Source organism: Melozone crissalis, unplaced genomic scaffold (assembly GCF_028551555.1).
Source record: "Melozone crissalis strain CALT ecotype California unplaced genomic scaffold, PUWL_Pcris_2 ptg000036l_1, whole genome shotgun sequence".
Classification (NCBI taxonomy): domain Eukaryota; kingdom Metazoa; phylum Chordata; class Aves; order Passeriformes; family Passerellidae; genus Melozone; species Melozone crissalis.
Genome location: NW_026535814.1, coordinates 14,809,767 through 15,098,124, shown reverse-complemented (window position 1 = coordinate 15,098,124; position 288,358 = coordinate 14,809,767). Strand labels below are relative to the sequence as shown.

General features: G+C 48.8%; 3 protein-coding genes across 6 annotated transcripts in view; 1 reads left to right on the top strand and 2 right to left on the bottom strand.

Annotated features, from left to right (window-relative positions):
* NOL6 (nucleolar protein 6) overlaps positions 1–25,863 on the bottom strand; it is a 26,725-nt gene extending 862 nt beyond the window's left edge. Inside the window, exons 1-25 of the mRNA XM_054283402.1 lie at positions 25,666–25,863; positions 25,087–25,299; positions 23,714–23,830; positions 23,270–23,449; positions 22,506–22,674; positions 21,613–21,747; positions 21,310–21,473; positions 20,985–21,105; positions 20,594–20,652; positions 20,390–20,491; positions 19,771–19,886; positions 19,217–19,394; positions 18,694–18,816; positions 18,390–18,538; positions 17,578–17,653; positions 15,275–15,415; positions 14,881–14,992; positions 14,507–14,661; positions 14,115–14,278; positions 13,532–13,684; positions 12,272–12,369; positions 11,275–11,399; positions 11,035–11,124; positions 8,779–8,976; positions 540–641 (exon numbers count right to left, since the gene is read on the bottom strand). Of these exons, the coding sequence (XP_054139377.1) occupies positions 540–641; positions 8,779–8,976; positions 11,035–11,124; positions 11,275–11,399; positions 12,272–12,369; positions 13,532–13,684; positions 14,115–14,278; positions 14,507–14,661; positions 14,881–14,992; positions 15,275–15,415; positions 17,578–17,653; positions 18,390–18,538; positions 18,694–18,816; positions 19,217–19,394; positions 19,771–19,886; positions 20,390–20,491; positions 20,594–20,652; positions 20,985–21,105; positions 21,310–21,473; positions 21,613–21,747; positions 22,506–22,674; positions 23,270–23,449; positions 23,714–23,830; positions 25,087–25,299; positions 25,666–25,863 (3,438 nt within the window). The remainder of the gene's footprint in view (positions 1–539; positions 642–8,778; positions 8,977–11,034; positions 11,125–11,274; positions 11,400–12,271; positions 12,370–13,531; positions 13,685–14,114; positions 14,279–14,506; positions 14,662–14,880; positions 14,993–15,274; positions 15,416–17,577; positions 17,654–18,389; positions 18,539–18,693; positions 18,817–19,216; positions 19,395–19,770; positions 19,887–20,389; positions 20,492–20,593; positions 20,653–20,984; positions 21,106–21,309; positions 21,474–21,612; positions 21,748–22,505; positions 22,675–23,269; positions 23,450–23,713; positions 23,831–25,086; positions 25,300–25,665) is intronic.
* An 18,997-nt stretch (positions 25,864–44,860) lies between these two features.
* UBE2R2 (ubiquitin conjugating enzyme E2 R2) lies at positions 44,861–95,901 on the top strand. Its single transcript, XM_054283535.1, has 5 exons — positions 44,861–45,115; positions 84,215–84,301; positions 87,634–87,731; positions 94,120–94,254; positions 95,544–95,901. Exons 1-5 carry the CDS (start codon positions 44,939–44,941, stop codon positions 95,761–95,763), a joined length of 717 nt encoding a protein of 238 aa, XP_054139510.1. The 5' UTR covers positions 44,861–44,938; the 3' UTR covers positions 95,764–95,901.
* A 6,161-nt stretch (positions 95,902–102,062) lies between these two features.
* On the bottom strand, positions 102,063–286,296 carry UBAP2 (ubiquitin associated protein 2). 4 transcript variants are annotated; one of them, XM_054283484.1, is made up of 28 exons: positions 286,209–286,296; positions 265,964–266,103; positions 261,971–262,048; positions 260,249–260,359; positions 256,298–256,451; positions 254,509–254,586; positions 244,636–244,690; positions 243,375–243,478; positions 237,251–237,303; positions 232,676–232,743; positions 231,421–231,610; positions 230,518–230,731; positions 228,811–229,082; positions 227,663–227,841; positions 226,372–226,579; positions 225,155–225,194; positions 222,458–222,641; positions 219,911–219,977; positions 219,037–219,232; positions 217,682–217,773; positions 216,739–216,789; positions 109,191–109,269; positions 107,914–108,128; positions 106,486–106,585; positions 106,300–106,407; positions 104,877–104,944; positions 103,715–103,906; positions 102,063–102,250 (listed from the first exon to the last, which is right to left on the bottom strand). In XM_054283484.1, the coding sequence occupies exons 2-28, from the start codon at positions 266,060–266,062 to the stop codon at positions 102,155–102,157; spliced, it is 3,351 nt and encodes a 1,116-aa protein (XP_054139459.1). In that variant the 5' UTR covers positions 266,063–266,103; positions 286,209–286,296; the 3' UTR covers positions 102,063–102,154. The 4 variants fall into 4 exon arrangements, with proteins under 4 accessions (XP_054139459.1, XP_054139460.1, XP_054139462.1 ...); XM_054283485.1 differs by having other exon boundaries at positions 216,739–216,786; XM_054283487.1 differs by having other exon boundaries at positions 216,739–216,786; positions 227,669–227,841.
* Positions 286,297–288,358: the final 2,062 nt, after the last annotated feature.

The window sequence follows — 288,358 nt, the reverse complement described above, 5'->3', positions numbered from 1 at the left end:
AGGCAGAATGGCCAATGCCCTCTGGCCGTGAAGAGAGGGGAGATAAATCACCAGAGACTGACAGCAGAGCCTGGGCTGCCAGCTCCGAGCCATGAGTAACCGGTTTCTTTGCGTCTTTCCTTCATAGAAAGCAGCATGAATCACTCCAGCGTGCCTCACACCTGGCTTAACCACCCTCCAGGGTTTGCCAACCCACACAGAGCAGCTGGAAAACAGCTCCATACATCAACGAGGACATGGGCACTCTGGACCTAGGCTTCTTATGGGCTGGGTATTTCTGGGAAGATCCCAAAGCCACAAGAATGGGATAGTCTATTTTCCTTCTCAGTTCTCCTGATACTGAAGGCACTGTGGCCACATCTCTGTCTTGATTTCTCCCCTTCCAAGAGGTGACAAAACCACGACCTCCATTTCTCAAAGGGCTTTGGGGTTGATGAGAGTTGGACTTTCATCAATTACCATACAGAAAAATAAAAAGAGCCCTTCAGCTTTCAGGGTACAAAGGTAACATGAAGCTTAAAACAGAGGCAAAAACTCACCTTAAAAGGCTGAGGTTGGAAGCTCAAAGGTTTCCACAGAACTGCAATCACTTCCCCTCCATGCTTGTCATAGAAGAACAAGGCAAGATCATCAAAGGCGTTCTGGAGAGAAAACAAACACAGGTTAAGGACAGTGACCCTTCAGTGACAACACACTGAGTGTCCCTCACTGTGGTCCTCCATCAGCTGACCTGGCACTACCAAGCTGTACCTTCCCAGTGTCCAGCAGCCATATCCAAGATTCCACAATGCATGAGACAGAAAAAGGCAGGCCCTGCCCAGCAGGCAGTCCTGCCACAGTACATCTCATGGCACCAAAGACAAACACGAAACCAGAGGCCAGCATCTCAAGCCCTGCAATCTGTGCAACCAAGGTATCAAAGCTCCTTCTTCCACCAAGATAAACCCCACGTGAGCTGTCAGAACTTTATCAAAAAAGGAAACATTAGAGCAGAGGTTTTAAGTAACAAAAAGTTTTGTGGGGTGGAAAGAGATGGAAAGCTCAAAGGAGGCACTGCAGCAATCTGTCCTCCTTGCCCATTGTGTTTCAGCAGTGGTGCCAGTGAGCATCTCCTTTGGTGGTGCTGGGCAGCAGAGATCAAAGAGATGTTGCACAGAGGGATGACTAAAGCCCAGCCTGGCTTCCCCAAGCCCACGCCAGCTGGATTCCCAGGGCTGCAAGGAGGCAGATGAGCACCACAGCACAAGGAAACAATGCTGTGTGCAAGCAACTTCTTGAACCCAGAAGTCTGGCCCTACAGCTCATCACCCAACATGCTGATACCAAGAGAAGTGTACCCTGAAAGAAGTTGACCAAGACAGCCAAGCAGCTGCTCCCTGATATATGTTTGTCTTGGTGGAGATCAACATCAGGCAACAAGATGTATTTAGCAGGCTGAGCAAACAGACCCCAGCATCAGTACAGGAGAAGCTTCTGCACAGGGTTTCACCAGACTTGGAACAAACTATTGCCCAGAATACAGACCCTCTGCTCCCTCTTCAGCCTTCTTCTCCCTCACCTTAGTTTCCCAGCTTTTACCAAGAGAAGTCTCTGCTGGCATCATCGTATCGTGAGGTTTTCATGAGGATGTGCATGAAAAGAAAATCATAATCAAAGACAAGCTTAGATAGGCTCTTGTATGGACATACCAGAATTGCAGTAGGAAAAAAAAGTAGAGTGGGTTGGTGCTACCAGTGATCCTAAAAGGCAAGGTGGCATTTTTAGAATACAGACCTGACAAGCAAGGAGAGGTGGAGTTGTCTGCAATCTTCAGAGACAGATTTGAGTTTGGAATGTTGCTGCCCTCACAGAGGGCAACAAAAATCAGGTCATCAAGATGGAAAGATCCCAAGAACTGCCAACTCATCCCACTCCATGGGCTTTCACAGGGGCAAGCCTGGTCAAGGCATTATTTCACCAAACTGGCTAGAAAAACCACTGTCTAAAAATACATTGAGAAAGAGGTAATCCACCCTGGCATTCCTGTACTGAGAGCAATGGGTTATGCTCAGAGCCCAGTCAACAGGGGAGACTCCTCTTTTTTTAGCCAAAGAGGGAGGGAGGGAAAGCTCAAGGAATGGCAGTAAAGCTCAGGGCACGCTGACCGCCAAGGTGCAGCTTTCTGAAGCAAAGGGGAGCAGACATGTGAGAACCTGAAAAAGCCCAGCTACTCCGCAGGGCGAGGCCTCAGTGCCACGCGATGCTCCTTGTGAGAACAGTATTTCTTATACATGCATCTTGCTGGACAGAAGCCAGCAGCATTTACAGTAAAAAAAAATCTCCCAGGATCAGCTAATTTCCCAATAAAACCACTGTTTGGCCTGATATCCAGCAGGTTTGGGTTTCTTTCCCCAAACAACAGGGAACAGGGGGCAGATGTTAAAAGGATGGCATCCAATTCAAAATCTCAGCACTTGTCCTGCTCCCAGTGTCATCCATGTGATAGTGTTTCAAACTGGCCCATGAGCTGTGGAGTTCTTGAGAAGTGGCAGCATTAAAAGGGTCAGGTGTGTTAGTCACTGCACTCCTGTTTGTTCAGAGGCTTGGGGAGTAAAAGCAAACAGTTCACCCTCCTTTCCACATCCCACGTTCTCTGCCCAGTGTCACCGGACTTGTCTGAGCCTGCGAACACCTTCTTCCAGGAAAAGTTTCAGAGAAAAGGGAGAAAAGGCAGGGACTAAGTTTGTTCACTTCCCAAGGTGCTCCATCTTTGGTTGCAAGTCAGCTTCCAAGGCCCACAGAAATCCCTGCCATGAACAAAACCTACAGCTGGTTCCCACCTCGCAGGGACATGGGGGACCTACAGGCTCAGGGCTTCACTTTGGAGAGGCCTCATTGTCCAGAGAGAAGGTGTATATGGCACCTGGAAGAAGATTAGAACAACCTCTGTAAGAAATCATCTGGGTTACAGGAATGAAAAGGGTGGAGAAATGTAGTGAGTAAAACAATGCCTGGATCTAAAATGGGATTACCAGATTAAGCACCTCCATCTGAAGCATGGATTTTGCAATGAGCTAAGTGAAATTTAGTTAAGTATCTACTAGTTGTTAGGTATCTACATTGTTAAGTATCTACTTGCTGCTAGTTAAGTAGCTACTGTTTAAGTATCTACATTGTTTTTTAGGGATAGGATTTTTTCCATCTGACCCTTTATCCCTGCATTTTTTCTTGCTTCTACCAAGAGATTAGGCTCATTGCATCCCAGATGCTGGAAGAGCCTTTAAGGGAGGTCTCTGCACACAAAAATGTGTCCTACAGTACTATTTCCTGGTTCAACAGCAGCTCAGAAGGCAAATGCATCAATAAACACTTGCTCAGTGTTCAGAGAATTTTAAGTGCTCTTAGCAAGGAGCCCACCAGTGTAAAACCTTATTAAAGCTACTTACTTCCAACAAACAACCACTTATTTGTGGTTAACATTTCAAGGTTTCTGCCACCCTATTGTGACCTGCCCTGATGCTCCCAGGTATGTGACACAGAGAGAGCCTCCCCCACGACCCCAACAGAGCAAGGAGCGCTGTCCAAGTAACCCCAGGCTGGGGCTACCTCTGTGACTTTCTTTTAAAAGACAAAGGAAATCCTTGGGTTTGAGATTCAGCTGATAAAAGGTTTCAAATTGAATTCAAACTAAGCAAACTTTTCCACCTGAGAGCTACACATCCATCCCTTGTCCTGGGGCTTGGGGGCAGCAGGAAAGAAATGTGCAAAGGAAAGAAGCCACTCGTGTCCTCCTGGCTGCACCAGCACAGATGTCAATCCACCAAATCATTGAGACAGAAGTCTTCTGTCACTTTCTACACGACAAACCCTGCAGAGGCTCTGGGAGGGCATTGCCAACACTGAAGAAATGCAGCCACAAGTCCCCTGTCAGCTCAGCCCAGGAGCACATGGGGCTGATGCCACACTGAGCAAAGGGGCACACACACGTGTACCCACCCTCAGCCCAGGGCACTATGCTAAGGGTCTGTGGCAGCTCTGCAGCCCTGAAAGCAGGTGATGGATTTCCTGACACCTCTGCCCTTCCAAAGGTGCAGATCCAGATAGGAAGCTTCCTGCCCAACATGAGAGCCCACAGAACTTTCTCAGCTTTTCCCTGTCTACCTGGTGTTACCGTAGGAGGACTCAGCCCTGTCAGTCAAAACAAGAAGGGAGCAGACTGACCTGGAAAGATTTCACCAATTACAGCTACATCACAGGATCACAGCTTACATGTTTTAGGAAATAGAGAATTTTTATTATCATTAATTCCTTTCTAAAATGCAGTAGCAAGAGACGCATTTTTACACCATGGGAAGAAGAAAGGAAAGGGCTCAAAGTCTTCCTGATAGGTCTTGCCTTAAGGTGCAAGAAATGCAAAACATTAGAGGGATGTTTATTGTAAAGCAGGAAACATCTTCCTGCTCATCCACACAGAAAAGATCTCACAAAATGGACAGCTTCTCTGCCACAAGCTCTTCCTACAGCCCAAGAAAGCTAAATCTCAGTGAATGACAGCACATCCCATCAGTGACCTGGTGAGACCAAAGACCCAGTAAGAAATGTGAGATCTGTTAAGAGCCATAACAGACAGGCAGATGGACATGGCACAGGCAGCTTCACCCAATGTACCCCACAGTCAGTGAACAGCTCAGGGAAGTGATCACAGTCTTTGGATTTTGTGACCTCCAGAATGCAGGCAGACAGGCATGGCAAGCAAATCCACAAGCCCTGTGTGCTCTGGATGGTCTCAAGGCCAGAGGACAGCCAAGTCACCCTGGATTAAAAGCTGCACAGACTGAGCCTTCTCACACCACATCCCCAGCAAACACAGGAGTGCTCTGCAGCCACACAGCCACCAGAACATAGATCAGCAGCCATGATGGAGACTCAATGGGAGCCTCATCCCAGACACTTAAATTTACTTAGCCTTGCTGCAGAATCCCCAGGAGCCAACCCATGGTTTGCTCAACCAGGCACTCTGAGCTGTAGGTGGCAGGGAGGCTGCTGATGGGCTGAATATCCACGCAAGCCCTCTCTCTGGGATGCCTGGCACCTGCTTTCCCTCAAAAAAAAAAAAGTGTCTGTCTGCAAAGCCTTCTCATGTGGACAGGACGACAGAACAGACCTTCTCTATCAGATCAGTTCTGGAATTGAAGAATTTGCTGCCTGAATCCCCCAGCCAGCCTTTCATCTCTCCCAGAGCCTCCCAGGCGCCAGAGCAACTCAGGCCAGTTCCTGCAGCACATCTCCTTGAAGCAGGAAAAAAAGTCAAGCAGTCAGGACTCAGGACCTCTTCTTTCATTTTCTACTCTGATTAAGCTCCCTGGAAAAGGCACACAGCAATCTTTCAGATCCAGAGCACTACTGCCTTGCTAAACCCTTTGACTTTAGAACGGGACAAACAGGCTGGACAGAAGAGTGGATCTCCTGGTTACCAGTCAGAACTAGGGGAAGAAGCCACTCCCTGCCCCCCTCAATTCAATCAAAACACCAAGGCATTTAAATCCTGTTTTCGTGTGGAAATCTCAGTAAAGGGCAGATGTTTCTTTTCTGCCCACAGAAGAACACAAAATCCCACAGCATCTGTGAGGCAGATGTCTCCCTTTGTTGCTACAAACCCACTATGGCTGCACTGTCAGCCATGGCCACAGCCCCATTGCTCAATTCTGTGGTTTGTGCTGTTAAGAGAGAGCAAATTACTCTGAATCAAAGCCAGTCAGTTCTGCGTCCAAACTGCCTTCTCATCCAAGTTCTCTCAGAAGGATTCACTGCTGTCACCACACTTCTTCCTGGCACCAACTTCTTGCAGGGTTTGGATCACCCCGAGAGCTTCCAGCCCACAGGACAAGGAAGAGCTGAACACTGCTTAGAGCAGCAAGAGCCAGGGAAGGAGAAATAAAAAGGTGCTGCAGAGGCCACCAAGCAAAGCCAAAGTCAACGAAAAGGTTTTGCCTTGAAGCAAGAACATCAATACACTGAGAGATGAAGTCAGATGATTTCTCATGGATGGAGTAGCTTCTATTGACAGCTCAGCATCAGCAGCTTGCAGTGGTCCTGCAGTGCAAAATCAGCTTTTGAGGCATTCCAACTTAACTGGATACAACTGAGTTCTCTGAGACCATGTGCAGCCTCACCTCTGTGACTTTTCCAGTAAAATAAACACCTGTTTGCCTAGAAAAGCAGATATTTACCAGCTCCTTCAGGACTGCCCACTACTGATTTGGATGCTATGAATGACAAGCAAACTGTTACTGGAAGATATCTCCAATATGATAGCCACAAGAGAACAAACAATATGCAAGAGCCTTAAAGACAAAGAAAAGCCTCCCAGACAGAGATGATGAGGCAGATTTCAGGCTCTCTGCCCCACAGCTCACTCTTCAGAGAAAGATGCAACCAGTTCCTGATCTGTTCCCTAAGAACCCTCATGTCAAAGAACAAAGGACACCAAGAGAATCAGCACTGCTTCCAACAATGTGACCTTTGCTCCTATCCATCCTTCTTCATTGGGACGTTAGCGTATTGGATTTAGGAGCAGCTGCAGTTTGCAACCTGAGCAAACCCAATTCCCAATCTATGGCGGTAAAAAGCAGTAAAAATTCAGGCAATTTGGATGTCACTATTGACTGGACCACATAAATCATAACTGCAGGAAGATTAATGAAAGCTGCCTTCCAGGAACATCTTTTCTCTACCTTTCACTTCCAGAGCATTTACTGACATCAGCTTGTCTAGATACATAAAAGTAAACCCTGTAAACCTCAATGAGTTTATTGACTGCCTCAATCTACAGCCAGACCTGCTGCAAGCTTCCCCAAAGAGACAGCTTTCCCAATCAGCTCATCCAGCATCCTCCAGTTTCTCTTCAAGCAAGCATCCTTCTTTCTTTCAGGCTTCCCTGAGAGCTGCTTAGCCCTGACCCCTTGAGAGATACAGAGGCTCTGTCCCCATGCATCTGCAGCACCTTGATAGCTGCTGAAAAACTCAGTTCAGCAATAGAACCCACTTCCAGCAAGAGGTAGAGAAGTATTTCACACTTTAAAAACTCCATTTCCTACCCACATCTGCACCTCTTGGCTGAGGTTTCATGGCAGCAGGTCAAACATTCAGCATTGAAAAGCAAGGGACTGGTCTTGATGTGACTCCTCAGATACCAGAAAGGAAAGTGAAAGAGCAAACAGTTCCAAATCTGCTTCCTCCTCCCTTTTAAAACCCTTGTGAAGGATGCTTCTCCCTTTCCCTCTTGCCCAAGAAATCTCCCAGTGCCCTCTAGAACATGTCTGCATGACCTCGAGGTCCACCTTCCTTCTCAAAGGGAGGAGAGCACTGGGCACCTCCTCTCCCAAGTGTCCTTCCAGGTAAGGAAGCAGTGCTTTTTGCAAGGAAATTGTATCACAATTTGGTGGTTTTCCTCAGTTTCATGAAGCCTTTCACACATCCCTGTCTCTCACCACCCAAGACTGTCCCAGGCTGCTGTGGGTGACAGGAGGACTAAGCTTACACCTTGGCAGACCTGGCAGCTCTGCTGAAGCCACAGCAGATTCCCATGGGCACAGGTTATCATGCACTGGGGCTGGCATGCAACTTGGGGGATAACAGAGCTGTGCCCAGGATGAGGAAACCTTCAAAGAAACCCTTGCAGGTTTTCTTTGCCCAACTCTTAAGGTACCTAATTAGGGAAAAGGAGAACTTTAACTGAGAGGGCCCAGAATCTTCCAGCCTACAATGGAGTTTCAATTCAGGCACCACTTTTTTAATGGTGGCAAACATTAAGGCAGGGGAAGTAGGAAAACCCCATCTCTGGAGACAGACAGACAGCATCCAGCAGGACTGGGCTCTGTGCAGCCTGCTCCAGCATGAAAGCTGGCTCTGTCCTGAGTGGGGAACAGGGCCAGAGACCCCCGCAGGCCCCTTCCTGCCACAGCCAGCCTGGATTCCCATGCTTACAGTTCTGACACTGCTCAGAGCACTCCTATCAGTAAGGGATGATGGCAAAGGCAGGCTCTGAGAAGAGGGCACCACACCCCCACCTCTCTGCACACCCAACACCAACACTTAACCCAGCTACCATATCTGAAGCTGGGGAGTGACAGGTGCTGCACAACTGCAAAGCACAGGCTGTCCACATCCAGGGACGATCACTGCTGTCATCCAGGACTTTGCACATCTCCCCAGCTTGCCAAGGCTTTGGCTTGGCCTTATGGTGGAAAAGAACATGGTCGATGACTTTGGGTACTGATGTTCTCCATATTCCCACATTACCAACTTCCTCCGTTATTATGCATGTGGCCAAACACAGAGAAACCACTCTGTAACCAATACTAATCTCCTCTGGCTCACACAACCACTGGCCTAACAGTAGAAAGCTTACTGGGACCATGTCATGGATACCTGTACTTCCCTCCAGAAATTGCATGTGGCTACTGCCCATCATGCGCACCAAATGGTGGAAGAAGTCATGAAAAGTGAGTTAACTAACTGAAGACAAATGGTTTAAAGACACTTTTGTGCTGAATACAATCTTCTTCAGCAAAAGCTCCTGGTAGTTTCTATCTGAGCTCACCCTCGCATCACAGCAGCACTCCCATTTCCATGCAGGAGGTGGTGTATTCACCAGGACTTCTGCTGGAGAAGCAATGCCCATCCCATGTAAATACCTAAAGATGTCACCAGCCATGTCCTGCACCAGCAGCAATCCAAAAGCCAGAGGGGAGCTCCCCCTTGGGCACCCCATCTGCCTCCCCAACAGGCCATGCTTACCCTCAGCTCCTGGAGGTACAACTGCACAGGGTCATAATCCACCACAGGAAAGAGGATGTTCATGGCAGAGCTGTTCTTCACCACGCCACGGGACACCGATTTCACCGGCCGGTCCACGCTCTCCAGGAGCCGGGGAATCTGGCTGGGATTCAGGTGGATCAGGACATCACAGAAGTCCAAAGGAGGGCGGAAGACCATCTGCAGGGAGAAACAAACAGTGCTAGTCAGTACAGGGACACAAGCAGGCAGGAGGGCTAAGAGAGGTTTCCCAAGTCCTTGTTTGCATTTTGTCTCCTTCTTCTTAGGAAGCAGTAAACCAAAGACAAATCTTTTGTGAGATTCATGTTACAAGTTTGCCACAGACCCCAGGAAGCCTACCTGAGTAAATGTTAGTGGGGTGGGCAACAGAGAGGGACAGAGAGGTGAGCTGAGATAGATAACTACACTGCACATGGCATAGCCTCAGGATGAAGAGGGGAATCAAGAAGCCAACAGGAGCTGAACAAGACACAGGGGACAAAGGAGCTGTTTAATAATGGGCTGGTGCCATCTGTCCACCAGGACTTGCCCCAGAGGGTAACAGCATCTTCCATCAAACAGACAGACGGTGAGAGCAAAACCCCATTAATGGAAGGGAGCAATCCCAGACACATAAATATTTGGACAGGCTATTGGATACAGCTGTATTAAAATGGAAAAAACTTAAAACTACATGTATATTTTCAAATGGAACAAATGATGCAGAGACATGAACAGAGGCATGGGACACTGCTCATTTTGGCACTGGAAGAAAACCCACTGCCTGGAACTGGTTTACAGCCAGGCCAGGGAGAACACACATGAAGAACATCAGTGACCAGCACTGAGTCAGTCCCAGCTCTGCTCCACACAGACCTCCTGTCCCACCCAGAGATCAAGTCCATGGCTTCCTGTGTGTGCCCTGGGAGCAAACCCATGTGTGCCTCTTCATGACAGCAGGCATGTCCCCATGGGACCCACATGCAAAGGCAAAAAAACCAGCTTGCAGCACTCTCTTAGATACAGGAGGCAACTGTAGAGGAGCCAACTCTAAAGTAAACTGGAAAGGCTTTTCCCTCCTCCCTTCCCCAAGCTCTGCTCTCGAAACAGCATCCCATGTTTATCCCTAAGGAACATCATAGGCTCCCATAGAGAGGACACTGGCATAATTCCATGGCAATGAGAAACATTCCGACTGCAATGGAAGGGAGGAAAGAGGAGTCCCAAGGAGGCTGAGTCAAGGTGTTGGGAGGCTGCTCTGGCCAGCTGACAGTTTGTTTTAGAAGCTAACCATCCTCAGCTCACAATAATGTGCCTCTTGAATTTCAGTCTTGGGCCAGCACTGTGACTGCAACACACTGGCCATGCCTCATTCCTTCACAGCCCTGTAACACACACTGCTACTGCCTCAAGTACATCCTCACCTCATAACACTTCCAGTGCAAAATAAAGCAGAACAGAAAGCAGTATCAGTAAGTCCTTTTCATATTGCTTAAGCAGAAAAAAAATCCCACTGTATGTGCTGTTTCTGGTTTTGGTTTTCATTTGAGGTTTTCTGTCCCTAATGTGAATCTGTCACATCTAACCACTGCTTGGCTTCTTTAGTCTTTTGAGATTCAATCTCCTGGTTCACTACCTAGTACACAACAAACTACCCTTCAAAACACATGTATCTCCCTTCAAAGGGCAAATAAATATACATCTCTCAAGTCCACTGCATTAATGGATGTTTTAGTTTACTTAAAGAATGAAATCGCTGAGAAACTGAAGAGGGTTAAACTCCATAGGAGCTTTACTCCTCCATTCAAACCAAAATAACATCCTCCTAAAGTGCCTGTCCTGCCAAAACCTCCAACACCCTGAGCTTGGTTAGAGTTGAGCACACAAGCCAGATTTCCACAACTATTCCAGAACAGTCTCCCAGAGGAACCATTGGATCATGTCATGGACACACAACTGGTTTGGCACACGAATATTGTGGGTTTGCTCATGTCCCAAGAAAACTAGAGAACACAGAATAAATTTGTCCTAGTCACCCCGAGCTGCAGTGCAGAGCTGGGTCCCCCAGAAGCAGGGTGGCGTAGAGGGACACCAGCCTCCCTCCTCCCATCCCTGCAGCTTTACATCCCAGGGCAACCCCATGGCCACAGCCTGAAACCTCCTAACACATCCCAGCAACCACCACCAAAGCCCAGTCTGCTCGGCCAGAGCCTGAAAACCCTTGTCCCCAGGGGTCACCTTCACATCCTGGTCACTGAGTGGGTCCATGAGCTGCTCCTCCAGGGCACGGAGAGACTCTGAGGCGAGCAGGACAAGGCGCTGCAGGATCTGGGGAGGGAGGGAAGTCAGAGGGTAAAACTTGGCAGTCTTGGATGTAACAGGGACATCCCTCCCTCATGGGGCTCTAAGAGCACTAGGAGCAGAGAAGTGCCCCAAGCCAGCAGCACCAGAGGCAAGGAGACAAAGGGCCCAGCTCACCTGTGCCGAGGGGCGCTCCCGGGTCCACATGGAGCTCCACTGGTCCTTGGGGGTGGCCAGGAACATGACTGGGAGGCGAGAGCGTGATGCTACAAACTTGTTCTTGATCTCCGTGCAGTCAGAATCTGGAGAGGGCAGGCAGACAGGTGAGATGCTCTGCTTGCTCTGCTGCTCTTACCCCCATCACAGCCAGGAAAACGCAGCACAACAGGATTTATCCTCTCCCATCCTCTGATCCCACATTCTATTTGAAACCAGAGCTCCTTCACCTTGGGCTTGTGCCTCACTCCCATCAGATGGACCTTTGCTCTGAACCCACGCAGGTGAGCTCAGGCATGGTAGGTACTGAGACTGACACAAGCTGGAAATTCACATTATAAGCTAGTGACAGTTTGTGTTATCCAAAGAGTGTTCTACTTTTTGTCTTTTATTTCCCCTCAAGTGGGGAAAAGCTCTTTAGTTCATTAAAATAAGTTGGAGGGCACTTTGGAAAATATTAGTTTTCAAAACCCATTCTCTCCCAAACACCTTTACTTTTTCTTATAAATCAGTTTTAAAGCTGGGTGTAACTATCTCCCCCATCCCATGACTTTGCAGAGCAAATACAATCCCATGGTCTCCTGAGGCTCCAGCCTGTACCCAGATGACAATCAACAGACAAAACACTAGAGGGCAGGAACAGACTGCTTCAAAGACAACTCCACATCCAACACCACCCACACTTGCCACAGATTTCAACAAGAAGACCAGAAGCAGCAGAGCATCATCATTGAGACCCATCTCTTCAGAAGCAGGCAGAGGAAAAAAGGAAACCACACATGGCACAACCAATTCCATCCTGCAGGCAAGTGAAACATGACAGGGCAGAAGCAAGGGAGTGGAAAATCTCCTTTTGATAGTGCAAGCTATGATGTATCCAAGAGATGTGGAGCCAGGCACTGACCAAGGAGGGCCCAAGAATCTCATGCTGCAGCACTCCTACCCACTGCCTGCTCACCTGTGAGGCCAGTGTTCAGGTTGACTATCAGAGGGTTGTTTTTCCAGTCAAAGGTTGCCAGCAAGTTGAGGAAGCGCAGGAACCCCACCTGTGGAGAGCTGCAGGCAGGACAAAACAGCTCAACATCAGCATTTGCTCCCCTGGCAGCAAGAAGGGCTGCACTTGGGGTGACTTAGTGAAGGCCCAAACCACATGCAGCCCAACAAGGGATATCTGTGATGGGAAAGGGAAGTTCAGAACGAATTTGAGACACTTCCCCTTCTCCAAATCTCCAGGCAAAGTCTTTTCACCCTTTTCCCTCATTGCTCAGGAAAAAGAAACCAGCAAAACTTGAATCACAGTGTCCCCCCAATCCCCTCCCAGCTGCCCAATCTTCTGATGCTCCTTCCACCCAGACTCCTGGGTCTGGAACAAGGAGGAGGTGGAAAGAGGGCTGCTCCCATCTCTGGTGCAGGCCTGAACACCAGCCAAGTTCCCAGGGAGCCTCTTCCCCTGTAACATGACACATGCACAAAGCCAGATAGCTGGGAAGATGGGAATTCTGTTATTTTAGGAGACAGGAAAGCATTCTAGGCATCAGACTGCTGTTCCTGCTACTTTGGGAAAGGAAACTGCACCCCAAGTTCAGGGCAGAGTAACCTTTTGACTCCATACAGAAGGAAAAACATTTCCTTTAACTTCATTTCACTTCCTCTGGGCCCCATAACATCTGTCTGCCAGCAGCCAGCATTTACCAACACACTGCTCCATTCAGATTTCAGGGCCCAACCCCTTGTCCTTCCCTTGGAAGCCTTCTCCAGGAGGGAGGCTGGAGCTGCCATCACCATCACCCTGACATCCTTCCTAGGGAGCCCAGGAGCCCCAGCATGCTGGTAGCCACAAACACAGCTCTCACTCTGCTTCTCCTGGCCACCACCCCAGAACAAGGGGCCTCATCAGCCCTCCAGAAGGCACAAGACACCCTGCAGTTGTGCCACCAGCACCTAGAGGCCACAAGGACACTCACTCCCAGCCTTACCCACTCTCCCCTTTTCTCTGCAGTGCACAGCGTAGGGAAAGCCACAGACCTCAGTGCTAAGCATCTCCACCTCCTCTGAAAATTCCCAACAGCACTTGGGACAGTATTCTGGCAGCACAGGGGCCTCATGCTCCCTGCTGTGAACCCTCCCAACACCTCCCACCTGAGCAGCATCCCACCTTTCCTCCATGGCATGTAATGAAAGGCACTAAATCCCCATGGGGCCAGCTCCTCATCCTCACCTGGGTGGTGTGAAGGGGGCTGGGTGGAGGAAGAGAAATGCCACAAGCAGGTCCACACACTCCTCAGAGATGCTGTCGCTCAGGAGCTGGGCGCTGATCCAGCGCTTGGCCAGCCGGGAAGTGCTGCCAAACACAGGGTGCTGCTGCTGGAGCCTGTGAGGAGGGACACATGCCACTGCTCAGCCCACACACCCCAGGACCCACACTGGCATTTGGTGAGAAAGAAGAGGGGGGCAAAAATCTGCAAGGAACACTTACACAGCATTACAAGCACAGAGACTTTCAGCAGATGCTGAGATGTTGGGGGAAGAAGGGAAAATGCTGCCTCATGCTCCCCTCTAAACATGCTGCATTTGTCTCCTCACACCAGTGACTACAGGGTGAGAAGTGGTGCCACTCACACCCACACCCCTCCCTTAATCCTTCCAAAGAGCCTCACACAAGGCCAGGTGAAGGGCCACTTCCCAAAGCAAGCTCCTCTACCCAGGAGGGATCCAAGCTCCTCTACCCTCCAGGATCCTCCATGCTGGTTTCCAGCCATGTCTCACATTCTGACCTCTCAGGCACTTTCTGCCTCACTTACCCATGCAGTGAGCTGGTTAGATAGGGCAGATGCAACGTTTCCAGCTCCAGCTGCCGAGATTCCTCTGTGTCCTGGTACTTCAGCATTCCTTCTGGAGTGACCACTTCCTTCAGGATCAGGGGCTCTCGGTGGTAGGCTACTTGGAGACGAAACACGTAGCCATCCTGAGATGGGACACAAGGCAAAGTCAGGCTGGGTGGTGACATAAGCATCATGATGTGTGTTATGTTGTTCCTCAGGGATACAACAGCAGCATCCTGACATCAATGCAGTCTCATCACACTCCTTCCTAGGCCTACCATCCAAATATTGGTTTTGTCCAGTGGGATCACTGCCACACCCCCCCACCTGAGTAAGGTCAGGCCTGGGGAAGGTTCTGGGGACCCCCCTACCTTGTACACGTCAGTGTGGGTGACTGCAGGTCTGCACACCAGCTGGTGCTGCTGCCGGAGGAGCTCAGCCAGCTGGAGGTGGAAAGCGGCCTTGATGCGCTTGATGGCTCCTTTGTCCTGTGGCCACTGGCCACTGCCTTCCATGTGGCAGATGACTGGGGGCAAAGGGAGAGCAGGAGGTCAGGGAATCCCACCCAGAAACAAGATGTTTGATAGGGGTATCTGGAACTACAGGTTACAGCATAAGGGCAGGAGGAGGCAGGGTTCTGCTCCTGCCTGTTGCACACCAACACAGCAATAACAGAGCCAGGACTGATGCTTGCCTCCACTTCCCTCCAACAGATCATCTCCCACTCACATGTCACCCCACTTACCCTTCAAAGGTGTTATGTAGGCCGGGCAGGGCTTCTCCTCCGAAGGAAGCAGAAAGTGCTTGCTTCTCTTATGGAAGGAATAAATTGGCTTCATAGGAATGGGAGGAAAGACCTGAAAGAGAACAGCCACCCAGCAACTGAGAACAGGGAGCAGAAATCTCTTGGCTATGTGTATCCCCTCACCCAAACCTCCCACACCAGCAAAGCCCTCCAGTACAGAGGGTTTGGTCAGCTTGTGCACAGCCAGCCCAAAGGATGGAACAGCAAAGAAGAGACACCATATTGCCTAAGGGCTCTCAGGAGCCACAAAATCAGAGAGTGGCTCATTCTCCTGGTCCTGCCTCACCCAGCTCCCTGCAGCCCCCCAGGTGCGGCCCTGGCCCAGGACACTCACGTCTGTGTAGCGGAGGGCTGGATGCACACCCTGCACCGCCGTCACCATCAGTGGCAGCTCCTTCAGGTTCCACAGCTTGCGGCTCAGGTCATCATAGGAGCAGACAACGCTCACCATGGCCTCCTCACCCGTTCCCCCTGCCTGCGGACACACAGGGAGCCTCTCCAAGCACCTCTCCTGCTCCTGCACTCACCTCGCCTCCCTCATGGGCTGCCAACCAAGTTCCAGCACTGCCACCCCAGGGAGCAGCTTCTGGCAAGAGTGCTCAGCAAAATGGGGAGGTAAGAACGAAAGCAAAGACAAGGGCAAGGCTGTCTGCAACTCTCCAGCAGCCCCAGAGGCAAATAAAATTGTTTCTTTGGCAAGACACTAAGGCAGCACCAAGAGCTGTAGTGCCAGCAGTCACTATGGTAAAGGAGAAGCCAAGAATGATCTGGGAATAAAGGGATCATACACTGGCAAGGTGAGAGCAGGGTTGCTGTCTCCCCAGCAGTTACCATGATGCCAACAGAGGCAGCAGTTAATAGAAAATTCCACTGACTACATCCTTAGCCAAGGCAGAGCGCTGGCAAATGGCAAAAGCAAAGACAGAAAACATTCAGAGCATCACAGGAACCCTGTGGAGGGCAGCAGAGAAGCACCATAAGGAGAACTGGTGCTGCCCTTACTGCTTCCACCTCTCCAAGTAACAGAGCAGCCTGATCTGTCAGGGAGGCCACATTGGTGACACCAAACCACCCAGCTCAGAGGCAGCTGAGTCACACAAGGAGCCAACCTGCCTGGAGTTTTCCAACCTGGGCTCTCTGGCAGAGCAGCAGCACCCTCTGTGGGTGTGCCATGAACCACCAACTCCATCTTGATTCTGGCTGCACCCTTCCTCTGCCTTCATCCTGCACATCTTCACACTGCTGGCTCCCCAAGCTGCCTGCACACAAACAGCTGGAGGAGCAGGTACCCCTGCACCCACCACCCACTCAACAGCAACTTTCTCCTTTGTTCCTCAAGGACTGGCAACAGGGAACCCCTAAGCACCCCTCAGGCTCCAGGAAAATGCATCCCCTATCAGACTGGGGTGTATCAGCCCTGCTAACCCCAGATCAGCCTGACGGGACACAGCACACAGACCCTCCTGCCTCACCACACAACAGCTGTGAAAACCAGCATCTCATCCCAAATCTGACACCCAGCTCTGCCCAGACTGCAATCGGTTCTGGCACAGGAGATCCTTTCCATCAAATGTGCACCACTTCTGAAAAAGTGGAAAGGAAACAATTTCTTCCTCCATCCAACAATCAGGTAAAGAGCTGGTTGTACTGATGCCTTTTTGGGACTACCTAAAAGCAGAGCCAGACAAAATCAAGGGAATAAAAAGGGCCTTCAGGCACATTTTCAGGCAGACAAAGTCCCCCTCAGGGGCTACACCCAAAAACAGTATGGGTTTTCATACTTTCTTAAGTTTGGTTCATTTGCACATTAGGGGTAATCTTCCAATTACAGCTTCAGGTAATGAAGACATTTACTCCAAGTTTTCTCCCTTTTGTTTACATTTCTCAGGGCCTGAGACAGTAAGGTATCCTTGATTTCCAGGCCTAGAGAGGAATTGTTTTGTCTAACCAAAATGTGAAGACAGTAGCTAACACTCCATATGGGGTTTAGAGCTATACACTAAAGAAGTGCAGCATTACAAATATATGAAAAGTATTAATACCAAAATCCTAAGGCATCAGTACAAAAAGACCAACAAAGTGTGCCAAAGTGCTCATGGCTCATCTCCAGACTTTAATTTCACAAGCTGAAAAGCAGAAGTTGTAAGGAGGGACATTTCCCAGCCTCTGAGATGCATCTTTTCTGTCTGAAAGTGCAGGTTTTTTGTTTTGGCTGCACATTCAAATGGAGCACAATCTAGCCCTTTGCAATATGCCAGGAAGGATCCTTTCCCTGGGTTTGCCAGCTGGACCTAAGGGATGGCAGCACAGAATTGCCTGGCCCATGTCCTAAAGGATGCAGCCAGACAAGCACTGTGGGACAGTAATATATGCTCAGGCATGTGGACAGAGGGGCAAAAGCAGTGAGAATAGGGCAGTGGGGTGCTTGCAGGGGAAAATGAGGTCTGGGAGATGCTAAAGCAAGAGGATGTCAGCAGTTATGTATTGGCTGCCATGAAAGACTTGGCAGATCCTTACCCTTACTACATTCTCTTGGGAACCACCCAGCTGCTTCAGAGCCACTCAAATGACCTCCCCAGCCCTTCCCTCACTGCTTTTCCTGGAGAGAGCCCCAGCCCCACGGGGAAGCAATCATACCTCTTTCCCAGTCTTGATCACAGGTTCCAGCAGGGCTCCTGTGTAGCAGATGGAGGACTCAGGAATATCTGCATGGCTATGTAGGAGAAGACAACAGAGCATTACAGCTATGACATGCCAGCCTATTGATCCTATTGACACTGCATGGGTCAGCCCAAGGATGAGCAATCCCTCTCTAAGGAAGATCCTGGTGAAAAGACAAATCTCTGTGCATTCCTCCCTGCACAAGTAATCCACCCAAAGTGACCAGCACTTGTGCAGCTTCACAGGATGCAAAGCCAAAGGCACCAATGTGCAGCCTTTGCTCACAAGACCCATCCTCAAGCCAGGACAAAGAGGCACAGACAAACCCTCCTTTCTGTGCAAGAGGCCCTCACTTTTGGCAGATAAACTGCTGTATAAACTGCTGCAGAGGCATTCCAATGCCATAGAGAAGACACAATCTTGTGAACCACTACAAGGTCTCAGAGGATTTCACAAAAATGTCCTGCAAGGTCCAGACAGCTTCTCTTCCAGCTCTGAGGAGTATCCCAGCATCCCATCCACAAGGTAAGGGCAAGACCATGCTGCCTCCTTGCCTTCTGCACTACATCCAGCAGAGGCTACAGTACCAGGTGCCTGCCCTTCCCACCCACTTTTGGGAAGCAGCTCACAACATTAGGACAACTAAAATGATCTCAAATGATCTCACAAACCTGAAACAACCCACAATACCCCAGAAAGCATGAAGCTGACAATGGGTCACCAGGGACAGGACACATGGCAGAAGTGACACATGGAGCGACCCACAGCTGCTGCTCAGTGCAACTTACAGCTTCAGCAGGTGCCTGATGATCTGCTCAGGAATGAGGCGCTTCTGGCAGGCAGTGCTGGCCTCCCACACCACAGCCTCACAGATACTGCCATCCTGGAACCGACGCAGCTCTGACTTCTCTCCCCAGAACGTCCGGAACTCCAAGGCCTGTGGGGGAACATTGACAAAGCCAGCACAGGAACACGGGTCATTTCCAGGCCAGACAAAACCTTCCCAAGATTACCAGCCAGCCTCCCAGCTGTGTTCAACCACAGCACAGCACCAGCTTTGCTCTTACTCAGCACAAGCAGGGCTCCCCTCACCTCAGGGTGATCAGCCTGAGGACCCTTCTCCAGCGTGCTGGCAGCAAACTCTGGGACAAAGAGGAGGCCAAACGTCAGGGGTCCCACATCCTTGTGTTTTGGGGGGTCAGCATCAATTGCCCACTGTGGGAAAATGAGGAACATGAGGCACAAGGAGAGATGAGGTTTCTGGAGCAGCAGCTGCTGGGATATTGGGGTGCTAGATGAACATCTGCTATGTTCTCCCAGGGGCCCAGACAAGCACAGACAGGGCAAGTCTCATCTAATAGGTCTCCCCAATTACAAGAAAAGCTGTCGTCATCCTTCCTCATTACTGGACCAGAGCTTGTGCCCAGACCAAGCAACACAGCTGCATCCCACAGCCCAGTGCAGGGCCTCAGGTTCCATATTCCCACCAAGGGAGACAAGCCTGTCTCCTTCCGCAGTGAGCACAGATGCCCTCCCTATGCTCTGTATTGCCACCAGAGACATGTGAAACCCCACAAGCTGCAAAAGGTGCAGTGTCATTGCGAAGCTGCCTTACCTCGGGGATCTGGGGCAGGGAGTGAGCCACAAGCTGTGCTCTCTGGGACAGACCCCGTGCCAGCAGCGAGACAACGAAGGGCAGGGCTGCAGCCACGTAGTTCCCACCCCGATCCATCAGCTCATTCAGCAGCTCCATCTTCTTGCAGGTACCCTGCAGCTTGGAGACATGCTTCAGGCTACAGGGAAGAAGAGAAGCTGGTCACCTACCTCTGCCACCAAATCCTTTCTGAGAGAGGGCTATGTTAGAGGATGGACAAAATGGAACTGAGGATCCTAGCCCAAGATGGGTGCTACAAGAATGCCCTCTGACATCTCAGGGGATGCTGGTCATTGTTTCCAAGGCTTAAACATTGCTCCCCTCCTCTGGGAAGCTATCTAGACAGTAAAAGCAGAACAGCCCAGCACAAGGAGGCACCAGTGTCTATCTCAGAGCTTAGCAGAGCCACTTCCCACCAGGTAAGTTCAAATCTAACCCGGACCAAAGCCAGCAGCAGCTCACTTGTCTTTGAGCAGGCTGCCTCAGCACCACCCCACCAGCACAGTGAGACTCACTGGAAGATGTGGTCAAAGGTCCTGAGCATGGGCTTCGGGGTCATGAGCAGAACCTGAAAGCCATCCACCATCCGGTCATCCAGAATCTCCATGGAGCGCTTGGCTTCCAACTGGACCTGAGCAAAGGGAGAAGAAAAGCAAATCCCTCCAGCAGTGGTCACTTGTGCTCCCCCATCAACGAGGGCCAGCCCAGTTCCATGGTCAGCAGCACACCCTGATCCCAGTCTCTGTCCTTAGCATGAAGCCAAGTAACAAACTGCTCTCACTGCTGGCCAGTCTGTCCCTTCTTGATATCCCTGACATCAAGGTGATCTATTTTTTTTCTCTCCTACCGAATAGCTACATCTGCTAAAGAGCTGCTTGGCTTCACCCACAGGTGCACACAAAGAGGGAAACAACTTTCCCACACCACTCAAGCAAGACTGGCAAGGCAGTACTACATATAAGTCTCCAAATTAACTTCCAAGCTTCAAAGCTGGAGATGTTAAAAGCTTAGAAAACCACAATGAATGCTGTCCCTTGGTCCTACATGCTCCTCAAAGACATCTAACCATTCTCTAGCTGTCTGAACTCACTCATAACACAGCATCTCAAGAAGCCACCACAACCTGCTCAGTACCTGGTGGTATTTGCTGGCAGTCATATCAGCACAGAGATTGACCAGTCCAGAGGGATCCACAAAGACCACTTCAAATGCTTGGTGGAAATCATCCAGGACAGGCTGGAAAAGCAAACACAAAATTGCTGCCATCTGCCATCCCTACAATAGGCACATCCCAGCCCCAGGAGACTCAGGCACAAGACCCCTCAGAGGGCTGCTTACCAGGGAGGGATCAGCATCCTTGGCTAGACTGATCCCTGTCACACTCAGGTCAGTGGTGGCTGTGGACAGACAGGAAGGAACAAGTCACACCAGCATCCACACCTCTCCCCCTGGTGACAGTGGCATGGTTACGTGCCAATGCCACCAAAGTCTAAGAACATCAACAGAATGACAATACAATGCTGACCTCCACCCTATGATGGGAATTATCCACTGCAAGCTGCACCATCCATCCCAGCTCTGTTGACTCATCCCTCCTGTCCATCCCACCCACAGGGGCTCAGCACAAAAGAAAAGCCACAATGACCTCTCTGCCTCTTCCCCCACTATGTTCAGGCTTTGTGCAGAGACAGCAACCTTTCCCTGTCCAGAGGGGCCCCTGGAAACTCACCCATGAATTGCAGAGTGCTCCTCAACACCTGATAGCCACTCATCATTTTGACAATCTTGCGCTTCATCAGCAGGTAGGCAACAAGCATGGAGACCAAGAAGCCACTGAAGCACCCCAAGCCCTGTGAAAACAGAGGTACCACAACCCCATGGCAGCACACAAATTAGGACGGGGCCTCCATGAAAACCTAACACAGCTCAAAGCAAAGCCACAAGCCACCACCCCACCCACCAGGACCAAAGCACCACCCTTGTGCCACAGGAAGGAGAGCAGGCCAAAGGCAGGTTAGCCAGGTGAGCAGAGCCCACCTCGGCACAGGACATACCTTACTGAGCTGCCGCTGGTTCAGCCAAACTTTGAGGAGGGCCACGCCATCCTTCATGCCTGGGAAGTCCGTGGCTGCATTAGACAAGAAATGCAGGTGGGAGAGCATCACTGTGTCACAGAGGATGGAGTTGTTGTAGTGTGGGGTCGGGGGCTCAGTGGTTCCTGTGTGGAGAGATGACAGCATGTTGAACCCAAACACCAACCAAAAACCTGAAGGGCTGCAGTGAACCCACCCACAGGCACTGGGGGCAGCCTCTGCCTGAAACAAACAGCCTGATGATCCCCCAGCCCCAGGCTGTACCTTCTTTGGGGGTGCTCTGCTCCATGAACCAGGCGGTCCGGACGTTGTTCTTGCTGGGGTAGAAGCGGCTGGGTTTGAAGAGATCTGAGGTGGGACAAGCATGGAGTCGGACAGTGACAACCTTCTCATCCTTGCCTGTAAGCACCCGAGGGGAGAGGTACAGGAGGAAGAGGTGTCAGAGATTAAACTGGGAAAACAAAGAGCATCCCCAGCCTGGGCAAAGGCAAAACCTCCTTCCCAGCAAAGTTCCACAGCTGTGGAAATCATGTCAGAGCAGAGAGTGGCCACATCCCAGAGCCAGTGATGACCTTGAGGTCACACATCTCATGCCCCAGCCTCAATCTCCTCCCCACTGCCCAGCCTGGCAGGCTCACCTGCCCTGGCCTTGCCATGCCACATCTGTCCCAGACCCCAACCCACTATCTCCTGAGGACTGTGGGAACAAGCAGCACTTAGCAGCCCATGCATCCCATGTCATCTCATCAGGGAAGAGACAGACTGCACACAGATTCCTGGGGAAGGCAGGAGGACAGTGGGGAACAGGGCTGGGGAGAGCAGGAAGGAAGGGCAGTGCTAGATACAGGTGTGTTTTGTAGGGTTTACTGTTTTACTCCCTGAAGTACCCACAGGATATGCCAGCCAGTGAGGCCAAGGCCAGAGAGCCCAGCCAAGCACAGGGGAGGACTGGGAAGGGGAGAGACCCTGAGGACTAGACTCTGGGTGAAGAGAGAAAACAGCTGAGAAGCACACAAAATTTAGCACCAATTGTGATGGCACCCTAAGACCTATCCCTCTCCAAAAGGGCATTAAATGGTATCATACCACCACCAGCACCCTCCACCCAACACCACTACCCAGTCACACCCCACACCAGAGCAAGGGTCAAGTGCCACCTTGAGGCCTCAGGAGCAGGATGGGCTTCAGATGGTTGCTGTTCATGTAGGCAAACTTCACACTGCCAAAGAGCTTCTCCTTGGACAAATGCTGGGCAATGTGGGACAGGTACAGGGCTCTCTTCCGGTGGTAGCGCTGATTCAGGTTATCTTTGTCCTGAAAGATTTCCTGGGAAAAGAGGGACAGGACAATGCCACCTCACCTGCCTGCCAAGTTCAGTTCAGCCCAAGGCACCCCTGCACCCATAGCTCCCCCTGGCCCCACAGGCAGCCCTATCTCAGCCCCAAGGAGCTCCAAGCTGGTCAGGAGCTTGATACTGGCTCACCGAGCTCCAGGACTGCAGGAGACATGAGCAGTCATGCAGCCAAACAGGGTGTGCTTGGTCTCAAGCTTTTCTTGCAATCAAGTCTGGGCAGCAAGGGGAGGTTACCAGGCTCCAAACATCTCCCTCCCTTTAACAGTCTTGGGAGCTGTGGTAGAAGTGCAATTGGGTACAAAAAGAGACAGCATGCATGTCCCTGGCAATGTTCCATCCAGGCAGAGAGAAGGAAGATCCTCATGAGGAACTAAGATCAAACAGCTGCTCTGATAGAGCAAGAGGCCAGCCCACACTCCCCAGCTCCCTGTGAAAGTCACCCTGCATATCCAGATGCTGCCACCTCACTGAGGAATGGAGTGGGCAGGGCAGGGGTCATGGAGGACAGGAGAGGACAGGGCTCTGGCAGGGCCCAAGCCATTTAGGAGGTGGCATGGCCAGACTCACCCGTGGCATGGTCACTGCAATGTCCACGTTGATCTCTGGCCTGACACAGGTGCCCAGCAGGTAACTGCCCACCACCTTCAGCTCGGCTGGGGGCACGAAGCGGAACCTTCCCTTGACGCTGAACGGCACCTGCAGGAACGGGACCTTCACACCCTCGGAGAGCCAGGCCTGGTCAGTAAGCTGGGAACAGACAGGACACACAAAGCACTCTGAGCACCAACAGCAGCACACGTGCAGCGACCAAGACCCCGCTCCCCACACAGCTGCACAGAATCTAAAGACAGTGTCCCTGCTTTTTCCTCGAAGAAAAATCAAATTATTATTTTTTCAGCCCCTAAAGGAGACAGTCCACGAGTAGCCCTGCTTGCAGAGCAACAGCAGAGCCTGCTTCTGCTCCATCCAGGACAGGGGTCTTGGCACCTCTTCCATAACCCTGGAACATACTTCAGTTTCTGGGGTCTCTGGGATGGCACTCAGCAGGCTGTTAATTTCATGGAGGAAGACATCGATCTTCTTCTTCTTTTTCTCCTTCAATGTCACCTCCTTCAAAAGCTCCTCAATCTGTAGGGGGAAAGGGGACCATCAAAGACATCTGTAACACTGGAAATGCTGCTTTTACCTTGTCCTCCAGCACCAACCATAAGCCTGCTGCAGAGGACAGCTGGTGAGTTGGGGGACACAATAAACTCCCCTTAAACCCTGCCTGATCAGTTCCTGCCATTTTCTGTGAGTGCTGGATTGCAATCATCTCCAGCCTAACCAAAAAAACACTGACGTAATTCACACAAGCACAGCTGTCAGGAAGGCAGTTTGTATGACAGAGAATCAGCTGCAGGAAACAACCACACAGATTTCCACCACCAACCAGGCCCTGGAGACCCTGCCACTGACAGCAGCAAATAGCTAGGAGATCAAAGATGTTCCTCATAAAAATCACCAATGTTAGAACCACCTGAAGGATGGGATGCCATACATCCCACGCAAGCTCAAGGAGTGGGCCCATGAGAATCAACTAGACACCATGTGCAAGATGTTGAATCCAGCTTGGGGGATGAGCAGCTGTGCCCAGAAGGGCTTGGGGGTGCTGTGGGTGAGAGGCTGCACATGGCCCAGCCATGGCACTCCCAGCCCAGAGAGCCAAACGTGTCCTGGGCTGCACCCAGAGCCCCGTGGGCAGCAGGGCAGGGAGGGGATTCTGCCCCTCTGCTCTGCTCTGCTGAGACCCACCTGGAGCACTGCATCCAGCCCTGGGCTCCCAGCACAGGAACCACAGGGACCTGCTGGAGCCAGCACAGAGGAGCCACCAAGGTGATCAGAGGGATGGAGCATCTCTCCTATGAAGAAAGGCTGAAAGCACTGGGATTGTTCAGCCAGGAGAAAAGAAGTCTCTGAGAAGACTTATTGTGGCCTTACAGCACTTAAAAGGGCTACAAGAAGGCTGGAGAGGGACTTTTTATGAGAGCATACAGTTATAGGAAAAGGGGCAATGGCTTTGAACTCAAAGAGAGTAGATTTAGATTTTAAAAATGGACGAAATTCATCCCTGTGTGTTTGCACAGGTTGCTTAGACAAGCTGTGGATGCTGCATTTCTCAAAGTGTTCAAGGCCAAATTGGACGGGGCTTTGAGCAACCCAGTGGTCTTTTGGAAAGTGACCCTGGGGAGGTTGAAACTAGATGATCTTTAAAGGCCCTTTCAACCCAAACTGCTCTATGACTCTATGGTCCAGCTGCCAGCTGATCTTCCCCTAACACAGCCCCAGCTCATCCCCGGCTCCGGGCTCCCCCTGTGGGGCAGTGCGCGGCCCCCCCGGCTGACCTGCAGGCGGAGCAGGCTGGAGTGGAACAGATCCTCCGTCTCCTTCAGCTGGGTCAGCTCCTCGCTGGTCGGCGGCCTGTAGAGCTCGGCGCGGCTCAGCTTGGCCGGCTGCGGGGCTGCGGCTGCCGGGGCAGCCCTCTTCCCCCGCCGCACCGCGCCCCCGGCGGGGGGCTCCGGGCCCTGCTCCGCCTCCTCCGCCGCCTCCGGAGAGCCCTGCGGGTAGAACACAGCACAGCATGGCTCAGTTCGGTTCGGCCCGGACCAGCCCAGCCCCGCGATCCCCCGGCCCGGACCCGCCGCCTCTCACCGCCATGGCCGCCGCCCACGTGCAACCCCGTCACCACGTGCGGCGCCGTGCGCCCCGCCGGCCGCCGAGCGCCGCTTCCTATTGGCCGCGCACGGCGGCGCGGGGCTTCCCATTGGCCCCGCCGCCCATGCCCGCCCGCTGGGGGCGTGGCCGCAGCGCCGCGCTGTTTCCGCAGCAATGGCGGCGCCGCTGGCTGGCTCCGGGGGCCGCGGGTTTGCCGAAATCGCCGCCTTTCACCCCAAAACTGCGGCTGTCAGGGCACTGTGACGGACTTTCGCCTTCAGGCGGGCGGGCGCGGGGCCGTCTGCGCGCCGCAGATCCCGGCTGTGGTATTTGATGCTTTTTCGGGGTGGATATCCTGGATGTGGCCTGCCGAGAGCCTGAGCCGGCCTGGCCTGGCCGGCAGGAGCGGGCACCGGGAGCCAGGAAAACCCTTCTGGCCTGGAGGAGCGGGCACCGGGAGCCATCATCCTCCCGGCCAGCTTCCGCAGGGACTGGGAAGGACAGCAGGAGCCAGTGGCATCCTACGCGCAGAACTCTGCAGTGGGAGGAATATCCCCTTTATATAAATGAGATATATAGGCCTTTACAAAAGCAGCTCTGCACACCGGGTCTGATCAGATTTGGGTTGTCAGGGCATTTAAAAGATCATGCCATGTCTGTCCCTGAACAGGAGGGCACAGATTTTGGACCAGGTAATTTTAATTCTCTTTCCAGCTCTTTGGATAGCTGCAGTCAGTTCATTCACTTCTCTGCACACTGGCATGACACAGGACTGCTGTGTCTCCAGTGGGACAGTCCTTCTTCTCCAGAGAGACTGCTCTGGGATAGCAGCCCTGGAGTCTGTCATCCCCATGCCAGGTCTAAATTCTCCCTGAACCTTGGCCACACTCAGTACCAATTTTTTCCTGCACTGTGGCAACACTATAAGCACAATCTCTTCAAGGCAGATGTGTAGGCTTGTTAAGACAGAGGGTAGGGGATCAGATATCCGTCCTGAAGGTAAACAAGGAATTCAGAGAACTCAGTGAAGTTAGCTGAGGATCCCTAAGCCAGATCAGCCCACTGCTTGTAGGCTATTGGGGGGAAAGGAGAAGCTTTAGGGTAAAAGCTAAGCTCTGTTGGAGGCAGGGGGTGGGAAACAAGTTGTGTTCAGAGGATGTTTGCAGCTGATACTCTCTGCCCTGCAGGTCTTTCCTGTGTCTGACTTGCCTCAGAGCAGGGTGGGCTCTCACCTATCCCTCTGCCAGGAAAAGCAGAGTAATGTGTTCTGCTCAGCTGCAGAGCTCGTTTCCACACACTGCAGCACCTCTGCCTGGGACATCAAAGTGCCAAGCTCCTCCTGAAGGCATTGTTTCTGTTCCCAAAGAAGGCTGGCAGCTGACCTGCTTGGCTGGGGTGGCCATCAGCACTGTTGCCAAAAGCCCCTCCAGCCTCTCATCCCTCCCTCATGTTTAATGACCTCCATGCAGGGAATTTGCTGGAAGGTCTCAGCCTTTTGTCAGCTCATCTACAAGAACTCCTGCAGGCGGGCATTTGAACTCCTGCAGACAAGGAGAGTGTCTGGAGATCAAGGCTGCTGTGTTTGGGGAGCAAATCCTTCACACGGGCAACTTGTGGCAGGGATGTAGATGGCTGTAGGTGTGACATGAGGCTCCTGGTCCCTGTTACTGCTCGTGGCAATTGCTGCCTGGCTGCTGCATTACAGCCTCTCTGGATCCCAGCCACCAGCAGCAACTTCCCCAACCCTCTCCAGAGGATCCCAGGAAAGGATTTTTGCTGACTATAACCTCCAAATCAATTTTTCCTTCATCTCAGTGGCCTTGGTCAGATTCCTCAGGCGTAGCCCTCAGCCTTGAGCTGAGTAGACAGACCCCCTTCATCCATCTGCATCCATGCACACACTCTCCTGCCAAAGATTCCAAAGTTGCCACCAGAATTGACTTCTGGTTAGTATGGATATATACCTTCTGTCCAATTTTGCTAATAATTCCTGAGTGCAGCCTCAGTGATTCCACCAAGTAAGAATCAGCTCCTATCTTTGGATAGGATCTTTGGATCCTATCTCCTATCTTTATCCTCCCTGTTACCAAAAAAAATCCAGTTTCTTGGCTGGAGGAACTCCTGTTCCTCCCCCTTCCTGACAGGGCCAGGACTGCCACACTCAGCTCTGCTCACTCCCCCAGTGATTCACTGCCAGACACCTGCAGGTGCTGTGGCCATACCTGCAATGCCAGGCTCCTCTCTTTTTTACAGGGAGGGTAATTACAGCCCTGTGCAGGATTCTTAGGAAGGCTGGGCAAACCAGTTTGGTCATCCCTGTCCCCAAGGACACATCCTCGTACTGCCTGAGAGCAGCAGGGGAGGGGGGGCTCACTCAGGGGCAGGTCCAGGGGGAGTTGCTGGGGTTCCACTGTGCAAATCCCTCAGCATCCCCTGCGCACCCCTGCTGTTCCTGGGATGGTGTGTAATGCCCAGCTGGTTTGTGTGAATGAGTTCAGCGTCTGATTTGGGGTCACGGGGGGGAGTTTAGGGGACTGGGGGGCACAGGACATGTGCTGTGGATGTGTGACCTCAGGGCAGCTCAGCCAGCTCTGCAGTGGAGAGCAGGACCACTCATGCTTGCCCCAGAACAGGTTCTTTAATAAAGCATTTCAGCACATAGTGAGTCATTAATTACACCCAATCCTACAGTGCTAATAGTAGTAATATTAATTTTAAAAAATTTACTGCATTCCATACCATGTGCCCGCCCTTGCAGGCATCATGCACCTCCTCCTATCCTGCCTAGCCCAAAGAGCTACTGCTGAGCTCCTGTTTCTTGTTATGCTTCATCCTTGCTGCTCAGAGACACCTAGTACATTGGAGGAATGTTCCCTGCACTCTATCCCTAGAAATCTGGGACTTCCTGGTTCAGGTGAAGCCATTCCCAGGTGGATTTTTAACAATGGTAAGCATCCCCAAACTCTGTGTACCAGCATCTCCTCAGCATTACCTTTCGGAGCTCCAGCTTCCCTGAGAGACAGACTGACGGCAATGTGGCACCAGTGCACCCATGGGAAAACCCCACATTGGCAGAGGGACCACTGGGAGCACGTGGAATCACATCCTGGAGCAGCACCTGAGCACCGCCAGCCCTCAGCCCGCAGTGGTGACGCCCTCCCGCGCACGAGTGCAGCCCGGCACGCACACCTGTGTGCACACACACATCCCTGCTCCCTCGGCCCCGGCCTCAGGAATGCTGCCAGGAAGGGGCTGCGGTCGGCGCGGCTGCCGAGCAAGTTTAGCTGTCACACCGATCCCGACTTGTGTTGTGTCTGCTTAACTGCCACACCAGCTCGTCCCCTCCTGGGGTCTTCCCAAAAACACCACTGCTGTGGAAATGCTCCGCTCCCCTGGCAGCTGTGGAGAGCTAAACTTGCAGCAAAAACCTTGGCACAATCCTGTAGCTTGGTATCACCTGCAGGTGTCTGCAGGCAAAGCCAGCTCCTCTTCAGAGCTCCCCCCTCCAGCACTTTGGCATCTATCCCCAACCCTCTTTGGCCACCCCATGGCTGTGGCTGATTTTTTTTTTTTTACCAAGTACCCCAAAACCTCATCCCAGTGATAACACCTGGATGTGGCACTTTTCACTGCCTGGCAGCTTCACCCAGATTTGATGGAGTTTCTCTGCTGCTTCTGTGTAGTGGGGGCTCTGTCCCACTTCTGCATTTCATTGTGGGATTAAATACTTCCTCCCTTTGGTTTCTCTAGTATTTTCAAGTGTTTTAAATTCTCAAGCATTAACACATGACAAAGCCATTTGTAACTCTCAAAAATAACCTGGCACGTAGGCTAATGACACACCCCCATAATGTTTGACTGTCCGTCCCAGGTATGGCCATCACAGAAACACATAGCCACTGAGCAATCTTCTCAATGGCCAAGAGGTGGGGGACTTCATCAGGGCAAAAGGGTAGGGTGAAGTAGATGTTTGTAGTTTTTAACTTCAAAACATCGACGTTTTAAACAAAAGCTCAAGGACTTCATCCTGGGGTTTGGGCAGACACCCAGCACATTCCTGGCAGCTGAAAAAGTAAGATCCAAGGAGAGCTGGAGCCCAGCTCTGCCTGTGGGATGGGATCAGAGGGATACCCAGGTCCCTCCTGGGGCTCAGGGACCACCCAGGCAAAACAATGTTGCACTGAGTAATGTGAGGTTCAATCATCACTCTTTTCTTCAATGGATGATTGATTGTTAAGTCTCACCTGGTTCATTAAGTCTCAGCCTTCTGCATTGGGACATAGAAAGTACTTTGCATCCTCCCTCCACCAGCAGAAGCTGCGGCTTCAGGGCTTTACAAGGGCAACACTGAGGTTCACAGGATGGTACAACAGCCACAGCCCTCCTGGGTGGGTCAAATGCTGGGATGCTGTGTTAGACACCCTGTCTGAAGGAAAAAAAAAAAAAAAAACAAAAAAGCAAAGCTTAACTAAATCATACATATATGTCAGGGGTAGAGAGGGAGAGACTGATTTTGAAGTCAGTCTCTGGCAGCTTTATCTGAAAACTGTGGTGATCTGAATCACACAAAGAGAACTAATGGGAAATTGATATGCTTTGAAATGTACCAGCAGTTTTGCCTCCTCTTAAATTACCAATTTGCATCTTGCATAGATTGTTTTGTGTACCTTGTTTTTATTCTCTGGTCTCTTTGTTTGCTTTATGCAACAGGCAAGAGAGCAAATTTACCTTATTTCCTGTCTGTTGCCGGGTTGGATTTACACATAGCAACAAGGAGAAGAAACCCTTTTCTTTTTTTTTTTTCTGGTAGTAAAAAACAACTTGCAGTCTCTAAAAATCACGTTGGAGACTCTGAAGGAAAAGAAAAGCTCTGCCTCCTTTTCTCTAGCAGTCTTGTCATGTTTTATCAGTGACAAGTTGGTATGCCTTGCCTGTCCCACCAAGGCACCCCTGGGCAATCTCCCTGCAGTAAAACAGTGTTCTGTTTCCCAGCCACAACAGAAAAAAATTCAGTCTTAAGGGCAGCTCCTGAGACAAGAGGGGGTGGAGAGAGCCGGGAACATGCAAATGTGAGTTTTATTTATTTGTGGCTTAAACCTCTGAGTGCCAAATCACCGGGCAATGTGGGTGCCCTCCCCGCCTTTCCAAACCCAACTTGCATATTGCTGAGCAAACGTCAGCAGAGGTGATGGTGGTGATGACAACAACAACAATGATGATGATGACAACGTGATTAATTAAAATCTTCAAGCACACCTGACTCAGATTTGACAGCTCTGGCCTTTTTTATTCTTTGGTTCAGTCCCCCCCATTCCAATGACTCTTCAAGACAGGTATGTTACATACTCATTCACCTGATGGGGAACAGAGGCAAGGCAGTGGAGGGTTTTGCTGGAATGCAAATTCAGGAATTCAGGAAGAGCATTCAGGGAATTCCCTCATAGTTCTCCATTTTGCCTTTGCTTCTCATAAGAGATTAAGCAACAGTGTTGACTGTGTCTCTGCCACATCCCTCCTGGTTTGTGATTTTCAGCCCACAGGGGCTGCCTCACCCCCGGATGCAGATGTTTCAGAGCTGTTTAGTGGAATTTGGCAGTTCAGCTGAGTGGAGAAGAAAGACCAAGTCTTCCACCATGGGGAAGAAGATAGTGAGGCACTCTGAATCACATTACTAGCCACTCAAGCCTCCTCCAAAGATGGTGCTATCAGAAATCAGCTTCAAAGCTCTGCCACTCCAGGAACACCTTGCAAAAGACTTACTCTGTGAATGTTGAATCCTCCTTTTGCATTGAGATGAGTCCCCATCATGTGGCCTTACCCCATGGTGTGCCTTTGAGCTGGAAGGGAGAAGCACTCTGTCTTTGGGCTGGGATGAGCCCCCCTTTCCTGGCCCCTAAAGCCCTTGCAAGACTGCTCTGTGAGCCAGAGCTGTCATTTGCTTAGGTCAGATTCATCTTCCCCAGCAGGGAAGACACCTTTGAGCTCTACAAATGGGTTCTTCCACCAAAATAAAAACTGGCCATCAGCTTTGGGGAATCTTGGGAAATCTTTGCTGTCCTTTAGCCTTGTTTGATCTCAAAGAGTAGGAGTTACCTGTCCTGGCTTAGAAAGCAGAGAGAGACACACCCCCAGATGAGTCAGGGGAACACAGGGTGAGACCAGATGCCTCCTGGAGGTGCTGACAGCTGCACAGAGAGCTGAAGGCTTTGTGCTACCTAACATTCCAGTGGATCCAAAAGTCCCAAAACCCAGGGATGTCAGGCATGCCTCCCAGCTGAATGGTACCTCATCCAGCCCTGCTGTGTATTACCATGCCATGGGCAAAAGGCTTCATTGCCCCCGTGGGAGATGGGGCCTCTGTCCTGAAACAGGCTGGTTATTGTACCCAAGTTTTATGCTGGCAATGAATGACTCTGCTGTCATTTGGGGTTTCCTTTGCCTCCCCTCTGCCTGGTGTGTGAGGAAACACAAAGAGACAGATCCCACAGGAAGCAGGTCTTGCAGTCTGTGTGAGGACAGCAGCAACATCCAGGGAAGAAAGTTTGGGCATGGGACAATTTGAAGTCACCTGGCAGATGGTAGGCATCTCATTTTGGGGAATTTTCCTTTGGTTTGTTTTTAAGCAATCTGTAGAGTTGTACCTAAGACTCACTGAGCTTTTTATGAAAGGAATGGAGGCAAAAAGGAAACCATTTTCAAATTATTATAGCACTACAAGGTCTCTGTGTCCATGGGAGGAGCAGCTGTGTAGGCTGGGAATCTTCTGGAACAAAAAGACACTAAAGGAAAGGTTATAGTACAGCCTGCAAGGTTACTTGCAAGAGTGTGGCAAGAGAGAAAAGGACCATTTGTCATTTTCTCCATTGTGAGGATGAGGGCATCAAAGAAGCTATGAGGTGGCAGGATCAAAACAAGCCCCAAGGAAATGATTCTGCACCCAAACAGATCATTAGATTGGGCAGCTGTTAGGTACAGGATGTTGCAAATGCTTAAAATTTATCTGCCTTCAAAAATAACCAAGCAAATTAACGGGAGAAAAATTTGAAGGCTATTATGTATAAGTACACTTCTGGCTCAGGGAGTCTGAGTCACAAAAAAAAAGTTGGACATTGAGGAGATATTCTGGGGAAGTATCACTTGTCCTTACACCAGGGGTGGACTTGCATGAAGAGAAGTGCTGGGGTAGATGGGTCCTTGTGGGCTATTTCTAGATTCCAGAATAGACAAGCATCCAGCACTGAACCTTCGTGCTGGCCATGACAAGTTTGCCATCTACCTGTGCGAATCTGCCCCAAGACCTCACTGCTGTGCTGGGCAAAGCACTTCCTGGAGGTTTGGGGGGGACACATGGCCCCCAGCAGGTGGGGACAGAAGATAGTGCCTATCAGGACCTGTGCAAGCAGGTCCTTGGAGATAAGACAGTGTCTGGGGAATCACTTAGTACAGTGCCTTGACAGAGCAGCAGCTGCTGGCTCTCAAGCCAAGAAACCAACCCTGAAGGACATGAGATAAAGTGAAAGCAGGGGGAAACCATGACCTGGCAGTGAGAATTTCCAAATCTCCTTTTTCGTTCCTGTGACATAGGAAAATGAGATAAAAAGGGAAAATATTCAAAGCAATACATACCTCAAGCAGGCACAGCTCATCCCAACTGACCCATACTCAGCTGCAAGATCAGGCTCTGAAAGTTTGTGCAACATTTTCATGGTTTTGACCGTCAAGATGCCCTGTGAGCTGCATGAGGAATGGACTGGCACGAGCAGAATTCAATGTCATCCCAACAGATAGGAACACTTTTCAATCTTCTGGGCTGTTTTTACAGTTGTGTCTATAAAACAGGCAAGTTCACTGCCCCCAAACAGCTTCCAGTCTTTAAGTCTTCCATTACGCCCATTGGTAATGGAGGTAATTAGTATTTTCCATCGGATGGCTATACACTGTACCCTGTACACCAAGGACTCTCCAAAGCATTGTCATCCCTCTCTTTGTGTGCAAACTATCTCAGGTGCAACTGGTCTCAGTGCTGACAGAGACCCTCAAAGTCTCAGGTCTTGTTCAGCAACCACCTCCAATGTCAATAAAATATTTCTCAAATGGGCCCATTGCCAAACTGATGAGCACAAAACACAGGCAGGGACAGGATGCCCATGCAGAGGGACTTGGACAAGCTCAAGGAGTGGGCCCATGAGAATCTCATGGGGTTCAACTAGGCCATGCACACTTGGGTTGGAGCAAGCCCTGGTACCAGCCCAGGCTGGGCATGAGCAGCCCCAGAGCAGCCGTGCCCAGAAGGGCTTGGGGGTGCTGTGGGTGAGAGGCTGCACATGGCCCAGCCATGGCACTCCCAGCCCAGAGAGCCAAACGTGTCCTGGGCTGCACCCAGAGCCCCGTGGGCAGCAGGGCAGGGAGGGGATTCTGCCCCTCTGCTCTGCTCTGCTGAGACCCACCTGGAGCACTGCATCCAGCTCTCAGGTCTGTGCTATTACAAAAGTACAGACCTGTGTGGTGGTTTAGAGTACAGTGGCTGGGGTAGAGTTAATTTTCTACACAGTTGGCTTTCTTCACAGTTATGTGGCTGTGTTTTGAGTTTGTGCTGAACACAGTGTTAATAACATAGACATGTTTTTGTTATTGCTGAGTGGTAACAAAGAGCCAAAGCCTTTTCTGCTTCCCATACCATCACACTGGTGAGAAGACTGGGGGTGCAGAGGAGGCTGGGAGTAGACACAGCCAAGACAGGTGACCAAACTCATCAAACTGATTCCAGACCATATGAAATCATGCTCAGTATGTAAAGTGTTGAGAAGAAGGTGGGGAGAGATTTGGAGTGCTGGTGTTTGTCCTCCCAAGTAACCATTATGTGTGATGGATCCCTGCTCTCCTGAAGATGTCTGAACACCTGCCTGCCCATGGGAAGCAGTGGATTAATTCCTTGTTTTGCTTTGCTTGCATGCGTGGCTTTTGCTTTTCCTAATAAACTCTCTTTATCTCAAGCCACACATTTTCTCACTTTTACTCCTCCAATTCTCTGCCCAATCCCACCAGGGACAGTGGCTGCCTGGGGCCTGGCTGCTGACTGGGGCTAAACCACTACAGCCTGTCCAAGAGGTGGTGGATGGTGGATGCCCCATCCCTGGAAACATCAAAACCAAGTTGGAAAAGGCCTTGAGCAACCTGCTCTAGTTGAAGATGTCTCTGCTCATTGCTGGGATGTGGAACCAGATGCTCTTTACAGGTCCCTCCCAATCCAAGACATTCTGATTCCATGATTCAATAAGTGAGAATCCTTTTGTTTTCCCCTGCTTTACCAACATTTTGGAAATACTTCCATGGATAGGAACAGCCAGGAGATTAATGAGCTACTTTCCAAGAGCCCCAGATAAAATACTACTCAAATGGTTTTTATTATTTATTAATCATCAGAATATGAGGAGTAACAGCAGGGTAATTTGATTGTACTCTGTTATCAGAACTTTCGATTGCTTTTGCAGGTTTCTAAACAGCAAGTAGATGTGAAAGAAGCATACATGTATATATATCTAATCTATATGTGAAAGTCAGTATATAAATGACTGTAAACAAAAATGAGATTAGGGTAGTAAGGTCAATGGGACAATATTTTCACATGTATGAAGAAACCCCACAGCAAAATGCCCTATGACATTGAAAATTGCTCTGGAAGAAGCAGCTTTATACTGTTATAGGACAAATAAGCATACTGTGTGCAAACTCTCCCTTCTAATTTTTTTCACTTGTAAGCATTCAAGTAAATGAAAGTATGTCTCACTCTAGGGAAAAACTCTGCATTTCTAAAGCTGAGCATGTGTTCTGATGCTTAGGGAAGGATCTGAGTGTCCTGGCACTGCTCACCAGTGCTGCACTTAAAGAAAAAAAAAACAGAGATAAATATATTAAAAATGGATGCTGAGAGAAAAACATGCTTGAGGTGGAGAAAGGCTTTTATCTAACTTTTGTGGCCTTCGTGGAATGTTGGCTGCTTATTTGCAGAGGGAAGAATTCACTCCTCTGAAAGTCCTTACTGATTCCTCTGTTCCCATCTTGCAACCACTGCTCTGCACATTTTTCCTGAGGAGGGAGAGGCCTCCACCTCATAGGCCTTTTCTGCTTTACCCCACTCTCATACCTAAGGGGCAGCATGAAGAGAGAAATAGCTAAAACTTGCCCTTTTTTGGTTCTTCCTGACCACTGGCAAGTATGTTCACAGTTTTTTTAACTTCCCCAGAGAAAAAGCAAAGTAAGGGCCTTTGATTATCTTGGAGATAAGGAGATGCAGACCCATAGGATCAGACTACAGCCAGCTCACCCAGCTGAAAGCCTCCCCTGCAGCACCACTGAATGTGTCAAAGACAAGAAGAAAAGCATATTAATTTAAAGCACGGTGCAAATGAGGGTCCTGATGCAAATGCTTAGATCTTAAGCTCCCTCCCTCCTACTCTTCTAGATCCTTGAAATGGAAAAAACATAGGAAAAACAAACCCATTTGAGATAAAAACCACAGCTTATTGTTTGGGACAGCATCAGAGCTTTCTCCATCTTTAAAATGGGAATTCTGCAGAATGAATTGTCCCTGATGTACATCCAGACACAAACATGGCTGTTGACTCTTTTTGCACACTTTCTGCCCTTGAATTGGCAGCTGCAGGTTAGAAGAGGGAAAGAACCCATCCTAGAGGCCAGGCAGAAGATCTGAGATGTGCTAGATAGGACAAGGAAATGGGATGTGTCAAAGCTACTGTAGATTGAGAGCTTCAGGTTGGTGCAGCCAATGGGTTCCCTGCAGGATGGAGAAGCATGAGGTTAATTAATGGAAATCTCACAGCAAGTAAACAAGTCTGGAGGAGATATACCTGGCCCTACAGGCAGCTGTAGATGGGGATTGAGATGTTGGCACAACAAAGCATTGAGGGACAGCACCTGCAGGGCACAGCCATGCTCTACCCTGTCCATGTGCCCCAGGGACCCTTTTGGAGGTCTGAGCCCTCCAGCCTCAGTCACAAAAACAAGGCAGAAATATAACTGTAGTTGCCCCAAGGTCTGCAGCAGGGTGCTGATCGAAATGGGGTAACCAGCAAGGGGTGGTTGGAGGGGACAGGAATGCAGAGCAGCTGGTGGAGCCAAGAGGAAGACAATCAACCAATCAACCCCCTGAACAGTCCCTGCAGGCTCCCATCCCTCCCTTCTCCAAGAAGGTGTGTGAGCACTGCTTTCCAACATGGACAATGCTGGAGGATTTCAGCCTTGTGAACTCAGTGGTTTTCTATTTGTTTTTTTTAAGACCCCATAGAAGTTCTTTCCAAATTTCCATGGACAGCAAGCCCCAGGGGGGAGATGACAGCATCTCTCAGCATGCTCAGGACAGGCAGGAAGGCTTCTCCAGACTTGCTCACCTGTCTGGGAAATTTGCATCAATTACCCTCCCAATGATTCAGGCTCCTGCAGGAAAGTTCAGCCTCTTCCTTTCTACATATGAGCCCCCAGAGCAGTTTTCAGGATTGGTGCAAGGGTGTTCCCCTGCCCAATTGTGCTTCACACTCACCACAAAGCACTATCCAGAGCTCACAACCTACTGGTGCACACAGCAGAGTGAGGCACTTCATGTGGCACACAAGCCCTACAAGCAGTTTTTCAGAGGAGTATCTCTTTATTAGGAAGTTGGAGATGGAGATGATCCAGAAGGATCCCCTGCCCCTAACTCTCTCTGGACCTTTTCACCCAAGAGATTCCCTCTGCTATTCAGTCACCCAAGCCTGCTGCCATGCCTTGGGCTTGGTGCTTATGCTGCAGTTTGGTTTTCTTCCTCTGGATCTGTTCATCTTTAATGTGGGAAAAGTCACAAAAAGGCCAAATTCAGCCTCAGCAAAGCAAGCTCCAATTCAATTCACTGATTCCAAATGGAGAGTCTTCTTGTGGTCAGTTTTCAAAGCCTGGGGCAAGATCTGAGCCATGCATCTTCATCTACGCCTTGCTGGGCCTGCATTTAAGTTACTGGCAGAAGATGAGTGCATTGATTCTGGAGATGAGCCCACAGAGACCACCCAAGGTATGGCAATGAGGGAGAGCATTGTAAGCTCAGCTGACAAGAGCTGAATATCATGCCATGCACCATCAGCATGGTACATGGTGTTGGTGCCCCTAAGCCAGGAATGGTGTGAGACCAGAGGGCTTCCTCTTTGCCCTCACTTACCTTCTGCAAAATGCTATCCGTCCCCACCATGTCTTCTGCAGAAACACCAGGGTAAAATACCCTTTACTTTGAGGGTAAAAGCAGGGTCTGGTGAATCCATCAGGCAGCTGCTCTGTGTACTCCAGCTCCTTCACTCTGTTGCCAATGCCTGCCTAACAGAGACGGCTCGTCCCCAGAAATGGGGACAGCTGTTAGTCCCTCCTTGATGGTCACCCACCCCACAGAGCTGATCCTGTGGGTGAGGTGAAGGTGAAACACTGGGGATGTTGACTTAGGCTGATGTCTGTCTCAGAGCACACCCCATGCTGCCTTATCCCAGCGGTGCTGGCATCCATGCCATCTCAGCCACACCAGAATGCTGCAGAGAGTGATGTCTTGTCCAGCAAGAAGAACCTAAAATTCCAGCTCCCAACACAGAAACTATTCCTGGGACTGAGCAATATGGATACCCCAGTCACAGCCCCATCAATAAAGAATTGTGTTCCACAGATTGCTGCTTTGGAGGTGGGTAACAGTCACTTCAGGTTTCAGCAGAGTCCTGATGGGTCCCTCCCTTCCAACTCAGCATTTCTATGATTCTGTGAGATCATGAATCTCTGAACACCACAGCACGTACCACCACCCCTGTGAGCAGCTGGAGGACTGTCCCTGCAGCTGGCAACTTGAAAAGGCTCAGATATTCTGCACACTGAGCCCAGAATGGAAGGTGTAAGGTGACCTGAACAGCCAGGTACACAAACTCTTGGAAATTCAAACCACTAAGGTCGCAGTCATCAAACTCCTTAGGCCCTGGAATCACAGCTGAAGTAGCATTGTAATGCACTTATCATTTATTCATCAGCTGAATGGGAGCAGCAGGCACTGTGACAGTACTCTTTTATCAAGCCCTTGTGATGGACTTCATCCATTTTAAAAGAGCAAACTGGAGTTGAAAGGCAAAAAAAAAAAAAAAAGCCAACTTTATTCAAAGTAAAACAAACAGAAAAAAGGCCAAATCAAAATAAGGAAAAAGAATAAGCTCCACTAAAGATCTAGTTTTCTCTTAATTTTTCTTCTCCTTTGCTCTGAATCTTCCAAACTTTGCATTACCCTGCTGGTGGCTACTTTGATATAGGGGGCTCCTGTTAACCCAGATGCTGCTGACTGATGCTCAAAAGCATCTTTTCATCCCTGTAATGAGTTCTGCCTGAGGATGAGCTTGCCCCATTTTTAGGTGAAAGGGATCCAGAAGGAGAATTGTGGACAGACTTTTATTCTCAAAGATTGACAATTACTTCCCTTGAGTACTCTGATGCTCTGCTTCCCAGACAGAGGAACTTATGTAGGTATCAATGCGACAGTGAGGGCACTTGTGCGACTGTTCTTTTGGGGGTTTTTGTTTGTTTGTTTGTTTGTTTGTTTTTGTTGGTTTTTTTTTGAGGTGGGACTCACCCCATGCACTAATAATGCATTGTTCACTTGGGCAGCAGACCAGATAATCACATCTTGATTTTCCTCACTAAATGCTCAGGGAGTTTTATGGGAAAATCTTTCTTTGGCATCAGGGTTTTTGTGTCAGGGCTGAGATCCATCATGATGGTGATTGTCTGTTGTCTGGTCTGGGACTGAGGTATCTAGTGTAAATAAAAGAAGTAACCCCAGATTCCTCTGTTACTGCCCCTACAGGGCAGCAAATCTAGCCTGCAAACCGCAGCTGCTATTTCCCCTTGTTCCATAGGCAATGTTTGCTGCCACTGTGGGAATGATGGGCTGCCAACATCTCTGTGGCCTCTGCTGGAGATTTGCACCCAGCCAGGGCAATGGCACTCCAGGAAGGAGACAGAAGAAATAATCTTGGCCCTTCTCTCTGTCTTCCATACCCCTACAGTGGTCTTGGTAAGAAAAAGCTGGGTAAAATTTGGGTGGTGAGGAGACTTATGAGGTCTAGAAGAGGAAGAGGAGCTGACTCCAGAGCTGAACCCCATTGACCTAGGAGCATGTGAATTTCCACTTTGAGCAGTCTGAAGGATAAATACAAAAGAACTGGTTGGACAAACATATCTTTAGCTGTTTAGGACCAACTTTGGGGCAGGACAGTGATGAAGTGGACCTGCAGGTGTCCAGCTCTCTTTCAATACAGCCCAAGGAATAGCTGTGCTTGCTCCTTGAGCTACAAAGGGCTCCTGGTGGGGTAGCTGTAGGCTAAGTAGAACTCCTACTGCCTGCCTAATCTTCTTCATCACTTCACTATCTGACTTGCTGGGGGTAAGAAGGTGTTAAAGTCCAGTCAAGAGTCCCCAGGATCCCTGCTGGTGTTTCACCAAAGCACAGGAGTAGGGAAGAGGCAGGAGGAGAGGAAAAGGGGTTGATGGTATTGGATTTTATCCCAGGGGAATCCAGTTCTCCTGCAGAAGGAACAGATATCTCATCCTTTGAGCCACTCAGGAAAGAAATTAGATAAAGCAGTGAAAAGTATCACATGAGAGGAATCTGTCCTGAGAATGGAGTCACACAGGCACTCCCACATCTTCCCACCTCTTGTCCTCTCTGACAGCTCATGGAGCAGTAACCCTCTAATGTGACACCAAGACAGGTTTGCATTTTCAAAGCTTCTGCTGTTGCTAAGCAGAGGAGTTAACTCTCAGTTTGTCATCCTTTGTGAACACAGCTCACAGGAAGAAAGAAATAAATGAGGAAGAGAGATATTAAAACCAGCTGATAATAACAAAGCAAAGGACCTAGAAGTTTTCAAGTCAGATTTAACTAATTGCACTGGTGGCACCTTGAGGTCCAGTTTACAGTGACAAGTTCTGCTGCTGGGGACTGGATAACGGTATGTGTAGCCTCTTCCTCTCCCAGTGAGACTTGTCTTTTCTGGAGACCCATGTTCCCACATTAGACCCTATTTCTTGTTCTGTGAGCCCTAGGAACAAACTGATTAATTCAGGAAAAAATAAAAGAAAATATAAGAAGGAACAACACTGTGGCAGAGCACACCCCATGTAAAGCGCTGCTTGCAAGAGAGTTGTGACCACCCATGGGAGAGCAGCTGAAGGAGGAGGAGAAGAAGAAAGCTTCATCCTTTCATTATGATATATCAGAGGTGATTGGAGGGGAGAAATGCCATATGAAAAATCAAAAAAGTTATGCTAGCCTCAGGGCAGCCAGGGTTCAGGGGAACGGGACACCAGGCAGAGCAGCTGAGCCTCCCTGAAAGCACAGGCAGAAATGCAGGCAGGAGCCTTGGAGGGGGCTGCCAGGCAGCACAGGCTTCAAAATGCTCTGTTGCTTCAACAGTTTCTATTTTCTTTGAGTGTTGAATGCTTTGCAGGAAAGAGAATAAAAAAATCAGAGGGAAAAAGACCAATATCTTTTCTGAAAGCAGACACAATGGAAAATTTGCAGTCTGCTCTCTTGAATACACCAGGGCTTGCTTTACTTTTTGCCTTGCATGATTACATCTTACATTAACATTCAAGGCAGGCATCAGGCAGAGATAAATCCTGAATAACTCCAAACTTTGCTTCTTCCATCTCTTCCAGAATGAGACAGGTTGAGACAAAGCCTGTGCTGGAGGCTGGCTGCAAAAAAAGATGCTTTGAGGGCAGTACAGTACCAAATGAGCTTGGCTCCTGTACATTTTACTCCAAGCATGAGCAAATCCATGTTTTACCAGCAAACTGGGATGCCCTATTAACAGAGCAGGTCTTTGCTGGCTGGATGAGCACAGAAATCACAGAATGAGTTATGTCCATCAACTAAGGACAACTTAAGAAGCATGTGAAGATCCATTAATATGTCCTGAGGAGTACAACAACAGTTGCAACAACGGTGGTGAAAAGGCTGGATGAATGTCTTTTGAGGAGGAGCTGAGGACTTTGGGCTTGTCTAGTCTGGAGAAAGGGGGTTTGAGGTAATGCTCTCTACAGATTCCTGAGGAGGGGAAGTGGAGAGGGAAGTACTCAGCTCTTCTCAGTATCCAGTGATAGGACATGTGGGAATGGTTCAAAGAGTGCCAGGAGAGGTTTAGACTTGGCATCAGGAAACATTTTTTTGCCGAGTGGGTGGACAGAATAGGCATCCTAGTGAGGTGGCTAATGCCCCCAGCCTTTCAGCGTTTAAGGGACATTTGGATAATGCCCTGAACAACATTCTTGAACTTTTGGTCAGCCTTGAATTGGTCAGGCAGTTGAATTGGATGGTTGCTGTAGTCCCTTCCAACAGAAACAGTCAATTATTTTCTATTCTATTCCACTGACATAAATAAAAAGAACATGGGATCAAACTTCCACCAGAAAACACATACAGCCTGCCCAGCCTGCAAGGAGTTCCTCTGAAAACCAGTGTTTCATGATCCAGCCCTCCAGCCTCCTGCTGAGGAAGTGAGAGCTGAATTAAGCAGCTTTCAGTAAATCTGAGCTCAGTCCAAGGTGGTGAAGAGTGAGCCACAGCCACTGACCTGTTCCAGTGGCTGACTTGTCCCTGTAGGGGAGCACACACTTTATTTCAGCAATCAGTCAAGCTCCTGATGAACAAGGGATGTTGCTCCATATTACCCCAGTGGCCCTGAGCAAGAACTCATCCCAGCTCCATGAGAAGATTGATGCCAGTCCCCACAGGGACACTGTCCAGGGTGAGATGGGATTTTGCAAGGGCTGGAGTATTTTATAGCTTGGAGGCAATCAGAAGCCCTGGTCCACGTACCACCGACAGTGCTGGGGTATCTCTGGAGAGGGTAACGGGGGCGACTCTGGGGAAAGCTCAAGAGGCAGGAGAAGGACAAGCAGAACAGCCTCAGGGACAAGGGGAAGGATGCTTCACTGGAAAACAGCAAATTTGTCCTGGGAGCAGCTGGAGCTTGGGGAAAACCGTCTGCTTCCTGCTCTCCTCCCTGGGCCAAGGTCTGCAGAAGGAGCCAGAGCCAAGGCTGTCAAGTGTCAGGGAGACGCTTCAAGGTCCCCCTGCAGTGCAGGCTGCCCAGCTGCACGATCTCCCACCAGCACACAGGGCCCTGGCTGTCAGTCCTGTGCCTTTGGGAAAGTCCATGAGATTGATGGAAAGTACAGGAGATTGATTCAGTGGTCACCCATGTCTACAGAGTTGTCATCGGCATGGGAAAGCCTGGGAGGTGATGGGGGCAAAGAAGGTTAAAGCCATGTAATGACGTAGGGATGATGGGACACATCATCCAATCTGTTTGTCCAAGGAGCAGATGCCCCTGTGAGGTGGCCTGAGCCCTGCCATGAGCAGAAGGATGAAAGAAATGCCAAGCAGAAATGGGTCATCCTCTTCCTGGACAATTACTGTTATTTTTCTTTCTTTATTTTTTTAATGAATATTATTTATGCTATTCATTAAATACTCACTAAGAAACAGGTGCTGGCTCATGTTTACTGGTTGATAGATCTCTACACTTCTGCAAGCATTTTTCACCCTTAGCCAAGCCAGGGAATGGCAGGAAGGCTGGAAATGGTGTGTTTTGGTGTGACTATATCACACATCTGTGGAGAATGTGAGAACAACATGTTGGGGTGAGGGATGGCAGCTGTCTATTTGTGTCCTACTGCAGCTTGGGAGCTGCTGCAGGATTTCTATGGGGCTCTGAGTCATGCGAGTTCACTCTTCAAAAACCATGCTCTGTACAAAAACATCTGTTTTGTGACCATGGGTGCGTGTCAGTGGGCGAACCATGCGCTGTTGTACCCACTCATGACCTGTGACTATCTAGACAGGCTGGATGGATAGACCAATTGTGTGAGGTTCAATAAGGCCAAGTGCCAGGTCCTGTCCCTGGGTCACAACAGCTCCTGCAGCTCCAGGTTTGGGGTAGAATGGCTGGAAAGCTGCCCAGTGGGAAAGGACCTGGGACTGTTTGGTAGGAGCCAAACATGAGACAACAGCAGTTTGCCCAGTGGATAAGAAGGCCAGTGGTATCCTGGCTTGGATCAATAATAATAAAAGCAGCAGGATTATGGAAATGCTCCTTGCCCTGTACTTGGCACTGGTGAGGCACCTCAAGTGCTGTGTCCGGTTCTGGGCCCCACAATCCAGGAAGGAGATTGACGTGCTGGAACAATTTCAGAGAAGGGCAATGGAACCGGTGAAAGGTCTGGGATCCATGTCCTGTGAGGAGCAGCTGAGGGAGCTGGTTTAGCCTGGAGAAAAGGAAACCCAGGAGGTCTTTATCACAACTCCCTGACAGGAGGGTGCAGCTGCAAGTCAGTCTCTTTTCCCAGGCAGCCAGTGACAGGAGGAGGGCATATAGAATCACAGAAACACAGTTTAAGATGAGTTGGCAGGGAACCACCAGCATCATGGAGTCCAACTCCTGGCCATACACAGGGCACCCCAAGAGTCACACTCTGTGCCTAAGAACATGGTCCAAATGCTTCTTGAACTGTGTCCTTGGGGAGCCTATTCCACTGCCCAACTACCTTCTGCTGAAAAACTTTTTCCTGATATCCAAACTAAACCTCCCCTGACACAGCTTGATGCCATCCCCTCAGGTCCTGTAACAGAGATCAGTTCCTGCCTGTCCTCTGCCTCTCCCGAGGAGCTGCAGTGAGGCCTCCCCTCAGTCTCCTCCAGGCTGAACAGGCCAAGTGCCCGAGGCTGCTCCTCACACGGAGGAGCCAGCCTCTGGAACCTTCATCATCCTTGAGGCCCTCCTGTGGACACCCACTAATGGCTTAAGGTCTCAAGCTGTGTCAGGGAAGGCACAAGGTGGACATTAGGAAGAATTTCTTTACAGAAAGGGTCATCATGCATTGGAATGGGCTGCCGAGGGAGGTGATGGGGACATTGTCTCTGGAGTTGTTTAAAGAAAGACTGGACGTGGCACTCAGTGGTGGTGTTGGGTCATAGGTTGGACTATGGTGCTGTCACAGATCTTTTCCAAAGGACTCGATGCTGTGATTTTGTAACCCCCCCCCCCCCCCCCCCCCACGACACCATAACACTGCGTCTCCCCACTTCACCCCCCGACTCCTCCTCCCGGTCGGCCGCAGCGCCGGCGAGCGTAGTCCCTTTAAGGGCACGCGGCGGGGGGCGTGGCGCGCGGCAGCGCGTGCGGCGGGGCGTGGCCCGGGGCGAGGCGGGGCGTGGTCTGTCTGTGCGCCGGGGCACGGCCGGGCGTGCGGCGGGGGCGTGGCCCGGGGGCGCGGCTAACGGAGCGGCGGGGGCGGGGCCGGCGCGGCGCGCTGAGGTCAGCGCGAGCGGCGCCGTCACAAAAGGAAGTGGCGGCGGCGGGGCCGTCAGCGCGGGGAGGGGCGGGGGCGGCACCGGCACCACCGGCACCGGGACCACCGGGAGCGGCACCGGGAGCGAGGAGGCGGCCGCGGCGGGGGCCGCGCCGCGCCATGGCCCAGCAGCAGATGAGCAGCTCGCAGAAGGCGCTGATGCTGGAGCTGAAGTCGCTGCAGGAGGAGCCGGTCGAGGGCTTCCGCATCACCCTGGTCGACGAGTCCGACCTCTACAACTGGGAGGTGGCGATCTTCGGGCCCCCCAACACGCTCTACGAGGGCGGGTACTTCAAGGTACGGGCCTTTCCCCCGCGGCGCGGGCCGCGGTGTGGGGCTGGGCCGGGGCCGGGCCTGCGGGAGGGGGCACGGGCACGGCCTGGGCAGAGGGGGAGCCGCGCCACGGCCGCCGCTCTGCTCCCTTAGCCCCAGAGAGCCTCCCGGGGAACCTCGGCCCGGCGTGAGAGTTCTCCCCTTCCGCCCCGGGTTGCCCCCTGGGCTCTGCTCTGTGTGTGTATTTCACGGAATTGTTACGGTTGGGAGGGACCTCTGGAGATCATCTAGTCCCGTATTTCCACATCCGTTTAGTACCTGATGGGAACTTAGAGGAAAGATGGGGCAAGACTATTTACAAGAGCGCTTAGGGACAGAACAAGGGGGAATGGTTTCAAACTCAAAGAGAGTATGTTTAGCTTAGATATTATGGCGAAATTGTTCATTGTGAGGGTGTTGAGGCACTGGCACAGCTTGCCCACAGAAGTTGTGGATTCCCCATCCCTGGAAGTGCTCAAGGCCAGGTTGGATGGGGCTCTGAGCAACCTGGAATAGTGGAGGCTGCCCTTGCCCATGGCAGAGGGGTTGGAACTAGATAATCTTCAAGGTCCCCTCCAACCCAAACGTTTTATGATTCTGGGATATTTATTTCAAAGCAAGAGGCTTCCAAGCCATCCGTTGATAGCTTCACTCATTGATGGCTAATTCAGGGTAAAGGCAGTGTTTTCCTCAGGACTCCGTGGGCTTCAGGGCTGTTTGGCACAATTTTTTTTCTACTCCTGTGTTCTTCCTCTCCACACTTCAAGAAGGCAGCCTTCAAAGGGCTGCAGCAACACATAATGGGTGAAGGTAGATTCAATTCCTTTCTCAGCCTTCCTGTTAATACAAAAAAACTTTTGTGGTTGCTATTTCCACTCTTGTGAATACAGCAAATAAGAAATCTGGCACAGCCGTCTCAGAAAAGAACTGAAGGGAGTGTACTTAAATTATCAAAACAACTGGAGGAGGGGGAGTTGCACTTTTTTCTTAAAACAGGCAATTGGAAAACCTTTGTTCCTGCAGAAGATGTGTGGCACAGGCACACTCCTATGTGTTTGATGTCTGCTTGATCTCTGGCAAAATATTGTTCCCATGAGCTTGCTTCTCCTAGCAGTTAACTGTTTTAGTTGTGGCTCTTGCATCTCCCATTTCATGCCCTTTGGCTTCTCTCAGACTGAAAAAAAAAAAAATTGGATGATGTCTTTGCTTGACTAACATGCACCTTCAGTGCCTCTTGGTCTGGTCAAGGTTTAAGAGCTTTGTTCCACAAAACCAAAATAACCTGTAGCTTGGGGAATAAAAGATTTGAGTCATGTTCAGTTTGGCCTCATTGTTTGGAAGTAAAGGAAGGCTTTGGCAAAAGACTTGCCTTTTGTAATGAGTTGGCTGGCTTACTCACGTAGGTGTGATAGGTGTATTCTTTGACTCACCTCCATTATTACTTATTCAGGAAGTCGCTGGAGCCTTTAGTTGGTAACAGTGTCATCTTTACATCCGAATGGTCTGGTGACCTCTTCCTGCACTTAGATTACTCATCCATTTTTTGTCAAAGAAATCATGACTGATCGAAATAGTTTTGTTTGGTTGGGGAGCTCTCTGGACTGCATATTTGCAGTTGTTCCTGGAAAGAAGCTGAAGCTGCCTGAGAAGTAATTTGGGATGTGTGTGAACAAGCATAGATTTAGGCAAGGCTCTCAGTTGCCTTACCTCAGCACTATGATTGGGTTTTTGGGTACTTGATGTCCTTGAACTGCCGTGACTTTCTTCTAAATTCTTTTGACCAGCCCTGTGATGGTAGTTTTGAGTGTGGGAAGATGAGGTCTCATGATGCTTCCACCCATCCCCAGCAGTGGGATTCCCTGCCAGTGCCATGGCTGAAATCTCTTGTGTGTTGTTTCTCTCTCATCTTTCCTCCATGAGGAGCCCTGCATGGAGGATTTTTGTAGTATCTGGTCTTTGGTTATGCATCTTGACTTCTGAGACACAGAAGAAAGAGTCCTGTGAGAAGTGATATTCTCGGCTCTCTTTGTCTTAGGTCTTCACGTGTGTTAGACTCTGCTTATGGAATAATTTGGAGATAAAATTAATACCCTAACATTATTTGATGGGTGACTCCTGCAATATATTAATTGTATGTGCTCATCTGAACTAGTGCTCACCTTGCATGTGTTTCATTTTCTGTATTTATTAACTTGGTGGAATATTTAGCTTCATCTTGTTTTGTGTTTTCAGTTTAGTAAGGTTAGGATAGTGGGATTAGGAAGATGCAGTTACAGGATGTAACTTTTTTCAACTTTGTGGCAGTGGGAATTGTGTTCCACTAGAAGTGTAGCTTAACAGCAGGAACTTGAGGCAAGGTACACAGGCTTCTAGTTAAGCTAGAGCACAAATACTTCATGGAAAACTTGTGGTTAAGGTGACTTTAATAAGGAAAGTGTTAGGGATGTTGATTGGGGAATGCTATTGCTTGATTTGTGTTTTGGGAGCTCTTAGAGGTGGTCACATCAACTTTTGGCGCCTTGTTTATTCTTGGAGAGGTACTGCCTTTCTCTCTGGGTTGTTGGAGTAGTAGAATAAACTGAAATGAGAGACATGCTCTCTCTGCACCTCCTTGACAGAAGCTGCTGTCTAAAGCTGGTTCAACAGCTTCAACCAAAACAGATTCTGGTTACAGCTGCAAGTCCTTTAGCTCTAACATCTGATAAATTGAAGCAGAGAATAAGTCCCCTTGAATGTTTGTTTAAATGGTAGGTTGTCAACATGCTGGCTATAATAAAGCCAGGGACTTCTTAAAAATTCAATTGCAGTGTCTAAGCATATTTTATCAGCTAATGTAGCATGCCCAGATCTGCTGCAGTGCTTCAGGGTTTAGGACTGCCATCTAGATTAGCCTCCAGGAGCAACAGCTATATGAACAGCAGCTTGTATCAGCAAGGGAACATGCAGCTGCCCCCACCCCATTCATGTGAGCAGCTGAAGGTGGACATCTGAAGTGAAGTAACATCAACCTTTGTCTTACGGTTGACAATATGGATATCACAGTCACAGCCCCATCAATGAAGAATTATTGTATTATTCAGTCATGCTGTATAGCTTTGAAAGGTATTGAGCAACATTAAAGTTCTTGACTACCATCCTCAAGGAAGGAGTTAAGCTATTCCATGCACTGGTTAGCTCTCTTCTTTGCTGGCAGGGGAAAAACAGTGATGTTAAGTCCTTCAAAGAGGTTGTGATAAGATCAAATATCTGTCCCTCAGCTGCTGGCGGTAAGAAATTGCCAGTTTGCCTAAAGTTCTAGCAGAATCACTTTTGTTGGGCCACAGGTATTGAACTGCACTAGGTGAAATTGGTTTTGTTCCCAGAGTCACTCACAAGCGTAAAGGTGAAGTGTGGGTAGACCTTGTTGTCTAAAGTGCTGCTTACATCTGATTCACTTGCTGAGTTTTTTGAGCGACAAAGGGAAGATTTTTCTCAGAATGAAGTGCTTTGTGTCCAGGTCACAGACAGTGACAATTGCTTCTTTCTTAGCTCAGCTTTGAAGGACATGGTGTGATAAGTTGGGTCTTTAGATCAGATTCCACTGGGCTGTGTGGTAGTTCTGAATTGCTCTGGAAGTGATGGAAATATGTCTGGTTTTGCTGGCAGTGCCTGAGCAGCAGAGAACCAGAATGTGCCACAATCTGCAGAACTAAGTGTGATCAGTTCATCAATGCCACCTTTTGCCATAGGCATCTTCGGTTCATCCGAGAGGGTCCTTTGCTACATGGCAGAACTTCTTCATCTTTAATTTTGGCAGCTGATGCAGAAATGGGGATGGCCACAAGAAAGGTTATTATGCTGTAATCTGGGGCTGAAAGGTACTAGGTGGGCTACATCTCAATGGCTGAGGGCTGTGCATGGTGAAATCTTTACCATCTCGGGTGACCATTCTTTGCTATCTTGAAATCCAGTGTCTTTCTTTAATGCTTGAGCCTTCAGGGCCTGGAGATTGATGAAACTCTGCCCAGTGCTTTGATTGAACAGTGGATACTTGCTGGACTATTAAAAAGTGTTTCCTGATGGCTTGCTTGAAGTCCTGAATGTTTGGTGCAATTGTACCTTAGCAAGAGAGGTTTTAATTGTTTTGAGAAAGACAGGTCTTCTGATTTTTTTAGTTGCATGGTATTGCAGTTGTGCTGAGAGCCAGGGTTTCAGGGAAGCTACAAGTGAAAAATTATACAAATAGAAACTTCATTAGCACTGCTCAGAAGCATGATTTGACCAAGCACACTGTGTCAAGAAGCGTGTTTAATGTAGACAAAAAGTCAATATTAAAAACTCCTTCAGAGGTGATTCAGGCTGGGTAAATTAAAATGAATATACCTAGCATGAAAGGAAACAAGAAAAATTAACTACATTGCTAAGAGTTACTGTTTCATAGTTCTTAAGGCAGTTTATTTCATAAGATACTTTTCCTACTTGAAGGAACAAGCCTTGACACATGAGTTGGAAGGGGTGAAAAACACCAAGCATTATGATTAGTTTTGTCAAGTAATTTAGGGGCTAAATACTTGTCAAGGCATTGTTATCTGTGCTTTTTGTAACTCATTAGCCTGTGCTGTATAGAGTTCTGTATTGTATCTCAGCTTCTGCCAGGTGATTTGATTTCAAAGTAACTTGCAAAATGTGTTAAGATTTCAGAGCAGGAAATAGATGGAGAACCAATCAGTTACCAATAACAGATGGCAAACATGAACACCATGTTTGAAAGTTTGGTGTTGTAGTCTACTTCTTGTGATGCTTAAAATTAGGCAAATAGAAGTTTTCTAAGCACTTAAAATTGTATAACTGATAGAACATTTAATTACTCAAAAATATCCTTAATGCCAGGATGAAAATGTGAGGTACTCTCAATACAAAAACTGTCTTCTGTGGGCTTTTGCATTGCAAGGTCCTGCAGAGTTTCTCTCTGTGTATTCTGTTGCCCTTAGGTATCATTGATGCTAATGAGCAGTGGTTTGGTGCAGCAAATGGACATGGTATTGCAGGTGAATGGGGCCCTGCTTGCTCCGGGTCTATGGAGCTCCTGTTCAGTCTCAAAAGCCAAGGACCCTCTAAGCTGTCAGCAGGCAGGGAAGCAAAAGTCTTCTTCCCGTGTTGGTTCATGGATCAAAAGCACAGATACGGTCCCAGACTCTCAGGCCTGGGGAATATCCCATTGCTCCTCACTCTGCTGTTGCAGATGGGTTTTCTGGTGGCTGTGCCTCTGGACTGCACAGACTACTCATCCATCCTGTAACCTGCTCTGGACATCAGTGTATCCTCAGGAGGAGATGGGCTAAGTCATGGTGACAGCTATCCCCCAGTCCTTTCCCTAGGGATCCTCTGATCCAGGTGGGACTGTAGTGTGTGCTGAGAAGTTCAGATAGTGGTTTCCAGTTCTGATACTGCATTAACATTGTTGTACAGCAAGAGGAGAGCTGTAGCACAGCCCAACTCTTCCATCCCATTTGAATAAAACAGAAAAGTTTCCATATCAGTAAACTGAGCAATGTTCATTTGCCTAATTTTTGTTCAGTGGTCCTTTGATAAGGTAAAATAGAACTTGAGTTTTAGGGTTTTTTTCTCAGGTAACAATGCAAGGAACTGTGCCTCTTTTTGTCTGTCTGTTCAAGAGATAGTAACTAAAAATGTGTAGACTTATATGTGGTTCATATTACAGGAATTAATGGAAAGTTTTGACTATATAGTGTTAGAAGAGTGGGTTTTTTTAAATTTTTTGTGTATAAATCCTTTAGATCCAGTATTGCAGTGATGTTGTCCAAGTGTCTGAGGCTTTTACACGTCTGTAACTTTTCAAAACTCAAACGTGTTTTTACCTTGCTGTTTCTGAAGTCACTCTTATGCTGGAGAGCCTTGCTATTTTACATGTTAATATATCCACACAGGGTACCTTCTCTTTAATAGCACTTAAGGTCTGCTATACAATGCTTGTTTTGCATCTGGAGGGTAGGGAATGTCAGGAAAAAATGCTTGCAGAACCTTAACTCTGATCTTTGATGTGCAGCATTGTTGTGTGGCTTATGGTGTGTTCATCAGGTGTTCAGGATAATTAATAGTATGGGCTAAATGATGGAGGTTTTATGCTGAACTTCAATGTAGCTGAGTTCAAGTTGGAAATGTCACAGTTACACATTGTCTGCAGTGTGGATGGACTAGAGATGACGTGATTCATAAATACAGCTGCTCTTTTGATTTGGGCTGCGTGTGATCAGATGTGTACATACACACATGCATGTACACAAAACTAGTCAGCTATTTCCAGAATGCTGATTCATTTTTAGACTTAGTGTTTTTATCCACCATTATGGGTTAGGGGAATTGAAGTTAATCTTGCTAAGCTTTTGTGGTAGTGACTTGCTGAGAATGTCCCATCTCACCAGGCTAGTTTGATAGTAATAACTTTGGCATTGTGTACCCACCTTTGAAGCACTAGTAGCCAAGAGTATCTAAATTGATTGATTGATTGCCTGTTGTCACAGTTGCTGAAATATTTAAAATGCATTTGCCCAAAGTGGCTTACAAAGAGAAGAAAAATGAGAGCTACTAAATTACTGTGTGTTTAGGATATTTTGGAATCTTGCTTGACTTGAAGAAATGCGACCTCAAGACTTCCTGGGTGTTCATTTTAAATTGAAGCTTCTACCCAGAGAACAAGAAGAACATCAAGGGGCTGAATGTTAAATGGGTGACACTTGGAGGCATCATAGTGTTTGTGGTTTAGAAAGAGAAGGCTGCCTGGCAGGCAGGCTGTACCTTACTACTTAAGGTTTCAGTACTAAAAGCAAGACATATGTTCCTTTTGGACTGCTTTGTTGTGTTAAAAATTGTGCAGCTAATTTTGATATTCAGGTTAATATGTTTTGTTTGAGAAATCCTAGTTGATAGTAGTAAGACATGTTTGCAGTAGCTTTGTGACTCTTCCCGTAGTTACATTTCCTAGTTAAGTATTTAAAATGTATGTTTTAATGTTCATTGTAGCAAATTATTTAAAGATGTTAAGATACAAAAGCCTCTGCCATGGTTTGAAATGGTGCAAGGATCAGTGTTTAATCAGTTGTATCACTTGGGTCAATTTTTGCGTGATAGACACTTGTCCATTGTGCTAAAATTCTTTGGTTTTAAATTAATCTTTATACATCTCTGCAACTAGAAATCTTTTGCTGTCAGACCTAGGTAAAAGCTGAAATAATATTCTTTTTTGCAGTACCCTCTTTGGCCTTGTCAAAACAAAAGCCATGCAATGGAGTAGCTCTGACTTACAATACATTCTCTGAATACACGTTTGTTCTTGCATGAAGTCTGCTTGTATAAGCCCCTTATTCATGGATGTAAACCACACTGGTGTGCAAGTGTTTGCTTATCTTGGCTAGAGTAACTATCTGTAAAAGCACTCACCTTTATTAAAAGAATGGGCTTCTTATAATGCATTGAAGAAAACTGAATTTCATCTCTGTGCTTCCAGCTACTTCTCTGCAAAAGAGTAACTGGACCCACATCTGGTAGTTGACTACCTTTCAGCAGTGCATTAAGCAGTATAACTTGAGAGGCTGACATCTCTTCTGTACTTTTTAAGTATCTTGTAGCTATTATCTAAATCCCTTCTAATTTGTCATTCATGTGGTAACAAAATTCCCCTACCCAGATGCTTCAGATGAAGGTGCATGGTACTTTTTGTTTAAAGTGAAAAGAAAAAGCCTAGTCTTTTCTTAATGATATTGCCACTTCAGTGGGATCTCTGGCTAACCTCACTTTTTATTGCTGTGTCCATGTTACTCAAAATGCTAAGTAAGAAAGATGTTGAGACACAGCTCTTACTGAAAACTTATTGTTTAATTTCAGTGGATGACGGTAATGTTTCTTCTCTTGTATAGTTCTCAGAGTTTCGTGAGTCAACCACAGCCATGTTTAAACAATTGACTGTAGAGGACCTGTTGCTACTTTTTTTTTTTTTTAAAGCACTTCTAAATGAACCTAGGCATTTTATAGTGTTATATTATCTCCACTGGAGCATATAAAAATGAAAATTTTGAGACCTACTTATGGAATGATTTCCATTTCTCAGTCTCTGCCAGAAACCTGAAAGCTTATGTCCTTCAAAATTTTACTAATATACTTTCTGTGAAGTTTAACTGATTTTCTTTTTTTTCATGCTGGTTGCAGTCTTTGATTTGTGTGGATGAAGCTTGGCTGGCTTTGGCCTGAAGTACAACAGTAGTGGCACTACTGGGAAAAACTAGGTAGGTAGGGTAGACTTGATTGAGACTGTGGACATTTGGGCTTTTGAATTTTGAAACTGGCTGTATTATTGAATATTTTTTGATACTGAAGATGGTTTTGACCTTCAGAGGTTTATGGACAGACTAACAAGGGGCTAAAAAGCAGATCTGGAGATCAGTTCTAAATTACAGTAATAGCTAAGTATGTGGTCTTGTACCCATATCATCCATAACTGTACTCCGTTTGGAAAGAGACTGGAGTTGTACCAGCTGCCACTAAGGAGAGATGGGGTAAGAATTCTGCTGGTCTTGGCCACTATCTTCTCAGTGTTATGAAATGAGCCTGGGTTCTGTTGCTGTTAGAGGTGATACTCCAATTTCACAGATTCAAGGCATCTGCTTAATGTTCAGCTTGGATTAATGACTGTTAATTTTCACCCAACTTGCAGGCTTATCCCACAGCTACTAAGTAGTTATTCACTTTTTTTCATGTCTCTAATGTAAGTGATGTACTTATGCTTGGCCTCTTCAACCAGGGACCATATTTTGCCTGCAGAAAACAGCTAAGTAACCTGTTGGTGGTCAACAAAAGCCCTGAGAAGCCGTGGTGGGGTGGCTGCTATAGGTGTGTGGTACCTTCCTCTGCCAGGGAGGTTCCTGCTGGCAGTTGTGGATGTATTCCTGAATAGCGAAATCATTCAGATCAGATTGGGGTAAGGATAATGAGTAACAATCCTAAAGCACAGCATTGCCCGTTCCTGTGCCTCATGGGGATGCCTTGTGAAATGTCACATGGGCATGTCTTCAGCATGTGCACCACGCCTGGGGTCTCACCTGCTGTCCAGGCAGCTAATGCCACATCCTGTGGGATCAGCTCTGTTTGTGCAATGACAGAGGCATGGAGGAAGGCTCCGGTATGCTTGGCCACAAAAGACTTGTCATTGTCATGCCACCAGGCCTCTTTATTTGTCTTGGAATCCCTTGGAATTCAAGCCCACCTCAGGCATCTCCCTCTTCCTTCCACTCTTCCTAAACTGGAATAACTGTACTTGAGTCATGATTGCAGGCTCACATGAGGTCACCACATGTGACTTGTTTGGTGCTCCTGGTGTCTCTGCCTTGTTCAGTTTCATCTTGACCTCTGCAGCTGCCAGCTTTGCTGAGCATGAGGATGACTTTCACCTCCTTAGAAACAGAATTGTTAAGGTTGGAAAAAACCTCTAAGATCAAGTCCAACCACCAGCCTAGCACCCACTACCCTGTTCACCACTAAACCATGTCCACAAGTACCACATCCGTGCTTTTTTCCAAGAGAATGGTGAAGTATTTTTGACCTGGCTGCATCTAACCTGTACTAACTAAGATGGCTGGTGTCTGCTTTTAAAACAAAAATTTTGCTAGGTAGAGCGTCTAAGTTATACTACAGCAAATCTAGGAAAGCTTTAGCTGGAGGTCAGTTCTGTTGTATCTTTAACTCTTTCATGCTCCAGTTTATTTTGGATTGTGTAGCTTTTTGTTCAGATTACATTAGTTCATAACTGGGTTTAGAATTAAGTTTTGAAGTTTCTTTTTCTTTCCTTTTCTTGCGAAGTACAGAACAGTGACTTCTGCGCTATAGAAAAAATGTTTCACAGAATCATTTAGGTTGGAAAGGACCTCTAAGATCAAGTCCAACCTGACCATGGCACTGAGTGCCACGTCCAGTTTGCTTAAACAGTTTCAGGAACAGTGTGAACCTGCTCCAGCACCTCAATGTTTTTCCTGAACTGAGGGGCCCAGATCTAGAGGCAGCACTTAAGTGTGGCCTCACCAGTGCCAAGTACAGGGGGAACAAACTGGAGCAAACTCTGTGTAACTGGTGGGTTTTATATCGTTGTCATCTAAACTCTATGCAGGATCTCTTTCTAGTAAAAAAAAATACTATGAAGGAGGTGTTTTATGGAAGAGGAACATAAGAGGGTTATGAGAAATCAGTTTCTTCCAAGAAAAGTTTGTGTCTATTACCAGATGCTTTTATGGCCAACCAAACATCTTCTGCTAGGTAGCAGCCAATAAGCCTTCTTTGGTGCATGTTTAGCTGAGCTTTATGTGGTAAAACTATTAAATATTGCTGTGCCACATTTGCTCTGAATGCAGATCACTACAATCTGATGTCAGACTGGGTGAAAGGGATGCAAAGGCCAGAATCCATTATCTGTTAGGCCCTTTGTGTGGGTGAAGCACAGCACTTGTCCAGAATAGTCTCTGGATGCTGCACAAACATGATGAGAGAGCCCTGCAATGCTTTGTTCATCACATCTAGTGACAGTAAAAGGTGCTCATGTGAAGGACCCTGGGCTTGCATTGAAGGATCCATGTAGACACATAGGAATTTTATAAAATGTTCTTTGACAAGAGTCAGAGTAATTTAGTGAATAGAGACTAAGCCTTCTATCTGGTTCATATTCATTATTCTGGATAAATTAACGCCTTTATGTAAAATATGTATATCTTATAATAGCATAATTGACTAAATCTGTAGGTAGAAAGTGTTTTGCTTTTTATAAATAACTCATGGGAGAGCTTTCTTCCAAGACAAATTGGACATATATGTTTACAAGTACAGTATTTAATTTTGGAATAGCTGAAGAAATTAAGTGAATAGATTTCAGGCTCCTCAAGCACAAAAGCAAAGAAATTTTTTTTTTCCATAAGAACTTCTGCTTATTCCTGGTTTTTAAAAATAAAAGCCTGAGCAGTTTCTTGAAGCACCCCAGCACAGAACCTGATGTACTGACAAGTCACACTCCTCTGCACAGACTTTGTCCGTGAGGCAGCTGCGGCAATTCTCTAAGAGCAAAAAATAAAGCTGGGGTTGTGTAACTTAACCTGGGGGAGGAGGGGGACATTCCTGGTGCTGAAGAGAAAGCCATCAAGTCAGGGCCTGGGTATGTAGGCTTGTGAGACGTATGCTATGCAGGCTTCACAAATAAATCTCAGTGTATTGTGGAGAATCTGGGTAAACTTCTCATTGGAGGAGGCAAAGTTATCCCTTGCCTTGCCTCATCATTTGAAATGTCAGAGGGACCTGCACAGAGTTCGAAGCCTGTAGTAACGTGTGAAAACCCTGCATTTTAATTTCCACTTCTGTGATTTCCTTCTGGTACTGTATTAATTGCTCCAGCCTCTTGTTCACTTCCATTACAGCCACTCTAGATCTGCTCCCCTGTGCTTTGAAGGGTAGGTTCAAAATAAAGCCTCTCGGCATAGAGAAACCAGCATGTGGGATTTGATGTGAAGTGTGGAAGTGTGAAAGGGCTTGCAGCTCTGCAGCACAGCTAGGGAAACAGCCTGGTGTGGCACGTCGTGGAGTTGGCACATTTCGTGGGCAAGTTTTGGTTCCAGTCAGTTAAGACAAGGTTTGAAATCTCTTACTGACATGCCTTTGAGTTCTGTTGTGCTTGTCACCCCAAGTGCAATTACCCAGGCTATGCCACAACACTGAGCTTAAAACACATGGGCAGAAAGCCAAATTCTGCACTTAGCAAGCACTTTAAATAGAAAACTACAGCACAACTGACCTGCAGGTACCTTTCCTTCTATAAGGAAAGCTGGTGTTTCTAACTGCTTTAATTATAAATGCATTGATAAATACTGTTGTAGAATATTTATTCACCAAAATAATGTTAAGTCACAGCTTAATGTGATTGCTATGTACAGTTTGAGTTTTAGGCAGAATATAAAGCCTTGACCTTCTCAAACTTTGTTAACCTTGTGGGAGTAGGTACTTAGGGCATTTACCAATGATACTGTAGCAACTGTGGCAGAGCACCAAGGTCCACACTAATAAACAATTGAGATAGTTTTGTAGTATTTAAATATGTCTGCAATGCAGCAGTGGCACATTTGACCTGTCTCAAGCACAGCAGTGGGGTCTGTTAGCAACAGCATGATATTTAACACCAGTTATGAACTGACCCAGCTCAGAGTTGGTTTTGCAGCCCATGCTTAATCCCATGTTGCCATGGTTCAGCTACCACCTGTATCCGTGATAATGGATGCAAAGCCGGTACAGTTGCAGCTGTAAATCTCTTAAGTCACAGCAGTGAGGGCCATGTAGACAGAAACTTGGGAAGCTGCTCTGATGTGGCTTCAGGTGCTGATGGTACAAAGATACTGGTAGCTTTGTTGGTGTTAAAACTTAACCAGACCTAGCTTAGTTGCTTCTGTTGGCTTATCCCACATTTTGTAAAATGTAAATTCTAATCAAAGTTCACATTGTGATTAAAGTTGCAAAATCTTGTTTGTGTTTAAGATAGATGGACTGGAGGAAGAGGAGTGCTATGCAGGACCTTACTGCCATACTTTTACTATTGAGAAATTCCAGAAAATTATATTACAGCATCCTAAGACTTGGCTGCCTACAGAGCTCAGCTAAATGTGCCACTTAGTTTCATGGCTATCATGGCTAGAAAGTTTAACAGTTTAAGCCTCACTTAATTAAAACGTCCATATTGCTATGGGGATTATCTACTTAGTAATTGCTTTACGGAGGTTCTTTGACCTTTTTTAGAAAAGATACGTGTATTGGTGTGCTTTTCAGTGCCTAGATGAGCTCAGGAAATATTTTGTCACTTTGTTTCTCTTAGTAACAAAATTGGAGACTTCAATTACTTGAGTTATTGAAAGTGACAGCATGGGGGCATAAGCCTGGTTTGGATGTTTACCTCTGTGATTGCCTCCGTGCTTTGGAATTTAAGCTATCAGACTTTTTACAGCTTTACAGGAGGTCTCACTGCTGAGGGTATAATTAAATAAAGCTCTTCCTATGTCAGGAACTTGAGATTCTTAGAGATCCCAAAGGTCACTAAAAGTTAAAAAGCCACAAAAGCCAGATTTCAAAAATCACCGTTTCTGGCAACTGATTTCCTAGAAGTTATGGTGAACGGAAGGGAAGCCCAAGATAGATGAGTTGAGGTGCTGGTGTTGATGAAGTGGTTGTCTTGGCAACTGCAGTCACTTAAATATCCTGAGGAAAATAGCAAGCAAATGTTAAGATTGAGAAATGGCAATGGATTGACAGAAGAACTAGAAGCAATGAGCAGCTTGAGGCTTACACAGGGAGTTGAATATGACTACTGCAGCAAGTTGCTGGTTTTTTGGAGTGTTGTAACCCCAATGGTTCTTCGTTTGTAATGACAGTGTGCCTGGATGCCTACTTGCTGCATGAGGCCAGATCTCTGGGGAGGCACCTTCCAGGGTATATTTATCCCCAAAAGGTGACTGATGCATGTGATGTGAATTCAGGTTCTACTGATGTGCTTCATTTTGCAGCCCCACTGTTCAGTGTAGTCATACAAGTATCGCAGCAAAATCCCAGTGCAAAATAAAGCCCTCATGCAAGCACGTACTAGTATGAGAATTGTATTCCTTGTCAGAGATAGCTGCTGGAGCTGCAGCTGTGTCAGGGATCGCTCTAGGTTCCTGTAGTGCTTTCCATAGTGAGAAATTGAGCCGTCTTGCTATGTGTGTTTTGCTAATTGTGATTGCATGCACTGATTTGTGGTTCTGTAGGAAAAAGCTGGTGAGTTTTAATCTTTTGCTTCCCTCATGAAGTACTTAATTCTGCTTCACTTCAGCACAAAAAGCACAGCCCAAAGAAAGCCCAACTGAGTAAAACAAGCGGAATTTGAGCCAGTTTTTTCCTGCTGCCACAAGCATATTTGTAACTGCCAACTATGACAGGTATTTCTACAGGCACTGAATCTTAAGCAGAACGCCAGGTGCTCAGAGAAGTTAATGAAGACTAGGTGTACTCTTTCTGCCTTTCATCTAATACTTGGTGTAGTAACTTGTGAAAAGTCACAGTTGAAAATTTCATTCAAATGGAAGTGAAAAACTTATAAGCTACTACTTGCTGCAAAGGCCAGCAAATAGTGAAAACTGCTGGTAGGATTAATTTCCTATCACATTTATTCCCTTGTTTTTTTTCTAGGAAAAATCCTACCCTGCAGATACAGGAACAGTCACTCAGTCAAAATGGTTTTTTTTTTTTTTACCTGCATGTTTAAAAGCTACCCGGTTCTCGTGATAATGATCAGGGTACTAGGTGGACTTGATGTTTCTGTGATACAAATCCAGCTTGGTGCTCTGGTTATTTCATTGAGTCATTTGACCATCTATTTCTGCTTAGCTGCATTTTTCTCCACAGGCAGAATCTCTGCTTTCTCTAATAGCAATGTAAGCCTGTGCTACAGCTAATAGTTGATTTACTTCTAAAACTTTGCCTAGTTAGAGGGAGGTTTTCCTTGGCAAGTGATACCAGTTTCTGCAACACTGAAATGTTAGAAATTGTGGTCCCTGGTGTAATGCAGATACTGATGGTAGGTGTTTTATTTGTGGGTAGCTTTTGCTGAAGGAGCAATGGTAAAAATACCTATTTAGGCTTTTCCCCCTTCCTAGTGTATAAGTTTTTAAACTGCATTACATCTCTCTCTGACCCATCTAGGGTTTTTACTCTGAAAGTGCTAATCAGATACAGGACTTAAGGCATCTGTAACTCCATCTGAAACCAATCAACAGACAAAGGTTCACAAATCATTTCTGAAAGTAGCATGATCTGTTTTAAATATTTCCTATCATTGCAAAGAATATTTAATTAAAAAGTGAGAGAGTATGAGATGAAACCCGGATCACCTTGTGTAATCACTTTGAATTGTGTGCTTATAGTGGTCTGCTCTGCTGTTAAGATCCACAATTTTTATCCTTCTATTTTCACTAGTTTAACAGCTAAAGTTCCAAATATGCCTGGTAATAATCAAACCCACCCTTTTGTCAAAATGAAGCTTGATATAGGAGGTTTCATAAACTAGGCACTACTACTATATGGAGTAGTCTGTTGCCTGAAGAGAGCATATGGTAGCTGGCACTTCAGTGGAGATGACTTGGTAATTACAGCTCCTTTGTCTGAGTCCCTCTGCCATTTCCTGGGGCTAATGGCAAATTAAGCTTTTTGTAGATGCAAGGAAAGCAGGCTGCTAAAAATATTTGGGTTTTGTACATCTTTAATTATTTTATTGGACTTGGACTAGAACGACATCTTGAAGTGCGAGGTGTGAGGTCAAAGTGGTTAAACTCTCCTGAAATGAATAGTCCCGCCACTGGAGCAAAGCTTCTTGTGAACAGACATCTTGATTCTCACAACCCTTTTACAACAGGACAAGGCAAGACTATTAAGACACTTTGGGATTTTTATTTTTTTAGCTTTAAGTGGTAGCTGTTTACTGAAATCAGCAGAGAATTGCTTACTTAGGTGATCATGGTGATAGTCTGGATGTTTTGCTGTGATGATCTGACTCTGAGGGTATCACATCAACTTCTGCGCCTTAAACGTCTCAATTCTAATTTGTGTTGTAAGCACTTGTGAATATAAATCAGCTAAGGTTTGGCTTGAGTTGCTTTTTTTCCAAGATAAATGTAATATGCAGTTGTATAAGCTAACTAGAGGATCCTGAACCTGAGCTAGTGAAATCTAGTTTGATTTTGGTTTTTGTAAGCTGATCCTTAGTGCAATTTACTTGTCAGTTGCTAGAACAGTGGGCACTGCTGCTCTGTGCTAAACAAAACAATCAGAAAGAAAAAAATGTATCTGTGATATAGTGGCTGACTTATACCACAAGATGTGGTATTCCTTTAATCCTTTTATAAACTGTTTTATCCTAGCTAATGTATTTGTGGATGTTCTTATTACCCATACAATGCCTAATTCCGTTTGAACTCTGCTAAACTGTTGGCCTTAATGTTGCTTAGCAATAATTAGCAAAACACAGGTGGATTGTGTATTAACTCTAGATCAAACCTTCAAAATTTTTTTTGTGCTGACCTGTTATGCTTTCATGTTGGTAAGATTTCCACTGCTGAATGGTGAATGGGAACTCATCCAGATAGGTGCTTGAATCAGCCTCACTGCCAGCCCTTATCTTGGATCTTTTCTTGATTTTGTCTTTAAAGCTCTTATGTTGAGTTTCCACTTGACATGGCAGGCTTTTTAAGAATGTTGGATAGCCTCCTTGCCAAACTATGGAGTATGCTATAGGAAGCTTCACCTTCACTAAGTAAAAAAAGCATCTGTGTCCCTTTTTATGGAAATTTGAGATGAATTGCTGGATGTCATTCTGCTGCTTGCAATTTAACTATGGTGCTATTACACATGTTTATACACACAGTTTATAATAAAGGGTAAAGGACTAGTAGTAGTTGGTATTCAGATGTTTTAGATGTCTGATCTGGAGGTTATTTTAGATGTCTGATCTGGATGTTTTATAACTTTGCTAGGATGCTGGAGAACCCCCATTTTGTGATTTTGATTCCATATTCTTCCTTTCTCAGATGTTTGTTGTAGACAAGTTTGGTTGTTCAAGGTCAAAGTTCCACTTAAAGTTAAGGAATAATGCAGGATTCTTAAATAATCCCTCCTATGCTTTTGTAGCAATATTTTTATCCCATACATTCTTGCCTTGCAACTGTCACCATTTTAGAGCAATCTGTGGTAAGTAGGATAAAGAACTAAAATTGTACAGTGGTGCCTGAAGTGTCAACAACTTTAGTACTGAAGGGTGGCATTAAGGGCCAGCCCACTTATTTTACATGCCCAGCTTTGGAGTGAGACTTGGAGAGGTTCAGCCATCTTTTGTCTGGGAATAGCTATGTCCTCCTCAGGACTTTGGCTCTTGCAGGAAATTTAATATGTGGCTCTCAGCCAAAAGTACTGGAGGTGTATTTAGTTCCCACTGCAACTTAAAGGGACTAAACACATATCTTCTGGTTTTTTTTTTTTTTTTTTGAGATAATGTAGTTATCAGGCTGTAAGTTTATTTTGAGGAATCCTTTCTTTCCCTTGTTGAAATTTTGTGTGCTGGGCTCTTGGCTGCGTACTAGGGTAAAGCCTAAACCCAGCCAGTGAAGGAACTTTCCTCTGTAGCTTAAGGTGCTCAGCTGGAAGGAGGGATTGCTCCTGTTTATCAGCTCACATGCCAGAGTGAAATTTTACCTATCCTGACAGTTTTTTTCCAAGCTCTGTGCTATGAGCTGTCAGTCTCCTTTTGTTTTCTGGTTTGGGCATTTGCATTCCTGTCTGGACAGTGGCCTGATGCAAGAGGAAGGCTGAAGAGAGCTATGCTTGCTGCCCTTTAGGATAGGGCATCCACCCAGAAGGTGGAGGATGCAAAAGTGCCTTTGGACTAAATGCCCCAGTGCTAGCTGATTGAATAAGATGTCCCAGTTCAGCTGATTTTTTTTTTTTTTTTTTTTTTTTTTTAAGAAAATAGGACAATCATCTGAATGAAATGTGTAGTACAAGTGGTCACATACAGGCTCTGAGTCAGCCTTGTACACAGAACTACTTGTAACCTTGAGTTCAGTATTAAATTCCCAGAGCTCGGTGTTCAGGGCATTTTGTTTCTTGTCACTTTTGTTGGGCAGGTCAGCAAGCACTGTTCAAAAGGAATGTAAGGAGAATCCTGGGTCTAGAACCTGGAGTTTTCAAGGGTGCATCCCTAGTCTGCACTGACTCCTGAGATGCACTTCACAAGCACCCAGCTTGTCATGCTCACCCATGCAATGCTTATGGTGTTACTCCTGTTCTAGCAGGGTCCAGAAAATCAAAAGATAAGCTGCTTTTTAGGTGTCCATTAATTACTCTGTTCTGGAGAGTGCAGGATCTTCTTTTCCTCTTTAAACTGCTGTTCTTCTATTTTTGGAAGACACATCTGCAATAAAGATTGAGAAGGTAACCTCAAATAGTTCCTGTCCCATGCCCAGTGCCTAGTAATGTATAGAAAATCTCTTAGTGCAACAGGAAAATTACTTAAAAGTTCACCCTTATGAACACTTTGTCACTGGCTAACTTTTTTACAATTCTTTTTCTGGTGAAATTTTCTCATTAGTTTGCTGTAGTCAGTTGTCTCATGGATGAAGCTGTGATTTTAAAGACAACATTTCACACTGGAAGCACTTTCAATGTCCTATGATAACATGTACAAGAATGTCACATCAGTAAGTGTTTAATTTGCAAATTGAAAATCTTGCTGTTGTGGCTTTTTGTGTTAAGCTTCTGGACTGTAAGGATAATGAACTAGTGATGCAGGCTTCCATGGTCATTAATCTGTTATTGTAATAGCTGTGTTTAAAGCTAACTGCTCACAGTAAAGAAACGAATGAACTATGTGTTACCTTAGATATAATTAGATATGCTGCCTGGTATGTTTATTTTGGAGATTGGAGCAGAGGCATAAACCCTGATACAATACAGGCTGCCATGCTCAGTGCAGAAGCAGTTGTACAGGGAATGTGAGCTCTGCAGCACACACAGCTTAGAGCATGGTGTGAGTTACTCTGCACTGGATTTGCTGAGAGTTCTCTTTTTTTTTCATGCTGATAGGAGAATCACAACATTTTAATCCTGGTGGCTGCATTAGTTATGTCTGTATGAGATCTGATGTCCATAGACTTAGTACCCTGAAAAGGTGGACAGTACTGCAGCAAACATGAAGGAAGTTGTGCATATGTCATTGCTAGGATAGTCCTGAGGTCACTTCCCCAGTATCCAACTCCTCAGTTTTTTCCTCTGAGAAAGATCAGGGCTCTTGAACCAGAATTAATGTCCCAACTTGTCTATAGCCCTGTTGATATGGACTATAGACAGCCACGGAGTTCAGCCTTGGTTTCTCTGTAGGCTTTCTATCTTGAAAAGATGACGTGACTTCACTGAGCAACACTAAACAAAAGTTAATTATGTGTATGTCTTCCAGGTACTTGTTTTAAAACACGTTGAAGCTATAAAATATACTGGATCTGCAAAGCTGCCATTATACCTTCATTTAGCACAAGGGCCATTTTGCCACCAGGAGAAAGTATTTTGTCCTACAAAGTCTAAATTGACTCACAGGTTTTTGGTTGGTTTTCTTTGGTGTGATGTGGGGGTTTTTGTTTTGTTTTGTTTTTTAATATCATCTTTGCAAGTAATAGTCTAGTGCTAGTTTCAGCATCAGTCTTCTTTTTCTGCCTTCGTATATTGGTACGTGCTTTGAATGATGCCTGCTTGGGAAGAGACTAACTGAAAATATTGCAGAGTAACTTGAGCAGCAGACAGTGTACTACTCAAATGAGGCTAACTTCTGTATAATGAGACTGAAGGAGAATGTTTTGGAACTCATCTCTTTTTACAGGAGGCAGTCAGTGCTGTTGGCATATTTTAATGGTACAGTGTGTTACTGCTTGTATCACATCTACTGTGATGAGGCTGTGACTTGCTGCGCGCTCTTGAACCTGCAAAGTTAATCCAGCCTACAAATACAATAAGGAGTTTGTGACTCCTAATGAGCTGCAGAAATGATGGTTACTGTATAGTTCATTGTATGCAAATAGAAGTAAATTGGAGCCCTCTTGAAAGTTCTGCATACTCTAGAGGGTGGTGACACATGATTTTTGCTGAAACTGGGCTCTGTAAGAGTGGCTTCTGGTGATTACTTGCTTATTCCACTCTTCCAAAAAAGTCAAACATGGTATGTTAATGACATGCTCCAGAGAGGTGTATGTGCTGCTGAGGCTGTAATTCTAAAATGTGCATTATAAATCACGTAATTATGAAGTCTGGCCAAAAATTATTGGCTTGGCTGTCTTTATCACTAAACAAGCAAGCAGGTCACTAATTTAACTTGTTTAAATTATTTTTCCCTTCTGCCATTCCCCTGCCCTACACCTACAAGCCAAGATATTGAGTATTAGAATGGGAAGGAAAACCCTGACTCTATTTTGTCTTCCCAAAGGAGAGAAGTACTGATAGAGTATATGTGTGCATGCATATATGGAGTATTCAGATTATCAGCAGAGTATTTAACACCTAAAGCCACAGCTGATGGTATACAGAACTGCCTCACGAGTCTTCTATAGGAAAGATAACACAGGCATTTGTGGAGGATTTCAGCAGTAGCCAAAGGCTCCTGATTGGGATTTTTTTCCTTTGCATGCAATCCCACACTTGCTGAAAAAGATTCAGCCTTGGTGGTTGGTCTTTATGTTGTGCTGACTGAACTGTTGACGCTTACCTATCCAAATAAAGGTCTAAAGGGTGTGTTCTTCCAGAATAAACCATTTAAATTATAAATTAGGGACGTTCTGGCTAGTTTGTTATCTGGCTGCACAGTAGTGCCAGGAGGGGTGGGAGGAGGAACCTCTGTTATGACTTGCACCACTTTGTTTTTTTTTCTTCTTGCTTAGAGCTAGTTTGGGTGCTAAGTTGTTTTTAAGCAGTACTACTGAGGATTTATCAGACTCAGTTGAGTATAAGAGATAGGAAACAACAGTTTATACACTTCAGATTTTGTGGTGTTCAAATGCCGGTGACAATCCTGCCCACACTGTCATAATTCAGCTGGTTCTTAATAGCCTGTTTGACGTAGTAATTCCAATTGCTGCTTTTGTCTGGATTTGACAACACACTGAGTGTGGTGCTTGTTTGGGACCCTGAGCTGTCCTGCTGGATATGTAACTGGTAACCTGTTAGACCTCACTTGTTAAAAATGCTGTAAATCTGAACAAGCTCTGGGAGTGTTTTGGCATTGAGCTCCCAGTGCATTGCTGTTCCCCTCAGCAGCTGCTGTGCTGCAGCTGCTTGTGCAAAGGCCCAACTGTGCTCATGAGCATCCTCATGACTGCTGCTCCAAATGAGTGGGGTGGTGCAGAGAGAGCATGGAGGTAGTGAGCAAGATTGATACTGAGAAGATACCTGATGTTGTTCAAACACAGGTGGGGAAGGAGGGCATCTTCACTAGTGAGAAAAAAACCAAACACAAGCTCAGGATTTTAGAGGTAATTTGAAGGTAGTTCCATAAACGTTTAAAAGGTAGTAGAGTGGATACTTTCTACCATGCTGGACAACTGTAACAATAAAGTTTACAAGGATGCTGCTTCCTCTTTGCAATACCTTCTTGGAATTGAAGTCTCCCTGCTCAACTGAGAAGTCCAAACCCCATCTTTAATGTCCCTTTACAACTAATTTTCACCTGTGCTCAGCATCTAGTACCCCTTGAGCTTTCTCAGTGCTTTAATGAGCTCACTGTAACATTTTCTGTTGTTCCAAAGTGCCTTCTCACTGTTGACAGGCTCTTCATGCTGATATCCAGGTGTTAGAAAAGTGCATTATTTGTCGGTGGAATGGCCTTAATTAAGGTTTAGGGCTTGACGTGCTTTCATTTTCTCAGACCTGGGAAGAGATTAATAAAGCTTGGGAGGCAGGATGTGCCACTGATAGTGGGCACAAAGAATACAGAGTTTACCAGCCACAAGGACATTTGGCAGAACTCCCAAGATAAGGAAGAAACCAATAAAGTCAACAACTGAGAAATCAGCTCTAACTGGATATAAAGTAATTCTGCAAGGGAAGATTAGGACCACCAACTCATGGACCACTGGCCCAAGGAACCCACTGACTCAAAAAAAGAGAGTTGCTTTTATTAGTATGTGTGCTCTGAGAAGTAAGGGAGTAATTTAACTAATAGAAGATAGTATACTAACTAATGAGGGAGCTCTGTAACTTGTAGCCAGTGAGCATTAATGCCTTCGTTTGGTAAAATATATAAATAATGAAAGATTTTGATAGTTGTTGTACTGGCTTTGTGGATTCACCACCAGCCCCCATTTCTGTGCAGAACTGTAAATAAATCAAATACCTCAACTCTGTGTGGGGATCAGCCTCTTGCACAGTGAGTTAAAGAAACTACTTTGGGACAATAGCACTACAGCACAGTGAAGCTTACTGCATGGAAAATGAGCTTGAAAGAGTCTCCAGATTGGACTTTGGCACTAATATGAGTTTACTTCCAAACAGTTGATATTTGAATCAAACTGTCATATTTTAATGTATTGTCCTTTCCAATACTGATTTATGTACAAGATCACAATTGCTTCTGTCTGCTCAGTCCACTGGTTTTGTCCTTGATACTGCCTGGTAGGTTTTAATAAAATACTTAAGACAACTGAACTTGCTATATGTGTTTTGATGGGGAGGAAAAGAACAACAAAAGAAAGGCTTTAAATATGGTTTGATCATCCACCGTAAATTAATACAGGCATTTGTGCAAAGAGTTAGTAGCAAATACAGATAAGATGCTGAATGCAAAGTGGCAGCCTGTCTGCCTGAGAAGGACACCAGAGGCTCACCTTGGGTCTCTGCAGAGTGCTTTGATTAAAAGAGTACAGCTTAGTACTCCTGATCTTTCATGTTAGCAGGAAGATAGTTCTCAGTTAACCTTATGTATGTTAATTTTCCCACGGCCTTTTTTTATTTAGCATTATGACAGTTTGAGAAGTACCAGCTGAACTGTGTAGCACATAAAGAAATAACACTGGGATAAATATGTCTCTCTGAAAGCAACCTCTGAGAGGAATCCAGGAGTCTTAAATGCTGACTTCTGGAGTGTGGGTAGTCAGTTTGGTGTCTTCTCTGAATCCTTGCTGTACAGACAGCTGAGTGCTTCAAGGCTGGGAAGTGACAGACTAAAATGGCACACACAGTACTTAAAATAAATTAGGATTTTAGATTATTCTAGGTGATTAAGACCAAGTTAGTGGTCAGATAGGTCAGTTGCTGAAGTCTAATAGCTGTCAAGACATCAAATTTAAAAGTACTACCAGGTAAAAAATAATTAAAGTACCATGTAGAAAACATTCAATCTGATGCTTTTTGTTTTACATTTGGGGGACAGGGTAAATGTGTTAATGAAATTAAAGAAGTTTTCTTTAGTTACATCAAAAGGGGTGGCAAGGTGGTTCCAAGGAAGTGAACTGAATGATCATTTACCTTGTGATATTGCTTACTCCTGTACTTTGTGTGTAAGTGAAGTGGGTTTTATACTGATGTTTCTGTAAATCCTGTGTGGTAAGCAGGGTCTGATGACTTAGTAAAAACATTACTGAGATGGGAGTGCCCTGGGTCCCCAGACATACTGTGCTTCTGCATGTGCATTTCATGCTCCATGTTCTATGGAGGGACTGCTGCTCTGCCATGCCGACATTGCTTACCAGTTGTGAAAATGCTGGTTATTAGAGTGGGATTGCAGACATTTTTGCCATAGTACACAACTTGAACCAAGCAGCTGCAGCTGGTTTCCTGGGATACCAGAGCAGAAGCCATGAACAGATTAGATGTTGTTCCCCTTTTGCTCTTGGACTCATCGACTGGCTTGTCAGTCTTGTCTAATCAACTTAGATTGCAGGTTTGTTTGAAGTGTACCACATTTGGAAGGGATTAGCAAAATCAATATGATGTAATTTATTTTGTCACACATGAAGCTGAAGGCTGGTGATGCAGTTAAAGGCAGGGGTCTTTATCTGCAAGGTTTCCCTCTGCTTTCTGTGGTAGGTACAGGGCATCTACTTGTGTAGCTCTCAAGTACCCTGTTAGGAAGGTTAAGGATTCTTGGCACTGCTGCGTATTAATGTCAATGCCTGTCTTAAAATGAGATAGGAGATAACTTGGTAAGCCTTCTGATATTTTTTTAATACCTAAATGAGTTAAATTATTTCTTGTTGCTATACTGGTGCTGAAAGTTGGCAAGCTGACCTGAGCACTTCAAATATCAAAAAGTCCCTTGGAAAGCAATCTTTTTTAGAGCTTTTCTTTTGACATAGCGAATACTGAATGGTAACCTTCAGAACAAAACTTGCGTAGTTTCTGTAACAGGAATTTTTCAGAAATCTCTTCCTATTTGTGGTGGTAATTCCTTGGGGTGGAGAGGATAATTTCTCTGAACTTCAAAGTATAACATGCTAATTTGAAGCTCTGTTGGGTGTCTAGAATTGCAGGCTGTTTGAGTTACAGATCCTTACCCTACTGATAAGCCTGGTTTGGTTTGAAAACATATATTTAATGTTGGTGGTGGTGATATTGGACTAAAGTTAATCAACTTTGAAGTCCTTCAGCAGCATTGTGGCTAAGAAGGGAGGAGACTGAGCATAAAGAAATATGTAGCTAAAGGTACCCTGCTTAGGATCCTCACTGAGAATTTTTTTTCACTTCCTCTGTTTATAAATTGGAGTTGAAGTGAAAACATGAATAATTGATGCCATAAATACTATATGTGAGTTCTGCTACTTCCTGGGATAGTAATGGCTTTGATTTCCTCTCCTAAATTCACATGACAGTGATAAATGTGCTGTCTCCTTCTCCAGGAGGTTTCAGAAAGCACCAACTTCTGCTGACCTAATTGGTGCCAAAAGTGATAATTAAGTTTCTAAAATACTCTGGAGGTAGTCCTGTTAGAGTAGGTATTCATGACTGTTCTGATAAGTGGGTGCAAAGTGGGAGTTAAAAGGGATTCTCTCATCATTGTGTGATTGCTTAGTGTTGCTGTGCAGGGGAGGAGAGCTCTGCTACTGCAAAGCATCTTTGTAGTAAGATATTCGTGTTGATATGTAAGCATTGCTTCTGGATGTTTTCAGGTGCACGGAAGTGTTTTGTAAGAAAAAAAAAACCACAGAGGGGTTGGTTTTGTTATTGTACTCCAAGACATATGTCCATTCATAAGAGCAGTGTGATTATTTTAATTAAATTTAACAAGGTCAATATGACAGTACTTGTGGGAACTTTAAAATGGACACTGGAGATGTTCCTTGTCCATGGGTTTGGAGCATAGGAAAAAATGCTGCCATGTCAGGGAACCACTTTGTACCTTAAAGTCTAACAGTTATTATGTTTTGGATGTTTGCCTTTATAAAAAGTAAGCTTGTTGGTATTATGATGTAATCCTCTTCTTCCAGTGGAAAAGTTAAAATCCAAGTAGTTTTGGACATCTGCCGGATACTCTGTGTTGCACCAACTCCATCAATATAGGCCATAGAACAGTATAATGCTGAGTGGGCAAGTGTAATGTTAAAGGTCAAATGTGCAGAGATCTTCAGAGACAGTTGTGCTGCTTGGCTGAGCTGTTTGTGTGCCTGATGCATAAAATGTGTGATGGAATGCTGAGGTCTACCTTGAGAGTGGTTTTGTGAGTGCATGTTACACAGGTCACCCAACACCCTACTTTAGTGTACTTTGAAGGAATCAGTGGGGCTGCTCCTAAGGTGGATAAACTTTTTCACAGGGCCCGTTAAGGACTGGAGGGGTGTGGAGGCAAATTGTCTGGATCTGGAAATGCATAACCCTTTCAGTACTGCAAAGAAGACCCTTGGATCTGATATTTTACTCTTCAGACTGTTGTCAGTGCCACTGAAGGTCACTGCTGTTGCAGTGTCTGATGGAGACAGTTTTACTCATCTGAAAATGCTTTTCCTTGGAGGCAATAGAAACTGGGCCAAGGTGGGATAGGAGGGACTGAGCAGCAGCTCTAGTAAATAATACTGGATGTCCAAGAATAGGAACAAAAGGATCTTTGTGGTTGATTTTTCTGGCAGGCTGCTTGGAATGGGTTCATGCAGTTTTCCCTCACTTCACGACCCTTACATTTCAGGTACTCCCCCCATGTGTTTCTCAAAACTCTTTGAGGTGCATAAGCTGGGATTTTTTTGTGAGCTGTTGTGTGCTGGTATTGCCCCTTGTATGGCTAGATACTTCTAAAACTAAAAACTCATAGCATAAAGCTTTTCTTAGGCCAAAATTTCCATTCTGTAGCTTTTCTTGTAGAGAAAAGCAGCTGAGAGCAGCATAAACCAGCTACAGGAAAACAGTTGAATCCTGTTGGTCACCTTGTGGTGCTCTCCCGTCCCAGCCAATGCTGTGATCTCCCCCCAAATATGCCAAGACATACAGAGCTCCTAAATGCACATCACTGTATGCTTGTTCCATGGTAGCATCTGCAGAACTCTGGTTTTTTCCCCAGGAAATTAGTTCCATGCAGAATTAAGACTCTAACCATGTAAAATTACAGCTTTGTAAGCAACATGAGTGTAAAGAAATTCTTTGTCTTTGAGTCATTTTGCAGTATAATTTTCATTCAGAGGTCTAACATAGCAACATAGTTTCCTATATTTATAATTTGAATAATGCTTACTATTTAATACATTATTTTCTAGGCACAGGATACCTCAAAGGCTCTACTCTTTTTATTTCATTATATCCAGGCCTTCTAAAACAAGCCCTGACAATTGACAGTTAGTATAAATATATTGATCATGTGTAGAAGGCTTTGAAGTTACTCTGCAAGCAGTTGTATAACTTCTGGTAGTATTTGAGAAAATAAAAATCAGCACCTGTTCTATTAATTATTTCATTTGGGGGAAAGTCTACTTTGCACATCAGGAGTGTAGGGAAGATAGAGACCTGTGGTTGCCAGACAAATTTTTCGGCTGCTAAAAAGCAAACCTCTGAAGTACTTTGACAGCGTCTAGCCTGCAATTGTTGTTGCAAAGTGCTGAAACAGCATTAACATTTTCATCTGAACCTTGTAACTACAAACAAAAGCTGGCTGTTTCATTCAGTGCTTGATGCCAGATGCTCCAGTTCTTTAAGGTCTCATACTGAAACCTAAATGGTATGTGAGTTGATGCGGCCAAATTGCCAAATGTGTTTTTTTTATTTTCCTTCATGCTAGGCTAAAGGAAGTGTTGCATAGGCTAAAGGAAGTGTTGCATCAGTATTAGTGCTTACCAAAAAGGATAATGTTACAGGGCCTTCTGAAGGAGTGAAAGCACCTTTCCAGTTATGTGCCACATCAATGTGGCGGCAACAGGTCACAAGTTTGGAGAAACTCCACAGTTAATGGCACCTGCTGGACTTGCCAATGGAGTTCAAACAGAACTGCTTCCAGCTGGTATTATCAAAGTTCATGCTCTGGAAAAGTCCTTTTACAACAACAAAACATTCTCCATTGCAGTTACCTGTGGAAGATACTGCTCTAATGTCACTGTAAAGTTGCTCAAAGGATGTGTTTCTGCAGTGCAAGGCTTACACATGCTTGCCTTCTATGCGCATAGACACAGTTTATTTTAAAATAGTGGTCTGCCTGTGTCAGTATAACTTACTGGAAAAAATTGGTAGCAGCACTGCTCCCCATTCTAGAAAACTCTAAGAACTCTTGAAGTCATGACTTGGGAGGGGTACAATTGGGGATTATAAAGCCATGTGTTACACTAAAAAAGTCAAGAGAGGATGACAGTTTACTGTCTTGCCTAATTTAAGAATGAATGTGCATTAAATGGAACTACCAAGCAAGTCAAAATGAAAGTGGATTTTTTACACAGTATGTAGTTAAAACTGTAGAAATAATTGCCACAGGATGTTGTGTCTGTTTCCCTGCAAAAAATATTAGTCTGAAAGAGATTAAACAAGTTGTTAGGATATCCTTCTGTTCAGTTTTTCCACTAAATGTTGCCTACAAATGGAAAAGATCAAGAAGCAAGCTGTATGGTTCCCTTATTGAATCAAGGCAAGGTAAAACTTGTAGGTAGAGCACTACTGAAAACATCCTGCTTGGTCCCAAGTGTGTGTGTGTGGCTTGCAGGTCTCATTGCTGGTGACTTGACTGGGAGTCATGTAACTGTAGGCTACATGAATGCCAGCAGGGCTCTTACCCTTGAGCATCTGCTAATTTATAATCACATCTACTTTATCACCACTAGAGGCTCCTCCAAGTCATGCTTTGGATTCATTTCTGTGGCAGGAAGCAGCTTATGCTCTAAGTAGCATGCAGATGTCTGAATCTGTCACTGTAACACCTCTTTACAAGCAGTGAATTTTAATAGTTTTTTAATATCAAAATACAGCCATTCTCTTGCTACTGTGGCTGAATTCAAATAATCTGTTTGAAATAGTTACTGAGTATTAACTGCTGATGAACCTTAAAGCATCAGCACTGAGAAGCTTGTGTTACTTGCTGGTAGGTGGATAAAACAGTCACAAAAATACTTAATGGTCAGTGAGGGTAAATAATTTTGTTTTAACATGAACATATTTTATCCTAGTGTAGATAAGACTTTAATTGCCAGCACAGGTTATTTTATGGTTTGCAGGCCTCATTGTGTAGCTGGAGTAGGTTTACCATGACAGGGCTGTATTTATAAAACACTGATGACTTTTGCTGCAAAATTCTTATTTTACTGCATTGTAATTTGATAGAGTGTATCAGGTAGACTGTGTCTTATCTAACAGCGTAACAACATGAAGACTTAAGTTTTCAAGAATTAATCTGATCAGACTGGAAAGAGTATCATCATGGGATTGTCCAGCATATAAATATGGGTGAATTGTCTGTTCTTGCCAGTCTTAGGATTTGGTAGTCTTGGCTTATTCCATACACTATCAAGTCTAGTGCTCAGTATTAGTTTTTTGAAGATGTGTGGGTATCATTTTTCTCTGGATGGAATAAGAGAACCCAGTTTCCAAACTGCCTGTATAGATGCTGCGTTTTCTGAGTGTGGAAGCGTGCTGGAGCACTGCACTTGAGCTATCAGACACAGTGTGCATTCTTATAAGTGGTCTCTGTATCACAGATAATTACACATGATGATGTTGTTATTGAGAAAGTGGAGGAGCTTTTAGATGAGTCTTTGCAGGAAGGCAACATGCCTTGTTTCCGAGGAGGCTTCAACACACGAAGTTGCTATGAGGCTACTGGCATGCACTTGCAAACGTTTTGGAAGGTCATATTTTGTCTGTTTCTCTAGCATTCAGGCAAACATTTAAGACCTTAAAAAGCAGAGCTGAAAAATAAGTTATCCAAGAATCAGAAGAAGGTAGATATCCAAAGAGTCTAAGTAGAAAATGATGTCTCACAATAGAAAATTTGTTTGGTCTGGAAGTACTCTTTTTTTTTTTTTTTTTTTTCCCCTGACATATCACCTGTTCCTACAGATATTTATAAATGCTGCACCTCTTGCAAGAGCTTTTGCTGTCAGCCTGATATTGCAGTTCATCTTGTTGCTCACCTTAGACTGGCCTGCTTTTTTCCTCATTGTTGGGTTTGGGGGCTTTTTTTCAGCAGCATTCCAGTTCTTACTAAGAGCAGACTGTAGACCTACCATAGATCTTGTCTTATCTTTGCTCTTCTGCCATTCATGCATGATCTGTCACACAAATTTCTTCAAAAGTTAAGTCAGAAATGACACTTTGAATCAAGAGCAATATCTATGACATGCTTAAATACAGGAAGAAAAATGAAATTAGTTCTAATTCCCCTTCAGATCCTTTCTTTGTACGGGCAGGAAATAGTGCATAATATGAAAGCTACTTTAAGGGTTGCTTTTAGTCCCACAGTTGAACAACTTTCCTTTGACTTCCCTACAAGTTCCATCTTTGTCCAAGTGATAAGATCCCTTTCCACTAGTCTCATCTTACACCTGTCTCATTAATTTTTTGCCTTGACCTTAATCCTCTTAACCTGTGGTAGGCGTAAGTGGTTCTTCCCGACTGCTACTTTCACCTGGTATACCTTCAAACTTAATAGCTCCAATAATTAAATAAATATTATTAATTAAATAAATTAATTAATATTAATCCAGTAGTTCCAATTAATCAAATTCAAGCTTGAATTTCAGGGCTGTGTGTTCTTGTACCAAGCTTGTTTGACTGCAGTAGTTCTGCTTTTATAAGTATAAATGATACCTTAAATTATGCTGCACTGCAGATGACTCAACCTCCTTTGCTCCCTTTTGTTGGCTCTTTCAGGAGATTTTTTTCAGCAAATTGAGGTTTCTGGCTTTATCTGGATGTTGTATTAGTAATTGACATGGCAGCTAGTTTGAACATAGGTAGAAATATTAATGCTAGCCTTCACTTCAGTGTTGCACTTTTCTCTTGTATATCCATAGTAAAGTAATACTGGTTATAGTGCTGTGACCTCCAAATCCTCTGAAGCACAAGGCAGGGGTGAAAAGAGGTGAAGAATGACAGAATGCTGAATGCCTCTTTAATTTGGCTCCTCACTAGCAAAAAAAGTCCACCCAAAACCTATTACTGTAGAAAGAATAGCCTGTGGAGCAAGGGATGTCTGTGTATCAGCTAATGCATTTATCCAAGCTAAAACTTTGTTTGGTCTGGTTGGAGCAGCCCATAATGATGAAGCTGACAGGTGCATCATGCAGTAATGTGAAAATTTGCCTTTGTGTCTCAGATATAAGCTTCGTGCTAGCAAATACCTTCTGACACAATGCTGGTTCCTGCAGTGAGCTGGAGGATGCTGGGCAGGAGCCAGCTGGTGGACACATATCAGACTTCACTTGTGCAGGATCAGAGACACTTTTCAGATGGATGGTACACTGGGTGGGGCTATGCATAATACAGTTTGTGACTGTAGGGTTATACATCTACACTAACACATTGCTGATTGGGTCTCCACACTTGGAGATGGTGCTGCTGATTTAGCTGCTTGCTTGGAAGCAGCACAGTCCAGCAGGCTTGCTTGCTGCTGCTCAGTGTGCCTAGATTTACTGCCTGTGTCCAGCTCCGAGCAGGAGAGCTTGTGATCAGTAATGCAGTGGCTGAAAAACAAGTGACAAAGCTGCTAGAGTGCCTAGCTGGCTTCTGCATGGCAGCCAGCATAGATGAGGTTTCAGCTGCAGTTCCTGAGTGCTGCCATTCACCTTCCAGATGCCTTCTTTAAAGAAAGTGTGCTGGTATGCCAGCTCAAGAAGTCTCATCAGAGAGCTGCTGCCTGCCATGCTGGAAAAGGCAAAGTTGTGTAACACTGCAGCACAGTGCTAGGGTTTACACTTAAAATGCTATAAATATGCCTTTCCCCTTGCTGCTTATGAAAGAGGTGACTGAATCAAGACCTGCCCTGTGTTTTTAGCAGAACATGTGATGGGCTGTCCCTTGAGAGGAGCTTTCCTCTTGCATCCAGCCTGGCTTGCATAGGAAGAGAATCAAGGCAATTAGTCATTCACTGACTCATGAATGGTACTTGTTTAAAGAATTGGCTAAAAATAGTGAAAACAGGCTGAAGGAAAGGGTGTACTCACACTGAGCTAGCTTGGACATCTCTTCACACAGCAGATACAAATGTTATGGCTTGCTTCACAGAGCATAAAAACAATCTGCTGTGTTTTGGTAAAGATGCAAAGTTGGAATGAATAGGTGAGTTCACAGACACTCTGTCCAGCATTATTGAAAATTGGGATGTGTTTTTACAGTGATTAATCACAGAACCTTGAGAGTTTGGGAGGGACCTTAAAGGGTAATCCAATCCCAACCCCCTTGCTGTGGGCAGGGACACCTCCCACTAGACCAGGTTGCTCAAAACCTTATCCAGCCTGGCCTTGAATACTTGCAGGGATGGGGCATCTACAGATTTCTGGGCAACCTGTGCCAGTGTCTCGTCACCCTTACAGTAAAGAATCTTCTCCTAATATCCAACCTCAATTTCCCCTCTTTCAGTTTGTGCCCATTACTCTTTGTTCCATCTATAGTTCCTGATGATGAGTCCCTCTCCAGCTTCCATATAGACCACTTCAGATACTGGAGAGTTCCTGTGGGGTTTCCATAGAACCTTCTCTTTGCCAGGCTGAACAGCCCCAACTTTCTCAGTCTGTCTGCATAGGGGAGTTGCTCCAGTTCTCTCAGCAACTTTGTGGCCTCCTCTGGGTTTGCTCAAGCACTTCCATGTCATTCTCTGTGCTGGGGTCACCAGAACAGTATGCAGTAATCCAAGTGGGATGTCACAAGAGTGGAGGGGAAAATGACGACCCTTGACCTGCTGGCCACAATTCTTTGGATTTATCCCTGGATACATTTGGCTTTCTGGGCTGCAAGTGCTCACTGCCAGCTCGCATTGAGTTACTCATCAACCATCACCCCCAGGGCTTCTCTGCCAGGCTGCTTTCAATCACCCGCTTCTCTGTGGGTGTGCCACAATCCAGGTGTGGGACCTCACACTTTGCTGTGTTGAACATTATGAGGTTTGCAGAGTCCAACCTCTCCAGCCTGTCCAGGAATCTCCAGGTGGCATCCCTTCCTTCCAGAGCATGATTGCACTACAGAGCTTGGTGTCATCAGTGGATTTACTGAGGGTGTCCTCAATCCCACTGTCAGTCAATCCCACTGATAAATTACCAGGATAAGTCTGAAGTATATCATGCTGTCTCACAGTCAACCTTTTCATAGATGTGCCTGTGTAAATCTGCTTCAAGAAAACATTAATTACTCATCCAGTAAGGTTAAATTCCAAAATGTGACATTGAGCAAAATATTAAAGATGTCATAGTCTAATTCAATTCTTGCTAAAAGAGACAGTCTTTTTGACCCTGAAGCCTGGCAAGGAGAGAGAGGTGCCCAAAATAACAACCCTCTATGTATGTAATTGGAGGACTTCCACCCATGATGCCAGAGATGCCAGTAATGTACCATGATAGTTTGTATAAACAGTCTCAAATATTCCCACCACTACTCCAGCAAAACTAATTGTTTTTACAAATGGGAAAGATGCAAAATTGCATTATCTGAGGTGGACAGAAACTGTTTCTAGAATAGATAAAGCTTGTGTGAGAGCTTTATCTGTTCAGGTACCAGCAGGCTGAGTTATATGTACAGTAGGGTATTTCAAGTCCCAGCTTCTACTCTGAAGCAAAGACCTAATGGGAGATGCATGATTTGGTTTAAACTTTAGATCTGGTGTCCCTAAGTATCTCTGGCTCCTTCAGAAAATACCAGGCTGCGCAGGGAAAATTAAGTTTCACACATTTGGAGTTATTCTTCCTATTTTGTCTAAATGGGGACGTCAGCATGTTTGTACAGATCTAAATAAGAACTGAGTCATCTGTTTCTGCCTGGAAAATAGTCACACAGAGTAGCCTCTCTGCATAGCCCACACACAGTGACCCCAGTCTCAAGCCTGTGTACACTCTGTGGGCAACCTGAAGGAATCAAATCCAAGAGCACAATCTCCACATGAAGCCTTCAGCCATGGCAGAAACCTCCTAACATATGGCCTGTCACAGTCTCTGATACATTCCATCTTCATCTTTTTGTCTCCTAAAATCAGGCCTGATCCTGGAGTAAAGGTTAAATAGAGGGTGGAATCTTGTAATATTTCAGCATGGAAATTCCTGGGAAAATACATAATCCTCAATATGATATCAGCTTTCCGTCATGGGAATCTGAAATTGCTTTGTTTGGCCCCTGTGTCAAAGCTGAGTGAAGCTGTTGAACCAACAGCTAGGCCTGTGAAAGAGGATCAAGTAATTCTGTTTGGTGGTGTTGCTAATGGCCTTCTCAGTGATGGCACAGCAGACAAGAGCAAAAGCTGAGTCAAAATGGGCAAGTTATAGAATTGATACTTTGTTGTTTCAGGATGCCACTGTTTCCAACTCAGTATCTCTTGCTAAATGCTGCATCTCCTTCACTGGTTGAAATGATAGCATTTTCTGTAGCATCATGAAAAGTCAAATTGACAATCAAAGGAGTGGAAATCAACCTGGCAGTTGTTACCTGAGTGTAGGTGGTGCTCGTGTAATCTGGCCCTTTACCTGCTTTGGTTTGGGTTGGATGACTTGCCAACAATTTCAGCTTTATGAACATTGCAGATAATATATTGCAGATAAATATTTAATAACATCTTACTGTTAAAAGACATTCTGGTAAAAGGAAATCTAGTTTGTACCAGAGGAAGTCTTCCATTGAGAGCAACAGATTTAGTAGTGCCCCAGATAACTAAATTAGGAAATGTGTATGAGATATGATTTAGTGTGAAACAAGAATGGGCTGGTGCCTGTCAAACCAGTCTCTGATTGTGTAAGCTAGCCTTACTTCTTGACTCATCAGTGCTCTGCTGAATTTTGGCTCTATCTTCTTTTTTGTTTAGATGCTTCATGTCCTTCCCATGAGATCTAGTTTATTCTTCACATTCAGATCTTTGTGATTTAAATTCCTTATTAAACAGTGCAGGTAATGTGGGGTATAAGGGCTTTTCTGCTGTTACTATTCATATGGCCACTGCAGCACCAAGGGAGTTTTCAGGACTCACAAGTCTTGAGTGGTCTGGTCACTCCTCTTGGATCAGAGATGTGCTCCTCCTATTCTCTGAAGCACAACAGATGGCAATAAGCACTGATACAGTGTTGCTGGGAAATGAAGCAATAACTGGGTTTGAAGGACCAGGCTAGCACCCAGCTCTGCCACAAGAAATTGCTTAGGCCATAAGTCACAAATGGAGCTGAAAGAGCTGTGTTGGCCCTACATTTTTACCTCACCAAATAGTTGACAGTGCAGTGGGATGGCTACAATGCTGTTTTACATGTTGTGAGCTGGATGATACTGAGGTGCTTTAAACCTCACTGCTGTGAGAAACTGGCTGCTAGTACTGACTGCTGAACATGCTTTCCAGCACGTAGTGTTTAATACTGCATGCACTAATCCAGGCCTAATGTGGAAGAGGAGATTCTGTTAAATGAATTGCATAATGTGTGATGCACCAGCAGCAGGAAAGGGCATTTTGTGGGATTAGATACAACCACTTAACCTGGTGGTGGCCTGTAGTTCCTGTTCATGTTCAGTGTGTGGAGCAGTCAGCAGGAGCACACTGGGGAGCCTGGTTGTGCCCCTTAAGAAGGAAAGTGAGGAGTCTTTGTGTGTCTGCAAGTCTGCCAGGGCAGATGAGTGATCTGTAAGAGACCTTGGTAGTACCTGCACAGAGTCAATAGGATCTTATCTGTGGGCTGGCTGTAGCAGATAATTACACATAACAGCAAAATAATTTCAAAACTCAAACCACTTCCTTTGTATCTGATCTTAAATACAATTTGCTAAAGGTCCTTGCCCTCACTAATGCAGAGTTTTAGAAGGGCTGGCATCAAGCTTGCAATGTTTTGAAATGGAAGTAATCTCTAAATGGCACTTCCAGGAACGCCAAGCAGCTGCAGTTTTTGCTGGCCATTGTAAAAGCTGCTGGTGTTCCCCATTATCCTCTAATCAGATCCGTTGTGATCCTGGTGGCTTCCAGGAAATGTGTGTGCTTCTCCCATGGCCTGTCTGCACTGGGTAGGCAGGATGTATTCAACATGCCTTCCCTTTCTGCCTAAAAATCAGGGGTCTCAGTTTTGTCAGCTTGAAACTGCTGTAAAAAATCAGCGTCAGACTCCTGAAGTGTCATTTACAGCTAGGCTGGAACAGGGACTGAGGCTGGGAGGGAGTCTTGCCTGTGTTAGTCCCATGGCCTCGCTATTGCAGATCCAGACCAGGGTGCTTGGCCACCTGGGCGCATGCTGGCTCGTGTTCAGCCGTTGTCAACCAGCTCCCCTTGGTCCTTTCCTGCCAGGCAGCTTTCCAGGCCTCTCTGCCCCAAGCCTGAAGTGCTTGGAGTGGTTGTGACACAAGTGTAAGCGTTGAGTCAAGGATGTGGCAAGATCTCAAGAAACAAAGTTGCTGTAATAGTTATTTGTAGTGACAGAATCAGTGAATAATTTTCAGTCGCGTAAGATCTAGTGAGACTGTGTTTTTCTGGCATACATAGCAGAACCTGTGCTTTTGTCTTATCCAACTTAAAGAAGAGTAACAAACCTGAAATGCAGTCTCTGTTGAAGGCTCAGGGAAGCAGTAAAATAGGGAACAAAGTGACTCTGATGGTAGCAATATTCTTAAAATATGTGCTGTGGTGTAATTTAGAAGTTGAAGTTTTTGTGGTAGCTGCAAATGTTTCTAAAGGGCTATATCTTCTGTCAGGCTGGACTTTTTAGAAGAGTTTATTATTTTTCTACAGACTATAAGCATGACTAGTTGCAAACTGGGGAAGGGAGGATTGATTGTGACTGGTCGTCGTGTTTCTATCTATTGAGTATCTTCAGTGATGTCAAGGAGCCATGGCATGCAGCTGGCTAAAATCAGCACCAAAATAGGATTATTTCTGTTCTGTTTAAGCTCAGTTTGAGGAATCAGGCGCATGGTGAATTCAGTAACTCTGGAACTCGCAGGGGGGAACTGAGCTGCATATTTAGTCCTCCTAAATTAGTTTGTGTGGCTGTAACTGAGCTAACAACAAGCTCCCTGAAAACTCTGCCAGTCTCTAGTACCTAGCAGCCTGGCTGAGTTTAACAGATTTTTTTGCCTTATATCAGTGAAATTGTAGGGAAAAACTATTCTGTGAGCTCTACTTAAAATTAGATTTATTGCTTAATTTGGTCTTTTTTTTATCATGTTTAGAATCAGGCTTTCAGTGGGGAAAAAAATGACCTCTAATTGTGGCTGTTGCTGCATTTTGCAAGCAGTCTTGCAGCTTCTCTTGGAAATTCTTGGCTTGCTTAACCCACACAGAAACTCAAATAGCATTCAGTGAGAGCAGAGTAGGCTTACGTAACTTTCCATGGTTTCTCTTGCAGAAGAGATGAGGTAATTCTCTCAGACCTGCTTGTAATGGCCTGGAAAAGTGTTTGGTTTCACTTTCAAATTCTGGGTGATCTCACCATGGGGATTTGACAGTGGTGCTCTTTTTGTTTGGGAAAAATCCCTGCCTGTAATTCAAGGTTTTCTGTTTTGGGGGCTTTTGACTCTGAAATCAGGTTTGTAGATAAGCCTTACTTGCTTTATGTTCCAATACAGAACCTCAGTGTGCTGAAGACCTACAGACTAGTTAGATATAGCTGATTACCATGTAATGTGGCTGCTTTTCTAAATGTGTGATGTACAACAGGGAAGCTAGGTTCTTGGCTGCCTGCACATGGAAGGAAAGATTTCTCTTATTTCTCCAGTTGGGTTTTCTGTTCCTAGAGTTCAAGATAACCCTTCAGGTGATACAACACTGCATTCCATAGTGATAGTTCTTGTAGGCAGGTAGTCCTTCTCTAATAAAGAACTGTGTTTGTCAAACAGGATTTAGAAATTCAGAAGAGTTTTCCAGGATCTACAGCATCTGCATGAGTCTGCATCACATACAGGGACATACTGGTGACTCAGGCTCAGCTTCTGGAGCAGTCTTGCTGAGATAAACCCCTCAGGGCTAGACAATTTGAAAGCAGAGGGGTTTTACTGGGAGGAATGAGACCTGCACTCCTTGAGCATCTATATGGGCTGTAGGCATAGCAGTGCTGGTAATCTGCTGGCACAGTGTTTTTTGTTTTGGTCACCTGGAAGCTGTGGCTGTGTAGAAGACAGATTTTGCTAAGACATCTTGTAGGTAGCTCAACCCTGAGTTTCGTTGTCTCTTGCATTTTTAGTCTGTCCTTTTGCTTTTGTCTTAAATCTCACAAAACTGTGTGTAAGCACAGGAATGGGCTTTCTTGGGAAAACCCCGGAGTCTGGAGGAGTCTGCAGCTACATGATGCAAGCACTTGAGTTGGAGTGAATGTGCCCTGCCTGGGTAGATCTCTGCTCTGCCCACAGTGCAGCATGTTCTGGACCCAGGCATGTCCTTGCTGCAGCAGTGTGGTGATAAGAGCCATTCATTCACTGCTCCTGGAGCAATGGCATTCGTGCAACTGGCCTTAAACTATGGGATTGTTTAAGTGGATTGTAAATCTCTTAGCTGTGCGTGTGCTGTGACAAATGGCTGTGGGGTGAGGACTCAGTGCTGCTGTAACATGCCCACACACAGTCATGAGTAGGCATCTACAGACCATAAGGCCATGTGAACTGGTGAATTTCTTTTATAAAGGTGAATAGAAAAACCTTCTTTTCTTGTCTATCTGACACGCTGACCCCATAAAATTTGGGTTGTAGGGCAAAGGCGTGCGCTGGTAAGTAAAACTGTAGCCAGACACTTAACAGTTCTGTAATCTGTTTGTTTTGGTTGTCTGCTTCTGTGTACTATGTAACAAAACTTTCCAAAGTTTCTCTTGTTGAGCAAGGGGCATGGTTATGTACTTAAGTGGAGGAAAGTGACCTGGAATTCTGCTCTTACCATGTTGTCCTAGGGTGACTAGATTTCCTCCTAAATTTGTCTCAAACTGGTATAAATATGAATCTTGCTTTTGGGATCCCTTCTTGCATTCTCTGTTGCAAATGATCCTGGCTGTGTTTGAAGGACCAGAAGATGCTTCTCTGGAGATCCCTTGCTGGGCTGGCAGTAGGACTTTTTGGTGAGCAGTTCCAAGGAAAGGGTTTGTGCTCCACAGCGCAGCAAGCAGCATGCAAGTCCACCTTCCAGAGAGAAATATTTTGGACACTTGATCAGTCCATATTCAGACTGCTGTGAACAGCAGGACAGCAGAGAGAAGTTAATTTCCAGTGCTAGGATCTCTGCAACCTTCCCACAACTGACTTGACTCAGAGTTGTGCCCCACAGATGGTTGTTGACCACTGCAAGATGTTTGCTGTCATTGCCCATCAATATTCCTCAAGGTGCACTGATTTATTAAACAGACACTGAGGATGTTGAGACTTCAGAAATGCCTGTGGAGGCAAAACATGTAGTATTAGAAACACAGGTGGATGGACCAGCTTAACTTTCAAAGAAAGACAAAATAACTAGGGCAAGTTATGTAACAATTTTTTTTTCATCATGGGAAGAGTAATTTTAAATATTTGTGCAGGCAAATATAAAACAGGTCTATTCAGCTTAGTAAACATTTTTTTAGTCTGCTTTTGAACTCAGAAAGAGAGCAGTGCTCTCTCGAGTTAAAACTTTTCCAGTTTGTTTTACCCTGTTTAACAACAGCTGTTGAATATGCTGCTTGAATTAGGACGTGGTAAATGCATTTTGGCTGGTCTTCTGAGCATTACTAGCCCAGATGTTTTGATTTTTCTTGTTCAGTTAGTGTTTTGCTCATAAGAAATCGCATAGTGTTACACTGTGGGGCCACTTGGGCACTGGTTTATTGAATGAGCAATTTAGTAGCCTTAATGAATTTTTCCCCCCCAATCTTTTCACTGTAGTTATTGGTTGTTGGTCTTTTTTGTTCTGTTTCATAGCTAAAAAATTCTGCTTTTTTTCAGGCTCACATTAAATTTCCTATTGACTATCCATATTCACCACCTACCTTCAGATTCCTGACCAAAATGTGGCACCCCAACATTTATGAGGTAAGGTATTTTTTTAAAACAATTGTCTTCTGGGGTGTGTGAGAGAGCTTTGTGCTTCCTTAAACTCAGTATGTGTATGGGTTACTTTCAGAGAGTACCCAAGGCTGTGGGCTGTCAGCAATTGGATCACAATAGAACAACACAGCAGGTCCAGGAGAGGAATGATTCCATATAGAGGCAATTGGTTCAATATCACCCAATTCCATAGAGCTGTATTGGAAGGCTGAAAGCCTGTTTTGGTTCAGAACTTGACCTTTAGTGGAGGTCAGCCAAATCCTAGCTGAAGAACTTTTGGGTGTCCTAGAAGAATGTCAGCCTGGTGAGAAGCACTGCCTCTGTTGTTTTGGGAGCTAAAGGATTTCACAATGTTCCTTTTGCTGCAGGTCTCTCACCTTATCACAGGTTTTCTTATGAGAGGTTTTGCAGACTTCCTTTGAACCCACCTGAAAACTGGAATGTCATTCTCTTCAATCCCATGAACAAATAAAGCCCTCAGTTGATATCTTGGGCTTGCAAAGTCCTTTTCTGTTAAGTTCTTGCTGCCAGATGCCCAGCTTGGAATGGGTGTGCTTCAAATGGTGAGAAGTGCAGTGATGGCTTAGTAATAAATGTCTAGAAACCTTGCCAAACTTCAGTGCAGAACAGAATACTAACCCATTTTAATTATTAACTGATCCAGGGAATTGCCCTAAGTCCGGGGACATCCTCACATCAGTTATCTGACAGTTTTGTGATGTAGGTTTTGTACTTGGCACAGGATCTTTCCTGTAGCCAAGAATGATGTTTTTCTTTAAGGCTCTATTTCAGTTACAGGGAATTTTGATCTATAAATAAAGACAATTTTGAAATCTTCAGATAATTGCAGACACATACTGTGGGTATTGATTCTGAATCTGGAAATCCTCATGCAGGAGGTGAGTGGCAAATGGCTACCAAAATAAAATGTACAAAAACAAGCCTTGGAAAGGACCTCTCCCTGTCCTGGTGAGAAAGATGAAAAATTGACTAGAAATGACTGAAGGCAGCAGGAGGAACTAACCCAAAACTTGATGTGTGTATTTTGGGTTTGCTCTTCAAATACACAAGCTCTCAGCTTTGTGCTTTGTGTTTATAGGAGTATTTCTTGAAGCTGAGGGAATCTGAAGCAGCTTGCAGGCTGTTTTGGAAACATTTAAGCAATGAAGATGAGGCACTGGGGTAACTTCAGATGAAACTGAGACTATCTCAGCCAAGTGTTTGATGTTTGAGGGTTTTCAGGAGGAGGAGGACAATAATCCCCTCTTAGTGCAAGGAAGATGAAAGTAGCAGTTTGCAGAATCTGCTGGTAGGACCAGATGGAGAGTCTGGGGCTGACATTCCAGTTCTGAGCAATGAGACTTGAGCAATGTGTGTTTTTTTCATCTCTGGTTACTTGGGTCATCTAATTGAACTTTGGTAAAACTGCATTCACTTGCTCTTTATTTTTATGACATAACCATTCTCAGTCCTGATAGAAATGGAGGATATACCTCAATGGCAGATAAATACCCCATTCTCCTTGTTTGTGTTTTTCAAAAATGTATGTAGGGAGAGGCTTGGGCCCTGACTGTCCTCATCTCTAGAACTTTGTACTGACCTCATCAGGCCCCATTAAACCTTTACCTCTCCACATTCTTAATGAAAGTACAGTTCCCAAACATGTAACACTGATTGTGGCAAGACAAAAACTTCTCACATTGTTGCTTCCCTCTATCTTCATTTTGCCAAGTATCTGCTTGTCCACATGCTGCTGACCTGATTGCTTCAGGAACTTTTCCCAAGTGCTGAGATACTTCCTCTGGCCACTAGCATTGCATTCTTCCAGGAAAAGGTTAAAGGAAAAACTAATGGAAATTATTAGTGATAACAGAGTAGACTGAGCATAATCTAATATTAATAAAGTTAACTTCAGCTTGGAGTGATACTATAAAAGTTCAAGATTTCACAAGCCCGTTGGGGCACTAAAAGGGAAACTGCCTCCTTAAAGCAAACTGTTCCAGCAATGTAAGTATGTGCTTTGGAATTCAGCAGCTCCGGGTGCTGCCTTGCTGTGTTCTTGACTAAAACCTGCTTCAAAGTGACAAAGGCCTGCTAGATTAGCATACCTGGCATGAACAGTGCACTGCTGAAATCTGGATACAGATCACAACCCCCCAGGTGAGCTGCTGCTATCTGTAGCTGTGATCACTGGCCTGGGCTCAAAGGCAGATGCTGTTGCTGTGAGCAGCCCTGCTCTGTGCTCAGAGCAGTGTTGGAAGGATGTGAGACCAGGTGTGTGGGCAGCTTCCAGCCTGGAGTCCTGAACAGAGCTGATCCCATCCTCCGTCTGTGCCCTGGACTGCGGGGACAAGGAACAGCATGAGTGCTGCCCCACAGCTGGCTGCAAAGCCCATGGGGCCTGGAGAGTCCAATATCTGCTGGCCAGCCCCGGCCTCATCTGCACCTTCACCCCATCCTGCAGTAGGGCACTGGTGGGTCCCTGGAGTCTGCCTCAGTGGAGGATATCAGCTGGGGTGGATACTGCTCCAGCCCTCCTACAAAGCAGTTGTGTCAGAGTGCTGTTGCTGATGGAGAATTGGGTTGACAGCTTTCCTAAATAGGAATTATAGAGCTTTAAATCTATATTCAGGCCATAAGACTGGTGAGTAGAACACATATTGAGAATTATGTGGCTGTATGGCTTCCATATGCTGCCAGAATATTCTTCCTTTTGCATGCTGGAAGGGCTTTTCAGTGAAACCTTCAGAAAGCATCTCCTGCTTTTTCATCTGGTATTTTGAACAGATGTGTCCTAGGGCAGCTGTGTAAGCCTGCCCCACACCATCTGTTCAAGGTCCTTGTGTCCTGGGAGATGTAATGTTTTCATACCTGAGCTAGTAGATGGTGATTAAACCCCTCAATTCAAAAATTTCCTGTAGCTAGCCCAAGCTACCAGTGGGAGCACAAATTTTCTTTAACCCTACTTGGGGTCTCCTGTGATTAAACCTTGTGTCACTGTGGCAGTAGTACTTGCTATCTGGAAACCAATCTAGTTTTATGTTACATTATTACTATTTTTGCTTACTTCAGTACGTTCTTTAAACCGCTTGATTTTTATATTGGGGTTTTTTGCCAGTTTGCAGGCTAGCCCTTGGGTATAAAGTAGATCCAGGAAGAATTCAGAACCATTTTCAGCCCTTGTTGGTTTTTGCTGGCACTTGGGTATTCATATCAACAAGGTTAAACTGATCAGAGGACAGTCTGAATGGTGGATTTGAGTTATCAGGCCTCAGCCTCCAGCCAAGCTATTCTCAGTGCTTTTTTCTGTCTTGCAGAATGGAGATGTATGTATTTCAATTCTTCACCCACCTGTAGATGACCCACAAAGTGGAGAGCTACCATCAGAGAGGTGGAACCCTACCCAAAATGTCAGGTAACTGTGAATATGTTGTGCAGTGGTGACCTCAAAGGCCAGCCATCTCCACAAGACCTAAGGGCTATGGTGGGAGGGGTTTGGGAGGGAATTTAAGGTTTTGTGGGGCTTAGGGCTTGAATCAAGCAGGAACCAGACATACCAGTCTGTCTGAACATACTGGGCTGACAGTGCAGAGCCTTCTGTCCTATTCACAGGGTTTCATACTCCAAAGGCAAGTTATCTCAAATGTTGAAGCCTATCTCATCACTGTTATCTTCTTCAAAGTACCACTAGTGGAAAAGTGTGTGTAATAGGTTCCTGGTGCACACCAAACTGCTCTATTACTCCCTTTCCCTGCCGGACAGGAGAAACAAAAATAACACAGAAAAGAGAACAACTTCCATGTTTGAGATAAGGCAGTTTAATAAAGCAATAACAAAAGCTTGTGCACATAAGCAAAGGGGAGAAAAACAAATCTCTACTTACCATTGGTGAGCAACATTCAGCCACTTCCCAGGAAGCAGGGCTTCAGTGCGTGTAGCAGTTGGTCCGGAAGGCAAACACTGTGATGTAACAAATATCCCCCATTCCTCCTCTCTCACTTAGCTTTCATGTCTGAGCTGATGTTATATGGTATGGAATGTCCCTTTGGTCAGTTTGGACCAGCTGGCCTGGTTATGTCCCATTTTAGGATTTTGCCACTCTCAGGCCCTTGATGGAGGAGTGGGGAATGTTGGAGACAGCACTGATGCTGTGCCAGCACTGCTCAGCAGTAGCCAAAACAATTGTGTGTTATCATACCTGTCTAACTGAATGGAAAGCACTGGGGGCTGCTAAGGGAAAATGAGATACAGCTCAGCAAACTCAATACAATCTCCACTCTTAATTCCATACCATTTGTTTGATCCTACATAATGTATTTATCTTCCAACTGTTCCACTGTATTCCTTTCTCATTACTGGAATCCCTTTTACCCACACATATACCCCAAACTACATCCTTGAACGATATCTGTACCAAATGTACATTTTCACCCGCCTGTCCTTTCACAGATGGATATTATTCTCCTGTTTCATGGCTTCCTCCACCCCTCCAGATCCATGACTTGTGCTCTACCCCATCAGGATGGGTGGTCAGGACAGGAGAAGCAGCACACTTGATCATTGGTCACCAGCCTGGCTCACATCATCATCACATTCTCCTTGCTCCTCACAAAATTCATTCTTTGTCAGGTCATATTGTTCCTGTTCCTTTACTTCCTGTGACACAAAACTTGCACAGTTTGTTTTCCCCCAAGGTTAAATTTCCTTGAGGTACACACTGGGTCTCCCCATCCTTCCATGTTACCTGCCAAGTACACCCAGGTCCTTGGGTAAAGACAATCGCGGCAATGTGTTTGCCTTTTCCCATGGGAGGAGAATCCACACTGACTTCCCCAGCCACTTTCCTGTGTGTAGTGCAGGAACCTTATCTCCTCCCACAGTGTTTGTGGGCTCAGTTTGGGCAGGATCAGTGCAGTTAGCAGATCCCCTAGCATTGACCAGCCAAGTGGCTTCTTTTGCATACCAGTGCTTCCATGTCCCATTACCTAAAATTCTTAACAGTCTTCAGCATTTCTGAGTCTTTCCAGAGGTGTGTGGGTGGTAAGGGATGTGATATATTCTCTCAATATTTCCTTGCTTTGGAGTTTATGAGATTATTTTTAAAATTAGTCCCATAGCCTGATTCAGTTCTCTCTGGGGTACCATGTCACCGCAAAATGTATCTCTCAAGAGCTGAGATTGTGTTCCAGGCGGTGGCATGGTTTACTGGGTACATTTCCAGCTAGTTGTTGCCTCTGATGTAGCAAGTGTGTAACTCTTGCCTCGGCATGTGTGTGGCCCAGTAATCTATTTGCCAGGCCTCACCACACTGGAAAACCAGCCACCGCCCTCTATTCCAGGGATATTTCACTCACTTGATGGCAGCACATTTCGCATTTGTGGATAACCTGTGTGATGGCCTCTGTGGTCAGCTCCACCCCTCAATCATGAGCCCATCTGTGTGTTGCACCCCTTCCTAGATATCCTGAAGTGGCCTGGGGCTAGAAATAGCTCACCCTTTTGCTCCCAGCCTTGGTCTCCCTGAGCTATTCCAGTCTTCACAGCCTTAACTACCTGCTTGTTGTTCTGATGTTCTTCTGCAGCAGATAAGTACCAGGAGGCATCGCTCACCAAACACCATCACAGACAAAATAGTCTAGAATTAGAGATATTAATTAAATTTGTTACCAACAAAATCAGAGCAGGATAATGAGAAGTAAAATAAGACCTTAAAAACACCTCCTCCCCACCTCTCCCTTCTTCCCAGCTCTACCCCGTACCACAGCAGGGTATGGGGGTAGTGGAATGGGGGTCACAGTCAGTTCATCACACTTTGTTTCTCCTGCTGCTGAGGATGAGGAGCGTTCCCCTGCTGCACCATGGGGTCCCTCCCACAGTGTGCCAGTTCTGCATTCACTCTGCCAGCATGAGTCCACCCCATGGGCAGCAGTCTTCCCCAAAATGCTGCAGCATGGGTCACACTTCCATTGGATGCAGTCCTTCAAGGACCAGCTGCTCCAGTGAGAGCTACTCTCTCCATGGGTCTCCCACAGGATCACAGCCTCCTTTGGGCATCCCCTGCTCCAGGCTGGGCTCCCCCGGGGCTGCAGGTGGATCTCTGCTCCCCCGTGCCCTCCCTGGGCTGCAGGGGCACAGCTGCCTCAGCCTGGGCTGCTCCAGGGGCTGCAGGGGAACCTGAGCTCCAGAGCCTGGAGCAGCTCCTGCCCCTCCTGCTGCACTACCCTGCCTGCCTGCACGGATGCTCCTCTCACATGTTCTCACTCCATTCTTCTCTGGACACAATTAAAACCTTTTTCTTATTAAGTATGTTATCATAGAGACATTACCACTCTTTCCAGTTGGCCAGCCTTGACCAGTGGAGCATCTGTCCTTGGAGCTGCCAGGCTCTGCCAGACATAGAGGAGGTTTCTGGCAGCTTCTCCCAGAAGCCACCCTTGTAGCACCTTGACTACCAAAACTTGGCCCTGCACACCCAATACAGGATGGTTTTGAGTATTCTGACCAGTAGAAGCAACTTTGCAGAGTTCTGGCTGTTGTTTGCATTCCATTGTTTGTCTCCTGTCCTCCTGAGTGGTGTTGGAAGCAGCTGGTGGTTTTCTTACTGACAAAAATACAAAGGATCACTAAGGCTAAGAGACATTCAAGGCCTAACCTGTCCATGCTTTTGAAACAGCAGCTGAATTTCATTCTCATTACAAGACACTGTCAAATAAAGAATCAACTAGGTTACAAGCCTTAACTCAAAGTTAGGAAACAGCTTTGGGCATTAATTACATAAATCACACAAACATTTTGGGTATTTCATTATATTCAACCCTAGAGACTGACATGGAACTTATCATTGTGCTTGTTCTCTAATTTCTGCTGTCCCTCACCACAGTTGCAGTTTTTGGTGCTAATGCTCTTGAATCATCTTGGGCTTAAGGATGACAGGTCAAAACATTCCTCAGCAAATGCAAATAAAACTGGCCCTTCACTTGTAGCCTGCTGCCACCATCACCAGTTGGGCAGAGTGCCAGCAGAAGCGCATCCTGCTGGGGTCCCATCTGGCTTGGGAAAGCTCCAAAGTGTGAGACAGGAGGCACAGGGGCCAAAGATATGGGAGGGAGCTGCTCCTCTGCTGCTCAATTCTGTAAATCCTGCCAAGTGTTGACTATTTCCCCACAGATGAGCAGGGTTGAAGTGTCTGAAGGGGAAATTCATTCTTCAGCTGTGAGAGTTCACCTGTGCTTCTGAGGATGTCAAGCAAGCTCATTTATTTTTTTAAACACAATCAGTATGGGCTTTCCCATCACTGGGAACAAGGTGATGCAGGCATAAGTAAACACAGCAAAACCCAGCAAGATGTGAAGGAATGCAGCTCTGATGTGTTTGGCAGAGAATCCTGCTTCCTGTGTCCTGAGTGAGTGGTAGAAGGCTGGGGGTTGAGGCTCCCTGATCGTTTTGATTGTCCTTCTCCACATCCCCCCGGCCTCCCCTGCCCTTGAGCTGCACAGGCGAGGACTCTGCACAGTATTCAAGGTACTGGCACACCTGTATCTCCTGCAGATAACTGAGGTACTGTCTGCCTGTTGCTTTGTTTCTTGAGGATTCCCATTTGTCTTTTGTTGCTGCCTGAGATCTGGGCAGATTCCACTTGATCCAGTAACATGACTGTCAGTGCAGCCTAGGCCAGAACTTTTGACTTTATACCAGAAGGCAAAAATGCACTTGGACCAATCTATACCTACGTCTTGAGGTGGCTCTGAGAGGCCTACAATGTGGATAGCAGCTGGAATTTTAAAAAAAATTCATTTTTCAACAAGGAATGTAATAGGATGTGCTGGTTGGGAGCACCAGCCAATCTACATCATGTCTCTTTGGGAAGAAATTGATCTGTCTGAACCTTCTTACATTGATACAGGATAAAAAACAAGAACAGGTCTGTTTACTTGAGCCTCTGCTGGCTGCTCTACCATGCTACAGCTGCCTTGTCTGAGGGGCTGCAGATCCCTGACAATATCCCAGAGACTCAGCCCATGCAGTTTGCATCTGCTGCTGAGGTTTTCAGTCCCATATGGCTGAACTTTTCACTGGTATTAGTCCTGTCAGATCCCCCATGCTGGGATGCCTTTCTGTTACTGTCCCCTCTTCAAGGCAAGCAGGTTTGAGTTGGAGGACACTGTCCAGCTCTTAAAGGTATCAGCAGTGATGGAGCTGGTCTGATGTGCTGGATGGGAAGGAAGAGCTCAGAAAATCAACTGTACAATGGTACAGTTGATCAAACAACTGTATTCACTTCTAATACAGGTGTCTTGGTGTATTTAAGTACCTTAGCTGTAACTTCGGTGTCTGGACACCACAGTGAAAATTGGCTTTTCCTCACTGTTGATGGAAGTGTGGTAGAGCAGATGGTAAATCCAGATATTAATTCCCATCCTTGGCCTTCCCTAGACTTCGTTTCCTTTGCAGAAAGCTGCTGCATGATGCTGGAGCTGACATGCTGGCCTGTTTGCAGAGAATCAAGGGCTCTTAAATGAATTCTTGAGATGAAGTAGAAAATGATCTCTTATGCCCATCATTCCAACCCAATGAGACATTTTCTTCCAGAGCTGCTGTTCTCTTTTTGTACAAAATTATATAATTTAGAAAATGAATTGTATAAGACTCTCTTGTTGGCTGTGCTGAACAGTCTGTTCAGATACAAGTGTTTATTTTCAAAACCTTTCAAGGTACTCAGTATCCAAATGACCAAGCATTTCCTGGAATTGTACCCAGATATATGATCTGGTAGATGTGCTCTGAACATGCCCCTGAATCAGTGCAAACATGACTGTGGCTCCCAGTCCCCTTTAATCAAGGTCTGCAAAGTGGCTGTTGGGTAATGCTGTGTTTCAAGAGCTGTTCCCTGTCCCTTGTTTGTCCCTTCCACTTGACAGGGAAGCTGTTGCTGGCAGGAGCACTGGGATGGGTGATGCTGTCATGATGGCTGGATATGGGTGTTGGTGCGGGTTGAGGCGCAGTGTGAGCAGCAAAGGCTGCAACTCCCGAGTGCAGTGTTCTAGGAACTGCAGGAGAAAGCTCTGGACAAGAGGATGGTGTTTGCAGCTGGTAAATGCCAGCAGAGCAGGGCCCCTGGCTGAAAATCCCAGAGGACTGTCTGTCTGTCTGCCTGCCTGCCCACCTGCCTGCCAGGGGTTACATGGCTGGCTCGTGTTGGCTCTGCTGAATCCCGCTGGGCCCTGGCACCTTGCCTGGGCATCGAAAAACATCCACACTGTCCTCCCCTTGCTGTGCTTGAGAGCTGTTGCTGCAGCCTGAGTGGGGGGAGAGGGAGAGTCCTGCCTCAGCCTCCCAGCCACCTGGCAGGGCAGGGGAAAAGTAGTGCAGCCTTTTCTGCTGGCCTTGGGTCATTGCAGCCCTTCTCCCTGTGCAGGGCAGGCAAACAGCCTGGCCTGGCTTCCTGGTGGAGGCTGCAAGCCACCAGGAACAGCTCACAGAGCAGATTTCCAGCCCCACCCCATCTGTGGGTAGTGCAGACCAGCTGAATTCTGGTCTGATTGTAGCTTTCTGTGCTGCCCTGTCCCAAGCACAGACACGATGGGCTGTAGTCAGATGAGATTTGTGTTGTATCACCTTCCCTACACCAATGTCCAGGGCCTGAGGTTCGTGAGTACCTGTTGTCACTTAAAAACACTGTCCTCAGCTAAAGAGGACAAGTTGACTTCAAACAAGTTTATAATGCAGCACCTAAAGAAGTTGTGGATATCCAGAACCCACGAATGCGTTAGCTCTGACTCTGCTGTTGTGGTTACCTCTTTCAGGACTATCTTACTGAGTGTAATCTCTTTGCTTAATGAGCCCAACACATTCTCCCCAGCCAATGTGGATGCGTCAGTCATGTTCAGGAAATGGAGGGACAGTAAAGGAAAAGACAAGGAGTATGCCGAAATCATAAGGTGAGCTTTGCCAGTTGTGATGCTGGGCTACCAGCATTCTGCTTTGAATCCTGTCGAACAGGCTGCTTCCAGAATTTGCTGAAACCAGCTTCTCACAGAATGTAATTTGGTAATTAATTTCAGTGTCTTATTCAAAGTCCATGCTTCAGGTCCCTCCAGAATTTTCAGCACACAGAAACAGTGCAAACTTCTGGGGCAGGAGGACTGGGCTGATTTGTCTTCAAATTGTTCTTTTTTCAGACTAATCTGTCATGATGCTCTGCAAAACCTATTGGCTACTAGTAAATCCCAGTCTAAGTCCCTGCTTATCTTTAAGCCCTGCATTGCTTGGGATGTGATGCAAACTGACTGCATCCTACTAATTTTTGTGCGTAATGCATGCACGAATCATAATCTTGTCCCTCCAATTCAAAGGAGCCTCAGCAGGATTTGTCAAGGGCTTGCAGAGCTGGGTTGGATTAGCTGGAACCAGTGCTCAGTCCTGCCCTTGGAGAAGTCCATGGTTCATCAGGAGCTGCAGGGGGATGATGTGAGCGTGGGCCAGGGCTGCTGTGGAGGGACAGCCCAGCCTGGAGCAGGACTGGTGGCGTGAGGCCACATCTGCATTGTCCCTGCCATCTGGGCAGGCAGGATGTGGCCCTGGGTGGGGCCAGCGGGGCTCTGCCTGTGCAGAGAATCCTCGGGTCCCTGGGCTCCAGCAGGGCTGGGTGCACTCCATGCAGGGAATGGCAGACTGAGGGCCCTGGGTGGGCGAGGGGACAGGCTGCCATCTGCTCCTCCTGCTGGGATGCAGCACCAGGCCTGGCTCGGGGTCATGGAAAACACTTGGCTCCTGTGAGCCCCAGGCTGTGCTCTGGGGTGTGCCATGAGCCCCAGCTGCTCTGCCCCTCCAGTGGGAGCTGGGAGCTGCCAAAGGCTTGTGGGAATTGCAGTTTTGAGCATGCTGTGGGAGAGCAGTCAGCAGCAGAGTCAATAAATCACCCTAGGAAATCCCTGACCATCCCTGCAGTAGTGAATGGAATTTGCTTTGGCCTCTGGCAGGTCTCTAGTGCAGAGCCTGTGGAATAGCTGATTTCATGAGAGGGTGTGTGCTGCAAACCCCCTTGGCATGCTCCCAGGCCTGAGGCTGCAGGAACCAAATCTGTTTCCAGTGCTGTTTGTGGTGCGTCCTGCCAACCTCAGCTCCCTTCCCAGCTGCCGGGAGGGCGGGGCAGGGCCTGGAGAGCAGGCGGGGAGCTGAGCCACGGCACCCGGCCCTGCTCACATTCCTGTGTGTCCTTTTCCCGCAGGAAACAGGTTTTGGCTACCAAAGCTGAGGCAGAGAAGGATGGCGTGAAGGTCCCCACTACACTGGCAGAGTACTGCATCAAAACTAAAGTGCCTTCCAATGACAACAGCTCAGATTTGCTTTACGACGACTTGTACGATGACGACATTGACGATGAAGACGAGGAGGAGGAGGATGCCGACTGTTACGATGATGATGATTCTGGCAACGAGGAGTCGTGACCTGCTCCCTCTATGCCCCTGTACTGCCCTGCCGACTCAGGCCAGAAGGGAGCAGCGGTAACCTAGCAGCAGTCCAGCAAAAAAGTGGGGGGGAGGGGTGTCAAAAAAAAAAAAAAAAAAAAAAAACCCAACACAAAACTTTGTCTCCTGCTGTCTCCTGTTGTATGGATCTGTTCGCTCCTTTTTTATGGACCTCTTAGAGACCCTCCACAGAATGTCTGAATTCTTGCATTCTTAACCCTTTCATCACTGTATTACAATTTCTTTTTAAAAAAGAAACTCCCCTTTTCACTTCTCTACGAAATGCTCACAGCAAAACAGGTTTGCTCGTGTTTAGATTCTTGAATTAAATACAGTCTTGCATTGAGATGTTTAATGTATTTAAAGCTGGAACAAACCCATTGGAAGCCGGGTTTTTGGGAGCTCAAAGTGCTGCATTTACTGGGAAGAAAAAAAAATCCCCACGAAGCAAATTGCCAAGGTTTAGCTGCTCCATTTACAATAATAGCGTGTGTACATTCGTTTAGCCTTGTGGTGGTGGCTTTTCCTTTATAAGGTGTGGGGCGGAGAGTGTTAAAGCTACTGTGTGTTGAGCTTGATGGGATGTTACTGAAAGGTACAGTATTCCTTTTCAGCCTGCTAAGTTAGGAAATAGCTGGCCCCTGGAGCCGCAGAGGGCACAATCAGCTTTGTCTCTGGAAAAGGCTTGTGAAATGAACCTAAAATAAACACTTAACACTTCACATCTGTACAACTGAGCCCTGGGTTGCTATTTTTTTTTTTTAATTTTTTTTTCCTTTTTTTTCCCCAGGCTAGGATAGGGTTGAAAAAGTTCAGTTTAGCCATTCTGCTGAGATCTGCTGCCAGCTGCCCCTCTCTGGAGGGAGGAGAGCAGATGTGCATCCTGCTGCCCAGAGGGCCACCATTCCTGCTGGATTTATTTTTGGCAGTGGGACAGAGCAGCAGCCTCCTGCCCGTGCTGGCTGCAGCCCCTGCTCCCTGCAGCCCCAGCCCTGGGCATCGGCAGCTGCCTCCCATCGCCTGTGTGGGTCACCTGCGGGCAGGGGCTGCTCCGTGCAGCCCAGTAAAAACACCTGACATGCACTTGCTTAGACGTAGGTTTGTCTGCACTGAAAAGGTAATCAACTATAGGGGAGGTGAAAAGGTTTATGATTTCAAAAAAGACAATCCAGGTGATACAGTGTGAGATAGATCCTAGCTCTCTGATGATGTCTGGAATTCTGCCCACTTTTCAGAGGCATTGACTTCCATTCTAATTCTCTGCCTAAACATGGGAGCTGAAGTTATTGGGGTTTCGACTACACACAGAAGAGCTCCTAAAGGAGGGGAATTCTGTTTGTCCTCCACCAGCACTTGCATTTTTATGGAGGCAAATTCTTTACTGCGGTTTTTCAGCAGAATGGTAAGAGGTAGCATTGACTAGATTTTTTTTCTTTTTTCTTTAAGAGAAGTACTTAGCATGCATTTCCCAGAGGAATTCAGAGGAGAGCCCGCGGGGCCGGCGGAGTTGGGAGCTGTCCGTGTGTCCGGTCTGTCCGTGTGTCCGTGTGTCCGTGCCGCGGGGCAGCGCTGGGCTCTCCTGCCCGGCTCCCCGGGGCACGGCGGTGTGCGCAGCCAGCCCCAGGGCAGAGCGGGCCAGCAGCGGGTTCTGACGGGCTCTCCGCTGCTGATGCTCCGTGCTCAGCCTCCCGCATGTTTTTGAGAGCCCTCGGCAGAGCTTAGGGCGCTCCATCGTGGGCAGGGGGATCCTGCATATTCCTGCCCCAGACCCCTCTTCCTCAGGCGCTCGGCTCCCCCGTGCAGCGTGCTCGAGTTCCGTCCCGCAGGATCCCCGGATCGGCAGCCGGGCCTGGCGGCCCCGGGAGCAGCTCGGAGGTGCTGGCCCTGCTTGGGCGGGACCCTGGGTCCCCACAGGTACAGAGGCATCACCCTGACCAGAGCCCGCGCCTCCCCGCCGTGTCTCAGGGCTTTCCATGGTACGTCCCCAGCTGCGGTCCCTCGGGGGTGCCTCGGTGGGAGCAGCCTTGTTCGGGATCCGCGCCCGGGGCAAGGCTGAGCAAAAACTCCGGGGGCGCTGCCCGGACGGGGAGGAGAGGAAGGCCCTGGGGGCTCCGCAGGAAGCGAGCGAGGCAGATCTGTTCCCAAAGTGTTGCTGGGCTGGGGTTTGCAGGGACAGTCCCTGCCCGGCGGTGCATCCCTCTGCCCGAGCGGCGATTGATTCCTTGTGCCCGGCGCTGCCTCGGCCGCCCGCCCTCCTGCTTGCATGTTACCTGGGAAGGCAGCTGCACCCTCCTGAGCTGTCAGCCTTCCTCCAGCAAGGACTTACCCAGCCCCAGCTGCTTTCTGGAGCCTGCAGCGGGGCTCCCCTGCGTTTAGTGACAGTGTGGGGCACCCCCAGCTTCAAAGCAGCCCTGCGAGGGCAGCGCCAGGGCTGGCAAATGGGCCCCGATGCTCCCGGGTGCGGGGCTGGATTCGGGGCCCGCCAGGGCGGGGACACCAAGCTCCAACTTGCAGGCGGCTGTGGAGGGTGAGGGAGCAGAGTGCGGCAACACTGTCTTTGCTGATGGCTTGGTTGGAAATGAGGATACTGCATCTTTCAGGATTTCCCTTGTACTTTTGACCGTCTTCACTGTATACTCTCCAGTGACTTGTATTTCCAAGCTTGGTGTTGTAAGATGCATTATTATGACTCTTCTGTTACCCCTTTTTAATGACAAAAAAAAGCAACCTCTTTTGAGAGCTCCGACATTAACCAGACTAATTTCTCTTCCCCACTGTCCTGTGCAGTGTCATTGCTTGTTGACTTGCTGGTTTCCTTTTTTTGAAATACAACTGAAGTATGAGGGGATTTTTTTGAAACTATTTAAGAGATTGCAGAAAAATGTTTACCTGCTCTGTGTATTCTGGGTTTTTCTTAACCCCTTTTCTCCTGTTTCAGTCAATATTAGCGTTTACATTTGCAGCTACATGTCCCTTCAAATGCAGTTTTCAACCATTCTGAAACCAGCAGGGTACACTAGGTTTCTTAGTAGTTTTCTTAGCTGAACTCCCAGATCTTTTCCTTTTTTTCTTCAGTATAATTTACCAGAAAGAATTAACTGATGCATTTTTGTGTTGTCTTCTCCTTCAGTAGTTATATTTTGTCTTTTCTGCACATCTGTCTACTAATAAAAATGTGAAATGAAAATATGCTGTTACTTTCATGTTTGAACTGGTTGCATTGCATGGGTTCCTCAAAGCTTTGAATAACAGCTGTTCACGACCTCATTGCTCCTCTGGCATCAATGGACATATTTATACACCAATATCTTTAAGTTTATTGCAAAATAATGCTGCAGTTTGACAGCTGCCTGCACCTAAAACTAAAGAACAAACTGATTTAGAGGACTCTGGCAAAAGGCCAGACCTTTGCTGTTATATTTAGTCTCCCTAAGCAGGAAGGGGCAGACCAGTGAGAAGGTGGTCTGTGGATTCATGTGACCAGAGCAGGGATGCAGGATTTGGGCCAGAGCTCCCGGTGCCCTGGCAGGGCAGGAGCACGGAGCTCCTGAAAGGGATGGACGGGGTGGGAGAGGAGTTTGACTGTGGGGCCAGGGAGAAGCTTTGGCAGAGAAATTGAGGTCACGGCTGTCAGCCCTGCCAGGTGCCAGCCCTGCCGGTCCCGCGCTGTTCCCTGCAGGCTCGGGAGGGGAGCAGGGTGTTTGCAGTGCCCAGCTGCTGCAGTCGAGCTAAAATTAGTGGGACAAGTGTCAGGGAGTTGCACTGGCTGCACTTGGTATCGATGGCAGCACAGCAACTGCTGAGTCAAATGTGGCTGGAGCCCAAGTGCTTCTGCTGCACAGCTGAGCTGGAGGGAGTGTGATGGCATTTTGGAGCTGCCTTCCCAAAGCAATCTCCAATCTCTGGAAAGGGGCCGGGAGGGATGGTTCTGTCTGGGACCTGGGCTGCTCGTATCTCCTGCCTGACCCTACAGCACTGGGCTGCCCAGAGCTGCCAGCAGCTGCTTCCTCCAGCAGCAGTGTGGGACCAGAGGAAGGGCAAGGGCTCCAGCCCACCCTGCCCTGGTTAAGTCTGGGGGGCAGCAAAGGGGGGTTTTCCTCTTCTCTCCTTGGTGGCCAAGTGCAACTGGGCAACCTTGCCTCTGCCATCAGCAGAACAGGGCTTAGAGTGAAATTGCTGCAGGCAAGTCCTGCCAAAGAGACAATGTGGGGGAAAGGGGAAACATTTTGTTGAGTCTCACAAGGAGGAGAGGAGCCTGCCTGTGGCTGTGTGGGCAGGACCCCAGAGCAGCTGGGAAGGTGTGAGTCCTGAGGCTCAGGGGCTGCTGGGGGTTGGCACCATCTCTCCCCTGTTGCTTTTCCCCAGCTCCAGCTGCTGCTGGACACGCACGCAAGAACCGAGCTACACCTGCGGGGCAGCGCTGGATGTCTGTAAACAAGACCTGGAGAGTGAAGGCAGCTCTGGGGCAGTCTGTGTTTTGAAGAGGGTGAATGAGGTGCTGCTGCAGTCTTGTACAAACTGATGGGCCCCAGCCTGCAGAAACATTTTTGCCCTCCTTGACATTCAGGCCCCAAAGCTGTTGACAGTGGGACAGCAGCTGAAAAGGGCTTGGAGCAGCTGCTGGAGTTCAACCAGTGACAAAACTTAAGGCACGGCAGAGGAATGCCATTGTAATTCTCCTGCTGTTCAGAGCCTGGGGGAGGCCTAGGTGATAACTGGGCCTCACAGGGCCAGCTGAGAAAGAAAAATGGTTCTCAGGGTAGAAACAGATTTATTTTTTCTTGTGGATACTAAAAGAATAAAAGCTCCTTGCCTGTTGTGTGTTTCACATTTACCCACTTCCTCTGCTGCACAGGGACAGGGTGGTCAGAGGGTAAGTCTGGGCAGGAGCCTTCTTCCCTCAGGAGCTCTCACACCCCAGCCCTTCCTCCCAGTGGAGCCCATGGACCTCGTGAGCAAAGTGCGAGGGCAGAGCTGCAGCTGTGCTTTGTCCTTACCAATGCAGCTGCTCACAGGGACTGGAGCACCATCCCAGGAGAACCAAAGGCAGAACGGGCTGCTCATGGCAGCAGGGAGGATGTGGCTCTGGATCCCATCCCTGCCGGTGGTGCCCGAGAGCTCTCAGCACGCAGGTGAACTCGCTGTTGTCAGACGCACCTGCTGCTCCTGCCCTCCCAGCCTGGCTGCTGCTGCAGGAGCAGGCAGAAAGGGACATGCTGTAAAACTGCTCCTGGAGCCTTTGAAAATGCAGACAAACACCGGTGGTATGATCAGATATTTATTAGGTGGAGGAAGGGCTATAAAGAAATGAAACTCCTAGAACATTCACCGCACTGGTGCAGGACAAGAAGGACCAGGAGTTGCCTCCAAGGTTTTTGTTTTAAAAAAAGTAGGGAAGGACAGATGAAGTTTCCATCCAGTAGCTCTGGCTGTCCTGGGAAGGTGGCTCAGGGCAAGAAGAGGTACAAGACACAGCTTATACTTTTATTTAAGAAACCGCTACATAGTTTTTCCTCTAATGATGCAAAGGAGGTTCCAGGACACGCTGAGCCATCCAAAGTCTCTTGCTAGAGAAAAACACCACCAACAAAAAACCCCCGCACAAACAAAAACCAAAACCCTGTCCTTTTTATTATTATTATAAAAAAATTGAAAAATTAAAAGTTGAGACTGCAGCTCAAGGCCACAGTGATGAAACTGCCCACAAGAGCTTGTCTTCCACAGCAAGAGGGCGGGCGGGAGGGAGGGAGGAAATGAAAGAAAGGGGAAGGCCTACAGAACTTTTTTTGCTTCTTTCTTTTATTTTCCCCCTCTAAAATAACAGCTATATTGGGGGTCGGGGGGTACAATCAAACCAACAGGACACATCTTGATTTAGGTTTTTGGAAGGGCAGGTCTTCTTATTTGTCTGAATTTAGAACTGCATTAAATAAATGGGCTCCAGCTCCAAAAAAAGGGCGCAGTTTGTCTGACAGAGTTAAAAAACCCATAGAATTTAAAATACAAAACAATGAACGATGCCCTGGTGCAGATGGAAAATGAATAATTAGTTTTCCTACAAAGAAAATAAAGGAGGCTGCAAGATGGAGAAATCCACATTTAGGCTCTATTACATTTACAAATACATACATAAATATATTACATATAACAGCAACTCAAAGAGGAAGCAGGCGAGTCACACAAGAGGATGGCTGGCTGGCTGCAGTTCTCCCCGCACAGACGTTTGGCTGAGCAGTTCCTTTTCCTAATAATTCCAAGAATGGGCTTCAGCTTTTATTTTCTTTTTTCTCTTTTCTTTTGTTTTCTCTCTTTTTTTTTTTTTTTTCTTCCTCCTCTCCTTTCATTCTCTCCCCCCTCCCCAGTTTCGGGTTTAGTTTGTCCAGTATGGAGAAGTGCCATAGGCGGTTTTGGTAGCCTGAGACTTTTGCTGCATGGTGCTGGATTGGTTGCGTTGGCCAGATCCACCCTAGAAAAGGGAAACAAAGGAGACAGGAGCATCAGCTGCCACAGTACCAGCATTCCCAGGAAGACAAGCCCACCCCAGCATCTCCAGGGACAGCCCTGACACCCAGCAGTGCTGCAATGCTCCCCCCTGCACAGATCTGCTTCTGCCCTGCACCATCTCTGCATCCAACGGTCCAGGCCAAGCATCCATGGGCACACCAAGCAGGAGCTTGAGATGCACCACCCCACTGCCTCCCAAGCACAACAGGCTCAAGCACAAGGGAAGTGAGGAGCAGGGCCAGGCACAGCAAAGGAGCTTTCCCAAGGTGAGCCAGACAAGGATGTGACACATTTGGAGCACAAAATCATGTCCCATTACTGGACTATAAAGCTGAGCACTGTTTTTTTCAGGGAATATTTAGTGCTAGGAAAGTAAACACACATGCAGGTGAAACCAAATCAGAGCTGACATGCAACCTGCAGGGGATGCTTGATTTTTCCCCAGAATCACAGCACAAGTGCTCACATCCTGCCCTCCTGCCCCCCTGACAGGGGACAGCAGCACCTGCCTTGGCTTCAAACCCCACAAACCATCCCTGCCCAGCCCACAGCAGGATGGGCTCCTCACACAGTCACAGCCTGGCTGAGGCAGGCAGGGATCTCTCGAGGTATCTCGTCCAACCCCTTTGCTCAGGCAGGATCACCTAAGAACCAGCTGCCCAGCATCATTCCCAGACAACTTCAGGGATGGAGACTCCACCAGCTTCCTGGGCAGTGCTTGGTCCCCATCCCAGCAAAAACATTTCCTCTGATATTTAGAGGGAACTTCTTGTGTTCCAGTTTGTGCCCCCTGTTCCTGTCACCGGAAAGAACCTCGCTCCATCCTCTTTACATCTTCCCTTTCTGCACATTGATGGGATTCCCTCTCAGTGCTCTCCAGGCTGAACTGTCCCAGCTCCCCCAGCCTTTCCTCACAGGAGACAGGATCCAGCCCCTCCATCAGTCCTTCCCTGGGCACTCTCCCACACACCCACGTCTGTCCCACCGTGGGGAGCAAGCACTGGACACGGTGCTGCAGCTGTGGCCTCACAGGGCTGAGCAGAGGGCAGGAGCAGCTCCCCTCACCTGCTGGCAGTGCTGAGCCTGGAGCAGCTCAGGATCCCATTGTCCTTTTCTGCTGGAAGGCACATGGCTGCATCATGGTCAGTCTGCGCTCACCAGGCCCCCAGGGCCTTTTCTGCTTTCCAGCAGGGGGTTCCTGACTTACATTGGTGCACAGGCCTGCTTTCTCCCCAGGGACAGAAGTGGCATTTCCCCTTGCTGAACTTCAGCTCCCCTCCCCAAGCTGGTCAACAGCCAGTGCTGCCAAGTCCCTTTCCCAGTGAGCAAAGCAAGCAGCAGAAGGAAACAAGCACCCCAGAGCCCTGCTGGGAAGTGGAGCAATGTGCCCTTGGGGATGCTGCAGAGGCAGAAGGGCCTGACTCACCTGCCCATCCTGCTGCAGGTGGTGATGCAGCATCTGGGAATGAGGCTGCTGATGTGCAGGGAGGATGTGGAGAAACGGGGCTGGAGCATAGCCCGGGGCAGCACCAGGGTTGAGGGGCCCAGTGGATCCGAGAGCAGAGGGCAGGCTGAAGGGAGGCGGAGTGCCAGCATGGAATCCCTGCTTGTCAAACGTCTGCACAGGGGGCAATGGGCACAGCGTCAGACACTGCTGTGAGCAGACCCAGCGAGAGCAGAACAAGAGTGGCCCAAACACACATCACCTGAACCTCTCACTACCCCACGAGGAAGCCAAGTCACACTGAACACCTGCAAGCACACCAGAGGATGAGTTTCAGCTCCTGTTCTCACCCATATTTCTGCACTAATGGCTTTTGAAATATTTATTGTCACAGACATTGTAGGGCTTTTTTCCCCTGACCTCTTTCCATTCAGAGGGACATGGGATCACAGCAGCTGCCTAATCAGTCCTTCCCCCAGTGAGTGGGTTCAGCCTAGAACTACTCAACCTATCCAGGGCAACCCAACAAAAACACAGGAAGCTGCAGTAATATGTTCCTCCTGCTGGCCAAAGCTTGACCCCAAAGCATGGAGCTGACAGCTGGCTTCCTACCTGTAAGCATGGATGGCGGCCAGACACCTATTTCCCCTGCTGAGCATGCAGGGAGGAGCAAAGAGGAGCTGGACATAAGCCCACTGCACTGCACAGCTTGTCAAAGCACCTTCTGCTTTGCCTGGGCAGCTGCACACTGAGCAAAGCCACAGGAGACAGGAACCCTTGGGCGTTAGAGGCAGGCACTACTGCCTGTCCCTCTGATGGAAAGCAAACAGCCTCTCAACTCACCTGCTTTGGGGGGCTATTTGGACTAAAAATGCTAACACCCACAAGTTCATTTGCACCCAGGACACTGCTGGCATGGTGTAGCGTGGGCAGTGTGCAGCACAGGGAGCACTGAGCCTCTGCCAGCAGCTGCTGTCAGGAGCTGACACCGCAGAAACAGTGGGACAGAGGATGAGGCTTCACTCCAGCAGCAACCAGCGCCAGGGTTAGAGATGCCGTGGCCTGCTGGCCCTGAGCCTGGCCAGCCTGGGAGTAGGAGTCATCAGCCTTGGGCCCTGAGGGAGGAGGGTCCAACACTCCTCACCTGAGTCTTGTTATAGACTGAGCCACTGATATCAGGCACACCCGTGTTACTTGAGGTCACAGAAACACCTGGAAAACAGAAACACCACCAGGGGTGAGAATGTCACCCTGCCAGCCAGCACAAGCCCAAGCTTTGCTCCCAGCACCTCTGGCAGCCTCAGGGGATGCACTGCCCTGCTGGTTCTCCAGACCCACAGCACCCCACATGGGAACAGAGGAAAGGGCTCAGCTTCTGGTTCCCACTGCAAAAGCCCACTGGGATAAATCACCCAGGTCCACACCCAGCCATTAACACTCGGATTCTGTTGTGTTGTGTTTCGCTGCAGGATTCCAATGCACCAGGCAGCAGTTAGCTGCACTGACCACTCACTGAAGCCCACTGAAAGCCAGCATTCCCCTGGATCAGAGGTGCATTTGGCTCTGTTGCAGCACTCAAGAGCTTTGCAGTAGTGCCCTGAGTGATGAGACTCAGCATCTCCTACACATCTGAACCCCTGTCCTTTCACACCCTACAGAAGAGTGAAGTCTGCAGTGCCCCTCTGCCCTGACAGAATCAGCATCGCTGCCTCAGAGACACTTATTCACAGTTTTACAGAAGGTGGCTCTGGTAATTCCATTTGGGTCAGAATAAAGCCAATGGTTGCTTTGTTTGGTGAATCAGAGATCTGGGCTCAACGGTACTGCTCCAAGCTTTTGTAACCCTCCTTGGGCACTGCTGGATTGCTTGGACACTTCCTGGGTTGCTTCTCCACTGAAAAGAGCGTGACCACCTGGTGTTTCATATGCCCAGCAAATGCTTGGTCCTTGCTTGAGAATGAGGATGAACCACATAGTGCTAAGCAGCCCAGTACAGGCTTCTCAGATCTAACCAGCATGTGCCAAATAAAGCTTTTGTATGAGCTGCATAAATTCTTCAGCTTTTATGGTCACAAAGGAAACATTTCCAAGCACGACACAATGTTACGAGTGTGCTCAGGCAGCAGCTAGACAGCCCAGAGATGTGTGAAGTGCCCTGCTCCTCTCTAACACGTGGGTGTCTCAGGTGCCTACCAAGAAACTTAAAATCTAGCTATGATTTGGCAGAGGAGCATTTCAGCAACAGCACTGAACTGCTCAAGTTTCAAAATCACAGCACTGTTGAAGATCACTATACTCTTCAGCAAAGAAAGCTCTGGCTTAGGAAGCAGCTTACCATTTCTCCCACATGTAATTGGTCCAAGCTGTGCATCAGCCACACAGATTTTTATGTGAAGCTCAGCAATGAGGTTCACAAGGAACAACTAAGCCATTAGAAAAGCATTTTGTGTATGGGAGATGGAGAAACAGCTTGGATCATGGCCCTGTTTAGCGCTGGCTGCTGTGTTGACTGGGAGTTTGCCCTACTAAATCCCACTCCAGGGGAACCTCCAGTCTCAAAGCATTACCTTTCCCAGGTCCAGTGCCGGCAGATTTGCTTTGTGCTTGAGATGAGCCACTGTAGCCTCCTTTGCTGTAATCTCCAGCTGCTGTTCCCTGCGTTAAGTCGTCGTAGCCTGCACAAGGGGTGCACAGGGAGGGCGTCAGGGTGCGGAGCGGCACTGCGCTCGCGGGGCAGGGGGGCTGAGCCTTACCTGCACCGTAGCCGTGCTGGCTGTAGCCACTCGCCTGCTGAAAGGGAGTCGAGGCCGTGCTCAGGTTGACTCCGTGCTGTTTAGCAGATGCTGGAGGTACCTGGACAAAGCACGGGACGAGAAGTGCTGTCAGCTGGAACACAAGCTGGAACACAAACTCCCTCTGCCATCTAGTGGGGAAGGCACCCTCCACCTCGTGTCAGGAATTCAGTCTGGAGTTGGGAGGACTGGGATGGCATGGGACTGCTCACAGCAGTAACTTGCTATAGTGGATTTGTGTCACAGGATTTCTCCTAGAGCTGTCCCAGTGATTGCAGCGCAGCCCTCCCTCAGAACAGGTTGTGTATTTCTTTCATATGCTGAATGTAAACTTTTACCCACAAACCTGAGAACAACCACAGAATCAAAGTAAATATCAATTCCTGCCTGAGGCTGTTCATAAAATACTAGTCTACAGGGCCCTAAATAGCCTCATCTACCCTTCTGCCTGGAGCAGCACCTCTTCCCAAATAACCTCCTCCTCCTGAGACTTCCAGCCCTGCTCTCTGACTTAATGGGGTCTCCTCCATCCAGGCTCTTAGCTCACTGACTCAGCTTTGGGTCCCCCCTTGACTCTCCAGGGACTCATAAGGGCTTTCAGGAACAGCAAGCCCACAAAATGCAGCTGTCAGTTATGTACAGAAACTCACACAGGGGTCCATGAGTTCTGGCCTGTCAAATATTTTGTTTTCTTCTGGGTGAGATTACAGCTATTTTCTCATGCTGCATGTTTTTGGAGATCTCCTGCAGACTGGGGAAGCTGACTCTATTCCACTCTAATGAGAATCCACCTAAATACTGACTCCAGCTCTGGAATGCTCAGTATGAGGAAGCTGTGGACCCGTTGGAGCAGATCCAGAGGAGGTCACAAAGGTGATCAAGGTGATGAGCTCCTCTCTCCTATGAGGACAGGCTGAGAGTTGGGGCTGTTCATCCTGGAGAAAAGAAGGCTCTGGGGGGACCTTACTGTGACCTTTCTCCACTCAAAGGAGGCTTATAGGAAAGGTGGGAAAAACATTTTACCAGGCCCTGTAGTGACAGGAGAAAGGGAAGGTGTTTTCAATTGAAAGGTGACAGATTTAGATTAGATATAAAGAAAATAATCATCACTACGAGGGTGGTGTGGCACTGGCACAGACTACTCAGAGAAGATGTGGATGGCCAATAGCCCTGGAAGTGTTCAAGGCCAGGTTGGATGGGGCTCTGAGCAACCTGGTCTGGTGGAAGGTGTCCCTGCCCAAGGCAGGGGGATTGGAACAAGACAGTCTTGGATGGTACCTTCCAACCCAAACTTTCCTATAATTCCAAGAGGAGTGGAGTGTTTGGGCTGGAGAAAGCAAAACTGGAGAGGCATGCAGGGAGCACTACAGCTGAGGCTGTCACACTTACAAACATGGTTGGCCCATACTGGAATGCACTGGGAACACCGGGCATCCCAGCATAGTAGGGGAGCCCGGTGTAGCTGTACCCTGGGGGCAGGGTCGGGTTGAGGAAGGGCTGCTGAGTCGTGTGGTGAGTCTGTGTCTGGTTCTGCTGTGGCTGGGCCAGCGTGGTTGCAGGAGCAGGAGAGGCAGTGTCTCCACGGCCAAATTTTGTTACATCACCTGTGAAAGAAAGAACTGGTCAGAAAAGCTATCAAAGATACTGCAAAAGTGGAGAATTCAATGGACTTATATCCTCTGAACAGGAGCAGACAACTACAGAGCAGGACACATCCTACACCTGAAAGCCTGCAGTTTATGGGAAGCCCTCACCCAGTCTGTTCCTGACAGCCACAGGGATATTGCCTGTTTGTGGCACAGAACTCTGTGCCATGGCTACTCACTCCACTGATAAAGAGAGATGCCAATACTCACCTATCTCACACGGTCTGAGCAGACTCATTACTATCAGATCATTGCAATAAAACATGCTAAAAGCAGAAGCATGGTAAATAGCCAGAGAGCCAATGGTTGTTGGGTTAAAGTGTGACTCTCCTGGAGGTTAACCTGTTTAGCTAAGCTTTAGCTCATGGACTGAAAGCAGGTTAGGATTTACAGGCAGTGATGGGCATATTTTTGCCAATGTCTGTTTATTTATCAAGCATGACTAGTTAGGATGTCCAGTTCCTCACACCACCAAAGTTCTGAAGACAGTAGCTGAAGGCCAGGAAAGCAAGGCTTGCATCGAGGGCCACCTTATTGAAGAAGCAGGAAGGGAAATTCAGTTATTAACCAAAAAACAGCCTCCCAAGAGAAGCAATAATGAAGCAGAAAATTCACAAACACTTGTACTTTCTGGCAGCCTAGAGAGAGCATGTTCACATGTTTACCAAGGAGGTGACATACATCAATCCCTTCTACCTCACTCCCAACCAGTATTCCTTTTTGCTGGTTACTAGTATGTATGACAGCACTTAATACCATCATTATAGGAACTGCAATGCCTATGGCTACAGTTTTAAGCTGTAATCAACTGGCAGTGGGTGAAAACCACTGGGATGAAATCTGGGATGGCATTAATATCATCTTTGCACAATGACAGCTAAAGAGCGAGAGCAGGAACAAGGAAGGGCTTCTTGGGAAAAGGGAAGGGAAAAGCAACTCCTCTCTGAGCAACAGCAGGATGACCTGCACTGAGAAACGAGCACTTCTCACTTGCCATCATCATCTGTAGCTAGCACTCACCTGAGTATGGGTTGTTAGCAAGGCTCCCATCTCTGCCTGTCAAGGTTGCAGGAGCCGGGAATGTAATTCCATAGTAATCCTTGGAAGAAACAACACCATTTATTAATAGTGGAAACTGGAACACAGCTAGACACATCTTATGAACTGCCTACTAGACACAGAAGAAAATTCTAAAAGTAAGAACTAAAGGAGGTTTGACTGGAAGCTGACCTTACATTGTGCAGCAGAGCTGAAAATTTACCTGGACCCTCAAGCTAAAAATAAACCTACTTTATACACACTTTTTGTGTTATACACAAATATTTAATCTCTTAATGGTAAGTTAAAGGCAATAACTAAGTGATTTCCCACACAGCTCCCAGCTCTGAACTGTCATCTTCCAGTGAGACTGCCTGAAAGAGAATTGAGCATTGTCACTCAAACACCTGGGGTCAGACCAGGACTGTAATCACAACATTGATGTAAGTCTAAGGGTTTTGCCCTTGTACCATGCCCTGTGTTCTAAAAGTGGATATGTCAGCTACAAAAACAGCAAAAACATCACAAGAGAGAGAGAAAAACAGTTACTATTGGATGACTGAAAAATTTATTTAAACTACTTTACAGGAGATCTCAGGTCACAGTCTCCAAAGTGGGGTGTGTATCCCAACCCACTGGGTTGCAGGAAGAAAATGGATTTCGTACCTTTGATAAATATTACCAAAGAGAATTTTTAAACAGTGTTTGTTTAATCTTTCGCTCCTTTTTTCATTTTTATCTTTGTGTATGTTTTATAATATATCTACTAGTACAGGGGTATGTAATTCAGAAATAAAAATGTATTGTAGGTGAGTGCTTACAATTTTTTTGCCGATAGGGTGCATAAAAAAAGGTGGAAACCACTGCCTCAGATCATTCTTCTAGGTCTTCTACAAGAAGGTAAGCAATACTAGAAAGCCTGCACTTTGAAATGACAGGATATGCTAGCAAAACCAAAGCAGTATTTTGACCTCAGTTTGGGAAAAAAAGACAAGAAGTTTGCCCTTCTCTCTCTGTGTGAACTCCACCTGTGGGTCTGGTAATCTTTTTTTTCCTCCTAATTTTCATGTTCTACTCCTCGCCACCTCCAATCCAGAAATAGATAATGCTTTAAGTAGTAATGTATAAATTTCCACACATTTTCAAATACTGAAAAATCCTCCTCCTTTATCATACCCCTCTCTGCAAATGCCATAGTGCCTCAAATGTTTTCTCAGCGTGAACAGCAATCTCCACTTTGCTCCACTTCTGTGCATCCCTTCCCTGTCTCCTACACCCAATCCTCCACCACTGAACAGAAAATAACGTGGCAAAGTTTTAGTATTGTAGGTGCTTTCTGTAACTTGTAATGGTGTCATTATAATCACCAACCTTTCCTTCCCCCTTTAGGAACTCCAGCACGAATCACTTGACAAAACACAACTAAATTCACATTAGAAGTCTTAGCAGGTTATTCAAAAGCAGCACTCTCATAACCTTCTGATGAAAATGCCACAAAAAGAAGATCTAGAGAAGAGATGTGAACACAGTTCAGCTGATATGAACTGGCACAGTAACATTTTCCCCCTATACAAACTGGACAAAATATAATCAAATCTGCATGAGAAGAGGGTGTAAGGGTAGCAGTTATTCTCACTGCACCTCGGGCAGGGGAAAACCACATCAGCACTGAATATCCTACTTGTGCATACGCACATTCATTAGAAAATACAAGTGCATGGCAGTTAGGTCTGCAGTTCATGCCTGCCCAAAGGAAAATATCAGGGAAGACACTCTGTTCTTCAAACGTCACAGACATCTCCTGACCTACAAAAGGAGAAGCTGCCTAAAGCCAAAAGTGAAATATCAGAAATAGCCCCAAAAAGCAAGCAGAAAAGGATGAAAAAAGGGAAAGTGATGAGACAAAACAGATTTAAGTTCCACCCAGCAGCTCACTGGGTACCACACACACCAGCTGACGCATTTGTAAGATCTTTGCAACAGATGAACAGAGAAGACAGCATATCCCAATGTAATGCACACCAACAGAACCCAAACAACAAAAAAATCCAGTGAGATTTTACAGCAAGCACATTAGTTGAGTTAAATAAAAAAAAAATCTTAGGAGAAAATCCCATTCTTGCTTTTTCAGCAACCACGGGGATCTCCTGCTGCTGGAAGTTACACAGGAAGCAGTGACGACTCACACTTGGACCTTTGCCCACTTTCACTTTTCACATTAAGTGGACTGGCACATGAAAGAGAAATATTCCCACCTCTTCCTGTCCCCAGACCATCTAACACTGCCACATTTTCACAAAGAATTCACAATACAATTTAAAAAAACCCCAAAATCCAGAAAGGACAAACATTGCATGAATAGTTGATGAAAAATCCTTTGTGACATCTGTGCATTTATTTCTAATTACCAACATACCAAGGGTAATTAACTCTTGATACAGGGGTATGAGAGATGGCTCCAAAAATATCATGCAAGTTTTTGCAGGAAGAGGAAAAACTCTTGCACTAGCAAAGCTGCAGGTACCACAGAAAAAATAAAAAAGTACTAAAACATATATACATATACACATTTAAACAGAATTTTAAAAGATTGAGAGACTAACAATATTTGTCAATGAAAAATATAAGAAAACACTAATTAACATGCAAAATAAACATTATATACAAATCATATTAGAGCATGCAATATGAAAAAAAAATAGGTGCCGGTACATAGAGAAATTTTTAAATAAACCCCCAAAAAGGGCAACACACAAAACAGATGAAAAGACAATCCTGAAACACATCCCCGGCACAGCCAGCCGGAAAACTTCTGCCACACTTTCGTCTCCTGCAATAGCTCAGTAGCCAGGCTTCCCCCTGGCAGCAGCCCAGAGAAAGTGTCAGCTCCCGTTCTCACAGCAGCGTCCCCTCCTGGCCAGTGACAAGCACCAAAGCTCTCAGAAGAAAGCAAACAGAAAAAACAAAAGTGAAAACGGAAAAGTGAAATTATCAAGAGGATGGTGATGAAAGGAAAGCCTGGACCTGGGCATATAAAACTGCACAACCAGCAGCATCCCAAGCAAAGCAACCACGACTACCGAGCCAGGACAGGCTCCTGCACAGTGCCCGAAGCTCCACCATGGCTGCACCTGGATGCGCACAGCCCCGCCGGTGGCACAGCACCCTGGCACTGCTGCTCCTCATCCTGGCTCTGGCCACCGGCCTCCCGTGCCACCACCTGCGGACACACGATCCTGGGAATGCACTCCAGCATCTGCAGGACATGGCTCCAAGAACGACACTGTCCTGCAATCTCCAGAAGCGGCCCTTCTTCCCCGACAGCCTGCTCCACAACAACCTGCAGCCGCACCAAGCCGCCGCCACCGCCCTGCGCATCCTGCAGCACCTCTTCCACACCCTCGGCTCCAACAGCACCCGCCAGCACTGGCCCAGCCACGCTCGCAACCACCTCCTCAACAAGCTGCAGCACCACATCCACCACCTGGAGCAATGCCTCCCCGACAACGCCGCGCCCTTCAAAGGACCACGCAACCCGCTGCTCGCCATCAACAAGTACTTCAGGGACATCCACCTCTTCCTGCACGCCCACAACCACAGCGCCTGCGCCTGGGACCACGTCCGCCTCGAAGCTCTCGTCTGCTTCCAGCACGTGGACAGACTCATACGGCGAACAAAGCACCAAGCTGCTCTGGACCCCACTAAGCCCACGGATAGCAAACACCCATCCCCAGACAGCACCAGTGGCCACAGATGGAGCGGTGATAGCCCAGGCTGGGATCACCTGGGACCAGTCACACCTCTTCCGACTGGGGAGCTGATGGGGAAAGGGGTGTGACTGTGGTGACACTGGGGTCAGGCTGTGGCACAGCCCACACCCAAACTACAGCCACTGGAGTGGAAGGAAAAGGAAATTTCTGTGCTACACTTTCATGGACAGCTGCGAAGCACTGGGGATATGGATGGTACTTATTACCTGTGGAATTACTGAGTTCATCTGAGACTGTAACCTCACCTGATGAACAGGAAGGGGATCATGAACACTGGGAAACTATGGTGGGACTCTTATTCCAATCACTATTTGTTACAAAACTCTGTTTACTTACTTATTTAATTAATTAACTTAGTTGTTTATTTATTTATTTATTTATTTATTATTTTGTTAGAAATAAAGACTTGTTGTAAAAGCAGAAAAGAATGAAAAAGCAAAGCTGCGGTCATTATGCTTCATGCTTGTACCTGACATGCAAAGATACCAACTCCTCAGGCTGTGAGGGGATCAATCTCCCTCCTGCAGCCCATTTTGCCAATGCCTCCTGCCTGGGTCGAAGGCTGTGGACAGCAGACCCTTCTCAGGGAATGCTGGTCCTGCAGCCCCCAGGCATTTCTTACAGCTGCCAGACCATTGGGGCACCCATTTGCCCCAAATGGCATGACGCCTGCCCTGCACACTTCCTCCTCTTCCACCACCACGCTCTCCCTTCTAGACCCTCCAATAATGCCAAGACATGAAAGCCACCTCCAAGCCATCATCCTACCTCAACCATTCTGCAATGCCACAACACTGCTTTGCAAGAAACAGGGTGGCATAGACAAGGTGCACCTCAAAGAATCAAGGAGGGGATCCATAAAGGTCTGCAGAGATTTGGACAAGGAACAGAACACCAGTGCTACCAACTCCACCCAAGAAACACCAAAAAGACACAAAACCCACAGAAGACGTCCAGAACAGCTCAGTGCTCTGCTACGGCCACCACAACTGGTCCAGGATGCTCCTGGCTGTGCTTACATCCCAGTGGCTATGGGGACCTGCTGCAGCACACAGAGCACATTATCCTTGTCCTTCTGCACCCCAACACATCATTAGCAAGCAAAGAGATCCATCACTCAAACACCCTCACTCAACATGGTCCAACCCAACAAGCACAGCGTTCCTCAAGAAGGAAAGTGCCCACGCATCACCAGCACCAGCTGCTCCTTCACCATCCAGCCATCGATCCAGAAGTATCTCCCCAGGTCAGCATGGGACAAAGGTTGTTTCCTGTCCTCAACGACCTCTACCACTGCATCACAGCTCTGTGCAAACACAAATGATCACTTCCCATTCAGCTGAGTGAGAAGAGGACCAAATACAGAATCATAGAATCGCTAAGGTTGGAAGAGACCTCCAAGATCATCAAGCCCAGCCTTTGACCAAACACCATTAAGCCATATCATGAAGTGCCACATCTACTCAATTTTTGAACACTTGCAGGGGTGGTGACTCTACCACTTCTCTAGGTAGCCTGTTCCAATGTTTGACCACTTCTTCAGTGAAGAAATTTTCCCTAATATCCAGCCCAAACCTCCACTGGCACAACTTGAAGATATTTTCCTTTCCTATTGCTAGTTGCTGGGAGAAAAAGCTGATTCCCTCATGGTTATAACCTTCTTTTAGATTGTTGTAGAGAGCGATAAGGTTTGCCTGATCATCCTTTTCCCCACACTAAACTCGCCTAGTTCCCTCAGCTGCTCCTCACACGACTCACTCTACGGACCCTTCCCCAGCTCTGTTTCCTTCTCTGGACACACTCCAGCCCCCTCAGTGTCCTTCTTGCTGTGAGCAAACAAAGCTGAGCTCAGATCCCAGCACAGGGGATGGGCCCTGCCCTGCTCCTGCTGCCCCTCCATGGCTGACGCAGGCCCGGGGCCTTTGGCCTCCTTGGCCCCCTGGGCACCCCCAGCTCGTGTCCAGCCCCTGGAAACCGGCACCTCCAGGGCCTTTCCCACTCAGCAGCTTCCCAGCCACGCTGTCCCAGCTGGAGCTGCAGGGGCTGCTGTGACCCAGGGACAGGAGCCAGCACCTGGCCTGGTTGAACCTCACACAATTGGCCCTGGCCCATGGATCCAGCCTGGGCAGATCCCTCTGCAGAGCCCCCCTGCCCTCCAGCAGATCAGCACTCACACCCAGCTGGGCCTTGTCTCAAACTGACTGAGGGGGCTCTTGATTCCCTCACTCAGATCATCAGTAAAGATAAAAAACAGTACAGCACAGAGTCCTGGGGACACCACTAGTGACCAACTGCCTGCTGCAAGTGATTCCATTCACTAGCACTCTCTGGGCCAGGCCAGCAGCCAGTTTAAACTCAGAGAACAGAGCATCTAAGCCACAAGCAGCTGGTGTATCCAGGAGAATTCTGTGGGATACAGTGTCAAAGACTTTTCTAAAGTCCAGGAAGTCAACATCCCTGGACTTTCCCTCATCCACTAAGAGGGTCACTGTGTTATAGAAGGAGATTGAGTTGGGCAGTAATGCCTCTCACAAACCCATGCTGGCTGGGCCTGATCCCCTGACCTCATGTAGGTGCCATGTGATGGGCACTCAAGAAGACCTCCATGAGTTTCCCCAGCACTGAGGTCAGGCTGACAGGCCCAAAGCTCCGCGGATTCTACTTCTGACCCTTCCTGAAGACAAGCATTACACTAGCCACACTCCAGGTGCCTGGGGCCTCCTTGGCTAGCCAGGACTGCTGTAAATTATAGGAGTGGCTCGGTTAGCTTTCCACCAGCTCTCTTATATATTCAGGTACACAGCAGGACCGGGACCCTTCAAGATGAACCTTCCACTCGTACTACTGTCCTCCTGATGCTCCTATCCAGAAGCACCCTATGATGTCAGGAATGAGGACTTCATTGGTTCTGCCTTTTCTGAGGCAGATGAGGAACTAAACCATTCTATGATGAAAACAGGAGCAGTGGTGATGACAAGCTGGAATACAGGGAATTCCAACATGAAAGAAGAAATGCATTGTATTATCTTTTGTATTCAGGTGATACAACACCAGAATAGGGATTAGAGAAGTTGAGTGATTTCTGTTCCTGAGGACATACCTAAAAGCATCACCCTGGATACAGGCTCTTCTGATACCACCTCCACTCAGCATCACACTGCACTTGGGATATCCAGGGCAAAAAAACCATTAAAATTAATTTAAAAAAATCTTTTATTGTTCAAAAGCAACAGTTCAGATGAGACATCTTCAACTCCATCACAATGAAAGTCAAACTGCAAAAGGGAAGCAAGGCACTGCAGAAGTTTCATCAACATTCAGTGCCCAGGTGCTTAGACCCAGAGCCACCACCTCAACTTAATGACTTGACAAACTCCTGAGGTCCTTAGAAATAAACTATTTTACAACTCTATCAAAGGCTAAAAAGAAATAATTTATTCATATGAATACAAAGAAAACAAACATATGGTAGACAAAAACCCAGAAAAACCTAATGGAGAACTACAAAAAGACTTGGTAAGTGTCCCAGGCAGAATGGAAGTTTTGGAAAATATTTATCAGGGAATTCTTCCCACTGAGGTTCAGAAAGTATCTCCTTGCTGGCTAAACTCCTTCTCAGAGAAGTCTGGAGGCAGTTTAATAGAATCCTAATCCCATATTATGTACATGGCTCATCTCTAAAGAATTATATAACTGTAATTGAGTCTTTATAAAAACTTGACCTGTAAGATTATGGACATATTTATTAAACATTTATAAAAGAAACATATTTATACAGGAAAAACAAATTAATAAATTTGTAAAAACAAATCTATCATGACAATAACCAAAGGATTTTAATCAGAATTATCTATGACACAGACAGTTGCAACTATTTGTAGAGTACTCTACTGCACAAATACTTCAAAACCAACTTAAAAATAGGCAAGAGAACAAGGCAATTAACCCAATGACTATTGTTCAGCCTCAAGCAATAACCTACAGATATGTGCCCACTCAAGGGAGGAATATGCATGCATGCTAGTAGAAGGTCTGTGTTGAAAAACAGCACAGTTAAGGGGTGAAATTGAAATTTTACAGAACAAAATGATTGACTCTAATGCATTAAAAGCAGTGACAGCACAAGCAGCACAGTACCTTAATAGAAATGTACCACTTGCCTCTTAGAAAATTCCCAAAACCACCACATCCTCATTTTTACACCATAATTAACTTGGCATGTCCTGAGCAGTGCAATTATGTATGAAGAAAAAATACCTTAAAAATCATGAAATTATTTGACTTTAGAGGAGATGAGGAAGATTGATTTAATCACCCCTCAAAACAAACAACTCTGTAACTTGCCCTGCCCACCATCACAAAAACAATTTAAAAAAAGTAAAGCCCAAATTACTATGCTGCAACTGATGCAGAGCGTCCTGTTCAGGGCAACAATGGAAATTCAGCGATAAACAAGAGGAAAAAGAGATGAACCAAGAGAGAAAGGAAAACCAAAAAAAACCCACAATATCAGAGCAACAAGAGGATGCGGCACAAATGCGGGACTTCATTCCCCCAAAACGAATGAAAAAAAAGGCCACATCCATGTACAAAAAGACAATTAAAACACCATCCCAAACCATGGAAATGCCACCAACACCCTGGCACAAAACCACCACAGCCACCAGCAAAAACTGGAAAACACGGAGGGAATTTCCGAACAATCAGAAAGCGATGAAGGGAAAGCTGCCTCGCATACAAAGCCCCGCACCCGGAGGCACCCCAAGCACAGCCACCAGCAGCACCAGCCAGCCTCACCAGGCTCCTCCTGCCCAGCAGCACCCAACAGCACCCACAGACTCACCATGGCTGCGCCCACAGCCACAGCGCCACGCCTGCCGCACGCCGCCCCGGCGCTCCTGCTCCTCCTCACCGCTCTGGCCGGCAGCCTGGCCTGCCAACACCTCTGGACACACGAGGACGCCTTCCCCGGCGACGCTCTCCGCCTCCTCCAGCACATGGCTGTCGGCCACACACAGCCCTGCCACCTGACAGAGCCGCCCTTCTTCCCCGACAGCCTGCTCCACAACAACCTGCAGCCGCACCAAGCCGCCGCCACCGCCCTGCGCATCCTGCAGCACCTCTTCCACACCCTCGGCTCCAACAGCACCCGCCAGCACTGGCCCAGCCACGCTCGCAACCACCTCCTCAACAAGCTGCAGCACCACATCCACCACCTGGAGCAATGCCTCCCCGACAACGCCGCGCCCTTCAAAGGACCACGCAACCCGCTGCTCGCCATCAACAAGTACTTCAGGGACATCCACCTCTTCCTGCACGCCCACAACCACAGCGCCTGCGCCTGGGACCACGTCCGCCTCGAAGCTCGTGCCTCTCTACAGCACCTCCACAACCTCACACGCACCATGCGCCGCTAGCGCCAACACCCACACACCCAGACACACCCACGCCCCAAAGCCACCTCCGACCCCACGCCTCCTCTCCCCTGGGACCACACACGGCCCTGCAGCAGCCGCACGGCACCCGCAGCCTTCAACCGCTGCATCTCCAGCCATTCAGCTGCTCCTACTCATATGGACAAAAGACCTTCTCCACTCATTTCTTGACTGATAGGTTTATTTATTTGTTTATTTATATAATTTATCTAATTATTTATCTATTTATTTTTCTACCTCTTCACTTATTTATGCCACGGCAAATAAAGACTTGTGACAAAACACTTGCCACTGCCTCTCCTCTCTCCAGCACTGCAACCACTCTTTGCCACAGGGGAAAGCCATCTCCACCCAACGCACACTCCAAGCCCTGCTCCAAACAGCCCCCGACCACCCTTCCCAATGGCCCCTGCCCAAGCAGCATCCTGCAGCAGCCTCTGAGCATAAACACTGCCAGTCTTTGCCCAACACCACGGAAGCACCCAACACAAAAACACCCACAGGCTGCTGAAGAGCACCGCTGCACCTCATCTGCTTTAACCACACCTTGCTCCATCCATCCAATCCACGCCTCTCTGACGCACAGACAAGGATGTCCTGCGCGACACTGTCAAACACTTTGCACAAGGCCAGGAACGCGAGGTCACTTTCCTTGCCCCTCTCCACCACCGCTGTGGAGCCCGAACCACAGAACAGCACCAAAACCGCCAGGAATGGGGACTCTGCACTTTGCAATGCCATGCTCCCTGCTCCCAAACACCTCTTGCTTCTCCACTGGCCTTAGCACAGCCTCCCGCAGAAGCAGCCTCATCTTCTTGCCTGACACAGAGCTCAGCCTGACTGCTCCGTAGCTCCCACACTCTTCTGCTTTTCCCTATCTAAGAAAGGGAGTTATATTTCTCATCTACCACTTCTTGGCCACTTCCACTGACAGACACCAGCTTTCACAAACCATCCACATTGCCCTACCAACTCCATCTCAAAGTTCCCTCAGGACTCATGCATTCACCTCTTCATGTGCCATCCACTTGGACACATTCAGGTTGCTAAGAGGGTCACAAAGTTGGCCTTTTCCTTCAGTGGCCTGGGGATCTCCATTCTCCAGGCAGGGCTCTCAGCATTTGCCTGGTGCGACTTCAGCAGCTTGCCTGGACATCGCTGACACACAAGGCTACAAACACTCACTCCTCTCCACAGCCTCTTTGCCCCAAAAGCACAGAACCTTCAAATCCCAAGATCCGCTCCTAGCGACCATCCAACCATAATCCACGAGGCCAGGGTGATCATCCCGTTGCAGATCTCTGCGCACCCCAAATGCCTCTTCACCGCTCCCCAGCTTTTGGGCGCTTTTGGAAAGGCATCTGAAACTTCTGGAAAACTTTCACTACTCCAGCCACAGAAGCCCAACCCCCGCAGCCTTGCCCACACCTGACGTCCCCTGGACCCCTGCGCCTCTTCAGAGCCATGCCCTCCAAGGATGCCACACCTCTCACGGACTCACGAGCCCTGAACTAGACACACCCTTGCAGGCAAGGGCTCTGGCAATGCCAAAACACACCACCATTGCTTTCAGGGCGGACAGTCCTCTTTGGCCCTGTGGCCGCCTCATCCACTCAGGCATGCATCTCCAAAGCGGACCCTTGCTCCAGGGCCACAGCCACGGCAGCAAGAACAACAGTAAGAGCAAAGCCCTTCCCTGGCACCAACTTCTCCACTGAGCCTTCCTTGCCTGCCTTGGTGCGGGCTCCTCCCAAACACAGCAGCAGGAGCACCTGCCTCCGTGCAAGGACACACTCAGGCCTCCAAGGCCCACGTGCACACACAGCCCCTTGAACACTGCCACCGCCTCAGGCCATTGACCGCAGGAGGGGAAACGCCAGCGCCCGCCCACTGACATCACCGCACACCCCTTGCAACCACAAAAGGAAAACAGTGGCTAAGATGAAAATAAAGGCAAGCCACCAAGTGAAAGGAAAAGTGACCACAGCCACCAGCAGGGCTTTGCAGGTGGAAAGCATGCTTGGGCACAAAGACAGACTCAGCAGCACAGCACGCGCCGCACAGCCGGCCCGGCAGGTGAAAGGCAACAGCCAAGAGCCCTCTCCACCACACCTGAAACCGACGCCTCTGAGCCACAGCTTTCACAAGCCCGGCACACCGCTGCCACCACAATCCCCAACCACGGACACCCCAACCAAACACTTCCCCAAAACCAATACAGCCACCAGCACAGACTGGAAACTACAGGCAGAAACTCCGGACAATCAGAAAGCGATGAAGGGAAAGCTGCCTCGCATACAAAGCCCCGCACCCGGAGGCACCCCAAGCACAGCCACCAGCAGCACCAGCCAGCCTCACCAGGCTCCTCCTGCCCAGCAGCACCCAACAGCACCCACAGACTCACCATGGCTGCGCCCACAGCCACAGCGCCACGCCTGCCGCACGCCGCCCCGGCGCTCCTGCTCCTCCTCACCGCTCTGGCCGGCAGCCTGGCCTGCCAACACCTCTGGACACACGAGGACGCCTTCCCCGGCGACGCTCTCCGCCTCCTCCAGCACATGGCTGTCGGCCACACACAGCCCTGCCACCTGACAGAGCCGCCCTTCTTCCCCGACAGCCTGCTCCACAACAACCTGCAGCCGCACCAAGCCGCCGCCACCGCCCTGCGCATCCTGCAGCACCTCTTCCACACCCTCGGCTCCAACAGCACCCGCCAGCACTGGCCCAGCCACGCTCGCAACCACCTCCTCAACAAGCTGCAGCACCACATCCACCACCTGGAGCAATGCCTCCCCGACAACGCCGCGCCCTTCAAAGGACCACGCAACCCGCTGCTCGCCATCAACAAGTACTTCAGGGACATCCACCTCTTCCTGCACGCCCACAACCACAGCGCCTGCGCCTGGGACCACGTCCGCCTCGAAGCTCGTGCCTCTCTACAGCACCTCCACAACCTCACACGCACCATGCGCCGCTAGCGCCAACACCCACACACCCAGACACACCCACGCCCCAAAGCCACCTCCGACCCCACGCCTCCTCTCCCCTGGGACCACACACGGCCCTGCAGCAGCCGCACGGCACCCGCAGCCTTCAACCGCTGCATCTCCAGCCATTCAGCTGCTCCTACTCATATGGACAAAAGACCTTCTCCACTCATTTCTTGACTGATAGGTTTATTTATTTGTTTATTTATATAATTTATCTAATTATTTATCTATTTATTTTTCTACCTCTTCACTTATTTATGCCACGGCAAATAAAGACTTGTGACAAAACACTTGCCACTGCCTCTCCTCTCTCCAGCACTGCAACCACTCTTTGCCACAGGGGAAAGCCATCTCCACCCAACGCACACTCCAAGCCCTGCTCCAAACAGCCCCCGACCACCCTTCCCAATGGCCCCTGCCCAAGCAGCATCCTGCAGCAGCCTCTGAGCATAAACACTGCCAGTCTTTGCCCAACACCACGGAAGCACCCAACACAAAAACACCCACAGGCTGCTGAAGAGCACCGCTGCACCTCATCTGCTTTAACCACACCTTGCTCCATCCATCCAATCCACGCCTCTCTGACGCACAGACAAGGATGTCCTGCGCGACACTGTCAAACACTTTGCACAAGGCCAGGAACGCGAGGTCACTTTCCTTGCCCCTCTCCACCACCGCTGTGGAGCCCGAACCACAGAACAGCACCAAAACCGCCAGGAATGGGGACTCTGCACTTTGCAATGCCATGCTCCCTGCTCCCAAACACCTCTTGCTTCTCCACTGGCCTTAGCACAGCCTCCCGCAGAAGCAGCCTCATCTTCTCGCCTGACACAGAGCTCAGCCTGACTGCTCCGTAGCTCCCACACTCTTCTGCTTTTCCCTATCTAAGAAAGGGAGTTATATTTCTCATCTACCACTTCTTGGCCACTTCCACTGACAGACACCAGCTTTCACAAACCATCCACATTGCCCTACCAACTCCATCTCAAAGTTCCCTCAGGACTCATGCATTCACCTCTTCATGTGCCATCCACTTGGACACATTCAGGTTGCTAAGAGGGTCACAAAGTTGGCCTTTTCCTTCAGTGGCCTGGGGATCTCCATTCTCCAGGCAGGGCTCTCAGCATTTGCCTGGTGCGACTTCAGCAGCTTGCCTGGACATCGCTGACACACAAGGCTACAAACACTCACTCCTCTCCACAGCCTCTTTGCCCCAAAAGCACAGAACCTTCAAATCCCAAGATCCGCTCCTAGCGACCATCCAACCATAATCCACGAGGCCAGGGTGATCATCCCGTTGCAGATCTCTGCGCACCCCAAATGCCTCTTCACCGCTCCCCAGCTTTTGGGCGCTTTTGGAAAGGCATCTGAAACTTCTGGAAAACTTTCACTACTCCAGCCACAGAAGCCCAACCCCCGCAGCCTTGCCCACACCTGACGTCCCCTGGACCCCTGCGCCTCTTCAGAGCCACGCCCTCCAAGGATGCCACACCTCTCACGGACTCACGAGCCCTGAACTAGACACACCCTTGCAGGCAAGGGCTCTGGCAATGCCAAAACACACCACCATTGCTTTCAGGGCGGACAGTCCTCTTTGGCCCTGTGGCCGCCTCATCCACTCAGGCATGCATCTCCAAAGCGGACCCTTGCTCCAGGGCCACAGCCACGGCAGCAAGAACAACAGTAAGAGCAAAGCCCTTCCCTGGCACCAACTTCTCCACTGAGCCTTTCCTTGCCTGCCTTGGTGCCGGCTCCTCCCAAACACAGCAGCAGGAGCACCTGCCTCCGTGCAAGGACACACTCAGGCCTCCAAGGCCCACGTGCACACACAGCCCCTTGAACACTGCCACCGCCTCAGGCCATTGACCGCAGGAGGGGAAACGCCAGCGCCCGCCCACTGACATCACCGCACACCCCTTGCAACCACAAAAGGAAAACAGTGGCTAAGATGAAAATAAAGGCAAGCCACCAAGTGAAAGGAAAAGTGACCACAGCCACCAGCAGGGCTTTGCAGGTGGAAAGCATGCTTGGGCACAAAGACAGACTCAGCAGCACAGCACGCGCCGCACAGCCGGCCCGGCAGGTGAAAGGCAACAGCCAAGAGCCCTCTCCACCACACCTGAAACCGACGCCTCTGAGCCACAGCTTTCACAAGCCCGGCACACCGCTGCCACCACAATCCCCAACCACGGACACCCCAACCAAACACTTCCCCAAAACCAATACAGCCACCAGCACAGACTGGAAACTACAGGCAGAAACTCCGGACAATCAGAAAGCGATGAAGGGAAAGCTGCCTCGCATACAAAGCCCCGCACCCGGAGGCACCCCAAGCACAGCCACCAGCAGCACCAGCCAGCCTCACCAGGCTCCTCCTGCCCAGCAGCACCCAACAGCACCCACAGACTCACCATGGCTGCGCCCACAGCCACAGCGCCACGCCTGCCGCACGCCGCCCCGGCGCTCCGGCTCCTCCTCACCACTCTGGCCGGCAGCCTGGCCTGCCAACACCTCTGGACACACGAGGACGCCTTCCCCGGCGACGCTCTCCGCCTCCTCCAGCACATGGCTGTCGGCCACACACAGCCCTGCCACCTGACAGAGCCGCCCTTCTTCCCCGACAGCCTGCTCCACAACAACCTGCAGCCGCACCAAGCCGCCGCCACCGCCCTGCGCATCCTGCAGCACCTCTTCCACACCCTCGGCTCCAACAGCACCCGCCAGCACTGGCCCAGCCACGCTCGCAACCACCTCCTCAACAAGCTGCAGCACCACATCCACCACCTGGAGCAATGCCTCCCCGACAACGCCGCGCCCTTCAAAGGACCACGCAACCCGCTGCTCGCCATCAACAAGTACTTCAGGGACATCCACCTCTTCCTGCACGCCCACAACCACAGCGCCTGCGCCTGGGACCACGTCCGCCTCGAAGCTCGTGCCTCTCTACAGCACCTCCACAACCTCACACGCACCATGCGCCGCTAGCGCCAACACCCACACACCCAGACACACCCACGCCCCAAAGCCACCTCCGACCCCACGCCTCCTCTCCCCTGGGACCACACACGGCCCTGCAGCAGCCGCACGGCACCCGCAGCCTTCAACCGCTGCATCTCCAGCCATTCAGCTGCTCCTACTCATATGGACAAAAGACCTTCTCCACTCATTTCTTGACTGATAGGTTTATTTATTTGTTTATTTATATAATTTATCTAATTATTTATCTATTTATTTTTCTACCTCTTCACTTATTTATGCCACGGCAAATAAAGACTTGTGACAAAACACTTGCCACTGCCTCTCCTCTCTCCAGCACTGCAACCACTCTTTGCCACAGGGGAAAGCCATCTCCACCCAACGCACACTCCAAGCCCTGCTCCAAACAGCCCCCGACCACTCTTCCCAATGGCCCCTGCCCAAGCAGCATCCTGCAGCAGCCTCTGAGCATAAACACTGCCAGTCTTTGCCCAACACCACGGAAGCACCCAACACAAAAACACCCACAGGCTGCTGAAGAGCACCGCTGCACCTCATCTGCTTTAACCACACCTTGCTCCATCCATCCAATCCACGCCTCTCTGACGCACAGACAAGGATGTCCTGCGCGACACTGTCAAACACTTTGCACAAGGCCAGGAACGCGAGGTCACTTTCCTTGCCCCTCTCCACCACCGCTGTGGAGCCCGAACCATAGAACAGCACCAAAACCGCCAGGAATGGGGACTCTGCACTTTGCAATGCCATGCTCCCTGCTCCCAAACACCTCTTGCTTCTCCACTGGCCTTAGCACAGCCTCCCGCAGAAGCAGCCTCATCTTCTTGCCTGACACAGAGCTCAGCCTGACTGCTCCGTAGCTCCCACACTCTTCTGCTTTTCCCTATCTAAGAAAGGGAGTTATATTTCTCATCTACCACTTCTTGGCCACTTCCACTGACAGACACCAGCTTTCACAAACCATCCACATTGCCCTACCAACTCCATCTCAAAGTTCCCTCAGGACTCATGCATTCACCTCTTCATGTGCCATCCACTTGGACACATTCAGGTTGCTAAGAGGGTCACAAAGTTGGCCTTTTCCTTCAGTGGCCTGGGGATCTCCATTCTCCAGGCAGGGCTCTCAGCATTTGCCTGGTGCGACTTCAGCAGCTTGCCTGGACATCGCTGACACACAAGGCTACAAACACTCACTCCTCTCCACAGCCTCTTTGCCCCAAAAGCACAGAACCTTCAAATCCCAAGATCCGCTCCTAGCGACCATCCAACCATAATCCACGAGGCCAGGGTGATCATCCCGTTGCAGATCTCTGCGCACCCCAAATGCCTCTTCACCGCTCCCCAGCTTTTGGGCGCTTTTGGAAAGGCATCTGAAACTTCTGGAAAACTTTCACTACTCCAGCCACAGAAGCCCAACCCCCGCAGCCTTGCCCACACCTGACGTCCCCTGGACCCCTGCGCCTCTTCAGAGCCATGCCCTCCAAGGATGCCACACCTCTCACGGACTCACGAGCCCTGAACTAGACACACCCTTGCAGGCAAGGGCTCTGGCAATGCCAAAACACACCACCATTGCTTTCAGGGCGGACAGTCCTCTTTGGCCCTGTGGCCGCCTCATCCACTCAGGCATGCATCTCCAAAGCGGACCCTTGCTCCAGGGCCACAGCCACGGCAGCAAGAACAACAGTAAGAGCAAAGCCCTTCCCTGGCACCAACTTCTCCACTGAGCCTTTCCTTGCCTGCCTTGGTGCCGGCTCCTCCCAAACACAGCAGCAGGAGCACCTGCCTCCGTGCAAGGACACACTCAGGCCTCCAAGGCCCACGTGCACACACAGCCCTTTGAACACTGCCACCGCCTCAGGCCATTGACCGCAGGAGGGGAAACGCCAGCGCCCGCCCACTGACATCACCGCACACCCCTTGCAACCACAAAAGGAAAACAGTGGCTAAGATGAAAATAAAGGCAAGCCACCAAGTGAAAGGAAAAGTGACCACAGCCACCAGCAGGGCTTTGCAGGTGGAAAGCATGCTTGGGCACAAAGACAGACTCAGCAGCACAGCACGCGCCGCACAGCCGGCCCGGCAGGTGAAAGGCAACAGCCAAGAGCCCTCTCCACCACACCTGAAACCGACGCCTCTGAGCCACAGCTTTCACAAGCCCGGCACACCGCTGCCACCACAATCCCCAACCACGGACACCCCAACCAAACACTTCCCCAAAACCAATACAGCCACCAGCACAGACTGGAAACTACAGGCAGAAACTCCGGACAATCAGAAAGCGATGAAGGGAAAGCTGCCTCGCATACAAAGCCCCGCACCCGGAGGCACCCCAAGCACAGCCACCAGCAGCACCAGCCAGCCTCACCAGGCTCCTCCTGCCCAGCAGCACCCAACAGCACCCACAGACTCACCATGGCTGCGCCCACAGCCACAGCGCCACGCCTGCCGCACGCCGCCCCGGCGCTCCGGCTCCTCCTCACCGCTCTGGCCGGCAGCCTGGCCTGCCAACACCTCTGGACACACGAGGACGCCTTCCCCGGCGACGCTCTCCGCCTCCTCCAGCACATGGCTGTCGGCCACACACAGCCCTGCCACCTGACAGAGCCGCCCTTCTTCCCCGACAGCCTGCTCCACAACAACCTGCAGCCGCACCAAGCCGCCGCCACCGCCCTGCGCATCCTGCAGCACCTCTTCCACACCCTCGGCTCCAACAGCACCCGCCAGCACTGGCCCAGCCACGCTCGCAACCACCTCCTCAACAAGCTGCAGCACCACATCCACCACCTGGAGCAATGCCTCCCCGACAACGCCGCGCCCTTCAAAGGACCACGCAACCCGCTGCTCGCCATCAACAAGTACTTCAGGGACATCCACCTCTTCCTGCACGCCCACAACCACAGCGCCTGCGCCTGGGACCACGTCCGCCTCGAAGCTCGTGCCTCTCTACAGCACCTCCACAACCTCACACGCACCATGCGCCGCTAGCGCCAACACCCACACACCCAGACACACCCACGCCCCAAAGCCACCTCCGACCCCACGCCTCCTCTCCCCTGGGACCACACACGGCCCTGCAGCAGCCGCACGGCACCCGCAGCCTTCAACCGCTGCATCTCCAGCCATTCAGCTGCTCCTACTCATATGGACAAAAGACCTTCTCCACTCATTTCTTGACTGATAGGTTTATTTATTTGTTTATTTATATAATTTATCTAATTATTTATCTATTTATTTTTCTACCTCTTCACTTATTTATGCCACGGCAAATAAAGACTTGTGACAAAACACTTGCCACTGCCTCTCCTCTCTCCAGCACTGCAACCACTCTTTGCCACAGGGGAAAGCCATCTCCACCCAACGCACACTCCAAGCCCTGCTCCAAACAGCCCCCGACCACTCTTCCCAATGGCCCCTGCCCAAGCAGCATCCTGCAGCAGCCTCTGAGCATAAACACTGCCAGTCTTTGCCCAACACCACGGAAGCACCCAACACAAAAACACCCACAGGCTGCTGAAGAGCACCGCTGCACCTCATCTGCTTTAACCACACCTTGCTCCATCCATCCAATCCACGCCTCTCTGACGCACAGACAAGGATGTCCTGCGCGACACTGTCAAACACTTTGCACAAGGCCAGGAACGCGAGGTCACTTTCCTTGCCCCTCTCCACCACCGCTGTGGAGCCCGAACCGTAGAACAGCACCAAAACCGCCAGGAATGGGGACTCTGCACTTTGCAATGCCATGCTCCCTGCTCCCAAACACCTCTTGCTTCTCCACTGGCCTTAGCACAGCCTCCCGCAGAAGCAGCCTCATCTTCTTGCCTGACACAGAGCTCAGCCTGACTGCTCCGTAGCTCCCACACTCTTCTGCTTTTCCCTATCTAAGAAAGGGAGTTATATTTCTCATCTACCACTTCTTGGCCACTTCCACTGACAGACACCAGCTTTCACAAACCATCCACATTGCCCTACCAACTCCATCTCAAAGTTCCCTCAGGACTCATGCATTCACCTCTTCATGTGCCATCCACTTGGACACATTCAGGTTGCTAAGAGGGTCACAAAGTTGGCCTTTTCCTTCAGTGGCCTGGGGATCTCCATTCTCCAGGCAGGGCTCTCAGCATTTGCCTGGTGCGACTTCAGCAGCTTGCCTGGACATCGCTGACACACAAGGCTACAAACACTCACTCCTCTCCACAGCCTCTTTGCCCCAAAAGCACAGAACCTTCAAATCCCAAGATCCGCTCCTAGCGACCATCCAACCATAATCCACGAGGCCAGGGTGATCATCCCGTTGCAGATCTCTGCGCACCCCAAATGCCTCTTCACCGCTCCCCAGCTTTTGGGCGCTTTTGCAAAGGCATCTGAAACTTCTGGAAAACTTTCACTACTCCAGCCACAGAAGCCCAACCCCCGCAGCCTTGCCCACACCTGACGTCCCCTGGACCCCTGCGCCTCTTCAGAGCCATGCCCTCCAAGGATGCCACACCTCTCACGGACTCACGAGCCCTGAACTAGACACACCCTTGCAGGCAAGGGCTCTGGCAATGCCAAAACACACCACCATTGCTTTCAGGGCGGACAGTCCTCTTTGGCCCTGTGGCCGCCTCATCCACTCAGGCATGCATCTCCAAAGCGGACCCTTGCTCCAGGGCCACAGCCACGGCAGCAAGAACAACAGTAAGAGCAAAGCCCTTCCCTGGCACCAACTTCTCCACTGAGCCTTTCCTTGCCTGCCTTGGTGCCGGCTCCTCCCAAACACAGCAGCAGGAGCACCTGCCTCCGTGCAAGGACACACTCAGGCCTCCAAGGCCCACGTGCACACACAGCCCCTTGAACACTGCCACCGCCTCAGGCCATTGACCGCAGGAGGGGAAACGCCAGCGCCCGCCCACTGACATCACCGCACACCCCTTGCAACCACAAAAGGAAAACAGTGGCTAAGATGAAAATAAAGGCAAGCCACCAAGTGAAAGGAAAAGTGACCACAGCCACCAGCAGGGCTTTGCAGGTGGAAAGCATGCTTGGGCACAAAGACAGACTCAGCAGCACAGCACGCGCCGCACAGCCGGCCCGGCAGGTGAAAGGCAACAGCCAAGAGCCCTCTCCACCACACCTGAAACCGACGCCTCTGAGCCACAGCTTTCACAAGCCCGGCACACCGCTGCCACCACAATCCCCAACCACGGACACCCCAACCAAACACTTCCCCAAAACCAATACAGCCACCAGCACAGACTGGAAACTACAGGCAGAAACTCCGGACAATCAGAAAGCGATGAAGGGAAAGCTGCCTCGCATACAAAGCCCCGCACCCGGAGGCACCCCAAGCACAGCCACCAGCAGCACCAGCCAGCCTCACCAGGCTCCTCCTGCCCAGCAGCACCCAACAGCACCCACAGACTCACCATGGCTGCGCCCACAGCCACAGCGCCACGCCTGCCGCACGCCGCCCCGGCGCTCCTGCTCCTCCTCACCGCTCTGGCCGGCAGCCTGGCCTGCCAACACCTCTGGACACACGAGGACGCCTTCCCCGGCGACGCTCTCCGCCTCCTCCAGCACATGGCTGTCGGCCACACACAGCCCTGCCACCTGACAGAGCCGCCCTTCTTCCCCGACAGCCTGCTCCACAACAACCTGCAGCCGCACCAAGCCGCCGCCACCGCCCTGCGCATCCTGCAGCACCTCTTCCACACCCTCGGCTCCAACAGCACCCGCCAGCACTGGCCCAGCCACGCTCGCAACCACCTCCTCAACAAGCTGCAGCACCACATCCACCACCTGGAGCAATGCCTCCCCGACAACGCCGCGCCCTTCAAAGGACCACGCAACCCGCTGCTCGCCATCAACAAGTACTTCAGGGACATCCACCTCTTCCTGCACGCCCACAACCACAGCGCCTGCGCCTGGGACCACGTCCGCCTCGAAGCTCGTGCCTCTCTACAGCACCTCCACAACCTCACACGCACCATGCGCCGCTAGCGCCAACACCCACACACCCAGACACACCCACGCCCCAAAGCCACCTCCGACCCCACGCCTCCTCTCCCCTGGGACCACACACGGCCCTGCAGCAGCCGCACGGCACCCGCAGCCTTCAACCGCTGCATCTCCAGCCATTCAGCTGCTCCTACTCATATGGACAAAAGACCTTCTCCACTCATTTCTTGACTGATAGGTTTATTTATTTGTTTATTTATATAATTTATCTAATTATTTATCTATTTATTTTTCTACCTCTTCACTTATTTATGCCACGGCAAATAAAGACTTGTGACAAAACACTTGCCACTGCCTCTCCTCTCTCCAGCACTGCAACCACTCTTTGCCACAGGGGAAAGCCATCTCCACCCAACGCACACTCCAAGCCCTGCTCCAAACAGCCCCCGACCACTCTTCCCAATGGCCCCTGACAAGCAGCATCCTGCAGCAGCCTCTGAGCATAAACACTGCCAGTCTTTGCCCAACACCACGGAAGCACCCAACACAAAAACACCCACAGGCTGCTGAAGAGCACCGCTGCACCTCATCTGCTTTAACCACACCTTGCTCCATCCATCCAATCCACGCCTCTCTGACGCACAGACAAGGATGTCCTGCGCGACACTGTCAAACACTTTGCACAAGGCCAGGAACGCGAGGTCACTTTCCTTGCCCCTCTCCACCACCGCTGTGGAGCCCGAACCATAGAACAGCACCAAAACCGCCAGGAATGGGGACTCTGCACTTTGCAATGCCATGCTCCCTGCTCCCAAACACCTCTTGCTTCTCCACTGGCCTTAGCATAGCCTCCCGCAGAAGCAGCCTCATCTTCTTGCCTGACACAGAGCTCAGCCTGACTGCTCCGTAGCTCCCACACTCTTCTGCTTTTCCCTATCTAAGAAAGGGAGTTATATTTCTCATCTACCACTTCTTGGCCACTTCCACTGACAGACACCAGCTTTCACAAACCATCCACATTGCCCTACCAACTCCATCTCAAAGTTCCCTCAGGACTCATGCATTCACCTCTTCATGTGCCATCCACTTGGACACATTCAGGTTGCTAAGAGGGTCACAAAGTTGGCCTTTTCCTTCAGTGGCCTGGGGATCTCCATTCTCCAGGCAGGGCTCTCAGCATTTGCCTGGTGCGACTTCAGCAGCTTGCCTGGACATCGCTGACACACAAGGCTACAAACACTCACTCCTCTCCACAGCCTCTTTGCCCCAAAAGCACAGAACCTTCAAATCCCAAGATCCGCTCCTAGCGACCATCCAACCATAATCCACGAGGCCAGGGTGATCATCCCGTTGCAGATCTCTGCGCACCCCAAATGCCTCTTCACCGCTCCCCAGCTTTTGGGCGCTTTTGCAAAGGCATCTGAAACTTCTGGAAAACTTTCACTACTCCAGCCACAGAAGCCCAACCCCCGCAGCCTTGCCCACACCTGACGTCCCCTGGACCCCTGCGCCTCTTCAGAGCCATGCCCTCCAAGGATGCCACACCTCTCACGGACTCACGAGCCCTGAACTAGACACACCCTTGCAGGCAAGGGCTCTGGCAATGCCAAAACACACCACCATTGCTTTCAGGGCGGACAGTCCTCTTTGGCCCTGTGGCCGCCTCATCCACTCAGGCATGCATCTCCAAAGCGGACCCTTGCTCCAGGGCCACAGCCACGGCAGCAAGAACAACAGTAAGAGCAAAGCCCTTCCCTGGCACCAACTTCTCCACTGAGCCTTTCCTTGCCTGCCTTGGTGCCGGCTCCTCCCAAACACAGCAGCAGGAGCACCTGCCTCCGTGCAAGGACACACTCAGGCCTCCAAGGCCCACGTGCACACACAGCCCCTTGAACACTGCCACCGCCTCAGGCCATTGACCGCAGGAGGGGAAACGCCAGCGCCCGCCCACTGACATCACCGCACACCCCTTGCAACCACAAAAGGAAAACAGTGGCTAAGATGAAAATAAAGGCAAGCCACCAAGTGAAAGGAAAAGTGACCACAGCCACCAGCAGGGCTTTGCAGGTGGAAAGCATGCTTGGGCACAAAGACAGACTCAGCAGCACAGCACGCGCCGCACAGCCGGCCCGGCAGGTGAAAGGCAACAGCCAAGAGCCCTCTCCACCACACCTGAAACCCACGCCTCTGAGCCACAGCTTTCACAAGCCCGGCACACCGCTGCCACCACAATCCCCAACCACGGACACCCCAACCAAACACTTCCCCAAAACCAATACAGCCACCAGCACAGACTGGAAACTACAGGCAGAAACTCCGGACAATCAGAAAGCGATGAAGGGAAAGCTGCCTCGCATACAAAGCCCCGCACCCGGAGGCACCCCAAGCACAGCCACCAGCAGCACCAGCCAGCCTCACCAGGCTCCTCCTGCCCAGCAGCACCCAACAGCACCCACAGACTCACCATGGCTGCGCCCACAGCCACAGCGCCACGCCTGCCGCACGCCGCCCCGGCGCTCCGGCTCCTCCTCACCGCTCTGGCCGGCAGCCTGGCCTGCCAACACCTCTGGACACACGAGGACGCCTTCCCCGGCGACGCTCTCCGCCTCCTCCAGCACATGGCTGTCGGCCACACACAGCCCTGCCACCTGACAGAGCCGCCCTTCTTCCCCGACAGCCTGCTCCACAACAACCTGCAGCCGCACCAAGCCGCCGCCACCGCCCTGCGCATCCTGCAGCACCTCTTCCACACCCTCGGCTCCAACAGCACCCGCCAGCACTGGCCCAGCCACGCTCGCAACCACCTCCTCAACAAGCTGCAGCACCACATCCACCACCTGGAGCAATGCCTCCCCGACAACGCCGCGCCCTTCAAAGGACCACGCAACCCGCTGCTCGCCATCAACAAGTACTTCAGGGACATCCACCTCTTCCTGCACGCCCACAACCACAGCGCCTGCGCCTGGGACCACGTCCGCCTCGAAGCTCGTGCCTCTCTACAGCACCTCCACAACCTCACACGCACCATGCGCCGCTAGCGCCAACACCCACACACCCAGACACACCCACGCCCCAAAGCCACCTCCGACCCCACGCCTCCTCTCCCCTGGGACCACACACGGCCCTGCAGCAGCCGCACGGCACCCGCAGCCTTCAACCGCTGCATCTCCAGCCATTCAGCTGCTCCTACTCATATGGACAAAAGACCTTCTCCACTCATTTCTTGACTGATAGGTTTATTTATTTGTTTATTTATATAATTTATCTAATTATTTATCTATTTATTTTTCTACCTCTTCACTTATTTATGCCACGGCAAATAAAGACTTGTGACAAAACACTTGCCACTGCCTCTCCTCTCTCCGGCACTGCAACCACTCTTTGCCACAGGGGAAAGCCATCTCCACCCAACGCACACTCCAAGCCCTGCTCCAAACAGCCCCCGACCACTCTTCCCAATGGCCCCTGACAAGCAGCATCCTGCAGCAGCCTCTGAGCATAAACACTGCCAGTCTTTGCCCAACACCACGGAAGCACCCAACACAAAAACACCCACAGGCTGCTGAAGAGCACCGCTGCACCTCATCTGCTTTAACCACACCTTGCTCCATCCATCCAATCCACGCCTCTCTGACGCACAGACAAGGATGTCCTGCGCGACACTGTCAAACACTTTGCACAAGGCCAGGAACGCGAGGTCACTTTCCTTGCCCCTCTCCACCACCGCTGTGGAGCCCGAACCATAGAACAGCACCAAAACCGCCAGGAATGGGGACTCTGCACTTTGCAATGCCATGCTCCCTGCTCCCAAACACCTCTTGCTTCTCCACTGGCCTTAGCATAGCCTCCCGCAGAAGCAGCCTCATCTTCTTGCCTGACACAGAGCTCAGCCTGACTGCTCCGTAGCTCCCACACTCTTCTGCTTTTCCCTATCTAAGAAAGGGAGTTATATTTCTCATCTACCACTTCTTGGCCACTTCCACTGACAGACACCAGCTTTCACAAACCATCCACATTGCCCTACCAACTCCATCTCAAAGTTCCCTCAGGACTCATGCATTCACCTCTTCATGTGCCATCCACTTGGACACATTCAGGTTGCTAAGAGGGTCACAAAGTTGGCCTTTTCCTTCAGTGGCCTGGGGATCTCCATTCTCCAGGCAGGGCTCTCAGCATTTGCCTGGTGCGACTTCAGCAGCTTGCCTGGACATCGCTGACACACAAGGCTACAAACACTCACTCCTCTCCACAGCCTCTTTGCCCCAAAAGCACAGAACCTTCAAATCCCAAGATCCGCTCCTAGCGACCATCCAACCATAATCCACGAGGCCAGGGTGATCATCCCGTTGCAGATCTCTGCGCACCCCAAATGCCTCTTCACCGCTCCCCAGCTTTTGGGCGCTTTTGCAAAGGCATCTGAAACTTCTGGAAAACTTTCACTACTCCAGCCACAGAAGCCCAACCCCCGCAGCCTTGCCCACACCTGACGTCCCCTGGACCCCTGCGCCTCTTCAGAGCCATGCCCTCCAAGGATGCCACACCTCTCACGGACTCACGAGCCCTGAACTAGACACACCCTTGCAGGCAAGGGCTCTGGCAATGCCAAAACACACCACCATTGCTTTCAGGGCGGACAGTCCTCTTTGGCCCTGTGGCCGCCTCATCCACTCAGGCATGCATCTCCAAAGCGGACCCTTGCTCCAGGGCCACAGCCACGGCAGCAAGAACAACAGTAAGAGCAAAGCCCTTCCCTGGCACCAACTTCTCCACTGAGCCTTTCCTTGCCTGCCTTGGTGCCGGCTCCTCCCAAACACAGCAGCAGGAGCACCTGCCTCCGTGCAAGGACACACTCAGGCCTCCAAGGCCCACGTGCACACACAGCCCCTTGAACACTGCCACCGCCTCAGGCCATTGACCGCAGGAGGGGAAACGCCAGCGCCCGCCCACTGACATCACCGCACACCCCTTGCAACCACAAAAGGAAAACAGTGGCTAAGATGAAAATAAAGGCAAGCCACCAAGTGAAAGGAAAAGTGACCACAGCCACCAGCAGGGCTTTGCAGGTGGAAAGCATGCTTGGGCACAAAGACAGACTCAGCAGCACAGCACGCGCCGCACAGCCGGCCCGGCAGGTGAAAGGCAACAGCCAAGAGCCCTCTCCACCACACCTGAAACCCACGCCTCTGAGCCACAGCTTTCACAAGCCCGGCACACCGCTGCCACCACAATCCCCAACCACGGACACCCCAACCAAACACTTCCCCAAAACCAATACAGCCACCAGCACAGACTGGAAACTACAGGCAGAAACTCCGGACAATCAGAAAGCGATGAAGGGAAAGCTGCCTCGCATACAAAGCCCCGCACCCGGAGGCACCCCAAGCACAGCCACCAGCAGCACCAGCCAGCCTCACCAGGCTCCTCCTGCCCAGCAGCACCCAACAGCACCCACAGACTCACCATGGCTGCGCCCACAGCCACAGCGCCACGCCTGCCGCACGCCGCCCCGGCGCTCCGGCTCCTCCTCACCGCTCTGGCCGGCAGCCTGGCCTGCCAACACCTCTGGACACACGAGGACGCCTTCCCCGGCGACGCTCTCCGCCTCCTCCAGCACATGGCTGTCGGCCACACACAGCCCTGCCACCTGACAGAGCCGCCCTTCTTCCCCGACAGCCTGCTCCACAACAACCTGCAGCCGCACCAAGCCGCCGCCACCGCCCTGCGCATCCTGCAGCACCTCTTCCACACCCTCGGCTCCAACAGCACCCGCCAGCACTGGCCCAGCCACGCTCGCAACCACCTCCTCAACAAGCTGCAGCACCACATCCACCACCTGGAGCAATGCCTCCCCGACAACGCCGCGCCCTTCAAAGGACCACGCAACCCGCTGCTCGCCATCAACAAGTACTTCAGGGACATCCACCTCTTCCTGCACGCCCACAACCACAGCGCCTGCGCCTGGGACCACGTCCGCCTCGAAGCTCGTGCCTCTCTACAGCACCTCCACAACCTCACACGCACCATGCGCCGCTAGCGCCAACACCCACACACCCAGACACACCCACGCCCCAAAGCCACCTCCAACCCCACGCCTCCTCTCCCCTGGGACCACACACGGCCCTGCAGCAGCCGCACGGCACCCGCAGCCTTCAACCGCTGCATCTCCAGCCATTCAGCTGCTCCTACTCATATGGACAAAAGACCTTCTCCACTCATTTCTTGACTGATAGGTTTATTTATTTGTTTATTTATATAATTTATCTAATTATTTATCTATTTATTTTTCTACCTCTTCACTTATTTATGCCACGGCAAATAAAGACTTGTGACAAAACACTTGCCACTGCCTCTCCTCTCTCCGGCACTGCAACCACTCTTTGCCACAGGGGAAAGCCATCTCCACCCAACGCACACTCCAAGCCCTGCTCCAAACAGCCCCCGACCACTCTTCCCAATGGACCCTGCCCAAGCAGCATCCTGCAGCAGCCTCTGAGCATAAACACTGCCAGTCTTTGCCCAACACCACGGAAGCACCCAACACAAAAACACCCACAGGCTGCTGAAGAGCACCGCTGCACCTCATCTGCTTTAACCACACCTTGCTCCATCCATCCAATCCACGCCTCTCTGACGCACAGACAAGGATGTCCTGCGCGACACTGTCAAACACTTTGCACAAGGCCAGGAACGCGAGGTCACTTTCCTTGCCCCTCTCCACCACCGCTGTGGAGCCCGAACCATAGAACAGCACCAAAACCGCCAGGAATGGGGACTCTGCACTTTGCAATGCCATGCTCCCTGCTCCCAAACACCTCTTGCTTCTCCACTGGCCTTAGCACAGCCTCCCGCAGAAGCAGCCTCATCTTCTTGCCTGACACAGAGCTCAGCCTGACTGCTCCGTAGCTCCCACACTCTTCTGCTTTTCCCTATCTAAGAAAGGGAGTTATATTTCTCATCTACCACTTCTTGGCCACTTCCACTGACAGACACCAGCTTTCACAAACCATCCACATTGCCCTACCAACTCCATCTCAAAGTTCCCTCAGGACTCATGCATTCACCTCTTCATGTGCCATCCACTTGGACACATTCAGGTTGCTAAGAGGGTCACAAAGTTGGCCTTTTCCTTCAGTGGCCTGGGGATCTCCATTCTCCAGGCAGGGCTCTCAGCATTTGCCTGGTGCGACTTCAGCAGCTTGCCTGGACATCGCTGACACACAAGGCTACAAACACTCACTCCTCTCCACAGCCTCTTTGCCCCAAAAGCACAGAACCTTCAAATCCCAAGATCCGCTCCTAGCGACCATCCAACCATAATCCACGAGGCCAGGGTGATCATCCCGTTGCAGATCTCTGCGCACCCCAAATGCCTCTTCACCGCTCCCCAGCTTTTGGGCGCTTTTGCAAAGGCATCTGAAACTTCTGGAAAACTTTCACTACTCCAGCCACAGAAGCCCAACCCCCGCAGCCTTGCCCACACCTGACGTCCCCTGGACCCCTGCGCCTCTTCAGAGCCATGCCCTCCAAGGATGCCACACCTCTCACGGACTCACGAGCCCTGAACTAGACACACCCTTGCAGGCAAGGGCTCTGGCAATGCCAAAACACACCACCATTGCTTTCAGGGCGGACAGTCCTCTTTGGCCCTGTGGCCGCCTCATCCACTCAGGCATGCATCTCCAAAGCGGACCCTTGCTCCAGGGCCACAGCCACGGCAGCAAGAACAACAGTAAGAGCAAAGCCCTTCCCTGGCACCAACTTCTCCACTGAGCCTTTCCTTGCCTGCCTTGGTGCCGGCTCCTCCCAAACACAGCAGCAGGAGCACCTGCCTCCGTGCAAGGACACACTCAGGCCTCCAAGGCCCACGTGCACACACAGCCCCTTGAACACTGCCACCGCCTCAGGCCATTGACCGCAGGAGGGGAAACGCCAGCGCCCGCCCACTGACATCACCGCACACCCCTTGCAACCACAAAAGGAAAACAGTGGCTAAGATGAAAATAAAGGCAAGCCACCAAGTGAAAGGAAAAGTGACCACAGCCACCAGCAGGGCTTTGCAGGTGGAAAGCATGCTTGGGCACAAAGACAGACTCAGCAGCACAGCACGCGCCGCACAGCCGGCCCGGCAGGTGAAAGGCAACAGCCAAGAGCCCTCTCCACCACACCTGAAACCGACGCCTCTGAGCCACAGCTTTCACAAGCCCGGCACACCGCTGCCACCACAATCCCCAACCACGGACACCCCAACCAAACACTTCCCCAAAACCAATACAGCCACCAGCACAGACTGGAAACTACAGGCAGAAACTCCGGACAATCAGAAAGCGATGAAGGGAAAGCTGCCTCGCATACAAAGCCCCGCACCCGGAGGCACCCCAAGCACAGCCACCAGCAGCACCAGCCAGCCTCACCAGGCTCCTCCTGCCCAGCAGCACCCAACAGCACCCACAGACTCACCATGGCTGCGCCCACAGCCACAGCGCCACGCCTGCCGCACGCCGCCCCGGCGCTCCGGCTCCTCCTCACCGCTCTGGCCGGCAGCCTGGCCTGCCAACACCTCTGGACACACGAGGACGCCTTCCCCGGCGACGCTCTCCGCCTCCTCCAGCACATGGCTGTCGGCCACACACAGCCCTGCCACCTGACAGAGCCGCCCTTCTTCCCCGACAGCCTGCTCCACAACAACCTGCAGCCGCACCAAGCCGCCGCCACCGCCCTGCGCATCCTGCAGCACCTCTTCCACACCCTCGGCTCCAACAGCACCCGCCAGCACTGGCCCAGCCACGCTCGCAACCACCTCCTCAACAAGCTGCAGCACCACATCCACCACCTGGAGCAATGCCTCCCCGACAACGCCGCGCCCTTCAAAGGACCACGCAACCCGCTGCTCGCCATCAACAAGTACTTCAGGGACATCCACCTCTTCCTGCACGCCCACAACCACAGCGCCTGCGCCTGGGACCACGTCCGCCTCGAAGCTCGTGCCTCTCTACAGCACCTCCACAACCTCACACGCACCATGCGCCGCTAGCGCCAACACCCACACACCCAGACACACCCACGCCCCAAAGCCACCTCCGACCCCACGCCTCCTCTCCCCTGGGACCACACACGGCCCTGCAGCAGCCGCACGGCACCCGCAGCCTTCAACCGCTGCATCTCCAGCCATTCAGCTGCTCCTACTCATATGGACAAAAGACCTTCTCCACTCATTTCTTGACTGATAGGTTTATTTATTTGTTTATTTATATAATTTATCTAATTATTTATCTATTTATTTTTCTACCTCTTCACTTATTTATGCCACGGCAAATAAAGACTTGTGACAAAACACTTGCCACTGCCTCTCCTCTCTCCAGCACTGCAACCACTCTTTGCCACAGGGGAAAGCCATCTCCACCCAACGCACACTCCAAGCCCTGCTCCAAACAGCCCCCGACCACTCTTCCCAATGGCCCCTGCCCAAGCAGCATCCTGCAGCAGCCTCTGAGCATAAACACTGCCAGTCTTTGCCCAACACCACGGAAGCACCCAACACAAAAACACCCACAGGCTGCTGAAGAGCACCGCTGCACCTCATCTGCTTTAACCACACCTTGCTCCATCCATCCAATCCACGCCTCTCTGACGCACAGACAAGGATGTCCTGCGCGACACTGTCAAACACTTTGCACAAGGCCAGGAACGCGAGGTCACTTTCCTTGCCCCTCTCCACCACCGCTGTGGAGCCCGAACCATAGAACAGCACCAAAACCGCCAGGAATGGGGACTCTGCACTTTGCAATGCCATGCTCCCTGCTCCCAAACACCTCTTGCTTCTCCACTGGCCTTAGCACAGCCTCCCGCAGAAGCAGCCTCATCTTCTTGCCTGACACAGAGCTCAGCCTGACTGCTCCGTAGCTCCCACACTCTTCTGCTTTTCCCTATCTAAGAAAGGGAGTTATATTTCTCATCTACCACTTCTTGGCCACTTCCACTGACAGACACCAGCTTTCACAAACCATCCACATTGCCCTACCAACTCCATCTCAAAGTTCCCTCAGGACTCATGCATTCACCTCTTCATGTGCCATCCACTTGGACACATTCAGGTTGCTAAGAGGGTCACAAAGTTGGCCTTTTCCTTCAGTGGCCTGGGGATCTCCATTCTCCAGGCAGGGCTCTCAGCATTTGCCTGGTGCGACTTCAGCAGCTTGCCTGGACATCGCTGACACACAAGGCTACAAACACTCACTCCTCTCCACAGCCTCTTTGCCCCAAAAGCACAGAACCTTCAAATCCCAAGATCCGCTCCTAGCGACCATCCAACCATAATCCACGAGGCCAGGGTGATCATCCCGTTGCAGATCTCTGCGCACCCCAAATGCCTCTTCACCGCTCCCCAGCTTTTGGGCGCTTTTGCAAAGGCATCTGAAACTTCTGGAAAACTTTCACTACTCCAGCCACAGAAGCCCAACCCCCGCAGCCTTGCCCACACCTGACGTCCCCTGGACCCCTGCGCCTCTTCAGAGCCATGCCCTCCAAGGATGCCACACCTCTCACGGACTCACGAGCCCTGAACTAGACACACCCTTGCAGGCAAGGGCTCTGGCAATGCCAAAACACACCACCATTGCTTTCAGGGCGGACAGTCCTCTTTGGCCCTGTGGCCGCCTCATCCACTCAGGCATGCATCTCCAAAGCGGACCCTTGCTCCAGGGCCACAGCCACGGCAGCAAGAACAACAGTAAGAGCAAAGCCCTTCCCTGGCACCAACTTCTCCACTGAGCCTTTCCTTGCCTGCCTTGGTGCCGGCTCCTCCCAAACACAGCAGCAGGAGCACCTGCCTCCGTGCAAGGACACACTCAGGCCTCCAAGGCCCACGTGCACACACAGCCCCTTGAACACTGCCACCGCCTCAGGCCATTGACCGCAGGAGGGGAAACGCCAGCGCCCGCCCACTGACATCACCGCACACCCCTTGCAACCACAAAAGGAAAACAGTGGCTAAGATGAAAATAAAGGCAAGCCACCAAGTGAAAGGAAAAGTGACCACAGCCACCAGCAGGGCTTTGCAGGTGGAAAGCATGCTTGGGCACAAAGACAGACTCAGCAGCACAGCACGCGCCGCACAGCCGGCCCGGCAGGTGAAAGGCAACAGCCAAGAGCCCTCTCCACCACACCTGAAACCGACGCCTCTGAGCCACAGCTTTCACAAGCCCGGCACACCGCTGCCACCACAATCCCCAACCACGGACACCCCAACCAAACACTTCCCCAAAACCAATACAGCCACCAGCACAGACTGGAAACTACAGGCAGAAACTCCGGACAATCAGAAAGCGATGAAGGGAAAGCTGCCTCGCATACAAAGCCCCGCACCCGGAGGCACCCCAAGCACAGCCACCAGCAGCACCAGCCAGCCTCACCAGGCTCCTCCTGCCCAGCAGCACCCAACAGCACCCACAGACTCACCATGGCTGCGCCCACAGCCACAGCGCCACGCCTGCCGCACGCCGCCCCGGCGCTCCGGCTCCTCCTCACCGCTCTGGCCGGCAGCCTGGCCTGCCAACACCTCTGGACACACGAGGACGCCTTCCCCGGCGACGCTCTCCGCCTCCTCCAGCACATGGCTGTCGGCCACACACAGCCCTGCCACCTGACAGAGCCGCCCTTCTTCCCCGACAGCCTGCTCCACAACAACCTGCAGCCGCACCAAGCCGCCGCCACCGCCCTGCGCATCCTGCAGCACCTCTTCCACACCCTCGGCTCCAACAGCACCCGCCAGCACTGGCCCAGCCACGCTCGCAACCACCTCCTCAACAAGCTGCAGCACCACATCCACCACCTGGAGCAATGCCTCCCCGACAACGCCGCGCCCTTCAAAGGACCACGCAACCCGCTGCTCGCCATCAACAAGTACTTCAGGGACATCCACCTCTTCCTGCACGCCCACAACCACAGCGCCTGCGCCTGGGACCACGTCCGCCTCGAAGCTCGTGCCTCTCTACAGCACCTCCACAACCTCACACGCACCATGCGCCGCTAGCGCCAACACCCACACACCCAGACACACCCACGCCCCAAAGCCACCTCCGACCCCACGCCTCCTCTCCCCTGGGACCACACACGGCCCTGCAGCAGCCGCACGGCACCCGCAGCCTTCAACCGCTGCATCTCCAGCCATTCAGCTGCTCCTACTCATATGGACAAAAGACCTTCTCCACTCATTTCTTGACTGATAGGTTTATTTATTTGTTTATTTATATAATTTATCTAATTATTTATCTATTTATTTTTCTACCTCTTCACTTATTTATGCCACGGCAAATAAAGACTTGTGACAAAACACTTGCCACTGCCTCTCCTCTCTCCAGCACTGCAACCACTCTTTGCCACAGGGGAAAGCCATCTCCACCCAACGCACACTCCAAGCCCTGCTCCAAACAGCCCCCGACCACTCTTCCCAATGGCCCCTGCCCAAGCAGCATCCTGCAGCAGCCTCTGAGCATAAACACTGCCAGTCTTTGCCCAACACCACAGAAGCACCCAACACAAAAACACCCACAGGCTGCTGAAGAGCACCGCTGCACCTCATCTGCTTTAACCACACCTTGCTCCATCCATCCAATCCACGCCTCTCTGACGCACAGACAAGGATGTCCTGCGCGACACTGTCAAACACTTTGCACAAGGCCAGGAACGCGAGGTCACTTTCCTTGCCCCTCTCCACCACCGCTGTGGAGCCCGAACCATAGAACAGCACCAAAACTGCCAGGAATGGGGACTCTGCACTTTGCAATGCCATGCTCCCTGCTCCCAAACACCTCTTGCTTCTCCACTGGCCTTAGCATAGCCTCCCGCAGAAGCAGCCTCATCTTCTTGCCTGACACAGAGCTCAGCCTGACTGCTCCGTAGCTCCCACACTCTTCTGCTTTTCCCTATCTAAGAAAGGGAGTTATATTTCTCATCTACCACTTCTTGGCCACTTCCACTGACAGACACCAGCTTTCACAAACCATCCACATTGCCCTACCAACTCCATCTCAAAGTTCCCTCAGGACTCATGCATTCACCTCTTCATGTGCCATCCACTTGGACACATTCAGGTTGCTAAGAGGGTCACAAAGTTGGCCTTTTCCTTCAGTGGCCTGGGGATCTCCATTCTCCAGGCAGGGCTCTCAGCATTTGCCTGGTGCGACTTCAGCAGCTTGCCTGGACATCGCTGACACACAAGGCTACAAACACTCACTCCTCTCCACAGCCTCTTTGCCCCAAAAGCACAGAACCTTCAAATCCCAAGATCCGCTCCTAGCGACCATCCAACCATAATCCACGAGGCCAGGGTGATCATCCCGTTGCAGATCTCTGCGCACCCCAAATGCCTCTTCACCGCACCCCAGCTTTTGGGCGCTTTTGGAAAGGCATCTGAAACTTCTGGACAACTTTCACTACTCCAGCCACAGAAGCCCAACCCCCGCAGCCTTGCCCACACCTGACGTCCCCTGGACCCCTGCGCCTCTTCAGAGCCATGCCCTCCAAGGATGCCACACCTCTCACGGACTCACGAGCCCTGAACTAGACACACCCTTGCAGGCAAGGGCTCTGGCAATGCCAAAACACACCACCATTGCTTTCAGGGCGGACAGTCCTCTTTGGCCCTGTGGCCGCCTCATCCACTCAGGCATGCATCTCCAAAGCGGACCCTTGCTCCAGGGCCACAGCCATGGCAGCAAGAACAACAGTAAGAGCAAAGCCCTTCCCTGGCACCAACTTCTCCACTGAGCCTTTCCTTGCCTGCCTTGGTGCCGGCTCCTCCCAAACGCATTAGCAGCAGGAGCACCTGCCTCCGTGCAAGGACACACTCAGGCCTCCAAGGCCCACGTGCACACACAGCCCCTTGAACACTGCCACCGCCTCAGGCCATTGACCGCAGGAGGGGAAACGCCAGCGCCCGCCCACTGACATCACCGCACACCCCTTGCAACCACAAAAGGAAAACAGTGGCTAAGATGAAAATAAAGGCAAGCCACCAAGTGAAAGGAAAAGTGACCACAGCCACCAGCAGGGCTTTGCAGGTGGAAAGCATGCTTGGGCACAAAGACAGACTCAGCAGCACAGCACGCGCCGCACAGCCGGCCCGGCAGGTGAAAGGGAACAGCCAAGAGCCCTCTCCACCACACCTGAAACCCACGCCTCTGAGCCACAGCTTTCACAAGCCCGGCACACCGCTGCCACCACAATCCCCAACCACGGACACCCCAACCAAACACTTCCCCAAAACCAATACAGCCACCAGCACAGACTGGAAACTACAGGCAGAAACTCCGGACAATCAGAAAGCGATGAAGGGAAAGCTGCCTTGCATACAAAGCCCCGCACCCGGAGGCACCCCAAGCACAGCCACCAGCAGCACCAGCCAGCCTCACCAGGCTCCTCCTGCCCAGCAGCACCCAACAGCACCCACAGACTCACCATGGCTGCGCCCACAGCCACAGCGCCACGCCTGCCGCACGCCGCCCCGGCGCTCCGGCTCCTCCTCACCGCTCTGGCCGGCAGCCTGGCCTGCCAACACCTCTGGACACACGAGGACGCCTTCCCCGGCGACGCTCTCCGCCTCCTCCAGCACATGGCTGTCGGCCACACACAGCCCTGCCACCTGACAGAGCCGCCCTTCTTCCCCGACAGCCTGCTCCACAACAACCTGCAGCCGCACCAAGCCGCCGCCACCGCCCTGCGCATCCTGCAGCACCTCTTCCACACCCTCGGCTCCAACAGCACCCGCCAGCACTGGCCCAGCCACGCTCGCAACCACCTCCTCAACAAGCTGCAGCACCACATCCACCACCTGGAGCAATGCCTCCCCGACAACGCCGCGCCCTTCAAAGGACCACGCAACCCGCTGCTCGCCATCAACAAGTACTTCAGGGACATCCACCTCTTCCTGCACGCCCACAACCACAGCGCCTGCGCCTGGGACCACGTCCGCCTCGAAGCTCGTGCCTCTCTACAGCACCTCCACAACCTCACACGCACCATGCGCCGCTAGCGCCAACACCCACACACCCAGACACACCCACGCCCCAAAGCCACCTCCGACCCCACGCCTCCTCTCCCCTGGGACCACACACGGCCCTGCAGCAGCCGCACGGCACCCGCAGCCTTCAACCGCTGCATCTCCAGCCATTCAGCTGCTCCTACTCATATGGACAAAAGACCTTCTCCACTCATTTCTTGACTGATAGGTTTATTTATTTGTTTATTTATATAATTTATCTAATTATTTAGCTATTTATTTTTCTACCTCTTCACTTATTTATGCCATGGCAAATAAAGACTTGTGACAAAACACTTGCCACTGCCTCTCCTCTCTCCAGCACTGCAACCACTCTTTGCCACAGGGGAAAGCCATCTCCACCCAACACACACTCCAAGCCCTGCTCCAAACAGCCCCCGACCACTCTTCCCAATGGCCCCTGCCCAAGCAGCATCCTGCAGCAGCCTCTGAGCATAAACACTGCCAGTCTTTTTCCCAACACCACGGAAGCACCCAACACAAAAACACCCACAGGCTGCTGAAGAGCACCGCTGCACCTCATCTGCTTTAACCACACCTTGCTCCATCCATCCAATCCACGCCTCTCTGACGCACAGACAAGGATGTCCTGCGCGACACTGTCAAACACTTTGCACAAGGCCAGGAACGCGAGGTCACTTTCCTTGCCCCTCTCCACCACCGCTGTGGAGCCCGAACCATAGAACAGCACCAAAACCGCCAGGAATGGGGACTCTGCACTTTGCAATGCCATGCTCCCTGCTCCCAAACACCTCTTGCTTCTCCACTGGCCTTAGCATAGCCTCCCGCAGAAGCAGCCTCATCTTCTTGCCTGACACAGAGCTCAGCCTGACTGCTCCGTAGCTCCCACACTCTTCTGCTTTTCCCTATCTAAGAAAGGGAGTTATATTTCTCATCTACCACTTCTTGGCCACTTCCACTGACAGACACCAGCTTTCACAAACCATCCACATTGCCCTACCAACTCCATCTCAAAGTTCCCTCAGGACTCATGCATTCACCTCTTCATGTGCCATCCACTTGGACACATTCAGGTTGCTAAGAGGGTCACAAAGTTGGCCTTTTCCTTCAGTGGCCTGGGGATCTCCATTCTCCAGGCAGGGCTCTCAGCATTTGCCTGGTGCGACTTCAGCAGCTTGCCTGGACATCGCTGACACACAAGGCTACAAACACTCACTCCTCTCCACAGCCTCTTTGCCCCAAAAGCACAGAACCTTCAAATCCCAAGATCCGCTCCTAGCGACCATCCAACCATAATCCACGAGGCCAGGGTGATCATCCCGTTGCAGATCTCTGCGCACCCCAAATGCCTCTTCACCGCTCCCCAGCTTTTGGGCGCTTTTGGAAAGGCATCTGAAACTTCTGGACAACTTTCACTACTCCAGCCACAGAAGCCCAACCCCCGCAGCCTTGCCCACACCTGACGTCCCCTGGACCCCTGCGCCTCTTCAGAGCCATGCCCTCCAAGGATGCCACACCTCTCATGGACTCACGAGCCCTGAACTAGACACACCCTTGCAGGCAAGGGCTCTGGCAATGCCAAAACACACCACCATTGCTTTCAGGGCGGACAGTCCTCTTTGGCCCTGTGGCCGCCTCATCCACTCAGGCATGCATCTCCAAAGCGGACCCTTGCTCCAGGGCCACAGCCACGGCAGCAAGAACAACAGTAAGAGCAAAGCCCTTCCCTGGCACCAACTTCTCCACTGAGCCTTTCCTTGCCTGCCTTGGTGCCGGCTCCTCCCAAACACAGCAGCAGGAGCACCTGCCTCCGTGCAAGGACACACTCAGGCCTCCAAGGCCCACGTGCACACACAGCCCCTTGAACACTGCCACCGCCTCAGGCCATTGACCGCAGGAGGGGAAACGCCAGCGCCCGCCCACTGACATCACCGCACACCCCTTGCAACCACAAAAGGAAAACAGTGGCTAAGATGAAAATAAAGGCAAGCCACCAAGTGAAAGGAAAAGTGACCACAGCCACCAGCAGGGCTTTGCAGGTGGAAAGCATGCTTGGGCACAAAGACAGACTCAGCAGCACAGCACGCGCCGCACAGCCGGCCCGGCAGGTGAAAGGCAACAGCCAAGAGCCCTCTCCACCACACCTGAAACCGACGCCTCTGAGCCACAGCTTTCACAAGCCCGGCACACCGCTGCCACCACAATCCCCAACCACGGACACCCCAACCAAACACTTCCCCAAAACCAATACAGCCACCAGCACAGACTGGAAACTACAGGCAGAAACTCCGGACAATCAGAAAGCGATGAAGGGAAAGCTGCCTCGCATACAAAGCCCCGCACCCGGAGGCACCCCAAGCACAGCCACCAGCAGCACCAGCCAGCCTCACCAGGCTCCTCCTGCCCAGCAGCACCCAACAGCACCCACAGACTCACCATGGCTGCGCCCACAGCCACAGCGCCACGCCTGCCGCAAGCCGCCCCGGCGCTCCTGCTCCTCCTCACCGCTCTGGCCGGCAGCCTGGCCTGCCAACACCTCTGGACACACGAGGACACCTTCCCCGGCGACGCTCTCCGCCTCCTCCAGCACATGGCTGTCGGCCACACACAGCCCTGCCACCTGACAGAGCCGCCCTTCTTCCCCGACAGCCTGCTCCACAACAACCTGCAGCCGCACCAAGCCGCCGCCACCGCCCTGCGCATCCTGCAGCACCTCTTCCACACCCTCGGCTCCAACAGCACCCGCCAGCACTGGCCCAGCCACGCTCGCAACCACCTCCTCAACAAGCTGCAGCACCACATCCACCACCTGGAGCAATGCCTCCCCGACAACGCCGCGCCCTTCAAAGGACCACGCAACCCGCTGCTCGCCATCAACAAGTACTTCAGGGACATCCACCTCTTCCTGCACGCCCACAACCACAGCGCCTGCGCCTGGGACCACGTCCGCCTCGAAGCTCGTGCCTCTCTACAGCACCTCCACAACCTCACACGCACCATGCGCCGCTAGCGCCAACACCCACACACCCAGACACACCCACGCCCCAAAGCCACCTCCGACCCTACGCCTCCTCTCCCCTGGGACCACACACGGCCCTGCAGCAGCCGCACGGCACCCGCAGCCTTCAACCGCTGCATCTCCAGCCATTCAGCTGCTCCTACTCATATGGACAAAAGACCTTCTCCACTCATTTCTTGACTGATAGGTTTATTTATTTGTTTATTTATATAATTTATCTAATTATTTATCTATTTATTTTTCTACCTCTTCACTTATTTATGCCACGGCAAATAAAGACTTGTGACAAAACACTTGCCACTGCCTCTCCTCTCTCCGGCACTGCAACCACTCTTTGCCACAGGGGAAAGCCATCTCCACCCAACGCACACTCCAAGCCCTGCTCCAAACAGATCCGACCACTCTTCCCAATGGACCCTGCCCAAGCAGCATCCTGCAGCAGCCTCTGAGCATAAACACTGCCAGTCTTTGCCCAACACCACGGAAGCACCCAACACAAAAACACCCACAGGCTGCTGAAGAGCACCGCTGCACCTCATCTGCTTTAACCACACCTTGCTCCATCCATCCAATCCACGCCTCTCTGACGCACAGACAAGGATGTCCTGCGCGACACTGTCAAACACTTTGCACAAGGCCAGGAACGCGAGGTCACTTTCCTTGCCCCTCTCCACCACCGCTGTGGAGCCCGAACCATAGAACAGCACCAAAACCGCCAGGAATGGGGACTCTGCACTTTGCAATGCCATGCTCCCTGCTCCCAAACACCTCTTGCTTCTCCACTGGCCTTAGCACAGCCTCCCGCAGAAGCAGCCTCATCTTCTTGCCTGACACAGAGCTCAGCCTGACTGCTCCGTAGCTCCCACACTCTTCTGCTTTTCCCTATCTAAGAAAGGGAGTTATATTTCTCATCTACCACTTCTTGGCCACTTCCACTGACAGACACCAGCTTTCACAAACCATCCACATTGCCCTACCAACTCCATCTCAAAGTTCCCTCAGGACTCATGCATTCACCTCTTCATGTGCCATCCACTTGGACACATTCAGGTTGCTAAGAGGGTCACAAAGTTGGCCTTTTCCTTCAGTGGCCTGGGGATCTCCATTCTCCAGGCAGGGCTCTCAGCATTTGCCTGGTGCGACTTCAGCAGCTTGCCTGGACATCGCTGACACACAAGGCTACAAACACTCACTCCTCTCCACAGCCTCTTTGCCCCAAAAGCACAGAACCTTCAAATCCCAAGATCCGCTCCTAGCGACCATCCAACCATAATCCACGAGGCCAGGGTGATCATCCCGTTGCAGATCTCTGCGCACCCCAAATGCCTCTTCACCGCTCCCCAGCTTTTGGGCGCTTTTGCAAAGGCATCTGAAACTTCTGGAAAACTTTCACTACTCCAGCCACAGAAGCCCAACCCCCGCAGCCTTGCCCACACCTGACGTCCCCTGGACCCCTGCGCCTCTTCAGAGCCATGCCCTCCAAGGATGCCACACCTCTCACGGACTCACGAGCCCTGAACTAGACACACCCTTGCAGGCAAGGGCTCTGGCAATGCCAAAACACACCACCATTGCTTTCAGGGCGGACAGTCCTCTTTGGCCCTGTGGCCGCCTCATCCACTCAGGCATGCATCTCCAAAGCGGACCCTTGCTCCAGGGCCACAGCCACGGCAGCAAGAACAACAGTAAGAGCAAAGCCCTTCCCTGGCACCAACTTCTCCACTGAGCCTTTCCTTGCCTGCCTTGGTGCCGGCTCCTCCCAAACACAGCAGCAGGAGCACCTGCCTCCGTGCAAGGACACACTCAGGCCTCCAAGGCCCACGTGCACACACAGCCCCTTGAACACTGCCACCGCCTCAGGCCATTGACCGCAGGAGGGGAAACGCCAGCGCCCGCCCACTGACATCACCGCACACCCCTTGCAACCACAAAAGGAAAACAGTGGCTAAGATGAAAATAAAGGCAAGCCACCAAGTGAAAGGAAAAGTGACCACAGCCACCAGCAGGGCTTTGCAGGTGGAAAGCATGCTTGGGCACAAAGACAGACTCAGCAGCACAGCACGCGCCGCACAGCCGGCCCGGCAGGTGAAAGGGAACAGCCAAGAGCCCTCTCCACCACACCTGAAACCCACGCCTCTGAGCCACAGCTTTCACAAGCCCGGCACACCGCTGCCACCACAATCCCCAACCACGGACACCCCAACCAAACACTTCCCCAAAACCAATACAGCCACCAGCACAGACTGGAAACTACAGGCAGAAACTCCGGACAATCAGAAAGCGATGAAGGGAAAGCTGCCTTGCATACAAAGCCCCGCACCCGGAGGCACCCCAAGCACAGCCACCAGCAGCACCAGCCAGCCTCACCAGGCTCCTCCTGCCCAGCAGCACCCAACAGCACCCACAGACTCACCATGGCTGCGCCCACAGCCACAGCGCCACGCCTGCCGCACGCCGCCCCGGCGCTCCGGCTCCTCCTCACCGCTCTGGCCGGCAGCCTGGCCTGCCAACACCTCTGGACACACGAGGACGCCTTCCCCGGCGACGCTCTCCGCCTCCTCCAGCACATGGCTGTCGGCCACACACAGCCCTGCCACCTGACAGAGCCGCCCTTCTTCCCCGACAGCCTGCTCCACAACAACCTGCAGCCGCACCAAGCCGCCGCCACCGCCCTGCGCATCCTGCAGCACCTCTTCCACACCCTCGGCTCCAACAGCACCCGCCAGCACTGGCCCAGCCACGCTCGCAACCACCTCCTCAACAAGCTGCAGCACCACATCCACCACCTGGAGCAATGCCTCCCCGACAACGCCGCGCCCTTCAAAGGACCACGCAACCCGCTGCTCGCCATCAACAAGTACTTCAGGGACATCCACCTCTTCCTGCACGCCCACAACCACAGCGCCTGCGCCTGGGACCACGTCCGCCTCGAAGCTCGTGCCTCTCTACAGCACCTCCACAACCTCACACGCACCATGCGCCGCTAGCGCCAACACCCACACACCCAGACACACCCACGCCCCAAAGCCACCTCCAACCCCACGCCTCCTCTCCCCTGGGACCACACACGGCCCTGCAGCAGCCGCACGGCACCCGCAGCCTTCAACCGCTGCATCTCCAGCCATTCAGCTGCTCCTACTCATATGGACAAAAGACCTTCTCCACTCATTTCTTGACTGATAGGTTTATTTATTTGTTTATTTATATAATTTATCTAATTATTTAGCTATTTATTTTTCTACCTCTTCACTTATTTATGCCATGGCAAATAAAGACTTGTGACAAAACACTTGCCACTGCCTCTCCTCTCTCCAGCACTGCAACCACTCTTTGCCACAGGGGAAAGCCATCTCCACCCAACACACACTCCAAGCCCTGCTCCAAACAGCCCCCGACCACTCTTCCCAATGGCCCCTGCCCAAGCAGCATCCTGCAGCAGCCTCTGAGCATAAACACTGCCAGTCTTTGCCCAACACCACGGAAGCACCCAACACAAAAACACCCACAGGCTGCTGAAGAGCACCGCTGCACCTCATCTGCTTTAACCACACCTTGCTCCATCCATCCAATCCACGCCTCTCTGACGCACAGACAAGGATGTCCTGCGCGACACTGTCAAACACTTTGCACAAGGCCAGGAACGCGAGGTCACTTTCCTTGCCCCTCTCCACCACCGCTGTGGAGCCCGAACCATAGAACAGCACCAAAACCGCCAGGAATGGGGACTCTGCACTTTGCAATGCCATGCTCCCTGCTCCCAAACACCTCTTGCTTCTCCACTGGCCTTAGCATAGCCTCCCGCAGAAGCAGCCTCATCTTCTTGCCTGACACAGAGCTCAGCCTGACTGCTCCGTAGCTCCCACACTCTTCTGCTTTTCCCTATCTAAGAAAGGGAGTTATATTTCTCATCTACCACTTCTTGGCCACTTCCACTGACAGACACCAGCTTTCACAAACCATCCACATTGCCCTACCAACTCCATCTCAAAGTTCCCTCAGGACTCATGCATTCACCTCTTCATGTGCCATCCACTTGGACGCATTCAGGTTGCTAAGAGGGTCACAAAGTTGGCCTTTTCCTTCAGTGGCCTGGGGATCTCCATTCTCCAGGCAGGGCTCTCAGCATTTGCCTGGTGCGACTTCAGCAGCTTGCCTGGACATCGCTGACACACAAGGCTACAAACACTCACTCCTCTCCACAGCCTCTTTGCCCCAAAAGCACAGAACCTTCAAATCCCAAGATCCGCTCCTAGCGACCATCCAACCATAATCCACGAGGCCAGGGTGATCATCCCGTTGCAGATCTCTGCGCACCCCAAATGCCTCTTCACCGCTCCCCAGCTTTTGGGCGCTTTTGGAAAGGCATCTGAAACTTCTGGACAACTTTCACTACTCCAGCCACAGAAGCCCAACCCCCGCAGCCTTGCCCACACCTGACGTCCCCTGGACCCCTGCGCCTCTTCAGAGCCATGCCCTCCAAGGATGCCACACCTCTCATGGACTCACGAGCCCTGAACTAGACACACCCTTGCAGGCAAGGGCTCTGGCAATGCCAAAACACACCACCATTGCTTTCAGGGCGGACAGTCCTCTTTGGCCCTGTGGCCGCCTCATCCACTCAGGCATGCATCTCCAAAGCGGACCCTTGCTCCAGGGCCACAGCCACGGCAGCAAGAACAACAGTAAGAGCAAAGCCCTTCCCTGGCACCAACTTCTCCACTGAGCCTTTCCTTGCCTGCCTTGGTGCCGGCTCCTCCCAAACACAGCAGCAGGAGCACCTGCCTCCGTGCAAGGACACACTCAGGCCTCCAAGGCCCACGTGCACACACAGCCCCTTGAACACTGCCACCGCCTCAGGCCATTGACCGCAGGAGGGGAAACGCCAGCGCCCGCCCACTGACATCACCGCACACCCCTTGCAACCACAAAAGGAAAACAGTGGCTAAGATGAAAATAAAGGCAAGCCACCAAGTGAAAGGAAAAGTGACCACAGCCACCAGCAGGGCTTTGCAGGTGGAAAGCATGCTTGGGCACAAAGACAGACTCAGCAGCACAGCACGCGCCGCACAGCCGGCCCGGCAGGTGAAAGGCAACAGCCAAGAGCCCTCTCCACCACACCTGAAACCCACGCCTCTGAGCCACAGCTTTCACAAGCCCGGCACACCGCTGCCACCACAATCCCCAACCACGGACACCCCAACCAAACACTTCCCCAAAACCAATACAGCCACCAGCACAGACTGGAAACTACAGGCAGAAACTCCGGACAATCAGAAAGCGATGAAGGGAAAGCTGCCTCGCATACAAAGCCCCGCACCCGGAGGCACCCCAAGCACAGCCACCAGCAGCACCAGCCAGCCTCACCAGGCTCCTCCTGCCCAGCAGCACCCAACAGCACCCACAGACTCACCATGGCTGCGCCCACAGCCACAGCGCCACGCCTGCCGCACGCCGCCCCGGCGCTCCTGCTCCTCCTCACCGCTCTGGCCGGCAGCCTGGCCTGCCAACACCTCTGGACACACGAGGACGCCTTCCCCGGCGACGCTCTCCGCCTCCTCCAGCACATGGCTGTCGGCCACACACAGCCCTGCCACCTGACAGAGCCGCCCTTCTTCCCCGACAGCCTGCTCCACAACAACCTGCAGCCGCACCAAGCCGCCGCCACCGCCCTGCGCATCCTGCAGCACCTCTTCCACACCCTCGGCTCCAACAGCACCCGCCAGCACTGGCCCAGCCACGCTCGCAACCACCTCCTCAACAAGCTGCAGCACCACATCCACCACCTGGAGCAATGCCTCCCCGACAACGCCGCGCCCTTCAAAGGACCACGCAACCCGCTGCTCGCCATCAACAAGTACTTCAGGGACATCCACCTCTTCCTGCACGCCCACAACCACAGCGCCTGCGCCTGGGACCACGTCCGCCTCGAAGCTCGTGCCTCTCTACAGCACCTCCACAACCTCACACGCACCATGCGCCGCTAGCGCCAACACCCACACACCCAGACACACCCACGCCCCAAAGCCACCTCCGACCCTACGCCTCCTCTCCCCTGGGACCACACACGGCCCTGCAGCAGCCGCACGGCACCCGCAGCCTTCAACCGCTGCATCTCCAGCCATTCAGCTGCTCCTACTCATATGGACAAAAGACCTTCTCCACTCATTTCTTGACTGATAGGTTTATTTATTTGTTTATTTATATAATTTATCTAATTATTTATCTATTTATTTTTCTACCTCTTCACTTATTTATGCCACGGCAAATAAAGACTTGTGACAAAACACTTGCCACTGCCTCTCCTCTCTCCGGCACTGCAACCACTCTTTGCCACAGGGGAAAGCCATCTCCACCCAACGCACACTCCAAGCCCTGCTCCAAACAGATCCGACCACTCTTCCCAATGGACCCTGCCCAAGCAGCATCCTGCAGCAGCCTCTGAGCATAAACACTGCCAGTCTTTGCCCAACACCACGGAAGCACCCAACACAAAAACACCCACAGGCTGCTGAAGAGCACCGCTGCACCTCATCTGCTTTAACCACACCTTGCTCCATCCATCCAATCCACGCCTCTCTGACGCACAGACAAGGATGTCCTGCGCGACACTGTCAAACACTTTGCACAAGGCCAGGAACGCGAGGTCACTTTCCTTGCCCCTCTCCACCACCGCTGTGGAGCCCGAACCATAGAACAGCACCAAAACCGCCAGGAATGGGGACTCTGCACTTTGCAATGCCATGCTCCCTGCTCCCAAACACCTCTTGCTTCTCCACTGGCCTTAGCACAGCCTCCCGCAGAAGCAGCCTCATCTTCTTGCCTGACACAGAGCTCAGCCTGACTGCTCCGTAGCTCCCACACTCTTCTGCTTTTCCCTATCTAAGAAAGGGAGTTATATTTCTCATCTACCACTTCTTGGCCACTTCCACTGACAGACACCAGCTTTCACAAACCATCCACATTGCCCTACCAACTCCATCTCAAAGTTCCCTCAGGACTCATGCATTCACCTCTTCATGTGCCATCCACTTGGACACATTCAGGTTGCTAAGAGGGTCACAAAGTTGGCCTTTTCCTTCAGTGGCCTGGGGATCTCCATTCTCCAGGCAGGGCTCTCAGCATTTGCCTGGTGCGACTTCAGCAGCTTGCCTGGACATCGCTGACACACAAGGCTACAAACACTCACTCCTCTCCACAGCCTCTTTGCCCCAAAAGCACAGAACCTTCAAATCCCAAGATCCGCTCCTAGCGACCATCCAACCATAATCCACGAGGCCAGGGTGATCATCCCGTTGCAGATCTCTGCGCACCCCAAATGCCTCTTCACCGCTCCCCAGCTTTTGGGCGCTTTTGCAAAGGCATCTGAAACTTCTGGAAAACTTTCACTACTCCAGCCACAGAAGCCCAACCCCCGCAGCCTTGCCCACACCTGACGTCCCCTGGACCCCTGCGCCTCTTCAGAGCCATGCCCTCCAAGGATGCCACACCTCTCACGGACTCACGAGCCCTGAACTAGACACACCCTTGCAGGCAAGGGCTCTGGCAATGCCAAAACACACCACCATTGCTTTCAGGGCGGACAGTCCTCTTTGGCCCTGTGGCCGCCTCATCCACTCAGGCATGCATCTCCAAAGCGGACCCTTGCTCCAGGGCCACAGCCACGGCAGCAAGAACAACAGTAAGAGCAAAGCCCTTCCCTGGCACCAACTTCTCCACTGAGCCTTTCCTTGCCTGCCTTGGTGCCGGCTCCTCCCAAACACAGCAGCAGGAGCACCTGCCTCCGTGCAAGGACACACTCAGGCCTCCAAGGCCCACGTGCACACACAGCCCCTTGAACACTGCCACCGCCTCAGGCCATTGACCGCAGGAGGGGAAACGCCAGCGCCCGCCCACTGACATCACCGCACACCCCTTGCAACCACAAAAGGAAAACAGTGGCTAAGATGAAAATAAAGGCAAGCCACCAAGTGAAAGGAAAAGTGACCACAGCCACCAGCAGGGCTTTGCAGGTGGAAAGCATGCTTGGGCACAAAGACAGACTCAGCAGCACAGCACGCGCCGCACAGCCGGCCCGGCAGGTGAAAGGGAACAGCCAAGAGCCCTCTCCACCACACCTGAAACCCACGCCTCTGAGCCACAGCTTTCACAAGCCCGGCACACCGCTGCCACCACAATCCCCAACCACGGACACCCCAACCAAACACTTCCCCAAAACCAATACAGCCACCAGCACAGACTGGAAACTACAGGCAGAAACTCCGGACAATCAGAAAGCGATGAAGGGAAAGCTGCCTCGCATACAAAGCCCCGCACCCGGAGGCACCCCAAGCACAGCCACCAGCAGCACCAGCCAGCCTCACCAGGCTCCTCCTGCCCAGCAGCACCCAACAGCACCCACAGACTCACCATGGCTGCGCCCACAGCCACAGCGCCACGCCTGCCGCACGCCGCCCCGGCGCTCCGGCTCCTCCTCACCGCTCTGGCCGGCAGCCTGGCCTGCCAACACCTCTGGACACACGAGGACGCCTTCCCCGGCGACGCTCTCCGCCTCCTCCAGCACATGGCTGTCGGCCACACACAGCCCTGCCACCTGACAGAGCCGCCCTTCTTCCCCGACAGCCTGCTCCACAACAACCTGCAGCCGCACCAAGCCGCCGCCACCGCCCTGCGCATCCTGCAGCACCTCTTCCACACCCTCGGCTCCAACAGCACCCGCCAGCACTGGCCCAGCCACGCTCGCAACCACCTCCTCAACAAGCTGCAGCACCACATCCACCACCTGGAGCAATGCCTCCCCGACAACGCCGCGCCCTTCAAAGGACCACGCAACCCGCTGCTCGCCATCAACAAGTACTTCAGGGACATCCACCTCTTCCTGCACGCCCACAACCACAGCGCCTGCGCCTGGGACCACGTCCGCCTCGAAGCTCGTGCCTCTCTACAGCACCTCCACAACCTCACACGCACCATGCGCCGCTAGCGCCAACACCCACACACCCAGACACACCCACGCCCCAAAGCCACCTCCAACCCCACGCCTCCTCTCCCCTGGGACCACACACGGCCCTGCAGCAGCCGCACGGCACCCGCAGCCTTCAACCGCTGCATCTCCAGCCATTCAGCTGCTCCTACTCATATGGACAAAAGACCTTCTCCACTCATTTCTTGACTGATAGGTTTATTTATTTGTTTATTTATATAATTTATCTAATTATTTAGCTATTTATTTTTCTACCTCTTCACTTATTTATGCCATGGCAAATAAAGACTTGTGACAAAACACTTGCCACTGCCTCTCCTCTCTCCAGCACTGCAACCACTCTTTGCCACAGGGGAAAGCCATCTCCACCCAACACACACTCCAAGCCCTGCTCCAAACAGCCCCCGACCACTCTTCCCAATGGCCCCTGCCCAAGCAGCATCCTGCAGCAGCCTCTGAGCATAAACACTGCCAGTCTTTGCCCAACACCACGGAAGCACCCAACACAAAAACACCCACAGGCTGCTGAAGAGCACCGCTGCACCTCATCTGCTTTAACCACACCTTGCTCCATCCATCCAATCCACGCCTCTCTGACGCACAGACAAGGATGTCCTGCGCGACACTGTCAAACACTTTGCACAAGGCCAGGAACGCGAGGTCACTTTCCTTGCCCCTCTCCACCACCGCTGTGGAGCCCGAACCATAGAACAGCACCAAAACCGCCAGGAATGGGGACTCTGCACTTTGCAATGCCATGCTCCCTGCTCCCAAACACCTCTTGCTTCTCCACTGGCCTTAGCATAGCCTCCCGCAGAAGCAGCCTCATCTTCTTGCCTGACACAGAGCTCAGCCTGACTGCTCCGTAGCTCCCACACTCTTCTGCTTTTCCCTATCTAAGAAAGGGAGTTATATTTCTCATCTACCACTTCTTGGCCACTTCCACTGACAGACACCAGCTTTCACAAACCATCCACATTGCCCTACCAACTCCATCTCAAAGTTCCCTCAGGACTCATGCATTCACCTCTTCATGTGCCATCCACTTGGACACATTCAGGTTGCTAAGAGGGTCACAAAGTTGGCCTTTTCCTTCAGTGGCCTGGGGATCTCCATTCTCCAGGCAGGGCTCTCAGCATTTGCCTGGTGCGACTTCAGCAGCTTGCCTGGACATCGCTGACACACAAGGCTACAAACACTCACTCCTCTCCACAGCCTCTTTGCCCCAAAAGCACAGAACCTTCAAATCCCAAGATCCGCTCCTAGCGACCATCCAACCATAATCCACGAGGCCAGGGTGATCATCCCGTTGCAGATCTCTGCGCACCCCAAATGCCTCTTCACCGCTCCCCAGCTTTTGGGCGCTTTTGGAAAGGCATCTGAAACTTCTGGAAAACTTTCACTACTCCAGCCACAGAAGCCCAACCCCCGCAGCCTTGCCCACACCTGACGTCCCCTGGACCCCTGCGCCTCTTCAGAGCCATGCCCTCCAAGGATGCCACACCTCTCACGGACTCACGAGCCCTGAACTAGACACACCCTTGCAGGCAAGGGCTCTGGCAATGCCAAAACACACCACCATTGCTTTCAGGGCGGACAGTCCTCTTTGGCCCTGTGGCCGCCTCATCCACTCAGGCATGCATCTCCAAAGCGGACCCTTGCTCCAGGGCCACAGCCACGGCAGCAAGAACAACAGTAAGAGCAAAGCCCTTCCCTGGCACCAACTTCTCCACTGAGCCTTTCCTTGCCTGCCTTGGTGCCGGCTCCTCCCAAACACAGCAGCAGGAGCACCTGCCTCCGTGCAAGGACACACTCAGGCCTCCAAGGCCCACGTGCACACACAGCCCCTTGAACACTGCCACCGCCTCAGGCCATTGACCGCAGGAGGGGAAACGCCAGCGCCCGCCCACTGACATCACCGCACACCCCTTGCAACCACAAAAGGAAAACAGTGGCTAAGATGAAAATAAAGGCAAGCCACCAAGTGAAAGGAAAAGTGACCACAGCCACCAGCAGGGCTTTGCAGGTGGAAAGCATGCTTGGGCACAAAGACAGACTCAGCAGCACAGCACGCGCCGCACAGCCGGCCCGGCAGGTGAAAGGGAACAGCCAAGAGCCCTCTCCACCACACCTGAAACCCACGCCTCTGAGCCACAGCTTTCACAAGCCCGGCACACCGCTGCCACCACAATCCCCAACCACGGACACCCCAACCAAACACTTCCCCAAAACCAATACAGCCACCAGCACAGACTGGAAACTACAGGCAGAAACTCCGGACAATCAGAAAGCGATGAAGGGAAAGCTGCCTTGCATACAAAGCCCCGCACCCGGAGGCACCCCAAGCACAGCCACCAGCAGCACCAGCCAGCCTCACCAGGCTCCTCCTGCCCAGCAGCACCCAACAGCACCCACAGACTCACCATGGCTGCGCCCACAGCCACAGCGCCACGCCTGCCGCACGCCGCCCCGGCGCTCCGGCTCCTCCTCACCGCTCTGGCCGGCAGCCTGGCCTGCCAACACCTCTGGACACACGAGGACGCCTTCCCCGGCGACGCTCTCCGCCTCCTCCAGCACATGGCTGTCGGCCACACACAGCCCTGCCACCTGACAGAGCCGCCCTTCTTCCCCGACAGCCTGCTCCACAACAACCTGCAGCCGCACCAAGCCGCCGCCACCGCCCTGCGCATCCTGCAGCACCTCTTCCACACCCTCGGCTCCAACAGCACCCGCCAGCACTGGCCCAGCCACGCTCGCAACCACCTCCTCAACAAGCTGCAGCACCACATCCACCACCTGGAGCAATGCCTCCCCGACAACGCCGCGCCCTTCAAAGGACCACGCAACCCGCTGCTCGCCATCAACAAGTACTTCAGGGACATCCACCTCTTCCTGCACGCCCACAACCACAGCGCCTGCGCCTGGGACCACGTCCGCCTCGAAGCTCGTGCCTCTCTACAGCACCTCCACAACCTCACACGCACCATGCGCCGCTAGCGCCAACACCCACACACCCAGACACACCCACGCCCCAAAGCCACCTCCAACCCCACGCCTCCTCTCCCCTGGGACCACACACGGCCCTGCAGCAGCCGCACGGCACCCGCAGCCTTCAACCGCTGCATCTCCAGCCATTCAGCTGCTCCTACTCATATGGACAAAAGACCTTCTCCACTCATTTCTTGACTGATAGGTTTATTTATTTGTTTATTTATATAATTTATCTAATTATTTAGCTATTTATTTTTCTACCTCTTCACTTATTTATGCCATGGCAAATAAAGACTTGTGACAAAACACTTGCCACTGCCTCTCCTCTCTCCAGCACTGCAACCACTCTTTGCCACAGGGGAAAGCCATCTCCACCCAACACACACTCCAAGCCCTGCTCCAAACAGCCCCCGACCACTCTTCCCAATGGCCCCTGCCCAAGCAGCATCCTGCAGCAGCCTCTGAGCATAAACACTGCCAGTCTTTGCCCAACACCACGGAAGCACCCAACACAAAAACACCCACAGGCTGCTGAAGAGCACCGCTGCACCTCATCTGCTTTAACCACACCTTGCTCCATCCATCCAATCCACGCCTCTCTGACGCACAGACAAGGATGTCCTGCGCGACACTGTCAAACACTTTGCACAAGGCCAGGAACGCGAGGTCACTTTCCTTGCCCCTCTCCACCACCGCTGTGGAGCCCGAACCATAGAACAGCACCAAAACCGCCAGGAATGGGGACTCTGCACTTTGCAATGCCATGCTCCCTGCTCCCAAACACCTCTTGCTTCTCCACTGGCCTTAGCATAGCCTCCCGCAGAAGCAGCCTCATCTTCTTGCCTGACACAGAGCTCAGCCTGACTGCTCCGTAGCTCCCACACTCTTCTGCTTTTCCCTATCTAAGAAAGGGAGTTATATTTCTCATCTACCACTTCTTGGCCACTTCCACTGACAGACACCAGCTTTCACAAACCATCCACATTGCCCTACCAACTCCATCTCAAAGTTCCCTCAGGACTCATGCATTCACCTCTTCATGTGCCATCCACTTGGACGCATTCAGGTTGCTAAGAGGGTCACAAAGTTGGCCTTTTCCTTCAGTGGCCTGGGGATCTCCATTCTCCAGGCAGGGCTCTCAGCATTTGCCTGGTGCGACTTCAGCAGCTTGCCTGGACATCGCTGACACACAAGGCTACAAACACTCACTCCTCTCCACAGCCTCTTTGCCCCAAAAGCACAGAACCTTCAAATCCCAAGATCCGCTCCTAGCGACCATCCAACCATAATCCACGAGGCCAGGGTGATCATCCCGTTGCAGATCTCTGCGCACCCCAAATGCCTCTTCACCGCTCCCCAGCTTTTGGGCGCTTTTGGAAAGGCATCTGAAACTTCTGGAAAACTTTCACTACTCCAGCCACAGAAGCCCAACCCCCGCAGCCTTGCCCACACCTGACGTCCCCTGGACCCCTGCGCCTCTTCAGAGCCATGCCCTCCAAGGATGCCACACCTCTCATGGACTCACGAGCCCTGAACTAGACACACCCTTGCAGGCAAGGGCTCTGGCAATGCCAAAACACACCACCATTGCTTTCAGGGCGGACAGTCCTCTTTGGCCCTGTGGCCGCCTCATCCACTCAGGCATGCATCTCCAAAGCGGACCCTTGCTCCAGGGCCACAGCCACGGCAGCAAGAACAACAGTAAGAGCAAAGCCCTTCCCTGGCACCAACTTCTCCACTGAGCCTTTCCTTGCCTGCCTTGGTGCCGGCTCCTCCCAAACACAGCAGCAGGAGCACCTGCCTCCGTGCAAGGACACACTCAGGCCTCCAAGGCCCACGTGCACACACAGCCCCTTGAACACTGCCACCGCCTCAGGCCATTGACCGCAGGAGGGGAAACGCCAGCGCCCGCCCACTGACATCACCGCACACCCCTTGCAACCACAAAAGGAAAACAGTGGCTAAGATGAAAATAAAGGCAAGCCACCAAGTGAAAGGAAAAGTGACCACAGCCACCAGCAGGGCTTTGCAGGTGGAAAGCATGCTTGGGCACAAAGACAGACTCAGCAGCACAGCACGCGCCGCACAGCCGGCCCGGCAGGTGAAAGGCAACAGCCAAGAGCCCTCTCCACCACACCTGAAACCGACGCCTCTGAGCCACAGCTTTCACAAGCCCGGCACACCGCTGCCACCACAATCCCCAACCACGGACACCCCAACCAAACACTTCCCCAAAACCAATACAGCCACCAGCACAGACTGGAAACTACAGGCAGAAACTCCGGACAATCAGAAAGCGATGAAGGGAAAGCTGCCTCGCATACAAAGCCCCGCACCCGGAGGCACCCCAAGCACAGCCACCAGCAGCACCAGCCAGCCTCACCAGGCTCCTCCTGCCCAGCAGCACCCAACAGCACCCACAGACTCACCATGGCTGCGCCCACAGCCACAGCGCCACGCCTGCCGCACGCCGCCCCGGCGCTCCTGCTCCTCCTCACCGCTCTGGCCGGCAGCCTGGCCTGCCAACACCTCTGGACACACGAGGACGCCTTCCCCGGCGACGCTCTCCGCCTCCTCCAGCACATGGCTGTCGGCCACACACAGCCCTGCCACCTGACAGAGCCGCCCTTCTTCCCCGACAGCCTGCTCCACAACAACCTGCAGCCGCACCAAGCCGCCGCCACCGCCCTGCGCATCCTGCAGCACCTCTTCCACACCCTCGGCTCCAACAGCACCCGCCAGCACTGGCCCAGCCACGCTCGCAACCACCTCCTCAACAAGCTGCAGCACCACATCCACCACCTGGAGCAATGCCTCCCCGACAACGCCGCGCCCTTCAAAGGACCACGCAACCCGCTGCTCGCCATCAACAAGTACTTCAGGGACATCCACCTCTTCCTGCACGCCCACAACCACAGCGCCTGCGCCTGGGACCACGTCCGCCTCGAAGCTCGTGCCTCTCTACAGCACCTCCACAACCTCACACGCACCATGCGCCGCTAGCGCCAACACCCACACACCCAGACACACCCACGCCCCAAAGCCACCTCCGACCCTACGCCTCCTCTCCCCTGGGACCACACACGGCCCTGCAGCAGCCGCACGGCACCCGCAGCCTTCAACCGCTGCATCTCCAGCCATTCAGCTGCTCCTACTCATATGGACAAAAGACCTTCTCCACTCATTTCTTGACTGATAGGTTTATTTATTTGTTTATTTATATAATTTATCTAATTATTTATCTATTTATTTTTCTACCTCTTCACTTATTTATGCCACGGCAAATAAAGACTTGTGACAAAACACTTGCCACTGCCTCTCCTCTCTCCGGCACTGCAACCACTCTTTGCCACAGGGGAAAGCCATCTCCACCCAACGCACACTCCAAGCCCTGCTCCAAACAGATCCGACCACTCTTCCCAATGGACCCTGCCCAAGCAGCATCCTGCAGCAGCCTCTGAGCATAAACACTGCCAGTCTTTGCCCAACACCACGGAAGCACCCAACACAAAAACACCCACAGGCTGCTGAAGAGCACCGCTGCACCTCATCTGCTTTAACCACACCTTGCTCCATCCATCCAATCCACGCCTCTCTGACGCACAGACAAGGATGTCCTGCGCGACACTGTCAAACACTTTGCACAAGGCCAGGAACGCGAGGTCACTTTCCTTGCCCCTCTCCACCACCGCTGTGGAGCCCGAACCATAGAACAGCACCAAAACCGCCAGGAATGGGGACTCTGCACTTTGCAATGCCATGCTCCCTGCTCCCAAACACCTCTTGCTTCTCCACTGGCCTTAGCACAGCCTCCCGCAGAAGCAGCCTCATCTTCTTGCCTGACACAGAGCTCAGCCTGACTGCTCCGTAGCTCCCACACTCTTCTGCTTTTCCCTATCTAAGAAAGGGAGTTATATTTCTCATCTACCACTTCTTGGCCACTTCCACTGACAGACACCAGCTTTCACAAACCATCCACATTGCCCTACCAACTCCATCTCAAAGTTCCCTCAGGACTCATGCATTCACCTCTTCATGTGCCATCCACTTGGACACATTCAGGTTGCTAAGAGGGTCACAAAGTTGGCCTTTTCCTTCAGTGGCCTGGGGATCTCCATTCTCCAGGCAGGGCTCTCAGCATTTGCCTGGTGCGACTTCAGCAGCTTGCCTGGACATCGCTGACACACAAGGCTACAAACACTCACTCCTCTCCACAGCCTCTTTGCCCCAAAAGCACAGAACCTTCAAATCCCAAGATCCGCTCCTAGCGACCATCCAACCATAATCCACGAGGCCAGGGTGATCATCCCGTTGCAGATCTCTGCGCACCCCAAATGCCTCTTCACCGCTCCCCAGCTTTTGGGCGCTTTTGGAAAGGCATCTGAAACTTCTGGAAAACTTTCACTACTCCAGCCACAGAAGCCCAACCCCCGCAGCCTTGCCCACACCTGACGTCCCCTGGACCCCTGCGCCTCTTCAGAGCCATGCCCTCCAAGGATGCCACACCTCTCACGGACTCACGAGCCCTGAACTAGACACACCCTTGCAGGCAAGGGCTCTGGCAATGCCAAAACACACCACCATTGCTTTCAGGGCGGACAGTCCTCTTTGGCCCTGTGGCCGCCTCATCCACTCAGGCATGCATCTCCAAAGCGGACCCTTGCTCCAGGGCCACAGCCACGGCAGCAAGAACAACAGTAAGAGCAAAGCCCTTCCCTGGCACCAACTTCTCCACTGAGCCTTTCCTTGCCTGCCTTGGTGCCGGCTCCTCCCAAACACAGCAGCAGGAGCACCTGCCTCCGTGCAAGGACACACTCAGGCCTCCAAGGCCCACGTGCACACACAGCCCCTTGAACACTGCCACCGCCTCAGGCCATTGACCGCAGGAGGGGAAACGCCAGCGCCCGCCCACTGACATCACCGCACACCCCTTGCAACCACAAAAGGAAAACAGTGGCTAAGATGAAAATAAAGGCAAGCCACCAAGTGAAAGGAAAAGTGACCACAGCCACCAGCAGGGCTTTGCAGGTGGAAAGCATGCTTGGGCACAAAGACAGACTCAGCAGCACAGCACGCGCCGCACAGCCGGCCCGGCAGGTGAAAGGGAACAGCCAAGAGCCCTCTCCACCACACCTGAAACCCACGCCTCTGAGCCACAGCTTTCACAAGCCCGGCACACCGCTGCCACCACAATCCCCAACCACGGACACCCCAACCAAACACTTCCCCAAAACCAATACAGCCACCAGCACAGACTGGAAACTACAGGCAGAAACTCCGGACAATCAGAAAGCGATGAAGGGAAAGCTGCCTCGCATACAAAGCCCCGCACCCGGAGGCACCCCAAGCACAGCCACCAGCAGCACCAGCCAGCCTCACCAGGCTCCTCCTGCCCAGCAGCACCCAACAGCACCCACAGACTCACCATGGCTGCGCCCACAGCCACAGCGCCACGCCTGCCGCACGCCGCCCCGGCGCTCCGGCTCCTCCTCACCGCTCTGGCCGGCAGCCTGGCCTGCCAACACCTCTGGACACACGAGGACGCCTTCCCCGGCGACGCTCTCCGCCTCCTCCAGCACATGGCTGTCGGCCACACACAGCCCTGCCACCTGACAGAGCCGCCCTTCTTCCCCGACAGCCTGCTCCACAACAACCTGCAGCCGCACCAAGCCGCCGCCACCGCCCTGCGCATCCTGCAGCACCTCTTCCACACCCTCGGCTCCAACAGCACCCGCCAGCACTGGCCCAGCCACGCTCGCAACCACCTCCTCAACAAGCTGCAGCACCACATCCACCACCTGGAGCAATGCCTCCCCGACAACGCCGCGCCCTTCAAAGGACCACGCAACCCGCTGCTCGCCATCAACAAGTACTTCAGGGACATCCACCTCTTCCTGCACGCCCACAACCACAGCGCCTGCGCCTGGGACCACGTCCGCCTCGAAGCTCGTGCCTCTCTACAGCACCTCCACAACCTCACACGCACCATGCGCCGCTAGCGCCAACACCCACACACCCAGACACACCCACGCCCCAAAGCCACCTCCAACCCCACGCCTCCTCTCCCCTGGGACCACACACGGCCCTGCAGCAGCCGCACGGCACCCGCAGCCTTCAACCGCTGCATCTCCAGCCATTCAGCTGCTCCTACTCATATGGACAAAAGACCTTCTCCACTCATTTCTTGACTGATAGGTTTATTTATTTGTTTATTTATATAATTTATCTAATTATTTAGCTATTTATTTTTCTACCTCTTCACTTATTTATGCCATGGCAAATAAAGACTTGTGACAAAACACTTGCCACTGCCTCTCCTCTCTCCAGCACTGCAACCACTCTTTGCCACAGGGGAAAGCCATCTCAGCCCAACACACACTCCAAGCCCTGCTCCAAACAGCCCCCGACCACTCTTCCCAATGGCCCCTGCCCAAGCAGCATCCTGCAGCAGCCTCTGAGCATAAACACTGCCAGTCTTTGCCCAACACCACGGAAGCACCCAACACAAAAACACCCACAGGCTGCTGAAGAGCACCGCTGCACCTCATCTGCTTTAACCACACCTTGCTCCATCCATCCAATCCACGCCTCTCTGACGCACAGACAAGGATGTCCTGCGCGACACTGTCAAACACTTTGCACAAGGCCAGGAACGCGAGGTCACTTTCCTTGCCCCTCTCCACCACCGCTGTGGAGCCCGAACCATAGAACAGCACCAAAACCGCCAGGAATGGGGACTCTGCACTTTGCAATGCCATGCTCCCTGCTCCCAAACACCTCTTGCTTCTCCACTGGCCTTAGCATAGCCTCCCGCAGAAGCAGCCTCATCTTCTTGCCTGACACAGAGCTCAGCCTGACTGCTCCGTAGCTCCCACACTCTTCTGCTTTTCCCTATCTAAGAAAGGGAGTTATATTTCTCATCTACCACTTCTTGGCCACTTCCACTGACAGACACCAGCTTTCACAAACCATCCACATTGCCCTACCAACTCCATCTCAAAGTTCCCTCAGGACTCATGCATTCACCTCTTCATGTGCCATCCACTTGGACACATTCAGGTTGCTAAGAGGGTCACAAAGTTGGCCTTTTCCTTCAGTGGCCTGGGGATCTCCATTCTCCAGGCAGGGCTCTCAGCATTTGCCTGGTGCGACTTCAGCAGCTTGCCTGGACATCGCTGACACACAAGGCTACAAACACTCACTCCTCTCCACAGCCTCTTTGCCCCAAAAGCACAGAACCTTCAAATCCCAAGATCCGCTCCTAGCGACCATCCAACCATAATCCACGAGGCCAGGGTGATCATCCCGTTGCAGATCTCTGCGCACCCCAAATGCCTCTTCACCGCTCCCCAGCTTTTGGGCGCTTTTGGAAAGGCATCTGAAACTTCTGGACAACTTTCACTACTCCAGCCACAGAAGCCCAACCCCCGCAGCCTTGCCCACACCTGACGTCCCCTGGACCCCTGCGCCTCTTCAGAGCCATGCCCTCCAAGGATGCCACACCTCTCATGGACTCACGAGCCCTGAACTAGACACACCCTTGCAGGCAAGGGCTCTGGCAATGCCAAAACACACCACCATTGCTTTCAGGGCGGACAGTCCTCTTTGGCCCTGTGGCCGCCTCATCCACTCAGGCATGCATCTCCAAAGCGGACCCTTGCTCCAGGGCCACAGCCACGGCAGCAAGAACAACAGTAAGAGCAAAGCCCTTCCCTGGCACCAACTTCTCCACTGAGCCTTTCCTTGCCTGCCTTGGTGCCGGCTCCTCCCAAACACAGCAGCAGGAGCACCTGCCTCCGTGCAAGGACACACTCAGGCCTCCAAGGCCCACGTGCACACACAGCCCCTTGAACACTGCCACCGCCTCAGGCCATTGACCGCAGGAGGGGAAACGCCAGCGCCCGCCCACTGACATCACCGCACACCCCTTGCAACCACAAAAGGAAAACAGTGGCTAAGATGAAAATAAAGGCAAGCCACCAAGTGAAAGGAAAAGTGACCACAGCCACCAGCAGGGCTTTGCAGGTGGAAAGCATGCTTGGGCACAAAGACAGACTCAGCAGCACAGCACGCGCCGCACAGCCGGCCCGGCAGGTGAAAGGCAACAGCCAAGAGCCCTCTCCACCACACCTGAAACCGACGCCTCTGAGCCACAGCTTTCACAAGCCCGGCACACCGCTGCCACCACAATCCCCAACCACGGACACCCCAACCAAACACTTCCCCAAAACCAATACAGCCACCAGCACAGACTGGAAACTACAGGCAGAAACTCCGGACAATCAGAAAGCGATGAAGGGAAAGCTGCCTCGCATACAAAGCCCCGCACCCGGAGGCACCCCAAGCACAGCCACCAGCAGCACCAGCCAGCCTCACCAGGCTCCTCCTGCCCAGCAGCACCCAACAGCACCCACAGACTCACCATGGCTGCGCCCACAGCCACAGCGCCACGCCTGCCGCACGCCGCCCCGGCGCTCCTGCTCCTCCTCACCGCTCTGGCCGGCAGCCTGGCCTGCCAACACCTCTGGACACACGAGGACGCCTTCCCCGGCGACGCTCTCCGCCTCCTCCAGCACATGGCTGTCGGCCACACACAGCCCTGCCACCTGACAGAGCCGCCCTTCTTCCCCGACAGCCTGCTCCACAACAACCTGCAGCCGCACCAAGCCGCCGCCACCGCCCTGCGCATCCTGCAGCACCTCTTCCACACCCTCGGCTCCAACAGCACCCGCCAGCACTGGCCCAGCCACGCTCGCAACCACCTCCTCAACAAGCTGCAGCACCACATCCACCACCTGGAGCAATGCCTCCCCGACAACGCCGCGCCCTTCAAAGGACCACGCAACCCGCTGCTCGCCATCAACAAGTACTTCAGGGACATCCACCTCTTCCTGCACGCCCACAACCACAGCGCCTGCGCCTGGGACCACGTCCGCCTCGAAGCTCGTGCCTCTCTACAGCACCTCCACAACCTCACACGCACCATGCGCCGCTAGCGCCAACACCCACACACCCAGACACACCCACGCCCCAAAGCCACCTCCGACCCTACGCCTCCTCTCCCCTGGGACCACACACGGCCCTGCAGCAGCCGCACGGCACCCGCAGCCTTCAACCGCTGCATCTCCAGCCATTCAGCTGCTCCTACTCATATGGACAAAAGACCTTCTCCACTCATTTCTTGACTGATAGGTTTATTTATTTGTTTATTTATATAATTTATCTAATTATTTATCTATTTATTTTTCTACCTCTTCACTTATTTATGCCACGGCAAATAAAGACTTGTGACAAAACACTTGCCACTGCCTCTCCTCTCTCCGGCACTGCAACCACTCTTTGCCACAGGGGAAAGCCATCTCCACCCAACGCACACTCCAAGCCCTGCTCCAAACAGATCCGACCACTCTTCCCAATGGACCCTGCCCAAGCAGCATCCTGCAGCAGCCTCTGAGCATAAACACTGCCAGTCTTTGCCCAACACCACGGAAGCACCCAACACAAAAACACCCACAGGCTGCTGAAGAGCACCGCTGCACCTCATCTGCTTTAACCACACCTTGCTCCATCCATCCAATCCACGCCTCTCTGACGCACAGACAAGGATGTCCTGCGCGACACTGTCAAACACTTTGCACAAGGCCAGGAACGCGAGGTCACTTTCCTTGCCCCTCTCCACCACCGCTGTGGAGCCCGAACCATAGAACAGCACCAAAACCGCCAGGAATGGGGACTCTGCACTTTGCAATGCCATGCTCCCTGCTCCCAAACACCTCTTGCTTCTCCACTGGCCTTAGCACAGCCTCCCGCAGAAGCAGCCTCATCTTCTTGCCTGACACAGAGCTCAGCCTGACTGCTCCGTAGCTCCCACACTCTTCTGCTTTTCCCTATCTAAGAAAGGGAGTTATATTTCTCATCTACCACTTCTTGGCCACTTCCACTGACAGACACCAGCTTTCACAAACCATCCACATTGCCCTACCAACTCCATCTCAAAGTTCCCTCAGGACTCATGCATTCACCTCTTCATGTGCCATCCACTTGGACACATTCAGGTTGCTAAGAGGGTCACAAAGTTGGCCTTTTCCTTCAGTGGCCTGGGGATCTCCATTCTCCAGGCAGGGCTCTCAGCATTTGCCTGGTGCGACTTCAGCAGCTTGCCTGGACATCGCTGACACACAAGGCTACAAACACTCACTCCTCTCCACAGCCTCTTTGCCCCAAAAGCACAGAACCTTCAAATCCCAAGATCCGCTCCTAGCGACCATCCAACCATAATCCACGAGGCCAGGGTGATCATCCCGTTGCAGATCTCTGCGCACCCCAAATGCCTCTTCACCGCTCCCCAGCTTTTGGGCGCTTTTGGAAAGGCATCTGAAACTTCTGGAAAACTTTCACTACTCCAGCCACAGAAGCCCAACCCCCGCAGCCTTGCCCACACCTGACGTCCCCTGGACCCCTGCGCCTCTTCAGAGCCATGCCCTCCAAGGATGCCACACCTCTCACGGACTCACGAGCCCTGAACTAGACACACCCTTGCAGGCAAGGGCTCTGGCAATGCCAAAACACACCACCATTGCTTTCAGGGCGGACAGTCCTCTTTGGCCCTGTGGCCGCCTCATCCACTCAGGCATGCATCTCCAAAGCGGACCCTTGCTCCAGGGCCACAGCCACGGCAGCAAGAACAACAGTAAGAGCAAAGCCCTTCCCTGGCACCAACTTCTCCACTGAGCCTTTCCTTGCCTGCCTTGGTGCCGGCTCCTCCCAAACACAGCAGCAGGAGCACCTGCCTCCGTGCAAGGACACACTCAGGCCTCCAAGGCCCACGTGCACACACAGCCCCTTGAACACTGCCACCGCCTCAGGCCATTGACCGCAGGAGGGGAAACGCCAGCGCCCGCCCACTGACATCACCGCACACCCCTTGCAACCACAAAAGGAAAACAGTGGCTAAGATGAAAATAAAGGCAAGCCACCAAGTGAAAGGAAAAGTGACCACAGCCACCAGCAGGGCTTTGCAGGTGGAAAGCATGCTTGGGCACAAAGACAGACTCAGCAGCACAGCACGCGCCGCACAGCCGGCCCGGCAGGTGAAAGGGAACAGCCAAGAGCCCTCTCCACCACACCTGAAACCCACGCCTCTGAGCCACAGCTTTCACAAGCCCGGCACACCGCTGCCACCACAATCCCCAACCACGGACACCCCAACCAAACACTTCCCCAAAACCAATACAGCCACCAGCACAGACTGGAAACTACAGGCAGAAACTCCGGACAATCAGAAAGCGATGAAGGGAAAGCTGCCTCGCATACAAAGCCCCGCACCCGGAGGCACCCCAAGCACAGCCACCAGCAGCACCAGCCAGCCTCACCAGGCTCCTCCTGCCCAGCAGCACCCAACAGCACCCACAGACTCACCATGGCTGCGCCCACAGCCACAGCGCCACGCCTGCCGCACGCCGCCCCGGCGCTCCGGCTCCTCCTCACCGCTCTGGCCGGCAGCCTGGCCTGCCAACACCTCTGGACACACGAGGACGCCTTCCCCGGCGACGCTCTCCGCCTCCTCCAGCACATGGCTGTCGGCCACACACAGCCCTGCCACCTGACAGAGCCGCCCTTCTTCCCCGACAGCCTGCTCCACAACAACCTGCAGCCGCACCAAGCCGCCGCCACCGCCCTGCGCATCCTGCAGCACCTCTTCCACACCCTCGGCTCCAACAGCACCCGCCAGCACTGGCCCAGCCACGCTCGCAACCACCTCCTCAACAAGCTGCAGCACCACATCCACCACCTGGAGCAATGCCTCCCCGACAACGCCGCGCCCTTCAAAGGACCACGCAACCCGCTGCTCGCCATCAACAAGTACTTCAGGGACATCCACCTCTTCCTGCACGCCCACAACCACAGCGCCTGCGCCTGGGACCACGTCCGCCTCGAAGCTCGTGCCTCTCTACAGCACCTCCACAACCTCACACGCACCATGCGCCGCTAGCGCCAACACCCACACACCCAGACACACCCACGCCCCAAAGCCACCTCCAACCCCACGCCTCCTCTCCCCTGGGACCACACACGGCCCTGCAGCAGCCGCACGGCACCCGCAGCCTTCAACCGCTGCATCTCCAGCCATTCAGCTGCTCCTACTCATATGGACAAAAGACCTTCTCCACTCATTTCTTGACTGATAGGTTTATTTATTTGTTTATTTATATAATTTATCTAATTATTTAGCTATTTATTTTTCTACCTCTTCACTTATTTATGCCATGGCAAATAAAGACTTGTGACAAAACACTTGCCACTGCCTCTCCTCTCTCCAGCACTGCAACCACTCTTTGCCACAGGGGAAAGCCATCTCAGCCCAACACACACTCCAAGCCCTGCTCCAAACAGCCCCCGACCACTCTTCCCAATGGCCCCTGCCCAAGCAGCATCCTGCAGCAGCCTCTGAGCATAAACACTGCCAGTCTTTGCCCAACACCACGGAAGCACCCAACACAAAAACACCCACAGGCTGCTGAAGAGCACCGCTGCACCTCATCTGCTTTAACCACACCTTGCTCCATCCATCCAATCCACGCCTCTCTGACGCACAGACAAGGATGTCCTGCGCGACACTGTCAAACACTTTGCACAAGGCCAGGAACGCGAGGTCACTTTCCTTGCCCCTCTCCACCACCGCTGTGGAGCCCGAACCATAGAACAGCACCAAAACCGCCAGGAATGGGGACTCTGCACTTTGCAATGCCATGCTCCCTGCTCCCAAACACCTCTTGCTTCTCCACTGGCCTTAGCATAGCCTCCCGCAGAAGCAGCCTCATCTTCTTGCCTGACACAGAGCTCAGCCTGACTGCTCCGTAGCTCCCACACTCTTCTGCTTTTCCCTATCTAAGAAAGGGAGTTATATTTCTCATCTACCACTTCTTGGCCACTTCCACTGACAGACACCAGCTTTCACAAACCATCCACATTGCCCTACCAACTCCATCTCAAAGTTCCCTCAGGACTCATGCATTCACCTCTTCATGTGCCATCCACTTGGACACATTCAGGTTGCTAAGAGGGTCACAAAGTTGGCCTTTTCCTTCAGTGGCCTGGGGATCTCCATTCTCCAGGCAGGGCTCTCAGCATTTGCCTGGTGCGACTTCAGCAGCTTGCCTGGACATCGCTGACACACAAGGCTACAAACACTCACTCCTCTCCACAGCCTCTTTGCCCCAAAAGCACAGAACCTTCAAATCCCAAGATCCGCTCCTAGCGACCATCCAACCATAATCCACGAGGCCAGGGTGATCATCCCGTTGCAGATCTCTGCGCACCCCAAATGCCTCTTCACCGCTCCCCAGCTTTTGGGCGCTTTTGGAAAGGCATCTGAAACTTCTGGACAACTTTCACTACTCCAGCCACAGAAGCCCAACCCCCGCAGCCTTGCCCACACCTGACGTCCCCTGGACCCCTGCGCCTCTTCAGAGCCATGCCCTCCAAGGATGCCACACCTCTCATGGACTCACGAGCCCTGAACTAGACACACCCTTGCAGGCAAGGGCTCTGGCAATGCCAAAACACACCACCATTGCTTTCAGGGCGGACAGTCCTCTTTGGCCCTGTGGCCGCCTCATCCACTCAGGCATGCATCTCCAAAGCGGACCCTTGCTCCAGGGCCACAGCCACGGCAGCAAGAACAACAGTAAGAGCAAAGCCCTTCCCTGGCACCAACTTCTCCACTGAGCCTTTCCTTGCCTGCCTTGGTGCCGGCTCCTCCCAAACACAGCAGCAGGAGCACCTGCCTCCGTGCAAGGACACACTCAGGCCTCCAAGGCCCACGTGCACACACAGCCCCTTGAACACTGCCACCGCCTCAGGCCATTGACCGCAGGAGGGGAAACGCCAGCGCCCGCCCACTGACATCACCGCACACCCCTTGCAACCACAAAAGGAAAACAGTGGCTAAGATGAAAATAAAGGCAAGCCACCAAGTGAAAGGAAAAGTGACCACAGCCACCAGCAGGGCTTTGCAGGTGGAAAGCATGCTTGGGCACAAAGACAGACTCAGCAGCACAGCACGCGCCGCACAGCCGGCCCGGCAGGTGAAAGGCAACAGCCAAGAGCCCTCTCCACCACACCTGAAACCGACGCCTCTGAGCCACAGCTTTCACAAGCCCGGCACACCGCTGCCACCACAATCCCCAACCACGGACACCCCAACCAAACACTTCCCCAAAACCAATACAGCCACCAGCACAGACTGGAAACTACAGGCAGAAACTCCGGACAATCAGAAAGCGATGAAGGGAAAGCTGCCTCGCATACAAAGCCCCGCACCCGGAGGCACCCCAAGCACAGCCACCAGCAGCACCAGCCAGCCTCACCAGGCTCCTCCTGCCCAGCAGCACCCAACAGCACCCACAGACTCACCATGGCTGCGCCCACAGCCACAGCGCCACGCCTGCCGCACGCCGCCCCGGCGCTCCTGCTCCTCCTCACCGCTCTGGCCGGCAGCCTGGCCTGCCAACACCTCTGGACACACGAGGACGCCTTCCCCGGCGACGCTCTCCGCCTCCTCCAGCACATGGCTGTCGGCCACACACAGCCCTGCCACCTGACAGAGCCGCCCTTCTTCCCCGACAGCCTGCTCCACAACAACCTGCAGCCGCACCAAGCCGCCGCCACCGCCCTGCGCATCCTGCAGCACCTCTTCCACACCCTCGGCTCCAACAGCACCCGCCAGCACTGGCCCAGCCACGCTCGCAACCACCTCCTCAACAAGCTGCAGCACCACATCCACCACCTGGAGCAATGCCTCCCCGACAACGCCGCGCCCTTCAAAGGACCACGCAACCCGCTGCTCGCCATCAACAAGTACTTCAGGGACATCCACCTCTTCCTGCACGCCCACAACCACAGCGCCTGCGCCTGGGACCACGTCCGCCTCGAAGCTCGTGCCTCTCTACAGCACCTCCACAACCTCACACGCACCATGCGCCGCTAGCGCCAACACCCACACACCCAGACACACCCACGCCCCAAAGCCACCTCCGACCCTACGCCTCCTCTCCCCTGGGACCACACACGGCCCTGCAGCAGCCGCACGGCACCCGCAGCCTTCAACCGCTGCATCTCCAGCCATTCAGCTGCTCCTACTCATATGGACAAAAGACCTTCTCCACTCATTTCTTGACTGATAGGTTTATTTATTTGTTTATTTATATAATTTATCTAATTATTTATCTATTTATTTTTCTACCTCTTCACTTATTTATGCCACGGCAAATAAAGACTTGTGACAAAACACTTGCCACTGCCTCTCCTCTCTCCGGCACTGCAACCACTCTTTGCCACAGGGGAAAGCCATCTCCACCCAACGCACACTCCAAGCCCTGCTCCAAACAGATCCGACCACTCTTCCCAATGGACCCTGCCCAAGCAGCATCCTGCAGCAGCCTCTGAGCATAAACACTGCCAGTCTTTGCCCAACACCACGGAAGCACCCAACACAAAAACACCCACAGGCTGCTGAAGAGCACCGCTGCACCTCATCTGCTTTAACCACACCTTGCTCCATCCATCCAATCCACGCCTCTCTGACGCACAGACAAGGATGTCCTGCGCGACACTGTCAAACACTTTGCACAAGGCCAGGAACGCGAGGTCACTTTCCTTGCCCCTCTCCACCACCGCTGTGGAGCCCGAACCATAGAACAGCACCAAAACCGCCAGGAATGGGGACTCTGCACTTTGCAATGCCATGCTCCCTGCTCCCAAACACCTCTTGCTTCTCCACTGGCCTTAGCACAGCCTCCCGCAGAAGCAGCCTCATCTTCTTGCCTGACACAGAGCTCAGCCTGACTGCTCCGTAGCTCCCACACTCTTCTGCTTTTCCCTATCTAAGAAAGGGAGTTATATTTCTCATCTACCACTTCTTGGCCACTTCCACTGACAGACACCAGCTTTCACAAACCATCCACATTGCCCTACCAACTCCATCTCAAAGTTCCCTCAGGACTCATGCATTCACCTCTTCATGTGCCATCCACTTGGACACATTCAGGTTGCTAAGAGGGTCACAAAGTTGGCCTTTTCCTTCAGTGGCCTGGGGATCTCCATTCTCCAGGCAGGGCTCTCAGCATTTGCCTGGTGCGACTTCAGCAGCTTGCCTGGACATCGCTGACACACAAGGCTACAAACACTCACTCCTCTCCACAGCCTCTTTGCCCCAAAAGCACAGAACCTTCAAATCCCAAGATCCGCTCCTAGCGACCATCCAACCATAATCCACGAGGCCAGGGTGATCATCCCGTTGCAGATCTCTGCGCACCCCAAATGCCTCTTCACCGCTCCCCAGCTTTTGGGCGCTTTTGGAAAGGCATCTGAAACTTCTGGAAAACTTTCACTACTCCAGCCACAGAAGCCCAACCCCCGCAGCCTTGCCCACACCTGACGTCCCCTGGACCCCTGCGCCTCTTCAGAGCCATGCCCTCCAAGGATGCCACACCTCTCACGGACTCACGAGCCCTGAACTAGACACACCCTTGCAGGCAAGGGCTCTGGCAATGCCAAAACACACCACCATTGCTTTCAGGGCGGACAGTCCTCTTTGGCCCTGTGGCCGCCTCATCCACTCAGGCATGCATCTCCAAAGCGGACCCTTGCTCCAGGGCCACAGCCACGGCAGCAAGAACAACAGTAAGAGCAAAGCCCTTCCCTGGCACCAACTTCTCCACTGAGCCTTTCCTTGCCTGCCTTGGTGCCGGCTCCTCCCAAACACAGCAGCAGGAGCACCTGCCTCCGTGCAAGGACACACTCAGGCCTCCAAGGCCCACGTGCACACACAGCCCCTTGAACACTGCCACCGCCTCAGGCCATTGACCGCAGGAGGGGAAACGCCAGCGCCCGCCCACTGACATCACCGCACACCCCTTGCAACCACAAAAGGAAAACAGTGGCTAAGATGAAAATAAAGGCAAGCCACCAAGTGAAAGGAAAAGTGACCACAGCCACCAGCAGGGCTTTGCAGGTGGAAAGCATGCTTGGGCACAAAGACAGACTCAGCAGCACAGCACGCGCCGCACAGCCGGCCCGGCAGGTGAAAGGGAACAGCCAAGAGCCCTCTCCACCACACCTGAAACCCACGCCTCTGAGCCACAGCTTTCACAAGCCCGGCACACCGCTGCCACCACAATCCCCAACCACGGACACCCCAACCAAACACTTCCCCAAAACCAATACAGCCACCAGCACAGACTGGAAACTACAGGCAGAAACTCCGGACAATCAGAAAGCGATGAAGGGAAAGCTGCCTTGCATACAAAGCCCCGCACCCGGAGGCACCCCAAGCACAGCCACCAGCAGCACCAGCCAGCCTCACCAGGCTCCTCCTGCCCAGCAGCACCCAACAGCACCCACAGACTCACCATGGCTGCGCCCACAGCCACAGCGCCACGCCTGCCGCACGCCGCCCCGGCGCTCCGGCTCCTCCTCACCGCTCTGGCCGGCAGCCTGGCCTGCCAACACCTCTGGACACACGAGGACGCCTTCCCCGGCGACGCTCTCCGCCTCCTCCAGCACATGGCTGTCGGCCACACACAGCCCTGCCACCTGACAGAGCCGCCCTTCTTCCCCGACAGCCTGCTCCACAACAACCTGCAGCCGCACCAAGCCGCCGCCACCGCCCTGCGCATCCTGCAGCACCTCTTCCACACCCTCGGCTCCAACAGCACCCGCCAGCACTGGCCCAGCCACGCTCGCAACCACCTCCTCAACAAGCTGCAGCACCACATCCACCACCTGGAGCAATGCCTCCCCGACAACGCCGCGCCCTTCAAAGGACCACGCAACCCGCTGCTCGCCATCAACAAGTACTTCAGGGACATCCACCTCTTCCTGCACGCCCACAACCACAGCGCCTGCGCCTGGGACCACGTCCGCCTCGAAGCTCGTGCCTCTCTACAGCACCTCCACAACCTCACACGCACCATGCGCCGCTAGCGCCAACACCCACACACCCAGACACACCCACGCCCCAAAGCCACCTCCAACCCCACGCCTCCTCTCCCCTGGGACCACACACGGCCCTGCAGCAGCCGCACGGCACCCGCAGCCTTCAACCGCTGCATCTCCAGCCATTCAGCTGCTCCTACTCATATGGACAAAAGACCTTCTCCACTCATTTCTTGACTGATAGGTTTATTTATTTGTTTATTTATATAATTTATCTAATTATTTAGCTATTTATTTTTCTACCTCTTCACTTATTTATGCCATGGCAAATAAAGACTTGTGACAAAACACTTGCCACTGCCTCTCCTCTCTCCAGCACTGCAACCACTCTTTGCCACAGGGGAAAGCCATCTCCACCCAACACACACTCCAAGCCCTGCTCCAAACAGCCCCCGACCACTCTTCCCAATGGCCCCTGCCCAAGCAGCATCCTGCAGCAGCCTCTGAGCATAAACACTGCCAGTCTTTGCCCAACACCACGGAAGCACCCAACACAAAAACACCCACAGGCTGCTGAAGAGCACCGCTGCACCTCATCTGCTTTAACCACACCTTGCTCCATCCATCCAATCCACGCCTCTCTGACGCACAGACAAGGATGTCCTGCGCGACACTGTCAAACACTTTGCACAAGGCCAGGAACGCGAGGTCACTTTCCTTGCCCCTCTCCACCACCGCTGTGGAGCCCGAACCATAGAACAGCACCAAAACCGCCAGGAATGGGGACTCTGCACTTTGCAATGCCATGCTCCCTGCTCCCAAACACCTCTTGCTTCTCCACTGGCCTTAGCATAGCCTCCCGCAGAAGCAGCCTCATCTTCTTGCCTGACACAGAGCTCAGCCTGACTGCTCCGTAGCTCCCACACTCTTCTGCTTTTCCCTATCTAAGAAAGGGAGTTATATTTCTCATCTACCACTTCTTGGCCACTTCCACTGACAGACACCAGCTTTCACAAACCATCCACATTGCCCTACCAACTCCATCTCAAAGTTCCCTCAGGACTCATGCATTCACCTCTTCATGTGCCATCCACTTGGACGCATTCAGGTTGCTAAGAGGGTCACAAAGTTGGCCTTTTCCTTCAGTGGCCTGGGGATCTCCATTCTCCAGGCAGGGCTCTCAGCATTTGCCTGGTGCGACTTCAGCAGCTTGCCTGGACATCGCTGACACACAAGGCTACAAACACTCACTCCTCTCCACAGCCTCTTTGCCCCAAAAGCACAGAACCTTCAAATCCCAAGATCCGCTCCTAGCGACCATCCAACCATAATCCACGAGGCCAGGGTGATCATCCCGTTGCAGATCTCTGCGCACCCCAAATGCCTCTTCACCGCTCCCCAGCTTTTGGGCGCTTTTGGAAAGGCATCTGAAACTTCTGGACAACTTTCACTACTCCAGCCACAGAAGCCCAACCCCCGCAGCCTTGCCCACACCTGACGTCCCCTGGACCCCTGCGCCTCTTCAGAGCCATGCCCTCCAAGGATACCACACCTCTCACGGACTCACGAGCCCTGAACTAGACACACCCTTGCAGGCAAGGGCTCTGGCAATGCCAAAACACACCACCATTGCTTTCAGGGCGGACAGTCCTCTTTGGCCCTGTGGCCGCCTCATCCACTCAGGCATGCATCTCCAAAGCGGACCCTTGCTCCAGGGCCACAGCCATGGCAGCAAGAACAACAGTAAGAGCAAAGCCCTTCCCTGGCACCAACTTCTCCACTGAGCCTTCCTTGCCTGCCTTGGTGCCGGCTCCTCCCAAACGCATTAGCAGCAGGAGCACCTGCCTCCGTGCAAGGACACACTCAGGCCTCCAAGGCCCACGTGCACACACAGCCCCTTGAACACTGCCACCGCCTCAGGCCATTGACCGCAGGAGGGGAAACGCCAGCGCCCGCCCACTGACATCACCGCACACCCCTTGCAACCACAAAAGGAAAACAGTGGCTAAGATGAAAATAAAGGCAAGCCACCAAGTGAAAGGAAAAGTGACCACAGCCACCAGCAGGGCTTTGCAGGTGGAAAGCATGCTTGGGCACAAAGACAGACTCAGCAGCACAGCACGCGCCGCACAGCCGGCCCGGCAGGTGAAAGGCAACAGCCAAGAGCCCTCTCCACCACACCTGAAACCCACGCCTCTGAGCCACAGCTTTCACAAGCCCGGCACACCGCTGCCACCACAATCCCCAACCACGGACACCCCAACCAAACACTTCCCCAAAACCAATACAGCCACCAGCACAGACTGGAAACTACAGGCAGAAACTCCGGACAATCAGAAAGCGATGAAGGGAAAGCTGCCTTGCATACAAAGCCCCGCACCCGGAGGCACCCCAAGCACAGCCACCAGCAGCACCAGCCAGCCTCACCAGGCTCCTCCTGCCCAGCAGCACCCAACAGCACCCACAGACTCACCATGGCTGCGCCCACAGCCACAGCGCCACGCCTGCCGCACGCCGCCCCGGCGCTCCGGCTCCTCCTCACCGCTCTGGCCGGCAGCCTGGCCTGCCAACACCTCTGGACACACGAGGACGCCTTCCCCGGCGACGCTCTCCGCCTCCTCCAGCACATGGCTGTCGGCCACACACAGCCCTGCCACCTGACAGAGCCGCCCTTCTTCCCCGACAGCCTGCTCCACAACAACCTGCAGCCGCACCAAGCCGCCGCCACCGCCCTGCGCATCCTGCAGCACCTCTTCCACACCCTCGGCTCCAACAGCACCCGCCAGCACTGGCCCAGCCACGCTCGCAACCACCTCCTCAACAAGCTGCAGCACCACATCCACCACCTGGAGCAATGCCTCCCCGACAACGCCGCGCCCTTCAAAGGACCACGCAACCCGCTGCTCGCCATCAACAAGTACTTCAGGGACATCCACCTCTTCCTGCACGCCCACAACCACAGCGCCTGCGCCTGGGACCACGTCCGCCTCGAAGCTCGTGCCTCTCTACAGCACCTCCACAACCTCACACGCACCATGCGCCGCTAGCGCCAACACCCACACACCCAGACACACCCACGCCCCAAAGCCACCTCCAACCCCACGCCTCCTCTCCCCTGGGACCACACACGGCCCTGCAGCAGCCGCACGGCACCCGCAGCCTTCAACCGCTGCATCTCCAGCCATTCAGCTGCTCCTACTCATATGGACAAAAGACCTTCTCCACTCATTTCTTGACTGATAGGTTTATTTATTTGTTTATTTATATAATTTATCTAATTATTTAGCTATTTATTTTTCTACCTCTTCACTTATTTATGCCATGGCAAATAAAGACTTGTGACAAAACACTTGCCACTGCCTCTCCTCTCTCCAGCACTGCAACCACTCTTTGCCACAGGGGAAAGCCATCTCCACCCAACACACACTCCAAGCCCTGCTCCAAACAGCCCCCGACCACTCTTCCCAATGGCCCCTGCCCAAGCAGCATCCTGCAGCAGCCTCTGAGCATAAACACTGCCAGTCTTTGCCCAACACCACGGAAGCACCCAACACAAAAACACCCACAGGCTGCTGAAGAGCACCGCTGCACCTCATCTGCTTTAACCACACCTTGCTCCATCCATCCAATCCACGCCTCTCTGACGCACAGACAAGGATGTCCTGCGCGACACTGTCAAACACTTTGCACAAGGCCAGGAACGCGAGGTCACTTTCCTTGCCCCTCTCCACCACCGCTGTGGAGCCCGAACCATAGAACAGCACCAAAACCGCCAGGAATGGGGACTCTGCACTTTGCAATGCCATGCTCCCTGCTCCCAAACACCTCTTGCTTCTCCACTGGCCTTAGCATAGCCTCCCGCAGAAGCAGCCTCATCTTCTTGCCTGACACAGAGCTCAGCCTGACTGCTCCGTAGCTCCCACACTCTTCTGCTTTTCCCTATCTAAGAAAGGGAGTTATATTTCTCATCTACCACTTCTTGGCCACTTCCACTGACAGACACCAGCTTTCACAAACCATCCACATTGCCCTACCAACTCCATCTCAAAGTTCCCTCAGGACTCATGCATTCACCTCTTCATGTGCCATCCACTTGGACACATTCAGGTTGCTAAGAGGGTCACAAAGTTGGCCTTTTCCTTCAGTGGCCTGGGGATCTCCATTCTCCAGGCAGGGCTCTCAGCATTTGCCTGGTGCGACTTCAGCAGCTTGCCTGGACATCGCTGACACACAAGGCTACAAACACTCACTCCTCTCCACAGCCTCTTTGCCCCAAAAGCACAGAACCTTCAAATCCCAAGATCCGCTCCTAGCGACCATCCAACCATAATCCACGAGGCCAGGGTGATCATCCCGTTGCAGATCTCTGCGCACCCCAAATGCCTCTTCACCGCTCCCCAGCTTTTGGGCGCTTTTGGAAAGGCATCTGAAACTTCTGGAAAACTTTCACTACTCCAGCCACAGAAGCCCAACCCCCGCAGCCTTGCCCACACCTGACGTCCCCTGGACCCCTGCGCCTCTTCAGAGCCATGCCCTCCAAGGATGCCACACCTCTCACGGACTCACGAGCCCTGAACTAGACACACCCTTGCAGGCAAGGGCTCTGGCAATGCCAAAACACACCACCATTGCTTTCAGGGCGGACAGTCCTCTTTGGCCCTGTGGCCGCCTCATCCACTCAGGCATGCATCTCCAAAGCGGACCCTTGCTCCAGGGCCACAGCCATGGCAGCAAGAACAACAGTAAGAGCAAAGCCCTTCCCTGGCACCAACTTCTCCACTGAGCCTTCCTTGCCTGCCTTGGTGCCGGCTCCTCCCAAACGCATTAGCAGCAGGAGCACCTGCCTCCGTGCAAGGACACACTCAGGCCTCCAAGGCCCACGTGCACACACAGCCCCTTGAACACTGCCACCGCCTCAGGCCATTGACCGCAGGAGGGGAAACGCCAGCGCCCGCCCACTGACATCACCGCACACCCCTTGCAACCACAAAAGGAAAACAGTGGCTAAGATGAAAATAAAGGCAAGCCACCAAGTGAAAGGAAAAGTGACCACAGCCACCAGCAGGGCTTTGCAGGTGGAAAGCATGCTTGGGCACAAAGACAGACTCAGCAGCACAGCACGCGCCGCACAGCCGGCCCGGCAGGTGAAAGGGAACAGCCAAGAGCCCTCTCCACCACACCTGAAACCCACGCCTCTGAGCCACAGCTTTCACAAGCCCGGCACACCGCTGCCACCACAATCCCCAACCACGGACACCCCAACCAAACACTTCCCCAAAACCAATACAGCCACCAGCACAGACTGGAAACTACAGGCAGAAACTCCGGACAATCAGAAAGCGATGAAGGGAAAGCTGCCTTGCATACAAAGCCCCGCACCCGGAGGCACCCCAAGCACAGCCACCAGCAGCACCAGCCAGCCTCACCAGGCTCCTCCTGCCCAGCAGCACCCAACAGCACCCACAGACTCACCATGGCTGCGCCCACAGCCACAGCGCCACGCCTGCCGCACGCCGCCCCGGCGCTCCGGCTCCTCCTCACCGCTCTGGCCGGCAGCCTGGCCTGCCAACACCTCTGGACACACGAGGACGCCTTCCCCGGCGACGCTCTCCGCCTCCTCCAGCACATGGCTGTCGGCCACACACAGCCCTGCCACCTGACAGAGCCGCCCTTCTTCCCCGACAGCCTGCTCCACAACAACCTGCAGCCGCACCAAGCCGCCGCCACCGCCCTGCGCATCCTGCAGCACCTCTTCCACACCCTCGGCTCCAACAGCACCCGCCAGCACTGGCCCAGCCACGCTCGCAACCACCTCCTCAACAAGCTGCAGCACCACATCCACCACCTGGAGCAATGCCTCCCCGACAACGCCGCGCCCTTCAAAGGACCACGCAACCCGCTGCTCGCCATCAACAAGTACTTCAGGGACATCCACCTCTTCCTGCACGCCCACAACCACAGCGCCTGCGCCTGGGACCACGTCCGCCTCGAAGCTCGTGCCTCTCTACAGCACCTCCACAACCTCACACGCACCATGCGCCGCTAGCGCCAACACCCACACACCCAGACACACCCACGCCCCAAAGCCACCTCCAACCCCACGCCTCCTCTCCCCTGGGACCACACACGGCCCTGCAGCAGCCGCACGGCACCCGCAGCCTTCAACCGCTGCATCTCCAGCCATTCAGCTGCTCCTACTCATATGGACAAAAGACCTTCTCCACTCATTTCTTGACTGATAGGTTTATTTATTTGTTTATTTATATAATTTATCTAATTATTTAGCTATTTATTTTTCTACCTCTTCACTTATTTATGCCATGGCAAATAAAGACTTGTGACAAAACACTTGCCACTGCCTCTCCTCTCTCCAGCACTGCAACCACTCTTTGCCACAGGGGAAAGCCATCTCCACCCAACACACACTCCAAGCCCTGCTCCAAACAGCCCCCGACCACTCTTCCCAATGGCCCCTGCCCAAGCAGCATCCTGCAGCAGCCTCTGAGCATAAACACTGCCAGTCTTTGCCCAACACCACGGAAGCACCCAACACAAAAACACCCACAGGCTGCTGAAGAGCACCGCTGCACCTCATCTGCTTTAACCACACCTTGCTCCATCCATCCAATCCACGCCTCTCTGACGCACAGACAAGGATGTCCTGCGCGACACTGTCAAACACTTTGCACAAGGCCAGGAACGCGAGGTCACTTTCCTTGCCCCTCTCCACCACCGCTGTGGAGCCCGAACCATAGAACAGCACCAAAACCGCCAGGAATGGGGACTCTGCACTTTGCAATGCCATGCTCCCTGCTCCCAAACACCTCTTGCTTCTCCACTGGCCTTAGCATAGCCTCCCGCAGAAGCAGCCTCATCTTCTTGCCTGACACAGAGCTCAGCCTGACTGCTCCGTAGCTCCCACACTCTTCTGCTTTTCCCTATCTAAGAAAGGGAGTTATATTTCTCATCTACCACTTCTTGGCCACTTCCACTGACAGACACCAGCTTTCACAAACCATCCACATTGCCCTACCAACTCCATCTCAAAGTTCCCTCAGGACTCATGCATTCACCTCTTCATGTGCCATCCACTTGGACACATTCAGGTTGCTAAGAGGGTCACAAAGTTGGCCTTTTCCTTCAGTGGCCTGGGGATCTCCATTCTCCAGGCAGGGCTCTCAGCATTTGCCTGGTGCGACTTCAGCAGCTTGCCTGGACATCGCTGACACACACAAGGCTACAAACACTCACTCCTCTCCACAGCCTCTTTGCCCCAAAAGCACAGAACCTTCAAATCCCAAGATCCGCTCCTAGCGACCATCCAACCATAATCCACAAGGCCAGGGTGATCATCCCGTTGCAGATCTCTGCGCACCCCAAATGCCTCTTCACCGCTCCCCAGCTTTTGGGCGCTTTTGGAAAGGCATCTGAAACTTCTGGACAACTTTCACTACTCCAGCCACAGAAGCCCAACCCCCGCAGCCTTGCCCACACCTGACGTCCCCTGGACCCCTGCGCCTCTTCAGAGCCATGCCCTCCAAGGATGCCACACCTCTCACGGACTCACGAGCCCTGAACTAGACACACCCTTGCAGGCAAGGGCTCTGGCAATGCCAAAACACACCACCATTGCTTTCAGGGCGGACAGTCCTCTTTGGCCCTGTGGCCGCCTCATCCACTCAGGCATGCATCTCCAAAGCGGACCCTTGCTCCAGGGCCACAGCCATGGCAGCAAGAACAACAGTAAGAGCAAAGCCCTTCCCTGGCACCAACTTCTCCACTGAGCCTTCCTTGCCTGCCTTGGTGCCGGCTCCTCCCAAACGCAGCAGCAGGAGCACCTGCCTCCGTGCAAGGACACACTCAGGCCTCCAAGGCCCACGTGCACACACAGCCCCTTGAACACTGCCACCGCCTCAGGCCATTGACCGCAGGAGGGGAAACGCCAGCGCCCGCCCACTGACATCACCGCACACCCCTTGCAACCACAAAAGGAAAACAGTGGCTAAGATGAAAATAAAGGCAAGCCACCAAGTGAAAGGAAAAGTGACCACAGCCACCAGCAGGGCTTTGCAGGTGGAAAGCATGCTTGGGCACAAAGACAGACTCAGCAGCACAGCACGCGCCGCACAGCCGGCCCGGCAGGTGAAAGGGAACAGCCAAGAGCCCTCTCCACCACACCTGAAACCGACGCCTCTGAGCCACAGCTTTCACAAGCCCGGCACACCGCTGCCACCACAATCCCCAACCACGGACACCCCAACCAAACACTTCCCCAAAACCAATACAGCCACCAGCACAGACTGGAAACTACAGGCAGAAACTCCGGACAATCAGAAAGCGATGAAGGGAAAGCTGCCTTGCATACAAAGCCCCGCACCCGGAGGCACCCCAAGCACAGCCACCAGCAGCACCAGCCAGCCTCACCAGGCTCCTCCTGCCCAGCAGCACCCAACAGCACCCACAGACTCACCATGGCTGCGCCCACAGCCACAGCGCCACGCCTGCCGCACGCCGCCCCGGCGCTCCGGCTCCTCCTCACCGCTCTGGCCGGCAGCCTGGCCTGCCAACACCTCTGGACACACGAGGACGCCTTCCCCGGCGACGCTCTCCGCCTCCTCCAGCACATGGCTGTCGGCCACACACAGCCCTGCCACCTGACAGAGCCGCCCTTCTTCCCCGACAGCCTGCTCCACAACAACCTGCAGCCGCACCAAGCCGCCGCCACCGCCCTGCGCATCCTGCAGCACCTCTTCCACACCCTCGGCTCCAACAGCACCCGCCAGCACTGGCCCAGCCACGCTCGCAACCACCTCCTCAACAAGCTGCAGCACCACATCCACCACCTGGAGCAATGCCTCCCCGACAACGCCGCGCCCTTCAAAGGACCACGCAACCCGCTGCTCGCCATCAACAAGTACTTCAGGGACATCCACCTCTTCCTGCACGCCCACAACCACAGCGCCTGCGCCTGGGACCACGTCCGCCTCGAAGCTCGTGCCTCTCTACAGCACCTCCACAACCTCACACGCACCATGCGCCGCTAGCGCCAACACCCACACACCCAGACACACCCACGCCCCAAAGCCACCTCCAACCCCACGCCTCCTCTCCCCTGGGACCACACACGGCCCTGCAGCAGCCGCACGGCACCCGCAGCCTTCAACCGCTGCATCTCCAGCCATTCAGCTGCTCCTACTCATATGGACAAAAGACCTTCTCCACTCATTTCTTGACTGATAGGTTTATTTATTTGTTTATTTATATAATTTATCTAATTATTTAGCTATTTATTTTTCTACCTCTTCACTTATTTATGCCATGGCAAATAAAGACTTGTGACAAAACACTTGCCACTGCCTCTCCTCTCTCCAGCACTGCAACCACTCTTTGCCACAGGGGAAAGCCATCTCCACCCAACACACACTCCAAGCCCTGCTCCAAACAGCCCCCGACCACTCTTCCCAATGGCCCCTGCCCAAGCAGCATCCTGCAGCAGCCTCTGAGCATAAACACTGCCAGTCTTTGCCCAACACCACGGAAGCACCCAACACAAAAACACCCACAGGCTGCTGAAGAGCACCGCTGCACCTCATCTGCTTTAACCACACCTTGCTCCATCCATCCAATCCACGCCTCTCTGACGCACAGACAAGGATGTCCTGCGCGACACTGTCAAACACTTTGCACAAGGCCAGGAACGCGAGGTCACTTTCCTTGCCCCTCTCCACCACCGCTGTGGAGCCCGAACCATAGAACAGCACCAAAACCGCCAGGAATGGGGACTCTGCACTTTGCAATGCCATGCTCCCTGCTCCCAAACACCTCTTGCTTCTCCACTGGCCTTAGCATAGCCTCCCGCAGAAGCAGCCTCATCTTCTTGCCTGACACAGAGCTCAGCCTGACTGCTCCGTAGCTCCCACACTCTTCTGCTTTTCCCTATCTAAGAAAGGGAGTTATATTTCTCATCTACCACTTCTTGGCCACTTCCACTGACAGACACCAGCTTTCACAAACCATCCACATTGCCCTACCAACTCCATCTCAAAGTTCCCTCAGGACTCATGCATTCACCTCTTCATGTGCCATCCACTTGGACACATTCAGGTTGCTAAGAGGGTCACAAAGTTGGCCTTTTCCTTCAGTGGCCTGGGGATCTCCATTCTCCAGGCAGGGCTCTCAGCATTTGCCTGGTGCGACTTCAGCAGCTTGCCTGGACATCGCTGACACACACAAGGCTACAAACACTCACTCCTCTCCACAGCCTCTTTGCCCCAAAAGCACAGAACCTTCAAATCCCAAGATCCGCTCCTAGCGACCATCCAACCATAATCCACAAGGCCAGGGTGATCATCCCGTTGCAGATCTCTGCGCACCCCAAATGCCTCTTCACCGCTCCCCAGCTTTTGGGCGCTTTTGGAAAGGCATCTGAAACTTCTGGACAACTTTCACTACTCCAGCCACAGAAGCCCAACCCCCGCAGCCTTGCCCACACCTGACGTCCCCTGGACCCCTGCGCCTCTTCAGAGCCATGCCCTCCAAGGATGCCACACCTCTCACGGACTCACGAGCCCTGAACTAGACACACCCTTGCAGGCAAGGGCTCTGGCAATGCCAAAACACACCACCATTGCTTTCAGGGCGGACAGTCCTCTTTGGCCCTGTGGCCGCCTCATCCACTCAGGCATGCATCTCCAAAGCGGACCCTTGCTCCAGGGCCACAGCCATGGCAGCAAGAACAACAGTAAGAGCAAAGCCCTTCCCTGGCACCAACTTCTCCACTGAGCCTTCCTTGCCTGCCTTGGTGCCGGCTCCTCCCAAACGCAGCAGCAGGAGCACCTGCCTCCGTGCAAGGACACACTCAGGCCTCCAAGGCCCACGTGCACACACAGCCCCTTGAACACTGCCACCGCCTCAGGCCATTGACCGCAGGAGGGGAAACGCCAGCGCCCGCCCACTGACATCACCGCACACCCCTTGCAACCACAAAAGGAAAACAGTGGCTAAGATGAAAATAAAGGCAAGCCACCAAGTGAAAGGAAAAGTGACCACAGCCACCAGCAGGGCTTTGCAGGTGGAAAGCATGCTTGGGCACAAAGACAGACTCAGCAGCACAGCACGCGCCGCACAGCCGGCCCGGCAGGTGAAAGGGAACAGCCAAGAGCCCTCTCCACCACACCTGAAACCGACGCCTCTGAGCCACAGCTTTCACAAGCCCGGCACACCGCTGCCACCACAATCCCCAACCACGGACACCCCAACCAAACACTTCCCCAAAACCAATACAGCCACCAGCACAGACTGGAAACTACAGGCAGAAACTCCGGACAATCAGAAAGCGATGAAGGGAAAGCTGCCTTGCATACAAAGCCCCGCACCCGGAGGCACCCCAAGCACAGCCACCAGCAGCACCAGCCAGCCTCACCAGGCTCCTCCTGCCCAGCAGCACCCAACAGCACCCACAGACTCACCATGGCTGCGCCCACAGCCACAGCGCCACGCCTGCCGCACGCCGCCCCGGCGCTCCGGCTCCTCCTCACCGCTCTGGCCGGCAGCCTGGCCTGCCAACACCTCTGGACACACGAGGACGCCTTCCCCGGCGACGCTCTCCGCCTCCTCCAGCACATGGCTGTCGGCCACACACAGCCCTGCCACCTGACAGAGCCGCCCTTCTTCCCCGACAGCCTGCTCCACAACAACCTGCAGCCGCACCAAGCCGCCGCCACCGCCCTGCGCATCCTGCAGCACCTCTTCCACACCCTCGGCTCCAACAGCACCCGCCAGCACTGGCCCAGCCACGCTCGCAACCACCTCCTCAACAAGCTGCAGCACCACATCCACCACCTGGAGCAATGCCTCCCCGACAACGCCGCGCCCTTCAAAGGACCACGCAACCCGCTGCTCGCCATCAACAAGTACTTCAGGGACATCCACCTCTTCCTGCACGCCCACAACCACAGCGCCTGCGCCTGGGACCACGTCCGCCTCGAAGCTCGTGCCTCTCTACAGCACCTCCACAACCTCACACGCACCATGCGCCGCTAGCGCCAACACCCACACACCCAGACACACCCACGCCCCAAAGCCACCTCCAACCCCACGCCTCCTCTCCCCTGGGACCACACACGGCCCTGCAGCAGCCGCACGGCACCCGCAGCCTTCAACCGCTGCATCTCCAGCCATTCAGCTGCTCCTACTCATATGGACAAAAGACCTTCTCCACTCATTTCTTGACTGATAGGTTTATTTATTTGTTTATTTATATAATTTATCTAATTATTTAGCTATTTATTTTTCTACCTCTTCACTTATTTATGCCATGGCAAATAAAGACTTGTGACAAAACACTTGCCACTGCCTCTCCTCTCTCCAGCACTGCAACCACTCTTTGCCACAGGGGAAAGCCATCTCCACCCAACACACACTCCAAGCCCTGCTCCAAACAGCCCCCGACCACTCTTCCCAATGGCCCCTGCCCAAGCAGCATCCTGCAGCAGCCTCTGAGCATAAACACTGCCAGTCTTTGCCCAACACCACGGAAGCACCCAACACAAAAACACCCACAGGCTGCTGAAGAGCACCGCTGCACCTCATCTGCTTTAACCACACCTTGCTCCATCCATCCAATCCACGCCTCTCTGACGCACAGACAAGGATGTCCTGCGCGACACTGTCAAACACTTTGCACAAGGCCAGGAACGCGAGGTCACTTTCCTTGCCCCTCTCCACCACCGCTGTGGAGCCCGAACCATAGAACAGCACCAAAACCGCCAGGAATGGGGACTCTGCACTTTGCAATGCCATGCTCCCTGCTCCCAAACACCTCTTGCTTCTCCACTGGCCTTAGCATAGCCTCCCGCAGAAGCAGCCTCATCTTCTTGCCTGACACAGAGCTCAGCCTGACTGCTCCGTAGCTCCCACACTCTTCTGCTTTTCCCTATCTAAGAAAGGGAGTTATATTTCTCATCTACCACTTCTTGGCCACTTCCACTGACAGACACCAGCTTTCACAAACCATCCACATTGCCCTACCAACTCCATCTCAAAGTTCCCTCAGGACTCATGCATTCACCTCTTCATGTGCCATCCACTTGGACACATTCAGGTTGCTAAGAGGGTCACAAAGTTGGCCTTTTCCTTCAGTGGCCTGGGGATCTCCATTCTCCAGGCAGGGCTCTCAGCATTTGCCTGGTGCGACTTCAGCAGCTTGCCTGGACATCGCTGACACACAAGGCTACAAACACTCACTCCTCTCCACAGCCTCTTTGCCCCAAAAGCACAGAACCTTCAAATCCCAAGATCCGCTCCTAGCGACCATCCAACCATAATCCACGAGGCCAGGGTGATCATCCCGTTGCAGATCTCTGCGCACCCCAAATGCCTCTTCACCGCTCCCCAGCTTTTGGGCGCTTTTGGAAAGGCATCTGAAATTTCTGGACAACTTTCACTACTCCAGCCACAGAAGCCCAACCCCCGCAGCCTTGCCCACACCTGACGTCCCCTGGACCCCTGCGCCTCTTCAGAGCCATGCCCTCCAAGGATGCCACACCTCTCACGGACTCACGAGCCCTGAACTAGACACACCCTTGCAGGCAAGGGCTCTGGCAATGCCAAAACACACCACCATTGCTTTCAGGGCGGACAGTCCTCTTTGGCCCTGTGGCCGCCTCATCCACTCAGGCATGCATCTCCAAAGCGGACCCTTGCTCCAGGGCCACAGCCATGGCAGCAAGAACAACAGTAAGAGCAAAGCCCTTCCCTGGCACCAACTTCTCCACTGAGCCTTCCTTGCCTGCCTTGGTGCCGGCTCCTCCCAAACGCATTAGCAGCAGGAGCACCTGCCTCCGTGCAAGGACACACTCAGGCCTCCAAGGCCCACGTGCACACACAGCCCCTTGAACACTGCCACCGCCTCAGGCCATTGACCGCAGGAGGGGAAACGCCAGCGCCCGCCCACTGACATCACCGCACACCCCTTGCAACCACAAAAGGAAAACAGTGGCTAAGATGAAAATAAAGGCAAGCCACCAAGTGAAAGGAAAAGTGACCACAGCCACCAGCAGGGCTTTGCAGGTGGAAAGCATGCTTGGGCACAAAGACAGACTCAGCAGCACAGCACGCGCCGCACAGCCGGCCCGGCAGGTGAAAGGGAACAGCCAAGAGCCCTCTCCACCACACCTGAAACCGACGCCTCTGAGCCACAGCTTTCACAAGCCCGGCACACCGCTGCCACCACAATCCCCAACCACGGACACCCCAACCAAACACTTCCCCAAAACCAATACAGCCACCAGCACAGACTGGAAACTACAGGCAGAAACTCCGGACAATCAGAAAGCGATGAAGGGAAAGCTGCCTTGCATACAAAGCCCCGCACCCGGAGGCACCCCAAGCACAGCCACCAGCAGCACCAGCCAGCCTCACCAGGCTCCTCCTGCCCAGCAGCACCCAACAGCACCCACAGACTCACCATGGCTGCGCCCACAGCCACAGCGCCACGCCTGCCGCACGCCGCCCCGGCGCTCCGGCTCCTCCTCACCGCTCTGGCCGGCAGCCTGGCCTGCCAACACCTCTGGACACACGAGGACGCCTTCCCCGGCGACGCTCTCCGCCTCCTCCAGCACATGGCTGTCGGCCACACACAGCCCTGCCACCTGACAGAGCCGCCCTTCTTCCCCGACAGCCTGCTCCACAACAACCTGCAGCCGCACCAAGCCGCCGCCACCGCCCTGCGCATCCTGCAGCACCTCTTCCACACCCTCGGCTCCAACAGCACCCGCCAGCACTGGCCCAGCCACGCTCGCAACCACCTCCTCAACAAGCTGCAGCACCACATCCACCACCTGGAGCAATGCCTCCCCGACAACGCCGCGCCCTTCAAAGGACCACGCAACCCGCTGCTCGCCATCAACAAGTACTTCAGGGACATCCACCTCTTCCTGCACGCCCACAACCACAGCGCCTGCGCCTGGGACCACGTCCGCCTCGAAGCTCGTGCCTCTCTACAGCACCTCCACAACCTCACACGCACCATGCGCCGCTAGCGCCAACACCCACACACCCAGACACACCCACGCCCCAAAGCCACCTCCAACCCCACGCCTCCTCTCCCCTGGGACCACACACGGCCCTGCAGCAGCCGCACGGCACCCGCAGCCTTCAACCGCTGCATCTCCAGCCATTCAGCTGCTCCTACTCATATGGACAAAAGACCTTCTCCACTCATTTCTTGACTGATAGGTTTATTTATTTGTTTATTTATATAATTTATCTAATTATTTAGCTATTTATTTTTCTACCTCTTCACTTATTTATGCCATGGCAAATAAAGACTTGTGACAAAACACTTGCCACTGCCTCTCCTCTCTCCAGCACTGCAACCACTCTTTGCCACAGGGGAAAGCCATCTCCACCCAACACACACTCCAAGCCCTGCTCCAAACAGCCCCCGACCACTCTTCCCAATGGCCCCTGCCCAAGCAGCATCCTGCAGCAGCCTCTGAGCATAAACACTGCCAGTCTTTGCCCAACACCACGGAAGCACCCAACACAAAAACACCCACAGGCTGCTGAAGAGCACCGCTGCACCTCATCTGCTTTAACCACACCTTGCTCCATCCATCCAATCCACGCCTCTCTGACGCACAGACAAGGATGTCCTGCGCGACACTGTCAAACACTTTGCACAAGGCCAGGAACGCGAGGTCACTTTCCTTGCCCCTCTCCACCACCGCTGTGGAGCCCGAACCATAGAACAGCACCAAAACCGCCAGGAATGGGGACTCTGCACTTTGCAATGCCATGCTCCCTGCTCCCAAACACCTCTTGCTTCTCCACTGGCCTTAGCATAGCCTCCCGCAGAAGCAGCCTCATCTTCTTGCCTGACACAGAGCTCAGCCTGACTGCTCCGTAGCTCCCACACTCTTCTGCTTTTCCCTATCTAAGAAAGGGAGTTATATTTCTCATCTACCACTTCTTGGCCACTTCCACTGACAGACACCAGCTTTCACAAACCATCCACATTGCCCTACCAACTCCATCTCAAAGTTCCCTCAGGACTCATGCATTCACCTCTTCATGTGCCATCCACTTGGACACATTCAGGTTGCTAAGAGGGTCACAAAGTTGGCCTTTTCCTTCAGTGGCCTGGGGATCTCCATTCTCCAGGCAGGGCTCTCAGCATTTGCCTGGTGCGACTTCAGCAGCTTGCCTGGACATCGCTGACACACACAAGGCTACAAACACTCACTCCTCTCCACAGCCTCTTTGCCCCAAAAGCACAGAACCTTCAAATCCCAAGATCCGCTCCTAGCGACCATCCAACCATAATCCACAAGGCCAGGGTGATCATCCCGTTGCAGATCTCTGCGCACCCCAAATGCCTCTTCACCGCTCCCCAGCTTTTGGGCGCTTTTGGAAAGGCATCTGAAACTTCTGGACAACTTTCACTACTCCAGCCACAGAAGCCCAACCCCCGCAGCCTTGCCCACACCTGACGTCCCCTGGACCCCTGCGCCTCTTCAGAGCCATGCCCTCCAAGGATGCCACACCTCTCACGGACTCACGAGCCCTGAACTAGACACACCCTTGCAGGCAAGGGCTCTGGCAATGCCAAAACACACCACCATTGCTTTCAGGGCGGACAGTCCTCTTTGGCCCTGTGGCCGCCTCATCCACTCAGGCATGCATCTCCAAAGCGGACCCTTGCTCCAGGGCCACAGCCATGGCAGCAAGAACAACAGTAAGAGCAAAGCCCTTCCCTGGCACCAACTTCTCCACTGAGCCTTCCTTGCCTGCCTTGGTGCCGGCTCCTCCCAAACGCAGCAGCAGGAGCACCTGCCTCCGTGCAAGGACACACTCAGGCCTCCAAGGCCCACGTGCACACACAGCCCCTTGAACACTGCCACCGCCTCAGGCCATTGACCGCAGGAGGGGAAACGCCAGCGCCCGCCCACTGACATCACCGCACACCCCTTGCAACCACAAAAGGAAAACAGTGGCTAAGATGAAAATAAAGGCAAGCCACCAAGTGAAAGGAAAAGTGACCACAGCCACCAGCAGGGCTTTGCAGGTGGAAAGCATGCTTGGGCACAAAGACAGACTCAGCAGCACAGCACGCGCCGCACAGCCGGCCCGGCAGGTGAAAGGGAACAGCCAAGAGCCCTCTCCACCACACCTGAAACCCACGCCTCTGAGCCACAGCTTTCACAAGCCCGGCACACCGCTGCCACCACAATCCCCAACCACGGACACCCCAACCAAACACTTCCCCAAAACCAATACAGCCACCAGCACAGACTGGAAACTACAGGCAGAAACTCCGGACAATCAGAAAGCGATGAAGGGAAAGCTGCCTTGCATACAAAGCCCCGCACCCGGAGGCACCCCAAGCACAGCCACCAGCAGCACCAGCCAGCCTCACCAGGCTCCTCCTGCCCAGCAGCACCCAACAGCACCCACAGACTCACCATGGCTGCGCCCACAGCCACAGCGCCACGCCTGCCGCACGCCGCCCCGGCGCTCCGGCTCCTCCTCACCGCTCTGGCCGGCAGCCTGGCCTGCCAACACCTCTGGACACACGAGGACGCCTTCCCCGGCGACGCTCTCCGCCTCCTCCAGCACATGGCTGTCGGCCACACACAGCCCTGCCACCTGACAGAGCCGCCCTTCTTCCCCGACAGCCTGCTCCACAACAACCTGCAGCCGCACCAAGCCGCCGCCACCGCCCTGCGCATCCTGCAGCACCTCTTCCACACCCTCGGCTCCAACAGCACCCGCCAGCACTGGCCCAGCCACGCTCGCAACCACCTCCTCAACAAGCTGCAGCACCACATCCACCACCTGGAGCAATGCCTCCCCGACAACGCCGCGCCCTTCAAAGGACCACGCAACCCGCTGCTCGCCATCAACAAGTACTTCAGGGACATCCACCTCTTCCTGCACGCCCACAACCACAGCGCCTGCGCCTGGGACCACGTCCGCCTCGAAGCTCGTGCCTCTCTACAGCACCTCCACAACCTCACACGCACCATGCGCCGCTAGCGCCAACACCCACACACCCAGACACACCCACGCCCCAAAGCCACCTCCGACCCCACGCCTCCTCTCCCCTGGGACCACACACGGCCCTGCAGCAGCCGCACGGCACCCGCAGCCTTCAACCGCTGCATCTCCAGCCATTCAGCTGCTCCTACTCATATGGACAAAAGACCTTCTCCACTCATTTCTTGACTGATAGGTTTATTTATTTGTTTATTTATATAATTTATCTAATTATTTAGCTATTTATTTTTCTACCTCTTCACTTATTTATGCCATGGCAAATAAAGACTTGTGACAAAACACTTGCCACTGCCTCTCCTCTCTCCAGCACTGCAACCACTCTTTGCCACAGGGGAAAGCCATCTCCACCCAACACACACTCCAAGCCCTGCTCCAAACAGCCCCCGACCACTCTTCCCAATGGCCCCTGCCCAAGCAGCATCCTGCAGCAGCCTCTGAGCATAAACACTGCCAGTCTTTGCCCAACACCACGGAAGCACCCAACACAAAAACACCCACAGGCTGCTGAAGAGCACCGCTGCACCTCATCTGCTTTAACCACACCTTGCTCCATCCATCCAATCCACGCCTCTCTGACGCACAGACAAGGATGTCCTGCGCGACACTGTCAAACACTTTGCACAAGGCCAGGAACGCGAGGTCACTTTCCTTGCCCCTCTCCACCACCGCTGTGGAGCCCGAACCATAGAACAGCACCAAAACCGCCAGGAATGGGGACTCTGCACTTTGCAATGCCATGCTCCCTGCTCCCAAACACCTCTTGCTTCTCCACTGGCCTTAGCATAGCCTCCCGCAGAAGCAGCCTCATCTTCTTGCCTGACACAGAGCTCAGCCTGACTGCTCCGTAGCTCCCACACTCTTCTGCTTTTCCCTATCTAAGAAAGGGAGTTATATTTCTCATCTACCACTTCTTGGCCACTTCCACTGACAGACACCAGCTTTCACAAACCATCCACATTGCCCTACCAACTCCATCTCAAAGTTCCCTCAGGACTCACGCATTCACCTCTTCATGTGCCATCCACTTGGACACATTCAGGTTGCTAAGAGGGTCACAAAGTTGGCCTTTTCCTTCAGTGGCCTGGGGATCTCCATTCTCCAGGCAGGGCTCTCAGCATTTGCCTGGTGCGACTTCAGCAGCTTGCCTGGACATCGCTGACACACAAGGCTACAAACACTCACTCCTCTCCACAGCCTCTTTGCCCCAAAAGCACAGAACCTTCAAATCCCAAGATCCGCTCCTAGCGACCATCCAACCATAATCCACGAGGCCAGGGTGATCATCCCGTTGCAGATCTCTGCGCACCCCAAATGCCTCTTCACCGCTCCCCAGCTTTTGGGCGCTTTTGGAAAGGCATCTGAAACTTCTGGACAACTTTCACTACTCCAGCCACAGAAGCCCAACCCCCGCAGCCTTGCCCACACCTGACGTCCCCTGGACCCCTGCGCCTCTTCAGAGCCATGCCCTCCAAGGATGCCACACCTCTCACGGACTCACGAGCCCTGAACTAGACACACCCTTGCAGGCAAGGGCTCTGGCAATGCCAAAACACACCACCATTGCTTTCAGGGCGGACAGTCCTCTTTGGCCCTGTGGCCGCCTCATCCACTCAGGCATGCATCTCCAAAGCGGACCCTTGCTCCAGGGCCACAGCCATGGCAGCAAGAACAACAGTAAGAGCAAAGCCCTTCCCTGGCACCAACTTCTCCACTGAGCCTTCCTTGCCTGCCTTGGTGCCGGCTCCTCCCAAACGCAGCAGCAGGAGCACCTGCCTCCGTGCAAGGACACACTCAGGCCTCCAAGGCCCACGTGCACACACAGCCCCTTGAACACTGCCACCGCCTCAGGCCATTGACCGCAGGAGGGGAAACGCCAGCGCCCGCCCACTGACATCACCGCACACCCCTTGCAACCACAAAAGGAAAACAGTGGCTAAGATGAAAATAAAGGCAAGCCACCAAGTGAAAGGAAAAGTGACCACAGCCACCAGCAGGGCTTTGCAGGTGGAAAGCATGCTTGGGCACAAAGACAGACTCAGCAGCACAGCACGCGCCGCACAGCCGGCCCGGCAGGTGAAAGGGAACAGCCAAGAGCCCTCTCCACCACACCTGAAACCCACGCCTCTGAGCCACAGCTTTCACAAGCCCGGCACACCGCTGCCACCACAATCCCCAACCACGGACACCCCAACCAAACACTTCCCCAAAACCAATACAGCCACCAGCACAGACTGGAAACTACAGGCAGAAACTCCGGACAATCAGAAAGCGATGAAGGGAAAGCTGCCTCGCATACAAAGCCCCGCACCCGGAGGCACCCCAAGCACAGCCACCAGCAGCACCAGCCAGCCTCACCAGGCTCCTCCTGCCCAGCAGCACCCAACAGCACCCACAGACTCACCATGGCTGCGCCCACAGCCACAGCGCCACGCCTGCCGCACGCCGCCCCGGCGCTCCGGCTCCTCCTCACCGCTCTGGCCGGCAGCCTGGCCTGCCAACACCTCTGGACACACGAGGACGCCTTCCCCGGCGACGCTCTCCGCCTCCTCCAGCACATGGCTGTCGGCCACACACAGCCCTGCCACCTGACAGAGCCGCCCTTCTTCCCCGACAGCCTGCTCCACAACAACCTGCAGCCGCACCAAGCCGCCGCCACCGCCCTGCGCATCCTGCAGCACCTCTTCCACACCCTCGGCTCCAACAGCACCCGCCAGCACTGGCCCAGCCACGCTCGCAACCACCTCCTCAACAAGCTGCAGCACCACATCCACCACCTGGAGCAATGCCTCCCCGACAACGCCGCGCCCTTCAAAGGACCACGCAACCCGCTGCTCGCCATCAACAAGTACTTCAGGGACATCCACCTCTTCCTGCACGCCCACAACCACAGCGCCTGCGCCTGGGACCACGTCCGCCTCGAAGCTCGTGCCTCTCTACAGCACCTCCACAACCTCACACGCACCATGCGCCGCTAGCGCCAACACCCACACACCCAGACACACCCACGCCCCAAAGCCACCTCCGACCCCACGCCTCCTCTCCCCTGGGACCACACACGGCCCTGCAGCAGCCGCACGGCACCCGCAGCCTTCAACCGCTGCATCTCCAGCCATTCAGCTGCTCCTACTCATATGGACAAAAGACCTTCTCCACTCATTTCTTGACTGATAGGTTTATTTATTTGTTTATTTATATAATTTATCTAATTATTTAGCTATTTATTTTTCTACCTCTTCACTTATTTATGCCATGGCAAATAAAGACTTGTGACAAAACACTTGCCACTGCCTCTCCTCTCTCCAGCACTGCAACCACTCTTTGCCACAGGGGAAAGCCATCTCCACCCAACACACACTCCAAGCCCTGCTCCAAACAGCCCCCGACCACTCTTCCCAATGGCCCCTGCCCAAGCAGCATCCTGCAGCAGCCTCTGAGCATAAACACTGCCAGTCTTTGCCCAACACCACGGAAGCACCCAACACAAAAACACCCACAGGCTGCTGAAGAGCACCGCTGCACCTCATCTGCTTTAACCACACCTTGCTCCATCCATCCAATCCACGCCTCTCTGACGCACAGACAAGGATGTCCTGCGCGACACTGTCAAACACTTTGCACAAGGCCAGGAACGCGAGGTCACTTTCCTTGCCCCTCTCCACCACCGCTGTGGAGCCCGAACCATAGAACAGCACCAAAACCGCCAGGAATGGGGACTCTGCACTTTGCAATGCCATGCTCCCTGCTCCCAAACACCTCTTGCTTCTCCACTGGCCTTAGCATAGCCTCCCGCAGAAGCAGCCTCATCTTCTTGCCTGACACAGAGCTCAGCCTGACTGCTCCGTAGCTCCCACACTCTTCTGCTTTTCCCTATCTAAGAAAGGGAGTTATATTTCTCATCTACCACTTCTTGGCCACTTCCACTGACAGACACCAGCTTTCACAAACCATCCACATTGCCCTACCAACTCCATCTCAAAGTTCCCTCAGGACTCATGCATTCACCTCTTCATGTGCCATCCACTTGGACGCATTCAGGTTGCTAAGAGGGTCACAAAGTTGGCCTTTTCCTTCAGTGGCCTGGGGATCTCCATTCTCCAGGCAGGGCTCTCAGCATTTGCCTGGTGCGACTTCAGCAGCTTGCCTGGACATCGCTGACACACAAGGCTACAAACACTCACTCCTCTCCACAGCCTCTTTGCCCCAAAAGCACAGAACCTTCAAATCCCAAGATCCGCTCCTAGCGACCATCCAACCATAATCCACGAGGCCAGGGTGATCATCCCGTTGCAGATCTCTGCGCACCCCAAATGCCTCTTCACCGCTCCCCAGCTTTTGGGCGCTTTTGGAAAGGCATCTGAAACTTCTGGAAAACTTTCACTACTCCAGCCACAGAAGCCCAACCCCCGCAGCCTTGCCCACACCTGACGTCCCCTGGACCCCTGCGCCTCTTCAGAGCCATGCCCTCCAAGGATGCCACACCTCTCACGGACTCACGAGCCCTGAACTAGACACACCCTTGCAGGCAAGGGCTCTGGCAATGCCAAAACACACCACCATTGCTTTCAGGGCGGACAGTCCTCTTTGGCCCTGTGGCCGCCTCATCCACTCAGGCATGCATCTCCAAAGCGGACCCTTGCTCCAGGGCCACAGCCATGGCAGCAAGAACAACAGTAAGAGCAAAGCCCTTCCCTGGCACCAACTTCTCCACTGAGCCTTCCTTGCCTGCCTTGGTGCCGGCTCCTCCCAAACGCATTAGCAGCAGGAGCACCTGCCTCCGTGCAAGGACACACTCAGGCCTCCAAGGCCCACGTGCACACACAGCCCCTTGAACACTGCCACCGCCTCAGGCCATTGACCGCAGGAGGGGAAACGCCAGCGCCCGCCCACTGACATCACCGCACACCCCTTGCAACCACAAAAGGAAAACAGTGGCTAAGATGAAAATAAAGGCAAGCCACCAAGTGAAAGGAAAAGTGACCACAGCCACCAGCAGGGCTTTGCAGGTGGAAAGCATGCTTGGGCACAAAGACAGACTCAGCAGCACAGCACGCGCCGCACAGCCGGCCCGGCAGGTGAAAGGGAACAGCCAAGAGCCCTCTCCACCACACCTGAAACCCACGCCTCTGAGCCACAGCTTTCACAAGCCCGGCACACCGCTGCCACCACAATCCCCAACCACGGACACCCCAACCAAACACTTCCCCAAAACCAATACAGCCACCAGCACAGACTGGAAACTACAGGCAGAAACTCCGGACAATCAGAAAGCGATGAAGGGAAAGCTGCCTCGCATACAAAGCCCCGCACCCGGAGGCACCCCAAGCACAGCCACCAGCAGCACCAGCCAGCCTCACCAGGCTCCTCCTGCCCAGCAGCACCCAACAGCACCCACAGACTCACCATGGCTGCGCCCACAGCCACAGCGCCACGCCTGCCGCACGCCGCCCCGGCGCTCCGGCTCCTCCTCACCGCTCTGGCCGGCAGCCTGGCCTGCCAACACCTCTGGACACACGAGGACGCCTTCCCCGGCGACGCTCTCCGCCTCCTCCAGCACATGGCTGTCGGCCACACACAGCCCTGCCACCTGACAGAGCCGCCCTTCTTCCCCGACAGCCTGCTCCACAACAACCTGCAGCCGCACCAAGCCGCCGCCACCGCCCTGCGCATCCTGCAGCACCTCTTCCACACCCTCGGCTCCAACAGCACCCGCCAGCACTGGCCCAGCCACGCTCGCAACCACCTCCTCAACAAGCTGCAGCACCACATCCACCACCTGGAGCAATGCCTCCCCGACAACGCCGCGCCCTTCAAAGGACCACGCAACCCGCTGCTCGCCATCAACAAGTACTTCAGGGACATCCACCTCTTCCTGCACGCCCACAACCACAGCGCCTGCGCCTGGGACCACGTCCGCCTCGAAGCTCGTGCCTCTCTACAGCACCTCCACAACCTCACACGCACCATGCGCCGCTAGCGCCAACACCCACACACCCAGACACACCCACGCCCCAAAGCCACCTCCGACCCCACGCCTCCTCTCCCCTGGGACCACACACGGCCCTGCAGCAGCCGCACGGCACCCGCAGCCTTCAACCGCTGCATCTCCAGCCATTCAGCTGCTCCTACTCATATGGACAAAAGACCTTCTCCACTCATTTCTTGACTGATAGGTTTATTTATTTGTTTATTTATATAATTTATCTAATTATTTAGCTATTTATTTTTCTACCTCTTCACTTATTTATGCCATGGCAAATAAAGACTTGTGACAAAACACTTGCCACTGCCTCTCCTCTCTCCAGCACTGCAACCACTCTTTGCCACAGGGGAAAGCCATCTCCACCCAACACACACTCCAAGCCCTGCTCCAAACAGCCCCCGACCACTCTTCCCAATGGCCCCTGCCCAAGCAGCATCCTGCAGCAGCCTCTGAGCATAAACACTGCCAGTCTTTGCCCAACACCACGGAAGCACCCAACACAAAAACACCCACAGGCTGCTGAAGAGCACCGCTGCACCTCATCTGCTTTAACCACACCTTGCTCCATCCATCCAATCCACGCCTCTCTGACGCACAGACAAGGATGTCCTGCGCGACACTGTCAAACACTTTGCACAAGGCCAGGAACGCGAGGTCACTTTCCTTGCCCCTCTCCACCACCGCTGTGGAGCCCGAACCATAGAACAGCACCAAAACCGCCAGGAATGGGGACTCTGCACTTTGCAATGCCATGCTCCCTGCTCCCAAACACCTCTTGCTTCTCCACTGGCCTTAGCATAGCCTCCCGCAGAAGCAGCCTCATCTTCTTGCCTGACACAGAGCTCAGCCTGACTGCTCCGTAGCTCCCACACTCTTCTGCTTTTCCCTATCTAAGAAAGGGAGTTATATTTCTCATCTACCACTTCTTGGCCACTTCCACTGACAGACACCAGCTTTCACAAACCATCCACATTGCCCTACCAACTCCATCTCAAAGTTCCCTCAGGACTCACGCATTCACCTCTTCATGTGCCATCCACTTGGACACATTCAGGTTGCTAAGAGGGTCACAAAGTTGGCCTTTTCCTTCAGTGGCCTGGGGATCTCCATTCTCCAGGCAGGGCTCTCAGCATTTGCCTGGTGCGACTTCAGCAGCTTGCCTGGACATCGCTGACACACAAGGCTACAAACACTCACTCCTCTCCACAGCCTCTTTGCCCCAAAAGCACAGAACCTTCAAATCCCAAGATCCGCTCCTAGCGACCATCCAACCATAATCCACGAGGCCAGGGTGATCATCCCGTTGCAGATCTCTGCGCACCCCAAATGCCTCTTCACCGCTCCCCAGCTTTTGGGCGCTTTTGGAAAGGCATCTGAAACTTCTGGACAACTTTCACTACTCCAGCCACAGAAGCCCAACCCCCGCAGCCTTGCCCACACCTGACGTCCCCTGGACCCCTGCGCCTCTTCAGAGCCATGCCCTCCAAGGATGCCACACCTCTCACGGACTCACGAGCCCTGAACTAGACACACCCTTGCAGGCAAGGGCTCTGGCAATGCCAAAACACACCACCATTGCTTTCAGGGCGGACAGTCCTCTTTGGCCCTGTGGCCGCCTCATCCACTCAGGCATGCATCTCCAAAGCGGACCCTTGCTCCAGGGCCACAGCCATGGCAGCAAGAACAACAGTAAGAGCAAAGCCCTTCCCTGGCACCAACTTCTCCACTGAGCCTTCCTTGCCTGCCTTGGTGCCGGCTCCTCCCAAACGCAGCAGCAGGAGCACCTGCCTCCGTGCAAGGACACACTCAGGCCTCCAAGGCCCACGTGCACACACAGCCCCTTGAACACTGCCACCGCCTCAGGCCATTGACCGCAGGAGGGGAAACGCCAGCGCCCGCCCACTGACATCACCGCACACCCCTTGCAACCACAAAAGGAAAACAGTGGCTAAGATGAAAATAAAGGCAAGCCACCAAGTGAAAGGAAAAGTGACCACAGCCACCAGCAGGGCTTTGCAGGTGGAAAGCATGCTTGGGCACAAAGACAGACTCAGCAGCACAGCACGCGCCGCACAGCCGGCCCGGCAGGTGAAAGGGAACAGCCAAGAGCCCTCTCCACCACACCTGAAACCCACGCCTCTGAGCCACAGCTTTCACAAGCCCGGCACACCGCTGCCACCACAATCCCCAACCACGGACACCCCAACCAAACACTTCCCCAAAACCAATACAGCCACCAGCACAGACTGGAAACTACAGGCAGAAACTCCGGACAATCAGAAAGCGATGAAGGGAAAGCTGCCTCGCATACAAAGCCCCGCACCCGGAGGCACCCCAAGCACAGCCACCAGCAGCACCAGCCAGCCTCACCAGGCTCCTCCTGCCCAGCAGCACCCAACAGCACCCACAGACTCACCATGGCTGCGCCCACAGCCACAGCGCCACGCCTGCCGCACGCCGCCCCGGCGCTCCGGCTCCTCCTCACCGCTCTGGCCGGCAGCCTGGCCTGCCAACACCTCTGGACACACGAGGACGCCTTCCCCGGCGACGCTCTCCGCCTCCTCCAGCACATGGCTGTCGGCCACACACAGCCCTGCCACCTGACAGAGCCGCCCTTCTTCCCCGACAGCCTGCTCCACAACAACCTGCAGCCGCACCAAGCCGCCGCCACCGCCCTGCGCATCCTGCAGCACCTCTTCCACACCCTCGGCTCCAACAGCACCCGCCAGCACTGGCCCAGCCACGCTCGCAACCACCTCCTCAACAAGCTGCAGCACCACATCCACCACCTGGAGCAATGCCTCCCCGACAACGCCGCGCCCTTCAAAGGACCACGCAACCCGCTGCTCGCCATCAACAAGTACTTCAGGGACATCCACCTCTTCCTGCACGCCCACAACCACAGCGCCTGCGCCTGGGACCACGTCCGCCTCGAAGCTCGTGCCTCTCTACAGCACCTCCACAACCTCACACGCACCATGCGCCGCTAGCGCCAACACCCACACACCCAGACACACCCACGCCCCAAAGCCACCTCCGACCCCACGCCTCCTCTCCCCTGGGACCACACACGGCCCTGCAGCAGCCGCACGGCACCCGCAGCCTTCAACCGCTGCATCTCCAGCCATTCAGCTGCTCCTACTCATATGGACAAAAGACCTTCTCCACTCATTTCTTGACTGATAGGTTTATTTATTTGTTTATTTATATAATTTATCTAATTATTTAGCTATTTATTTTTCTACCTCTTCACTTATTTATGCCATGGCAAATAAAGACTTGTGACAAAACACTTGCCACTGCCTCTCCTCTCTCCAGCACTGCAACCACTCTTTGCCACAGGGGAAAGCCATCTCCACCCAACACACACTCCAAGCCCTGCTCCAAACAGCCCCCGACCACTCTTCCCAATGGCCCCTGCCCAAGCAGCATCCTGCAGCAGCCTCTGAGCATAAACACTGCCAGTCTTTGCCCAACACCACGGAAGCACCCAACACAAAAACACCCACAGGCTGCTGAAGAGCACCGCTGCACCTCATCTGCTTTAACCACACCTTGCTCCATCCATCCAATCCACGCCTCTCTGACGCACAGACAAGGATGTCCTGCGCGACACTGTCAAACACTTTGCACAAGGCCAGGAACGCGAGGTCACTTTCCTTGCCCCTCTCCACCACCGCTGTGGAGCCCGAACCATAGAACAGCACCAAAACCGCCAGGAATGGGGACTCTGCACTTTGCAATGCCATGCTCCCTGCTCCCAAACACCTCTTGCTTCTCCACTGGCCTTAGCATAGCCTCCCGCAGAAGCAGCCTCATCTTCTTGCCTGACACAGAGCTCAGCCTGACTGCTCCGTAGCTCCCACACTCTTCTGCTTTTCCCTATCTAAGAAAGGGAGTTATATTTCTCATCTACCACTTCTTGGCCACTTCCACTGACAGACACCAGCTTTCACAAACCATCCACATTGCCCTACCAACTCCATCTCAAAGTTCCCTCAGGACTCATGCATTCACCTCTTCATGTGCCATCCACTTGGACGCATTCAGGTTGCTAAGAGGGTCACAAAGTTGGCCTTTTCCTTCAGTGGCCTGGGGATCTCCATTCTCCAGGCAGGGCTCTCAGCATTTGCCTGGTGCGACTTCAGCAGCTTGCCTGGACATCGCTGACACACAAGGCTACAAACACTCACTCCTCTCCACAGCCTCTTTGCCCCAAAAGCACAGAACCTTCAAATCCCAAGATCCGCTCCTAGCGACCATCCAACCATAATCCACGAGGCCAGGGTGATCATCCCGTTGCAGATCTCTGCGCACCCCAAATGCCTCTTCACCGCTCCCCAGCTTTTGGGCGCTTTTGGAAAGGCATCTGAAACTTCTGGACAACTTTCACTACTCCAGCCACAGAAGCCCAACCCCCGCAGCCTTGCCCACACCTGACGTCCCCTGGACCCCTGCGCCTCTTCAGAGCCATGCCCTCCAAGGATGCCACACCTCTCACGGACTCACGAGCCCTGAACTAGACACACCCTTGCAGGCAAGGGCTCTGGCAATGCCAAAACACACCACCATTGCTTTCAGGGCGGACAGTCCTCTTTGGCCCTGTGGCCGCCTCATCCACTCAGGCATGCATCTCCAAAGCGGACCCTTGCTCCAGGGCCACAGCCATGGCAGCAAGAACAACAGTAAGAGCAAAGCCCTTCCCTGGCACCAACTTCTCCACTGAGCCTTCCTTGCCTGCCTTGGTGCCGGCTCCTCCCAAACGCATTAGCAGCAGGAGCACCTGCCTCCGTGCAAGGACACACTCAGGCCTCCAAGGCCCACGTGCACACACAGCCCCTTGAACACTGCCACCGCCTCAGGCCATTGACCGCAGGAGGGGAAACGCCAGCGCCCGCCCACTGACATCACCGCACACCCCTTGCAACCACAAAAGGAAAACAGTGGCTAAGATGAAAATAAAGGCAAGCCACCAAGTGAAAGGAAAAGTGACCACAGCCACCAGCAGGGCTTTGCAGGTGGAAAGCATGCTTGGGCACAAAGACAGACTCAGCAGCACAGCACGCGCCGCACAGCCGGCCCGGCAGGTGAAAGGGAACAGCCAAGAGCCCTCTCCACCACACCTGAAACCCACGCCTCTGAGCCACAGCTTTCACAAGCCCGGCACACCGCTGCCACCACAATCCCCAACCACGGACACCCCAACCAAACACTTCCCCAAAACCAATACAGCCACCAGCACAGACTGGAAACTACAGGCAGAAACTCCGGACAATCAGAAAGCGATGAAGGGAAAGCTGCCTTGCATACAAAGCCCCGCACCCGGAGGCACCCCAAGCACAGCCACCAGCAGCACCAGCCAGCCTCACCAGGCTCCTCCTGCCCAGCAGCACCCAACAGCACCCACAGACTCACCATGGCTGCGCCCACAGCCACAGCGCCACGCCTGCCGCACGCCGCCCCGGCGCTCCGGCTCCTCCTCACCGCTCTGGCCGGCAGCCTGGCCTGCCAACACCTCTGGACACACGAGGACGCCTTCCCCGGCGACGCTCTCCGCCTCCTCCAGCACATGGCTGTCGGCCACACACAGCCCTGCCACCTGACAGAGCCGCCCTTCTTCCCCGACAGCCTGCTCCACAACAACCTGCAGCCGCACCAAGCTGCCGCCACCGCCCTGCGCATCCTGCAGCACCTCTTCCACACCCTCGGCTCCAACAGCACCCGCCAGCACTGACCCAGCCACGCTCGCAACCACCTCCTCAACAAGCTGCAGCACCACATCCACCACCTGGAGCAATGCCTCCCCGACAACGCCGCGCCCTTCAAAGGACCACGCAACCCGCTGCTCGCCATCAACAAGTACTTCAGGGACATCCACCTCTTCCTGCACGCCCACAACCACAGCGCCTGCGCCTGGGACCACGTCCGCCTCGAAGCTCGTGCCTCTCTACAGCACCTCCACAACCTCACACGCACCATGCGCCGCTAGCGCCAACACCCACACACCCAGACACACCCACGCCCCAAAGCCACCTCCAACCCCACGCCTCCTCTCCCCTGGGACCACACACGGCCCTGCAGCAGCCGCACGGCACCCGCAGCCTTCAACCGCTGCATCTCCAGCCATTCAGCTGCTCCTACTCATATGGACAAAAGACCTTCTCCACTCATTTCTTGACTGATAGGTTTATTTATTTGTTTATTTATATAATTTATCTAATTATTTAGCTATTTATTTTTCTACCTCTTCACTTATTTATGCCATGGCAAATAAAGACTTGTGACAAAACACTTGCCACTGCCTCTCCTCTCTCCAGCACTGCAACCACTCTTTGCCACAGGGGAAAGCCATCTCCACCCAACACACACTCCAAGCCCTGCTCCAAACAGCCCCCGACCACTCTTCCCAATGGACCCTGCCCAAGCAGCATCCTGCAGCAGCCTCTGAGCATAAACACTGCCAGTCTTTGCCCAACACCACGGAAGCACCCAACACAAAAACACCCACAGGCTGCTGAAGAGCACCGCTGCACCTCATCTGCTTTAACCACACCTTGCTCCATCCATCCAATCCACGCCTCTCTGACGCACAGACAAGGATGTCCTGCGCGACACTGTCAAACACTTTGCACAAGGCCAGGAACGCGAGGTCACTTTCCTTGCCCCTCTCCACCACCGCTGTGGAGCCCGAACCATAGAACAGCACCAAAACCGCCAGGAATGGGGACTCTGCACTTTGCAATGCCATGCTCCCTGCTCCCAAACACCTCTTGCTTCTCCACTGGCCTTAGCATAGCCTCCCGCAGAAGCAGCCTCATCTTCTTGCCTGACACAGAGCTCAGCCTGACTGCTCCGTAGCTCCCACACTCTTCTGCTTTTCCCTATCTAAGAAAGGGAGTTATATTTCTCATCTACCACTTCTTGGCCACTTCCACTGACAGACACCAGCTTTCACAAACCATCCACATTGCCCTACCAACTCCATCTCAAAGTTCCCTCAGGACTCATGCATTCACCTCTTCATGTGCCATCCACTTGGACACATTCAGGTTGCTAAGAGGGTCACAAAGTTGGCCTTTTCCTTCAGTGGCCTGGGGATCTCCATTCTCCAGGCAGGGCTCTCAGCATTTGCCTGGTGCGACTTCAGCAGCTTGCCTGGACATCGCTGACACACAAGGCTACAAACACTCACTCCTCTCCACAGCCTCTTTGCCCCAAAAGCACAGAACCTTCAAATCCCAAGATCCGCTCCTAGCGACCATCCAACCATAATCCACGAGGCCAGGGTGATCATCCCGTTGCAGATCTCTGCGCACCCCAAATGCCTCTTCACCGCTCCCCAGCTTTTGGGCGCTTTTGGAAAGGCATCTGAAACTTCTGGACAACTTTCACTACTCCAGCCACAGAAGCCCAACCCCCGCAGCCTTGCCCACACCTGACGTCCCCTGGACCCCTGCGCCTCTTCAGAGCCATGCCCTCCAAGGATGCCACACCTCTCACGGACTCACGAGCCCTGAACTAGACACACCCTTGCAGGCAAGGGCTCTGGCAATGCCAAAACACACCACCATTGCTTTCAGGGCGGACAGTCCTCTTTGGCCCTGTGGCCGCCTCATCCACTCAGGCATGCATCTCCAAAGCGGACCCTTGCTCCAGGGCCACAGCCATGGCAGCAAGAACAACAGTAAGAGCAAAGCCCTTCCCTGGCACCAACTTCTCCACTGAGCCTTCCTTGCCTGCCTTGGTGCCGGCTCCTCCCAAACGCATTAGCAGCAGGAGCACCTGCCTCCGTGCAAGGACACACTCAGGCCTCCAAGGCCCACGTGCACACACAGCCCCTTGAACACTGCCACCGCCTCAGGCCATTGACCGCAGGAGGGGAAACGCCAGCGCCCGCCCACTGACATCACCGCACACCCCTTGCAACCACAAAAGGAAAACAGTGGCTAAGATGAAAATAAAGGCAAGCCACCAAGTGAAAGGAAAAGTGACCACAGCCACCAGCAGGGCTTTGCAGGTGGAAAGCATGCTTGGGCACAAAGACAGACTCAGCAGCACAGCACGCGCCGCACAGCCGGCCCGGCAGGTGAAAGGCAACAGCCAAGAGCCCTCTCCACCACACCTGAAACCCACGCCTCTGAGCCACAGCTTTCACAAGCCCGGCACACCGCTGCCACCACAATCCCCAACCACGGACACCCCAACCAAACACTTCCCCAAAACCAATACAGCCACCAGCACAGACTGGAAACTACAGGCAGAAACTCCGGACAATCAGAAAGCGATGAAGGGAAAGCTGCCTTGCATACAAAGCCCCGCACCCGGAGGCACCCCAAGCACAGCCACCAGCAGCACCAGCCAGCCTCACCAGGCTCCTCCTGCCCAGCAGCACCCAACAGCACCCACAGACTCACCATGGCTGCGCCCACAGCCACAGCGCCACGCCTGCCGCACGCCGCCCCGGCGCTCCGGCTCCTCCTCACCGCTCTGGCCGGCAGCCTGGCCTGCCAACACCTCTGGACACACGAGGACGCCTTCCCCGGCGACGCTCTCCGCCTCCTCCAGCACATGGCTGTCGGCCACACACAGCCCTGCCACCTGACAGAGCCGCCCTTCTTCCCCGACAGCCTGCTCCACAACAACCTGCAGCCGCACCAAGCTGCCGCCACCGCCCTGCGCATCCTGCAGCACCTCTTCCACACCCTCGGCTCCAACAGCACCCGCCAGCACTGGCCCAGCCACGCTCGCAACCACCTCCTCAACAAGCTGCAGCACCACATCCACCACCTGGAGCAATGCCTCCCCGACAACGCCGCGCCCTTCAAAGGACCACGCAACCCGCTGCTCGCCATCAACAAGTACTTCAGGGACATCCACCTCTTCCTGCACGCCCACAACCACAGCGCCTGCGCCTGGGACCACGTCCGCCTCGAAGCTCGTGCCTCTCTACAGCACCTCCACAACCTCACACGCACCATGCGCCGCTAGCGCCAACACCCACACACCCAGACACACCCACGCCCCAAAGCCACCTCCAACCCCACGCCTCCTCTCCCCTGGGACCACACACGGCCCTGCAGCAGCCGCACGGCACCCGCAGCCTTCAACCGCTGCATCTCCAGCCATTCAGCTGCTCCTACTCATATGGACAAAAGACCTTCTCCACTCATTTCTTGACTGATAGGTTTATTTATTTGTTTATTTATATAATTTATCTAATTATTTAGCTATTTATTTTTCTACCTCTTCACTTATTTATGCCATGGCAAATAAAGACTTGTGACAAAACACTTGCCACTGCCTCTCCTCTCTCCAGCACTGCAACCACTCTTTGCCACAGGGGAAAGCCATCTCCACCCAACACACACTCCAAGCCCTGCTCCAAACAGCCCCCGACCACTCTTCCCAATGGACCCTGCCCAAGCAGCATCCTGCAGCAGCCTCTGAGCATAAACACTGCCAGTCTTTGCCCAACACCACGGAAGCACCCAACACAAAAACACCCACAGGCTGCTGAAGAGCACCGCTGCACCTCATCTGCTTTAACCACACCTTGCTCCATCCATCCAATCCACGCCTCTCTGACGCACAGACAAGGATGTCCTGCGCGACACTGTCAAACACTTTGCACAAGGCCAGGAACGCGAGGTCACTTTCCTTGCCCCTCTCCACCACCGCTGTGGAGCCCGAACCATAGAACAGCACCAAAACCGCCAGGAATGGGGACTCTGCACTTTGCAATGCCATGCTCCCTGCTCCCAAACACCTCTTGCTTCTCCACTGGCCTTAGCATAGCCTCCCGCAGAAGCAGCCTCATCTTCTTGCCTGACACAGAGCTCAGCCTGACTGCTCCGTAGCTCCCACACTCTTCTGCTTTTCCCTATCTAAGAAAGGGAGTTATATTTCTCATCTACCACTTCTTGGCCACTTCCACTGACAGACACCAGCTTTCACAAACCATCCACATTGCCCTACCAACTCCATCTCAAAGTTCCCTCAGGACTCACGCATTCACCTCTTCATGTGCCATCCACTTGGACACATTCAGGTTGCTAAGAGGGTCACAAAGTTGGCCTTTTCCTTCAGTGGCCTGGGGATCTCCATTCTCCAGGCAGGGCTCTCAGCATTTGCCTGGTACGACTTCAGCAGCTTGCCTGGACATCGCTGACACACAAGGCTACAAACACTCACTCCTCTCCACAGCCTCTTTGCCCCAAAAGCACAGAACCTTCAAATCCCAAGATCCGCTCCTAGCGACCATCCAACCATAATCCACGAGGCCAGGGTGATCATCCCGTTGCAGATCTCTGCGCACCCCAAATGCCTCTTCACCGCTCCCCAGCTTTTGGGCGCTTTTGGAAAGGCATCTGAAACTTCTGGAAAACTTTCACTACTCCAGCCACAGAAGCCCAACCCCCGCAGCCTTGCCCACACCTGACGTCCCCTGGACCCCTGCGCCTCTTCAGAGCCATGCCCTCCAAGGATGCCACACCTCTCACGGACTCACGAGCCCTGAACTAGACACACCCTTGCAGGCAAGGGCTCTGGCAATGCCAAAACACACCACCATTGCTTTCAGGGCGGACAGTCCTCTTTGGCCCTGTGGCCGCCTCATCCACTCAGGCATGCATCTCCAAAGCGGACCCTTGCTCCAGGGCCACAGCCATGGCAGCAAGAACAACAGTAAGAGCAAAGCCCTTCCCTGGCACCAACTTCTCCACTGAGCCTTCCTTGCCTGCCTTGGTGCCGGCTCCTCCCAAACGCAGCAGCAGGAGCACCTGCCTCCGTGCAAGGACACACTCAGGCCTCCAAGGCCCACGTGCACACACAGCCCCTTGAACACTGCCACCGCCTCAGGCCATTGACCGCAGGAGGGGAAACGCCAGCGCCCGCCCACTGACATCACCGCACACCCCTTGCAACCACAAAAGGAAAACAGTGGCTAAGATGAAAATAAAGGCAAGCCACCAAGTGAAAGGAAAAGTGACCACAGCCACCAGCAGGGCTTTGCAGGTGGAAAGCATGCTTGGGCACAAAGACAGACTCAGCAGCACAGCACGTGCCGCACAGCCGGCCCGGCAGGTGAAAGGCAACAGCCAAGAGCCCTCTCCACCACACCTGAAACCGACGCCTCTGAGCCACAGCTTTCACAAGCCCGGCACACCGCTGCCACCACAATCCCCAACCACGGACACCCCAACCAAACACTTCCCCAAAACCAATACAGCCACCAGCACAGACTGGAAACTACAGGCAGAAACTCCGGACAATCAGAAAGCGATGAAGGGAAAGCTGCCTTGCATACAAAGCCCCGCACCCGGAGGCACCCCAAGCACAGCCACCAGCAGCACCAGCCAGCCTCACCAGGCTCCTCCTGCCCAGCAGCACCCAACAGCACCCACAGACTCACCATGGCTGCGCCCACAGCCACAGCGCCACGCCTGCCGCACGCCGCCCCGGCGCTCCTGCTCCTCCTCACCGCTCTGGCCGGCAGCCTGGCCTGCCAACACCTCTGGACACACGAGGACGCCTTCCCCGGCGACGCTCTCCGCCTCCTCCAGCACATGGCTGTCGGCCACACACAGCCCTGCCACCTGACAGAGCCGCCCTTCTTCCCCGACAGCCTGCTCCACAACAACCTGCAGCCGCACCAAGCCGCCGCCACCGCCCTGCGCATCCTGCAGCACCTCTTCCACACCCTCGGCTCCAACAGCACCCGCCAGCACTGGCCCAGCCACGCTCGCAACCACCTCCTCAACAAGCTGCAGCACCACATCCACCACCTGGAGCAATGCCTCCCCGACAACGCCGCGCCCTTCAAAGGACCACGCAACCCGCTGCTCGCCATCAACAAGTACTTCAGGGACATCCACCTCTTCCTGCACGCCCACAACCACAGCGCCTGCGCCTGGGACCACGTCCGCCTCGAAGCTCGTGCCTCTCTACAGCACCTCCACAACCTCACACGCACCATGCGCCGCTAGCGCCAACACCCACACACCCAGACACACCCACGCCCCAAAGCCACCTCCAACCCCACGCCTCCTCTCCCCTGGGACCACACACGGCCCTGCAGCAGCCGCACGGCACCCGCAGCCTTCAACCGCTGCATCTCCAGCCATTCAGCTGCTCCTACTCATATTGAGAAAAGGCTTTTTCCACTTATTTATTGACCTATTTATCTATTTTTTTCTATTTATTCACACATTTATTTTTCTAGCTCTTCACTTATTTATGCCAGTGCAAATAAAGACTTATGATAAAACATTTGATATTGCGCCTTCCTTCTAGCCCTGCAACCACTCTTTGGATCAGTGCAAAACCATCTCCACCCAGCACCACTCAAAGCTGTGCTCCATGTAAGACCCTAAGTATCCGTTTCTCTCTCTTTTTGCTGGACCTGCCCCAGCAGTATCTTGCAGCAATATCTTTCGAGAAACATCACTAGGTGTTAGATATCATCTTCAGAATTATGTCTTAGTTTTTCTTTCCTCAATACTTTGCAACTCCCTTCCCAATTATTGTGTCTGAAAGCCTCATGACAGGGAAGGCACGGTCTTACTGTAGAAATTCCACTAGAGGGCCACAAACACTAGCAGATCATCAGAGCACTTCTGCTACAAAGATATATGACAGGTGTTAGTTAGACTGGAGAAGGCTACAGGAAGATCTTACTGTAGCCTTTTAACATTTCAATGGACCTTACATAAAAGGAGCAAACTAATTTTGAACAGCATTTTCATTGACAGGCAGTGGTCTATAAAGAATATCTCTAAACTAAAAGAGACTATGCTTATATCAGGCATTAGGGAGAAATCCTTTACTATGAGGATTGTGAACAAGTTCTAGAGCTAGCTAGATTACCACACCCCTGGAAGTGATCAAGGCCAGACTGAATGGGGCTTTGTGCAATGTGGTCTATGAGAAAGTTTCTCTTCCCATGTCAGAGCTGCTTGCAATTAGATTGCCTCTTTCAACATAAAACATTTAGTACTCGTGTTGAGGTTTTGGAGGACTGTGGAACCAAAATGGGAATAGGAAGAGTGTGAGGAGGAAGGTGCAGAAGTGTGATGGCACAGAAGGTAGTCCCATTCCCCATCCTCCTATGCCACCTGGGAGATGAAGGCAGACAAAATCATGAGTGAAACTAAGTCCAGGAAAATATGAGAGGTGAAGGGAAGATGTTCTGTAGATTTGGTTTTATTTCATTATCTACTTGCTAACTGCCCTGATTTGACTGCTAACATGTTAAACTAATTTCCCCAAGCCAATGCAGTAATTTTGCCCATTACTGCAACCAGCAAGTAATTTCTCCCTGTACTTATCTCACTCCACATGCCTTTCAGGATGTATTTTCTCCCTGGACGAGATGAGGTGGGGAGTGATAGAGCACCGTGGTGGTCACCAGGCATCTAGCTACTGTTAACACAATAAAATATGTGTCTCCTGGTCCTGCTACTTCAAATATTTTGCATCTTGTTGCCACAATGATAATTCCATGCATTTCAGTTGACAGTTCTTCAAGTACCACAACTTTCTCTGGTAAAAGTCTTTATTCACGTGCTCATCTTTGGAGTTTTTTAAATTCAGGGTCTGCAGTATGACAAGGCTTTGTCTGAGTCATCCCTGGTACTCACCTTTAAACTATCTAACTCTGGCTGCTCCAAATTCTACATGGAATACCTTGTACTTATTTGGGCCTTGCATTATGGCATTCATCCAGTCTTCTCAGATCACTCCTCACTGCTCCATTTCTGCCTCTACAGATACACCGCATCACTCTAGTATGTAACTGTTCTCAGCTACCTACTACCAAACTGTCTCTACAAGTTCCTTATCCTACATTTCTGATAGGAAAATTCTTTATCATTTTGCAATCTAGACTGAGGCCCTTTTTCAATTTATTTGGGAGCTCAGCCTGTCTCATATGCCATTTGTATTCTGGATCCAGATAAGGAAAAAACCTTTGTACACTCTCCCTCCTGCAGCTCACCTCCATTTGCTGCCATGATGCATATGCAAACATCTATACCTATGACCACATCCAAAATCTCAGCTACACCTACTGGCTACCAACCTGTGTACTTGATGTTCAACCTTACCTCTTAGTAAAACAAACACTTAGGACTTCAACTAGATTAGACAAGATGTCATAATGCTGCTACAAAAATTAGACATTTCTCCACTCAGGAGCACAGAGCACACTTGTGTCTATTTAAAGATTTTGCAGCTGGACAAATGCATGATGGAACAGTTGCTCTGTATCAATTTACACAATCCTTGTATAAATTTCAAAAGAAAGAATACAGAACACAAGGAAAATCTCTTAACCGCCATTCAATGAATCAATTTATGTGGCACAAATGATCAACAGTGAAGACAACTTCTTTAAAATTAAGTAAGTCATTTACTTACCATTGGAAGTCTGGATTGAAGCATCTGGAGATCATCATAACCATAAATCTGCTTAAAGACAGATAAAAATACAACATCATTATAACACTTTTTTCGGATGCTGATCAGTCTGGGGCTTTGAGCTGAGTTTGACTTAAGCCCAGTCTGTGTTAAAGGTCTACAGCTGTATGTCGCATTGTGCTATCATGGCGCACTGCAGCATTTCAAGGAGAGCAGAACTGAAGTTAAAAAGGGTTGTCACTCTGATGTTGCTTCCTAGTGACAATGTCCTCTGAGGAGAGTTTGACTGTCCCATCTTCAACACAGTTTTCACAGACACATCATTCCTGAACTTATGAAAAACCTACCGCGCATTCAGATTTGGGAATAAGAACAACAGCCCTCTTTGCTGTAATCATTACTTCAAAGAGCATTAAGATTAAGAGTTGATGACTTGACCACAACACAACCTCCTGGGTATCTCCTCACATTCAGTTTGATACAGAAAAGTTACTGATATAAAGGTTTGGATTCAAAAAACAGATAACCAAAAATACGTTGATGCTGGTCAGACATCAAAAAGCTATGTGCAGTCTTTCAAATCATGGCACATGTGTCCATGGCACATTTCAGTCACTGCTATGGCAAATCCATTCCAGTAACACAAACCTAAAGGAGCCTAAATTTATTCAAAGGGCCTAAAACCTGTTAACACTGAAAAGCACAGCCACACACATGTTTAGCTTCAACAGCAGCCAGATCAGGCCTGTAGCAAAAGCTCTGCAGTTTACAATCAACAGTAAGCCTCTACTGAACATATTTCAGATGTTCTTTAGCATTTGAAACAAGAATTCCAGGTGTAACATGTGCCACCAGAAATGACTTGGCATAGACAGTAGCAGGTCTGGAGGGCCCACTTGCGCCAAGGGCAAAGAAATCAAAGAGAAACAATGAAACTGCTTACTGGGTAGGCAGGCAGAAGTCCTCCAGGTCCCACAATATACTGGTTATGCAACAAGGGTGGTACACCTTGGGGCAGGTTTGGGGGTGCTTTGCCTGTAGAATCAAAATACAGACACTTTAACAAGCCTTTAGAAAAGAAAAGGCTTCAGCATTGAGACAAGACAGCTCACATGTTGTGGCAGTTGCACCATCCTACATTACAAAGAGAAGATTTTGTGCTGTTTGATGAATATGCTCAAAATAGACTCAAGAGTTTAACCATGCCTCAAGGGAGGGAAAGCACAGGCTACTTTAGCCTGAAAACAGTCCTATCATAGAATAGCCTGAATTTGTAATTTGCTTTGTCCAAGAGGATTACAAGAATTACAAGAATACAAGGATTACAAGATTACCGAACTTCTCTTTTGCTCAGTTCTTTCCTGAAGGCAAATTTGGAAATTGTTCTCAACCTGAGAGAGCAAATTCTCTTCTTTCATTTCCTGCCCTGTCAATGCATTCCCTTTATCACCAGCAACAGACTGGAAAGCACTAAATGTTGCCAGCATGCTTTTTGTGGGTGACTTACTACAGCTAGGAATAGCAAAGAGAAGACTGAAATGGTTTCAGCTGCCTTCATGAAGCAGTGCTAGGAAGCAGAACAGTAAAAGAACAATGCACTTTGGCCAGTCATAAGACACTTCATTTACGAGCTATAGAAATGAGAAATATTTCTGTAACTAAGCCTGATCCTTAGTAATACATCACTCACTTCTCTCTATAATATTTCCTTTTAGCAGTTCAGGATCATCAGAGAAGAAAGAGAATTTAGCATCACTTCTACTTCAGTACAAGAAGCCTCCCAACCCTCCTTCTCCATGAACCCTCCTTCTAAAGTGCTATTTGCTGTGCAATGACCCAGACATTTCTTTCCTTTCTGTGCAAGTGGCAGTAGGGATGTGACACATGATAATGAGGACACCGCAGTATATTTTGATACTGCCAAATGAATTCAAGTCACAGAACAGCCTGAAACTAAAGCTTATGTGAACTCATAGTCAGGAGCTGATCACAGCTTGGAATACAAACTGGGTGAATTTTCTAGCCCGAGACTTCCTAAGTCAGAACTGCTCTGGTGTGTATTTATAAAGCTCTTTGGGGATGCAATGTGCTATATAAGTGCCACATAACACCCTAACAAGTATTTCAAATACATAGAACCAGGCAACTTTATTTCAGAAGCCAGCAAACACAGCATGCTGGAAATGTGAGTGAACAGTGTGGACTTCTTAGCGGTGTTATGGCAGGTGAGATGCTCAACTGACAGCCCTGCTGACTGAAATCCTCAGTCTATCCACGTGATCTGTCAATATTGCCAACCTGAAGACACTAAGGGAGCTGCCCGTGTGGTAGCAGCTGGTATAGACACACTGGTAACACTCAGGCCAAGGCTGTTTGTAGTGTTCATACTGCTTGCCATGCTGACAACCGAGGAGGTGGTGCTAGTGGCTGAGGTTGAAGCAGTTGAAAAGGTTGTTGAGGGCTGGAGCGAAGTTGTGTTCTCAATACTAGTGTGCTAGAAAAGGAGACAAAAAGAATGAGGATCACAGAGCAAATAAACCACAGTGGAAGATGCTGGGAAAAAGGGAAAAAAAACCAAAACAAAACCAACAAAAACTTCTAAAGTAACAGCAGCTCATGCAAAAGATATGCATTACCTATGTACCAAGCAAGCAACTAAGTTGCATGCTTATGATGCTTTAGTGATTTAAAGAAAATTATTGTATGAGAGCTAAACTTAAATTGCCATACCATCACAAAATTATAATACAGTAACTCAAATGTAACATATATCATTCCAACACCTGCATTTTGTCCGCAATCCTCTCCAGTGCAGACTGCTAATAGTCCATCTTTTGGAGACATTTCAGATTGCCACTTTAAAGTTTGTTTTTGTTATGTTTTGTAATAAACTAGTTATAAGCAATTTTTTTTTATTTCATCCCTCTTAGGTGGCATAACAATTTCCCTCAGCTGTGTGACTGGCAAGGCTCTGTCATAGCTATTCCTGATCTAGTACAAATACAAGTGGTAATCCCTTTTCCCCCACTAGAGGGCTGACAGTTGTTCTTCCCTGAAGGCTCTACTTATGGGTCTTGGGGTTCTGAGACACACCCAACTTAAAGAGATGGTCCTAATTATGAGATAAACTGACTACTTGCCAAGCACTCGTTTCAATACTAACAGGACTTACCACATGTGATGCGCCTGAAGACAACACTGAGGCAGGAGAGAGGTTGGTCTGATGATTGGAAAGGGAGCTGGAAGGAAATTGTAAAGAATTTATAAAATTAATCAATTTTCACTTTTAACAAATACAGATATGCAGTAGGGCATTAGTTAAAGAATTAGAATTCTAGGTGTGTGTGTATACCTACAGTAACAGAGAAGTTAAAGAACAAAATTACACGTAAGAATGTGTGTATACATATACACACACACAGGCATGTATATGTGTCTGTATGAATACAGGCACCTCTACAGGCACTTTTTCCTTTAATTAGTACCCTACTTTTTTAGTGAAAAAAATCAAGTACAGATTATTATTAACAAAATACATCTAAAACACCATTAGTATTTTTCAATTTACGGTATCTTTAGAAAAAACTATAGTTGCTTCAGGAATCAAATAGCGATGACTCCATGACACATGAAGTCCAAAATCAAAACAAGGTTCACACAATCACAAGCCTGGTTCCTCATTCTTTCTCTGCTGCTGCTTACCATGGGGGACAGGTCTAAAGTGAGGCAGTGTTTGGGTTTGACTCACTGTGTTGTTTCTCACATTCTGAGTTGCATAACATTAACTCAACCAAGTAGAACTGCAGGGTACTTGCCCCAAAATTCATCCAGAGATCTTCAAACGTCTCCCTGAAAGGTGACTGAAACTGGCATTTGAACATCTAAACTGATGAGTTATACCTTATATTCGAGGTCAAAAATGTAACCTACTGTATGTGGTATGCAATAAACTGAACCAACACAGAACAAAGGTAACCAAATGAAGCTATAAAACGTGTATAGATTGGTGCTCAAAAAAAAACCTTATTACTAAATAAGAAGCAGGAGAGATCGAGCAACAAAATTAGATTAGTGCTGTCTATGGAAATAGCCACAAGAAAATACAGTTTTCATACCAAAGTTGACACCTTCATTACATGACCTAATTTAAGGGCAAATATTTCTGGTAGCTCTTCAAGGTATGGGCCCAGAATAAACTGTCACAGTTTCATAGATTAACTTTCAAAACTGTCCCCCCTTTTGCAGGAATTGGAACAAAATCACTTCAGCAAGGGAAAAGTAAGAGTTTTATACCACTCCTTCACCCACTCTTCCCAGCTCTTTTGATAAGTCTTAATTCACCATCTGACCTATGGCAGAAACACAGACGACAGCCATCAGCTCAACCAAGTCAGACACATTTTGGATTTCAGGCATCCTGAGGATGGCAGAAACTTTGTATCTGTCCAACAACATCAACCCCCAGCTGATTTCCATCCGTTTATACAGCTTGTCAACAAATCATTGTGGGGATATGTGACCAATGTAAAGGGAATTGCTCTTGTTTGACATATTTACTATTTATTCAACAAAAAAATACTAGAGTGTTAAAAAAACCCCAACTATGTCCTAGCTGTAAAACAGGGAAAAAAACTCCCTGATATCCCAAATCAGTTTCTTGTATTAACAAATATAGTACAAAGGTAAGTATCAAAAATGTAACTCAATCAATACCGCTTCAGGATTGTCATCTTGATGCCTTTTTTGGGCTTCCTTAAAACCAGAGGTCAGACAAAATTAAGAGAATAAAAAGAGCAGATGAAGCCTCCACAGGGGCTACACCCAGATATGGATGACCAGTCATGAGTTCTCACACTTCTGTAAGTTTGGTCCATTTGCATATTGGCAGTTAATCTTTCAACTACAGCTTCAGGTAATGAAGTCATTTACCCCATGTTTACTCCCCACCACCTCACTTCTCTTTATATTTTCCGGGGCCTGAGACAGCAAGGTGTCCTTGAATCCCAGATCTAGAGAGGAGTTGTTTAGACTAACCAAAATGTGAAGACAATAGTTAATACTCTATATGGAGTTTAAAATTATACACTAAAGAACTGCAGGATTACAAATAAACGAAAAATATAAAAGCTAAAATCCTAAGGCATCAACATGACTGAGGATGCAACAGGCATTCAGAAAAACAGAGAGAAAGTGTAAATAAGCTGAATTGTGCTAGATGCACTTCCAGGAACATCAAACTGATATTTTGAAATATCTTAAGGAAATAGCTTAGAAAAAGAAAACACACAGAGTTTCCCTGTGAAATAATTTCTGGGTTTTAATTTTAAGAAATACAAATGAGACTACATTATTTCAAATTGGCCATGTAGTAAACTGTTAAAGAATAGTTTCAAACATATAACACTGAACAAAAACAGCAGGCACAAAGGAGGAAAAATAAACTGGGGGAATCAATTTAGCTGATTTAGCTAGCATGATTGAAGCAAACCTCTTGAAACACAAAGTTGTATATGTATCATGAAAGCGTGAGGGCAGCAGCTGCTCTGCCACTAGAAGGCAGCCCAGAGCTGCCTTCTGTTCTCTGAATCTCTCTCCTAATTCTGGTTCGCATGAGAAAAGGGACCCCGGTGCCTGCCAGCCCCATAGGGAACCACCCTTACACCTGTCCTATCCTCAGTTTACCACAGGACCCCCTCAGTTTACCACAACTCCACTGTACCTGCTCAGCTGGGAGAGTGAGCTGCTGGCCAGATCACTGGACTGAGGCAAGCTGGGCAATGCTGCCACGTGCTGCGATGCTGAAGGCAGAAGCGAGGCCGTGGTAGACACCACACTGGGTAGAGAACCAGCTGAAGGTAGCGAGGGAGAAGGCTCTGTCTTAGGCGCTGCAACTGATGGAATAGCTGCAACAAGTTAAAAAGAGGCATTCAAATTAAAATTCTAGCATACTTGACATCCCAGCCCAGATGGCAGGAACACAGTAGCATTCATCCCTTGGTCTGCAAAAATCTGACCATTAAGAACTGGTAACCATATCAAGCAATTTGGCTATGAAGGAAAATTCAAACACAACTGAACTACAATTTTTTCCCCTTTAAGCTCTCTATTTACAATAAATTTGCATTTATCACTGCTACACATGTAGTAAACAACTGTCTTCTGCACTTCATCTGCCACTATCTGGATTACTAATACTCACAAGTCATTCTAAAATTCCTCACTTTTGGTACAGCAAACACAAGTAATTTCTGCCTTTTCAAGGCACTGTACATATCTAGTTTCACCTACAGCTCTGCTTCTTCATTCAGACCTACACAGCACTGTTGGGGATGAAGACTGAGATCGCTGGAGTACACGGGTAGATAACTTATCCCTTTGGTATATTCAGTCAAAAGTGTACTGCAGTAGAATGAAAAAAGCTACAATGAAAGGCCAGATTTGAGCACAGCGTTAAGTATTTTTTATGGCTAAGGAGCTGTTAAATATTGACTCACTTTATTTAGATAATAAAAAGTGTTAGGTTTTATCTTACACTTTTTAGGCTACACAGATAAAAACTTGATTATAGGATCACTACTCTGTAATAAGAGACTTAAAAATTCTATTGCTCAACATGATTCTCAGCTGTTTCACTTATTTCTACTCCTACAAAAAATAACAAAGAATTAGAGACAGTCACTCACCAATAAAACTCAGAAAAGAGTTGAGCCCTACCTTCTGCTGGGCCATGTTCCCACACCACACCAGGGACCACTACCCAGTGGATCATCACTAAATTGTAATGTATGTGAAGACACTTTTAGATTGGTCATCAAACAAAAATCAAATACACAGTTGGAAGTTATATATTAGAGTTTGTTCACTTTATGGATTTGATTTCTTAGCTAAATGACCAAGGTCAGGTTGTTGGGTTGCAATGGAAAGAGGAATTAAAAGGTCCTGGCCCTGGCAATAAGTATGGCCTCTAAGAGAAGAAAATCCAAGTGACAAACATGCTTATGAAGGCAGTAACTATATCATCTAATAACTCCTGGTAAAACTCATATAAAAAAGGAGTAAATAACATTTAAAACTCCCAATATATTAAGAGCAGAATTCCCTCAACACAAGGGGCAGAATCACCATCTTAAGATCCCCTACAAGATGACTGAATGCAATGTGCAAGACAAAGAAAACCATGAGACAAGTAGGATGGTCAGGAGTAAAACACATCAGTCGTACTTTGAATTAAGGATTTAGGAAGCTTGAGATCTGGATATTAAAGAAGAACAGCAAACAAGAGAGATGAACAACTAAGAATATTATAGCACATACAGAAAGAAGAAAGTACTTATAAAAGTAAAGACAACTTCAAAATCATTTGGATGCATAAAATAGACTCAATGGAAGAAGAAAACAGAAATGCTCTCAAAGGAGAACGGGCACAGGAAAAGAGACTAGTAAAGCTATTACAGAAAACAAAAGTGTTAGGAGTACTCAGATCTTTGTTTTCAGTAGAAAAAAAGGACAGGTTCTGTAGTGAATTTCATATATTGCTTATTAACTCTGTACACAACACTAGAAAAGTTCTTGTGTTGAAAAGCTGTCTTTGTGCACTTGGAGCGTATACACTCCTGCTCCTTTAAATTCAACTTGGTACTAACAAAACATTGTACTACTAATGGCCTACCTGAAGAGATGTTTAAGAGGAGGTTAGACCTAAAATTGAAGTGTTGGAATTCCAAAAGATTTTAATTCACACCACTGTCCTTGAAAACTTCCATGGAGCAGCACAAAGATGAGAAGAGTGAATACTATACCTTAATTACTTTAACTCCAAGTACAGAGCTGCAGGCCTGGTACAGGTCCACACTACATTAAAAACATGCCAAGATGAAGAAACTAACACTTATACTACAGTCAATACTGAAGTATTGTTTGCAAGATATTAAGAAACTCACAAGAGGGAATGTGTTTCTCACCTTTATTCTCACAGACTTCTAACAGGGCAGTGAGAGGTGCACTCAAAGAATGTGACTTCATTTCACTACAGCTAAATGATATTTGCAGCTTCCCAACTCAGAACTGGAAGAACTGCTAAAAAACTTCATATTATTTCTAATTTTGCATTTTTTAAATATTAAATGATTTCTGACAGGTGAATTAAAAAAACAAAAGCCAACAGCAAAGCAGCTTCTCTAATTCTTAGATTGTTTAGGTTTGTAGATTTAATAGACTTGCCTTCATATTTCAATTGTAATCAAGAAGCAAGCAGCATTTTATGCAACCACAATTAAAGTCAAATGGGTCAGCCATAAATTAGTCATGGAGAACAATATAAAGCCTTAAACCCAATGTCATTGATACGCTTGTGTGCACAGCAAGTAGCAAGGAACAAACAGAAAGTCCTGTGCTCAACCAAGCTTTGAAAACTTACTGTCAAGTGTTGCCTGTGTCCTAACACCACTGTGCCCATTCTGTAAACAAAGAAGAAATGAATTAACAAATCATCTTAGAAGTATATTAAATGCTCAGACTGAATCACACATTGAACATGCTTCATGCAAAATTCTATGGTCATACTAAATTGAACAAGGCAGAAAATTAAATTTTTACTGCCTTTAAAAAAACTACATCATAAAGTTGTCTCAAGTGCAAGGTGTCCTCAACACAGAGAAACCCATACACTGCCCATAATACACCCATCAGCAGCAAACCTTCCCATGTACTGTATATAACATAAACTTCAGGTTCACACCAATATGAAAGAAGGAATTGCATTAACATATAGGAAATGGTTGTGCTTTTGATCTAATGTAACTCACAATTTTAACTATCCAAGTTACACAGAGACGCCAATTTTTTTCCATTGAAAGATAAGACTTGAGAAGCACCAGTTGTTTTTTGGATAACGCTGGAGTACAGAAGTGGATAGTCTATGCTTGATCCTCACCAGTACATACGAGCTAGTGCAGAAGACAAGTGTGACTGAGCCAACACATAACAAAGGCCAGAAGTAAATAAACTTACAAACTCTCTCAAGTTCCTAAAACATTCAATAAACTCAGTTCTTTTAAAATAAACCTACATTCCATATACAAAGACAGCAGGTGTGTCTGAATCTCCCAAGAGATTCTTTGTCCTATATTAGACCTCTGCTTATGCTTATTAAAATAACACATGAAACTAATTCCCACTGGTTTAAATGCAACAGAAAAGTAATACTGGAGGGGCCAAGAAAAAATTTGGATCCATTTGCTAGGTGCCATGTAAATTTAGTAAATAAAATACATTTGTAGAGAAACCATCAAGTTATTAGTTATGGCAAAATACCATAACTAATATTTACATACAGAGACAGTTCTTTAGGTTCAAGGAGGAAAACTCAAGTAGAATTTTAAGCGTTACTAAAAAAAAGGTCAAAAGACAATTTAAGATGTCAACACCCGCAAAATCAGATGCTCTTATATCCCAAATACAGTAATACCAAAAATGACTACACACCAAGAAAAGCAAAAACAAATAAGAGGGTGGGCTTGAAAATCAAAAATACCACCTGGTTTGGTTACAGCATTAATGTATGAGGGCAATACAAACCTAACACAGGTAAGAGTATTCCCCCTTTTCTAGGTCCTGTTTCTGTAATGAACTCACCGTAACTGCAACAGGCGTTGGTTCAGACGGAGCCATGGAGCTTTGGTACGCTATCCTGCTATGCACAGAGGTCTGCTCATAGGAGGAAGTTGTTACTGAGCTAGTGCTCTGGGATGAGCAGGTCAGACTGGAAGAGCTGATGGCAGAGGTTGTGTAGGTGGAGTCCTGTACTGTATTGGATATTGGCAAAGAGGTATTCAAAGGATCACTGGAAAAAAAGAATTATTTATCATCTTGGTAGGTATTTCAAATACTTTCATGAAAATATCAGCTTCTATATGGCTATCTAGAACAACCTTAAACACACAAAAAAATCTATACTATTTATGTTAGAAAATCTAAGAATGTAAAAAAAAATTATAATATGCTTTGATTGTCACTAATCACTGCTTCAAAATATCAGCTGCACTAAGCACCATTCACCTTCCTCATTCCAGCCCAAACAAGACAAGAATTTACATACAAGCACTTTTCAGTCACATGTTATTTCCACCTTTTCCAAGGATAAATTAACGATCATAATCTTTCTTTTTTAAACAAGCAGAATTGATAAAGTCTGGTATATAATGAATAACAATAGGATTCTTTTTACAATAGAATTCTAATGTTACAAAATAAATTATGCAAAGAACTAAAAAATACTTGAAAACATGCAGTAATGTTTTATTGTCCACTTAGTTTAAATATCATGTAAAAAACTACAAGTTATGTGGAAGTTCATTTCTATTAATATTTCTGAATTAACTTCAGGAAGCTTTTTACTGATGCTGATTTTTCAATGAGTAAGGAATTAAAACTGGTTTACTGGTCCACTGGCACTTATCATTGGCTGTTGCAGCATTTCAGTAAGAGCTTCTGCATACAGAAAGCCCAGGTTTTTTTCTCATTTTTTCATCCTGTAGGAGAATCAGATCTGTAACCTGCTGCTAATCTACTAACTAACATAAATATATGGTAAAAAGGTCAATTCTGCTGGGTCAGTTGGAGAAAAACATGGGTAGTGAGGAAAAAACCCCCAAAACACTTGAAAATCAGGACAACTTCACATGAGAAAAAATTCTAAAGGATAGCTTATTTAAAGGTTATTTATATTCATATCGCCTTCAGGTTCACATCTACCCATCCAGGCAGATCTTGATTATCATTAGAGTAGAAAAATTATCATTTAAAATTATCACAGAAAACAAGTAATCATATTTTCTCCTTTCATTACATTGTAATCCTGTCATGACGTTTTTGGCACAAGCTTGACCCCCACAAGAACACCTGAGAATGCAGGAGGGCAACTCACACATACTTTACAGATTTTGAATATAAGCTATTGTTGGTCGTCTGGTTGGTATTCTCACTGCTTGGTGTCGATCCAAACTCTGGGAGTGTAGGCTCTGATCCAAACTCAAGAGCTCCAAACTGAACATTTAACCCTGTCATGTCTGCTGATCCAGGCATCTCCACAGCAGAGGCAGGAATCTTAAAGGAAGAAAAAAAGCCATAACTCTTTTGCATGCATCTGCAACTTGAAATTAATCCACTGATTCTGCTGTAATCTGGAGATGAATGAGTAAACCGTACCATTCCACAACAACAAAGTAGCATCTTTGTACATCCTCCCCCCCCCCAATATTCATATTGTGGCTACTAAGTGAATCTAAAAATCACTCAGCAACAGCCATTTTCCATACAGAGCAAACAGCTATCTGCTTGCAAAAGCTATCACGACAATATTTTGGACTTAATAACTATCCAGTTTAGTACATCCTGCTTCATAGATAAGAAACATACCAAGATCTTTGCTCTCCTTCTCCCTAGCAATTTATATAAAACATTTACCGAATCAAATCACAGAATCATTAAGGTTGGACAAGAACATTAAGACCAAGTCCAGGTATTAAAGCCAGCACTACCAAACCATGTCTCTAAGCACCATGTCTCTTCGTATCTTTCAAACAGTTCCAGGGATGGTAGCTCTCTCACTTACCTGGCAGCCTGCTCCAGCGATTGACAACCCCCTCAGTGATGACATTTTTCCTAATATCCAATTTAAACCTTCCCTAGTGCAACTTGAGGCTGTTTCCTCTTGTATTGCCACTTGTTACCTGGGAGAAGAGACCAATCTCCACCTGGCTACACCCTCATTTCTAGAGAGTGATCAAGTTTCCCCTGAGCCTCCTTTTCTCCGGGTTCAGCCCCTGTAGCTCCCTCAGACCTGTGCTCCAGACCCTCCCCAGCTCTGCTCCCTTCTCTGGACATGCTCCAGCCCCTCAATATCTTCCTTGTATGAGGGACCCAGAACTGGACACAGGATTTGAGGTGCAGTCTCACCAGTGCCCAGTACAGAGAGACAAGTCACTGCCCCGGTCCTGCTGGCTATGCCACTGCTGACACAAGTTTTTGTGGTTTTTAAGTATAGTAATGACAAGCTATCACTCAATTACCCACCTTGGATGCAGGAGTTATCCTCCTTTTTGGTGGTTTTATCTGTTTCTGCTGGGTTTGATGAACAGTCACTGCTTGGTTATCCATAGAGATAGTGGGGAGCTGCAATATTTTGCTAACAGCTGTAGAGGTGTCTACTGGTGATGGCTCTCGGAGTTTTACCTGGGAGGAGGATGACTCCAGCCCAGGAGGAGGAACAGGAACCACCTGCATTTGTTGGTGTCGCTGTGTCAGCTGGCTCAGAACTGGAGATGGCTCAGGCTGGGATTTAAAGTCTGGCCAGTGTTGGAAAAAAGGAAATATCAAAATTAAAGCACTGAACTTTGCTCTTCACAGTTCTACTCTTTATGCAAGAATCCAAGTGATGCTTAATAGTTATGATTCTATAGCATTTGCATGTCTTTTCAGACAGCAGAGGGGTTTCACATGGATCATTAACACTAACACTAATAAGGACAACAGTTAATACACCTACTTTAAATAAACAGCAGTGGCCAAGCAATATTTAGTTTTTTCCAAAAATGCAAAAACAAACCTATCTACACAGTCACAGTATTATCACACACAAATCCTCAAAAACTGTTACAGATTATTTTAATCAAGCACTTCAAGTTTCACTGTAATTAACTGAACTGATATAACGTGATTACTTCCAAGGGGTAAATTGTTGTTGCAATTTAGAGGTAGCATGAGTTAGGATTCCTTTCCCCTGCAAAGAAGAAGATAAAAAAAATAGGAAGTTTTCTACCATCTCATAATAGCTGAGAATCAAAGAGATGCTGGATATAAACAGGTTTTTTCCCAAGTCTTCCCTTTCATAGTTTTTGGATACTGAAAGCCATGAGGTGACCTAAAGCACTGGTCAACCACCACAGAGATCTCCAGCATTTCCAGTGTCAAGGGGTTTTTATTCAGTTGGTGAAGTCCATTAGAAAGCATTAAAATGTAGTTTTATTTTCTTTTAGAATTTCTGCATGTCAAAGACAGTAATTGCTACCAATGGCTGCTTATCTACACATAAACATATACACACATGACAGACACAAGAGCTATCTTCTTCACAGTGAGGATTCTGCTAGGAACAACACTACAGATAATAAGTTTCTGTCATTCTCACTGTTACAATTAATTCTACTCAATTACATAAAAATTCATACCATTATAAAAACACAAAACAAGTAACCCGAATCCTTCACAGCACACTATGGAAAGAACACTGAAGTGTGATGCATATTATGAAGAAATTACACAGTACTCATTAAAAATTCATGTAATGATTAGAAGAGAGAATTTGGGAAAAAAACAAAATACAAGTACACAACTTTACACTCAGCTAAAAGAAGCATAGTTACAAGGAAAATAAGTATTTTCCGTATCTGTTGAAAAACAATCAACAACAAAATTCCATGTAAATATTCAAGCACACTAAATCAAAGATGTCACTACCTGGAAGGCTCAATAACTTTAAACATGTAATGACATTTAGGGATAGGCTTAAGCTTAATATAACTTAGTTTATTATATACTTGTGATGTTTATTATCAGCAAATAAGCATAACATTTAAAATGTTGCAAGTAATTGTATTACTAGGAATATTTTTTTTTAAAAAAAGTCTTTCATTGAAGTAATTTTAAACTATCATTGGCATTAAGAAATCCTACTGGCTAATATAAAGAGAAAGAGAGAAGAACCTATGTCAAAGCACTTACCAAACTGACTGAGGACTGAGGACTGAGTACTAGGTGGTTTTAGATCCCAGGACGATGCAGCAACTGTGCTAGTGGTGGCAGAACTGCTATTGGTTTGTTGAGAGGTAAACTGACCCAATCCCGGTGATTTCAATTGGTCCAAGATTTGGGAACCAGTAGAGTTTGCCAATTTAGAAGATCTGAGCTCTCCAAAGCCAGAACAAAGAACTGCCGACTACCAAAAGACCAAGAAGAAAAGGGGAAGGAGTGGAGTTAATATTTTAACTAATAATTGAACACAATCATAGGGTCAATGCCTACAGCTGCTATCTGGAAGAAACAAAAATCTTTTCAGACCTAGATTACTAACAAATGACCAGTAAAAATTTCCACTACTGTAATCACAATAATACTAACTTATTTGAACCTACACATCTTAAAATATCATAGACTTACTAATAGTTGGACCAATTTTTAGAGAATAAACACCTCATCTCACACCCTCAAAACTGATTCAGAAATAGGCATGCTTCCACAAGAAGTAGCTGACAATGTGCTTGGAAATAACACATCCATTTTCTGGCCTAGAACTCTTAACTATAAACAAATTATTTCATCCTACATCAGCAAGCAATGAGCACATCTGCTCTCTAATCAAAAATTAATATAACTGCTTCATGCAAATGCAGAAATAACCAACCAGCAAAATGAAAAAAGTAATTTTTGGCGGGGGATGGGGGGGGGGGGGGGAGGGTGGGGGAAGGGGGCTGAAAGTAAAGAATTATATTCTTCATTTTAATTTTTCACCAAATACCAAAACACTTCACAAAATGACCAGCACTGGAAAAGTTGTTTAACCTGAAATATTTACTCATGAACAACATTTAGAAAACAAAATATTTAGAAAGCACAAGATAGTTTTACCAGACTTTGAGGAGAGTAAGAGTTTACAGCCCTGGAGCTGCCTGTTCCTGATGCCATCTGGGTGCTGTGCTGAGAATTTGTGAATACTAAGGCTTGGCCAAAGGTCTGCTGCTGAGAAGACTCAAATGAGTTGCCTTCTGTCTCTTGGGTAGATGTCACCGGCTTTTGAAGCAGTGTCACCAAATCAATGCTGTAAGACAAAGTGAAACTTGGCTGGAATGAGTGAACAGTGATGAAACTTCAGTGACACTGGGGAAAGCACTAGCAATACTAAGGCTGCCATCCCAGCAACAGAATTATTACTGATTAGCAGTCTTTTCAGATATTTTTTGTCTACCATACAAGAGAGAGAGAAGGGATCTTTTTGCCACTAAGTAACAAACAAAAAAATCCCACCCCAATCTGAGCGGATGAACTAAAATTTTTCTAACAATCTGAGGGACATCCACTGGAGAACAGAACAAAAAACACATGAATATACTACCTTTAAGAAAGAAAGAAATATAAATGATACACCATGTGACACCATGCCTCATGCAAATCACATCCATATTATATGGAAAATTTTGCTACAGTACAGCAGAATCAGGACTTTTGGAACCATGAGCCTATCTAGTTTTCAGATCTCATGCTATCCAACTACCAAAGCGTTCACTATACTTTTATGTGCTCCTCAGGAACATTAAGCTAATGGAAGCAGCTGATTCCACAACATGACCAGAAAGGCATTTGAAGACAAAGGCAGGCAAAGGAAGGCAGCAAATGACCTATTTTTGGTTCTTGATCTTAACCCTCTATCATCAGTAAAGGCTTGTAACTGTGATGCTCACCAGGGAATTCACCTTTTTGTCAATGCAAGCTTTCATTTAACAGATCTGCCAAAGCATGACATTCTGAACTCTTCCTCCTTCTACAAAGATAGGCTTTCTCACTTTCTGGACACTAAAGCCAGAGCTTCCCTTTCAACAGCAAAAAAATTTTTCTTCCCAGCTACTTTTCTTCCTGTCTGTAAGCAGTCTTGATGCAGAAGATGTGTTATGCTCACACATTTGCTAAGTTTGTCTCCACTTTCACAGTCAGAAAACTCAGGAACTCACAGAAACAACAATTTGCAAGCAGGGCTTTTTCAATTTCTAGATGAGTTTGACCAATCTCTGAGAGAGTTTTTATTCAATATTTTATGTGTGCAAGCTAATATTGCCTAATCAAGGAGAAGGTTTTTAAAGTATAGGGAAAACATGGAAGAAGAGCTTACCTTTGCCCAGGAGTCACATGATTTTCAGCTGGAACAGAAGATGCAGTGAAGACTTTTGTTTCAGAAAGCTGAAAAAGAGATGGAGTAAGAATCTCATATGCTTACATTTCCCTCCTGCAACATCTGCATAAATTCCATTTTGGTCATGCACTTTCAATATAAAAGTAAAGTCAAACTACCATTACAAACAGCTACTCTGAAGCTCTGCTTAAAAAGACAAAAACATGTAGTCAAACTTCAGTAAAATCTTCGCCACAGAATCAAGTACCTATTTAATTAGAGGGCTGGGTTAGGATATTTGACCTACTGACAACACGCACCAGCATAGAATTGTACACCAATGTAATACATCAGCTTGGGAAACAGTTTAACTGAAACACACCAGTAGAAAGTAATTAATGTGACAGCCATCCTACCATCAACGTGCAGACAATTTATGACACTACAGAGCAACTCTGACAAATCTTATTGCACAAGGTAACACATTGCACTGCTCCCACTCATTCCATGTATCCTTGCATCTGACATTTCAGCTGCCACCAGCAGCAGATGCAGGTAAGTACAGGTAAGTTCAGTGAACCAGCATTCATGGCTCCTTATGGGCAGCTCTGTTAGGAAAGGCAATAACGTCTTTAACTGAGGGCTCCAAGAGCACGAGCTGGGAAACTGTGATAAAATGAGAGCCATGCTGACACTCATGTAACAAGTCAGACCACACACAGAGGACAGCTGCACTTTTTTAACTATGCTGTTACAATACAAAGAGATACTCGCACAGGCACCTGGGGAAGTGGAGCTGGTTGGGACCTTGCAGGAAAAGAAGAGGTTGTTTTTTTGCCATGTGGTTGGATTTTTTTAATACTTTTTGTTGTTTAAAAAGTAGTTGTTGAACAGCTACAACTTCCTAGGCTAATTTGATTCTATTGACAGGAATACTTGCAAATCAGAATAGATCTTAAGCCAGTACAAGTTAGGTTTAGCAAAACAGAGCTAGGCATGTACAATGTTTGTATTTTAAATTTACTTTTCACAAAATCATCCTTAATTCCTTTAGTAGCCTTGTCTTTGACTAAAGAATAACTGACCTATTCAAAGAACACCTTTCAAATGTGCCATTTGATACAGCTCGTCTAGAAATTATACATTTTTAACTGCATACATCTCTAGCAGTTTAAAGGACACCACAGACATGAGCCAATTTCATTTGCCATCCCACAGGCAGCTCTACTGAGAGCATGTGATTCCTGAACATGCACATCTGATAGGGGTCTCCTTGATTTAAGAAGGATACAGAAGAGCTGACTGGGAGCAAATCACCACTCAGGGGCAGAGCAGAGATATCTCACATACTCTCCCAGCACTCTGTCACAAGGAGCACATGAGACCATGAACAAATCAGCCTAATACAGTTCCTCCCTCCATTTCTTACCCTTCCCTTGCTGCCAACACAAAGTACTTTAATCCCTCATTTCTGGATCACTTGTCCTGAGATGAATGCTGACAGCCCACAACTCTGTGTACTGACCAAAACAAAGAAAGAACATTCCACTTAAGTACATTTCAGTTAAAAAGGCTGTTCCTCTATTGTCCAGCATTTTCTGAATCATGTGTTTTATTTTAGAGCAATGTGTACTGTACTTTCTGGGGTACTATGATATTCCTGCATTACATGGCACAAGGAGGTCAGCTAATGGCACAAGCAGCACTCTATGGTCTGCAATCCCTTGGTTAAATATTAAATTCTTTGTAATGTCAACAGTTTCTTATACTCACATAACCAAGAAAAGACTAGTCAGGGACAAACACTGATGAACCCCAAAAATTCAGCAGATTGAGGAGACTGAGGATGTTTGTGACAATGCAAATGCATGCTTGATGTGTGAGAGAAAAAATGCTCTCTATAGATGAACCAGCATGCAAACAGCAGTCTCTAGCTACCAGCTCAGTTACACTGAGATTTAGACTACAACCTGTGGCAAACTTACTGCCAAAAGGTCCAATCAAGCACTTAATTCAGTACTCTGCAGGGATTATGGCATTCGTCAAAACACATATTTTGTGCTGTGGCAGCTGAAAAGTTTTATTACAGATGTACTTAGTATTTCTCAGACGTAGTATTTTCAGCTCCCAATCAAGCCATTATGCTTGCTGCACACTACACTCACAAATCTTTCACTGAGGCTCTGGCATTTTCCCAGAACTGAACGAATGGTTGTGAGCCATTTGTCGGTGCTGGCCTCACAGGGGTATGTTCTCCATCTGCAGTGAAATGCCCATGCTTCCCAGCTCCTGTTCCTATGATAAAATCATTCTCCAATCACCAAACAGACAATGCACTTGACAACTAGCTATCAGCTCCTAAAGGAGTATAGGAATAGTGAGGAGAAGAGGAAAATATACTCCAGCATCCTCACAGAAACTCAACATCAACAAATCAGAAATTTTAAAAAAAGCTTATTACTGTTTTGGTATGATGTAGTGAGGGTAAAAAATTAAAACAACTTCTCATGCTGCTTCCAGGTAAAGAAACCACTTCCAACAAAACACTTTTTTTTTCCCCTTTCCTTTTTTGAAAATAAATGTTGTTGTGGTTTCAAATAATAACAGAAAATGTTTGCCATTATCCACTTTCCAGCAATTTGTATTTATTCTATTTCTTTCCTTTGGAATAGTTGCTGTAGTTAAACTTTACTTTCTTGTAAGAGCAAAACCCAGAGCCACCTAAAGTACCTCAATATTTGTCTAGTCCTTCATTGTTAATACCCTGAATATCCCTTTAACAAAACACAACCTCTTATTTTCACTGCAAGCACTTTCCATTCTATTTAACAGCACCTTGACAACCTATTATACTTGCTTAATACTCACTGCAAAAGATAAGGACCAGACAGGACTATTAGGTCACAAAGACCTAATTCTTCTTGGATCAAACAATGTTAAATTTTACTGACTTGCTCATAACTTGTATCTGACTAGAGAACACCACATTTAAACAGAAATATTCTTTAGAAAAAGACCTGGTCTTTCCCTCAGACAGTAAATCGATCAGCTTCTTTGGTTCTTTTAATCAATAGTCATGCCACTAGAACTGTTTGTTACGCACTTAAATGCATGGATCCATTTTCCAGACACAGGTTCATACTACACCTCTGCTACACTAAAACCAGAGTTGATCATATGCTCCTAAAGTAACCCTTTCAGATTCCCTAAACTAAAATCTCCCTTCTCAAGGATCTTTGATCAGATATTTTCAGCTATTATACACAATTTTTCATCTGTAAAAGTAATGAGAAATTGGGTTTGGTACTTATGAATCAAGTTCAGGAGCATCCATATACATAAACATAACTCAAGAATGACTAAGAGATGGCAAAGAGTGCCAACAGGCAAAAATACTACAATAGGAGCTTTTTTAATACAGCATCAGCTCATGCTGAGCTGTTCTTTTTTCATCATCCACTACATTCCTGGAAACTTTTGAGTTGCTGCTTTCCAAACACCAGGCCCCTGTTCTGAAGGTGTGTCTTTATTCCTATAAAGCAAATGGATACTTGGCTATATTAAAGTATTTTTCACTGGAATAGCTCAAATATTGCAGAGGTCCAAATCTTGCCACATGACTGGCTCACTTTCAAAGGCTATTCCAACATATTTTGTATTTGAAACCATTTTATTAAGCAATTACTTTAGTTTTACTTCCCAATCATTGATCGAGGCACTAGATGGCATCTGGCCTCAGACTGGGAGGACTAATAGCCTTCCTACAAAAGCCCACATTCAATAAGGGTCCTTCTGTAACAGATCTGCCAAAATTTTCTAGGCAGATTTCAATACACTAAAATGTTTTGCAATAGAATGCAATTATTTTTAGAACAAAAGGTATAACATATTTTTCCCTTTTATTTTTTGGCGCATGTTTTGGGCTAATGTATCTGCATCTTGACATTTCGTTGACTCTTTCTGAATATTAGCAGACCAATAACTTTCTCCTAGGCTATAGGGATTTTTCCAGGATGCAAAATTAATAAAAACTAACAACGGGCTAGAGAATTCAAAATTCATTTGCAAATTATTCAGCTCCAGTAACTAATTAAAACAAATTCTATCTGTAGTCAGCATTGCTCAACACCCGTCCCTTACAACAAACGCTCCATTGTACCAGCATCAAACAGGGGTGAGAACAGCTCATAGAATTCCACCGTTCTTAGCCCTTAGTCCACCTCTAGCACACACTCAGGAAACTAAAGACAGGTTTAAAATATGTCAGCTTTTGATGACATTAACTGATACAGAAAACCTAGGAATTTAAGAATTTCTTTCAATTCTCTCAAAAGATACATCCCTATCATTAGGTAAGTATGGAGCTTCCATATCCGTTACATAAAGCATTCACGCATTTCCAGGACAAACACTGACATTCCACCTCGCAGGAGGAGGCAAGAGGGATGACTTATTTTCACTCTACTGAAAATAAACTTGAAATAATGGATTACTTCAAATATTTAGTTTTTGAAAACAACACAAACTCTGAAGAGAATAAATAATCAATTGGTATATCCAGCTAGTTGCACTTACATCTTCATTCCAGTCTTCTGCTGTCCATTCTTCTATTGAGTTCTTCCATGCTCCTATTATAATAGGGGAAGGAAAGAAAGGTACAAGTTAAAGGCATAACACTGTGTTTCAAACCTTCTGCTTTTCAAGCAATCCCATTTTCATTATCAGTGGAACACAAAGCAAGGAGATGGAGGTTGGAAACATATTTGGAAACATGGTTGTAAGCTCTAGGAAACTGGTCAGCAGAATTAAAATTCTGGGAGGGAAACACCACCACTCCTTCCCCCTGCCCCTGATTTTTGATCTTTGCCACTATGGTACCGGACTCAATTTGCATGAACGTACATCTGCACCCAGTGATTAATCCCAAACATTGGAAGAACTTCCTCTTATGGGTCCAACAGCAATAAGAGGTTACTCAACCCTCACATAGGATCCTCCAGATTCACACACAAATTAATACAGAACAAAACACAACCACCAACACCTGCTCCAAGACCCACAATCCTACTTTCAACACATTCAATTTCAAGACCCAAGCTATGCCTGTGAAGACTACTTTCCAACCTGCTAATTCACTCAGAGTAGCACAACTCCAATTCCTTCCCCTGAGAGAGCAACTTATTTTAGAACACAAGCAATTCTTATGATGGTAGTAGGACAATCTTTAAATTTCCACTGTAGCTAAAAAATGCTTCCTGTAACTGGAGGCAGACTGGGTTTGGCAAACTCTGGAGCACAGTGAAGCATGCAGAAATAGGAAAACCACAGAAACCAAATCTATGGATGCAAAATTTGAATCCCTTCCACAGGAAACAGCAGGTACAGACATGCAAGAGCAATAAAGGGACTGAAGGCCTTGACCACCGGCAGCAGTACAGTGAAGATTATTGCAACAACAACCAGAGCCTTTGTGTAAACTGTGCAACCACGAGCAAAGAAAACACCAGCACCAAAGGTAGCACCGCCAGCACCCTGGATCAAGTACAAAGCAAAGAGTCTGCTGCTTCAATCATCTCCTTTCATTTAACGAGGAATTGGTCTGTTTCTGATTAATTCAGAAACAAGCACCCCAAAAACACCATCAAAGCCAGCTGGTACTAATGCCAGGATTGCACTGGTGCTTCCTCTTGTACCCCACGATACCACAGTGGGTTTTGGCAGAGGAGGGTTGAGTGGCGCCAGTCCTGCCAGGCAAAAGGGCTGACCATGGAGGTAATGCACAGTGGGGGGAAGAGAGGGGAACTATACCTTGGAATCCAAAATTATTTGGCAGGTCCTGAGCAAGGTAACATCCGCTCTGTGTGGGCTCTGTGGAGCAATATAGAGTTGCCTGAAACATCTCATGCTCACATTTTAGCAAATGGCTCCTACCCAGGGTTGATGTTTTTACTAATAACCATACCCTATAGCAAAACTACTACAATGCTTCAAATTTCTAGAGTAATCCACACATTTCAACAGAAATTTTGAAAAGGAGGAAAAGCCCAATTATCTCCCATAAGCCAGTGCCAAGGTATGTCTCTAGAAGACAAGCTTTGCACTGACACCTGAACACTAAAACAGAGCTCAAAGTCTGATAAAATAAAGACTAGAAGAGCTCAGGTACATCAAGTCAGACTCTTGTGTATTTTCCACCATCTTTGGGAGACCAAACCTACTCGAAATAATACTTGTGATGTTTTCCTCACAATTAACTTAAACAACTGTCTGTTGTTCTCTTATAAAGCTAGTCCTGAGGGTTTACTCTTTTAAATACTGCGTACAGTCTCTCACCCTTTTATTAGTTTATCCAAGCTGTCAAGTTTATTAGTGTCATTTACTAACACTTTCCCTTCCCAACTCAATCATTCCACTCTCAGTTATTTCAGTACTCTTCTCTGCACAAAATTCAGTTTCTGAATGTCTTTCTCCTGTTGATCTGATCTAAGTCAGCTTTTGCCACAGGACCATCGATTTCTTTTTAGTCCAAAATCCACCCTGGCATTACTGCAACTCATTTATCCTCTTCCCAATCTTTCCCCCAAGCTTTGCAAAGCATTACAATTCAAGAGTTTTCTGTTTTCCATCAAAACTATGTTTTGCATTTTCTAAGATCCTTATCATACAAGCTTCAATCTAGGTGGCTATTTGTGACCCTTTCCTCTTTTTCTTTGTTACAAGTTCAGTTTAGAAAGTTATCAAGCCAATAAAAACAGCATACATCTTTTGATGAGTCTTCAGCTATGTTCCTCCAATTATCCTCTCTCCCTGTCACACTCTTTATTTTTTTACCATTTCTTTGAACAATCATTGATATTAACCCCAAAATAAATTTAACTTGGTCTATGCCAAACTTATGTACTAGTTCTTTCCTTCTGGATTTGCATTCTAGAAAGACTTGAAGCCTTCCTTAAAATGTTCCTTCAGACTTTAACAGCAGATATTGAAAAAACAAACCAAACACAAAACCCCCAGAAAACAAAAACCCAAACACCAACTTCCTTGTACCTTCCAAGGAACACAACTGTCCCTCTTGAGAGTTACTCTTTAATTTATTTCTTATTTCTAGTCATTCTTCAGTTTCAGAGTAGTTTAACGCTGTTTATAACTAAGGTAACAAAGGAAGTTTTTCCACGAAACTTAAACTCTATCAAAGTAGTGACATGAGTAAATTACCAGAACACAAGGCCATTTTTACAATAAACTTTGAGAAGTGAGCACCTCTAACACAATTTATGTTTAACAACTGCTGTGATTTGCACTCATTTTCTCCCACTGCCCTGTACATTACAAAAAAGGTGAGAGAAATGATGCTGCTCAAGTTTATTTCTTTTTGGAGGAAGCTAGTAATTTTGTTTCTCTTCATCTGTCCCTTCCCTTTGCCTTTCCTCTGTATATTATTTCTATATAAATTAGAATGCAGGAAAATTGATGCTGTATTATTTGGAATACAATTAGATATAATGTTATAAACTATTAAAGACTTGCCCTTCAGTCTGTATTTCAGCCAACACTAAATTTTACCTTCACAGAACCAGCTGACTTTTCTACTGGATTACACAATGGTGCACTTAGAAAGGCTATTCAAGCTATCATGATGCCTCTGGCATCTGCAATAATTCAGGACATGAGGTTCTAGAGCACTTTCAGAGCACACATGACAGAAATTGCATTTTGGAAACAAACATTATATTTATTTTTTATGAAAATACTGATTTCCCCAGCAGTGGCTAAAGAAAGAAATACTTAGTACATAACTCAGAATATCACAAAGAGTTTATATTGGTATAATGTCTCCAGAAAATATTTTGGTAAGCAAAGATATCTTATCTCTCTAAGTTACCCAGTTACTGCTTCTTTAATGTAACTGCAGGTGAAAGACACTAGGTTTTCAAGTAGATAGCAGGAATTAATATTTTTTACCTTCTTTTGAGATTAAATAAGAAATGGGACTGGATAATGAGGAATAAATAGAGCAATTTCCTTCCTGTCCTTCCTGTATAAACTCTTACCTGACATCTATAAAGTCCACTGCAAGCTTTACAGTTTTGCATACACATATAGTTCCCACATTCAAAACTTTAGCTGACCCCCCATTGGGAACTTAACTGGGTCATTGATTTGTAATTAACAAAGCATAATGTGAATTTAGGAGGAGGAACCCGAAAATTAATATTTGGGATTAACAAGTCAATTCATGCTCAACTTTATGCAAACTACTTCCAGCCCCATACCTTGTCTGATACTGTCCTCCCCAGCACAGCTTCCATGTTCCTTCCCAGCAGTCTCTTCTGCTGTAAAATTACCACCCCAGCTGCAGCTTCCTCTAAAAACCCTCAAGATGCTTTCCATCAAAAGGCTGAAAGTGCTACCCACTTGGACAACTGATGTTTCAATTTTAAAGCCTGTTCTTTCTGAAGTTATTCCTTTTGCCCAGAGACTTCTTTCAGACATTCCTAGAGCTTGCCTACAACACCATAAAAGAAAGCATTCTTTAGAGAGACATTGTTGTTTTGTCACTTATTGTACCTTTTTCATTTGAAAGTAAATTAAGATTAGCAACAAAAAGGTACTTAACACCCAACAAGAATATTCACACTTACCTAGTTTACTTTAATTTTCTGCCAACCAAGTAATTTTGCAGGAACTACCTCACAATGACACCCACTCATTCATACCTCAAAGATTCATTCATCTGACAAGGCCAGTGAAAATTCTCAAATGCCTTCTCACACATTCTTCCTATAATGCTTCCTAAATTTCCATGCATGCATTAAGCTGTGTTATTGAAGTCCAGTGCAGTTGTTGGTGACGTGCACAGCAAATATGCGCGTGACATCCAAAGAGAAATTCCACGCACCAAAACTCTGAATTTCCACCACTCTGTCAGCAGCACACCTCTCACGATGACACATTCATACTGTTAGAGGGATCTGTTTACCCACACCAAACTACTCTTATTCCTAGATTTCTTCCATTACTTAACACTGAGAATGAAGGACAAGGAGGCTCTGCCTCTGCTGTGACAGAGGCACATGGGGGCCACTCTGAGTTAGCAGGGAGGGTCTCAGAACACTTGAGTTCATTTTGGAAGTAGAGCACAAGTCATAAGTAAGCTATATCCTTACACCTGCATCAGCAGTAACAAACCAGTGATGCTCTACCTCTGCTCCAATCTCCTAGCACCTTTTCTTGCAGATGTTTCTTTATTTAGTTAACCTTATAGCTTCTGCAATGCTTGTGAGAACACCCCCTGCCCCTTGCTAACAGGTAGCAAACAATAACGTAAGAATCTCCAAAGGAGTTTTCAAAACATGAGGTATCTTCTTATTTGAAAAACTAATGTGAGTGAAAACAAAAGGTGTATTTCTGTTTGTGCTACAGCACCAAGTCATTTAAGTAATGCCTTAGAGAGATATCTATTTGGCAATAATGCTTCCATTAACAACCACTAATATACTCAAAGCCACTCTTCCACACTGGTTGAGAAGGCAATCAGAATGACAAGACAGCTGCTTAATAAGCCTCCCTAAACTTTGAGCCTGTTGTTGTCTTCTCTGGTTAAGTGGAAAATGGCTTGTAAGACATTTAGAAAGCTGCATCTCAGTGGCTCACAGCAGAGCTCAACAGAGCACACTGTGCCCTTCAGGATCAGCTTCCACACTTGGCACAGGAGTCGATAAAAAATCACCAGAGTAGGCTTTACCAATGAAGAGATCAGAAGAGTTACCCACTGCTGCAGTTAAAAGAAAAACATTCAATGGCTCCCAAGTGAGGACAAAAACATATATGACTTTCTCCATTCTAACACATGGTTTACTTTGCCTTCATCTTCTATCACAGAACACAGGAAGCAGCAAGGTATCCTATTTTTCCCATCACAGATAAGCAGGCCACCCTCATTTCTGAATCGCCATGAGACTACTGCCAAATGGTTCCTTTCCAAACTATGTCAGTCTTTTGCCTTTAGCTGGAAGTGTGTACTTCTCACTTGAAACTTCATACAGAAACACACATCTGCCTTGATCTTCAGACAGGTCAATGGCTTTTTGGCTTCAATTCAAGTGACTACTTGTGCTTTAGTTAATAATTTTCCTCTTCTGAAGTCGCAGATCTTGGAACTCTCCTCCATCCAGAGACTCGCATCCTTACATTTCTGCATTGTGCAGATAGGGCTTCCAAAGCCATCCCAGTGTCACTGAGTGAATTCATACTTGTAAACTTTTTTTCTTTTTCTTCTTAGATATTCATATTACAGGCCTAAAGCCTGTGGACCAATCAATTCTAGGAGGACTTATGGTCCTTAACTGCATTCAGTGAGATCTTAAGCAGTATTAAGATATCTAAACACTTCTTTATATACAAGGTTCTTCCAGTGACTCTTCAAATTCCTTTGTCCCCCAAGGGTTTATTGGTACTATAACAAAAGAATTTCAAAATGCCTCCCTTCATTCTCACCAGAGAGACATTCTCACAGATACTAGATGATTTTTAAGTTTAGCTCTGCACATCAGCAGAGCTAAACTTAAAAATCATCTAGTATCTGTGTCACAAAAGATGTATACAAATTTTCAGAAGTGAACACTAACAGAATGGTTATTTTAGCTGTAATATGCTACAGGTCTTCATTCCAATCCTTCCACTTCTTGAAGCATCTTACCAGTTCCATCATCTGCATCATTCTGACCAGTCTCCCAGATCTCTGACTTTGTCCCAAAGCCATCAGTGGCAGAAGACTCCGTATAGTCTGCAGGATTAAATGTCCTAGAGTTTTGAAAGTTAAGAAATGGAAGAGAACACATGGGTCATTCAGTGAGCATAAGTGTCATAATTTTTAGCTGAAGTTGTATTAGACTTAACATCTTGATTTCCACATAAGTTATCTTGACAGCTTTTACTTAAAAAAAAATCTTCTATGAGCACACAGAGATAAAAAGGGAGAAAAGAGAATAAGAGAAAAAAGTGAAGAGACTGGTAAACAAAATTCCTGTAGAGACACTGAACCAAATAAATTCCTGAAAAACCACTTAACAGCTTCCCAATTCCTTCCAGTGTTATAAAGCATTAGTTTATACACACAACAATATGACTCTCTCAACAGATAAGTTTTCCAGCAGGTAGCTGACTGATAAATGACCAGTATCATGTCCTTTCAGAGCACCAGGAAGATTATTTCAAAGTGCTCTGCTCACACTAATGCCAAAAATACACAGATGCAGCTAAAATGTGGAAAAGCATTATTGAAGAAAAAACCTCTTTCAGCTCATCATCTGCAGGTATGAACAACAAGAATTATTAGAGAAGTAGAACATTACTCCAGTTCATCATATTACTGATGTTGCATGAAGTGTCATTAAAGGCAAACACTGAGTGAAAGCAGTGGAGGCTACATTTCTATAAGCCAAGTTATTCCAACAAAATTGAGAGCAAATTTTTAAGCTGCTGAATAACTTCCTCTGAATCTGTTTTAAGGTCCATATGAGTCCAAACAGCTAAAGCATGAGACCTCAAAAACAGAACCAAGTTTAGAATTGCTACTTTCAAGTTTTAAATATGTTCACTGCACATTCTACATTACACTGAAATGAATCTGGTTTAAAATTTACCTAAGACTATATGTAGCACACAACTTTCGGACTCCAAGGCACTATGTGGCTGCTACTGATAGCATGTATGGCTCTGCAAGTTCGAGATACTAACAATGAATAGACATACATTAGGATTCTATAGGTGTGCCTAGTTAGAAACACTAGTTTAAGACAAAAATATTCTATTCATCACCTAAGAGATTTTTCAATTTTTGCATCTACATGGGCTTATCAAACATATAGGAATATCCATACATACAGCGGCAACATTGTCAAGAAATATTGCCACTGAGTTTGATCCTTGTCAAAATCTGTGCTCTGCATGTTTCTTACCCCATGCCTTGGGCTGAAAACCTCCCCGCTCCTCTCCCTCTGCCACGTCCAAACCCTAGGAGAGAAAACACCATTTAACAGCAACAGCAGAGGAGCCACCAGTAACTACTCTGTCACATTAAAGAATGCCACAGTTGAACAAAACTACCATAGTTTAAGTTAAATGTAATTTACTTCCCAAATTCCCACACCAAATTTGTTTCCCTAACACACTCAAATAAGCCTTGGTTCATCTAAGACCCGACATTTCAGTAGGATATTCAATTATCTGCCATCTTTTCTGTGTCTCATGAAGTAGCACGTAGTGTCATTAAAAGAAATTACCTAAAGACTCATCCCAAACACTGTTACTGCCAATTTATTAGACATTGTTCAAAATTTTGTCTGGATTCTTTCATTCTTGCCTAAGATGCTCTAAAATCTCAGCCTCCCTGAGTATCCTGATCTCCCAAGCAATTCTCTGTCACTCCTTATCTGGGAGGAAAAAGTTGAAATACTCCATTTTTTTCCTTCTCTGACTCTGATCACCTGTCCACGCTCCTGTGCTTTTGCCAATCTCTGATCACACATTCCTTCTGCCTCACCCTTCATCACAGTTACTGACAGGAAAATACCTAAATCATCTTCCTTGTTATCATCCACTAAAATGTTCATTTGTTTTAACAAAAACAAGTATTTGTTTTGTCGAATTTTGATTACCAGCCTCAGTTTATGAGCTTCTTGATACAATTAATAGCTTAATTTTTGCACACAGTATATTGTCAACAAGGCATGAAAATTTTTGTGCTATTCAAGAATACACAAAGCAAATGTCTACAAAAAGCGTTACTAAATATTTCTTATATGCAATATATTTCTGCATAGATTACCTTCCCCACTTTTTCAGGGTTTTATGTAAGGCTTACCCAGTTTGTTCAAGTTTTTTTGAGGAGGAGTGAGAATATTACTTTGTATTACAAGAACAGAAGAAGGTCAAGAGCTGCACTCAGAGAACAAAACCATGTTTATTTTAATAACAAATTTATGTAGCAATTGTAAGTCACCAAGCAACTGCAAGTTTATCAGAGCACACAAAAATGATAATCCTAAATCACCAAAGCACTGATGCCCATAGATCAGAACATCCCATGATGGGATGTTCAAAGTTGGATCAGAATTACTTCTTACTTTCAGGAGACCACACAAACTGAGCAACAGCAGTACCTCCAGGACATGGTAACACCAGTTTATCAGATTTCTACTTAAATGACTTTCTGTCTCTTGCTCTCACCACTCCCCTTACCCGAGTTCACTGTTTTAGTGACAAAATACATTTCTGGACCTACTTTTTCAAGATTTCTTAGAGGCATCAAAGTAGAGAAAAGATTCCCATCTAGCAACACACAGGATTTTGCTGGGATAAGAACATAGAATAGCATAAGTTTGACACTGACCAGCTCTGTTATGTCTACATTATCTTGCCTTCGTTGCTCTCTTTTCACAACTGGCTGGAGAGAAGGCAGACAGAGGTTATGAAAGAAGCAACAACTGCTGCAACCTGGCATTTGCCACCCTTCTTTATGGAGCCCATGTGTTTTTTGCCACAAACAACAGTGCCCCACACCCCACTGTACCCAACTGCCACCAACTTGTCCACTGAACCTTGTTGCTCAGCCTACCTACTCTTTTGCTATCCTCTGCCAAAATCAGAGCACTCTGGATTACCTTTCTGTCCAATAAGGTTTCTTAAGAGAAGAACCAGCTACACAAGTTTACCTGGGGATATGGTAGGGGCCATCATGTAATAAAATTACTTTCAATTGCTATCAATAGAGCATTAAACACCATTTACAGAAATTTTGCAGAAGCAAGATCAACAGTTTTCTGACAGCATGAGGTACAAATCCAACTGGGAGCTGCAAAACACAGAAACAGTCAACCAGAAACAGTTTTGAGTGAGACAGATATAAGGTACAGAGAGATAACTGAAATAGTTGTCATGAAAGAAGAAACATATTTTACAAGAGGAGGCAAGTCACCCCAGTATTTCAAGTGCAAAGGCCTGAAAAAACAACCTTAGCACACTAAAGAGAAGGTGATGTTTTAGCAAGTTCAGGCATACATAAGATAAATGCCCATAATGGGCACAATAAACTACTGGCTAAAAACATTAATAAGCAACAGTTTTACAAATTGCAAAAAAGAAAAAATGCTGCTCCTGATGTTCCACGCACAGTCTTAGACTACTAGCCAGCAAAGCATTTTTTTATACCAGATCACTTTGAAAGATAATTCTGAATTTGAATTTCAAGTGGATTCTTTTAACTTCTTAATGCTATGTCTACACTTTCAGTCAAAACTGGAATTAAGTTTTATCAACAAACACAAAAGAACCTTTCTAATAAAGGCAAAAGGGAGTACCAAATTACTAAATTCAAAGTTAGAAAACACATGAAAAATTCACTCGAAATATGGGACAGTGAATGTTCACCACTGCAATATCATCTAACTCAGACACAGGATTTCATACATCATGGTCACTAGTGCAAGATGCCAATGGAAAAGGCTAATATTCTCTTTGACACCACCAGGCCACTAGTAAAATCCTTAAATTCTCATGCCAAGAAATTCTCATGCTACTTCTCTCAGTTGTCAAAATTTAAAAATGGCCTTAAAACAGAAGGTACAGTCTTTTAAGACAAAGAACTTAGTCACAAAACAACTGTGAACGCCTACAGGATTTCTACAAACTTTTTATGCTTTTTAACAGTGACTAAAGGGTCAGTGAGCAAATAAAGCTTTCAGAATTCACAGCAGGAACCCAAATACTAAGCATGCAATCCCACAGTAATTTAAACCCATTTAAATTAGAACTGCTACAATTGTGGTCTTCCTCACCAATGATCATAAGCTCTGCTCTTTTGTGCACGGACAGTTTTGCACTTTCCAGTGAGTGAGCACTGAACAACTACCAGGAAACAGTATTTGTTCACTTTTGGATCAGTTCTCCAAAACAGCTGCCACCTCGATAAATGCCAGAAAACCTTTACACCAAGCCACCAAAAACCCCTGCTGTCTACAGTAACCATGTTGCCTGCCTCTTCTTTTTTGGGAGAGTTAGTTGGCCTGTCACCTACCACCTCACACTTTCCAAGTCCCTTAACTTCCAGGAGGATCTGCTCCAGGATCTTGCCAGGCACAGATGTGAGACTGCCTGACCTCTAGTTCCCCAGGTCTGCCTTCCTTCCCTTTTTAAAACAGAGGTTATGCTTCCCTTTTTTCATCAGTGGGAACTCAAATATGATGGATGGTAGCTTAGCCACTTCCTCTTCCACTTCCCTGGGGACCCACAGATGTATCTTGTCAGGCTCCACAGACATGTGCACTTACAGATTCCTCAAAGAGTCTCAAACCTGATCCTCTCCTAAAGTGGATGGTTATTCTCCCAGCCCCTGCCTTTACCTTCTGTAATTCATGTGGTCGGAAATCTTGTGGGAAAAGACCAAGGCAAAAAAAGTCATTAAGTGCCTCCAGCTTCTCCATATCCCAGTTAACCAGGACTCCCATTTTCTTACAGAGAGGGCCCAAATTTTCCCTTGTCTTCCTTTTATCACCAACAATACAACTTTAGGATTCCCAACCAGAACCCTAGCTGCTCAGACAATCTCACCTCTCTCTTCCTCCCATGCTACATTTATTTGCTTCCTCCTTCTCTGGGCTTTGTTTTTGTGCTTGAATTTGTCCAGGAGTTCCTTTTCATCCATGCAGTTGGGGAAGTTTTGTCCTTCTTTCGGTTGGGATGCACTGCTCCCAAACTTGGAAGAAGGAATCCTTAGATATTAACATGCTTTCCTGGGCCCCACTTCCCTCTGGGGTTCTATCCCATGGCACTCTACCAAGCAGATCCTGGAAGAGGCCAAAGCCTGCTCTCCTGAAGGCCATGGCAGTGAGCCTGTTGTGTGTCCTCATCACTGTACCAAAGATCTCAACCTCCACCATTTCACAGTCACTGCAGCCCAGGCTGCCCTTGACCTTTACATTCCTCACCAGCCCCACAAGCCCTAGGCTGCAAACACACATTGCCAGCTCCTGAGAGTTTTTAATCTGTAAGAAGTCCAAAGTCCTTCTCTGCAGGGCTGCTCTCAAGGAGTTCTTCTCCCCAGTCTGTATTTTTGCCTGGGATAGCTCTGACTCGAGTGCAGCATCTTGAACTTCATCTTGTTAAACATCATGAGATTCCCATGGGCCCACCCCTCAAGCTTGTCCAGGTTCCTTCAGATGACACCCCATCCTTCAGGTGTGTCAATTGCACTTCTCAGCTTAGTATCGTCTGCAAATTTGCTGAGGGTGCACTCAATCTCACTCTGTCAATGATAACGATATCAATTTAAGAGCAACATTCCACAATAGAGCCTTGAGGGACATGACCTGTCACCAGGTTCCATCTGGACACAGAACCATTGGATGCATCCAACTAACTGAATGAAGTCAATTCTTTATCCACCAAAAAGCTCACCTTTCAAATCCCTCTCTCTCCAATGTAGAGATAAGGATGTCATGTATGACCATGTCAAAGGCCTTACAGAAATCCAGATAGATGATGCCAGCCCTTCCTCATTGACTGTTATGATCACTCCATCACAGAAGGACACCAGATTGGTTAGGCACAACTTGTCCTTTATGAAGCCAGGATAACCAAAGACGCTCATCCCCTTCCCCGACAGATGGAACACATCAGTTCCCAGAAGACCAGGTTTCTCAAAGAGAGTCCTCTGGTCTAAGAAGTGAAGTCCTCTGCTGTGGCACAAGGCCTATAATCACCTGCTGATTCTCCAAATACAACTGGCCCTTTTGACCTGCTTTGTTTTTGACTGGGAGGATGGATGAAAAAAACTACCTGCAAAAACTAGCTGCTGCAGAGTGTCTTATGGCCAAACCCAGGGCTCTGTAATCCCCCTTGATGCTGTTCAGACTGCTCCTGGCTGTACCCCTTGTGCCTCCATGCAACAACAGCAGGAAGTAACAGTCAGTGGACTGCAAGAAGCCTGGTAGTCTCAGTGACATCCCTGATAAGAGCCCCTGGTCAGCAGCACACCTCTCTAGAAAGCACAACATGTCACCAAAGGGGTGCCCCTGTACCTCTCAGAGGAACCTCCTACAACTGTCAACTGCTGCCTTACTCTTTGCATTTTTCTTCTCCTGAATGAATTCTAGAAAGGTCAGCACTTATATATAGCCCAGGCAGGTGGCAAGTTTTTCTGTTTTCACTAAAACCTACTAGGCGCTCAAAACACTCATCACAACAATTTCTCCACTCTGGTACCATCCATGCGTGGCAAGAATTACTCTCCACGTTCACACCATTTCTTCCCCCAAAGAAAATGCACACCTCATGGCAGCACAAGAAAGGTGTGTAGAAGCACAACTCAGACGGGACTAGCCCATTAAATTAACAACCTATTCTGCAGAAAATCACATCTGCTGAGCTTCTAGACCTAAATCCTTCCACTGCAACACAGGTGCTTTACTTAAAAATTCAGATTTTCAGGGTTTAAATTAGAGGAAGTTACTTCAAGGTTAAGAAATGGCCTGAAGAACAGCTGCAAAAAAAAGGAAATGAAGATTGGAAGGGCAAGCAACACTCTAAATTTGTGCTTATTTCTTACTACACAGTAAGTGAACTGCCTCATCTCTGCTCTGGCAGTGCCATCCTCCCAGCAGAACCTAGTTGTCAGAGGCTTATTAATCCTTCAGAGATAAGAAGGTAAAGTGCAGAAACTTTATATTCTAGGTACTCCCTATTACCAGAACAAACACCCAAGTTGGTTTTAATAATTCAAATTACTTTTGTCTTTATTAGTCACCATAAAGTGAGAAGCAATTAATCAGTTTTATATATTGCATTTATTCTAGAAAGCATTTTTACAATTCATACTGAAAACTTTCGACTCTAAAATTACATTTAAAGGAAAACAGGTGACTTGTTACATCTAAACTATGATAATCTCAAAATAAAGTACATGACAGTTTCTTAACTAATGCAGAATGAGGCACAGCAAAACTAAGCAAACTTCAAATTCTGACTTCCAGAAGGTCTGCTCCACATTCATGTTTTATAAAAAAACAACATCCTCCTTAGTTCTGGCAAAAATAATCCAAGACATATCCCGTGCCAACTGGGCTAAGCTTTTAAACATAGCGAATGTTTATACAAGCAATTCTGGATACAGAAATTCAATTTGTTCAAGGATAGTATACTTTTTATGTTAAAAACAATGAAAAGCGATCAAGAATACAAACTGGATTATAATCAGCTATCTATGAGAACGATAAGTTATTTTATTTTCCTATACAGCCAGCAGACAAAACAAGAGCTGGAATTAAAACACAGCAATTTTACTTTCATTTTTATATCTGTTTTGTAGGAAAAAAATCCCTGGCAGAACCCACATTTATGGAATGCTCATGTTGTTCTGGAATAACAAAGTAAAGAGATAAACAGAAGCGCAAGCAACAAATCTATCTTGCCTTTGCAAACCAGGAGAATTACTATACCTGAGTCTATAACAATTTCTATGTTGAATCAAAAAAAAAGCCTGAAAGCCCACCTACCTGTTATTCCTTTATAAGCCATGGTCAATTAGATATCCAGGGAAGAGCACATGAACTGAAATCACAGTGTAGTTTCTTTGGATGTTTTCCTGGTCTTCAACTATTTGTGGCTTTGACTTCCTTAGTCAAAAATAATTTACATACAACAAAATCTTTGGTGGTTTTTCTTTTTCTTGACCGTGGTTCTTTTTTAGGATGCAATTTCCAAGTCTTTTTATGTATACATTTCCTGCACCACATTATCTTACTGAAAGGAGTTCCTTAGATTCACTTCATGTATGAAGAACCAACTCTTTAAGTTCATCTTGAAGCTGTAACCTACTGATCTCATTTAATATTCTCTCTACTGCATACTTGCTTGGCATGATCAACTGATGCCCCCACAGAAGTTTAACAGCGCTCTACCATACATGCACCCAGTCCTCTCTTGCAGGCAGAAAAATCCTACACTACTTGTTCCCTACACCCCATAACTGCAGACTTCCCAGTACCTTCAAAAGCCTTCTAGCTCTACATCCTTTTTTTTTCTCTCTGCATCCTTTTCAATATGAAGAAGAGGAACTGGGAGAATCAGACCTGCACTTAATATTGAAGATGCAAGAACCCTAAAAACAGCAGCTTAAAAATAACCTGTGCTTGTAGTTTGTCAACTTGTACACAACACTGCAGGTGATTAAAATACAAATAAGAAAATGTTTCTATAGCAGATAATCCTAACACATAACCATCTGCCTCCTTAATTTCTTCAGGAGATTCCGTTCTAGACAGTCACAAATCTTTGCTAAACTGACAAATATAATCACTTGGATACAATTACAACTCATTACCATTACAGTGTTTCTTACATTTAAATTAGGTTAATGCAAGAAATTTGATTCTAAAAGGAAGCACAGATGAGAAGGCATCTTAAAACAAGATATTCCCTGATTTCAATACAAAGTCTACACTCTTAGTTTAACAAGCAAAGATTTAGCTTAGAGCAATTATAGCTGAGATGTGTCCTGTCACACATGCTGTGATATATTTTTACATTCTGTTAATGAGTCAATAATTTGTATATGCTTCAAATCCCTGACGCCCTGCATACCACCACACAGTGGTGTTTGCACTCTATTTACCTACTACCCTTTGAAGTTAGAAGGAACATGACAAGGTCATTAATGGAAGATCTACTGTCAGATTAAACTAGTGCCTTACACACCAAATGTGAAATATTCAGTATAAAGGTTTTTCCCTCTCAGTGAACAGCACACTACCACCTCTGTGTCAATCCCGTTTTAGCTATTTTCAGTTGCTTATCATTTTTGAAAATTATGTTTCTATACTGTGAAGGAGTAATACATATGATGGCCCAGCAAATCTCCTAGAAGGTAGCCAGTAAGATAACTCCTGCCTGAGAAGGTAGCTTAAAATAGAGTGTGTTGTTCAGATAATTAACTGACCCCTTATTTCATATCCAGTGCCTAGATTTCTACACACACACTGCATGAAACATTTCTAAAAATGGGTTCTGTGGTGACTACCAGCAATCTGTTTACTTTCAGCTGAAGTGAGTTATCTCTCATTTCACTATTCTGTGTAACAGAAAAGAAAGACTACAGAATAAATTGGCAGGAAGCTTTTTATTATTATTATTTCTACTAATATCCAAAGAAAGAAGGCCGCGTATCCCTGAAATTATAAGAACCGAATTACACAGATTTCTAAAACTTCCTGAGGATTTCAAGGGTTTGCACTGTAAAATTAATCAGGTACTTCCTACCATGGAATACACACACTTGTAATATAATGATCCTGTAATTGGCCAACAGGTTTATCACAGACACTTCATTATTATACTTTGCTCACAGTACAGTCTAAAATATTTAGGAGAGACATATACTAATACTGTGTACACGAAGCCACTGAATAGAAACTCTATTTTTTTATTAGAAACTCAGTTTCTATTTCTTCAGTTAGACAGGTCATTTTGATCTGATTATGAAGTTTGAGATATACTATATTCATCTAGAAAGCTACAGTTTTGACAACAAAAGCAGTGTATGGCTTGTAAGGTTAATGCAAAAACCACTGCATTTGAAATTAATATCTAAGATTTACTGAACCATTTTTAAAAAGTCCTACTTTTATAATTATAATTTGAAAATAAAGGATTATTTTATAAAATAAGTAACTGCAAGACTCACATTCTACCTACTGAAAGTGTAAACTGTTAACATACCAAAAATCATAGCTGTGACTTACACCACACCTTGTCCTGCAGAGCTACTTTTCTGCACACACCATTGGGTTTTTGCTGATTCACAGGCACTCTCACACACAAACCTTTGGAAGTTACTTCTTTGCATCTTTGTACACCTTCAAGATGCAGATCTGGAGACAATGAAGCTGGATGCACCTGTCTCTGAATGCCTTGTTACCCGACATTCCAAAGAGAAAGGAGTCCTTTGAAGGAATTTTTCTTGAGTCAGAAAGTACTTACTAAGTACAGTAGTTCTGCTATACATTTCGTCAATTTAACTTATTTAATACTCTCATCCACCCATAATCTGCACCATACATGGATTATTTATTTTCATTCCTCCGACTTTAAGCAAAAACAAGCCTCTATCCACTGCAACCAGTGAAAATTCAATTCAAATACATATCACCTGATTCCCCATCCAATCCATTTTCCCATCTCTTCTACATGACAGGATTGGAGCTGTACCTACAACTCCACAGTACTCCTTCTCCACAGTTCTCATCAGCTCTTCCATGTCGAATTCTTTTTCATAGCAAAATGTCTCTAAGGTGGCTTGTTCTTTCTCTGATTGGCTACCAAAAGCAGAAGGCAAGCCTGACAACCAGAGACACCGCAAGGAAATGCTACAAGAAAAGGTACACCAAATCCTTCCCCAAGAGCCATACAGATGGAATCTTGTGCTCTCCTGCTGCTGAAGTACATCTTGAGGAACCCTGAGTGAGCACACTCCCACTCACAGGAGGCTGGCATGAGTCAGTCTGGGAAAACAGCTCTCCATAGCCAGTGCACAGCTGCCTGCCACACAGGAAATTACCATAGAAGTGATCTCTGTCAATTTTTTTTAAGTTGTTCCAACACCAAGAAATGATAAAGGGTAAGGGAATGGGATGTACGCAAGCACAAGGTGGCTGAAGTGCATATGGAATCAAAGGATAAACAAAAAATGCTTAAGAAGAAGCATTTAGAGAAACAAATGGGAGAGTTCCTTTTCAGGACATGAAAGCAGAGCCAGTCCCACAACAATGCCACCATCTCACCTCTCCCACGGCCACGTTTCCCACGGTCTGAAGGCCTGTCTCCTTGATTGTTGTCCACTCCATTCTCTTCAGCTCTAACTGTGGAGAGAGGACAGCTTAAGAGAAGCATTAGAGATTGCTACTTGAGACAATACAGCCATTTGCTTAACCCGAACCCTTCAAAACAAACAGCAAAATTTTCAGGTGGGATGGTCAACAGATCTCAATTACCCCTCTTCTTTGAGGCCTTGCTAGAAGCAATTTATCTTTTCTTGTTTCCTTTGTACTGGACAATTAGGAAGCAAAATATAAGAAGGAAGTCCATCAGGAGACAAACCTCTACAAGCGCCATGTTTTGCAGCCTACACTATTTAATGAGATAGGAAATACAGCTGCCTTATTCTGGGTTTCCTAGATAATGCACTGGTTGACAACAGTGAAAAAATAAAGGATAACCAGTAACACCAACTCTTCTCCTTTTTGGCCATACTGCATCCCTGTAGAAGCATGGAAAAGGATTTCTCCTCTTTATTTAAAACAATGATGACTGGGTTAAGGTAAGGGACTAAAAAAGGTCTGCATCCTAAGTGGTTTGTGGTAAACTCCCGACAAGGTGCTTTGAAATAGAGCTGGCTACTTGAAGGAGAAAAAAAACTCCAATAAAACTGGCCTCTTGAAACACTCACTGCTGAGACTTTGTACTGCATTTCTCCTAACAGCAACAATAAAACCAAAAATGCCTGGACATAAAGTTGGGAAGAAAAAAAACAAGATTTGGTAATCACCTGAAATTTCTTTAATTCTAGTTTACAAAAAGAGAAAGGCAGCATCTGTCTCTGGTAAAAAAAATTTGCCCTTCGCTTTCATTTTGATTGATCTAATTTATACTTTTCTAAGTCCAGCTCCATGTTTTATTAACATTTTTTCATCTTGACTTTACTCTATCCTACAAAAAGAAAATTCACAGCATCTATATTGGCACAATAGTTGAATATCTTCCAATTATGAATAACATGAGTTGGCTAATACTGTAAATGTTTTTCCTGCTTATAAGTGCAAAGCTAAACATATTGTATCCATTCTGATTTCTTTTCTCATCCATCAGTGTGGCAAACAGCCAATACAGACAATGCGCACAGCTTTGAGAATGCTGACAAAACTTAGCTAAAAAAAGCAACATGTATCCGATCATGATCTATTGTGACTCTCTCAAACTTGGAAACATCAGTTTGCTTTTGTACAATGTATTATTGCAACTGTAGCAAAGCTTTCAATGTTTCAACTAACAATGAATTTTCTCTGTTGCAGAAACTCACCTTTGGTTGATTTATGTGAGAAATATATTTAGAGATTAATAATCATCCCAGTGTTTTCATTCCCCTTATGAGAAGATGAGAACATCTTCAGGTTCTCCCACTCATAAAAGGAGATGGAGTCAAAGCTGGATAATTTTTTCATTAAAAGAAATAAAAAAGTGTATCAGCTGCGCAGCGACATACTTGTTCTCATGCAGACTTACAAAGAGTCAATTCTAAAACTTACATGAAGAACAGCAAATTGCACAAGATCAATTAATCAAACAAGACCAGAGACTTATGTTACACTGAGTGTCTCTGAACAAGTACAGACCATCCCAAAACCAAGTCACATAGACAGACCAAGCATACCTGTGGCACAAACAAGTTATGATCCCTTCAACGCTGAGCAATAGTTGGACGGACTTTGCTCCATTAAGCACTCGCTCTTAGCTCACTCAGTTCCAGCTGCAAGAAAAGCGTCTCAATCTTTAAAAATTAAGCCCTATACGTACACTCTCGTCCACGGCTGCCTCCTCTTCCCCGTCTGTTGGAACTTCCCCGTCCGCGACTCACTTCTCTGTCCCCTCGTTTCTCTCTGTTCTCTTTGTTTTCTGAACCTTCCTTTCCAAGGCTTTTCTTCTTTCCCCCTACAGTCTCCCAAGAAGTCTATTTGGGTAGAATAGAATTACACACAAAAGTCAAAAAGAGGAGACACCTCTCAATGCACACTTTCTACCCCACACCCCTCCAGTTCATGGAAAAAACCCAGGTATTTGCATAATGTCACAAATGCAAATGACACTGATATAAATGGAAAGACAGGCTGTATTTTTGCAAAGAGATGATAAAAAAAAGTTTTTTAAGTTTAATTGTCTTAGGGAATATGAGAACCCCAAATATTTCTGGCTATAATAGACTTTTACTAGTTCAAGGAAGACTGGAACTATTGTAACACAGAACATCTGCAAGGCACGCAACAGTTTTCCTCTCAAATATATCCATAAATCTAGCATGGGAACATGAACAAAGCTATCTTTTTCTCCCAGGGAAATGAAAAAGAAAAAAACCAAAAAACCCTTGTAAGTATCATTGAACAAAAGATTGATGAGACTAAGTATCTGGCCTAAGAGGAGGAAAAAAAAAGTGCCAAACAGAAAAGAAAAACTTCTCATCCAGGCACACTAGAATTTAAGCCCCAGAAGACAGAATGGCAAAACAACAGCTTGGGAGAACTGATGATAAGCCAGACCATCCACTCTTAACAGCTATAGACCATCAAACATAGCAAAACACAAGAAAAGCTATGTCTAAACAAGACACGGGATCAAGGTCCAAATATCAGGCTTCTGTTTTAATCTTAAACTCAGTTTCAAAATAAATTCAAGGATGTTATAAGCTCCACAGGAGTATCTGTAGGAGTTGAAAATAAAATTACTAAAACACTTGCCAAGAATAGCTCAGCAACTCCTATATTATGCAATTCCATGGTTAGTCTATTAAGCCATAGCTGCAAAGCAAGTAAGAAGAAAAGGTATTATTTGCAAATCATTAAGATGGCAGGGAGGTTTACATGTATGTCCCCATTTCCAGGAGCTTATTATTTAAGATATTAAAGATATTAAATATCAGAATATTATTTAAGATATTAAATATCAGAATATTTGCACATAAAAATTGTTGTGAAGCACTGAAGTATGACGTATGACAGGCACCTACATCAAACAAAAAAGGTTGTCTACCAGTAATGTTAAGTCCTGTCTTATCTCTCAGTTCCACCAACAGCAACTCAGCAGCCCTGAGGAGTCAGACCATGGCCAGCTAGTTCAAGCTGCCTAGGAAGCCAGTGCAAGGAAGAAAGCAGGTAACAAAGCAGTTTACACAGTGTTACAAAGTCTTCTTTGAGAGAATAAGAACAAAGAGAACTGTTACTCTCTCATTTTTTGGCATAGCACTGGTGAGAAAGAAAGATGAAATCACTTTGCAGTTCCACCTCCAGTATAGAACACTAAACCACCTTTGGTGAAGTCCAGCCAGAGCTGATCAGAGGTACAAAACTATACACATTTGAACACCACCACCTTATCCCTGAGGCAGAAAGCTGCTTCCCCGAGTAAGTACCACATGGCATCATCTACCACAGCTGGTGTAACTGCATTGAAACATTCCTAGTGCTTCACACACCTCTCAGGAGGAAAGATACCTACACTGACAACTGAACAGCCAAGTCTGTAGAGTTCAGAATGCACTAATTCACTGATGGGCTTGGTGCCAAAATATCTTTGACCATTTCAGGAAACACCCAAAACTGGATAAGGCTGCAAAGATGAAGAGGAAGCAGCTTCTCCTGAGTGAGATTCAAAATAACTTAGGAAGGATCAGTAAAAAGATGATCACAAAAGCATCAGATCCATGCTTTCCCACAATACAATTTTGAGGAAAGCCTTGAGAAAGTCAGCATGACGTTTAAAATAGAGGATGGTGCTACTTCTGAGCATGGGGATCTGTCACACATTGAGCTGTCTCTCTTTCTGAGGGAGATAACTGATTAAAATTTCAGCTGACAATGCCTGAGGCAACCCAAATGATAGCAGTGGGTCTGACCTTTGAGAAAATCTGTAACAGATAATTCTTGTTTTCCTGTTCTTACATGGAAAGAATAAAAACCTGAAAGGTCTGTTTTGTTCTATCTTCAAAGGTTTAGTAAGTAAAACACAGCTGAGCATTAAATGGATTTAAGAAGTTAAATAAATACAAGCTTAGGCAAAGAAGTCATGTCCTTCTCTACTCATACACAAGCCTCTAACTAGCCCAAGTCAGACTGCTACAACTGCTGCAAAAGTAAAGTCTTTACAAAGTCACACACTTACAGCTTGTAGATCACAGCTTTAAACCCCAAAAGCAAACAAAAAAAGACTAATACAAAATTGGCTGAGTAACAAATAAACTATAGACATTTTAACTATCACTCCTTACTCTTCAAATTCCTTTAGTTGAATGGACACATCTTTCAAATTAAGTTTAAAAAAACTGCAAGTGCATCAAAGTAGAGTGAGACTAGAAAAAGAGATTTGGAAATCTTCATTCAGAATGTGTAGTACCTCAGCTTACAACTTTATGTCAAATCCATGGTTAAACTGTTCTCAAGTATAATGGGCCTTAAAACAAATCCTTCCAACTGGAGGCCCACAAACTTTCAAAAATAAAATTTTTCACCCATCAATTAATACTCCTTCCTCCTTGACTCCTTCAAGTCCTCTATATTTGTTTTTGAGTTGTATTTTGTCTACAGAGAACAGTGGGTTAAGAAGGACTTGTCAAAAGTGCAGAACATATCAGTATCACTTGTAGCTGATGAATGAGTTCAGAAAGCTTTTTCTATGTCATGATCAGTTACAACAAATTGCTGAAGTAAAAAAGGATTTAATATTCTCTACCAATCAGAAAACCACTTTCAACTAAAAAACGGCAAACATGGTAAGTCTGAGAGAACACAGCATATCACCCAGACAGATTTAAGTGAAATGCTCTCCTCTATTCCTAGTCTGTCAATATCATACACTTCTGTGTTTTTTTCTGATAAAAAATTATAAGGACATAGAAAAGAAAGTCCCCTCAGTCAAAATAGTGTGTGTCCCAGATAGAGGGTGTGTGAGGGGCGAGTTTCCTCATTAACAATAAACCAAAGTACACATCCTGACAAATCACAGGAAATACTGAGTGTTCAGCATCAAGAAAGGAAGTCCAGGTTACCTTTCCAATTTGGAGGAGATAGAAACTAATTTAAAAACAAACTGTAAGAAATCTCTCCAGCAAAAAACTTCAACTGCAGTAAAACGTATTTTCTTAGTATCTTTTTAAGCTACATTATTTGTTGTTGCATATACATAGTTTAGTCTCCTCCTCCTGTGTTTCAATTAAGTCATGCAAATGAGCAACACAGTTAAAGAAGCAACTACTTGTTGCATCCTTTTCTGCCATAAGTAGCATTACCAGCACAACTTGCAGATGTGGACATCTCCTCCAACTTCAAAACCGGCAACCCACACCTACAGAATGTGCGTAACTTAAAATACCTGCCTGCCCTTGGGTTTACAAAGATTGACCTTTGTAATGGTCTCAGGCCTCAGGAGGGTCTACACAGTAACTACAAAACCTGCAGCAAGAAACAGGCCTGTGTCTGAGGGAGCACTGAGTTCTGCTGCAGAGTTAAAACTGCTGTATATAAATGAAAGCATAGGAACTCTGCAATAGACCAGCTGAACACCCACAATATTTTCCAGATTCAGCCTTCTCCAAGGTATGCATGCAGTAGAGAAGCTGCCCTAGTTTCCATTTCCTCCAAAAGAAATTGAATGGAGACACGGAAATTGAAAATTTGTGAAACATGACTTTCCCAACGTCCTTCTAGAAGCTGAAAATCACAGCAAACAGAAGGCGTAGTTTAACATGGAAGTAAAACTTACCGTGTCTGAACTTCCTTCCAGCAGTATGTTGATTGCTCTGTTCACATCCCCATTACAATCATGTAGTGCCACTATGCACTCATCCTGGTTTTTCCCCGTCACCTCCATAAGCTGGCAGTAAAAGTCAGACATGTTAAAATATCTAAATTACCATCATAAGAAAGTAAGATCTAGTATGACCACAAATTATAACAAAGTGCATAGCTACCATGTCAGAGTAAAACTAATATCCTGAATAAAGTAATCTGCATTGTACAGATCTGCTTGGGATTCAGACAAGAGAGGAAGAAGCATAAATTAATTGGTAATCAAGGAAGTATTCTTTCACACTTTTTCTGTTCTGCATGCTTGCAGCAAATGCTGCCAGATCAGCAGTACGTTAAGTGTAAAGGACAACAATACTTTCAGTATCATCCTATCTCTTTCTCCACTAAAACTGCCCCTCTTTATCCCAGTGTGAGAAAAGACATATAGCAAGACACGGCAGAGAGCAGATCTGCCTGGAAAACCATCCAGACTAAGAAATACATTATCTTTCAGACAGACTAGCTCCCTTGATCCACTTCAGCATAAGGCCACACCAGAGTCACAAAGGCGATTAAGGAGATCTAGTTCTGAATTATGCTCCTTGAACTCATGGTGTATATCCCGAAGAGTATGTGTCACAAGGGATTCAGGAAATTCATCTAAAGAACAAAACCTACATGAGCTAGAAATACATATGCAGAAGGTAAAACAAATTCTATGCAGAACTTAATTCATCTCCTTCCCACCAGCACAGGCACAACCACTATTGATGAGGGTCCTTTGGCTTCACAAAGTACAAGATACCATTTTTGGTATCTGGCAGGTCAACAGAACTAGTTTGTAACAAGAACAACAAAAAGCATTTAACAACAAAAAGTGCTTCAGAGGAAGTTTTAGAGATGAAAAGAAACCAAGAAATCTGCTCCTTTGCTGCATTTATGCATTCAAGCTAATTCTTCCCTCCTGGGTGCATTCCTAGGTTCTTCATGAGCTGTGATGTATTCACCAAGACAAAATCACCAATAGCCACAAGAGACATCCATGTTGTCAGGACTGCTTGAATTAATGGTCTCAGGTGTAAGTAGATAATGAAAGCTTGATTATCTAACACCCAACACTCACCATTGTAGAGGAAGTGAGAGATTTCACTTATACACTGTAATTCTGTAATTTTAATGCATACACAGATCTGTGAGGTAAGATTATTTATTTTTTAAAATAACACCTTGATTTATCTTTAAGGTATCATTAGACTTTTACTTTTCCTGAAAACTTCCGAGATATTAGCAAACTCAGCTTACACAGGTGACATTTTTCTCGCATGTACTTGAGGACAAGCTGAACGCATTCTTCATTCTGACAATCATTAATCATCAAGATCATACTAGAGAGATACACTGAGGAAGAGACATCAGCACAAACTGATGTCTGATGGTTTGGCTTAAGGGTTTGTCAACAAAGTTTGGTCTACATAGTTTCCTTCACTGAAAACCACACCATCAGAGCTGTATTACCACAAATTTTTTTGTAAAAAGACTTTACAGTGCAATAAGAGCACCTTTTCCTAGTTAAACTTATGTCTTTCTGAAAAAAGTTTCATCTAACCCAGAAACAGATGCTCTATCTCCAAAATGGAAGCCAGTTCTAGAACATTTTATTGTGGGACAAAAAAATTTGTACCAATATGAAACATACTTGTTTCACTTTATCTTCAAAATCTGCGTCATTCTTATCGTAGATCATCTGAGCAAGGCGAATCTGTTCTGCTGTTGCCTGAAAAAAAGATAATATCCAATGAAGTACACAAAAGGTAACTATACTTTTTAGAAGTATATCCCAGTGTCTTTGCTTTTTCCTATGGGTTCTCAAAAAGAACATAACACAACAAGCACAGAGATGCTGTGGGGGAAGGATCAATATCTTGTCCATTCTCATTTATAGTTTTAAATGTTATTTGGGATAGAAGCAATTTTAACAAATTCTAATCTATTTGAAATACAGTTAAAGGTCACTGTACTGACAAGACTACCATACAATACCACAGAAGGACCAGGGAAGACTACATTTTAGCTACATTAATGCTTTCACTTTTATTTAAGATCTACTACTCGAGTATTAAGAGTTTTATTGTAACAAACTGGCAATAGTATCTCTAAATTAACCGCATCTCTGATGATCCCTGTTCCTATCCCCTTCCACAGCTCTCCCAACAACAATCTGACTCTGTAGTTTTATTGAGCACTTAAAAAGACTTGGGTCATGTCTCAAAACATTGCCCATGAACAGCTGCACTGGTTTTTTTTACAAGTGAATATTGGTCTCAGAAAACTGGTAAAGCAATTTGCTATTGATGAAGTACCTGGTGCTTCTGCAACATTTCTGGACAAAAATGCACACTGGCAACTTGCACAAAAGCTGAGACTGAAGGAGATGCAGTCAAGTACAAAAAATCCAAACACACTACGGCTGCCCCTGAGAGAGAAAGGACTCTAACACAGATACCACATCACACACATCACTTCACAGTGTGGCATCTGCAGCCTATAAACTGCACTCCCAAGAAAATACCAAAGAACAGTGTGCACTACAAGATCCTGGACCTCATTTGACTTCTGATCGAAGGGAAGAGGCTACTTTTGCATATAGAGAAAGCTGATACTGAAGAGAGCTAGGACTCACTATGCGGCTGCTGAGCCTGCAGAGGTTCTTCTTTCTTGAGTGGGATCAGTTCAACTGCAGGAATTTTTGATGGAAAGGATTCACCCTAAGCAGCTGGCTCAATCTCACCTTTTGCCATCCCACTTTACAGGATATACACATGAAATTCTGTGCCTCACAAGGTTAGATCTAATCAGAGTAAGACTGTTTGGCTTTCAGTTTACCACAAATCCAAGTTCTAGAGGAGGCCACCAAGCACAAATGCTGAGAAGAGTCTAAAAATTACTCCAACGAACACCACCAGCTGCTTATTTGCTGAAAAGTTACTGCAGCTGTCACAGTTCCTTGAGGGAAGTGACATCTGTGCTCAGAGACAACGCTCCAAGAGAATTAGCATTTGTAACAGTTGTACACTCTGGGTTACTTCACCTTTTCAGCCTGTCATGCTGACAGCCTCGTATGTCACTCCACTGGGTAAAAGGGGCTGCTCTGGAACTCCCCAGTTCCACCTTCCACAGAACCCTGTCAGTGTGGTGCTCTGAGCAAAGGAGGTTGTTCTTGGTGACTGCTGAGAACTCAGCAGACAGCAGAACCAAAATGTCTACTGGCTTCAGGAATTTAAGTTTTGTTGATTCATTTTCTCACTCTGATTACAGCCTCCACAGACACACTGAGACTTTTAAGCAAGTGAAGCGATTTTCTTTGAAAATAACCAGAGCAAAGACATTCAGACAATATAACTTCTGTAGAGATATGATGGCATATCTTACCAAAAATCAGGAATCCACTAAGATTTATTTTTTCCATAAACAAATGTTTTCTTCAAGCCCTCATTAGAAGACAAAAACATACTAATTCAAGTAGAATTATGAATATGTGGCAGCATCTTCAGTTTTCCTGTGTAAGCAGAGAGCTTAGAAACTTGTAGGTGCAATACCACTCATATTTATGCCAGTGGATTTCACTCAGATGGAATTGAAGATTCGGAAGGAAAAAAAAAAACAACAAAAACCACCAGATGACTACAAAAACATCAGACCACTGCCACAAAGAATTCTGGCCTTTCCTCCAGCATGTAGTGGTTCTTTATTTTGAAGGCGCCATTGTTCGAATGGATGCTCTAGCATCCTAACCAAGAGTATAATTAAGTTTTAATTGTGACTAAGAAAGTAGTAGTATATCAAAACAGCCTGAACTTTACTCAACCTCACAAGATATAGTACCTTTTCAGTAGAAGAGTGGAAGAAATTTTAAACTAAAAGCTTCAAACTACCAGAAAACAGAAGTGTGCCAAACCCAAGATTAAGTGACAGTAATAGACATACATCTTACAATAAAATGGCACATTTATTATCCAGAAGCAATGTAGTAGAAACATGATGTCATTTGTTAAATAATTGACATGATGATCAATGTGATATTTTCACACTGGAATATCCATTTGGGAAAATACTATTCTACATTCAGAAAAATGAATCATTGGTGATTAAACAGGTAAATCCAGAGACTTCTGCTGATCTGCAGACTGACTAAGCAGAAAGGTCCATCTAGTATCTCAACAATTAAATATATGGAGCATTAAAACATAACTACTATGTATGAAATAACCACCTTCTCCACTGAAGTGATCAAACCAGTATCTATTATGCAAAAGACAGGATAAAAGGACAAAATGCAGAAAATGTCTTAATGTCTAAAATCAATGAATCCCATAGTTTGGAAAGATCCTACAGAAATACACCATGACCATACTCTCGGTAATTTTTTTTTTACTTTTAAGAGCAGGAATTACCAGTGTTCAAGCTTGTGCCAATTGCTCTCTGAGAACAGTTAGTTTCTACCTTTCCTATACCCTTTCATAAAGTACCTGAACAGAACACACTTGTCTTAGTGGGCTGAAAACACACAGATCCCTGAGCCACCCCTCATTTCTCCTGTTTCAGTCTAACAACCATCTTTGCAGATTTTCACTGGACTTCCTCCTATTTGCCTATGTCTACCTCGTGCCAGGGAACCCAATCAAGCAAACCACTCCAGTGCTGTCTTGCAAAATGTTGAAAAGGGGAAGCCACCACTTTTGCCAGGCTGCTCACTATACTCCTGCAGCCTTATTTTAAAATAAAACCAAATTCAACTCACTTGTTGAAAGTCACTTTCTAAATCCACACATTAGCATGAGTCACCGCTATGCCAAGCGCTGCAGCCCCAGGAGATGACCAGGGTTTGGGGTCACATGATTAATACTGTGCAAAACAGAGCAAGAGGGTCTCCATATTAAAGACTAGTCCCAAAAAAATCAGAAGGCAGTAGTTGTCTATAGAGCTCATGTGTGTATCACCTCCAGACTGATACACACACGCCAGCAAAGAACTGAGACAGTTTTTGAAATCAGACTAATTCTGAGATGTATCTGTCAAGAGAATACTGAGTTGCCAGAAGCAGAAACATTCTGCACTCTTTGTAACCCAGACAAGCACGCAACTACTGCTGCCAAGGATCAGTATCAGTAGGGTGAAACTTAATATCCATCTAACAGATACTGAAAATTTTAGTCTGCCAGGGGGTGACCAGTTCACTCGGTGGGGTCATTGCACAGTAAGTTTAGGATTTTGTGACTTGAAGAAACACTGAATCATGCTGTAGATCACAACACGCATCTAACGAAGCTTCTCCTACCCATTCAAATTTCTCCCTTGACCAGAAATCATCTAGCATCAGGAGGCTGGCAGACAGAAGAGCTGAGATCTGAAGACTGTGAGGTCACAGGACAGAAATCCTGACACAGGCATCAAATTCCTCACTGACAGGAGACATTGCTGAAGAACACAAAACTCATTTAAAGACAACACAGGAATAACTTAGCACTGTGCTGCATTACTGAGCAATTAATGCAAGTAATCAAGCATAATCTTCCAAAATAAACCATGTATTTTCACCCCATCTGCTTTCAGCTTTTACTGACTCAGGGAAGAAACTTGTATCATTACATGCTCACTTTCAAGTCAAAGAAGTTGATACAGTAGCACATACCTGCACTACTTGTTTCTGTGGTTGTGTCGGCTGTGCCGCTGAAATTTGCATTTTGTCCCGAGTGCCCCGGGTACGTTCACTGCCCACTGAAGTCATCATATACAGTATATACAAAACAATGTATGTACAAAATACAAAATCTGAAAGAAAAAAAAGAGCATGAGTTAAAGGTGGATACTGATTCAATAACCAAATAACATAAGTACAATAGTTTGAACTCCTGCCTTTACTACCAATTCTATACAGAGACTCATGAGAAAGCAGCTTTAATACACTATTTTTGGATTTACTGCAGTTTTTAACACTAAAAGGGGAAATGCAGTGGATAGAAAGCCTTTTTATCCACTGACTGGAATCTGTGTCAATTTGTACTTCTAGATCTCACAGCTTTTTCTAGTTATTTAATATACAGACTTTTCTGTTGGCTAGTCTGATTTTTAGCTCCAGCTGCATCACTCAATTTTCTATAATACCTGCTGTCTAGTTCTGATGCCTGGAATTTAACTGCTCTCACATCCACTCAGAACACTACACAAAAATCGTATTCATGAACTAGATACTTCCTCCTTTCCCTACTAACAAAACTGCTTTTCCTGCACATTCATGGAGGTCATGGCCAATTCCAACTCTGCTTCTCATCTTTCATTTATAAAAGAAATTATTACTATTAGGTTTAAATCCAGCCTCTAAAGCCAGTACTTTTGCTTTATTCTTCCTCATATTTACAGAAACAATTTATAAAACTACCTATCACCCTGCTTTAAACATACTGTGGCTGTATGGCAACAGAGAAACCCCAAAAAAACCCCAAATCCACCCCCCACATCATTGTTACCCCATCTGTAGCTCTCAGCTTTCATACTTATTTGTTCTGTAGTACGAAAATTACTTTGAAACAAGACATTATTATTCCCCCTGTTTGTAGAGCATTTAGCACAGGACTAATCAATGAGCATGGTTTATTGCAGTTATGGCAACTGCAACAGATCTTTCAAATGGTTAGAATGCTCACATTCAACTGCTTGGTTTCTGTCCCCAAAAGGTCAGAAAGTAAAACTGAAAATTTCTGGAAGTAAGGACAATTTGCAAGAGGTGTACGTGGGCAGAAGGAGACATACAAACAAACAGCAAAGTGCTTCTGCTGCACTTCCATTATATGAGCAGGCCTCAACACAAAACTTGCTAGGGCAACAGCTGCCTAGCACTGAGCTCAGTGCACAATAACCACAGAGTTACAGAAGCTCAACTGGAAGGGACTCATCAAGATCACCAAGTCCAATTCCTGGCCCAGCACAGGACCATTCCCAAAAGTCATACCATGTGTCCAAGACTATTGTCCAAACACGTCTTGTGCTCTGTCAGGCTTGGTGCTGTGACCACTTCCCAGCTCCAGTGCCGAACCACCCCCTGGGTGAAGAACTTTTATTATAATACCCGAAGAAAAGCACCCATGACACAATTCCAGGCTATTCCCTCAGATCCTGTCACTGGTCACTACAGAGAGGAGATCAGTATCTGACCCTCCTCCCCCCTCTTCCCACTACAAGGAAGTTGTAGACTGCTATGAGGACCCCCTCAGTCTCCTGTTTCTTCAGGAAGATGAGCACACTGCAATCTCATGGACTGGGACCTCTTCAATGTCCAACAGAATCACTGACAGTCACAAGTAATGCACATTAAACAATTAAAGCTGCAATGAGATGCTTCAGATTAAATACCAATTCATGATACTCCAGAGCCTCACCTACAATCAAAAGGACAATTAACTACATTATCACCTAAATCTCTTCTTTAAAAATACATTTCTGTTGGTCAAAATTGAACCCTGACATTGAATCTATTTATGTACTAGCTAAAACATTCAATAATGCTTTAATGTCTGAGAGGAAAGTGTATTTCCATAAGAAATATACTCGATCAGGAACTGACTGCAGTTATAAGCTGTATTGGAATCCTGTGTTTCTACAACTTTCTGAATGCACTGAACAAAGCCAATCTATGTCACAGTCCCTTAAAGCAGTCTAAGTGCACTGTGTTCTAAGGCCCAGAACACACAGACCTTCAGAGCATTGTGTCTGACAAGAACGCCAGATACAGCCAAAACAAAAAGTTACCTGAGCTACTGACACCATGTTCTATGGAATGCAGCAAAGTATAAAGGGCTGCGCTCCACCTCAGACACTGCCCTGAGCAGGGACACGTGGCTGAGGCTTCGCGCCCAGCCACACCTACTGCAGAGTCAGGGAGGCACTGCTTCCAAATTATCACAGTGACAACAGTTTTGAGCATAAGTGGGATATTATTAATTAATTAAATGGGGCTGAACAAGAACATTTTCTTGCTCACAAAGCAGCTTCTTATTCTCTCCAACTTGTCGTTTTCATCAAGTCTGTTTGGCAGGCAGCTGTCACAGTAATGAGCAGGATATCACAAACTGATGAACTTAATTTTAACTGTAGATCAAATGAGGAAATATGATTTGAGACTGGGAAGAAGAAAACTCTTAATTAAACTCTATTTAATAAAGATTAAAAAAATATTCAGGGAAGCAGATGCTTCAGCTTCCATGTCAGCATCGGGTGCAGTGCAGAAGTCCCCCACCAGCAGTTAATACCTGACCTTGCAGACACTGCAATTCTAATAAGTAACCAAAACAGCTGTACTTGAAAAAACATATAAAATATTAAATGAACCTAATACTATTTTCATCACTTTCTATATCCTGGTACAGAGCACTAGTGAAAAAAAGGAGAAAGTATTAAAGAAAGAGAGGGCTTCCCAAAATTCTTGTATAAAGCAGTGCCTTTATTCTCATGACAATTAATGAATATGCACAAGATTCCTCTAAACTTTTTTTCTTTTTTCACTGATGTAACCTAGTACCCACAGACCAAGGTTGTCTTTACTAATTAAAAAAAAAACAAAAACCAAAACCCAAACAAAACTAACATTTAAAAATGCCTTTATCATCAGTTATGACTGCAGTTTAAAAATTTCCATTAAAAATGGAAAGCAACAGAAGAATCTATGATGAAAGCTATCCCAACTCTGTCTTTTATTTTGGTTTTCTGTCTGTACAGCATGTTTTAGTCCAACGACCTATACTACAACTGCAGCTCCAGAAATGGCTAACATGGAATGGCAAGGATTATTCTAGCTTAAAAAAGCAGGAACAAAATATTATCATTTAACCCTTCCTAAAACTACCAAATTCCCCACCTCCAAAGTCTTCATCCCTTGTCTTATCCAACACATTTACTTGTGTTTCTGCTTTGGATTTTAAAAGGAAAAGAGAAAGGCAAATAATCAAAGATTAATTGAACACATATCAACAAAAATAGCAAGTTTTTAAAGCTATTATGATGTTTTCTGTGGTATGTTGTTCTATCTTCCTTCAGCAAAAACTCTAAGCCTTTTAGACTTAGAAATCAGAAAACCTAGAAACACAGAGGACAAAAGTTGGTTTGACATGGTCGCAAGCCCCCAAGATACAGGAAATCTATTACTGAACTTCCAGGAACAGACACAGCAATAGCAACAGCAACTGACTTTCAAGATTCCTCTAGAAGTTAAATATTCACTTCCTCAGTTGAAAAAAGATCTGCAGTTTCAATTGCTTTCCTGAGGCAGTCTCAAGTAAGTTACTTTCTTGATTCCTGGACAAGGAGCTGTGATAAACCATGGAAAGACCTCTCTGAACACCTTAAAAATGTGATAGCTTTTTTATATTTAAAATATAAAGCTACCAGTCAAAGATTTCTCACAGTGACAGGCTTAGGAAAAGGCTGCAGGACACTGCCTCAGGAGGGCATAACTACTGTATATGCACAGTGAGCTCAGATTTTACTGCTCCAGCTGTAGGATTACATGAGCAGGAAGAAAAGAACAGCAGAAAAAAATTACGTCTGCAAAGCATCGATGTAATGCATTTCCCCTGAGTGCTGTTGTCCAGAGCATCTCACCATCTTTATTGCTGATTGAAACAGAAAGAGTTTGCAGGAGTCAGATGTTCCTCAGGAGCCATGCTGATGGCTCAGGGTCTGTATTGCCCCAAGCAACCACACTGAACGTGAGTTTATGGATCCTGGGAGGATTCATGTCTCATCTTACAGTCTTCTATGGCAAATAGGAAAAATACTGCCCTGCATCACTGGCAGAACACTAAAGGAGAGAGAAACTTTACCATCTGTATGCTCTTATGTTTTACCAAGGAAAGAGTATTGCTGGGGACAGTCTGAGTACCAGCACAAACACAAACTAATACATAAACAAGCCATGTTAACAAACTATAACCAATAACCAAGTGACTATTCTTACTCATCTTTTGAAAGCCCTCCAAGTTGTTACTTGAAACAATTATCCTGCTAGGCAAATCTATAACTAGCTAAGAACATGTTCCCATCTGCAAAAATCAGAAATTTCTCCTTAATACCAGAAAAAAAGAATTTATTTTAAGGATTAGTACTCCTAACCATATGCTATGCAAAGTAAGACAAAGAAATACACAAAGACGTCTTACAAATAAAATACAGCACTTGTTAGAAGTTTTGGAAGAGCAAGTGCTCCTCCTCAAAAGACTGGAGTTAGGTAAAAGCTGGTCACATATTCAGAGGCCAAAAGTATCATGTGGACAAAGGACTGAACACAACACATTTTCTAGTAGTAGAGCATGTTTCAACCATGGAAGCTAGGTATTATAATTAACTTTATTTTTTTTAATCCTCTGTTTTTTCCTATTATCCCAGTGTGTCTGACTGAGAGATGTGCTTCACATTTCAGTATATACTGGTGATTCTCTAGTTTTAAGCAAAATCTACCAGCTACACTCAACAGACATCCTGCAGACTTGTCCTCATAATTTCTTTAAAAATATTGAAGCTTCTGAGGCAACTTATACCCTTGTTCATACAGAAATTTCTGAAGGAAGAAATGCAACTTTAACTGGTATTTACAAAAAAAAAAAAAAATAGGTAAGACAATCAATCACATCAAAATCAGAGAAGTCTGACTAACTTCCACCTAGGACTTTATCTTCCAGACAGCCAAGTCAATCTTCAGACTTGTGAAAAACTGATTAGCAAAACTCACCCAGCTCCACTGCTGTCTGTATGCACCTGAGTGACTCTGGACAATCAAAGGCAGTGAATGTCCTAAAACATTCAGAGAACTTGACCTTATGTTTCAGACATCAGTATCCACAAGGAATCAGGTTCTGCTCTCTGAACTAATATGTTTGCATAGGACCCATGCTTGCAAGGGCCTGCAAAATGCACTAGTTACCAACAATTATGATTAACTGTACTGAAATTGCAAGGAACAGAGAGGCACAGACAAAATGCACATTGCTTCCTAAGCACCATACTCCGGACTATCAGAATTCGGTAACAGAGATTAGACCACCGCTGTTGCCATGAGACCAAAAAAAGAAAAAACAAACAAACAACCCAAAAAAAACCCCCACCACACCACACCAAAAAATCCCCAAACCTACCAGGACCAAAACAGGAAAAAAAAAAAAAAAAAGCTGCACTGGCCCAAATAAAAATGAAAAAATGAAATATATAGGAAACAGGAATTCTCTTTGACAACCAACCATCAGGGGGATTCCAGACACTCCAACTGAATAATTCACTGCATTAACTAGGAGGATTGGAAAAAACATTAACTAGTATTTAGTAAAAAAAAGGTTTATTACAGCCAGGGAAAAAAAAACAAACTAACTAGCAGGCTTTTCAGAGTTGAAAATCATTATCCTCTGCAACCAGAACCAACACAACCCTCCTGAAGTCTCTCAAGCAAGTAAAGGATGGCTGAGCACACTTAAGGTCAAAAAAACCCATGGTTGGACTGGAGGTTTAGTTCCCCTTTGGGACCTGGCTCTATATTCACTTGAAGTTCAATCCATAGCTTGGGCAGAACCCAAACAGTTTGTTCCATTAAAATCAAGTATCAGCTCACATCTAATACCACACAACTGTGAGCAATCACCAGAAATGGCAAGCCTGCTCCCCCACTCCTTAACCACAAAATATTGCTCCTTTCCTTCAATTGGGCTAATGACCCTGCAGCTGCAGAGGGAGTCGGTTCAGCAGGCTCACGCAGGAGCAAACTAAAGCCTCTAAAACAAAACAATCAGTCAGTTCAACAAGCTTATCCAGTGGAACACTATGTGGCTATACAACTGCTGAATCTGACAAGAGGGACAGGGATCAAGTTCATGAGGAAAGGGGGAACTTGCTTTTAGTAGATAGGCACCATTACAGCACAGGTAGAAATATATTTTGTTTTTCTGGGATCCAGTAGAGCACTACTTGGTCCCGGTCAAGCCCATGCATGCAATCAAAAAAATTAGAAACAATTCTCTATAGGTATTTTAAAAACAATACAAAAAAACCCAGCCTCTCAGGAGAGTTTTGAAGAAAAGTATACATTTGAATATATAATTATCTTGGAAGAAAAGAGGCTTCTATCACGTTTACTGAGGAACACTTCATGTTCAACCTCTCAGACACCTGTTAGCATCCAGTTAGTAACTTGCAGCGAAGAGTATATTTAAGATTTGGAGGCGCTTTTATCCAAAGAACAGGAGGGTATAAGCAACGTCAGAACAGCCACACTGACACAGCTTATGTTAACCCAAAATAGTCTTTTCCCCCAGCTACGGAACTGTATGTTTACATTCAGCTTCAGACATTAAAATAGATTCAAACTAGTCCAAAGCAACTTATTCACCCATAACAATCTTCAATGATTTTGTATGCACAACTGAATATTTAGTATACTTTTGCCAGTCATCTATGGATTTCACTTTTAGAGGAATAACACAATTAAACATCCACGCATTCCCTCAAAAGCCCCACCTTGACAAGGTTTGTTTACTCTGTCAGCTCATTAAAACTCACAGCAACCCCTCTGAGGGGGAAAGGAGGAAATCATTGAGGAAAACAGGGCTGGGTGACTTGGAAGTTCTTTGAATGGCTCTCTCCACTAAAAGAATCACAAAGCAAAGCCTCTTCAGACTGCAATAATTTGCAAAGCTTTCCAGCCTGAGATGAACTCTGGGGTCAGCAAAAAGCCCAGGTGGGCTCAGGGCACACACATATATATATGTAGGTGAGAAAACAGCTGCAAAGTACCAACTACACAAGTTATAGATGTTCTCTTCAAAGAATACATGAAAGTACATAAGAACTCAGGCCACACTCTTGTTAAGCCATCAATACTACAACACAAAAAAAATACTTAAGTGGCCAAAACATCTCAGATAAGATTGAAGTACACCACTGAAGCTGCACAGGGTTGATGACCTTCCTGTGCTAACTGTGACTGATTTGTCTCAAAACCACTTGTTCCTGCCCTTCTTGGGACAAGGTCAGCAGGACACTTCCAGAACAGTTAAAGCTTGCACTGTCAGGCAACACACCACTCAGGCTTCTACCAGTTTGTCAACACTATCAACAGTAAGATACAACACTTAAAACCAAAAAACATTTCACTGGATCACCCCCACTTACCACTACCATTATAATCAACAGCTACCTTGTACTCACAAGATGACTAATGCATGCAACCACAAAAAAAAGAAAAAAAAAGCTGTTAAATAACAAGTGAAAACTTTTAAACCAACTTACTAGGAAAGCTAATCCAGAATAAGCTGTTTCAGAAAATTAAACAAGGAAAAAAAGAGCAAGGAAGAAAAAGTACTGGGAACAGCTGGCTTTGGCTATTAAATGCTAGAAATGCATACTTCAGCTACCTGCTCTGATATAACAGCCTATACCTGATCAGCCTCTAAAATGAATTGCTGTTTCTACAGAAAAACAACCTGAGTAGTAAGATCCAAGTAGAAAGCCAGGCACTCCAAATGACACCAAGAACCACATAACAGCTGGCAGGACAATATTCAGCAGGGGGAATTCTCTTGGAACAGTTTGCTCAGAAACAAGGTGTCACACAGGAAGCAGTGCTGCACATCGGACATCTCGCTGCCAGATCACAAACACACTCCTTGCCTGCACTTTCCCTGCCTCCCCCAGCGTCACCAAACCACTCTCTCCTGGAACAGCTTCCAAAGGAATTCTTTGAATAGAAACAGATACAAGCAAGAGGACTAAAAATAGCAGAGCAAGAGCAGAGACATTCTCACACTTGCAGAAACACACTCAACTGCATCAAAAAAAGGCCCCTATTTCATTCACACTAGAATTGACAGTGAGGGACAAAGTAGAAAGTGCCACCACAGAAAAGTTTTGGAGGGCAGGATTAATTCAGACTTATGCCACTCATCAGATCACATTACAACACATACAAAAAAAAGCAATGCTGAAATTACAAGCCACAAGTGATATAGAAGGAAATACACTCTGTAATCAGTAATGCTGTATCTATAAAATGTGATAGCAGATTTCTGACTGTAGCTTCAGTTTTGGTAGCAACACCAGACAGCTCAGTATCCTTCCTGAACCTTCCCAACCTCCAAACTAGACACCAAGGGAAGACTACCAGCACAAACCACTGGTTGTGATACGTTCTCATACTCAGGAGACAAAAGAAAGCTAGGATTCTGGCAGAAAATCACTTTCAAATAAAGCAAAATATTCCAGAACATCTTTCTATACTCTTTGTCCCAGATTATATTTCTCAAGACTAATCTTAGGCAGGAATATCCACCAAAACAAAAAAAGCTTTTTTTCCCAGTTGTTTTTTTGTTTTTGCAGTGACATACACTGTCTCTGAATTTAAAGTCTCAGAAGGAGGAAAATAAACAATAGTTTGTAAAGTAGTGTTAACCATTTCCTGTCTTCACAATCACCGTACATCACATCTTAATGAAAACTATCAGCCATTTGGCTCAGTTTAGCCTTTTAAAATTAAAAAACACTGTGAGAAGTGAGTGAAATCCTCTTACAAACTTACTGTCAGGTGCTCAAAACCAAGAAAGAACTAAAACAGCACCAAGAACTGAAAGCCATCAAAAATCACTTCCATTTCCCTGCCACCTCTGGATTGCTCTCTTACAGTCACAACCATTTTGTCTAACTTTAAACAAGCCGGTTTGACAAGTTATCTCTGGTACTAATCCTCATATTGACTTGCTTCAGTCAGAAACCTTGGGTTTACCCCAAGCTTTCCCACCTGATTTTGAGTATTATTTTCCTCACAACCACAGCTTCTCAACTTGGTGTCACGTGTAAATTCAGCTATTTCATCAGTCTAGAACTCATGTGAGGTCAGGTCTATCTCATCTGCACAAAAATGATACCAAACTTTTGAAAGAGATGGAGGATTAATTATCTTTACAACCTAAAACATGCTAGAAAGAAGTAGGCAAATAAAAAGTCCTCTATGCAGAACTCAACTGAACAGCAGGAATTCAGTCATTCAGGCTGTTCTCGTCCTTGAAATTAAATCAAAATTAAATTCATCCCTCACATCTTCATTTCTTAAATTTTCTGAGGAAGATACCAAAGAGACAAGGTGCTCACATAAAGCATCAAATTCCGTACAGTTTTACTGCATTTAATTCAATATTTACTTTCTCTCTAAACATAAAGGGGGTGGAGAATGACCTGTATGCTTTTTCTAAGACCCATGGCCACTGTTCCAACTCCATCTGTATCTTCTTCTGTTAATCTGGTTGGACTTAAATGTTATTGTGTTTGCTGTCTCCAGTAGGAAGTTGTCATTCTCTCCCACCACTTCTTTCCAAGGCAAACCAGCTCACAATAAAATTCACACAATGGCAAGAGTAATATTGTCTTTTAAAGTTCACAAAATCTGAACAAGCATATAAAGCTTCTCTTCAAAACTCCCTTCCTATTGTTAGGCCATTAAAAAATTCCTTTTCATATTAATGTATTCCCTTATCTTCAAGTTAACATTCCCTTCTAACATATTTTTGTAGTCCGAGTTAGTTGAGTACAGCATAGCAATGGATCACAGTCCCCGATTCCACACAGGTATGCCAAGTTTATACACTGTGCAAGGCAATATTAAAATGCCTAAGTAGAAAATGTGTTTTCTAAAACATTCCAAGAAGATGATAGTGACCTGTCCATTTTACCACAAAGTCTGAAAGACCAAGCACTTTCCTGCAAGATGAAGTTACTCACTTTTGAAACAAAATGGAGTTGTACTCTACACACAGCTCCTGAAACAGCTTATTTATTCTAACTGTACACCTCACCGTCAGCACACATATGAATTCTGAGACTGCACCTGGAATACACATTGTGCTAACCACAGTATCCAACTCTAGCAACAACACTGAAATATTACAGGTACCAGCTACAGAGTGCATACTGCCTCTATAAAAACTTCACTAAACAAATGGTTTGACAATGACAATATTTAAAACCATTTCAGAAAATGTGTTGTAAACATCAGTTTTCTCCACGGAAGTCAGAAAGCTGTATGTACACAGAAATCAAGCAAAGGATGAGCAAGGAATAATCAAGATAAAACATTACAAGTCCTAAAAATTGCATTACAAACTTAAGTAACAGCTTTTTAAACACAGTAATAATTTTCAGTCATTTACAGAGCCTTGTTAAAAAATTCTAGCACAGCAAGGGGCTGTTAAGTGCACTTGCTGAAAAAGGCCAGATGACACTGTAAATAAATTCAGAAACCAATAGTAGACAAGTTTAAAATGTAGAACAGTACGATGCCTTAAATGTGTTCTCAATTTAACACAAGACTATTTTTCAAGTTCAATGAGTACAGTGTCCAAAACATGGCTTTTTGAAAACCAGTAAGAACCTGAATCAGTAGAATAAAGTAAAAATAAACATTTAAAAGGAAGAATGTAACATACCTCCTCTGATCAGGGAAAAAAGTACAAGAGATAACAGTCACCCAAAACTGCAATCAGCAGAAAATAAATGACTAAAACCCCATCTCACCTTCAGAACACTGAAATTAGCTGTTCTGCGGGGCTTTAAGGTAGTTTTTTTGAAAAAATACAAGCCTCATCTAGGTAGGTACTGTCCTTTTGGTTCCTTCAGTTTTTGATGTCTAATATTAGAAAAATTGTACTTACCAACCTTGTTGCTATGCTCTAAAGCTCTTAGGAAAAAGGCGTTAGAATGACCTTAGTTTTGATATTCAAAAGAACACTGCCCTGAAGTTTGAGTTTTTGAGATTTGTTGGAAGATACTGTGAGTTTGCAGCCACATCATAGGAATTCCTGCACAGGATCAAATGCGAGACTGACAGAATGGGATAAAACAACTCTCAAAACACTGCATTTAAACATTATGGAGTACACATACAACTGCTGAAAACAGCAACTTAAAAGAATAGAATTTTTACTTCCATTTATTCATGAAAGTTCATTTGAAGAGTTGTAAATACTTCCAAGTAAAACACTTTGCGCTCGTTTTAGGATTTTATTTTGCCAAAGAAAGAAGAAAGGGAAGGAAAAAGTATGTTTAAATCGATTATCTCACGCTAAGAGCCAGAGACATAACTTCCCTGAAAACCATTCTAAAATCTCAACTCTTGTATACAGAACAAATAAAAGCCAGAAAATTCCTAGGACACGCAGCACCAAGAGTAAGGCCTTCCATATCTGAGGTTATGTTAGACTTTCATACATATTCTAATATGCAAGTACATTTGAGAACACAAACCTTTGACTGATTTATCAGCTCCTACCAAAATCAAATGAGGAATAAAACAGAGATCAAGGAAATGTAATGACATTAAGTGAGAAGAAAAACTAGGACAAAACCTGGTGAATCAAAAATCAACCTTACAAACTAATGTGAACACATTAAACACTGTAGTTTTACTTCAGAAGCAACTAAAATTAAATAAACGTTTATCTGGAACTCACTTGTCAGCAAACATTCTAGCATGACTGAAATGCAAGTTGTTGAACCGCCAGAAGTACACTGATGTCAAACTACACTATAAACAAGTATTTCTTTAGCTGCATTCTTCTAGAGCTTTAGCAAGATATCCAATTGTGTAAAAAAATTCAAGTTCCAGACACACATGATATTTTTTTGGTTAACATTAAGTCTTTTGGAGGTGTGATGTTTTGAATTTAACACAACTGGGAAGCTTTCCTATCATCTTCTTCACGAGGACCTTTTGAGGAGCCTTATTCTTTTAAACTCATTTGAAGCTTAATAGAGATCCTAATCTTTTAATTTTTTTAAGATAAGCAGAGGGGATATTTCCACCGTTTATTTAAATTAGAAATTTGGGTAATTTTGAAAATATATATATATATATAAAACTTTTGAAAAAGAGAGATGAAGAATACATGCTATAGGTCAGTATTTCATCAAGTTTTGATACATCCCCAAAACTTAATCCTTGGGAGGTCAATATACACCTAGTTCTGAAAGAACTAAACATATAACTTCCTCCCAGCTGGTCTTTGAGCTGTCAGGAAAGTAGAGCCCCACACCTCTCCAGCCATAAACACCATACCAGTATAAAATACAATAGAGTTATAATGGCCAAACATGCATTGAGATAAACCAGCCTAGTGTGAAGCTCCATTTTCAAGATTTGCCATGCTTCCAGATTAATGCTTTTAAGTTTTAACTATAACAAAATAAAGTTCATATATACATTTTAGCAAAATGTTTGACCTATGTTTACATGAGGTTACTTCACCCGGTAGGGCACTTGAGAAGCATATAGCTGAGATTTTTCAGGAAATGTAAGAGGTGGTAATATTCTCATTTTATTCAACAGAATGACTAAGGAGAATCTACCAGGAGAATTAACTTTCCTCAGAATTACTGAGTGCCAGAAGAGATAGTTTATCTCCTTCAACATTTCTGTTTTAGAAAAGAAAAAAAGTACTACCTTAAAAAATTTTCTGTCTTTCCAGCGTATCTGTTCATATATAAGCTTCTGGGGGATACAGCAAATTGTCAATGCTACACTACACATAGCCATAAATGCAGAACAAAAACACATTTGTAGGATTACCAAAAGTAGGATGCAAAACAACCTCGCAGCTTTGCAGTCGGCATTACCAGAGAGAGACACAGCCGCTACACACTAACAGAGCAACACCGTTTCAAAGGACTGAAACATAGTCTCAGTGTCAAAGAATTCACCAGGCAGATTTAACAGCCAAACGGGATGTTGAGAACAGAGACCCCTTTCTCTCCCCCAAGTACTCCACCATGGCTAATCATTCCTGGTATTATTTCATTACTCACTTTCAGTGTAGTTCATCAAAGCAGGAATTCTGTTTGTTTGTTAAGACACACCTAAGTTTCCCCAGCATTACTGATTCTACTTACATGAACCAGGCTCCGAATAATTTGAACAAACAAATCAAAGTAGCAACGCATCATATCAAGATCAAGAACACCAAACTCTCCCCCCTTTTTCCCCCACCGCAAACCTGTCTTGTAACTAGCCCCAAGCCACATCCTCGTCCTCCTCCTCCACAAGCAACTCACTCTGTCCTTCTCCCTTCACACATTGCATTAGAACCTGTCTGTTAAGACAAAGAAAGGATCATAAAAAGTCCACATTAACAACTAATCCTAACTTTTCTCCAGTACTGTGGAGCAACTGGAAAAGGAGAAAGAGTTGTATATCAGCTTTTCAATCAAGGTCTGTCAATAAAGGGGACCTACACCATAAAAGCAGTTCCTGGGCCCTCACCACTCCTAAACAAAGTCCCAAGAAGAAAAATTATGCTACTCCAGTTGCTCAACTTTTTCATTTGTTTTCCCCCATATTCAGTTCCAGTTTCAAACAGCTGTTTTTTTGGCTGGGTAGAAAGGCCTTTAGTTACCACAGTGTGGCTCAAATGTTCAACATCACCTTGCTTTTGCCTCAAAGGCAAGATGCTTCAGTCAGTATGTTTTTGTGTTCAATTTTTACTTAAGTAGTAAAATTAACTAAAATTGGATGGTTCTGCAGTTTCTTGCATTATGTTTTATCATATTTTATAGTGAGTGAGTAATTTCATAACTAATGAAACACTTGAACATCTCTTGATCTGCCATTTTAATGGATTTGTTTATTGAGGACAATATAAGTTATACACATTCGTGCTTTGCTCTCTCTCATGGCGAAAGTTCTCAAAATCACTCCCCAGTAATCCACAGAATCAGCAAGGGAGCAAAGTCATCCAAATATTTGAGGCAGGTTTCCCAGCAGAAACTACACCTCAGTGACGTTTCATTTTGATTGACTGTTCTACAAGAGTCATCCCAGCACTTCCCAGATTCAATAACCCTAGCTATGCAAGTAATTTTAACCATCTAACTTTATTTCAACCTTTCTCTACAGCTGTGGAGGTCTTGCAGTTTTTGGGAAAAGTGTCTGGGCTTGCAAGAGTACAAAAACTAGGCTGGTCCAGTTAGCTTCTAATTTTGGACTCCCATAGTTCTGCAAAGTGTGGGCTTTAGTCTCATTAAAAAGTACTTTTAGAAATACTTATGATGTACATAACGTCACAAAATGGAGTTCGATATGCAGTAAGCACTCAGTCTAACCTCTCCTAAACAATGTATTGCACTTCAAGTCATATTTGCAATCCATGCAATTCCTAGACAGAACATACAAAGGACCTGGGCAATTTTATCACTGTCAGACAGTGATAAAACAAACAGTGTTCAACCTATTTCTTCCCTCACAGACTGATGAATTATTGTTTTCAATTCAGCTAGAACCAGGACAGTCAATTAGTCCTCATTTGCAAGCACAGAAATTATTCAAATTTGAAATACTCCTCTTACTGCATTTTCACAGTACTTTCTCTGAACCCACCCATTTCACAACCAACCAAGAATCATTACTTACTGTGAATACCACACCACCCATACTAAATTCAATGCTTAATCCACATCTTTCTCAAAGGCCAGTAAGGACATATAAATTCAGTTTGCCTTAAGGACTACAGCTCTAACTACACCAAGTGGCTGAACCCAGAGAAAAAAGCCTGGGAGGGATGTAGTGCCTCACCAATATGTCTAAGTACCTGAAGGAAAGGGACACAGCCAGGCTACTTTCAGCAGTGCCCAGTGACAGGACCAGAGCAAAAGGGCTGAAATACAGGATACTCCCTGTGAACAACAGGGAACACTTTTGTGCCTTGAGGGCAACCAAACACTGGCTCGGCACAGGTTGCCCAGTGAGGCGGCAGAGTCTCCATTGGAGATATTCAAAACACATTCAGACAAAGCCCTGGGCAACCTGCTGTACATGGTGCTGCTTGAGCAAGGGGAGACTAGAACACCTCAGAATTCCCTGTCAGCCTAAGCCAGCCCATGATGAAGTGAAGGAAAAAGGCAAGAAAGTCCTTTAACAGAAAAGCAGTTATCAAAAACACCTCACAAACTCCATTAGAGACAATTCTCAAGCTCTAGCATTTCTTCTCCCACAGTAATATAGAGAAAATCAAGAGAATTTTCAATTAAATCAGGTAGGTTAAAAGCCATTGGGATAAAATCCAGAAACATGCACTACTACATCAACAAATAAAATGTTAAACAACAAAACCTGGAGTACAGATATGAAGTTGAAACGAGTTTTATACTAGCCGTCACAACAGAGAACTATTAAAAAAAGATTATAAGCATCTTTTTCTAAGATGCAAAGAAGAGTTCCTGGGCATTGCTGCTAATGTGGACATCAATAAACAGCAAAGAAACTCAAGAGGTTGAAGATGTGTATCAGAAGGTGTTTACTCAAACGCTAAGGAAAAAACAAACACTTGTATGTACTCAATAACTTAACTTCACCAACCTCATAAGTCTATTCCAATCTTTCTCTAAAAGAAATTTCCGACAGCTACCCCTTGGCACTTAACCCATGTTCAAAACATTCAGAAATTCATTCAGTGGCTAATTAAAGAAAGTGAAGCACAAGACCAGGAAGTGCAGTACTCTTCACCCTCATCACACTTAGTCACTCAAAGTTAACATCACTAACTTAGGTCTCCCTTATGTCAGTCTCAAAAATGGATCGCAAGTCAGTGATCTCCAGAATGTGTGACTGAAAGTTGAAACACAAGCAGACATCCATCCCTTGGGACACAATCCATCAAATGCATGGACCAGAGTTTCTTGAATACAATATACTGTGTACAGCCCAACAGCAGTGCAAGGTTTGGCACCAGGATTCCTTTCAGATTCCTGTTGCTGAAACTGTGTGTAAGACAACATAAGATTTTGAAAATCAAAGAAGAGCAGAGAAAAAAAATAAATCGGCAATAGCTTTCAAAGTGGACAAACACAGATAATGAAACAGTACAAAGCCAAGCACTGAGGACAAAATAGCCATGATTCAGTTAACATTTAAAAACAGGAAGCAAAAATGTTTCTGAAGCCATATGCTTCATTCCATATTACTATATATCCATCACCTCAAACCACTAAACAATACAAATGGAGTAGAAACAAATAGTGTGTTTTCCTTCCTCAAAAGCAATCTCAATATGGTCTCTAAAGTATCATCCTACTTCCAGAAACTACTTTAGTATTAAGAAACACAAATGAAATGTTCTAGATTAAACCAATGCCAGATGCAATAAAACTGCACAAAGACTTCCTCTATCTATAGCTAACCATTAAAAATATTCAGGAACATGGTCATAACTAGTGAATTCAAATCCTACAACTTCAACCAGAGGGTGGCCAAAAAGACTGAGGTAAGCATTCTTCCCCCCACACTGAAACAGTTTTTAAAAGTACAATGATTCAAATCTGGAGGTTAACAAAGTATTTGTGTTTTCTTCAATTAATTGTAGATTCACATACTGAATGATTCTGCAAGACCGATTCCATTGAACCTGCATCTTCTACAGCAATAAACTGTATTTCCTGTATGATATAGCAGAAAAACAAAACCATAGAGTTCACGATCAGAGTATTACTTCAGGCAAATCTTAAGTCTCAAGAAAGATCAAAGCTCTCTCAACATGGGAAACACTTCATTGTTCATTCATTAATGCAAAATGCTACACTCAGCCAGGTTAAGGAGTCCTCCAAGCTCACCTGCTGGAAGACTGATTTAAGAAGCCTGGGGAGGGAGTGGGGAAAAAAAGCTTGACAATTTTACTTTCAAAAGAAGCCACAATATTGTGCAGGTTCCACAAAGAAAGCTGGACAAAAAGAAACAGAATTTCAATAGTACTGAGAATAGAAACAACTCCATCCAAGGGAGCTGCACTAAGTTGTTCACATAACCTATTTTACAGGTTTTACAATGTAAAGAAAACATAAGTAAAACAATAAGCTCAGCAAAATATTTATGATGTAGTAAAAGCAGGCTGAGCAAGCCATGAGATCTTAGGCATCAGACCATACCACCTTCAAACTGCCTGTCTGTAGTCGCTGTTTACTCCTTGAAGCACTGAGAAGTAATGGGGAGAGAAAGGCTGAGGGTACCACACCTGTGGAAGGAACAGCCTCACAGGAGCCCCAGGCGGATGGGGAGTTCCAACAGACTCCAGTGCAGATGGCCAAAATCAAAGAGTGTGGACTTTCATGTTAGAGCAAAACAGACAAACACTTTGAACAGTTTTTGTAAAATATAAACCTGAAGTAATTGCAAAGGAGGCATTTCACAGCCTTTCATCCCAGCTCTCACTTTAATGAATGTAACCTGTTCAGGGAAGTTATATGAAAAACAGTGCAAGTCCAAACTAGGTCTTCTCTGAAATGCAGAGGACCCAGTGGGCTACAAGTAAACAGACTGTTTGAGAAATAAACCTAAAATTCACCAAAAGCTCTAGCAGAAAAACATTGCAGTGCACATCAATTGTATTTCCTCAAGCGTCTTCCATTCAATAATTCTGAAGTCTACAAATACAACACAATCTCTCTAATCTGTATTTTACAAAGGGGACAAGTCACTTGGCTTCTCCTTCAGCAAGCTCACACAAGGCTGCTGCAAAGCACTGAACTCAGGCATTCCGAGTCCTGCCCCTGTGCTTCAAACAAATAAGAAACTAAGATAAATAAAAAGATTCGTAACAGGTCTGAAATTTTACTCTTAGTCTTTCATGAAGCACCTATTCTAAGTACCAGTACTAAATGTGACTGAAACCGCATGTAAGCATTACTACTAATAGTAAGACTCTCAGTGATGATTATTAATAGAGCATTAACAGTACATGACACATACACCTTTTAAGCACTGCTCACCAGCATGTTACTCTGCTATGACCAATATCAAGAGGACAACACCAGCAACAAACAAAGTGTACCAAAAATGGCATTTTACAAGGAAATAATCACCTAAAATAAAAGTTCACGGAAGAAATATAAAGCATCAACAATCTACTTCTAGGTTCTAGAACTGCACAGACAAGACTATTTTGTTGGTATTCCCCCAAGCCTCCTTAGATTTTAGTGGTGAGTCTGTAGCTTCCCTGTCCCCTCAAACGATCAAACCCTTCTGTAAGTCATGGCACCAGGAGCTTTATGGAGGATGAGCCAAAACAACTGAAACAGTCTGAAGTTCAGAAATGCCATGTTTTTTTTAGTATAGACAGTTCTCAAAATCAACACACTGATAAAACTACAAATTGAACAAAGTAGAACAGAGCTTGTCCAATTCCCACTACTGCCCACCTCCAAGATTATTGAGGTCATAAAAACAGAAGCCAGCTCATTTTCAGGAGTCACAAAACATCATTAATTCTGCAAAGTGATTTAGCCTTGTTTGCTTTCAACTTACCCAGTGTAAGGTTAAAAATAAATTCTTTAAACAAGTTAAGTCAAACCACTGCAGAGAGATTGGGTCCAGATATAAATACTGAGTCAGCCAGGTAGGAATCCAAATCCAGATTCCATTGGAGAATGTGATACAACCAAGGGAATTGCTAAAAGGGCCTGGTAAATATTAAAGAAGCAAAAGCCAGGAGGCTGAGTCGCTGCCATTTTTTGTGAAGGGCTCTGTTTCAATGGCAAGCACTGCTCCCCCTCCCTTCCCTTCCCTTCCCTCACATCCAGCTCCAATTTCTCTACTTGGAAAAAAACAGCTGCTCTCAGGCGAGGACAGCCCCTCCACTCCCCTTCCACAGCTTTCCTTCATACAGCCCCATAGCAAACCCCGAGTTTCTGTTCCACGAAACATCCTGCTCCTCCGAACACAACCAAGGGTGCTCTGCACATCCACAGTCCTGGTGCTAGCACGCTCACAAGAGAGAAGCTTCAAACCAGTCCACCCTGCTCGCAGGTGGCACCCAACAGCACTGCAGACATTCCAGCACAAGCTTTTAAACCTATTCCACATCAGAGAGTTCAGACCCTTGTCATTAGACCCAAACATGCACCAGGTCCTTTCTACATCTAGCTTCTTGCACAGGAATGCCTACCAGTTCACTTCCCTGCTGCAATTTTCTTCAGCAACAGGAGAAAACGCAGAAGAGCGTTCTGTTGTTTTTAAAGGCAACGTAAGTGAGCCCTGCCATGGCACACAATTCCAAGCAACCAAACACAGCCGATGGCAAGGAAGGACTAAATTGGAGAAGGTTCATAGAGGGAACGGTTCATTCATTGTCATGTCCTCAAGTAACCCACTGTAGCTGCTGAGATGTTATTGTCTCTAGGGGTGACCCCCACCACCAGCGAGGGAATGCCCCGAAAGGGGATGAGCAAGACAACATGGAAGCAAAGCCCTGCAAAAGTCATAGATCGATACTTCATCATCCACTTGTTCACTTCTCGAGCTGTCACCTCCCCTCAGCCTGACTCCTGCCGCCAGCCCCACTCCTCCAGCTGGTCCCGCTTTCCTCACATGCCCCCGAGCCAGAGGCACCAACCGCCAGAGGGAAACCCTCGCTGCAGGAGACCAGCACCTCCAAGATGAGATGAGAACCCCTCCTCGAAGGCGGACGCGGTGCAGGACCCCCTCCCGCGGATGTCAGGGGGTGCAGACAGAACCCCCCTCTCCCGGGCCAAGCGGGCACCCCTCTCCAGCCAGGTGGGCGCTGCCCGCACCCGCGGCCCTGCTGAGCGGGAGAGGACGGCGATCTAGGCCAGGGCGAAGCTTCCCCGGGGCGGCCGCCACGGAAAGTAGGGCAAAGCCGCGTCCCCCCGTCCAACCCGCTGGCGGGCGGGCCGGGGCTGGGCGGCCCGGGCGGACACCGACCGACCCGCAGACCGAGGGACCGCCGGGCGGACAAAGCGGGGCCGGGCCCGCGGGGCCTCGGGGGCGGCTGAGGGGGGGGAGCGGCCGCGCGCGGGGACCGTTGGCCGGGACGGGGACGGGTGAGGGGGGCCCCGCGCGCCCCCCGCACGCGCGGTACCTGCCCGGTGCGCTCACAAAGCGGCGGCGGCGGCGCCCGCGACCGTCACGTGACCTCCCCCTTCCTCCTCCTCCTCCTCCACGCGCGCGCGGGGTCGTTTTCCCTCCCCACGTGACGTGACGTGACGTAACGTGACGTGACGTGACGTGACGCCACGCAACGCGACGCGCTCGCGCGCAGCCCCGCCCCGCGCCCCTCACGCACCGCCCGCGCGCGCCCATCCACCGGCGCCTTCCTTCCGCCTCTGCCTCCCGCCCCCTCCCGGTTGACCACGTGTACAACGCGCGCGGGGGAAACCCCGCCCCTTCCTTTCGCCTTCGCGTGACCGGGTCCCCGCCCCTCCCTCGGCGCGCGCCGGGCGGGAGGAAGGGGCGGGGCAGCAGCGGAGCCCCTCCCCGGAGGCGCGTGCGGGAACCCCCGGGGGGCGGGCTGAGGGGGATCGCCCCCCCCCAGGGGCCGTGTGAGGGATCCCCTGAGGGACCCCAGTAAAGGACACCCAGAGGGTCCCTCGGGAGGGGCCGCGGGAATTAACCCACGAGTTCCTGAGGAACCCCTCAAGAGACCCCGTGAGAGCCCATGCGAGGATTCCGCTGAGGAACTCTCTCAGGGACCGCATGAGGGACCCTGTGAGGGACACCGTGTGAGGGACCCCCTGAGAAGCCCCTCTGAGGGATACCATGACGGGGTCCAGTGAGGGACCCGGGTGGCTTAGGAACAGGGCATTTTGGAACCAGTTCTGCACTTCCATTAATTTAAACATCTCCTTCTTTTGAGAAGATGGACACAAAGGCGGCACCCTGTTGACATGGAGAACTCCGGACAAAAGATAGCCGCACTACGGGAGGAGAAAGTCAAGTAAAGTATGGTGGGGATTAATGGAGAATAGGGAGGGGATGGCACAGCAGAATTGTGTTAGAGAACTTGGTGCAGCTTCTGGCAGTCTAAACAATGACAGGACAGATGGCAAGAAAGGATAGTCAATAAAACTTGACTCCTGGGTTTGGGTTGTGAGTCAGGAGGGGAAAAAACCAAACCACAAACAAAAATGTTTCTTCCATTTAGGCTTTTTCTTGCTGTGTATTTTTTCCATTGTGTACAGCACCTCTGGTTGCCGAAAATGCAATGGGTCCTTACCTTTTGGGCATCATTGCAAGGCCTGACATATTAAAGCCAGGCTTACTTACCCTGTGTGGAAGCTGGTCTCTGCTTGGTGCAGAGCAGGCAGGGCTGGTGAAGGTGATGTTCAGATTTGTTCAGCCCTTGTTGCCACCAGTGATGATGTCCCATGGTCCTTGACCTTTGCTGTGGTCTGATATCCTTTACTGCTCATCCTCTATACCTTAAGCCCATATTCTCCATGAAAGTAGAAAGGGCATGAAATCTGATTTTACCCTAAACAGTATCTAAAAATTAATTTGTGTTTTTCATGTTTCTGCCTTCTCTGCATGAAGCAGACAGAGCACTTTAGCGAGTCTGCATCCTTGACACTTAGTGCATAGATGGGCAGGAGCTACAACAGATCCTACTGCTGAGGAGCTGCAAGATCTTCCTGTTCTTGTTTTTTCTCAGTAAGATAGAGGGTCCTTTGAACTAAATTGAAATTCAGACCAAACAGTGCACAGGTATTGTTGATTTTTTTTCATGCAGTTGTTGATATTCTGTTTTATTACTATAGCAGGGGGACAATTAATTACAGCTGTAAACAAAGTTTCACAAGCTTTGTGACAAACGTGAATGCAGCTCCATAATCTGTGTGGATTTAATCAGTATTGTTAGCATTTTTCCATCATGGCTTGGCAATCCTTTGATAATCAAGATGGAAATTTGGTGTGCAGCAGAAAACAACAAAGGCTAAGAGCTCTTGGGATGCTGTAGTGCCAGCTGGAACGTGTCTCTGAAAATCACACAGAATTCAGCCCAAGAGCATTTGGAATGGGAGAAAACTGAGCAGGGATACCAGGATCAAAGTGTTGTAGACTCTTTCTGCTGTACATGGAGTAAATATAAATGAGAAAATGGGATACTGTACTGAGAAAGCTTCCAGAGGAGAGGTAAAGGAATAATGTGGTGGAGGCTTGGGAACAAAGACCTTCACTCCAAATATTGATCAGGAGGAATTTCTTCACTGAAAGGTAGTGAAGCATTTGGAT

Excerpts from the sequence above, each read along its gene's own strand:
- UBE2R2 (XM_054283535.1), top strand. The coding sequence starts at position 44,939 with ATGGCCCAGCAGCAGATGAGCAGCTCGCAGAAGGCGCTGATGCTGGAG. Across the intron at positions 45,116-84,214 it reads ACGAGGGCGGGTACTTCAAG|GCTCACATTAAATTTCCTAT; the intron begins GTACGGGCCTTT and ends GCTTTTTTTCAG. Across the intron at positions 84,302-87,633 it reads GGCACCCCAACATTTATGAG|AATGGAGATGTATGTATTTC; the intron begins GTAAGGTATTTT and ends TCTGTCTTGCAG.
- UBAP2 (XM_054283484.1), bottom strand. The coding sequence starts at position 266,062 with ATGATGACTTCAGTGGGCAGTGAACGTACCCGGGGCACTCGGGACAAA. Across the intron at positions 225,195-226,371 it reads CAACGCCTGTTGCAGTTACG|AATGGGCACAGTGGTGTTAG; the intron begins GTGAGTTCATTA and ends CTTTGTTTACAG. Across the intron at positions 217,774-219,036 it reads AGCTCCCTTAGTGTCTTCAG|GCAAAGCACCCCCAAACCTG; the intron begins GTTGGCAATATT and ends TTGATTCTACAG.